This window comes from Temnothorax americanus, unplaced genomic scaffold (genome assembly GCF_048541705.1).
Source record: "Temnothorax americanus isolate GAGA-0224 unplaced genomic scaffold, ASM4854170v1 Scaffold88, whole genome shotgun sequence".
NCBI lineage: Eukaryota > Metazoa > Arthropoda > Insecta > Hymenoptera > Formicidae > Temnothorax > Temnothorax americanus.
The window spans coordinates 139053-361788 of NW_027509811.1; the positions used below are offsets into that span (position 1 = coordinate 139053).

General features: G+C 36.9%; 4 protein-coding genes across 13 annotated transcripts in view; 2 read left to right on the forward strand and 2 right to left on the reverse strand.

Moving 5' to 3' along the window:
• Positions 1–9737, reverse strand: part of Krz (beta-arrestin protein kurtz) — a 25822-nt gene extending 16085 nt beyond the window's left edge. Inside the window, exon 1 of one of the 2 annotated variants that reach the window (XM_077424644.1) lies at positions 9521–9737. The gene's annotated coding sequence lies outside the window, so the exon portion shown is untranslated. The other variant, XM_077424643.1, reaches the window with a different exon arrangement.
• A 1110-nt stretch (positions 9738–10847) lies between these two features.
• Positions 10848–13284, forward strand: LOC143907733 (protein FAM8A1). Of its 4 annotated transcripts, none has more exons than XM_077424650.1 (6): positions 10848–11005; positions 11291–11558; positions 12096–12206; positions 12287–12407; positions 12576–12699; positions 12809–13284. In XM_077424650.1, the coding sequence occupies exons 2-6, from the start codon at positions 11309–11311 to the stop codon at positions 13139–13141; spliced, it is 939 nt and encodes a 312-aa protein (XP_077280776.1). In that variant the 5' UTR covers positions 10848–11005; positions 11291–11308; the 3' UTR covers positions 13142–13284. The 4 variants fall into 4 exon arrangements, with proteins under 4 accessions (XP_077280776.1, XP_077280777.1, XP_077280775.1 ...); XM_077424651.1 differs by having other exon boundaries at positions 10866–11014; XM_077424649.1 differs by having other exon boundaries at positions 10867–11558.
• A 10345-nt stretch (positions 13285–23629) lies between these two features.
• On the forward strand, positions 23630–34101 carry Rab6 (RAS oncogene family member Rab6). Of its 2 annotated transcripts, none has more exons than XM_077424659.1 (6): positions 23630–23969; positions 25128–25186; positions 27281–27440; positions 27842–28047; positions 28143–28209; positions 31903–34101. In XM_077424659.1, exons 1-6 carry the CDS (start codon positions 23900–23902, stop codon positions 31974–31976), a joined length of 636 nt encoding a protein of 211 aa, XP_077280785.1. In that variant the 5' UTR covers positions 23630–23899; the 3' UTR covers positions 31977–34101. The 2 variants fall into 2 exon arrangements, with proteins under 2 accessions (XP_077280785.1, XP_077280786.1); XM_077424660.1 differs by lacking the exon at positions 31903–34101 and adding an exon at positions 28751–31696 and having other exon boundaries at positions 23633–23969.
• Positions 34102–37682: 3581 nt separating this feature from the next.
• On the reverse strand, positions 37683–213440 carry Nlg3 (Neuroligin 3). Of its 5 annotated transcripts, none has more exons than XM_077424656.1 (12): positions 212672–213440; positions 210349–212478; positions 63118–63276; positions 56008–56205; positions 50460–50575; positions 45846–46078; positions 45053–45265; positions 44184–44322; positions 41670–41821; positions 41463–41581; positions 40723–40853; positions 37683–40637 (listed from the first exon to the last, which is right to left on the reverse strand). In XM_077424656.1, the coding sequence occupies exons 2-12, from the start codon at positions 210734–210736 to the stop codon at positions 40038–40040; spliced, it is 2448 nt and encodes an 815-aa protein (XP_077280782.1). In that variant the 5' UTR covers positions 210737–212478; positions 212672–213440; the 3' UTR covers positions 37683–40037. The 5 variants fall into 5 exon arrangements, with proteins under 5 accessions (XP_077280782.1, XP_077280779.1, XP_077280783.1 ...); XM_077424653.1 differs by having other exon boundaries at positions 212555–213440; XM_077424657.1 differs by having other exon boundaries at positions 210349–211041; positions 211708–213440.
• Between the last annotated feature and the right edge of the window lie 9296 nt (positions 213441–222736).

Below are 222736 nucleotides of genomic sequence, written 5' to 3' on the forward strand. Positions count from 1 at the left end.
CCTCAAAATGTTCGGCAGGTCTTGATCCCGCCGGAAATAACTTATTTACGCGAGGCACTAATTGCTCAACAAAAAGTTTATCCTGCATGTTCTGTTTGTCAATAACATGGACCGTGTTCCGTTTATTTTAAATTTTAATTTTGACACAATAACTCATTCTTCGTTTTGCTTTACAATTGTTCCGTTTATCTATTTATAGCGAAAGAAATAATGGAAAAGTTATCATAAAATATCTCTTTTATGATATAGGTACTTTTCCAAAAATTTTATATAAATCAAAAAAGTATTACAATAAAAAAAGAGAAAACCCTAATTCAAGAAGTGGCAAGTTTTTCGAGCCTTTCAAAATATCGTATTAATGCTCTTCAGCTTGAAAAGTAAATCAAAGTGACGTATTATTAGTTAAAAGAAAAGTTTCTGTTACTATACGACATGTCATTTTGAGAAACAACAGTAATTTATTGTAATAAAACGACTGAAATCAAACGCATGTAGGGATGGGGTATGTTGGCTCATATGAAGGCATGCTTATAGCTTGACTTCTTGCCGCGCGCGTGAGACCTGTGTGAGCATGTGATTTGCTACCTACAATGCTGTAGATAGCAGCTAGATTTATATTAATATTTTTACATTGAAGAAAGCTACATCTAAAATAATTTACAATTGTTTTTCTGTAACAGCATTTTGCTATTCGATCATTATAAAATAAAAACAATGGAATAAATTATTGGATCCGCCAGTGCGTAGATAAAAATAATAATCGAGATTAAGCGACCCAACTGGCCAATTTTTATTTATTCGTCTCACAACGTTTCGACCCTGATTGGGTCCTTCTCAAGTGAGATTATACAAAATTACGCAACAATATCATTCGTCGCGAGACGTTGCGCTCAAACCACATCATGCGAACGCCACGCTAGAACGAATAAAATGTCCATATAAGTATGTCAGATATAAATTATGAAAAAGTGGAAAACATATCGCAAGTACATCGTGAGAACTTACGCATATTAAGTGCGTCAAAAGAACAAAATAACAAGTTTCTGAGAGCCGCCAAGCAAATTCCGGAGAGAAAATGACTGTCCATCTTCTCCACTGGCTCGATTCCATGCCATATTCAAAGTCACAATGATAAATGCCAATTACAATAAGACGTGTTCCGAAAGTAAGGAATAACAAACTAGATCATAAACAATACAACAGAAACAGATCCGAACTCTATCACTTATTATACCGCGCCTCAATGACACGATCGTATATCGCGGGCAAATTCTCCGTATTCTTCTGGAGGTTTACAGTGTATTTATTCTTTTTAATGAAAAACATTTCAGAAATCTCACTTTTTCTGAAATGTTTCTCACTATACAGGATTTTCGGATTTTGCCAATCAAAATCGTGGTTTTGAGTGACGCGTTCTCGGGACGCTACATCAATTATTTCTCGAATCACCCGTTTAAATATAAAATTAACATTATAAGGAATTTAGTGGATAGGGCGATTTTACTCTCAGATAATCGGTTTCACTCTAATAACATTTCAACAGTTAAAAAAATACTTTTAAACAACTGTTTTCCGATTGATGTTGTCAATAAATACATTAATGTCCGTCGAGACGAGCTAACAAAAAAATTGAATAATCCGATTAACTGGAGTGCAGACTTGCAAGAAAGGGGAGGTGTAACGATACCGTATGTCGAAGGCCTTAGTGCAAATATTGAGCGTACAATGAGGGAAAGTGCTGTGAAAGGTGTCAAATTTAAAACACTTTTAACGATTCCGAGGAAGCTAAATTGTGTAATTAAGAAAGGAAAGGACAAATTACAACCTTATACAGGCAGACTAATATTGTATATAAGTTAGATTGTGTTAATTGTGACTCTTGTTACGTCGGACAAACAAAGAGACACCTAGAGACTCGCATAAAAAAACATCGGAGCGATGTAAAAAAACACGTAGATAATCATTCGGTTGTAACTAAACACCGTCTCACTCAAAACCACGATTTTGATTGGCAAAATCCGAAAATCCTGTATAGTGAGAGACATTTCAGAAAAAGAGAGATTTTTGAAATGTTTTTCATTAAAAAGAATAAATACACTGTAAACCTCCAGAAGGATACGGAGAATTTGCCCGCGATATACGATCGTGTCATTGAGGCGGTATAATAAGTGATAAAGTTCGGATCTGTTTCTGTTGTATTGTTTATGATCAGGTTTGTTATTCCTTACTTTCGGAACACGTCTTATTGTAATTGGCATTTATCATTGTGACTTTGAATATGGCATGGAATCGAGCCAGTGGAGATAATGGAGATATCATATTAGTACTGTTTAATCGTGAAAATTAGTTGTTTAAAAACTCAAATGCCGAAATTGTGAAAACGGTGCCAACGAGCCCCGGTCTCCCCTATCGTTAACGTGGTGAAAAGATTTTTATGATTTTTATAGAACGATTCCTTACAATATCAGACTAAGTAAACTTTTAATTAATTTCAATATCCGCTACATAGGTTTAAAATTGGTGAAGAAAATGTTTCCTTCTAACTGTATATTAATGCTCGATATTTCTTCTCGGATTTTCCCGGTAGTATAAATGGGAAATTCTGTAGTCGACGGGAAATTCTGCAGGAAATTTTCGCACACGTGAGGGCTGATAAACGAGCCGCTATATTACACAATTTATTAGCTATTATCGGACATATTGCGTGTGCGGGCCATGTTGCAAGCTTCTGCGTCGCGCGAGCTTTTGATGGGATGGTATACAATAAGTGATAAAGCTACGCTGTAGTAGAATATACGCATATCCTATTATTTTGCAATTTGTCACTTCAAAATTACAAAGCAACGAAATATCGGGAAACCTTTCAAAATTTATGAAAAAGTAAAAAGCGACTTAAAGAACCTCGCCCAAAATGAGCCATTGGCGCACAACATTGAATCATATGCCATTTTGTAGGTATTGTTGTATACATTATTAGAAAAATAAGTTTAGATTCTGGGACGGTAGGCGGTTATATAACCGGTTCAATTACCAGTCTTAATACAGTTAATACCTATATTCATTATTATCTTCACCGTTATAATTGTCAGAAAATAATATGAAAATATCTTCAATATGCTCCGATGTAGCTTGATTCTTGCGTTTGAGTGTTTTTTTTTCTTTCAGCCAAAAGTAAACCGGCCGCAGAATTGACTTAGCCAATAAGTTTGTTCGTTACCGCCGTCACCACAGAAAAGTTTCCTGAGAGCAAGGAAGTCTAAACGATAAAAAATATATTATTTTTTATAAAGTTAGTAATATAATATTTGAGTTAAATAGTGTAAAGCTTTTAGTGCCAATTATAGCTAATATTACATATGGTAATGTGCTAAATTCACGCTCCAGAAAATATACTTTCTCATGTTTTTGACCTGTGAGACTATGGTATTATTATTTCTACCAACCTCCTCTACAAATGCATATAGAAGTTAAGTGTTCATAGAGCCCAAAACCCCTTATACAATGGGCGGGGTTTTTTTTTACTTATATATTTTCTCTCAGATTTATTAAATAGTTATAAAATCTTATTCAGTCTATAATTGATAACATTTATTATTATGAATATAATTTGTTTAATTTATTAGACATTGTGTGTATTGGAAAACTGTGTTAATTTAATGATTAAATATTATTATGGAAAGAATTTTATTATAGTAATATTTTATATTATAATACTAGCTGACCCGGCGAACTTCGTACCGCCTAACCTCCCTCCCTCCCTCCCTCCCGCCCTCTTTCTCCTGCTCCCTCTCCTTCTCCCTCTCCCTCTCCCTCTCCCTCTCCCTCCCTCTCTCCCTCGCTGGAAAATTTCGTCTCTTTCTCCCTCTCTCTCTCTCTCTCTCTCCCCCCTCTCCCTCCCTATTTCCTGAAAAATTAAAGAAATTAGAAAAACCGGTTTCCAGAATATCGGTAACAAAAAACTATACAGCCTATAGCACTCCCCGGGAAATTCTACCCCTATTTCATATACAACACTTTCAAAATCTGTCCAGCCGTTCTTGAGTTATAGGGTCCGTTCCGTTTCACGCATGATGCGCGCATTGTCTATAGTAAACGTTACGTATGCTATAGATAAATGCGCGCATATGCGTGAAACGGAACGGACCCATAAATGGTGTAACTAACCCGACTTTGTTTTATATATATAGATATATAATCAAAAATTTGTTTAAATTCTATAATATTTAACTACAATGTAATGTCAATAAACTTAATTCTCTTTTCAGAAAACAATTTTATTAATAAAAATTGACACAGGAAATTGATATATAGAAATACATTTCTACCAATATCAATAAAGATAAATTTATCTACTAATAGATTTTATCAATAGTTATCTTCGATGATTGACTCTCTGGTCGTCGATTCGAAAATGATAACAGTGAATCCCCGTTTGCTGCTTATATCCGAGTGCGTATATAAATATGTAATTGGTAACTATCAAATGTCTCGTCAAGGTTAGCAGGTAAGCACTGTTGTTCCCAATAGTTTTACAACGACTTCCAAGTATCCTCAACAGAAGTTCTGTGCTCGGAGAATCGTATATATAAAATAATAATTGAATTAATACTTCATATACACTCGATTTCCTCGCTCGTGTGTTTGACGTACAATTAAAAATAATTAAATTCAATAATTATCGATTTGCTGTCCATAAACTGTCGAAGTTTCAAAAAAGTTTCCCCGAAAGCCGTTAATACAAAATCAACGTTTTACATGACAATCTAATAATCGAAGAAAATTTCCGATATCGCGTGGCGAATAAACCGACTCGAGTTTCAAGGAGATTTGATCTGTGTTTAATGAGCTAAATTTTTTTAAACGTTGCCTCGAAGAGGCGACCACATCGACAGGGACGAGGGACGCTTAACGAAGTTAGCGTATAATTCTGCGTGATTAAACTATCCCAGATTAAGTTAAGGCTCTCGCGACTTCGCAGAATACAAATATCGATCCGAGAGAGTCGCCGCGTGAACTTCGACCGCTCCCCTTCCCCGTCTGTAGCCTCCAGTTGGAATTTTTAACGGTGGAAAAAAAATGCACGGCAACAGTAAATTGGAAAAACATCTCGTAAAACATAACGCTAATGAATAAATGTAAAGATAAAAGTTTACGAGATTATTCGTTAAAAATATATGGATATATAAATAAATTATCTGATTTTAAGAATATTATACATATAAAAGTACATAGATGGTAATTTTAGAAATCATTACTGTAAATTAAACAAATAATTTATCATAAATTTTACTGTATTGTAATTAATGTTGCTATTAGCTTTTTTATTAGTACAGTAAATATGATACAAATGCTAGCGCGGTATATTTTCCATATTTTTTTTTTTATTTCAAAATGCAGTTACGCAAATAAAACTCGGCAATTAATTACAAGAGCAACTAATTTGCGGCACGACAAACTGTTGCATCTCTCATTCATAGCGTATAATAAACGCATTTATTGAGTAGAATAAAATCGATAAGTAGAGTTGGCTGGGATGCGGCGTCGTGTTTACGTATTGTGGAAATCGCATTAAATGCTTCATTTAATCGCTATATCTTTGGCAATACGACTATTGATCATCGATAGCGTCAAGGACGAACGCGGCGATGCAACTCATGATAATGAGCGGCGAAAAGAAAAGCGCGATTCATATTTATATTTGGCCCTTGCATATACAAGATATACATTCATCACGCTGCAAATATGCCATCCGTGCGTCGCATCCTCTCTTTTAATTAGAGATATAAATAAAGATATAATGACACAGAAGAGAAAGATACGCGATGAATATATTCACAGATGCAGAAATACAGAATTTATAAATTATGTGGAGAAATATAAAATTTATAAATTAAAGAGGAAAAAGTATTATTAAAAGTATATAAAAAGTATAAAGTATTATAATGAAATGTTAAAATGCGCCGTAAAAACGATAAGTTAAAGGAATAAAAAATTAATTGGAAAAATACGAAACAATACTTCATAATTTTATTGCTTCGTTTATAGCGACATAGTAATGATCTAAAGTTTTATGTAATGGCTTATGTAATGATAAAATCACCTCATAATAACGATCCGCGACGTAATCTTCATGTTTCTTTCACAAAAATAATTTTAAAGCTATCTTTACATTTCTTCGATTTAATACAACGTTGCATATCAAATTTAACGACTCATAATGATGTTTTATTTCCATCAATCAATCATGTATATCTGTCATTATTTATTTCTCTTACCGTGTTAAAAGAGAGAAATAAGGCATTTAAGTCGTGGGAGAAAATGAAATGCGGGTTAAAATTCCCAGAAGTGCATCTATCGCTTTCTTTGCGTTTCTCCGAAAAAGAAGAGAGCTTATCACGACGGTATTTGTCAACGTCAGCGCGCGCTCGGGGCCTTTTTTACTCGGGCGTTCACCGGGCGGCGTTTCGTCGACGCCCGACGGTCGACGAGAGTCGCGTGAGTATCGCCGATTCTGGGAGCGAACGCGTCGATGCGCATCTTCCGTCCGTCGTCGGCGCGTGCAATTATAACGTCGCGTGGTGAAAAGCGACGGTGAAAAGCGGAGAATATCGATCGGCGCGATAGACGAGGCGGCCTGTCGAGCTGTATACGTATACGTTCGATTTTCGATACATCGGGTCAGAAACCACACAATTGTGGATGCAACTACATTGATGATGTCTCGCCTGATAACGGGGTAAACGTATATCTCCCCAGTTCCCCATCTCCCCCTACGTTAGCGTGCTCTCTTTCAGAGGAAGAGAAAATCTACTCGATCGTATCGATAACGATAATCGCGGGCCGCATCGCTCGTGTCGACGCGACGGCTTTTATAAATGAGTATTTTCGGGGCGAGTGTGTATATGCCGGCCCCGCATATAAATTCATGCCCGCATAAATAAATGCGTTTGCAAGAATTACGATACTGGCAATGATAATAAAATTCATAATGATAGCGATAGAGTCAAATTACGTGGTCAGCGTTATATCGCTATTTACGACGCTATAATCAAAAGCATCATCGTTCAAAGTACTTTACTAAAGACCGACAAACAAATCGATATTGCTAACGCGCGAATAAATAACAGAACAAAAGTACAGTTAAATAGTAAATACTATAATTGAAATAATAACGAGAGAATCGCGTAACGAAATTCTAGCAATTAACTGTCAATTAGATATGCAATTAATTATTACCTAATGCAGATTGTTATATAAAGAGAACGCAAACTATGGGCATATTAAGAGAATTAATATTACGTAATTAACGCAGAAGTGAAAAAACAAGGGAAACAGGCGAGCTCTTTAAGCGACGGATCGCACAGCAATTAATGATATAAGCAATCTTCGGGACCTGCTGTGATGACAGATAGAATTCCTTCTCGACACACTTCTTAGCACAATCGCGTGTACAGAACGTTTCCAAATCAGCAAACGAATGAAATGCGTCATACTGATATTCTATTATCTATATTTTCTGTATTTATTTACTGATAATAAAATTTTAAAATTCATAAAACTTCTAAATGCATTCGGTAAAGCTCACGGGATTTCTTTTGTTTTTTTTTTATGATGAGTTTGTTCGTATCATTTGGATGTGTGACAAATTATTATTGTTGTAATGTTATAAACAATTGTTACTGGTTTAGACGCTTTTTAAAATACAGCTTTTAGAATAAAGACCCAATCAAACAGGTTGTTTTCACAGACGCTTAAAAAAATATAAATCGATCAATTACACAGAATAGATAGAACGCAATATGGTATTTTTTAGTTTAAACTTGAGTTGCTACAGAGCTCGCTTGCTTTTTTTGCTTTTCACTTTTGAGTTAATTACGTAAGATTAATTATCTTAATATGTCCGCAGTTTACAGTCTCTTTATATATTACTCTGCATTAAGTAATAATTAATTGAATACCTAATTGACATTTAATTGCGAGGATTTCGTTACGCAAATTCTCTCGTTATTATTTAAATTCGTATTTATTATTTGATTCTACTTTTGTTTCATCTTATCTTATTCGCATTAGTGATATTTAATTGATTTCTTTTCACGTTTATTTTATGCAGCTACGCATAAATTCGTCTAAATTCTGTTTCGATTCTAGAACGTTTGACTTTGGAAACGTATATACAGGGTGTTTCCTAAGTAAGTACAAAAAAATTGAAAGGGATATTCCGTGGCTATAGAAAGAAAAGGTCGAATAAACATATGTCCTAAACTGTTTTGTTTTCAAAATATAAACTTATCCATACGTACGCCCTTGGTGGATCCAAAAATGTTTCACCGGTACTGGAAAATGATTCTTAGTACCACAAGTACGCATACCAAATTTGAATGAAATATCTTCAACCGTCTTCCAGATGTTCAAAACTTTCTTTTTTTTTCTTCTTTCTACAACTTTGACACCCTGTATAACGTTTCTACTTATAAAACTTCAGAGATATTTGAAAGAAAGATTTTTCTTATTTTTAACGACAGTCTCGTTTTTCAAAAATCAGATTTTCTCTAAACGTTTCCAAGTTTAAGGTATAAATTTAAATTAAACAGGCTAACCTGACACTTTTTCACTCATCTTTCTCCCCTTTTTTTATAGATACGCATATTAGAGACGTATACGATTGCAAATAATTATGAAAGAAGGAACAGGATTCCAGACTTACGGCAGTCTGTTTACGAGCGAGCACATACTTCGTGTGCAAGATAACTCCGGTTTTTCGGAGTCGCAGGAATTTCCGGAATTCCGGCTGGCTGGCGTTTCGTCGAAATGACTCAAAGGAGGAGGATCGGGGACGATACGGTCCGCTCCTATTTCTTTTCTCGCGCGTGGAATCAAAGTCAGATCCTTTTTTTTCGGTACAACGTGATAAATGTATCCGAATGGGAACAATGATAAAATTTCAGAGCCCGAATCTTCGCGCGAGCGTCACACGCGCATTTCCGCGAGGATGAGATCGCATTGCATGCGATCGTGCGATGCGAGACGACAGACGACGAGTAATAACGGTCGGTTTCGCGGGGGGAAGCAGAGAAGCTGAAAAAGAGAGCAAGAGTCCCGAGGGAATTAATTCCTCGCCAGGATGCCGGGCGAGAACCTCCCCGGCGCGGCGCGGCGCGGCGCGAGCGTGTGTGCCGGATCCGTCCTCTTACGACCTTACCTAAGGTCCCGCTGCGTGATCGTCCGCGTCGCGCGAGGCCCACACCCTCTCTTCAGGTGCTCCACCGGAGCTGTCACTGTCGCCGCGTCGCGACGCGTCGCGACGGCGCGACGCTTGCCCACGCGACCACCCTCCGGCGACCCTCAACCCCGCAGCACTTGTGCGTGCGTGCGTGCAGCACGACGGCGGCCACCACCGTCTCGGTTATAGGGTAATTATCGCGGAGAGAGTCTCGCGCACGAAAGAGAACGACTTGGCTTGGCTGGCCCGCCCGACTGCTCGTCACACTCTCGTCAGTCGGAAACGCGCATCGCGACCTACCGTGATTGCCGTGATTACTGAACCGGAGCTGCGAGCACGTCGCCACGACCAGAAAACCAGTGTCTACGGCGAGCGTGCGAGCTCCGGTTCAGAGGAAAGTCCCTATATTTCCTTTGAACGGCACTTGCCTAGAACGCCAGACAGGGTAACTTGGATTTGTCCCTGGAGTTTCGAATGAAAGAAATTCGAATATGGGAGCGGAGAAAAGGGATTGTGAGAAATCAGAGAAATTAACGAGTCCGGACTCCGAATAGGAACGGTCGTGTTGTCATCCTCGCTCTTGACTGGATTTTTACCTCTAGTTTTATCTTTGCCCTGGAGTCCCTGGACAGATGATTTCAGACGTTCGGAATGCCGGATAAACAGAAAGTCACTAGCAGAACATATGGTTTTTGCTCCATACATTACTATTTGAAAAAACACTTAAGCCATTTGAATTGAAATAAGTGAACACGTTTGGAGCAAAAATTCGAGTGAAAGAATAATTATGAAAAGCAAGTAAAAAGATTATCTTGGATTCTTTCCTGTGTGTGAAATCTAAATTGATAATTTAAAATATATGTTTGCTGTGCCTTTTCATTAAATTATTCTTTACATTTAATTCATTAAATTATCAAAAAAAATAAATTCTTAATTCTGTTTTAATTATAAATAATATATTTTTTTAAATTTACATATTATGTTAAGAATATATATAAAACGTTGTATTTAGCACAATTATTTTAAAAAAATCGGAGCACAACTCATCAGCATTTATATTCTGGCTGCCAAATGTTTAGTGATTCCTTGATGAAACAATAATTGGGATAAAATTTCGAATCACTATTTTGGACAAGTCTCAGTTATCCTTTACTTCTGACCAGTTTTAACTACCAGAAGTCGGTCTTGAATGATTTCGTTTGTCATTTACGTTACAATTATACATTTAAAAATCACTTTCAAGAAGTAGAATAAAAGTAAAAAATACCACACCACATTTTTCTCAAAGAATGCTTTAAGTTTAAACCTTTTTCTTGTAGTACTTTTGTTTATTTTTAGAAACAGGTTCTGATCGACTTATATCGCTATAGTATATTTTTATCAGCAGATGATAATATACGTATAATAATCTAGAATTTTCACGTAACGAGCAGGGAAAAATCACAGATTATTTCAAAATGTTAACAAAAATATTATATATAGCAAAAAACTATTTCTCAAGATTTTATACAAATATATAGAAAATACTCTGAATTTTTTTCAAACTTCTATTGATAATGTTCTCGGATAAGAAATGCGCCTTTAGATGTCAGCCTAGGAGTTTTCCCCACGATTGAAGTCTGGGGGAAACGCTGTCGTGACGGAAATTCACTGGTCTAATCGCAACCATGATCGCAACAGTAAAAAGCTTTACATTGTATCCATTTGATGTCGTACACGTCAGTGATAGACAGCAGTGTTAGCTAGCGCGTTCACGTACGAGCGTAGTGATTGATTGCCACAGAGGTATCGAAAGTAATTTGCAATTATTTACAATTAAATATAACGTTATCAGTGCGTTTGTTTATCTTCTTCCGACGCATCTTGCATTTGTGCCTGTCAATTGCTTCCTAGCATAAAAATTAATCGACGAAGTGACAACTGCTCTACGTACGTGTGTCAATTGTCATTGTTTTGTTATCGTGCCAAACGAAGGGGGAAAATTTTAGAGCGATATAAACGTCATATCGATAGCTTCCACGACTTTATTGAGTGACGAGACTGACGAGCCGATTTATTTTCTTACACAAGCAAAGCGGAGAAGCCAAAATGGCAGACGACAAAAACGACGACACGCCGGGGCGGGAAAGTATTCCGGATTCCGAAATGGAAACCGAACGTATTCCGGATTCCGAAAGTAAAATAGATCCGGCGGAGGAGAGATCGCGGTATTTCAAAAAGTTGGAAGAATGGTACCAGGAGGCATACGCTTGGCAAAGTTTCGCAGCGTGGTTCCCGCATTACGTGATGTCAGGGCAACCCATCATTAATCCAAATCCGACACTTGGTACGATGAAACGCAAGTATTTTGAAATCATCATGCGTGACATTTCGAAGGGCAAGAAACCAAGAAATGACTATCTGTATTTTGAGTTGTTCTATGTTATATTTTTGTTTATACAAAATTATAAATGATATAATGTAATATAGTATAAACATAGAAAAATATTGGGCTCAAAATATTTCAAAGATTGGAATGAGAAATAAATTGTATCGATAAAATTTAAAATATTCAGATATACCTAAGTACTAGAAAAAATTTGAAAAATTCTCTATTTTCTTCCTTTTTCTTACATATGTAATACGTATTTCTAATAAATATTATTAAAATATTGTACTCTTAATTGTTTTTAGATTTTAGTGATTATAGTTGTTACTACATAATAAAGAACAATTTTAGACTAATTTGAGAGACTGTCGAGATATAGCTTCAGCGTTAAAAATGAATTGAAGTTTAAAGAAGACATATGATTTCTTCATACCCTTTAATACCCTTCCAACCAAATCAAGTTTTATCTATTTATAACAAGTAAAAATTGATAAATATTTTTTACAGCATCGTCTAATACACAAGGAGTGATAAATGTAGACAGACAGAATGAGACAGCGAGGCAAAGGAGGCCTCAGGAACAATCCGCGGGACCCTTCCAACCTCCAGGAACTGATGGTTATTAGTCTTAAATAAGTATTAGATTGTTACATATTAAATATCGTTGATTTATGTCTTTCTTAAATTTATCGATTCAGGTTACGAGTATCGAATTCCTCCGATTTGGAAGAGGTTCGCAGCTGAATTTATAGATTCAACAATGCTATTTCTCTTGAAGTTTTCCATCACCTTCATCGCAATCGACGTCTTCGACTTTATGTAGGTAGAAAAACACGGCACTGTGTATATAATAATTAAAAGATATTTATCAAATTTCACTTGTTACGAATAGATATAACTTTGTCAATGCAATTCTCACAGTCATAATTTATTTCTATTCAATTTTTTAAATTTCTAATATTTTCAACGTCTTTTTTAATGCTGCAGAGACATCGAGGATTTAGATTTGTTGCAAACAAATTTACGTATTGATTATAAAATGGCGCTGGAGATGACTTATGGAATTCTGATTCTGGAAGTAATTCATCGCGTGATAGTTTGTATCTTTGAGGTAAGAAAACACAAATCCATTGATATTTCATAAAGAGATTATACAGTCTTTTATAAAAATAAATCCACACAAAAAGACTGAGTTAATTTTTTTCTATAAAACGTTTCAGGCCTTCTGGCTTCAACATGGAGTGTACGGTCTTATTGGCGGTGCTACTCCTGGCAAGTACATGATGGGTTTGCGGGTGGTTCAGTGCCGAAGCATAACTCCCGTTGAACGTCCGAATGAGCCAGATTTGGTCTTGGTGAGCCCCGGAACCGATCTGGGCCTGCCGTTAGCATTGGGCCGGTCACTGGTGAAGAATTTCGTGCTGGCGTTCGTATTCCCGATTTGTTTCTCCCTGTTCTTCTTTCGGTTCAACCGAACCGGCTACGATTTGATCTGTCACTCCATCGTCATAGAGGATCCCTACAGAAATAATAACCGGCCACACCAGGAGTAGTCCGTCTGAGGGACGGTTGCATGGAATTCTCTCTGTGATGTGTACATATGTTGTATGTGCTTCTTGTACCAAATGCATGCGGGTTCATGTGTATGGCGTGTATATACGTGTAAAAAAAATAAAGATTATTATTGTGGCTAGAAGTCGTTTCAGAAATTTTCTTATCCAGAGATTGGATTGTATGTACATGCAAGATTTTAACTTTCTGTAGCAATTCCTTTACGATGAGATACGTGAATCGGTTTAATTCTATTGTGTCACTTTGCTGATTTATAGAGAATTAAGGTTAATCTTAAATTAATCCAATCTTTGCACTAAATTATTTTGCCTAGTTTCCTAATAAAGTTGAAAATACACTTAAACGTAAATCAGTCTTTCTTCTTTATGACTTCAGTGATGTCAATGTTACTGATGAGCAAATTCTCAAGAAGACAGGTTATCTGATGTGTCTACGGTCAACCATTCCGTAGCAGTAGACGGACGTTAGCAGCAGCAGAGAAAAGCCTGAGGGCCTGAGAGAAGCCATTCCGCATCCCCGGTCTTTTTCATGGGACCGTTGAAAGCCTCTGTACACTAGCGCCAGTACATCCATTTTCAAAATTGGTACTACGTAGCCATTTTCATTTTCCGATACTGCCGATAAAACATCATTTTGGTGCGCGTCTGTGCTACATCTGCAAATTGCGTGATTTCATCTGGTAATGCACACAATTTAATTTTATTTAATCTAGTACTCGTATCAAGGAAAAGGTATATGTATATAAGCAATATTTTTAAAGGCCGTCCTGCTTGTACCGAATGTTATTAAGATTAAATGCATTTTGGACTTTGCATTTTCTTAGTTATAAATTAAATATTAGTTTGTATCTTAGATTTTAACTGACATCCGCTATAGAAACAGGTCAACTTATAGCCCTCCACCGCCCCCGCCGATTCTGATCGGCGGTCCTCTTTTATTTACAATATACGTTTTTGTCACATTTCTATCATTTACTTTATTTCTCTTACAATTTACTTTACAATATAATAATACAACATTATAAAAGAGTTATTACAATATACATAATTTAATTACATAATGTACACAATTATTTATACATAATACATTGGTATTATTTAAAATAAAAATTGATATTTGTTTTATTGAATATTAATTTTTAATATAAAAATTAGTATTATTTAATACATATATACATTTGTGTTTTAATATTAAAAATATATAATAATAAATATAATTATATTTATTATTATATTAAGAATATTTTTTACTTTTATTTTGTTTACAATTTTTTCTATCGAATTTAATCCCCTTGTCCCTGCCTACCCAAATACCTACCTACTTGTATTCCGCGATCTATAATACCTACCTATCCATTTTCCTACCTACCCGTGTTATATAATCTATTATAATATACAAATAACAAAACTTTAATGAAGACCGCGACACTATTTATAAGGGGCCTGATTTGTTTGTTGTTCTAGTAGGATACCTGAACGGGAGGAGGAGGGGGGGATATCTCCAAGTAACACGATTGCTTGAGATGTGAGAAAAATGGAATTGGGAGTTCTAACACTCGCGCAATTGGGATTTAATTGCGGTTTTTCCAATCTCGCACTTATGCGAGAAAATATAAAGAAGATAGTCTTTTGGCGCAAATAAATAAATAAATAAATAAATATATATATATATATATATATAATCATTTTATATGTTACCTTATTTCACCATTGCAATGTGGTCAATGTTGACCACTTACGTTTAATGTATCCAATCTTCTTTCTTCGGGCTAGACTGGACTTACCTTTGTCGCTCCTGGCCATATGCAATCTGGTCACATTTCGACCAGATCAAAAAGAAGGAAAAAAATTCCTTGTTTCCTTCCTTGTCGGATTATTATCATCGCCGAAAGATAATATTACGTTCGATTCAAATTACACGCGAGCATCGATTGTATAAAAATAACGAGAAATTAATTAAAAAATATATATATATATATTAATTCATAAAAACTAACTGTACAATTCAATTAAGCATTGAAAAATATTTCTATCACCAATTCTGTTATTTATATATACACTTAAGAATATTAAATAACCGTTTTTTTTTATTTTGAATTGTAATCAAGTACATAAAAAAATTTTACTTCGCGTTATATGAATATCTTAATTATATCTCGCAAAAAATTGAAATTTATAATGCGGACAAAATTAAAAAATTAATAATCGGAAAATTTCTCGATAAAAACCGACCCCGAAAATACAAAGATGCGTGATTGTGCGCATGTTCATGCAACACGCATCTTGAAAATATATCAAGTAAGATATTATACAGAATAAATGACGTGAGATCTGAAAAAAAGTAACTTTCCGCACAATTGATATAATTGGATATTACAATTAATAATATAATACAATTAATACAATACAATAATACAATTAATATTACAATAATTGCGTTCTTAATTGAATAATATATGCAAATCTTTATATAAACTTACATATCGATATAAATATATATCTCATTATATTTTTCATTTTCTATCAAAATTACTTTTTATACATATATTCATATATATTACTGTAAAATTGAATATATAATTGTACTATACAATCAATTCTAAAATAATTTAAAAAGGTTCAGCGTTTCTTGACAGAATAATTGGAATCTCACGTCATATATAAATTACTTGATTGGCACAGAGCCAATTTCTCAATCAAAAATAGATGAATAGGCTACAAAACAATTAGGATAAAATCGATGTTTTGTTAAAATAAATTTTAGTAATTAATAACCATTATTACATTTCCTATAAAATATATTGCATAGTAAGATCAAAATATTTCTTATCTCTCTTATTCATGTTTATATTTATGCTATAACACTTTCTAAATATATATATATATATATATATATATATATATATATATATTGCTTCTTTGCATCGATTTATATAATATTTAATCTTGGATATAAATATGTAGAAGAGGAATAAATGGATATATAAATAACAGACATCTTAACTAATTAATAATTTTTCCCTATCTACAAATATTTCTTTTTTTATAATACCTAACACAATATCTTATTTACTCGTATCACTTGTTCAAGAAAAATAATATAAAAATAATTCTTCAGAAAAAAATATAAATAAAAATTTTATATTTTAAAAATCACTACTAAATTTTAATTGTGATAGTATTGTTTTATTTCTTATTTCTCTGTGTTTCTAAAATATATACATATACATATAAGCAGAATTTATAAACGTAAAAAAATTTCGAAAATTTAATCTAATTCTGTATCTTACACTAATTTAAATTCGCGAAATAAAATTCTGATATATTTCGATAAAATACTTTGTCAGATATTTAAGATTTAACATTTTCTTCAACAATTATTTATGTAGAACGCGGCAGTTCGCCAATATAATTAAATAAACTGTTATGAGCTCTTTGCGAGCTCCGTGCGTGCAAAGAAAAGAGTGTGCGAGTATTTCCTCAAGTCCTCAAGTATAATCGCACATAATACATCGATAAACAAGTGACACCAAGATTAAATGATTGCCCTAATCAGTTTTAACCTTTCCATTTTAAGGCAAAGGATCTACTCGAAATGTAATATTTTTTATACTATAATTTATTGTTATAATTTAACATGTACCGAGATATATTTACTCTATATTTGATTAATCGTAGATTCGTTACCTCTGCAATAAAAAAAATTTTTTGACTCACCGATCCGACGCGCAACGGGCGGAGTTATTCAGGAACGTAGCTACGATGATTCTGTAACGTACAAACGTATAAGAATAAAATTAAAAAAGCGCTCAAAATAATCAACCTTTCAAAAGATAATTCTTATTCACCTCTAATTCGTTTTTCAATGAGATATTTAATAATACAATTATCTATTTTCTCAAAAAAATCTTTACAAAAATAAATTTTTATAAAAATTTGGATAATTTCTCTTGCTCTAATTATATTTTTAACTTATCGAAATAAAACAATTTGAATAAATTGGAAAAGAATTATTATACGGATAAGGGATGATACTCACCCCAAGGTTGCTCCGCCGGAGCCCGATGTCTCTCTCGGACTTCCTCCTCCTCTCAGGGCGTCAGGCTTCCTCCTCTCACCGCACAGAACACTCGCGAGAAACACTCGCGGATAACAAACTAGGGCCCGATTCTCTAACGAGAAACGTATGCGTAAACTCTGCTCTAACAGAAAAACTGCAAGCTTATTAGCTAAAAACTGTGCGATAGCCAATCAATTTGCAGCCTTTCTGTTAGAGCAGAGTTTGCGCATACGTTTCTCGTTAGAGAATCGGGGCCCTACAATCGCGCGTGGACTAATTTCGCGCGTGGAGTAAGTCTTTCTCGCGCGATACTGTACGGCACTCCCGTTTAAAAAAGTCCTTTAGTCCGATTACTTGAACGGCACTCCCGAAATAAACGCGACAAGCCGTCTGCGGTTTGTTTATTAAATTAAATCGGCGGACGAGGGTACGTTAGCTTCCCCGTCTTTAGATTTTTATCCAAGCAGAACAAGAGTTTTGCTTGGGTAAAATCCTCGTACTGGGTACTGGGCCTTCCCACCTCGCCAAGATCGTACCCATGAGAAGGAAGTACTTTACTCTGCGATATATATAAAAGCAGGTAATATAGATTTTTCGCGCAAATTTAAAGGAGTCGCGAAATATACAGTAATATACAATAAGGGACATGTGTACGAAAAATCAAGTGAGGTTACCGACACTTTACAAGAAATAAGTCGTTCTAAATGTGCGTTCGCGGAGCGTGCCATTGTCATTCTATCCTTGTTTACATCTAATGAACGAGAAAGATAGAACGATGCAAATCGCCACGGCCGAGATTTTCAACGAATAATACATGTACTTAGCGATCAGATGAATACATTATTCATGTCTTAAAATATTCCCTGAAGTTTCCGGATTTCGTACATACCTTGAAAATAAGGGCTTGCCGAATGTTTTGCTCTGATATATCTCGTTAATGGCGATGAAATGTTCAAAGATCTTGACGCGAGATACTACACGAATCAAATGGACGGTTAGTATAAAGACACGCAGTAGTTGATTAAACAAAACCACAATTAAGATTAAATATCGTGCGCACATTACACGGTATCGAGCACGTAAATCTCGCGAATATAAGTACTATATATTAATGCATGCTTTGCACAACGAGGAGTCGCGATTACGCGACACGAAATACACGAAAATAAGAAATATTAACGAATATAACGGCCGGGCGTTGTGTCACGGCGCGGGCGTGCGTGCTATTACTCGAATCACTTAATACGATTTCACGTTTTCCACTCGGCCCTCTTTCCGCTCTTCGAAAAGAATCGCGGGGGATAATCGCACGACAATTCTGGCACAGCATGTTAAAAGCATGACACGATTCGAGATATGCCGCGTAAATGAATATGCCATGCATTGCACATTCGATAGTCCAGACATATAGCGGCCCGGGCGGGACGAACGGTTATCGCCCGGGAATATCACGATGAAACTACAAATCACTCTCACAACTCACTAATTGCCGTACCTTCGCCTCGACATATCTCCGCCTCGAGCGAGCTTCTTCTTCTTCTTCTTATATTTGGCTCCTGCCTCTAATACGAGGTCAATATGGCCAGTATTTGCCCCTGTTTGTTTCCAAAGTCTGAATCAGGTTGAGTGGCGAAGTCCAAAAGGCAATTGCAAGCAGACAGTATCAGTCGCAATACTTAAAAAAAATTTTTCGTTCGGGCGGAACACGTCCGAACACGTTAAAACGTGACCTCTATTAAGCTGGACCCCCCACCAGCGCAAATCAAGTTCGCACTAGTTCAAAAATTTAGTGCTATTTAGGTGCTAATTAAGTGCCCTAGTCCGAATTTTGGTGCTCGGACCGTTTAGCAGGAAATCGCGTAAAAAATGGGGGGGTCCAGCTTGCCATAAAGCTGGACCCCCCCATATCAGAAAATGGTCCTACAGAGAAGATAAGTACACTATAATTTAGTGCTAATTAAGTGCTAATTAAGTGCTCTAATAAAACAATAAAATGTTGACAGATTATAACATTTATTTAAATATACCATTATATATATTGAACACAGAACCGTCGCGGTCGACACTAACACTTAAAAAGATTGCTACATGAATATATTCGTTACTAAAATGATCGAAAACATATATTTCCCAAATCTGAGTTCATTGCTAACAGTAAAACAATTACAATAATTAACTTAGACCAGCCGTTGGCGCTGAGCACTAAGTTCCGTCATCTGATCGTCTACGAATTAGTTGCTCGCATGATTATGGTCTTAAAATAAACTTGAGACATTGTACTTTAAAAGAATATCACGATTCGAATTCAGTGTTAGCAGCTTAGTGTTGAAATTAATTAATTAATCAATACAGCGCGCGCTTCGCGAATAAACTAATTAATTTCAACCCTATACAAGTAGCACTAAATTCGAGTCGTGTTACTTTCTTAAAGTACAATGTCTCAGGATTATTTTGGGACCATAATCATGCGAGCACCTAATTCTTTGACGATTCTGTAACGAACTTTAGAGCGCGGCGCGCGTGCTCCATGGATAAATTAATTAACTTCAACGCTATACAGCTAGCACTAAGTTCGAATTGTAATATTTTCTTAAAGTACAATGTCTCAGAATTATTTTGGGACCATAATCACGCGAGCACCTAATTCTTTGACGATGCATAGCGTTGAAATTAATTAGTTTATCCGCGAAGCGTGCACGCCGCGCTCTAAAGTTTGTTACAGAATCGTCAAAGAATTAGGTGCTCGCGTGATTATGATGCCATAATAATCGTAATACATTGTACTTTAAGAAAATATCACGATTCGGATTTAGTGCTAGCTGCAAAGGGTTGAAATAAATTAATTAATCAATACCGCGCCCGCTTCGCGGATAAACTAATTAATTTCAACCCTATACAAGTAGCACTAAATTCGAGTCGTGTTACTTTCTTAAAGTACAATGTTTCAGGATTATTTTGGGACCATAATCATGCGAGCACCTAATTCTTTGACGATTCTGCAACGAATTATAGAGCGCAACGCGCGCGCTCCATGGATAAATTAATTAATTTCAACGCTATGCAGTTAGCACTAAATTCGAATCGTGATATTTTTTTAAAGTACAATGCCTCAGGATTGTTTTGGGACCAAAAACACGCGAGCACCTAATTCTTTGACGATGCGCAGTAACGAATTATAGAGCGCTGCGCGCGCTACATGAGTTAATTAATTAATTTCAACCCTTTGCAGCTTGCACTAAATTCGAATCGTGATATTTTCTTAAAGTACAATGTCTCAGGATTATTTTAAGACCATAATTACGCGAGCACCTAATTCTTTGACGATTCTGTAACAAATTATAGAGCGCGGTGCGCGCGCTCCATGGATAAATTAATTAATTTTAACGCTATACAGCTTAGCACTAAATTCGAATTGTAATATTTTCTTAAAGTACAATGTCTCAGGATTATTTTAAGACCATAATCACGCGAGCACCTAATTCTTTGACGATTCTGCAACGAATTATAGAGCGCAACGCGCGCCCTCCATGGATAAATTAATTAATTTCAACGCTATACAGCTAGCACTAAATTCAAATCGTGATATTTTCTTAAAGTACAATGTATTACGATTATTATGGCATCATAATCACGCGAGCACCTAATTCTTTGACGATTCTGTAACAAACTTTAGAGCGCGGCGTGCACGTTTCGCGGATAAACTAATTAATTTCAACGCTATGCATCGTCAAAGAATTAGGTGCTCGCGTGTTTTTGGTCCCAAAATAATCCTGAGACATTGTACTTTAAAAAATTATTACGATTCGAATTTAGTGCTAGCTGCAAAGGGTTGAAATCAATTAATTAACTCATGGAGCGCGCGCGCCGCGCTCTATAATTCGTTACAGAATCGTCAAAGAATTAGGTGCTCGAGTGATTATGGTCTTAAAATAATCCTGAGACATTGTACTTTAAGAAAATACCACGATTCGAATTTAGTGCTAGCTGTATAGCGTTGAAATTAATTAATTTATCCATGGAGCACGCGCGCCGCGCTCTAAAGTTCGTTACAGAATATTATCGTCAAAGAATTAGGTGCTCGCATGATTATGGTCCCAAAATAATCCTGAGACATTGTACTTTAAGAAAGTAACACGACTCGAATTTAGTGCTACTTGTATAGCGTTGAAATTAATTAGTTTATCCGCGAAGCGCGCGCTGTATTGATTTATTAATTCATTTCAACATTAAGCTGCTAACACTAAATTCGAATCGTGATATTCTTTTAAAGTACACAATGTCTGAGAATTATTTTAATACTATAATCATGCGAGCAACTAATTCGTAGACGATCAGATGACGGAACTTAGTGCTCAGCGCCAACGGCTGGTCTAAGTTAATTATTGTAATTGTTTTACTGTTAGCAATGATCTCAGATTTGGGAAATATATGTTTTCGATCATTTTAGTAACGAATATATTCATGCAGCAATCTTTTTAAGTGTTAGTGTCGACCGCGACGGTTCTGTGTTCAATATATAATGGTATATTTAAATAAATGTTATAATCTGTCAACATTTTATCGTTTTTTAGAGCACTTAATTAGCACTTAATTAGCACTAAATTATAGTGTACTTAACCTATGTGAACCTGGCACCCGACATTCGAAAAATTAATTTTTTTTACGGAAAACGTTAGCATTTCGTTTGTAGTTGTATGTAGTAACAAACATTTTGTTTGCAGTTCAATACATTAAAAATTATAAAAATTTTAAATATAATTCGCACCCCACTTTGAGATATCTCAAATCCGCTTCCGCAGTCTACTTCAGAATCATTTGTAATTGTTTGTAGTGCCTTTCGTTTCGTTCGAAGTCGAACCGTTTAAAAGTTATTACATTTTTGCAATAAACAAAAAGTATAACTTTGCCAATTTTGGAGATATCTCAAATCCGCTTGCGCCATCTTCTTCCGAATCGTTTGTAGTTGTTTGTAGTGCTTTTCTTTTTGTTTGTAGTTGCACCGTTTGAAAGATATGATATTTTTGCAATAAATAAAGAATTTGATTTTGCCAATTTTTTAATTATCTTAAAACTGATTGGAAAAGCACTACAAACAACTACAAACGATTCTGAAGAAGATGGCGCAAGCGGATTTGAGATATCTCCAAAATTGGCAAAGTTACACTTTTTGTTTATTGCAAAAATGTAATAACTTTTAAACGGTTCAACTACAAACAAAAAAAAAGCACTACAAACAATTACAAACGATTCTGAAGAAGATGGCGCAAGCGGATTTGAGATATCACCAAAATTGGCAAAGTTAGGTTTTTTTATTTTTTTAAATTGTTGTAACTTTTATATATATAAACGGTGCAACTACAAACGAAAAGAGAAGCACTACAAACAACTAGAAACGATTCTGAAGATGGCGCAAGCGGATTTGAGATATCTCAAAGTGGGGTGCGAGTCATTTTTTAAATGTTTATAACTTTTAATGTATTGAACTACAAACGAAATTTTTGTTACTACAAACAACTACAAACAAAATGCTAACGTTTTCCGTAAAAAAATTAATTTTTCGAATGTCGGGTGCCAGGTTCACATAGGTGTGTACTTATCTTCTCTGTAGGACCATTTTCTGATATGGGGGGGGTGGTCCAGCTTTATGGCAAGCTGGACCCCCCCATTTTTTACGCGATTTCCTGCTAAACGGTTCGAGCACCAAAATTCGGACTAGGGCACTTAATTAGCACCTAAATAGCACTAAATTTTTGACCTAGTGCGAACTTGATTTGCGCTGGTGGAGGGGTCCAGCTTAATAGAGGTTAAAACGTGTCGTCCGTGTCTACACGCGAAACGCGAAACACGTAACACGTCCGAGCCCCGAGCTATAGTCCGCGTACCGTACGTTGGGCGAATTGCCTCGAGCGAGCGATTCGCGCGACACATTCATTCACGACACTTGATACACTTGATACAAATTCTTAATTCTTGTGCGCGTCGTCGTCGATTATTCCCGCAAAACGAGGAGCAGGAATGCCAATCGCACAAACGAGCGCGCGAATTTCGAATAACAGCATCCACGGCACGGAGCACGGAGCACAAACACTTCACACCTGTCCGAAATTCATCGGGAGAGTGATTGAGTAACATGTCCGCGGGTAACGGTATTCCGAACGTCAACGAAAACAAGTAGCAAGGCCATCTCGCCGATGGAAACAATCGTCCGCGCGCCGACTTTGAACGTACTTTACACGCTGCTCCGAAATCGGCGGACTCATTCAACGGTCGCGGCTCGCGGCATCACGCGCAGTGCCTGAGCGCCCCTGAGCAGCCTCTCTCGACGAGGAATGAGCCCTCTCTTTCTCTCTCTCCTCTCGGAAACCAGTGGCGCCGCCTACGGCGTTCTCCGCGACTCCGTTTTTCAGTCGCACGACGTCACTTCCCAGTTAAACGTGGCCGACTCGCACGGCAAGGAGTGGCATTCAAGCGAGCGTCGCGAGCTGTCAAGCTGTCGCCGCTGTCGGCCCTGAATAGCCCGAGAGCGAGCTAGCGGTGAACCTCTAGTCAGCCGGGTGCAGCTGATCGTTTTAAATGACTCGTCGTGGCGGCCATTGAGCGCGTTATCGAGCATACGTCGGCATCGAGACCGCTGGTTTTAGGCCTGCCGAGAATCCGTTCAGGCGCGTCGAAAGTAAAACATGTCGTCCTCGGGCGATTTCGGTAACCCGTTGCGGAAGTTCAAGCTCGTCTTTCTGGGCGAGCAGAGCGGTGAGTGTTTTTCCCTCTCGACGGTGTGTGTCAACAAGTGCGTCCGGTGTTCTACGAAAAAAAAAAGAAAAAAAGAATGGATCGATTTTTCTCCGGCGGGGGGGCAAACGCTATTCGCGAGCTCCGGTCCTACGGGACTACGGGCCCGATCGGGGTGACGACCTTTCCCGACGTCGCCTGGTACCCTTCTAGGTTATGGATCGATATTCCCCACTACCGCCGCCGCCGCCACCGTCGCCGTCGCCGTCGTCATCGTCGCCGTGTTCACGATGATGACACGGTATCGCCGTGTTAACTGCGCTCGTACGGGCCGCGCGGTTATAGACGCTTAAAACGTGCAACGTGGTGTCTGCGCCCTGCGCTTTTTGCCAAATGGCAGTAATATGGCACTCCGACGGCCGCGTCGGAGTTAAACGCACGACGAAACGGATCTTTACGACATCTCTTCGGAACCTTTTTGCTATAACAATAGCAATAAGGAAATTTGTTATGACGAAGAAATTTAATTTAGATGTAATTACTCAAATTTGACGAAAGAAAAAACGTAATAAGTAGAAAAAGAGGGCATTGACTATGAGCCACAACATAATGTTTTTGTGTCGTATTCTTTAATTAAATTAATATTTGACATATGTATGTACGTTGGTCTGTCTATCTGACCATTTTCAGTGAGATAAATTAATGAAGCTAAAAATCAACGTACAGGCCGGCTTTCAAACGAAACAAAGGATGTTCTTTTTAAACCATAAACGATTTTATTAAAATCACGTAAAAATACTCATTAATGTTTCGATTTACTTAAGTCTTCCTCAGAACGCCAAAGAAAATATTTTGATCAAATTGCGTGTCAAAAAATAAAATTAAAAAACCTCGGAGTAACAATTAAACACATTATGTTAAAACAGCTTGAATAAATTAATAAGATACATAAATGTCGGTCAATCAAAGCAAATGATAAAAAATAAAAGCCGCGATACACGTATTTAGTCGCGTTAGTTTTTGTCGCAATATACATGACATAACTAATGTATCTGGTCTAGAAATATAAATTTTACGGAAGAAATGGTTCCCGGAGTCATCAAAAATTAATTGAAGCTTAGTTGTACCAAAATTTATAAGAATGCAAATTATCTGAGTAAATGTAATTTTGTATTGCAGTCGGGAAGACATCTCTTATTACGCGGTTTATGTATGACAGCTTTGACAACACATACCAGGTATGTAATAATTTATTTATATCTTAATTATTATAATTTTTCTATAATATAAATAAGTGATTTTTGTTGTATGCTTTGAACTTATATCATTTGCACCGTTTTTATTGCATGCACGTTGCACGGGTTGTGGAAAATTGTATTGTTCGTTTGCATTATACTTTAAACGTTTAAATTTATAGATCTATCCATTAATATTTTTAATCTTTGATGTAAATATTTATTAAACATGAATGACTTTTTAACAAAACTCTAATCTAAATTTACAAAATTTGCATTTCAAATCTTTTTTAGAATTTTCTAAAATTCTTGTTTAAAATTTCATTAAGAATACATTTAGATTTGTGGAAAATAAATAAATTTTATGTAAGAGTTAACTCTTTGATAATCAATGAGGTTCTTGTGTTATATATTCGCAGCAGCAAAAAGAGTTGGCTATAAATTCTTATAAAATATAAATTTATATTGAATGATGATTAATGTATTTGGCTATAAACTGTGATGTAATGGTTCCCAGGAATCTTTATCTAATGAGATACAGTTTTCTTAGATAAAAAAGAAACTGATGTCATTTAAATGTCATTTAAAGTATATTATATATTATTAATTAAGTTATTTAAGTCAAATTTTTTAAAATTACAGCTTGAGATTTATTAATATCTCACATTTTCTTTCTTTTTGATTTTTATTTTCTGTTAGTTATCACCGTCATAATAAATATCTTTTATCAAATAAAGTTTTCCATTGCATGAACATAATTTACAACGTGTCAGTGTGTTTTGTGTGCTCTAATCCCACCATTAATTTTTGCACTGTAATAAACTATATGTGTGAAATAAAATGCTTGATTTTTTATTCACTCTGCTATTTCTTACCTTAAGAAATCTATTCAAATAGTTGTAAATATTATCAATACTCCATGCGTTTATTTATTTTTTATTGAAGTGTTTATTAATGGTTATAAAATGGTAATTGTTATACGTTATATACGCGCGCGGTATTCGTTATATGTTTTAGATAGTTTATTTACCATCTGCCTCTCGGTTCGCAAAATTATTCGAATTCCTATATTGTATTTGTATTTTTAATTAAGGAAATTGCATCTATTATTTAAATCATGTCGGTTTGTTATAATTGTTTTTTTTTGCCATTTTATTTGTATTTTTTTTATATTATTTTATATAATTTTGAGCGTATAATTATGTATATTGTAAATGCAGAAAGAGTGCAAGAAAGTGCAGTTGGAACGAAAAGACCTAATGCTAGCAGGAGAGGCAGTAGGGAACCAAGATATTGACTTTTTCTAATCGACAAAGATAAAAAGAGAGACGAAGAAATTGTTAGGACATCGACATCGATAACTCGCTTCTCTTTCTCTCTTTCTATATATTTTATAACATCACATTATCCGTATGGCACTTTGTTAATAAATTATGTTATGTTTAATTACATTATAATAAATTATTAAATAGAGTAAGTATACAATAAAATATACATATAAATAGTTGCTTTCCTTTTACACTCAAGTAATACTGAGTCACTCAGTTTTGTGAGTATTTTATACTCAGATAAGATACGTCATTTTGTACTTACCTGCTTATTTTGGTGACAAAGCTATCATAACAATACAGGTTCATAATCTCATTTTTAACGTGAGTCTATTACACTCATTAAAACACACGGTCTCGATTGAGGGTAAAAACTCAGTTGAATCTCACTCATAAGTGAGAATTATCTGACAATGAGTTTTGATGTAAATTGAAAGCAACTAATATAATAAAATTATTTTTTAATACTACTTTAAGTATATTTCTAATCAGTGTCTGGTATCAGTAAAAATATTTTTATACTAACCCTCCGTCATCCATATATATAGGGCTTTATATAAGCCCATATTATCATACATTTATGAAAATCTCGTTTGAAAAATATTACATATCATTGCACATTATTTAAATTAGTTTTATTTTTTTAACATCAACTTTAATACAATTCTAATTTTTTTGTCAACTTCTAAAAGTGATTTGTTTACCTTTTTTGGCATTATGATAAGAGATTGATTAATGTTTAATATCTTGATGTATCGTTATGTTGCAGGCCACGATAGGAATAGATTTCTTAAGCAAAACTATGTATCTTGAGGACAGAACTGTGAGACTACAACTGTGGGATACAGCGGGGCAAGAACGGTTCCGTTCTCTGATACCTAGTTATATCAGAGATTCTACCGTCGCCGTCGTTGTTTACGATATTACCAGTAAGCAATCGGTATATAAGGAATACGGTGTCCTAGAAAAGCTACATGCCAGTAGTTACATAACTTTATTTATAAATTTCTTAGCTTGATGCTTTAAATCTGTTTGGAGATTTTAGATTCTTTATTTTTAATATTTCTTTAAAGAAAATTTATTTCTGCTTTTTTTTAAATCTATACAAATAACATATGTTTTACATGTTAAATCGATAATTTCATGCCCTTTGTGGGTTTTAATAAATTATATTATTTTATTAACATAATTTGATATTGTAATGAATAATAATGATAATATAATAATAATATAAATTTAATTGCGCTGGCATATGCTCTATTATTGGGATACACCCTGATAAATAAACTATGAAACCAATTGTAAGATTGCTAATTGTAATATTTGTCAGACGCCAACTCGTTTCATCAAACATCCAAGTGGATAGATGATGTACGGACTGAAAGAGGAAGTGATGTGATAATTATGCTAGTGGGCAATAAAACTGATTTGAGTGATAAGAGGCAAGTTTCGACGGAAGAGGGCGAACGGAAAGCGAAAGAACTAAATGTGATGTTTATCGAAACTAGTGCTAAGGCCGGCTATAACGTTAAACAGGTAATCGTATTACCCCTTTTTTTCACGCTCGATGCAAAGAAATTTTTTCGACCTATGAAAGTGAGCAAAATTACCATTTGTGTTAATTATTTTAGCTATTTAGAAGAGTAGCGGCGGCTCTGCCAGGTATGGATTCCACCGAAAATAAGCCTCCCGAAGACAGTATCCTTTTGCGTAAGATACTTACTGCACGCAATTTGCATGGCATATTTGCAGGAACGTTCGCGGCGACTTCTTTTATTTCACGTGCAAATAATTCCCACTTCACCCGTTATTATCTATTCCTTCGATTCTGCACCATCTTTTAATATCGATTTTTTTTTCTTCCGACTATTTTCTCTTCATTGTTTCCTCGAATTGTAACTTTTAAAATTTATTTTTATATGCTATCTTTCACGTTTTTATTTTATAATCAATTAATTATTAGTACTTTATTTCAGGATATCAAACGTGGAACTCTTTCCGCGTTTTATATATTTTGTTTAACATTTAAAAGAAAAATAGATATTAATTTTTATTAATAATTTAAATATTTAAATTTCTTGCCATTTGTTATATTTTTTGAGATTGTTCGATCCAGTCTATCCATTCTAATTTTTCGTTTTTTATTTTGGCACTGGATTTATTTGGCGATCCGTCGGACCTTCCATTTGTTTGCGTTATACTTTTGTGTTTTCCTTAATATGTTCTTTAATCCGTATAGTGCAAGAGGTAGTGCTCAAGGACACGCCAATCGAACTGAAAGCCTCAGAGAGCAGTTGTGCATGCTAAGTCGTCGTCGGCCTATATGGTAGCAGGGTATCGAATCGAATCGAATCGGACGGAGTCTTAAATCTCCGAATAGGGCCCAAACCGCCCCGGATCGTCTCTGGAGCGGTTTGGGAATCTTTTTCGAAAAACATGAACCGATTTTCTAGGTAAATTTCTAAGAGAGCTTCTTATCGATTTTTCAGTAAGCATTATAAACGAATAATACAGTATTAATATTATCGCATATATTATAATTAATAATATTAATATGTTATTATTTAACTGAGGACATTATAACTTTTTCGATAAAATCGAGTAATGTTCTTTCGGAAATTTTCTTAGGAAATATATACACTTATAAGATTATTATACATAATATATTAATACAATTAATTTATTTTAGTTTGTTCTGTTTCAAGACTATTCGAAGAGAATGACTTATGTTTCTGTTCGATGCCCTGACCAGTAGACAAAACACATTGAGCTAAGTTAACTTATAAGTTAATGACATAGGATGTTATTGATTGCATTCGGCCTGTGGTTTTCGTGAAATCGGAAAACTCTTCGAAAGCCGTGCACTCAACAGCAACGATTTTTACTAAGATGAGAAAAAGTACAGTTTCACACAGTAGCTTAAGACTGCTTTTACACAATGACGTGTTTCGGTATATTAGCCGATCGTAGAAAGAGCTATTAACCTTTTCGGCCTTGATACAACAATACGTTCTCGATTAAAATTATGGAGCATTTTAAACAAATTGCAACTTTTTAAATTAGTTAATCTGAATTCTTGTACACTAAAGCAGACTGAAAAATACAATAAAAATAATTATTCGAATTAAAGTAATAATTTCAAAAATAATTATTTGAATTAAAGTAATAATTTCAAAATTTATCTTATTTAAGTTTTTATTAGACGATGATAAATGATTAGGTGAGAAAAGTGTTTTATATATTATATTTTTGAAGAATCCAGTATTTATTATGTATCAGAGCTGAAAGAGTTGGTATAGCCTTTATTACAGTATCAAAGTTTACCTAAGTTTATTTCGCTTGTTAATATCGGTTATTCATCATCGTACATTATGTTTTTTACGCGTACAATTAAACATACAACGACAGTTGCTCAAATTGACATTAAACAGCTGGATAGAAGTGAATCGTATTTTCCGTGTTCTTATTTATTTTGCAGTTTTCAAGAACGAGATTAATTGTCGTACACATTTGCAATAAATAGAGAAAATAAGACAGAGCTGCATTTGCATTTACGATATTTAGCGACGATTACATCGATTTGGAGATTATGATTGAACGCGTTATATAAATGCAGTCCTTGAGATAATTAAATAAAATTTGTCAAATAATCAAGTTCTAATGACTAATGAATATATGTAGATTCTCGCTCTATTCGATGCTATAGAGAAAAAAATAAGTAATTGAAACTCAATATTGAAAGCTTAATCTGATTTGACTCTAAATACATTGACGCTGGACAGTTGATAAAAAACAAGAAAAATAGGAGGGATTGAGGGAAAAGACATTTAAAGGAAAATTTTGTATGAAATAAGTGGATAATTAATTAGCAGCTAACTATATCTCTCTCTCTTTTCTACAAATAATTTAAGAGTAGAATAAATGAACACCTCTGTACAGATTCGGATTTATTTTTTTTATTGAATCAAATATTTTCTTTCTTTAAGCTATTATTTATACATTTTTTCTTTCCGGATTTATAAATTTGTTTATAAAAGAAAGTTTTTATAAAAGAACAAAAACAACTGGTTTGTTTAAATACTGCACATATAATTTGAAATTTGGATAAAAAAGACTTCTGATTTGTAGTAAGATATCTATTTTAATGTCGCATTTGTTGACAATTTGTCTGTTATTATAATATCTTAATTTATGTAAAAAAAAACAAACTATTGATAATATAATGAAATAGTGAAAAAATAATATTTTTTATGTTCTCTCGTCTATGATTTTTTAATTTTTTTTCGTAATTTCTTGTTATTTTGCTATTATTTTTAAAGTATTGAGAACATAATTTATTTTAACTTATTTTTTCTTGCTTGACTTTCTTATTTTTCCTGTAATCGTTTTTTCTTAAATTAGGAATGTCATTAAGAATAATTGGCGAGAAAAGTTACCAAAATTACATATTACAAATTTATAAGAAAAGAACTTTGTATTAATAATTTTAATATTTTTGATAATTACATATGTGTAGAGCTTGTGCTAAATGATCTAAGAAAATATTTATTTTTTATATTGGATTTAATTAATGAACATATAAGCAAATTAATACTAAATTAATTTAAAAATTAATTTTATAATCTGACTTTTTAGATTTAATCGAATTTTTTATTAACTTTATAATACATGTTTGTTATTTTGTTCCGCGTTCTGTAATATTTTTTTTCTGCGAAATTTTGTGTTTTAGAAAACTCATAGCAAGTAATTGTAGAACATATTCTCCGTCCCGTTTTTGAAATTTTATACGTTTTTTCGATTGTCACTTTTCCTGACTTGGATAAGCAGAAATTAAAGCGCGAGATTGTACACAATTAAATCAGAGCAGTATTCTCTTGAAGGATTATTGGTTAAAGCAAAACTAAAGGAAAAAAGTAAGAGATCGATTTGGCAGCGATAACTATCAGTATAATCGATAAATAAATACTTAGAAATTTGTAGATAATACCAGAAAAGTCATAGAAAAAAAGTTTGTTTACTGCAGTATCATTAAGGATTGCATTGTACTTTATCTGGTTTGTAAGCATTCATTGTATTATCGGAAACATCAACACACATTGATTTATTAGTTTAAGACTACCAGTCAAATGTTTATTAAGTGCAATAATGTATTTACTGACCAATAACATTGCCAAATTGCAAAAAGCGCATAAGTCTTTTTGATATTTAATTTTTCGAAAAAGCATTACCTTCTTTTGGTATTGATAAATAGGACTGTGCCGAACAAAAGATATATTGGAACGCGATTTTATTAGTTCTTTTTATTGCATATATCATTCAATTAGTTTCTTGAGAAATACCGAAGAGAGAAAGTGAGATGAAATTGCTACACGCCTTAACACACAAAAGCAGCTGTCGACTTGCAGAATCAATCACCGATGCAGAACGGCTCGGAGTCGGAGGGTGAGAGCGGCTGCATGTGCTAGGGCGATTTGTCGTCTCGAAATCCGAAGAGAGAAAGAGAGCGAAAAGAGAGAGAAGAGAGCGGGAAAATCGCAGTCAATCTCCCAACACGAATCATTATACACCATTGCAAGACGCTGCTGCTGGCTTCTTCTGATGTCGTTATGGGAACAGGGGCCTTCGTCGCCGATCTCGGGCCCTAAGTATCGTTTCAAGTGCTACTAGACGAACTCATGCGATATCTAATACTAGCTAACTTGCGTTGTTTTCGGACCGGCTTTTGTGCGAGAGAGTGGAGGACCGCACCATTCGGGATACTTCCATGTTTAAGCTTGAAACGATGATAGCTACGGAGTCCACGTAAAGTCTTCGACTATCAATTCGTTCGCGTCTAATTATGAATTTTCTAAACAATTTTTGCTGAAGCAAAATTATAAGTGACAAATTTTATATTTGTTAATGTATAAACCAATAATTATACAATTATTGGTCAATATTATTACTATATTTATGATTTTAATTTGATAAATTTAATTAACGATTTTACAAATATATATTATACATTATTTTTATCAATATGAAATTACAATTGCGGGACTTATAGATATTGAATATCTTCATACAAAATATTATAGTAAAACTATAAAAAAGGATATTTTCTTTTCTGAATTAATTGACGTGAAAGGGTTAAAGAGGTAAATCATAGTGACGTTTCGTGACCAGTTTTTAAGCAATAATCTTTTGGGCTTCTGATAAATCCTACATATCACCATTCTTACAAGAGGCGTTCGCTAATCTTTGAGATCAATCCTTTACTTACAGTGATAACCCATAATTTTTTAAAATATATGTCTAATCGAAGTAAATTAATTTTGAGATATAAAAAATATTAAAATATAAAATGTAATGTTTAATGTATTTGTGTTTTTATATTATTATAATTTACAAACAAAAACAAAAGTAATATAAATTAAACTTATATACTAATAGGTTAATAATCTAGAAATTAATTTGATTTATAAGAAAATAGATAATATCACATTACAATATTTAAAATAATCTAGATTTTTTCTAAGTTTTAATTATTTTATTAAACACTGGGCGTATTAATTGATTAATGATCACTGTAAGAAAAGGATTAATTTATCGTCTGGCCTGTGTGTGCGATTAATCGAGTTCACTGCTACATCTTTCCAAGTTTAAGCACATATATTGTCTTTTCGTTCAGAGATCCTGTATGTAATAAAACGCGCACAAGGCACCGAAGCTTGCGGATGGATAGTTTCTTTTGTGTACTTAAAAAAAAGAGAAGAAGAGAAATAAGGAAAAAAAGAACAGAGAAAGCACGACTGAAAGTAATCATCCTCGGTGAAGTTTATTAGGTCGCTACTAAGCTAATTACGATGAGTTCGCGAGTATCTCAATGACGGTACGTTTATCAAGGCAAGGTGTTCGTTCGAGGATATATTTCTAATGTACCACATATTACGTATCTTTATAGACGTTTTTCGATATCTCTTGATAATAAACGACTCTACTTGATAACGAGACTCAAGTCTGTAGATCGACGGTGGATACGCAAGTGTGCACAAACGACCAAACTCACTCATGCACGTGATCCTTTTTTTATTGCAAACCATTGCCTTCTGAATCCTTGTGATACGATGAATATATTCAACTGTAAGTCTCTCCACCACGGAGAAATTATATAAAAGCCAGCTAAATCGTCTAGAAATGATCGAAAAGTTATTGATTCACGTTTTAAATTGCACAAATAATCAACAATTTATATTTAAATCATTAATAATTTAATTTGCAGCCAGATAAATTTATAAATCTGATGTATTATTAATTTGTAAATTCAAATTTAATTAATATGAATTATATAAATATATATAAATACTATGTAAATATACCTAAATTAGTTCTAACAAATTTCACTAATTTGAGAAGTTGAGTTAAAATGAAAATATATATAACGTTTGGCCGTTTGTACAAAAAGAAATGCCTATGCGCTACGCCAAACGCAAACACACGTCGAATGTTTCTCTAGAAGATGATTATCGGAGGATTATCGGAGAAATAAATCAATTATTATTAGCTGTGCTTGACGCGAAACCTCTACAAGTCCTAGCAAACATCGTTATCTCTTTGCACTCAAAAAGCGCGACAGCATTATTCCAAATTTAGAACTTGTTACGTTATTTTTATATTATTCTGTGTAATATATTTATTTTCGTTAATTTATGTTTAATGGCATTCAATAAAATGGGAAAACAATAAAATAATTAGCACTCGATAGAATATAAATTGATTAATATTATGTACCATTTATAATACTTATAACTCTACAAAAATGTACCGTTTTGATCGTTATAAAAAATTGTATTTATTTATCTGAAGATTACAACCATATATGATATTTTTAAAAGCTTCAGTAACGAAGTAAATTTTAAAAAAATCGATGAACGAGTGCAAAGGGGTGGATGTGAAACTGTCTCTCTAGCCAGCTCCTATATAACGTGTCGTGTAGCGTTAATCTGACAGTGTTGCACAGCAATATTGAGTATGTACCGCGAGATGGTTTTTTTGAACACTATATTTCGAGGCAACGCGTTCGAGGGCGGATCTAGCAGATTTCATAATTTAACGAAGTTTGTGAAAACTCGGTTACTTTCACCCGAATTTATCTCGTAATCATCTCATGTAGATGTTAAATTTGTATGTCGCTGTGATTATGATTTATTAGCACAAATATAATATAATGAGCCAATGTTGCCGAATCAATCAATTATATCAATATTATTACTGAAATTAATTATTGGTATTTATTGAAATTAAGCGTTATGTATAACATATCTATTATATGCTGAATTAATTTACTTATTTACATTCAAAGTTTATTGAATTTGTCAAGTGTTATTGAATCTTATTAGGTTTATTGAATTTAAATTACAGAGTTAAATACGTTTGATTTATGAATTGAATTAATTAGTTTATTCAAATATTGTTTGATTTACGAAATATACCCCTAAATTAACTTGCAGCAAAAAAGAATTAGTATCTTGAAATATCAAACTTATTTGGATTGCAAAAAATATTTTTGAATCCCACGAAGTTTAAGGGGTGGAATTCTCTTCTCTCTTCTTTTTATTTTAGATCCGCCCTTAGAAATATACTACTTACTATTTTTTTTATTTTTTTGTGTAGGGAAAGACATTTTGCCCGCGATAATCTAAGACTGCAACAAAGTGAAACAAGTAAAAAAATAGTGCAAATTAGAAATTTGCACTCGGCTTCCTCATAGAGGAAGTGATGTCTTAAGATTACGGTCTTACATACAGGTCTCTCAACTCTAATGTGTGTATGTGCCAAATTTACCAAAATTTTTATAACTCCAGAACTAATTAACCAAATCTTAACGAATTGTATATGAAATAGGGGTAGAATTTTTCGGGGAGTACTATAGAGTGTATAGTTTTTTGTTGCCGATTTTCTGGAAACCGTTTTTTTATTTTTCTAATTTTTTAGTAAAAAAATTAAAAAAATTGGTTTCCAGAAAATAGATAACGAAAAACTATACACTCTATAGTACTCCCCGAAAAATTCTACCCCTATTTCATATACAATTCGTTAAGATTTGGTTGATCAGTTCTGGAGTTATAGAAATTTCGGTAAATTTGGCACATATACACACATACACACATACATACACACATACCGACATTTTTTAAAATAGCGATTTTTCGACGTTTTAGAACATTCTGAACACATTGGCAGAAGCAACTAAAAAAAAAATTTTTTTTTACGAAAACAAAGCTTCCTCTATGAGGAAGCAAAAAAATACAATCGCAAAAATTTATATTATAAATATATCTTCAAATTTATAAATTCATAAATTTATAAATATATAAAGAGTAATATATAAATTTATTACAAATGGGATGCGAATGGTCTCTGCATTAAAGAGGACAGCAATGTATCCTATATCCGCGATTAGTAACTTTAGAATCGATGGATCCAAGATAATTGCGGGCAATGTCTTTCTCTTAATGTAATTGATAAGTAAACCGAAGTATGCCGATCTAGTCGAAATGATCGTCGCGTTAGTCGCGTAGCGAATTTACAATGGCAATCACTTCAAATCCTGATTGATAGATACCTGATTGATAATTGAATGATCTGATTTAGTTATCAGATTTAGTTATCATGATTATCAGATATTACATTATATTATGCCTTTATTATTAAAATTTAACATTTGCCAATAGTATAATTTCCTGAAGTATTAAACTAAGAACTTGTGAAATTAACGAATTTTCATCATCTTATCAATAAGTATTGATATTGTTATTAGTTAACATTTAAAAAATATTGATATTTAATAAATATTTGTATAAATATAATTTAATACTAAATCCGGTGCTGAAAGGGATTTGATATAACAGCAATTAGGTTTAATTAAAGATAATTAAATTGGAATGATAATTGAAAACGAACGTTCCGGCTAGAGCGGAGCCTCAAGTGCATTTACGACTTATTATATATATTATATATATTACAAAGGTATATATAAATATATAAATATGTCGAGACAAACTTCGTTATAGGAGTGATTATGTCAAGCGAGAGGAGGAGCGCTCCTTTCGCTATTGTTTCTTGTTTGCTGTACCGTAAGACAAAGTCGTAGTTGAGTAGCAATGGCGAAATTATCATTTCAGCTTCATGCTACATATAGTGTAACGAATGCATACACAGATTGTACCGTATTGTAAACGATTAGAGGGAACAGGAGCGAGTTTTGCGCGGACAAAGGCGCTTTTGTCCGCATAACGAACCACGATCAGAGAGATGAGAATGTTGACAATTTTATCTTCTTTATATTAGATTGTCTGTAATACTTGTAAAAATAAGCTATGTTATTTTTACTAATTAACCGAAATGCATGAAAACGTGTAACGCTCAATTAGAAATTAATAATAATAATAATAACCGATTCATAATCGTAATTAGAGTCAGAATTCTTGTATTAATATTTATACAAGATCGACGCTATTTTACTTAATTATAATTTTAAACATTAATGTTTTATTTGTGACATTTGGATTTAAATCCAGATCTAATTTTTTTATTTTAGTTTTATATATATATCAAACACACGTTTTTATAATAATTCTAAAAAATAATCTCTGTATCGGAATTCTGGGATTCTGAGGAAAAGCGAGTCTAGGCATTCGCTTTAACTGCCATTGAAAGCGAGCTGAATTAAAGTGTCTCTGATCGTCGGGTTCGTTTGTCGAAGTAACGGAACCAACCCCATCTTTTTGTACCTTGTGTCTTAGATAGAGCCTCGTGTTAGTCCGAGTCGAGGCTCGCGAATGAAATTTTGCAAACTTGTCATAACATGTGTGTCGCGACTACTATATTTAAACCGTAGAGCTTCAACGAACGAGCGAATAAAGTTTTATGTTCACCAGAAAATCCTTGGAATATTTTTAGATTTCTAAATTGTTTTCATTAAAATATCTGTACGACTTTCTGTGCAAAGTTATATAATTTAAGTGCCATTGAAAATTGATATAGATCAATATGTGCAATTTATTTTTGAGTGATCCCTTTTAATTTGCACGATCCACTTTCGATGACAAATGTAATTCGTACTATTTTAATCTTTTTCTGTACACTGATAAAACTGATTTGATTTTTGGGAATAGGTTTGAATTAAACGATTGATAGTTTATTGTATAGTTTATTGTAATGTCAATTATATACAAATTTAAAATTACGTCCAGTGTGCTTCCGACTACGCTCACATACCGTTTTTTTCTCTCGTCGATGTGCGGTATTATTACAATCGGAGCTATTCTCGAGCTCTTCGGTACCCTTCACTCGTTTTAACAGCGCGTCAGCGACAGACTTAAATTTAATTAATCTTTATTTACAGTCGAAATCGCACATTCGAAAGTTCCTCCAACAGTCTGTCGCCGTTCAGATATTCAAAAAATCTTCGTTAATCTTTTAAAAATAGGACAACTCTAAAAATTTAATCTTTCTTTCTTTCTTTTTATTACTTACTAGTCTTAAAGATGATACTAAACTGACGAATGATATGAGATTAGTGAAATTAGCAAAATTAAAACAAAAGAATAGTGTCTAATGAAATCTTTACAAGCAATATTTTTTTGAAATAGTTTCCCACAAAGTAGTTTGCAATTAATACATTTTTATGCGAATGCCTGCCTCGCATATAATTCTTTTGGAAATGCTTATATTTAAAACAACAAGGACTGATTAAATTTGCAGTTGTCTTATTTTTTTGTAAAACATTGATGGATTAAAAACAACGCGTTTTTTTTCTATTGCAACAGCTTTTCGTCTTCGAATTTTTTACTTATCACGATTTTCCATTCAACGATCCACGTAATTTTATTTCTTAATTCACGATCGTTTGGCAGTATGCTATTGAGTGTTATCTGTCAGTCGACTTTTTTTTATTCTTACAGTAAAAAAAAAGAAATTGTTCGATTCTCTTGGTCGCCTACTCAACCCTTTCATTCTCAGAAATTTATCAAGTTTTTATTGTGTAGAAATTTGTCTGAATTTTATTTCACATTTTAATTTGCAAAAAATTACTGGAACATTGCAATAATTTTAGAAAATCATCAAAGTTTTGTTCTGTCAAAATTTTTGTCACGGTAAAATTTAGCTGCTAGAAAAATTTAATTTTTGTAAAAATTTAATTACGTTATTATTGAGAAAGAAAGTGTTAATTAAATATTTAATTGAGCATTCGAACGATCGACGTCATAGAAATAAGTCGTCGTGGCAGCGATTCGAACCATTGTCATAATCATCATCACTCGGAAGAACGAGGACAGTGTCGGCACGATTCAAATTGGCTTGAACCTTCAGTCTATATTACGTGGAAAGGTAATGAAAGAGAGAGAGAGAGAGAGAGAGAGAGAGAGAGAAAGGAAGAAAGGAACAACATCAGATAACATAAAAGCAGATCAAGAAAGCACCATTAATTTTGATCATTAATTTTGTGTGCGTAAGGAAGTTATAAATTAATTATAATTGCTAATTTATTACAATAAATGTTGTACAATAAAAATTGATAAAATTTATGAAAGATAATATTAATCTTTAGTAATAAAATTATAATATTTAAATAAAATACTTGGAATATTTATATAAGATAAATCTAAATAAAGTAAAAAATATGATATAAAATGAGTAAGAGAATACAATAAGATGAAAAATGTGTGTCAGAAAAGAAGTAGAATGAGATCGATTTTTTTTCTTGGGGAGGGGGATGAAGAGTCCTACTTAACGCAGATGTATCTATCCATCAAAGACTATATGATTTTCGGCAGTTGGTCGCAAATTCGAAAGGTAGAAAACGATAACAGTATGGCGTCGCCACTAACACAGGGGCATAGCGAATTATTGGAAGCAACGCTGCTTGGCCCGAAACGACCGGACCCCGACTTTGATTCTGACTTTTGTATAAAGGCCAGCAGTCGGCTTCCATGCATGAAATACCAGTTATGCCCCTGCACTATACTCCTCACGTAACAATGAAAGTCACTTCATTCACCTCTTATCCTTTATCACTTCCTATCTATCGACAATATCACGGTCACTTCGAAAAAAACTTTGAAGAATTGTCCCACTTCCCGTCGAGTATCAATTGGAAAACATTATTTCCTGAAACGATTTTCCGTTTTGATTTCAGACTTCGTCTCTGTTAATCGTCTCGCGGTTTCTTCTACAGAAGGATTCTGCTTGTGGTCAAACCGATGACGAAGAACATTCTGAAGAGCCATCTCGACGCGATTTCTCGACATTCGACGGTTTCAGGATTCTAATCTAAAAGTATTTCGGTATTTGCTAGAGCCTGACTCTCAGTCTCTCTGTAAACTGGCAAAGATTGTGTTTCTTCTTCAGTGTCCTGATTATGTCCATGGTCAGATTAACAATGGAGAGCTCCATTTCGAAATGATTCCCTGACGCTCGGTTGCTTCGGGGATCCTAATATCCTCGCGGCCATGTTAGTTCGGTGACCGCGCGGTCGCCTAGAGTCAGACCCTCAGCTCCTCCATGATTTGAGGGTGATTGTGTCCCTTTTTCAAGGTGCCGGTGCCGGTCATGGCCAGGCTCTCCTGCTGGAGCTGGTTGGGACTGATGATGAGGTTCTGGCCAGGCTTGCCGGGCTTCGTGTTCTTCGGTGGCGGGGGCGGCATAGGCACGTGACAGGTATTATTCTGAAGGTCGGCGAACTCCGGCGGCGGTATGTGCTGGATGTGATGCCGCTCGGCGGTCTTGGTTTCCAGCTCACCGCAAATGTTGTTCGGCATCTGGCCGTTTTCCTGGCGCTTTTTGGAGCAGCTGTGGTGCTGGTGGTTGCTCTTGTCGCGCTGATAATACACCCCGGCAAAAATAAGTACGTTCAGGATCAGCAGGCTGCAGCCGATCGCGATTGTCACGCTCAGGGCGGTGGAATACGCCGCGAAGCCGTCCTCGGGTAACGCCGTGGTGTCCTCGAACGTGATGTCGCTGGGCATAGCCGTTGACACGTTGGACGAGGATTTCTCAATGGACGTTACCTCCAAGGTGGTCGTTCTCGTGGTCGTCGGTACCCTCTGAATGAATCTGGGCGGCACCTGGAGATAAGATTTTTCCTGAATTCAATATGATTGATTCAACTTGTTTTGATTTTGATAATTATACGATTGACCAATGGTTTTTATGATAACATTGTAATACCTGCTCGGCATCGAGGAGATGATGCGATCTAGGAACATCGTCCGAGCCGGGTTTGTGAAGGTCGGGCACCAAGTTCAACCAAAAAGAAAGGCGATGGGCTCTGTAGTGGTTCTTCAGTTTCGATTTGAGCTCTAAAAAGTCAATGTACAAGTATGAGCAATTTAATTTATTTTATATACATATTAATATGTATAAAAGCTAAGTCTGTCTAAGGCATCAGATCTTGCCACGTATCTGCTAAAAGTTTTGTCGGCAGAAAGACTATAGATTTGATGCCTGTTCTGATATATTAACGTGATATTGGCAAAAAACCAATAGAAGTATAATAGTCTACTAACATAATCGAACAACAGATTGGCTGCAGAAATCGAGCAGATCCTGCAGAAACCGCCCAGGTTCTGCGCGGTTTCTGCTGCCAATCTGCTGTCTAATTATGCTAGTAGACTCTGCTGACAGAACATAAGCTGAATGTGGACGCAGTTGATGTCAGTCTACCGACATGTCTGATCAAATCTGTTACCTGCTGACATACTGCTATCATTTTGTTTACTGGGATATTATAATAATCTTTGCGCTATAAAAAGAAGATATAAAAATCAAAATTTTTCAACATTATGTTTGTGTTGTATAAAAAAAGAGTAAATAAATTAAAAAGTAATATAAACTTTTCGAATGTTTCATAAGACGAAAATATTTTATAAAAGAATATTAGACGAAAGAGAAACATTATGAAGACTCACCTATGCTAAGATATTTTTTGTGGACGGCCTCATAAGCGGTCCAGTCGATATTTTTAAATTTGGTCCTTTCCGGTCTGGAACCGAGGGGTCCAGGATCAGGAGTGCCCTCGTTTGGATTCCTGGTTGATAGAGAGGAATTGTTGAACAGAAAATACATATATTATTTCACAAGAGCATCGCAAAAGATACGCTTGCTCGACAACTCACCCCGTGCGTGCAAAGTTTGTCAGATAGAGTATCACGCTCTCGGAGAGCGCTATCTCGGCCCTGGTATAGTTCTTCGGCCAATGGGACAAACCTCCGACCAGGGGCGCTCCGAAAAAATATGGCAGCTCCTCTCCGTGAATGCATCCCGGCCTCTGAAATAATAATTAACATGATATACAATAAAAGTATAAATGTGTAAATTCCAAATAAATAAATATAGAAGCGAGACAGTAAAAATTGAAACAAAAATTAGAATTTATTTTTGTTTTTGCCGTTATTTTTATTTCCATCACTTTTTTGTATGTAATACGATATGATAATTTTTCGTGTTTATCTCTCGTTTTCTTTCTGTTGTTTTCGGCTCGAAATAACAAATAAAAAAATTAGTCGGCTCGATGTAACTCTAATTTTGGTTTTAATAGTTCAATCGCGTGGTCCAATCGGGAGAAGAAAAGCAGGGATGAATGAAAGGATCGACGGACCGTGCTAACCGCGGAATTCAGCAGAATTTTTCAGGGTTCTTTCACGCTCGATCACATGGAAGCATTCGTGGAATCTGCCGGGGACCCAGTAGGGGCACTCACAATTTCTCGTTGAAATTGTAAAAATACCTCGGCCTGTTTCGCGTTTGCCTGCCATTTTAACAAGCCCGAAGCGCGAAGTTTCACGTTCTCGAAAAAATTCGAATTATCCGCAAGAAAGTAGCGGATCATGTTTCTGCCTACAGTCGATTTTCAAAGCGGTTTTTATACTACAATTCCAAAATCCAAGAATGAAATATTATCCGATAATGATTATTGAGTAACTGAATCAATGGTTGATGTTATAACAATTACAGAATAAACTGTCGGAATGCTTAATGAGTAATAGCATGCGGTAATCAAGTCACGATTAAATTTTCATTCATTAAACGGGAACTATAATTACTCTTTTGACTGTTTCAACGAATTAACGTATTAATCTGTTATGACTCGTTTAACGATTGCTGGATTAAACGATCGAGCGAAATACGAAGTTTAGACTTCTTTGAAATATCAAACGCATTAAAAATGTCTCGATGTCTCTCGAGTTATATATTTCACTTCACGGCGCAGGAATATGAAATATTCCAGTTAGCGTTATATTCTTTTGCGAGACGAACGTTTCGCCCCGAATGCAACCGAAACGTTTTTCTGGATGCAATCGTGCAGACGCAATAAGTTCGTTGCAGCGTTTACGCGCGATCCTTATTCTTCGTTGGCTTCGCGGCGCGAGACGGGCGGGGGGACGAGGGGGGCGCGTTGAACGTTTAATGCACTTTCATTTTGCCGGTGACGGCAACGGTGATCGCCCAGGTCGAGGTGCCAGACGATATTCGTATGCAAAGTGCACCGAGTGTAAGGCATAAAGGTGCCGGCAGAAATGACGGCATGGGGTGAGAAGGGAAAAAGTGTGCGCGGAAGCTGCAGGTGCGAGGCGAACGTGGAATTTCAAATCTCTCCTTCTCCTTCCTCGTCGCGTCGTTCGGGGCTCCTTTAAAATTCCACCTCTTCGCCGTTGTTTTTTCGAATTTACGGAAGGATAAATATGGAAGGTGATAATTTATTCAGCGAATTTTTACCTTTTGCGAAAAGTTGAAGGGAATTTTTTTTTTAGAAGATTGTTTTTCTCGAACACTTGACGATTTTTTAATTCTCCCGTACCCCGTGTCGTATACATTACGTATTTATTTTTGGTTTATCTGTGTACTCGAGGGGTGTGGCTAATTGAAACACGGTTCACGAACCAATAACCCTGATGTAGGCGAAGAAGAATATATATATCTTGAAATAATATCGCGAAATTTCACGCAAACGGTAATAACTGCAGATCTCATCGGTGCAATTTTCGGATTTCCTCTTCTACACATCCGTTTCTTGTTAGACATCCGGATGAGAGGAGAGTGGATATTGCTAATATATATGTGGCATTAATAATCGCGCCACTGAAATTTATTCAAAGTTCGAAACTAGGAGTAGCTAAAGGAAAAGGGGATGGGGATGGAAAGGAGCCGTACACTCCATCGTAGGTTTCTGAAATCAGATATGAGCAAGAGTTGCCACCGTGTTGTCGCATTTCCGGTGGAATCCCAACTTATGTTTCGTATACATGTAGGCGTTATAAATGACCTAAATAAATAATTAATATGAAAAACGGATGAGATTACGCATCTAAATAAACTTAACAAAATCTTTACCGCGCTACTTTTTATTAATAGAATTTTTTGATGTGTGTCTAGTTGAGCTTCTTGTATATTTAAAGTCTATACTTATTGCGCAAGAGATTTATTATTAAATTCCATAATGTAGAAGACAAATTAAATAATATCAAAAATATCGTGGATATAATGTAATAATAATTAAAAGTATATTCACCAAATAATCAGATATATTTTCAGATGTCTTTTATTCTCTAGATTTTTTTCTAGTAATCTAGATTCTACCAATTCTTTTTTATTCCAGCTTGTGAGATAAAAAGTATATTCCGATAACAAACCTGAGGATAGTCTCCGAATTTCGTTTGATAGTCGAAGACATATAGATAGGAATTCCTATGGGATTGGCTGTGAAGATCCGCTGTTCTCGTCGCCGGAGCGACTGTATTCGCATCCCCTAGGGCCTCTAGAGTTTCATCTCTGAAAAAATGTATATATGTATATCCTTTTTGTGGTTTTTATATAAATATACTTCGCGCAAACTTCTTCCATAAGCTCTAACTGAAAATAAACTTGAAGACCGATAATAAAATTAAAATAAGTGAAATATAAAATTTTGTAATTTAAAAAAAAAATCTGTAAAATTTAAAATTATTTACGTATTTTATTTTAAAGCAGAAGTAATTGGTACATTAATCAAAAATAAAAAATTTTAAAATACAAAGCAAGATAACTTGGATAAGTAAATATTAGATTTATAATAAATCTAATAAACAATAAATCAAATAATTGTATATAAAAAACTAGTAAGTATATACGATTAAGTATTGCTAATAAATAATAGTTGAAGATTAATTGAAATAGATACTTGATGGTAATTAAAATAAATAATAGATTAGTATCAAGTATAAAGCTCTCAATAACAATAAATAAACGAACAAAGACAAATAAGAGCTAGTTCGCAACGATGGTCCGGCGACAGTAACAAAACAAATATTAAAATTATAAATAAATTAATTTAATATAATAAAGTATGTTATATAATAAAGTTATACTTTATTATATTAATGTATTTATAATTGTAATAAAAGTTTTATTACTGTCGCCCGACCATTGTTGCGAACTAGCTCTTATTTGCCTTTGTTCGTTTATTTAATAGATTATTGTTATAAAATCTCTTTTTAATTAAATTTAGTCTCTCAGAATTTACCTAATATTGACGGGATGTTGCACAGGTCGTTCCCAGTCTGTATACTCATTTATTATGGTTGCCAGGATCTCCGGCTGGTGATACGTGTACGTGTTCCGTACGAATTGACGCAGGATCTTCGTTCTTCTGTCGGCCTCGATCCCATACTGAGCATCGTCGGCGGTTAGCGAAAAATACGCCTCGGAACGAACAACACCCACCATCAGGTCGTACCTTGTGAATAATTTAAAAAATTTTCTTCTTCTATCGTTAAAAGGGATAAAATAAAGTTTCACGAAATGTTAACAAGCTCGCAATTTACAAAACATTTACGGACTTATGAGCTTCGTCTTAAAGTATAAAAAGTTTGTTGAGATACGAGAAATTTCCTTTTTAGTTGTGGATCCTGCAAATCTTGGAAGATTTTTGTTTACGTAGAATTCCGCATTATACAATATTTGTCAAAATAATAGAAAATTCCACAAATCACGGAAAAAATTAACAATATAAGTATAAAAATTTCAACTATTGATATTTGAATTTATAAATAATTCTTAAATAAGATTTTCCATTGACACATTGGATACATTTTTCGATACTTTTATAGTCTTGTTTATGCGAGTTTTCCGTATTTTCCAACGAAGAATAAAAGGAGTTATTTTCGATGTTGCAAGATGCGATTTTATCTCTCTCCGTGATGTTTCTGCAAAACTCGGGTAGTATTGTTTCTCGCGCTATTTATTTTCTCTTGCCTCGATGCTCGATTTTGCTAGTTATAACGGTTGGAGGCAAAAAGAGGAGCTCGAGACGATACCTCGACAGTTTCGCCACGACGTCCTTCCTCAGAAGAATGTTGTTGAGCGTATTGATCGTGTCGACTTGCAGGGTGTAGTCCTGATCCTCGGGATCGCCGGGATCGATTACGACGCCGTCTATACTGGGGCCGAAGGCTGGCGCGAACGCCAGCCCTTTAACGGGCACCGACACCAATTCGCTCAAGGACACGTCTCTCAAGCACTTCAGCAAGGCCTGAGGATCCTCCGCCACCTGCGCGACAGAATAAAATCAACACACTTCAGACGGATAATAACGATCAGAATCCTCCATTACTACATTTTGGTTTTTATACCACTCTACAAGCGCAAGAAAGAGGAGCATTAACGTTTTTCGATATTTGTCAACCTTCTTTTTTAGTGAAAATGAGGTGACAACAGTTTTCGAGTTGAACCAACTAAAGAAGATAGAACTGTGGAAATTGGGTTTCAGGGAAACAAATAAATAACACGAGCATATTTCTTGTTTAATTTCGAGCAAACTTTAACAGGATCGTAATTATATGCTTGATACAATAACAAATTGTAACTACGTAATGTAACTAAGCTTAACTATACAATCATCACTCTCTAAAAGTCGAAGAGAAATATCACTCAAAACGAGTAAATATAAGTTGGAGTGAAATCGCACTGCATTTGAGCGAAAGAGCACTCTTTTCGAGCGCAGTAGATTAGTGCCCAGGAGTGAATTGTGTCACTCACAACTTTGAGTGGAAAATTTCACTCTGTTAGAGTCATTTCAATCGATCTTTAGTGAATCGAGATTCACTATAGTTTTAGAGTGAGATTGTATCACTCCGGTAGAGTATAGCCTCTCTAAAAATGGTAAGTGAAAAATTTATTCCTACCTTATATAAAGTGCCCGCATTTATTCAAATTAGAGTGACAATCGCAATCATTCTGATACGTTATTAGTGGCGTAACTACTCTATGAGATTTATAGCAGCAATGCCACACAAGAATTGGGGAAGATCGCGATTAATAATCTCCCCTCGGCATTTTCGCTCAGAAAACGAAACTCCAGATTGGCCATAGAACCTGTCATTACAATTAGGACCGCGAGCTGCGGGCTGCGGGATACCCCATTAACTCGTAATATTTAACGCGATTGTGCCCGGTAATTTTATCGGGAACGGAGAGGATCGGCACAATCAGAGACACGACTCCCGATTTTGATGTGGGATAACGCGCGGGCAATTTTGCACACACGCAGGACGTTGTATTTAGTCAGCGGGTGATTCGACATTCGATTGCGGTTAACCGCCGCGTCTGCGCTGGCGAGCTGGATTTCCAAAGACGATTACCGACGTTAAAGCAATTCATTTGCGTGCGACCCTCGAAATTAAAGCGAATCGCCCGGTGAGAGAGACCGGAGCGGCGCGGCGGCCGGTCCAAACTCCGGACGCCCCGGCGCGGCGGCGCCGGCTGAATTTCGCTGAGCGACGCACGAAAATCTTGTTTACCTTGCCGGCACGATGTGTGGTGCCGTGGCGCGGGGTGGTGGCCTCGTTAAGGCTCGCCCAGCCCGCTCCTTGTTCCAACGGTATATATCCTTGCCGGGAAATGCCACCGGAAAATGTCGACCCTTTCCCGACACGATCCCGCACGTCCCGCGCGCGAAACGCGTCAACTCATCTGGGAACGCCTTCCGTTATGCTCGGGCGATTTGCCACGTGAGTTATTCCATGCGTTATGCGCGGTTTATCACGCGCGATAAACAGATGAAGGAAAAGAAACGCAGAAGGTTATTTCGTTATTTGTTTGAAGAATGAGGAAACGCTTATTGTATGAACGTAATAAAAACATTTAAAACCGTTTTTCCCTCTGTTGAATAGATTATTAGAAAATAACTGCAGGATTAGAAAGTAACTGCAGGATCACAGATAAATTTCGAGACTTTTTTTCTTCTTGGATTAACTTTCGAAAATTTAATCTCCGTGCACGTCCTATTTATGTATTCTTCTGTGAAAATATTGTAAATAACTTCAAAATGAACATTTTAAATAAATTTTTACCAATAAGAAAGACGAAGGCATAAAATGTTCAAATAAAAGTCACATAGGTAATGTAGTGATTAAATATTTTCTTGTTATTCTTTTGACATATTTACATATTTAATTAATAATATAACAAAATATTTTTATTATTCTTTTCTTTATATGGATAATTAGAGGAGTTCCACTCCTTCTCCATTAGGTACAAGAGCACCGCTGCTCGGAGCTTTACTCTTTCTCGCCCAAACATTACAAAGATCTTTCTTATCGTCCGATTAATAAAAATAACCTAGACAGCACAATGCCCAAAAAATCGAGACATAAGACGTCTTTGAATGTCTTAAAATGTCTTATGTCCCGATTTTGAAAGTTGTGTCGCTTGGGAAACTGTGTGAAAATTAATATGTTAAATTTTTCTTTTTTAATGTTGTTCTAGGTCATAATCCTATAATATGTGTACATTATACATATAAAAATCAAAGCATGTATAAAACATTAATAAATAATCTATTCTATATGTATATGCTAAATATTGTTAATTAGTTTAGAATATTGATATTGTTAATTAGGCTAGAATGTTGAATAAAAGATTTTTCAGATATTACACGGCTTTAAACTTTTGTCGGTAAAAATCCATTTAAAGATATTAATTTTGAAGTTCAAAACATTCAAAACATTTTTACCGAAAAATACGCAAATAGAGCGTAGATGTTTTTCAAATATTTTGTCTATTTTTTTCCGAGTAACATCAGAGCTCGGGAAAAAAGCTCCGAATCGTTAGCTAAAAAATATAGTATATCGGGGCCTAAGCGGCCCCGATTTGCGGTTCACGATTGAAAGTAACGATTAAACGAGAATTGGAACATCGATTGTTTTTCAGTGCGTTTCTAAAAGCGTCCCGCGGAAAAATGGCGGCGCGCGCGAAAATGGAAATTGCGAATAGGGATTATATTATGTCGTTCGGATCGGCGGACTTGTATAGCGGGGAATCAATTTTATTTCCACCTCCGCATTCGTCCACACACGCCCGAAAATGTCCACGGGGGAAAGTTTGAATTGGAAAAACACTGTTGGGGAACCGGGTTATCTTTTTTATTGCGTTATTTTTGATGAATGAGAAAACGCGCGACGGCGGCGGGCTTGTAGATATCGAGGATCTACTCCGACGAGCTGGGGATCGGGAGAATATCGTCGCTGGAATTTACAGCAGTGCATATCAATTTCAATAAGGAATACGTCACGGTGGATCTGCGGTAATAAAGTGAGCCAAGTACGTAATTCACCTTTAATAAAATAACCGTCAACCGAGGACAACATATTTTTCATGGCTCGTAGCGCGCAGGAATATATCTACAGAAGAAAGAAAAGAAATGAGAAAGGAAGAAGAGGAGCGAGATGGGAATAACGAATCTGTGCGGTACGATAGTATACTTTATTGAAATTTGAGATAGCTATATAATTTTATTTAATGTCATTTCTCCGGTGAAACCGATATATAAAATGTTATTCGAGCAATCAAGATATTTCTGAATGATAAAATAATTTTCACGGCTCGTCGCTGTGACTGGTACGCACACGAAATTTGCATCGCCCAGACCTGCAATTTGCGAAATTTAACGTCCCTTCTATTGAAAGTGCGCGCGCATTGCACTCGCTTATCGGGGGGCGGCCGATGTCTCGAGTGTATATTAGCTTAATTGAAACGCGCCGTTAATATAATTGGTATTACGTAATTAATGCTGTAAAAACACCGGGTGCACAAGTGTACTCGCATTTGATATTTTAATTTATGTCCGGCCGCTTCTATACGCGGTCGTTTCGCCACCGACGATCGGAATTATCGCGAATTATTATACGAGCCGCGCGGCGCTCGAAAACGAGTGAATAAGAGTTAACGCCCGCGGGGGAGGAGGGGAAGAGTGTGCCGACACGATGAAATATAACGGATACGCGTCCTGTCGGTCTCACCCTGTAAACTCTGAAATAAACGGATCGAATGTATCCCGAATTTAAAACGTTAGGTTCAGCGCGTTCACTGTCTCGTAAAGTCAAAATCTGCTTTTCGGAACTTTTAAATTTTTGAAAATCTTTCGCTCCCATCTTGTCCTCGTTACAAATTTGATTTTTTACTTTCTAAATCTCATAGAGTGCTTTTGTCACTAATATATTAGAGCGATTGCGATAGTCACTCCGAAACAAAGGGTTGTCACTCAATTTTCACTTTTCATTACACTCGCATTTTATTCGTTTTGAGTGATATTTCACTCTTCGACTTTTAAAGAGTAAGTTTGTTATTTGTAAAATCTGCCTACAAATGTGCTTCCATTTCAATTCCATAAAATCAAATTTCGACAATGCCGCAGTTTTTTTTGGGGGGGGAAGAGAGAGAGAGAGAAAGAGAGAGAAAGAGAGAGAGAGAGAGAGAGAAAGAGAGAGAGAGAGAGAGAGAGAGAGAGAGAGAGAGAGAGAGAGAGAGAGAGAGAGAGAGAGAGAGAGAGAGAGAGAGAGGCTCCAGAGGACGGTGGAAGAATTAATGAAATTATAGGTTGACGCGCGGGATAATTTGGACGCGATCGGGAGGACATGTTTGTACCTACTCACCGACGAACAATTTAGGTGTTTGGCGACCTGCATGGCGTAATTGGCGGCGCCTCTCACCAACGCCCAGGGTGAAAGCGCGCTGCCTGACATCAGAACGCTCCGATGGAACAGCAGACCTGCAATCGAGTCACCGTTGATGTCACGTACAGTGCGTGTTTCACAAAGGTTTGCTACGAAAGCAGCGAATATAATACATTTTTACTTTTTAATCGATGTTAATTAAAGCGTAATTTATCAGTCTCAGAATAATAAATATAATAATAAAGAAATGAGGGTCTTCCTGTTATTAAGACGTTACTAATATATATTTTACAGCGTTTCTCTCGGCAAATAGAGGCATAATTAATTATTAATAACACTTTGTAAGATCTTTAGTGCCTAAGTATTTTTCCTCCCATTATTATTATTATTTTTCCGCGCAGTGCCAGCGATGTCGCGATCTTCGCGTCCTTTGTATGTATAACACCGGGAAATAATCCCGGAAATGTTTTGCATCGTAAAAATTCTATATCTTTTAGAATCGCTGCGATTCAAGATGCGATTCCGGAATCCGCGCGCGACGCGTGGAATTTTTGTGTCGCACTTTTCGAAAGAGAGAGAGAGGGGAGGTGGCCCGCTTTATCTCGGGACTTGCAAATCGTATCTCGTAATCGTAATGCAAGGAGTGTTTGCTCGCGTGTGGGGAAGAGATTATATATCGCGACGCACAGAATTGAATTTCGAGATGATTTCGGGGTCGATTCCCCCTGCTCGCGCCGCGGACGGAACTACGATATTACCTGAGTAAACGAAATACAATCCGAGTTTCAATGCATAGTAACGAATACTCATCTCCGCGACCGCTCGATAGATTTATTTCCAATCAACGACTTCCATTACGACGTTATCAGCGATTTCCGTTCTAAAGATGAGTCGCCGAACGTGCGGCCATGTACAAGATGTCTAAAAAAGGGTGCAAATTACAAACTTGCACATCGCTTCCTCATTATTACAGCTCGCTACCATTGCTCCTATTTTATTTCGCTTATAAAGCTTCTTGAGGAAGCTTTTATTTTATTTAATGTATAATTATTAGTATTTATTTTTTTGGTTTCCTCATAGAGGAAGCTTTGTGAGCAAAGGGTTCTACTTGCACACTTAAAAACTATAAAGAAGCAATGTGCAATTTCTCAATATTTGCGGAAGTTAGAGCAAATTTACCGAAATTTATATAACTCCAGAACTAATCAACCAAATCTTAACAAATTATATATGAAATAGGGGTAGAAAAAACTGAAAATAAAATTAGAAATAGATCGATATCTCCAAATTTGCGGAAATTAAAGCATAAACAAACATTTCTGCAAATTCAAAATTTTATTAAAAAAGAACCCCTTGATTATTAGCAATTTTTATTAATTCTATTATATTCTTCAGTTTTTTCTACCCCTATTTCATATATAATTCGTTAAGAATTGGTTGATTAGTTCTGGAGTTATAGAAATTTCGGTAAATTTGGCACATACATACATACATACACACACACACACACACACACACACACACACACACACACACACACACACACACACACACACACACACACACACACACACACACACACACACACACACACACACACACACACACACACACACACACACACACACACACACACACACACACACACACCACACACACACACACACACACACACACACACACACACACACACACACACACACACACACACACACACACACACACACACACACACACACACACACACACACACACACACACACACACACACACACACACACATACACACACACACACACACACACATACACCCACACATATACACACACCCACACACACAAACACACATATCCACACACACACACACGCACACACACACACACACACACACATACCTACACACACACACACACACACACACACACACACACACACACACACACACACACACACACACACACACACACACACACACACACACACACACACACACACACACACACACACACACAACCACACACACACACACACACACACACACACACACACACACACACACACACACACACACACACACACACACACACACACACACACACAACACACACACACACACACACACACTCACACACACACACACACACACACACACACACACACACACACACACACACACACACACACACACACACACACACACACCCACACACACACACACACACACACACACACACACACACACACACACACACACACACACATACCTACACACACACACACACACACACACACACACACACACACACACACACACACACACACACACACACACACACACACACACACACACACACACACACACACACACACACACACACACACACACACACACACACACACACACACACACACACACACACACACACACACACACATACATACATACATTTTTTAAAACTGCAATTTTTCGACGTTTTAGAACATTCTAAACACATTCAGAAAAACAAAAAAAATTTTTTTTTTACGACAACAAAGTTTTCTCTATAAGGAAGCAAAAAAGAACACGGATAATTGCATCGTGGTATTGAAAAATGCGATGGGAGAACTTTTGCGGGGAAAACTTTATGTCGCGGTCTCATTTCGTGTCAGTATACATTATAAAAATTACTTGATTATTATTATCTACATTTTTACATTGCTTACGTTATTCGCTCTATGTTAATATTACGTAAATGAGAAAATTAATAATTAACTGGACGAGCTCTCATTCATTTTTCGAGGCTGCTGAAACGTCTTTCTATTTAATTAATAATTTTTATTTTCTCCGCCGGAGAAAATGAAGGAAAATAAAATGTTGGAAGTTTTTTTCTCCGGTAATAATAATAAAATGTATATGAAATATCTTAAGGTATTAGAACAAAGAGTCGCGCGGGGGCTTATTAGGTATTAATTTTCTCATCACACGTCGTAAAATTGGACATTACGTAAGGGATGAATAGACAAGAGAGCGCATGGTTTGTAGCGCCCAGAAAATTAAGGCGGCAGGAGCGTATACATGACGTTACACAACTTCGCCGTGTTAGTTCATTTATTATTTAATACAGAAGACCGGGATAAGTCGCTTAATTCCAATTTTGTGAGTCGTTAATCTTGATATCTCGAGGAGACGAGAGATATTCCATGAAAGATACACTATACGTATATATACCAAATCTCGTACACAGTGCTAGTTAAAAACTGTAAAAAACGTTTTTATTGATTATTTGTAATTAATTAATTTGTTGCAGACAGAGATTGGTTTTAATTATTTCTACATTATTATTAATATGTTGTGTTTATAATTCTCAATATTATTATTGCTAAATTTGTTACTTACTTATTGTTAATTATAATACGTTAATAATTATACGTTATTAATTTGCATGCAACACAAGAAAGGTTTTTTGTTTTTATTTAATAAATTTTCTCGCAATATCTGCGTATTCAAGCGAGGTGAAAGCGAAGTAAAAAGCGACAGACGACGTTTTCCCACGTCTAATCGCAGTTTGCTCGGCCAGCTATCTTGATATTCGACGAGATACGTCTTAGAGAATGTCTTGATCTTATCAGCCCGATATACACGTCGACATCTGATTCGGTCTCATTCATTTAGCGAAGGAGATACCAGGGTAAACTCTGAATATCCTGGGCGGCATCCTTGACGTATTTCCGACATTACGGAATCAAGATGGCCCCCGGTTCTTCCGATATCCGTTGCCGTTGAGAGAGGACGACACCGAACGATAAGACGGTGTCGAAGCTCGCGACATTAAAGGACTATTAAAGGATTATCGCCGGCTCAAATTCCGTCGCGTTACTTGGATTTAATGGCAGGTCTCCCATAATACCCGAGGATTAATTAATTCCTTCGAGGGAACAAAATCCCCCCGCAAGAGCCAAGAGTTCGATGAATTAAAGGTGCGAGATCAAAAGAAACGAAGAATTGTGAGAGATCCGAATATTAGAATTTAAAAGATAGAAAAAAATCTCTAATCCGAGAAAATCGAAAAATCAGAAGAGAGCTAAGATGCAGGATTGAATCAATCGAGAAATTGAAAAATCATGAGATGAGTATTTGAGGAAGCCCAAGGTCCAAATATTCCAGCGTATAAATTATTCAAGATGCAGAATCAAAGAAAGATGAGAAACTAACAAGAAAATTCGGGAATTGTTAAAGTCGGGATATAAAAGCAAAAATTATAAAAGAAATGTAAAATTCTTAAAAACATTTAAAAATCCGTAGTTTAACTGAGAATTTAAACTTTATTGTTTTTTATTATTTATCGCCATATCGCGGTCAGTTTTTGCGCGAGAAGTGCATCAGCTCGTAAAGAAGAGATACGATATAATAACTTTTTGGTCCGGGTTTTCCTGTTATTCTTCGTCGTATTCTTCGATCACGTGGTAGTACTGGTTTTATTAACTTGAGGAGACAAAAAAACAGAGTATCACAATCTGTTTCGTAACCGCAGAGCTTATCGCTGGAGGACCTTCTGGATGATAATTCACTACAGCTGCGAGTTGTCAATGGTGGTAGGGGCCAGCTGATTCCTCCATAATTTATAGCGTCTGGTAAACCACCCCATTATTCCTGGCTCCTCCGTATCATTGTCTCGTGCGGCTTCTCGCTCTTCGACCTCTACCCTCTACATCTCTCTCCTCTTACACTCTGCCGTTTCTATCTAACATTATCTGTTTCCATACGGCGCGACAAGAGAAACAGCTTTCTATAGATCAGTCTAAGACACTGTTACATGAACATTTATTCCGTACAAGTTCCTCAGACCAAGAGACTTTTGAAAATATATTTCTGTTTTTTTCAAGAAAACTATATATTTTGTTACATAATATATGTACAAAATGTAACTCATATACATATACAGATTAATTGTATATTTTTCTTTATCTGTAAGTTTATTGGCCATTTTAAAATCAATTTTTTTTACCAAAAATTTTTGTACTTTATCTTTTTAAACTATTTATTTGCACTGTTATGTATAGTTTCGTTAATGTAGATTGTTTTAATAATTATTATTTATGTGTTATAGAAAGAAGCGCCCTTGCGTACAAATTTAACCCGGGAACGGGGTCACTTGGGGTGACTTTTTTTACTCCAGTGTCGAAGAAATGAAGTTTACGTCAGTAATTTTCTTTATCCATCGAGAATAATCCATATTCAAAAGTTCCGAGACTGAATTCACTTAATAGAAAAACGGACATCACAGGTAGCAGAATAACGTCTAAGACGTCATTAAGACGTTATTATGGGATTTACATGGCAATACTGAAACAACATTGAGACAACATTTTTCAGACAACATTGAGTAAATCTATCATATGCACACTCGCCTCAAATACTAACAAGTTATAAAACAATCAAAAATATACAATATGCAATTATAATAACAATAATTTTTAATTAGGATGTAAAAGTCATTCTGGGAATCGTTCCCGGATTAAGAACATTGCAAATGGAAGCATGACTCACCGTCGGGAACCGCGTGGCTGGTCAACAGGAAGTTAACGCAGGCAGCGCCGGTGCCGTGTCCTACCAGCGTGACGTTTTTGGGATCGCCCCCGAAATAAGCGATGTTCTCTTGTACCCAGTGTAGCGCCGCGATCTGGTCCATCAGACCATAATTCGCCGGTGAGCGTAAGTGCGAGTCTGTGTTGGCGTTTAGAAAGCCTGCAATCAAAACAAGCCCCTGCTTATGGTAAATGCGACACCCAGTCCATTATCGACGGTTACGGGTAGTATAACATCACCGTGATCGCACCGGAATTACCGCCGATGGGCTTAACTCCAATCGTCGCATGTCGCGGACCATCGAACGACAGACGAGGTAAATCGTGGGATATATCAATGAAATTGAGATTAGTCATTAATCTAATTGTAAATGGGGAAAATGAGCAAATGAAGGAAATCTAGAGATATAATATTATAGTCATTAATTATTTCTATGCATATAGAGATATAATTATGTTTAATCTTTTAGTGACTCAAGGTACATATAAAGAATTAATTACAGCAATAAATAGTTGATAATTTAACGAACTATTGATTATGTAAAAAAAATCCTTTCGAATCTTGAAGATTTATATTAGTAAATTACTTTTATCCATATTCATTAGTGATTAATCCGTAATTATAATGTTTTTATATTTTTCTTTAAAATAGTTATTTATAGTTATTAAACTCTTCGATGATATTTTGAAGAAACTAACTACAATAGATTGTTTTCCTAATATATGTTTGAAAAAATCCCATTTTTATGTTTGAAATCACAACACGTTTTAAAAAATTCCAATACAATTCGGATTGGTGTGCTAAATTCAATTTACGTACATTCTGCTTGAAGTATTAACTGTTTTTTTGCATTTATATCTGAATTATTTGGTCTGTTAGAGGAACCTCGCGCCGTGCCCGCGCTGGCCCTCCCGCGCAAAAGGGCTAAATGGCTACGGGATGTAGAGATTAGCTCGTCTGGCGAGCAGCCGGGTATGATTTAGTGTTCAGACGGCGTATCACGTCCTACTTTGTGTATCGTTTCGCCGAGCGAGATATCGCTATCAATTGGCGGAGCCGAGGTGATATTTATGACGGCCGGATGGCGCCATTGGCAACAGTCTTACTCCGATTTGTCGGGTTCAGCATTGTCATGATACGCAAAACCGTTCCCGCGACTTTGTCCCCGTCGAAATACATTCGTCAATAGTGCCGACTTAATTTTTTCCCTTCCGTTTCCGCCAAATAAATCTGGATTCGTAAATCTGCCAGCTTGTCCAGATTTGTGCATATTTATATTCTCATATTTGTTCCATTGGGCTCCATAGTTTTATCCCCCACGGCTGAATACTGCATGGAAACCCGCCCCAATCGCGCACATTACGAAGAAATTTCGACACTACGCGGCTGGAATAGTAATAACGAGATGATTCCGAGCTAAGTGCATTTCATTACATTGTACGGTAATTGTGGCTATTTTCTTCCTTCTCCAGATCCAATTATAAGGAATGGAAACAAATTCGCGCACGCAATTCAGAGTTTTTGCTATTATCATAAAACGATATTGCCAATTGGTAAAAAAAAAATAAAAATTTTTTGGTGATATTATTCTTCAATTATTTAATTATCAATTTTATAATTAAACGAAACCGGGAATTAGCAGCACTGTCAGCTATCCCAATGCAGTCAATCTCTTTTAATATAGATGGAGGAAGGAAATTAGATTAGCGCTAATCGAATCAGGCTCGGCCCTTGGAGGATTCTCTCCCGCCTTTTCCTTCCTTTCATTCGGCCCGAATTAAATCGCGAGCAACGATTGTTGTTGCTGGCAAGTTCGGACGTGATATTTCACCTTTGCAATAAAGGCTGCGCGCCTGGCCGGGCATGTTTGCCCCGTCGCGCTCCTCGAAACGCCCGCGCGCCATTAAATTATCCATCATATTTACCCGCCGACATACTGAAGATTGTTCTTCGCGGAAGCTAAGAGAATTATTCCCATTATGAGCCGCCGTGTATATACTTGTCGGTGCGCATTAACTTTAGGGCACTCGGTGCCTTTAACAAGGGAGGCGTTACTGTCGTCAGGATCTAGGTCAACGATGTTGCGCCGACTGTTTCCCGCCGGCCTTGGCAAATCGATAATTTGGGAAGCTTTGCCAGAATGGAAAAACGCCCGATTTTCCCCTTTCTAAGTTTCCACGAGATTACGTAGGGTCCTTGTAAGATATTAGTTAAGATTAGTGTTTCCCCCGCAGATTGTTCAATAATTAGCCGTCTAATCGAATTGGGAATTGGGAATATTCATGTATTTCCCAGACGTATCTTTAACGACGTCTTTAAGACGTCTTATGTCCCTATTTTGAACATTGTGCTGTTTGGGTTCATTTTTTTCTATCTTTCCTCGGACTTCTCGCAGCTTAAAGTTTTATGGAAGACTGGGTTCGCTTGTTGTATCTATCTCTCTTAAGACTTTTATTCAATAGGACGTTAGCGATGCAATCTGATATCGATCGGATTGTTGGAAAGGGTGATTTTCGTACCTTCTTTGTACTTTCTTTCTCTCTCTCTTTGAATTTTTGCGACGTTGAATTCCTAGAGGATTAGAATCTTCCGAGATTTTTGTGTAATGGGATGTGTTTGCATCGCCTCGCACAATCTTTTCCCATCTTACCTACGAGACGGCGTTTCCTCGTCTTCTCGGCTTCTATAAGCCTTCGGGCCATGTCGTCTGATGGTCCGATCCAATAATGATTCTTCGCGCTCTACGTTGTGGGGGGAAAAAAAAGCGCCCAAAGCTTTTTCGCGCGCGCACACGTTCACACGCACCGCGGAGAGAGGTGCGAGAACATGAAAGCGGAATAGAAATAAAGCACCGGTCATGTCCCATTTGATATTCAACCTCCGGCGTATCTGTCGCGCTGCGCTTCCGCGTCTCCCATTCTTCTCGTTACAATAGAACTGCTGAACGCTATTCGTTGATTTAAATTTTCCGGTACACGCTGGTATACACCTTGCGGGTGCGGAAGGGAATAGGGATCGGTGTGTATCTCGCGCGCCGGTCGCCGCTACGCTTCACAAAGCGCCGCATCATTTTTCCGAAACGAAGAAAAATGGAAAAAACGGGGGTTCTTGCACGCGCGCGCGGGCGCGAGGAAAAAACTGCGGTCGTTGCGGAGTGAAATTTCCTGGGCGTCTCGTCGCCATTTTATCCCGCACTATACTTGCTAAGGCTCTTTTTTTTCGCTGCTCTTTCTTTGTTTTTCATTCCGCCATCGACAGAATCGAATTCCAGAATTTGGATTTACTATTTGCTGTCATCGTGTGTCACCTTTCGAATTTACTTAACGAGATATGACCCCCATTTTTGTACTGTAACACTCTTTTCACTAGTTCCTTCCTTACGTATAAATATCTTCTCAGCGCTTAACTCGGAAACGGGGTCACCTCATTTTATTTTGCATAAACTTAGGTACTTAGGGTGATTTTTATATCCCCAATTAAGAGGGGAACCTCAAGTAAAAATTTTTTTTTGCATTTTTTTATGGCTTGAAAAATTCATGTACCATCTGAAGAATATATTTCCAAAGTTTCAAAGCCTAAATCAAATCCTAAAGGTCCCTAAGAAATCATTAAAGTGATGCGTTCTAAATGGTATAAAAAGCAGGTACATGAGCGCACTCGCTCTCGGCGTTTACCTTTCGATTTCTCCGTGCAACAAAAGATGTTTTTCTAGAAGAGGAAGGATTACTTTACGGCCCTGCTGGCATCGCAGATTAAGCTTAGGTAAATATAAATCACTCTGAACCTTTTTGGTAGCGAAAACTTTAAACGCGTTTTTCTCAAAACGCTTTTTTTTCGCGCCGGGAAATATAACTCAAAAAGTTAATGGCCGATCAACTTGAAACTTTGTAAAGATATTTGTATATGTATCGTATACTTCATGAACCTAAAAATATATTAAAATTGTTATAATAAATATAGTTTTTAACGATTTGTTTAAAACAGAAAATTGAATAAATTTTTTTAAATGTCCCCAATTTTTTTTTTTTTTTTTTTTTTTGCTGAATTTAGGTTCATGAAGTACAAAATATCTTAGTTTAATGGAAAAAATTTAATTCGTTGATTTCAGATAATTACAAGGACCTGAGCGTTTCCCGGCGCAAACTCGAGGAGCCAACTTCAAGCATCTGTAGCGTGGCCATTTTGTTTTCTTTTTCCAACAAAAAAATTTTTTCTTGTACATTAAAACTTAAATATTACAATGTATTTTATTTGAATTCAATAATTACTTCCATTTTTTTGTAATAAAATCTTAAAGAAAGTGCTATTTACATGAGGTTCTCCCCTTAAAAGTTATTGTTATTAATTATATGGGGTGTTTCTGCACTCATTGCCAAAACTGACACAGCGGCTTTTAGATTTTAAGTTTTAAAAAGCTTGAAACAATTGATTAATTCATTCTAGAAAGTGTGTTGAAATCGACGGAGGAATTTTTGAACATTCTTTGTAAAGCTTTAAACAGAATAAAGAACTTCAATTTATGTTTTCTTACAAAAGCAACTTCAATACCCTATTATAACTCCGAAACCGTACGAATTCGGGCATATATTTATTAAACATTTTCGACTTATTTTTTTATGTGCTAAATCCGGTATGTCAGTTTCGGAACTGAATGCAGCACCCTGCATATTGCATATTTTTCATTGTTCTATAATTTATTAATATACTTGAGGACAGTGTATGTATATAAATTCACTCAATATTTTCTGAAAAAAAGTAAGGAGAAACCAAATAAATATTTTAAAACAAATAAAAAAATAGTGCAAATTAGAAATTTGCACTTGGCTTCCTCATAGAGGAAGTGATGTCTTAAGATCACGGTCTTACATACAGGTCTCTCAACTCTAATGTGTGTATGTGCCAAATTTACCGAAATTTCTATAACTCCAGAACTAATTAACCAAATCTTAACGAATTGTATATGAAATAGGGGTAGAATTTTCCGGGGAGTACTATAGAGTGTATAGTTTTTTGTTACCGATTTTCTGGAAACCGTTTTTCTTATTTTTCTAATTTTTGAGTAAAAAAATTAAAAAAATTGGTTTCCAGAAAATAGATAACGAAAAACTATACACTCTAAGGTTAAGATTTGGTTAATTAGTTCTGGAGTTATAGAAATTTCGGTAAATTTGGCACATACATACACACATACACACATGCACACATACATACACACATACCGACATTTTTTAAAATAGCGATTTTTCGACGTTTTAGAACATTCTGAACACATTGGCAAAAGCAACTAAAAAAATTTTTTTTTACGAAAACAAAGCTTCTTCTATGAGAAAGCAAAACAGAAGAAGCACTTATACTGTGACGTGAGTTTTATTTATTTGACACTGTGGTGTGAAAATCCAGAGGCGGAATTCTGTAACTCTTTAACGACAGTTTCGGTATCGTTGCGCAGCCTTTTTACTATATATAATACCTGCGCAATGATACCGAAACTATCGTTAAGGAGTTACAGAATCCCGTTACACAGGTGACCGTTCCCGGATTAATCTTAAAGTATTTTACAATAACAGTAGTGAACTAATAATAAAATCTTTATCTAAAATCTAAAAGATAATTTTAATAACAGTTCAAATCTAATCTAAAACGTCGATTCCTGAGATCTTTATTATAGATACTCTACTTAGCTTGAATTCTTAATTCCGTGGTTTTCAACTCTCTTTCTATTCGTTGAAATCGCTTAGGGCGAGAAGGTTTTAAAACACCCTGTATGCACAATGAGGGTGATGGACGAGAACAGCGGGGTTTGCTGTCGCACCGAAGAACAGGATGAGTGAGTGAGAGTGAGAGTAAGTGAGAGAGAGAGAGAGAGGAAAGAAGGGAGGGATCGAGAGAGAAAGAGGAAGGGCGGGAGGGAGGGAGGGTCGAAGTGAAGTCAAGAATTTAGTTTGGTGAAACGGAAGACCTGGCCGTAATGAGTTTCCTATTAGATTTGGTTGCCCGGGTTGCCAGGCAACAACCCGGGTCGTCGGAACTTGCAATCCCCGTGGCCGCGTTCGCCATCGTTTCTTCGTGCTCTTCTACTTTTTCTGCGGTTTCTTACCCTGTCGTCCGGCGAGCGTCGCACGTCAAACGTCACGGAGTAACAAGTTCTATCTAATGGCGTAATGCCGCGCACGGCAGTCTGCACCTCTCGGGCAGACGAGTATACGTGTTTGGAACTAATTGACCGGTTTCAAGGACCGGTTGCACCAACACCGACCTCGGTCGGGTCATGTCTGTCGCGACCGCAGCTTCCAGTACTGTATGTTTGCCTATGGATCGGAGCAGGAAAATTGAGTAAACACACTTAGCGTTAAGTGACGTCGTCGGTGTAACCGGCCCTAAATAGCTAATGAGCTACGGTCGACTAGCCCGTTTCAAACCTTAACTGCTGCGAGGTAGCGTTTCACACCATTAAGCGAGCAACTAACATATGTGATTTATCTGAGTTCTGAACTGTTCGCAAAAGTTATATCTGACTCAGCAATCGAGATTAATTATCGAGGTTTAACGCAGACGAGAGAAAAGGAACGTACATAGAAAGCTAAGAAATAAAAAATATATGTTGAAAATCTCAGAAATTGGCGATCTACCAGAAGTGAAGACATTAAGAATTAAAATCTGTATTTATGTACGGAAATTAAAGTAAACTTTTTTGAAGAATTAAGGAATTGGAAGTTTTATAAGACAAACCGGAAATGTAAAGAAATTGAAGGAAACTAGCGTCTAGACGCGAAGTTTAGCAACTAATAGATCCCGGAAGTTGGAATCAATTACTCAAAAATTCAAAGAACAGAAGAACTGTTTTAAGACTCCAAGGAGATGACGCGTCAACAACTTCGGGGTTGAATCCCCAACTCGAAATGTCTAGTCACATCCAAGGATAGACCAAGATACAGGAATCCTCGAGCACCTATATAGGATTGCCAGGTCCAAAAAACGGGAGATTTGGCTCTCCAAGAAAATCCAGGATTCCAGGGCTGAAGGGATCTAGATGTCACCGAATTGGGACCGATGGCATCTGTCATGACTTACCGAGAATGCCGAGTCTATAGTTGATAGTGACGACGACGACACCTCCGTAACTCGCCAGGACGCTGCCGTCATAAGGATTTCCGCTGCTCCATTCGTAGCTCTCGCCGTGCACGAACACAATCACAGGATACCTTCTGCCGCCGCCGTCCCTCGCGCCGGCTGTAATCAATAAAATTATTCTGGTGATCGATCGACAGTCTCGACACCTGATAGTTCACGTCGCGCGGCCTTAAAAGGTCATTTTTCAGTCTTTTAAGGTTCTACGGAAGTTTTGACAGCCGGGTAAAGAATTACCGTGTCCTGAGGAAATGCAAACTTTACCAAACCAGCAATCGAACGGTCATATCCTTTACAATCGTAAATTATTGCATATTTGCAATTTGCAAAAGATACTATACTGGTACTGGTCGCAAAACCAGAATATATTTAGAAAATTTAAATGCAGGAAAGAATTATGCGATTGCTTCGACGATGAAGAAACATCCTGTTATATGTATATGCGCACAATAAATCAATAAATGATTAATATAAATCGATCGAGCTAACACATAATACAAGTTAAATAATAAAATATACTATTTAATAATAATGAACAAAAATCAGATAGATTTGCAATTTAATCTTTAATGTTATGTAAGTAAAGATATACATATGTAAAATGTGCGTAATACGCGAAAGATTTCGATGCTCATTCGAGTTCTGTGCCCAATGGACAAGGTGTGTGCCTGTTGGGCGACGTGTCGCTTTTGATGTAATTAAAACAAGCGGCGGTGACGATGGCGGTGACTCGTACACATGAAAGGGGTGTGCGTCAATCTGATTTGCCATGGTAATGCCGGAAGGGTGAACACGCGAGGGTGATCGCTGCGCGGCCAGACCGAGCACCGGTCATAATTCAACAAATCACGCGTCATCATCCTCGCGATAGCGCAGACCCGCATCACGATCACTCTGTTGCCTTCTGCATCCTTTGGCCCCTCCTCCCCAACCCTTCGTGAAACGCAACGACCCTATGACAGGTCGCATCGATTAGTTTACAGCTCTCTCTCTCTTCCTCTATATCTCTCTCTGATCTATATATATATATACATATAATTACATTTAATATTTAATATGTTTTTTATAATATTTTTAATAAAATACAATAATTTTTATAATATTTTTAACAAAACGGCAATAATTTCTGTTTCCGGATTTGTTTTAATTATTAAGCAAAAATATATTTCAGATTTCGTCCTCTTTTTACTTTAGTGACAGGAAACCGTAATTAAAATTGTATATGTAATTTTAGAGTTGACCTTATACAGTTTTCTGCTTTGACGTTAAAAGCTGCAGTACAACAAATTATGAAATTAAAGCTCAGTTTAATTTTTTCTCTTTCAAGATTTATTTCCTAGAATTCTTCCAAAGTAAATTTAAGCCGGTAACGTAAACTCTTTCGGATATTGCGTAAGAAAGGAGATTTTGGGTGATATTCATTTCTACTCTTAGTAAGTTAATTTGCTAAAAAAGAGATCTCGTAAGGATAAACGCATCGCGGAAAATGGACAGCCGTCAATGCGATTAGAGGAGTAAACGACCGCTTGATTGCCCGGCCGTGCTAGTTAAGTGAACGTCCAGAACGATGACGATTCGGTGGCCAAATCAATTAATGAGCCGCAACTACGCCGGGCTAATTATTATTTTCATTATCGTCCTTGTAGCTTCCTCACGTGCCCTTCCTAATTGGCGACTCCGCCGATTGCTCGAAATACACGTCCCCAGATACATGTTATCCGCTAAAGCCCATTTTATACGAACTGGGAATTCGCAGGAGAATTCTGTCACTAATTGTCTACATGTAACGCCGGAAGTGCTGAAAGCAGTTACCTTCTTGCAAATTTTTTTTGGAACACCTTAAAACGCTCTACAATATCTTTTCATAAGCGAGAGAGTGGTTTTTCTTATAAAAAAATTAATGCAAAATAAAGGGTAAAGTTCATCTCAATATTCCTAAACGTTATCAACATAACTTTTATCATTAAAACAAAATTTATTGTTTATTTATTTTAATATTATACATATATATATATATATACATATATTAAATTATAAAAAATTGTAATTTATAAATCTTTGAGTGTCTCTATAAAAGTTTAGTAATATTCGAAGCTTCAGGGCTTGGAGAGCAAACACAAGAATAGAAAATTTACAATATTCGAGAATAAAAATTGAAATCCGAGATAAGAAGACTACAATAATATACGAAAGGGAGAACGCGGTTTAGCCTCAAAAGCCAATTTTCGATATCAAATTCCATACATTCAGAATTCGGGGTATTGAAGGATCTCGCGCAATCGCAGTTTTACGTTTTTCTCGTAAACAAAGAATAAGAATCTCATTTCCCCATTACGGGAGGGAAAATCGGGCTTTCAACTTTCAACTTATCCAACCTTGTGGCATGGCGGCGCGGCGTGGCGCGGCGATATATTATTTCGGCCGTGAATAAATTTACAAGCGCCCTGTCAATATTTGATGCGATCCACAAACAATTTGCCGGGGTGCCTCTAACGGACTTTACATATTCATAAATAGCGGTGCTCCGTAGTTTGATATCGTGAATGGTAAACGAGAACTACCTGCGTTCCCCGTGTCCCCGTTAGATCGCTTTATTTTGCAAATTCGATACTGCATCCGCTTTCTTAGCAACGCTTCCTTTAATCCTTTCGGCCTCCGTTGGCGAATGTCGCCAACACGGAGAAAACACTTTGTGCATTTATTACGCAGAAATCGAAACTTTTCTAATCCGGCTCGATTTTACGTCACCCATACGATTTAATTTTAACTCTCGTCGCCACAATGCTCGAAAATGTAAAAGTATTAAAAGAAAATTTATTAAATTATAAAATGTGGTTTCTGCAATTTTTACCCATAAAGCAGAATGAAATAAATATCGATATTTCGTTAAATTTGTATTTTTATTATTGCAATATTTGATATTTTAAATTGAATGGGTTTTAAAAATAATATTTTTATTAAATTTCAATAAATTATTTCTACGCGTCAATATAAATATGCGAATATTAAATGCTCGTTTACCATACAAAAATTCAAAGAGTTTTATCGCAGGAGCTAGAGCTTTCTCTCTTTTGTGTGTGTGTGTGTGTGTGTAGTCATGATATTTATATATTATCTTAAAAAAATCGTCTTTCTTTTAATCTCAATTTCAACTCTCGGACTATACTTTGTTTTCCCAGTTTCGAAACGTTACATATAGAAAGAAGAAACGAATGGACAGGAATGCAATAAACTGAAAGCTGCACAATGATGCGTGGCAAGGTCGGGTGCAACTGCAGTGCAGCGCACTTTATCGCGTCGTCCCGCGAGTAACGCGAGTTACAGTGACACAAGCAGGATTACGGTGTACAGATAAGGACGACGGTGCGGTTATCACGGCTGCATTCATTGCCTGTATTCACAGCGGAATCGCCGCGGTAAAAGCTTCGCATACAGACCACAGAAGCGACGTGCACGCTGGATACGCTCGTCTTATTAAGGTAGGCGTCTCGCTACGTGCTAGTCATGTGACTGTTTGTAGGTTTTCACGTTCAGAAATATATTTCAGGCAATTTTTGCTAAGAGAAAAATAATTTTATGAATTATGGTGTAAAATTTCATACGTGACAAAGTATGTTACTTTTTCCAAATTATGTGACTTTTCTCATTTGACTCTGTTTTGATCAGCTGATCATGCGAGTCGTCGAGAAAGGATACAAGTGAAAAAAATACTTTTCGATTGAATGTTGACAATTACTGAGAAAGGGTTTCAAAACGCATGACAGGGGTGTTAATCACTATCCAATTCGGCTAAGAAAGACGAGCCCCATAACCTGCAACTACAGTGATTAGCCAGGCGGCGTTGCCAAGTCTTCCCAACCTCACTTCGACTAAAAAATGTCTGCTCGATTACCGCATTTTCACTAAAATAAACTAAAAAATTAGCAGCAAAATCTCCGGTAAACTATATATTTTATGGTTGCATCGGATTCTTCGAAATCTATGTACAAAAAGCAATGTTTCTTCTCACTTCATCTAATCGAAAAATGCGAAAATATGTGATTGAAACCGTGATAGAGCCTTTTTTTCCGGCCGTCTGTATAATATGAAGTAATGCAAAAGTTGTGATTTTCGAGATCGATTTTCTAGAGTAAATAGTCGGTAAAGAGCCACAGAAAAAATCGACTGCAAAGCTGATCATATAATTTGATATAAAATCCAAAATCGAAAACTTTATCTAATACATGCCCTGACGAGACGACTACCTTAAGAGATGTCCTTACGACTGTGCTCTTATATGTGGCCACTCACGAAAATGACGTTTATCGTCCTCGTAAATCCCTTCCTTTTTCCCGGATATTCTTTCGCGGGACAATTGTTTGCTTCGAATAAAGAAAATCCGACAATTGCATAAGATAGAAAAGTTAGAAATTCAATAAACAAGATTTTAAGTTTCAATGTAATTTAACACAAAAATTCTGAGGAACGAGAAAACTTTAAAATAAAAATATATAAATAAGGACGAAGAATGTGTGAGCAGAGGAACGGGAATTAAATTGAGAATAAATAGGTCTGAAAATTCGATAATGCGCGATAATAATTGTAAATGTATAAACGTTCGGGTTATTGTAAAAAGTTGAAAAATTTTACAACTCGGAATTCTAAGAGCCAATTATCTCGAGAATCCCGGGCGTTCGATTCGAGGATTCTGAAATTTCGACGATCATAAACGTAGTTCTTGTATCGAACTCGTTCCCGACTGCTACGCCGAGGCCCTTCACCATAAATTCTCCTCAATATATCGGCTTAAACCACCTCCTTGATTCTGTCGATATAGATCCTATCATTTTCCGAATTGACGCGCTTCGGCACGTACGTATGGATTTTAACATCGACGAGAGAGAAAAAAAGTGACATTTTTTTTTCGCGCCGCTTTTGCATCTCATTTTTTGACGCATCTCCGCATTGGGACTACCCTACCAATTTTTTCGGACCGATTGGAATATCGAGAGCGTTACATCATAAAAATGTCGTTAAAAGTTTTTTATTGCGTCATTATTTTCTCTAATCGAAAAATTTGAGGTGGAAAATTTCCCCAAAAACGTGAATCGCCAACGGCGGACGATGACATGAACACGGTCGCAGACGCGGCTTGTCGTTATTTTTATGCTCGACGTTACCGCGTCTCTTGATGTGTTTAAAAAACATGCTCGAAAAGAATTTCTCAAATACAGTTTTTTCAGTCTTTTTTTATTTACTTTCACAAACTTTTGTCGAGTAATTTTAAGTTACACTTTGTGTTCGCATACTTTTACATCCTCTTACGTTATACTCTCTAAATTTCATATTTGACTTTTAGAGAGTAATGTCACCACTCTCTGACATTTCTTTAGCGAAAACATCGCGATATTTGAATAAAAATAATATCGTGAAATTTCGTTTAACGCATTAAATATATGTACGGCTTAAGTACGACACGAGGATCGCGGTTCTTTTATATCCAGCGGACAATCTTAAACTATTTTATATGTATATCCCTTTTAGCCACCTTTTACGCCCGCGAGAAGGTGAGCGAGTCTCCATTTGCGGAATCTGCCTCAAAGATATCCTGACGGAGAGAAACAGCAAACCGGGAGAATGGAAGAACTGGGGGATTCATTTGAGATTTTCGTACTTTTCGGATTTTCAACTTCCATCCTAGCTCTTACCACGCGAGCGCGCCGATAAGGGGCGCATAAACGAGCATAAATGAGTTCCACCATCGATCGAGATTTCCGCGTTGTAAAATTTCGATGCTAGATATGTAAAAAGCACCATCACGCTAAATATGTAAAAAAAAACGCTTTTTTTTGTTCGTTCGTTCGTTCGTTCGGTCCTCACGTAATCGAGCGCATTATGTGCGCCCTCGTCCTGAACACTTGGCGGATAATTTCGGCCTCGAGCAGCCTGAGGGAAGTTTCGCCATTATCTCGGGAACGAGATTTTTCGAGCGCAACTGTCGAGATTTGTGTTTAAATAATTATGGAACATGAATGAAACATACTTTAACGGGAAAACAACGAGAAATCAAAGAAGCCAAATCCCATCCCAGCGTAATTTTTCGCTTATTCTCATGCAAAACGACTTTGTAAACAAATTTTTTGCAAATTTATATTTGAAGATGTCAGACGCTTCAAGAAATTTTAAAATAACTTTCGCCATTACAATTTAATTTAAAAATCTTTTTATTAAGATATTTAATATTGTATAAATTAAAGTAGGTATTATATTTAATATTTCTTGAGAAAATTTTATTGAAAAAATTCTTAGTCCATTTTTCGGGAACCGTTGGAAAGGACTTTGAGTTCTCGAAATGGTTACCAGAAAATATTTTCTAGGGCAGGCGGAATCACCGAGATGCGGCAACCAGTTGCCAGAGAGAACAATCGATAGTCGGAGACAATTGTGATATGACGTGACGAGCTCAGAGCAGTCCGTAAATTTTCCAGGCAAATGGAGTAATATACTAGAACTGTCTCGTTTCCCCCCTTCTCTATCAAATCTAGACATTTTATTATTAAGGAAGAAATTTTTTGACACATTTGGAATAGCAAGGAAGCTTATGGAATCGATTCGATACAGATGCCAATTTAAAAGTGAAGTAAAAATGAAAAATTGCGCTCGATAAGTGACTTGAAGTTATTGTTCCGCGTAACAATCTTCTTTATTCGCGGTCTGCAAAAGCTTTCGTCGTAATGATATTTCGTTAATTAAAATCGGCAATATTAAAATCCCATTTAAACTCTAATTAAGAGTCTTTTTAATGTTCTCGACTAAGAGAGACTTTAGCAGACTGCATCGTTAGACAATAATTGCGTGATTTTTTTTTTAAATCATCATCAGAGTCTTCTAATATTATTTTGCATAACAAGATACGGAAAATGACTGTACAATAAAACAATAAAAAAGTTGTAGAGACCGCATTGCATCCTCTCTCTAAGAAAAAAACAAATAAACAATGCGAAGAGTTTTGTGTTTCTCGTATGGGTGAAAAAAATAGAAAAGAAAAAAACGATAACAAAGTAAATAAAATAACTGTAAATAAATAAATAATATGTATCATATCCCTAACAGCAAATGTATATTCTGAGAATGTTCAGAGAATATCGTAAAGAATAAAATATTATAAGAAACAGTATTGTCAATATTAATTCAATTTTTATAGAGAAATGTTTAAGCGGGTATAATAGCGGGTACAACAGAAAAGATCCCAACGTTCGACGATTCAAGTCCCGCCTTCTCTCCATCGACAATTTTTTACGCAGCGATTTTTTTAGTACCTCGTGTCTCGGGGAGCGTCGGATTCGCGTCGGCGACAAATCTCGACCGTAGAGGGGGAGGAAACACCAACAAAGCGTCACGATTTTGCTGACAGTGTCTGTCCGCGACGATGGCACTTGATAGATGATAACAACCGGGTTCGCCTCTCGCCTACCGGCAGCCATTCCACGGCGGCATGGCACAGCTGGATGCGGGGACGGTAAACAGTCGTGACACACGCGGTTTTGGAACGCAAACACGAAAAAAACGAAGGGGGAGCGAGGAAAAAAAAGGAAAATAATTAATGAGAGCGGAGCTATTGTCGTGTATCGCCCCTGCCTGATGATGGATCGCGGATGGGGTTATCGGCGCGAGCTCTCATCGCCTGTCCGCTCGATGATGACACGTTTATAAAGCGGATTTTTCGCATGCCGACATTGCGTGCTTGACGTTAAAAAGACCATCTACGGTTTATCAAAAATATTATTTATTTGAAAATAAAGTTTATTTTTATAAGTTATTAGTTGGAACATTATTAATAGCGCGCGATATAAATAATATCCAAGAATGATATTATAGTGGCAGAAGATCTGAGTCCAAAATATTATTTATAATATTCGAGATATAATTTTATGTGTATAAAAATATTTCTTATTAAATAATATCTTAAAGTTGAATTTTTAAGAAACTTAGAGAAAAGTTCAAAACGTTAATTATTTATCAAATTCCAAAAAAATATGATCGTTTAATCAGAAAAGTCGTCAATGTCAAATAACAAAAATTTAATTAAAGTTTAAAATTTTGGGATTCTAATTAAATTTAAAATAAAAAGTTAACTTCATTTTTTTACTTTTTACTAAAATTTCTTTTAATTACAATAGCATTCAAGTTTTAATCAAGTCTAATTAAAATTTTCATAATTTCAATAGTTTGACAGAAAAATAACATTTAAAAAAATATCTCTCATAACTCTAACGCTTAACGAGAAAAAATGCAAGAAAGAGTATACTCATCTTTGGTGCAGTTTGCTTAGTATAATTCCGCTTTCCACTTGACGTGTCGTTAATTTTGAACAAGTAGGTGTTCGCACGTGTTCACGGACTAGCTCGCATAACATATTATCCACACACTTAACTTTCTTTCTGCTTGTTCTTAGTGAATTAACCACTTTAAAATTTATGTGTTTAAATGTACTTTAAGTTTTTAAAGCAAAATTAATTATTTTATATGCACATATCTATATGTGTACAGGATCAACTTTTGCATTTGTTTAACTTTTTGATTGATTAAAATTATATTATTTTACTTTTTGTTTCATTATTTAAAACAAGGCGGAAAAGCATGCAAGTTAAACTAAATTTTCAACGTGTTACAGGAAAGAGAAGTTATAGGTATTCGTGAGCATTACGGAGAATCATGACCGATTACGATAACACAATCATCAGGTAAATAGGAAATGTGCCAATATGCAGTCAGGCTGGATTTCTTGTGCCTAATAATATTTTTCGCGTGAATTTATGCACATTTCTTTGTTTAATTTAATTTAGCGTTTTGTTTATTATATCTATCATTGTAGTAGTAATATTATTAGGCTATATTGGTATATCAGTTTTAGTGTTTGCCATTTGACAGAAAACGGTACTTTGTTCAATATGGCCTGAAGAGGGTGCCTAAATATTACTGGCGCCATCGCCCGCCATTTAAAAGAGAAGCATGCCGAAGTAATGAGCGGCGCTCGGCGATCTCATTATAAAATACGTGGCTGAAGCAGATGTTAGATAAATTTCTAATTTACTTATAGTAACTTTGTTGCGTCAAGCGTGACCCGTTTTAATGGATTAATGTAAAGGACTATGGCGCGGTGTTCATCCGGCCATTCCAGCCAGCCATGATAATCTAAGACGCCCATGGCAACTGCCAAATAAGGATAAAATTTCATGCCCGAGTCCATTCTCCAGGACTTAAGTTCGCAAGAGAGACACAGATAATTTTTAAGAAGATTTTTCGGTAATGATTTTGCCTTCGATATTTTTTACTGTTTTTTTTAACAGTTTATTTCTAAATATATCCTCTTGAGCTATTTTGCAAACAAAAAATATGTAAAATGGTTTATTTATATATAAATTTTATATTATACTGTATTGTTTAATATGATTTAAATAATTATTAATTTTAATTGTCTATATTAAAAGCAGAATTGTTTTTTAATAGCAACACATTGTATAAGTTTTAAGAATTAATAGTAAAAAAAAGATAACTTTTATATATGATGCCGGATGTTTCGGTATATAATATCGAATATTTATAACAAAGGAATTAAAGCTGACTTTGATTTTATATTCCCTGCTCTTGTGGACGAAGATCTTGTATTGGTACCTCTCGAATTCTCGCAGGATCCCGCGGAATCCTTTCCTTCTGCTATCGCTTTCCATTGCTCTCTACTGCTCTCGAAATGAGTTCAGCATCCCGGATGGTCCATACGTATAAAATTGATGGAAAAAATTCCATCGGGGGGAAAATATTTTACTGGTATATTGCTTGAATATCCGATCCAGTCTCAGGAAGATATGGTGACCGTAAATTCCACCGTAGATAAAAGACCACCCTCTCTCTCTCTCTCTCTCTCTCTCTCTCTCTCTCTCTCTCTCTCTCTCTCTCTCTCTCTCTCCCTTCCTCCCTCCCTCCCTCCCTCCCTCTCTTCCCCGCTGTCTCATCAATATCGGAAATTACATTTCCATACCCGATGAGTTTTTAGATCCTTAATTACCAATTAACTGTGCGAAATGTTTATTGAAATCCGGCGCACGTTTATATCCCGCGCCGGGCGGTTTTTAATGAAATTATTTTGGCTTACGCGAATAAACATATAGAGAAAATATTTGGGAGAAAATATTAATAATATTAATAAATATGAAAATTGGACTAAGGGAGAAAACATGAAAAAAATATTTTTTTCTGTAGTACCGTCACAAAAGATATATGCATCGAGATCATTATCAAAAAGAGATTTTATAGAAAAAAAATCTCTCATAGATGTATGTATAAATATTTATCTCGAATTATATTTACCTTGAAATAAATTGTAATTAATAAAATATGGAATTAAAATATTGAACCCCATTTTCTTTCCAGTAATTTTTTTCATTTAAAAAAAATATATACAGATTCATTTGAAATCCATAATATAATTGGATTGAGATTATTTATACATTCCTGTCGCAAAATCGCTTATATAATATAGAGCGTAATTAATTTCGCAGATATACGATAAGCATTACGTGCGACGTTAACACGCCGTGCATGCTAGTCGTGTATGATATTTCAGCACAGCAGACGCAATCGCGGCACCACCGCGAAAGCCACCATCGTAGCTTTACGTCGTTTTGGTCTCTTATTCTCATAAGACGCTTGCAAGGTTGATGAGGTTCGTGTCAAAGGGTGGCGGGGTCGAATTTTGGATGAAAGAAACATCAATATTTAATGCTCTCCCTTCGAGGATGCGAAAATCGAGGATTCAACGTGTCAAAAGTGGAAGTAGTCGAGAAACCGAATGGCAAAGGCTCTAAAGCAAAGTACCGGATGTCAGAAGTTGAATACGTGCTAAGATGTAGACGTGAGAATCGAAGAGAACTGAAGTTCGGGAAATAAGAGAATCAAAAAAGTCGCAGATTTCATGCAAAGATCGAAAATTTAAATAAAAATGTTGTAGGTATTTAAGAAGAACAAAAAAATATAAGGTAACTAGAAGGAATATGCCACGCTTAACAAAAATTCGATTTTTCTCTCTTTTTTTTCTCTTTGAAGTACTTTATTGCATACTGGTCTTCTTTTTCCTTCTTTTATCTTCTCGTTATTTGTATATGATTTTACTGTAATATTTGGATTATTTGCTATTAAAAAGAAAGAAATATAAAAGTGTTGCAAAGTGACATATTACTCAACCATGTAGACAATATGCCATGTATAAACATGTATAGTAATTTAACTTCTAAAGTTACTTTATTCATAAAAAAACAGTATAAGTAGTCTTTAAAATAAGTCAATACAAATGGTTTTTAAAATTAAAAATCTTGTGATCTTTGAAATTAAAATGTAATATTAAAATTATTACAATATTGGTTTGCAACATTTAAAATTAAAATAAAAAATAAATTTTAAAAACTTTAAAACCTTACTTTATATGAACTCTTTAAAAGCTTAAAAATCTTAAAATCTTAAAATCTTAAAATTTTAAAACCTTATAAATTTTATAAACTTTATATCAGCTATTTTTTTCTTTTTAGTCTTTTTCGTATACATTTTTGTTCAAAACACGTATAAGAATGTTTTTATTACTTTCTTTGTATTTTAACAGTGTTATGTACAATAAATAATTTTAATTATCCGGAATACAATTTTGCAAAATATTAAAGTACGTAGCTTATTCGTAGCGTAAATAAAATAAATATAATTAATTAAACAAATATTTAGGTTTATTCAATTTTCAACATTTATACGAGAAAATATTTGTTTACACTGTTTAATACGGCTGTCAGTAAAACGAACCAGCGACGTACTGAACACTTTCATCCTAACCAATACTAATAGAACGACAAGCTAATCGAATTAAAAACAGTGTAACGCTTGAAGAATAACTTATTATACACATAAAGCATTAAGAAAGTTCTAAAAAGTACACATATTATCAAATACTGACTTTTATAAAAACTATAATACTGACAGGAAATTAATAAAACTTATGCAAAACGTCAGATATATAAATCTTTAAACAATTTCATGGTGTTACAAAAGCGTTTCTAACCATAACTTTGTTCAACATAATGAGTGGCATATTCCCCACACTGGCATATGATGTCCCCCAGTTACTCTAAAGGCCTCGCGTCGCGTAACTTGAGACGTTTTCCGGCATAAGAATAAGGATTCGTAGATTTAGGCGTCGGGAGAGTTGAAGATTGTAGAAAATAAAGAGAATCTAAGTTTAATTTAATATATTGATTCCAATAAAGCTTTCAAGAGGAGCCAGAACTCTGTTATATTCGCGGGGACGAGCGCGCGCGTCAGGGAAATCCAGTTTAAAAGTGCTAGAATAATGGCGCCGATAGAACGCAAGATGCGAGGGGAATTAGGGATAAAGATCGGGAGACTTTAGGAGTAGGAAGATGGTTTGCGCTCGCGGTGTACAACGATGATGATAGGTACCCGTTTGCGCTTGGCAGGGCTGTAAATCACGGCCGGGGCGCGAAAAATTGCTCTAATTTATGGTCAAGTCAGCGACGGCTTTCCTCCTTTCGTGCATAAGGCCTTTCTTTCGGCCCGGCTAGGTCCGTGCAGTCGGCAGCAGGCGCCCCGATAAATCGATCAACGGCCCCCGATAAAATTCTCAGGGCGTCTCTATAAATCTCCGGCTAGTCGATATTACCGGAACATCGTAGCCACCCAAATGGATCGACTTACGTCGCCTTCGTGCATATACAACGTCTTGGGGGGAATAGCTATATGAAAATCTAAGCCGTTTTCGCAAATCGACCGTAAAAAAAATTAAGTTATGTAAATTTTTCAGAATTCCACCCCCGATAAAGTCTCCCGTTTATATCGTATTGTTCCTTTTGCCTTTATTTCTATACAATTTATTGTCATGCCGTTGATAATTTTATTCCGATAAAATCAAAATAAAAAGGCAGATTTGTGGAGAGATTCCTCTCACAAGGAAAATACATCGAAATTTGATTCTACGCTCAATGGCGGAATAATAATAAGAAAACGAGACGGGAGTTATTCGAGGGGTTTCGAGGGGGGGTTCCGCCTAAAAATTCCGATAAAACCGGATTTGTGTTGAGCGAGAGAATGTCCAAGGTAGGGTAGGAATGTAAATTAACGCTTTAAAAGCGGCTCCTTGGTGCGAAACAATATTCCCGGTACTCGAGGGGGTGGCGTAAGGGGTTATTACGGCTCCGGCTCTTTATCTACTCACCAGAAGATGGATTCTTAACTGCAATGGGATCTCCCTATGTGGATGAAAAAAAAAAAAAAAAAAGCATTATATACGTCCTCATCGCGCTGGATACCGGGACACCTCAGGTATCAACTCTTAATATCTCGCGCGTTCCACTTTAATCTATATCCACGGATTCAGAGTTTCTCCCCCTCGGATTTTTGACGGAATTTATCGAACTTATCAAAGAGGGTTCCGCAGGGGATTAATCGATTGATCAATCATATATAAAGACCGTGGGTATATACAATCGGTTATTCATAACGTTGTTGTATTCGATATAACTTCTCATTGTTATATAAAAGCAATTGATGTACATTGCAGATAGCAATATTGTTTTCTGTAACAACACTGCAATTATTCAAGTGTGTTATTTTAACTGAAGCTCTTCTTACACATTTCTTGCCGTTTTAAATGACGTCATTTAACACGGTTGAACGTATTAATACGATTAAACGTGTTAATTTAACACGCAACAAAACATGTAAAACGAAATTCAGTCAAATGTGTCATTTCTTAAATATAAAAATAACACACTTGGATTTACAGTGAAGTCGAATTTGCAACAATAATTCAAAATTAGGATTGGATTTGCGGCACACCAAAGACGATCAAGACAAACTATTAACTTATTTTCAAGTTCCTTTTCGAAACGATAGTCAAATAACGAAAATGGCAATTTGCATTATCCAGAAAGACGCAAATAAGAGCTCGGCATTCAAAGAGAAGCCGCGGGGACGGTTTTAGGGCAGCGCGCATGCAACCGAAAGCGTTAATTTACTTTATCTACCGCTCTTGACGATGGTCGTGGGCATCCTTTTTCACGGTGGAGCGGGGGAAAACAAGAAGTCTGGCTAGCGCGACTAGGCGGACATTTGGCAAGGAGAAGCGGGCCTTGACGCGCATGCAGTACGTCATGACTCGTTCCGGAGCAGGCGTGGGCGCGGCGCGGCGGCGCGGGCGGGATGATATTTATGTATCGCGGTGGAAGGGCGCCGCAGCCTCGCTCGGCGCGATGGTATAAAATGTATTGTTTTCGGATATTCTCCGCTTCATTCCCTTTTGTTTCGCGTCCCGCGAGCTCGGCTGGCTACCGGCTACTGGAATACGCGGGAACGTGCGCCCGAAGAACCGCTCGGCGAATCTCCGCTCGCTCTTGCAGGAAGAAATACACGCCGAATAATCCCGGAGTTTATACGCGAGATAAATGCATTTTACCTGTAAAGGCGCAGATTATAAACCCCCAAGGACCCCCGAGAAAGTGCTTTAGTGCATGTAAATAAAACTGCGCAAATTCAGGAACGTTGAGGAAGATTGGAAAATCGTGTTTTCGAAGTGGAAATATTTTAAGATAGCAGGAAAATAATTGAGGAAATATTAAAAAGCTAGTGAAGGTAATACAAAGACCTTCCAATATAAAAGAGTTTCTGCATTTCGGCGAATGCATAGTTTAATTCAAAAGTTCAAAAAAAGTAAATTTTTAACAACTCAGACAACACACTCTTCGAGATGTTCCGATTTTCGACATTTGTGTTATCTGGGAAAACAACTAAAAGCGGATTAAAGATATGAAGAGTTTGAGTAGTAAAGTTTTACAACTCGCAAGTTATTTAGGTATTTCAACATTAAAACATTCGGAAAGAATCCTAGAAGGATTCCCAAAGAACGTCTTAGAATTCAGTTAGTCTCGTTTATCAAAATACTTCTTGTCCCTTGAAATTTCTTACCGCAGAGCGGCGCTTATAATAGCCGCGGATGGGATTTCAATTTTTCTGTCGATTGGCGAAATAAAATGGATAAAAAGGGGCTCTCTCTCTCTCTCTCTCGCCGCACTTACGTTCGAAAACGGGTGGATTGGCTGTAAACGCGATAACGACGCGAACGCCGGCGGAATAAGAGGCTGCAGAGTTTCAGTGCGGCGTGAAAAATCGCCCGGGCCGTTCGTTATCGCGGCACGGCACGGTGATCTCGCGACTTTTTGATAAATGAATCGCCGAGGGCCCGGAGCGGATATTAATTGGCCGATATGCGCGCGTGCATTTTCTCCGTTCTCCGTTGCAATCGAGGTGTATCGCTGCTGTTCCTCGCCGCGAATTTATTACCTCAATCAGTTCCGTTTGCATTACGCGATCCGTTTCAATTGATTCGCTGTCCGTGGAGAAAGGTAAAAAAAAAAAAACGAGAGGGATTTATTTATTCCCGGGAAACTTTTCAATAAAAACAATAATTCCGCGATGGCGACTGCCATTTTCCGGGGCGTAACAACAACGGCGGCAATATCGCCCGCGCGCGTCGACCGCCCGCACTGGCGAAAACTTTATTCCATTTATCCAGGTTAATACCAACAGTCACCACAGACAGGTCCATTAATACGCGGCCGCATTATCAAAAGATAAAAACGGCGGTCGCGCGCGCGCGATCGATGCGCAATCAATATTTATGCGGAAGCGATGCGGCGCCTCGATAAAAACGCTGGTTACCATTTACTAAATTGCTCAAATTGCTTTGCCAACTATTTTCAAATAACGTAAAATATTTTATTTGTTTTGGAATGCCCTATTGCATACCGCAATAACGTTCTGAGCGTTCATAAAGCAAAGTTGCGTGCGTAAATCAAATTTGATTTATTTCACGGAAAAAAAGGAATTAGCTGTACTATAGCAAATCTTGTCGTAAAATATGAACGACTAACATTATTTGCAGCGAGAATTATAATTTAGCAATATGATAGCAAAACTTTAACAAAAGGTTTTGTTACTATATTTCTAAATCATAGCTAGTCATCCATATTTTACGACTACATCTGCTATAGTAACTAATCTTTTTTTTGTGTTGGGTTTACAAAATGTAACGATATAAAAATCCATAATTTAAGAGAAATTTTTAATTCTAAAAAGATTCTTTATAATAGATATACAACAAAAATTGAAATATATGTAGTGAACTATTAAACAAAGCTTTAAGGAAATATAAAAAAATACTAAAAGTTTGGAACCCGATAGCAATTTATTGCAGACAATATTTTAGACATACACTCTCTCTCTCTTCTCTCTCTCTCTCTCTCTCTCTCTCTCTCTCTCTCTCTCTCTCTCTGAGAAAAATGTTTCGATTGTATACCAACAAAACGTATATGAATACATTTTGGTGAAACCAAGCAGAATTTTTCTAGTTATCACACGATAGAACTCGATATGATATATATAACTAGAATATTTAATAATTTAACTATAAAGATTTGATTAGTATTTTTCAGTTGAATTTATAAAACTTTTAGTTATATATTCACTAGACATATAAACGACACATAAGAACAAAGGAACGTGCAACTAATTTTATTAACAAGAAATTCTAGTATATTTAATAGGAAAAAATTAATCATTGCTAAAAAATTATGATTCATTCATTTTTCAAATACTGGTTGACTCTACCTGCAGAATTCCAATTAATGCAACGAGATTTTTTTTTCAGTGTAAGGATTTGTACGACTCAAAGTATTTTTAATATAAAATTTTCCCTCAAAAGTATTAAATTTCAATTAAATAATAAAAAAGAATGTAGAGTTTTCATGACGCGGGAGAATATAAGAGGCCAAGTTTTCGCCAACTAAAAAAATACAAAAAATGTAAAGTTTCCACTAATTAAAGTCAATATAGACAAGTCAATTATTATAGTTTCGACAACGCGGCAACCGATTTCTTCTATAATCGAGAAACAGAAGGAAAACGTCAACAGCTGCATTTGTCACTTTACCCGCGGACCGCAAACTGTACATATTGTGTTCTAACGTTTGCAGGACGCGGTAAGTATGTATGTATTTCTGTGTACACGGTATAGAATTCACGCGGCTTTGTGAAATAGTAGCAGATTTTTTTTTCGCCCGTGCGGCGTACAATTGTTGATTGTTGAGCTCTCGGGGTCGACGGACGGTCGGAGCGTCGGCGCTCCACGTATTGCGGTACACCGCCTGCGGTCTTAATTGGGAGCTGTTGTACCCCGGCGCAGGATTAACCTTCCTTCTAGGTCACAATCGATCGATTTCAGATCGCGCCGCCGCGCCGCCGGCGTAATATATCTCTCGCTCACACGATACCTCGACGTGTCACAGTCACGTTCCTTGCATGCCTGCGTACGTGTATTCCTTGTTGTCGTCTAGATAATTAGACAAGCAGTGCTTTGTATTCCAGAATTATCTCCTTCCAAGAGTGTACACAGACTTTAGATGGGATTCTACGTCGGGAGAGAAAGGACAGATCTTGTTGAATAAATTTAATTTAGTTCAAGATTATTCAAGGCAGATGACTTATTAAGATTAAATTTAGTCTAGAATTGTTGTGTTTTTACACTGAGAAGAAAAAGTTGTTAACTTGACTAAATATTTTCAACTGATTATTATTTGTTTAATTGAAATATTTATATGTGTATTTAAATCAAATACGACATATTAAATCTAACACGACGTAATTGACTCAAATACTTAAATATTTTAGTTAAAAAATAATAATCAGTTTATAAATATTTAGTCAAGTTAACAACTTATTTTCTCAGTGTAGACATGTTTATGTATACTCGAGTATATCCAGCGGTTTTAGGGTATTTCATTATGCTAAATTTTGATTCCCACACTAACAATAAGATCTACAACTAAGTTGTCAGTTGGGTAGTTGTATAAATGTAGTAGTTTCTGGCGGTTTATAGTTGCGATGTATAGATGTTGAATCGAATCAAATCGAATTTTATTTTCTCTTTCGAATTCAAAAATTAAACCAAATCGAAAAAATTTCATTGAAATCGAAGCGAATTGAATGATTTCAAATCGTTGAAACATAATTTTTTATTAGCAATATAATAACTATTAGATTAAATTCTAACATGTGGATAATAAGAGATGTATGATATACATTCTTTTTAAAGCAAGATGACACACACACATATTTAAATAATATTTAATATAAAACTTATAAAATATATTTTATTTAATGTCGTATTAATTAAAACAATTAGGCAAAAAATCATAGATAAATTATTCAAATACTCTAATGTAGTATCCAATAACAATATCCAATTACACATACTTAGAAATTAAATTAAATATAGTTTATTTTATTGTCAATACTTACAACGCTTACTATATTTTTTACGCATATTTAAACTTTTATTTTACAATTTGATAGGATCACAGGGCATGTCAAAGATTATAAACTTTTGACTGCTATTTAGCTCAGTGAGCGATTATAATTTAATATTGAATAGGTGCACTCACTGAATGCACCTATTTACATGATCGTATTTTTGCTTATTAACGAGAAATATGATTTTATAAAATTGACAATATACATGTTTATTTTGTATTCAAACCGTCTAAACTCAAAATTTTCTAAATAGTTCAGGTTTGAATTATAGAAATTCAAATTCGAATAGTTCGCACATCTCTATTGTGTAAGTTGAAGACGTGTAAACTAATATTAACTATCTCATAAGTGTCAGGAATTAATTTAGATATTGAAGATAAATAATTTTAATCCTTAAAACTATATATACCAGACGCAACAGTTACGTTATCAACCACGAACGCGAGTAAAGTAAAAAATTTCTGAGAGCTCTGAAAATCCACGAGATCTAAGGGAATACAGGAATATACAGGAATTGCGTAAGTTTCATTTTGCGGACTGGTTCACGTCAGCTGCGGACGAAACAAGACGGCCACTGAAAGAGAGAAAGGGAGAATGCCTTCGTCAGCCGGAAACCAGTCACCGGTCTGTCCGCGGCAGAAGTCGTTTAAAGTACGTTTCCACGTTCGGCAGAGATCGAAAGATGCGAAGTGCAATTACATAGCTCCGTTCCGAAGCGACGGCGACGTCCTGCAACTGCGCACTTTATACCCCTCGTTGAGTCGTTCGGAACCAACGTCTGCGCCTGCAGATGCGGCGGTAGTAAAAGTTTAATGCCTTGTGTATACACCAACACGTATACGGTCATATTAGCCTGACTGGCAAATTTGCCAGTTAACTAAATGTTTCCATTAGGTAGATTAATTCGTATGGACCGGGGGAGATGAGTTCGTTAAAGACATTAATTAGCTACCGAGGCTTAGTTCCATAAGCCTCTTTACAGTGTATACTAGAAAACTGATCCTCTCAGCCCCCGGAATACGAATTATTAGAATTGAAGTTGACTGGTGACACCTCCGCGCGGCCTTTCACGTCTTTTCCTCTTTCGACACGATGAACGGTAAATTGATTATGTTCATAAAGTCAGTATTAGCCGGCGTGTGTGTTCGGAGCTGCATGCGGCACCGGCTAACATAGCAGATCCGCGCAGTATATCGTCCGCAAGTTGACGTCATCCCTCGCGCTACATAATCGTGCATAATAATTATGGCGTCATCAATTAAAGGACCGCTGGTGACGTTAATGCGCGCTCGTACGACCGCGGCAGATCCCTCTTGCACATACCATGTGCCGCGGTGGTGGTGAGAGTGTCCTTCTGGCCGAAATGTCGCAGGTATTCCAATCGCGAAACCGCTTCATTCATTACGGGAGAGGCAAATCGACATTTTGCTCTCTCTGACCATTATACGGCCGGGTCCACGGTGGACCGTGGGACAAAATCGCGCGTTAATTGCGATCCTACAAATTGTCCTTAAATATATTTGTCGTGTTTCTCTCTTGTCGCGTCGGTTCGAGAGCGTGGATAATAAGTGTGCGTTATACGCGCGTTATATATACGTACACAACGATCGTTCGATCTAGATTAACCCGTCGTCATTCATATCCCTCATTTAGCGCTAACCGCGCCCACATAATTCCTCTCTATTTTGTGTATAAACGGCTTCAATCATCGCGAATTAAACGTTAAATCGCTCTGCTGACTGCCTTGATATCAATAGGGAATGACTGGAAAATAACGTTAATGTAATCCATTTGGCAAAGCAGGCAATAGATCGGCGCGGCGTGGGCGTACTAATAAAATCCCGTTGCTGGGAGACAAAATCTCCAGATATTGAGTTGACAACATCGACGAGGCGGACTGGAAGAGGAAGTGTAGGAGGATGCAAATTGACGCTAGGCAGGTTGACATAATGAAGTGAGGAACCTAACGATTACATAAAGGCGATCCGGGAGGACGTGAATGTACGGCCGCGTGAAAGTCGAGCCGGAACTAATGGCGACGGAACTAAGACGACGGGAGAGAGTATTCCTTATGCTCCCCCTCTCTCTATCCTACTTCGGGATCTACCGGCGACAACGGTCTCGGTAACAGCTTTCCTGTACTTGGTCCTTCGCCCGCTCGAAGGAATTATCACTCCCCCATTGCGACGCATACACACCAGACAGACGCGCGCGGCCTGGCTGGCGTACACACTCACGTCGCGGATGCATCCGAGCGACGCGACTGCAACCTGGGCTGGGAGAGGTGTGAGGGTGCGCCCCAGCAGCTCACCCTCGCTGGTATCGACCGTATATTTAGCACGGTGTCGGTACTTTGTCCGACCGAATGAATGGTTGTACCGCCGCGGCGGCGAAGTGCCGGATGGCGTTCGTACCCGCACCCGGTATCAGTAGCAATAAAGGCGATACAGAGGTGTCGACAGCACTGCGGCTGACTAGATACTTTTGTAAGACGTGTGGGAATTGTTATTGCTGACGTGGAAGCCGCCGCTGCGGCAACGACAGCTAACGCTAATTCAATCCTTCTTGTCCCCGTAGGCGTCTCGGTCGCTAAAATCTACAGATTTGATCTGTGTTAATCAAGGATTTTTTTATGTCGAATCGAATCGAATTTCCTCTTTCGAATCGAAGTGAATTGAATGATTTCGAGTCGAATTGTTGAAACATTTTAAATTAACAATATAATAACTATTAGATTGAATTTTAACACGTGGATAAAAGGTTGTCGAAGTATCGCGGATTGAAAAATCTTGATTTGTTGATCACTGAGATTAACGAGGTTCTGTTAATCGGTAAGATGTTTGGAATTCGTGGCCGTTGACGCACAATCACCTGGCGCATACCTAGTTAACGCTAATGAAATTTTTCTTTCTCCATTATGGGAGAGAATCCGAAGAATCTTAAGTCCCTCCCTTCGCTAAACTTTAAGATTAAGGATCTTTCACTTTACGATTTGTATACGTTCTATAACGCGTTTTTCTGGAACATAAAATTGTGCTCGCTTCCGCTGAAAATGTATTCAAAGTTTTGCTCGATGGTGTATACTTCTGGAATTGATTTCGGTCCGAGTTCGCGAAAATAAATTACACCGAAATCGACCGAACTTTCGAAGATCGATCATCGGCTTGTATGAAGTTAATAAATTGAGTTCTCGGAAAAGCCGATCGATCAAAGATTACGCCGACGCGAGGAAAATATACTTATAGATAAAGAAAAAAATGTATTCCGGCGCCGCGCCATGCGGCGTTAGAAAAAGCGTTAGAAACGGCGTTAGAAACGGCGTTAGAAACGGCGTTAGAAACGACGTTGAGCGGTCGAATAGAATAATCCATTAATTTCTCTCTTTCCTTTTTTTATTAAAACTTTCCTTCGTTCATTTCGTTTTACGAAGTTATTACCTCGTATAACACACTTTTTGATGCGTTTAAAAACCGTTTGTGCGATAGTGGTGGCCCGTTTTTATGTGCCATTCTCTATTGGAGAAAGAAATTCGTATTTAATTTAAAAATTAATATAGAGCCTTTTTGGCGACTGCACGCGCCGATAACTTTGACGATGGTCGCTTTAAAAATGATGGTCTGTACGCTCACCGTGATCCAATGTGCTCTGTGTGGCACTCCGGAACTCCGTTTCGCATGAGTGAACCGAAAGTGTTTATTAATGGAAACCGTTGGACCATACAACGTTGTTTTTCCATTAATTAAGGCCGCGTTCTAATATTGACCACAGGTTCTCAATGTGAGTCATGTGGCCTTTAAAAATTGAGTTAGCCCCCCTCCATTAAAAACTATAAACATTGTAAATCTAGTCCATTTAAGTCTGCCTTTCCAACAAGCAGAAAGATAATTTCTCGCGCTATTTTTAAAGATTAACATTTAGAAGAAAATAACGGATTTTTATATAAAGTAAAGTCTCTAACAGTAATAATATCCTGTATATTTATAGAATATACTAAAGATATACTTAATATACTGCGAAAATTCTTATAATATCTTATACTTTACGATATATCCTTTGAACATTCTCAGAATATACATTTGCTGTTAGGGATCTTTATGCATATGTATATCATCCAACGTGGATTATTTTTATATCAGTTTGGATTAAATTTGCCCTAACGAAATATATCACGCGAGTTGGGAAATACTGATCTGCAACGTTTCTATCTGCTTTCAAGCACTTAATCCCGCATCGCATGACTTCTTTACGAGCAATCCGGCCGCCATGAGAATCCTTCGCACCCGCGCGGCGGTCGGTATGCGAGCGTGTGGTGCAACGGACGGACGGCGTGCCCCATCTGATGCATGCAGATCGATATCGGCGAAGTCGTTATTGACGCGGTGCAGTTCTGGAGAAGGTCGATGGGGCCTCGGGACTAGCGGCCGGGTGAGGGGAGGGGTGGAAAAAGAAAATAGTTTCGCGCAGTCGGCTTTTGTAGGTATACAGGACTTAATGGATTAGCTACATCCGCGGATGGCAGCTAGCACGCCGCGCCGTACAAATACCTGCGCAAGCTCACGCGCAAGCACACACGAATATGGCGTATCCCGGGGGCCATGTATATACATGCAGACGGAAGTCGCTATCGTGCCTGAAGATAAATGGAGCGTGCCCGGAGCGACTAGACTCCGAGAATTTCAGCATCTACGCACCGCTTGCCCTGCGCAACCCTATACCAGCTCCAGCTCTTTCCCACTTCGCGCCACCGGAGTTGCCTTTCCGCGCGTTACGCTCCGCGGGTTAAACCGGCGATTTTTCTATTTTACTGGCCCCAACAAAGCACCGGTGTCGACGAGTGATTCAGAATTTAAGGCGCATGTTTCTGTGTCCGGAGAAAAAAAAAAGATCCACTCTTGAAACTACGAAGTGGGCGCTACTGGACCCCGTCCCCCGAATTAAAGATATTTAAAATCTGAGAAATCTATGGGTTTTGACAACCATGAAATTGTCAAATCGTGTTATAGAGATCTTCGTCTGTTTTTCTTTCCGACTTATGAAAGTATAATTTTTAAGCTCGCATTATAAGCGAACGCACGTCATTTTGATGAAAATACATCTTCCGAGAGTATTTGTGACATGCATAATATTAAATCCTCTTCAGCGCTGCAGGATATTACAGAAGCTACTATTGCGTAGGAACATCGAGGTTGTAATATTCTCTTCGTAAACTGTGCTTTTCCTGCAGTTTTCGTCCCGGCGGCCCGGACATATTATTCTTTGCTGATTTAAACGAGATGTCAAACAGGGTGGGATATCTTTCGCCGATGAGCTTCGCGGGGATAACGAAGAAGATGGACGGCGCGAGCTATTTCAGTCTTCTTCCTTCCCCCCTCCTCCCTCCTCTGTTCGTATAAACTTCCGTAATTTAAAATATGGCGACGGCGAAGTCCTTGAGCGATCTCGCTTCTTGTTTATTCAACGGAGAAACGAATCTCGTAGAATAGCGATCGGTTCTCTCGGCGGGATATGGACTTGGCGGGACTTTCACTATTTTAATTAAACTTATTGATGATCCTTTCGCGTGTTTGCAAGACTCTTCACCGGCGCGTTTTCCTCCAAGTTGCAAGGATGTAATTAATCTTCTTGACTTCCCTAAGATCGTCCCTACGTTGATCCGACCGCAAAAGGGATCGATGGGAGAACCACTTTTTGCTGGGTGCGCCTTCGGCAATCGTTTGCACTTCAGTAGCGACCATCATTAAGGACGATTGCTCTAAGGAGGGGTTGAATCAAGCATTTAACGCTTTTTCTCGCCCCCTTAATGCTGTAATCTCATGCCGGCAAAAACGAAATGATACTAAGGAATAAAATCACAGCGGAATTAATCTGACTATAAAACAGCGGCCGTAAAGCATACTTATATTATCGCGAGTTTGATCTATGAAGAATTTAATAGCTAAAAGTTTTGAAAATAAAATTTATGAAGAGGCGGCAAAAGTAAGATTGCAGTTAAACTAGTCACATTTACGAAGTAATTTGTATGTACATGACACTTGGTGGTAAGCCGGCCGAATGTATGAAGGATTAAGAAGCTGAAATCTTGATGCCGCGGGAGCAAAATGGCGAACGGCTCGAGAAGGGCATGGGGCCATGTATACCTAAGTAAGCCGGATAAATGTTGAAAGTACCGGCGGTTCCGCTTTACGTCCGGAATGATTCCATTTGCCGATGGGTTGGTTGCTGCACTCGAGAGCGCGCGGAGCGATCGTAAGGCAGGCGCATCAGACGCTCCGTCGGTCGGTTCGTAAGCAGACGCTCCATCGATTCCGTCGAGTACTGTGACTTTAATTGATATCGGCTCGATCATACAAACGGAATCCTTTTCCAATATTGAATTTGCGACGTTCACCGCGCGCGCGCAAACGTCAATAATACGTGTGCAATTTAACTTTACAAATAGGCCGAAGTTGAGGAATACTGTTCCAATGGGAATATGTTCCTAGCGTTCGCCCCATGTGACATCTCCGAAAGAACTCTGAGATGTGTTTTAAAATTATTGGATGGAATAAAATTATCTAAGCAAGATAAGAATTGCACTTCGTGCGCTATTAAATTGGTCGGAAAAAAGTAACATGAGGGGATTTCTGATGCTATCCCAATGGGAAATATTCCTAACAGCATTCACATGATACATATGTAGATTGGTTATAAAATGATGAAGGCATTTTAAGGTTTTAGAATTTTTTATGATTATTATATTTAGACTAACAATTTTTCGAAATTGTAAATAATTGCAAAAGTAATTTATAATAAGTAATAATTAATAAGTGAAACAAGATCGTTATAATATGCAATCAATTAGAGAGAAAAATGCCATTTATGACCCAGGGTTGGAGCTTATAGTAGCCTAATATAATAATAATAATAATAATAATAATAATAATATTGTGTAAATATTGTATACTTTTTTTCCGAACTTAGTGAACTGTGCGTCGATTTTTTGTCGGTCTTTAAAACACAGCTTTTAGTTGGAACAGTAAATCGATAATTGATTTAAATCTTGATGCTAATAAGCATCTTTATTAAATCAGCGTAAAAAATTTATTCCGAAAAGTATCATTCTCCCTCGTTCTGTGACGGGCGTCTTATTAATTTACATTAATAATTTACGGGAATTGCATATTATTAAATTTTTAACAGAGAAAGTTATTATACTATTAAAATATGCTATTAGCCTTTTTTAAAAGACACCCTGTAGATCGTACTCTCATCTGAGAAAAAGGGAGAGAGGGAAGGAGGGAGAAAGAAAGAGAGAGAGAGAGAGAGAGAGAGAGAGAGAGAGAGAGAGAGAGAGAGAGAGAGAGAGAGAGATGGCGGCTAATAAATTATTTAATTTAGGCGATTCGAGGGCAAGCGCCATTCGAGAGAGAGGGGCTAATCAGGGTCGGACGTATGGCACCTCCCTTGGCATGTACGCATGAAATTTATGCCACTCGTATAGCAAGCAAAAGGGTGCGGACGTGCGAGAAGACAGAAAGGACGAGGAACGAGAGGGGGGTGAGAGAGTCCCTTGAGCCTCTTAATTCCTTCAATTTTGTAGCTTCTGCAAGAGTAATTGCGTTAGATTGCTCGGAATTAGCGGGTCATAAAAGTTTCAGGACGCTATAATTATGATGATAAAAAAGTGGGACACTTTGTTCCTGGGACGTTTGGACAAGAATGCGACTAGTTGAGTTATACTGCTTCGATTTTCAGCGAAGACAAATGGAACGGCAGCGAGAGGATGAGGAATTAGGGACGTTCAAATACGGGATGTCCTGATGAAGAGTGATAGAAAGGATCGATATGGAAGGATATAACACACACAGTTGGATGTCTCACGACCTGGAAGATTTATGTGCAGCTTAATTTGCGATTCGAGATTAGTAAAAGAAATGATGACTGAAAATTGTGATTTATATATAATTCCACGCGATAAGAAATATAAAATGTACAGCATTGTTTTAAAGCGTTTGAAAATTATTCTAGAAATATTTTACATTAACGCTGTTTTCAAAAATTTTGTTTTAAAAATGTTTTGCGCGTATAACGGAAGAGAATTTCGTAAAAATATGGGATGACGTATCATTTTCAGGAGGTAACATTTTTTTTTGCGGGACGGTGAAATTAGTAGTACATCTTTTTGCCGTCACGCGAGCTGGGAATAGCATCGCCATTGCTTGATAAATAACAGCAGGATGACGATGACGATTACAAAAGAGGGCATCGTGTTCGCAGCCGGCGCGGATCAGTTTTTGTCCGAAGTTTACCCCATAAAATTAGATCGGAACAAACGATTAATTATATACGAGCGGAGCGCAAGATAACGGCGATCTATTAAAGATCCGAATCTTTGACTTGTCATTTATATGTATATCTTATCTCAGGAATTTGCTTACTAACAATAAAAAGGATTTGATAAATTGGCCGACGCGCGTGGTGAATTATTCGCGCCACCGCCGCGCTGACTTTTGCAAAGGGAAACATTTGCCCAAGGACGCGCCGCGCCGCTTCAAGGCTGAAGGTCGTAAAGCACCTCGTCGTCCACGTCAAGTTTTGAAAGTCGCGGCTGATAACGGATAATAGATAGCGGCATTGTGGCCGCAGGAAAATCGATTCCGTGCGCGATGGCCTCCTCAGGCGAAAGGGGAAACCGATGGAGATCCTTTCTGCAGTTTCCGAATGGACCGCTTCCGGCGAAATTTTTCAGAGAAGCTTCTCTCTCTCGTCGGAGAAATCTCTCTCGTCCGCCATTTCGCTCATTTTTCCTTCCCCGGATTCAACTTTATCACGCGCTGTATTACTTTTCCCTTCCAACAGGAAATTAAATGAGCAATTATGTATCTGTTATATGTACTTATTACAGAAATTAAATGAACAATTGCATTTCTACTAAGATAATAATTATTTTAGTATAATAATTGTAATAAATATCATATAATTATTGTAATCATTATTATATATAATTATTACAATTATTATACAATCCGATAAAAATAAAATGAGATTTAGCATGTAATGTTAAGAACAGAAGCGCGTAATGTATAATTTGATAATTAAATTAATTAAAATTAATTCGAAATAGTTTAATAACATATTAAATTACAGTGCAAACCGAGTTTCATGTTATAACAAAATTTCACTTACTTAAATATACTTACAACTTTGTTGAAAAAAATTATGTAATTACGCCAGTTGTTAGACTGTGTTTCACCGCAATTTTCGCAACACCGTTCACGAAATAAATTTGGATCATTTTTCTTTTTCCTCTTTGTTCTGGATTTTTTGTTTGTTTTTTTCTAACGAGTAGATTGTTCCGCGTGTTCCTGCATTATGGCGGTTTTCGCCGTTTTATATTTCCGTTTTAATTAGCGCATGAAAACTGCGTTGCAATATTTTTAATTGGAAGTGTCAATAGCGAATGCGTGTATATACAATGTGTGTGGATGCGCGCGCATGCGTATACATATTGAAAAAATAAACTTTAATTGTAAATAAGGAACTTTCCGTATCGGCCGATAAAATTCCAGGCGAATTTTAACGCCCTGTTTCGAGCTTCCGCCGGGCGTTACGGCTTACAGCTGTATAAACTGTATAAATTCATTGTCTGGGCTTGATTGTTTCTTGCCAGATAATATTATCACAAGCTGTGGTTTATATTGATCAAAAGTACTTTTTTAATTTTTTAACCATGCCAATTGAAGAAATATCGCCTATAAATTGAAAAATTTATTAATAAAAACAGGATACATTATTGTGTTGCACGTGTTGTGGTATAAAAGAATGAAAAGATGTATATCATGTGAGTGAAAATTGACTTTCAATTGCAGCCAGCAGTAAAATAAATACAATCATGCACAATATATACTTTATCGTCCGATTTCAAAGAATTTTAAATTTAATTTTTGTGTTACAGTTGGGATTAATTAAATTCATACTAAATGCATATTACTATGGTATATCGGGGCATTGCTCAGTTAAGCCCACATTGAAATTGGCGTATAATTAATGTATAATAATGATTATTATTCGTCCTCTGACAATATGCGTGCGCGCGCTTAACGTGGCGCTGCTCCATTTATTCAAGAGTTTTAATTAATTCCCTCGACTTTAAATGAGCTCTCAGATCGACGGAAATACGTGTCCTCGAGTTTGAGTGCTGTCAAAGCCAAGTTTCACGAGTGACGCACACGAGGTGCATCGCGCGCGCGAACGCGGCGGGCGTCGTTATAACGGGCCACGAAGCGCGTCTCGCGCTGTATGCGACGATTGATGTAAAATTTCGGATTTCTGCCGGGGGATTAACAGAAGAGCGGAGAGAGGAGCAACGCGCGGCGAGAGTTACCCGGCGGAGTAAAATTTTGAGCGAAGATCAATTTCCCCCCGTAATTTCAAAGTGGAGCCTATTAAATCTCAGAGATGCGTCTCCGGAGAGAGACGCTCAAAGGCCTGTGCCAACTATAAACACGAGATTGCCGCAACAAATTTGTAATCGGATAACACTTTGACATAATTGGCCCTGCCTTGCAGGAAGCAATCTCACTCCTGGCCCCCGGGAATCAATATCAACAACAGAAGAACGACAGCATAAGTTCAAAATCTCCTGATTTTTGTTTTTATTGAGTCCATGATATCCTATATGTAACAATTAATGATACATAATTTAATATATGACAGAATATTAACTATTAAAAATGATTGGAATAAGTATATTACATACACTAAGAGAAAAGTGTTTGGTATATATTTGCGTATAAAACCATGTATATATGGTTGAATGAATGATGTTAAAGCTATGACAACAATAATATAGTATAGAGTCAACTATAATTCGCATTGTTAAAATAACAAAAAAATGCAGTTAGCACCAAAAATAACTAAAAATTATATCTAGTAAAATTGTGGTAACTGCAACTATTTTTTCTCTCAGTGTGGCATATGTAGAAACATATGATCAATATATATGATTGCGTATTTTATACGAACATTACATCTTTTATTTTAAAATTTCTTCAAAAGTTAGAAAATTTATACATGAGCATTTTCTCCAAGATACTGAGTTATAGAGATACTACGAGGATCCTGAGTTTTTCCATTTCTTCCATATTTTGTATGTCTATAGAGAATCGATGGTTGCGCATTTACAGAATATGACACGATGTGGCAAAAGGATCTATCTAGTAGTTTCATGGAAAGAAAAGAATAAGGAACACAGACGACAACAGGAATAACGGGGAAAGAAATATCGGTGGAAAGTGGAAATTCAGAGCCAAGGAGGCGGAAAAATGCAGCGGTACTGGTCGATCGACACGCTCTTAAGAAGATTACGGTGTCTTCTGGAATCCTCAAGGAGAAAGAACACACCGGAGAGGACAGATCAGAAAAGATTATACTTCTGCATGGGAGTCAAAGAAACTCTGCGAGGAAGTCTATATAGAATCTATAGATTCTTGGACACCACAATCACTTGGCTTCTTGAATCCCATGATCTTTGTTAAATAGTTTAATTTTGGAAAAATAACGTAAATTTGGTCGAGTCGCATCTTGAAACTGGAAAAAAATCTTTGTCTTGAAGATTGAAAGCTAATTTGACGTTTCCCAGTCCTTTTTCTAATATTTTTGCGAGTTTGAGAATATTATTCTTTAATAGGGATTATATCTTCATAGTTTAATGAAGTAAAATACAATTTGTAAATTGTATTTTATAGTCTGTTTTTAATTTTTTTATTATTTAAATACGCTATGCTTTTTTATTGATGTTTTTTTCGATCGTATGTTAAAATATTTATCCTGATGGAAACAAAAGAGCTAAGATGCCCCGTGTGAGAGTGGTCAGGCTCTAATCTAAAAATCCATTTCTGCGGGAATCGAAGAAATACTCGTCCGGAAGATTAAAGGGCCAAGACGCAAGATTGACATTTAGGAGATGCGGTGGATTCCTGAGGGGCGTTATCGACGTGATGAACGAGTATCGTGAAGAATTCAGTGTGAAAGAGAGAGAGGGAGGGAGAGAGGTGGTATACATGTGCGCCATGGAACATGGAACCAACAATTCACGGGGCAGCGAGCGCGGCCCGACGTCTTTCCAGAAATACGTGTGGGAGTCCTGCATAGCGGTTCTCCGCAGTGAAATACGGTAGGCGAAAACCGCCATGTTGTTCTACGTGCTATCCTATTCTATTTATGTCTGAATATTCTAAAACATTGCGCTGCCCCGCACACATCCTGTCACTCTGTCGAGCTGCTTTCTGCCTGTCCCCTGACCGTCTCTCCAAACATTCGCCTGTCATTCCGGACATTTCGGAAAACACGGGGCTGTCAGTGAGCCTTATGCATTTATTGGCTCGTCTCAAGGATGACGATCGAACAACGACAGAACGACGCAATCATTTTGAAAAAAGACATTTTCTAAGAAATATATTGAAGAACTATTGAAGAATTAAATAAACCGATTGGAACTATTAGTGACTATATAACCATTAGTGACTATAAAATTATTATTTATATTTATTAGTGACTGTATAACCATTAGTGACTATATAACTATTATATTTAGTAGTGACTATATAACCATTAGTGACTAAATAACTATTATAACTATTATATTAATTATATTAATAGTTTTACAATTATGCAGTTATAAAATGATAGAAAGGCCACTTATTATTTCGAGCAACGGAAGTAAAATTACAAAAAAAAACACGTATTATACTCTTTTCAGTAATATTTCTTCTAATCGCGAAAAGAGATAAAATCAAACGTTTGAAGACCTCCTCGGTTTTTCCGGTAAAACTGATTACGCAGGACAGAGACGTACTAAACAGTATGGCTTCTGACCAAGCAATCAAGATGATTTTCTCGGACCTTCGATATCTACTCTCTTGCCCGGAATCAACGGAAGCATTGTTCGTTTCCACCCTTTACCCCTTCCCATCCCTCGGAAGCGTAATGTCGTCAATGTCGTCATAAAGGCGAGACGGAGATGATTGACCTGGAGTCACTCATCTTGTTCGCTCTCGTTCGACTTAAGTCCAAAAATCGTTCTTCTCCGCAAAGAGACCCACATTTCTCCCTCCCTATCCCTGTTTCCGTTTCCTCATCCCATCGGGATTATGTAATACTCGAAAAATTCCCGGGGAAATTGAGGGACGGGAAAATCATAAGATTGCAATGAGATTGCACAGCCATTATCGGGGCGATCGGCCAAAACGTCGTGGAATCTAATCGATAAAATAAAAAAAATTGAAATTTTAAAAAGTGATCTCTTTCCCGAAAATGTAAGAAGTATTTTTTTCATTAAAACTCTTAAAAACGGAAGTCGGGCTCTTCTTGACGTAACTCAAGGATTTTTTAAATATTTTTTACAGATCTTTAAATATATTCTTTTGTGAACTTCCGTCCTATTTGTTTGAAAAGTTTTATCTGTAAAAAGAAAAGTTTTCAAAGATCCTAAATTTCAACATTTAACTTCTTCATCATTACCGTCTAATAATTTTCTGAAGATCTTCCTTCAAATGAAGAGAACATAATCTTCCGTTGATGCAGTCACAAGGACTAGGTTGGTGTCTTCGTTGAAGGAGCAGAAGCCCGGAGATAATGTACGAGCTAATATAATATTCTTAGACGGGATGCGGTCGGTTGGATTCTATACCTCGTGGATTTAATGGCGGGAAACGTTTGCAGTCGCGACGGATGAATAATAATCGCGGCGCCATTGCGGATTCTGTTCTCAATTTGGAGCGCGGGCCGATAGGGCCGTGATAAAGCCTCTCGAAAAAGCCGGCCGAACTCCGAGTTTCCATCGAACGAGTGCGCACCGGCCGGCGCGGCGGGCGCGGTGCCGAGATTTCATAGAGCTCTCATTCCGCAGCCTTCTCGCGTAACTGGGTAAAAAAATTCGCGAGCGCGGCGTTTTGATTTACGGAACTTTTTCCCCGGCAACGAACGGTGACGTACATATTTTACAGGCATGCTTTGCGGCAAACGCTGTTACGAATGCGTGAAACCTGATAACGGTGATGCATGAGACTTGTAATTTCTTTAAAAAAGTTGCCGAGTCTTTGAACCGGAGTGACCTTTCCCGTTCTTATGCAAAATTGACCTGGCGTCGAGCTTTAGAGTATATACCCTTTGTAAGTATTCGGCGCGCGCAACAACGATTCAATCCACACACCCTGTGCAAACTTGACAAAAAAAATTCAATTTCAATTTTCCCAATTTTATTTACCCGATCGTTTCAGTTCGTCAATTTTAGTTATCAAATAATATACGTGAGGAATTTTAGTAAAAAAATGTTCTCCTTCTTCTTCCAGCGCGGTGACCGTTTAACGATCGTTGGCGATCATATTGGCTATCATGCATGTCAGCCATTATCATGATTTTCCCGCGGAAGAATAATGAGACGGTTTCTCGTTGCCTTCTTCTAAAAAATTATTCCTCATAAATTATAAAAAAATGCACATTAGTGAGCAAAGTATCAATTTCTTCGTGCCTTAAAGAAATTTGTTATCTCGCACACCACCGTTGAATATTATCTTCTTCCACATATTTTAAGAGAAAATTGCAAATTTCCGCCTGTTACACTCGTTGCTCATCAATCGGAATTTATTATTACACACCTTGTTAGATTCTGTTTTCTTTACTACTCTCTCTCTTTCTTTCTCTCTCCTTGTTTTAAATTATAATCTCGAAACTTAAATTAAGCTTTTTAACTCAATCTCTCTCTTTCCCGGTGCGAAAGCAATTGCCTTGCTCATCAAACTTTCAGAGAACTGAACTAAACTATAAAAATGCAAACAAAATCACCGCGTCCAGGGGCAGGAATATATAGCCAAAGGAAGAGGACATCGAGAGAATAATTCTTCAAGTGTCCTGGAACATCCCGCCGCGCCGGTACTGCGAGGTTCAGTCGATGAGGGAACATCGCGATTTTATCCACTTCACGTTCGTGCGGTGCGGTACGTCGAACGCTCGAGAACAAAACAGGCCGAAGTTAACGGCGAGTTAGTCGACGGTTGAGCTGTTTCGGGACTCCGATTTGATATGGCTGGCTTCTCGTTCTGCCGGAGCTACTAACTAATATGTCAAGCCGTTTATCCTCCCTGCTTGTAACTCGGGACACGTATGTTCGGATCTTTCTCCTCCTCCGACTCCGCCGCCGCGCCTCCTCCTCTTCCTCCTCCTTCTCCCCTCGCCCCCTTTTACTTCTCCGATATCCTACAGCATCCAACCGCACCGTCACCTATCTCGCAGGCAGGAATTTTAGGGTATACCCGGTTTGCGGCAGCAGCGCGTTTGCACACTGCCGCCGTTCCGCCAACATGGCGTCGCGGTTTGATCGAATTAATTAGTTTCAATGGCTGATTGTTAGTTTTGAGTTTGAGCGAAAGTTCCGCGGAACAAATTGAAAAGCCGAAAGGGGCCAGTTAAGAAAGCAGCGAATTGAAAATTCCGCTAAATCCGCTAAGTATTGAAAATATATAATAATATTTAAGTTGGCTTGAATTTCAAATCAACTTTACCGGTACTTTTCCAAGTATCCGAAAGAAAGACGTTTACTCGATTCCGGGACTTCGATAGAAATTCGATGAGAAACTTATTTAGCAAAATTTGTGTGCGGAAAGCTAGACGGACTTAGACGCCGTTGAAGAAGAAAAGTGCGGTTGAAAGATGGCCGAGACGCTCTCTGTATTTCATCATTTGGTCCCGATACCGCGCATCTCCGGCGATTCACTCGATAAAATAGCTTTCTCCCGGCGCGGCGTTATTTACGCCTGATTTGCCGCGGCAATCTTCTCTCGCAGCGGGGAAAAGACGTCGCGGCGAATTGCGGCCGACGGTTCGCGCGCGGAATTGCTCATTCGCGATTTGCATATAAAGCTAACTGATTTATCGCGTCGAAACCTATAATCTCCCCGCCGATGAGTCATCCGGCCGTATTCTCCGGCCACATTTAGCGCCAAATGCGCGACCGTCTGATTCTCGCCTCATGTTCGCATTCGACGTAATCTTTCAGTTCGATTAACAAAGCGATGAGATGATCGGATTTAATAGTTAGCGTGTGCATGTAGCTGTTACTGATCGATGAGCCAACCAGCGTATTGAAGTTGAGTCGCTTTATAGACACGGGGAATCAATATATCTATTCGAGGTTGGCTATTTTTTCAAAAGCACAACTGTTTTTTATAGACCATTGCTGCGGTTAGATTAGATCGAGAAAATAGATAGAGAAAATATATCGCCGGGTAAAGTGGTAACGCTTTATGAAATCGCTGTTTTTTTTTCTCAATTTAATTGACATTAAAATAAAGATAAGCAAGTCTTTTGGGGTTTTTCCGCCCTCAGTTCTCGGACTAATGACGTTGAGTATATTTAAGGGTGTGTTTCGTAATCGACTTGGCTATGCGCATAATGCGGCAAACGAAAATGCATGTTAGCGCTTCAGTGATGAACGTATCGGCGATGCCTACCGCAGCGTTGCCGGGATATATTTCACTTACATGGCCGCATCTCCTGTTTACCCCGCGTAAATCCCGCGTAACTGTCTGACGCAGCGATAACATCGTTATATGTTGACGATGTGTTCGAACCGCGCGCCGCCATCCACATTGTTTCCCGCCGAACACGTCATCTTCGTGTATCAGGGCTCTCGCCGTCCCTTGGATACCGTCCAAGGTGTCGTTCGATTGATAATAATGACCGTATGAAAATAGCCATATTTTTCCGGGGAAAAAGTATGGCAGTAGTGGAGAAGCTTCCAGGATTTTTGGAGCCCTTCGCTCGTTGGAAATTTTGACTACCCAGACTATACCCTGAACTAGGTCAAAATAGGAATTTCTTTCCTCTCCTCTGTTTTTATTAGACGTCTACATCATCTATGATATTCAAATTATTATACTCCAATGTTGAAATTATAACATTTTTCAACGAAGAAGTTCTGAGATAATTAGAACAAAATCTGAAAAATGTTTCCCTAACAGCAAATGATATCATAAAGTATAAGATGTTATAAGTTCTCAGTATATTAAGTACATCTTTAGTATATTCTATATAGATATACAGGATTATTGTTGTTTAGGACCGTTGATTATTCGCTTTATTACAGTTTCTTTGATTATTTTATTGTTATCAAAACACTTTTTTGTTTAGTTCTGACGCAGAACTCATATTTAATTAAGTTCATATTTAATTAAGTTCTCACAATCGAGTGCAATGAAATTAATTCTTTGATCCCTTCCTCGACTCCGTAACACGAAGCAGTCGCATGACGTAATCTCGACTTGCACCGAGGGATTTAAGCGAAATCCGACGCTTTTCGCATTGAGGTGGACTTGCTTTATATCGCGGAGACTCAAATTTCGGTGCAGCCGATGTCCTACGTGCCCGATTTCAAAGGGTCCAATCTCCATCCGCGCGCGCCCGGCAAGGCCGCCGCCGCACCGCGAAGAAAAGCAACGCGCGTTCTCGATCGAGCGCTATCGAACGTGGGGACAGCCTGGGGCTTTGCGCGGAATCTCTTTGTGCACGATACATTTTATCAGATGAAAACGTAACTCGCTATGCATTCGCGATGCACGCGCGGATTTTTCAAAAATCCGCTCAGGTTTTTCGATTAAATGTTGCGATGCCGAGAAAAGATTGTACATCAAAGTCCATAAACGAATCTGAGGAACAAACCGACAAGAAATAGAGAATTGAGATTCTGACTTGAAAATCTTATAAACCTAAATATTGTATAAACTAGTGATCACATAATGTTAATAAAATTTGCATATAGTATCGTTATTTTCCTGTATAGTAGATGTATATACTTCACGTGTTTTGAAGCTAGCTCGTACCTCATCGATCCGTTACCGTCTTAGGCGACGTTTACATGGCAAGTCACAAACATCCTGCGGAGCCCCCGATGCATATTCATTTTTGCCGTGGGTAGTATCGCCTTGGGTAATTTTAAGGGGGAAAATTTTGCTGACTCCCGCTTCGATGGGAAACAGGGGCGTTGTCGCCGCCAAGATAAACAAGATAATTAAAAGATAATTAACAGATAGAAGAGCGTCGTACGTGACCACGCCGTGCCAGTTCCAGATAATCTCAATCCTCTTTCGCTGGAAGTGGCATGGGACGATAAAACCCAGTTGGGGGCGAGGGCAGAGGGGAAATAAAGAGGGTTGGCAACGAGGCAGCGAAATGGGACGAGGAAGGGAAGGGGGAAAGACGCAGGAAGAAAGGGCTTGCCAAGCCCCCACGGCGATTTGTGCCTGCTTCCCGCAATAAAACCACCGAGCTACAATCACGAGTACAACTACCGCGTAGTATCGGCCACCGAGATCGAAATAATCCGTCGGGTTACTCCCGGCGAGTCCCGTCGGTCGACTCGTGGATCCCACGATCCCGAGATACTCGCTCAAAATGTTTTAGAACGTAGGAAGCGACAAATGCACAAGTAAATTAGTAAAATAAAAAGATTTGGAGGAATCCCCTATACATATATATATGTATATATATATATATATATATATATATATATATATATATAGAACAACTCTGAAGATCAGCTGAAACTATAGGAATTAATTAATTGCGGGGGATTCCCGAGGATAATGAGGCAATCCAGAAAGGATTGAGATGATTTCTCGAGCGCGGAAGGAGCGCCGAAATTAATTATAAATTCCAAATTAGAAAATCTCTCCCCTATGAAACTGGAAACTCGTTGTAGGGACAACGCATGCAAGGACTCAAAGATTTATGGGGAACTAGGGAAACAAATAAATTCCACGTTTCCACGACTACAGTTTATCTTTCGAAAGAGACGCTATTTATTCCTGTCATCGTTTACCATCTTTATCTACCGCGGCGCGGTTACGACGTATTGATTCGCCGAGACCCGGGCAGTTATTCCTTCATAAAAGCGCGCGCGCTGGATACGGTATGCAGACATCTCCGTGGGTTACGATTTTATGCCGAATCGTAAACTTAAGAAACTTCAAAGCGATAACTGCCGAAGAATCGCGATTTGTAGCTTTGAATGAACAGTTAAACCTCGAGGAACATCTAAACTTTCGCGTGTTCGTTTACGCGTTAATTTTCCAGAAGTTATGCACTCCTGATTGCTTATTGGAAAGTATAAGTATTCGGAGAAGTATTCCAACCTTCAAGGATCAGAGAGCGAAACCAAAGAGATTTAACGGGATACAAATTATTTTCGAATCGCAAACTAGGAACCGGAAATTTATAGCCAAATCACAGAAAGCAAGGAATTCCAATTTCCGAAAGCGATGAAACGAAATCCTTTAGTCGAGCGCTAATTTGCCTACTGAAAAATGTATAATTCCTCGCAAGGTCTCCACCGATATGAAAAACAATTCCGGATCGGCGGCGCTCGAAACATATTCGACATCAGCTTCGTTCGGGATGGAGAGGGATTAAATTTTGCGTGAAATCCGCATTAAGCCGAATCGGCGGTGGGGGTCGCGGCGCGAGAGAGGGATGGGCGCAAAAGCAAAGAGGGGGATGAGATGAGAGGGGACGCGGAGCGCGACAACACGAGCACGTACCAACATAATTTGTCTAACTGCGCTCGCTCGCACGGTCTGATGGTCAACGGGATTGCCGTTGGTGTAATTCGGCAACAGCTTGTAGTGGTTCCGAGTCCCATTGCACGGTAACGTGTACTAATGTTCGTGGCCCCGTGCTATCTGCTCGTATTACACCGCCCTGTATAGCTAATCATCGTTAGTGACAGAGACATCGACCATGGCCAATTAATGGTGTTGCTCGTTGACGGGTTTCGGCAAAAACCTCTATACCCGGGCACGAGTACATGATTCCTTGTTGTTCAAATTGTAATCTATATGTGACATCTAGCGGGGAGAAAATCTCTGGAAATGGACTTTTCTGTTGCTACATGAAATCGCAGCACTCCGCAAGTAGAATATAACGGTGTCATTCGTTGACGTTCAATAAAAGCTCGCTAGGACTCGCTAGTGTAGAACGCACCGTTGCCCAAATTGACATCTAATAGCAGAAACATTGTTTTGGAGAAATAAAACCTGTAAATGGATTTTTCAGTTGCAACTTGAAATATATATATATATATATATATATATATAAATGAAATCAAGAGACAAAAATCAGTACGTAGCATTCAACAGTAGAACGATAATAAGGTAGAAATAAGGCAGCGTGTGTAAAATTAGGCAATAGGAGGTACGCTGGCGCGTGTTATAACACGGAGGTTACTTTGAAGAGAGATGGAGATGACGGAGAGAGAAAGCTTTAATTGGGTCATAAGTCCATCGCACGATTCAACCAACTCTCAACCTACTCTATGGTTCCTACCTGAGTCCAAAACACTTTCACTCGCTTTCATAAAGCCCTTACCCGACTCCAAATCACTTTCGCCCTTTCCTACAAATCCTACCGTGCTGCAAACTTCTTTCGTGTTAACTTTACGAGCTGGGTGCATAAGTATGTATTCGTTATACACGCGCGGAAAAAGGAAAAAATAGTATATTATATAAATATTAGTAGTGTGGATATAAATATTAGTAGTTTAAAGTTTTAAATAGAGAAATGGTGTAGCTTTATAATAAATATGAAAATAATTAAAAGATGCATATAAGGTTATTTTTACTAATATTATAGCAATATATAATTATAACAATAATTTATAATTACTAATAATTATAAAAATAAGAATTTGAACTATAATTGTTTTACTATGCAATTATAGTTTTGCAATTATAATTAATTTGACTTTTCTCTTACAATTAGTGTGGATATACGATTCTTTACTTCTATAAGGTATATACAGATATACATATATATTTATATAGAATAACAAGTTACCAATTAATTATTTCGTGATATAAATATTCCAGTAACGTAATCATACTTGAGATATTACTGAGTTACAGCAAAGTTGCCGCAATAAAATTTGCGGACAATGATAACCAGGTACGGGGAGCGAGTGTACTGTACAAAATGCAATTTGCAATGTCTTGCGCTATACGGCGTTCGTCGCCGACTTAGCGATAAATTCTGGACGTTGGTGCGCGGCAGTATATACAATGCATATTTCATTCTGCATAATGAATCGCCGCGCCATCGGGCCTTTAATTAAAATTCAGGCTCGGCCCGTAATCAGGAAATAATAATTTTTACGCGAGCTCACCCGACATCCCACATTATCGTCTGCCGCCAGGCCGGATGTCGCGCTATTTGCATATCGCAATAACTTTAAGGCGAGAGTTCATGTTTTATATTGAGCAGCCGTAACAAATTTGTTTATTTATCATGAAAGTTTTAAAAATTTGCAAAAGCGGCTCTACACGAAGAATTCACTTTGACGCAATCGAAATGCGATGAATTTGCAAATGCGAAATTTAATAAAATAATAACACACAGAAAGGGAGAATATATAATATATATATAAATATACATATATATATATATATAAAAGCGACGTTTTTGAAATCGTGAAATAATTGTTATGTAATTGCAATTATGCAAACATTTTGGCAACAAAGCTAATTGTTTATTAACGAATGCTGCTTTAAAACTTTCATTCGCATCAAGGTTTTAACCATCGCATTGACAAATAATTCATTTATCTTGCATTGTATAATAATGGAATGTATAATGTATGAATGTGTATAGCCATTCCTGAGAACAACTTTTTCACAGAGAGCATTTCAAACATTTCAATATTTTGAATGAATGAGAAATCGAAATGCCATAATACTTGGATTCTTGAAATGAAAAGTATGAAAGGCAAAATTGTATCATAGAATGTGTCGCGAGGTTTATTTTTGTACCGCCGTTGCTGTGCCAACGCATTATCGAACGTCGAATGGACGACGATAAAGCTCGTGGTCCATTTTACTGATAAAAAAACATACACAAAAAAGGGGGAAATGCATGAGCAAGCTGGCGCATATATATGTCGAGTCGATTCGCACTTGTTATGAGAGCCGCTGTATCGTAAATATTTATTCGAGGAAATATTTTTCCCCGAGTTCCGCGAAAAATTTTTTCCGAAATTTTTTTTCCTTGATCGTAATCGTCGATCAGCAGCGACTTGCTGCTCTCTTAGCTGTTTCGAGGTTTCATGAAAATTCAAACAGTCGCTGACAAGCGCAACACAAGGGACGCGGACAATTATAGATTTCAGCAAATAAATTATTTAAAAACATTTTTCGAGTTGAGATATGAGACGACGAGTACAACGATTATAACATGTTTTTCTAATTGTTTATAATAATTTTTAAATAAACAATTTGTTAATAAATAAGTAAACATGAGAAAATGTGTTGAAAACGGCTTTGCAATATGGTTCAATAATAATGCGAAAAATTACGTAAATTTTAATAAAAAATAATTATTTTAGTGTAAAACAAGCGTTATCCGATCTATGAGCAATATTAGATAACTTTGCGCGTCAATAAAAAAATCAGCGTTCGTCGTACGAAAAAAATACAAGGGTCCTTTTTTGTTGCAAATTTCGTCCACAACAAGATGCATACAATAAAATTCGTCTCAAATAAATTCTAAGGTCTGAAAACAGCGAAAAACTAAGAGTAGTCCAAAAAATCAAAATTTTTTGCTTACATAGCTACAAACTAAAGAAAAAGGGTCTAAAAAATCGGTTACACCCTGAAAAATATTCTTTGTAGTTCTCAGATGATGTGTGATTTTTTGGGAATTTTTAATTCCATATTAAATGACTGAAAAAAATCACCGACGCAACATCAAAAAACGATGAAATTGAGGGTTTTCGAGATCCGAGTCTTGGACTTTGACGGCGTGTGCAAGCTAAACGACTGACTTGACGATAAATGTTGTTCAGATCATTATTGTAGATAATTTTACGCTCTACAAAAAAGGTACGTATAGTTAATTACCCTATCTTGCTTAGTTTTTGAGATATTTGAGAAAAAATAAAAAAAACGCGTTTTTTGTTGATAATATTGTTAATAACTTTTTAATGCGCATTAATTATGCAAAGCAAAATTAATCCCACTTACAGTACCTTAAATCAAAGCGATTCATGGTGGTTGCAACCTGAAAAGAGTGATTGGAAAGTTACCCCCCTAAATTAGTCTAATATGACTGGCCTACAAAAAATATTGTGACATTTTCTTTTTATCAAAAAGAGATTTTATAATAATAATGAGTGATAAGAAATATAAACTATAACCTGTTATGTAAAATAAATTATTTATGCGTATCTATGTTTTACCTAACTGTTAATTTTTTTTAAATTAAAATTTTGATTTTGATTTATATATTTATATATTTATCTTTATCTTTATGGCACTCCCCGGGAAATTCTACCCCTATTTCATGTACCCTTGATAAAAATTCGGTCCACTACTAACGAATGAGTATAGTTCGCGGTCAGACAGACAGACAGACAGACAGACGTCTGGTACTTATATAATAGTATGATTTATATTTTTATATTTGTATTTTTGTTTATATTTATATATTTTATTTATATTTTTTATGCGATATATATATATATTTTTTTTTAAATTTTTCTTTTTTAAAACATAATAAATAGTTGATAATAAACCGTACGTGATGAACTGAAGTGTAACATGAACGCACAGCTTGCAGCGTTGCCAAATAATTCCTTGAAAGTCGCCATTAAAAATATTCATCTATAAATCACATTTCAAGTCAATTTTTAACATAAATATTTTGTTTAAATATTCGGTGACTCTGTATTTTTATCGACACTATCGAAAGTATAGAGTTTAGCGAATAAGAGTAGCGCAGTTAATATTTAATATCTTGACATATTTGATAAACAAATTATTACATTAAAACGTGGAAAATAGACTTCTTCGATAACGTCACATATAAAATATCGAATTTTCAAAGTCACAATTCTTCTTTATATGTTCGGTAATGTGGTTTAATTTTTTTCTGTCGTAAAGATATGCATTTTAACTATCTCGTACCAAAAAATCAGTTAATTCTTAAGACTTTGGTGTCATGAAAGGAATACCTTAAATAGAATTTTAAATAGAAAAATAATTCTGAATTAATTTTATCAATAATTTTACGGATGCAAATAATTGCACTCAACTTTTCTTTCATTATTAATTTCAACCAACAGCGTTTTCAAAACTCACTCGTTATTCCATCTCGCTTATTATTGAAAATAATCGTTTCAGCTATTTTAATTATTTTGCGTTAAATTTGATATTGCAGATTAATTACACAATTTCGCTACTGCTTTCAAATTTCGCGACATCGTAACATACCTCATAAAGCATAAAGCAATTCTATTATACTATATCTATACATACATGCTATATAACATCGATATTTCGTAAGGTCAGTATCCACATCCTATTACTAATGCAAATGCGCCTCTATTACTAATGCAAATGCGCCTCTATTATTATTGCAAATAAGCTGCCCTATTATTATTACAAATAAGCTACGGGCGATGGTAATTATTATCGATTTGTAATTGTTTCCACGTGACGCGAGTTTATCAATCTTCGCCCATTCAAACGTGAAAATACATTATAGACTGCAAGCCAATGACATGAAGTTTTCGATAATAATTCCTTTCATTAATATTTATAGTCTGTTTATAATCGATTGTTTATTTATTCGAGAAGCGACGGCGTTGTTTCTCCTCTTGAACTTTTGAGAGAAAAAAGAATTTTCTGAATTATTGTATATTTTATTTCAATACTTAATTAAAAATAACTAGATTTAATAATTTCAAAGTTCTCTAATTAAAAACTCTCCCCCAACGTTGGAAACTTGAAAGTACTTTCAGTACTTGCGTTTATTTTCATCCTGTTACCGCATCCTCCGGGAAAATTGCATCAAGGTACTTCTTAATCATACGTTTGCGGAACATATAGTTTGACACGCTGGCAATAAACCTCTTGTTGCGCGAACTTCCAAGCTCAATCTCCCCCCCCGCCCCTCCTGCAATTTATTTTATAATTCTACGCGGAACATGATAGTAAGGAAAAAAAGGTGAAAGCAGTGGACCGAGAGGGGATTCTGTTTATTTTACTGCTCCAGCGGCTTTCGCAGTTGACAGATTGGAAAGGTGGCGGACCTCCCGGCTTCGTAATTCCCATGAAGAGGAGATGGGGGAGGGGGCTGCAAAAAGAGGAGGGAACGCGTGGGTGTTGCGGTGTTGGGGAAAGATTGCGGGATTACTGGACGCCGGTGTATTTCGTAGATATCGCCGCGCGGTACCTTTTTTTTTATTGTGTCGTAGCTCTCTCTTTCTCACCCCGGACTCACCCCCCCTCGTCACCCCCGCTGTCCCCCCTTGAAGCTATAAAAGCACTCTCCGCCGTTACGGTTTAAAGCCGCGGTCGCTACGTCGGTCGATTTGTTAATTTGCGAGCCGACCACTACTTACCCTTGGCCGGAGAGGGTGCATTTAGAGGGCGCGTCCAGAGAATGCCCGATAAAAAAAAAAAGGATTAGCTTGACAAGTTTATGGTTTTCAAATAATGCGGGATAAGCACTTTACCCCTTTCTCGTTCTGTTTTTTTTTTAATTATCCGATTCGCCGTTTTTTCATCTGGTGCTTCTTGATTACTGTGCGCTCGCAAATAACCTATTGCATTATGTCTAGCGATCATATCTCATTAATTTTGTCAATTATTCCATACTTCGTCGTTTACGAAGCGCTTAGAATAATCAAGATTCGCAAAGATGCGTAAATGATTAATTTACGCAAAAATTAGCGGAAATAATCCGGATCTCCCGCGAGAGATGAAACGCGCGCGCATGAAACCGAAACGTTTATCTGCGGCCAAGTGCCAAAACAAGTCCCATTCCGTTGCAATGGGAGCACCAGGATCGTTTCGGGGGCAGGAAAAAGCGCGGTAGACACTAATGCGTCTCTTCCTAGAAGGATATAGCGGGTGGTCGATTTCTTGCGGCCTTAAATGTCGTTGGAAAGTAGCGTACTTGCGGTACGCGGCAACCGCTGTCGTTATTCCGCAAAACAGAAATTCCCGCGAAGGAAAAAGTTCTCGGCTAGAGAACGAGAAATCTATTTGTTATTCCGCGGCCGAGCGCCGAATAAATTTCCAGGTACACGTGGCCAAACGGCCGGATAACAATCGCGATTTAGTGGCGCTGACCGACCGAATCGAATGACGAATATCGAATCGCCGGTATAAATAAGTTTATTGTGTATACCTATTAACAATATAATGGAAAATAACAATATGTGCCAGAACAATAGCGTGGCGATAAAACATTAATTAAAAACTTTTAAATGTCTTATATAACATTTTTCTAACAGCCCCAGTTACGTTTCCTACGCTCGTAGGAATACAATTATCTTTCGGTACAATTTTCACACTTAAAAGCATAAGTATGTAATATCCTGCAAAGAGAGTCAAGAGAGAAGGAGAGAAGGAGAGAATTAAATGAGAAAGGACGACGCACGTTGCTGTGTTTGGTTGTCTGTAGTGTCGGTGGCAAGAAACAAAAGCCGTTCTAGCAGGTGCAGGCAGCTTCAGGGTCGAGATAAAATGGAAATGCACTGCGCTCCGGTGCGCGTATATACATATATGGCGAGCGCCCCGTGTATGAGGGCATGGCATGTGTGTGCTTCATACGTGCATATGCGGGGCGCGAGTGATAACATTTCGCTGAGGCCGCCTCTATCTCCTATTGGCGCTCGAATTGTTACGACCTCGGGATATCCTGCAACACCGGGGTAACTCCTTTTAGGATTCCAGACGAAGGGATCTCAGGATCTCAGCTGAACCGTCGGCGATAGAGGATAAGGAAAATATCAAATATCACAATATACAAGAAAATGAAAAAACAAAGAGTGTGGAGAGAGAGAGGGAGAAAGAGACAACCAAAAGATATTCTGACATGATATAGTTCCTATTCGATCTGCAAGATGATTTACAGAATGGAGGATCAAAAATTAAATTGTCAATGATAAAAGTGATTGAAATATTTTAAAATACTAAGAAGAGAGAATATAGAAAGAGGCAGACAAATGTACAAGTTGAAAGATTTGCATCTAAAGAACTCTGCATGAGTAAAGGATGTGTTGAAGTGAATAAGTGAAATGGATATTCTTGATATAATTACAAGAACTATATAAGATTTTAAATCAGGAAACGAGAAAAGTGTAGGTTCCTTTTATTTTAAAAAAATATTACATTATTAAATTTTATTTATTTAAAATATTTTAAAATAAATGTTCTAACAATAGATGTTTAAATATAAAGGTAAGGATTTTTTTCTAAATGATAAACGCAACGCAAGTGGAACAGAATAACAGGACAAATAAATCTTCATAAATCCACAAATCCCTACAAAGGTGATATGCCCTTTAAACTATATTTTACTAAAACATTTTTCTAAATTAAAAAAGGGATTTCTGTATTCGTTTGTATCTTTTAATCCTTCGCTCTCGAGATATGACAAGTTAAAACCAGTTTTTTGCCTCAATGGAAGTTTACAATTCCATTGAAAAATTCTATAATCCATTGTATATTTACACTGTATTTTAGCAAAATTTGTATTTATAAGGAATATTTTTTTCAATTCAAAAATGTAAAAACTATTATTATATATCATTAAATTATAAAAAACATGTAATGTATACATATATTATTATTCATTATAAAACAGAAACCATTATTACATTACAATATATATATTTATAAAACATACACACATACACCCTATTATATTAAATTAAAAATAAAATGTAATTGAAGGTTTATCGTATTTTTTTTTTACATTTTCAGTTTCTACAAATTGAAAAAGAAAGAAAAATTTAAAATGTGTTAATGGATAAAAAAATAGTATATATTTTTATTATTAAAAAACGATAAAAATTATTTGTGCGTGATAGGTTAACTCGTACAATTAGTTTAAAAAATTATTGATTTATATCCGCAGACGCTCTTCAAAAATCCATTTTTTAAAGTTTTTTTAAAGCAATTAAACAACCTGTATAAATTTATGTCGCCCGACTGTCGCTATGGATTTGAAATCTCTCAAGGTAAAATTGAAGGCCATAAATAGTCGGCATGGCCAATATGTCAAACATCTTCAAGCGCGACATGAGTATAAATGTATCGGTCCAATATCCTCGTTCGAGAACGGACGCCACGCGTGCAGTTGCGGAGTGTAATAACGTTATATGCACGTCGGCAGTCAAGTGAACGATGAACTCGGACAGGTACGGCCTATTCCCCCTCGGGATAGTCGTCGCGTGATAACTGAATAATTAATTATACGGTGAGATTAATTTACGCGGGGAAGCAAGCTTCGTTTGGAATACGAAACCTGGCGGCTTGTCCGAGGGGAGAGAGCATCTATATATATATACATATATATATATCCGGCAAGATTTATCGTTTACTTGATGACTCTACTTCGAGCGATTTACGGATCTTAACTGCCATTACGACGGACGCAATTGGCTCTGCTAATTTTACGCGGCCGTCGATCCACCGTTGCCATTTAATCACCGCTAACTCCGCGAACTGACAGCCTGAAGGCAAAATCGTTTCAAAGCCCGATAATTTCATTCCCCACTTTCCGACTTCATCCGCCCTCATGTCTCGAGAGATGCTTAATTATTAAGATGACGAAGTCTAAAGATATCACGTTCGAAAAATTGAAGAAGAGATTAAACGAAGAACTGCTTGAGAAAATAGTAAAAAGAAATACAAATACAAATAATTAAAGAAATTTTTAGATTTTGTTCATTATATGAATTAATCAAACTTAAAGTATTGATAATTCTAAAATATTTCAATTTATTATCTAACGGTTTTAACCTCGAGAACAAATTTCCGCAAATAACCAGGAAACAAAAATTACGTGAAGACCGGTCTGCATAAATCAATTAAGCCGCGAATTACATACAAAACAAGTTAGTGCGCGATCGTTCGACACACACAGGGTGTTAAAGGCTTAAGATCCAGCCCCGGCCGCAGATCCTACTGCAAAGTCGCCATTGACATGCAAATGAAATCATAAAGCTGCAGCGAAGCGGCGGCGTATCGTCTGTAAGGTATAATTACTGCGGGCGCATCGATCCCCGGTCCGCGCCGCCATGACGGCCTATATCTCCCGCAATTATCTCCCGCATTTAATCAGACTAAATTCACCTATTGTTGGCGCAATACGTGCGTCGTTTCGCTATATGATTTCGATTAGCGCTCTCGGCTTCTCCCTATACGGCACCCGAATGTTCAAAGCAGCGATTGTTACGCGCGCGAAGCTTCAAACGTCATTACTTCGCGCGCACATTTGCTGCATGCGCTAATAAACTCGCTGTCATCATATTTCGCGTTACGTAAAACAGTATGTTTGAGAGGTTTCAATGTATTTCACTGTTTATTTCCTCGATTTTTCTCTTTCTATAATAATAGCAAATTATCCATTAGTAGTAAAAACCATTAAAATTATTAATAAAATTTAGACTTATTATCAATTAATAACTAAATTAATAGTATAAAAATGATTGATAACACAAAAAGAACACAAAATAATTTAAAAAATGATTATTAATAGATATCCTTTCAAGAATTTTTTTAATTACTTTACACAATTAATAAAACAAAATTAATATATTATATTATATTATTTTCTAATAAAAAAATATTATTGCAATAAATTTAATAAATAACATAATATTTTTCAAAAGCAGAATTAATAGCTATTATAAAATAATTATAGAATAATGAATGGGGGAGAAAATTACTTTACAATGATCGTTAATTCCGTTATTGGAGGAAATGTTATATTATTTCGTACACATAGAATGTGACATATTGCATCAATGTTGCAATAACGCACATTATTATGCATTATTACGCATATAATACTTCCATATAATATTTCATTGTTGTAATAATTGATAATTATGAACCTGATTAACTCTTTATACCTTTCAATGTCATAAAAGATAAATGTAATCAATTGTGGCATATCAATCGAAATGCGATGAAGAGACGCGCGAGGACTTTGCATATACAATTGTGACAATCAGGGGAAATGCCGGGAATGCATTTGTAGCCCTCGCGGTTTGTAACCCTTCCCCAGCCGATACACGCGTTCTCTTGACGGCGCCCGACTGCACACGACGGCCATCGCTCACTTGGCCCAGGCCGGACCGGCCACTTGTCTTTGTTTTATCGAAATGCGATACGGTCAGCACCGTGTAACGTTGGCTGCACCGCTAACCGATAATGCATGACCCCGACGTATCCACGAAATTGCGCGGTCTCGGCGCATCTCCGTTGCAACTGCACCGCTGCAGTTGTCGGTCGGCTTGGCCCCTCTCTCTCTCTCTCTCTCTCTCTCTCTCTCTCTCTCTCTCTCTCTCTCTCTCTCTCTCTCTCTCTCTCTCTCTCTCTCTGGTTAAGGCTCGGCACGTTTGTTGCTTTGCTCGGACCTTTGACGGCTTTGACCCGGATCATCATTCCGCTCGATAAAAGAAGATCGATAAAATATTAATTTTTATTCTAAAAGTTACGTGCTAGAATTCCTGATGTCATTCAATAAACTTGGCAATCGGACTAAAAAAAGTCAAGTGTTCTAGCATCACATTTGCCATTTTTTTTATAAATAGTGAAATAAAATAAGTGTGTAATTTTTCAAATATTATACTAGATATTATACATACTCTATAGTGGTATACTATGTAGTACTTAGTACTTACTGTATAATATATTACTATACAAATAGTATATACTATATATATTAAAATTATACAAAATATTATATAAACACTATATTTCCTTTATGTAAAAAAAAAACTATTGTATCGTTAAAAGTGATTGAAATTTGGACAATTAGTGTGTTACAAATAGAGATGAAAAGCGTTTCCTTTTTCACTAACTTTCCCTAGGGTAACTTTGTCCCGAATTCCTACGAGAGAATATATTCTTTGCGCCATGATGTACAAGTTCCCGGGGACGTCGTACATCATGTCGCGAAACATCGCGTCAAAGAAAGGACGGAAATAGCGGACGGGCGGCCTCTCATGTCGTTTATCGATATGTTGCTCTTGACGAAATATCGGCGTGCGATGTAGCGGAGAGAAGTTTCTGAAAAGCACTTCGGCCCCAGCGGGGAAAGTTTCGACCAACTATCTACGAGTGTTCCTTCCGCCGAGAACGACAACGGCCAAAGTTTGCTTATGAATAAATTTCGTCGCATCATCGCGTTTACTCGCCGTTTATTATTACTTTCCCGCCGTCGCCGTCGTTCGCGTTGCGGGCCTAGCAGCCGGCCGCGAAAACGCGCCTCTCACGAGGATTTTATATAAAAAAGAGACACCTCTTTTCCTCGTGACACACTTTAACCTCCAATTAAATTCCAATTTAATTAGAAAAAAATGTGAAATTCTCGAATTATGCCCTTTTACTTCTCACATTCTTTCCTAACTTTTTTTGCTTCCTCATAAAAGCTTTGTTTTCGTAAAAAAAATTTTTTTAAGTTGCTTTTGCCAATGTGTTCAGAATGTTCTAAAACGTCGAAAAGTCGCTATTTTAAAAAATGTCGGTATGTGTGTATGTATGTGTGTATGCTGTGCCAAATTTACCAAAATTTCTATAACTCCAGAACTAATTAACTAAATCTTAACGAATTATATATGAAATAAGGGTAGAATTTTTCGGGGAGTACTATAGAGTGTATAGTTTTTCGTTATCTATTTTCTGGAAACCAATTTTTTTAATTTTTTTACTTAAGAATTAGAAAAATAAAAAAAACGGTTTCCAGAAAATCGGTAACAAAAAACTATATACTCCATAGTACTCCCCGAAAAATTCTACCCCTATTTTATATACAATTTGTTAAGATTTGGTTGATTAGTTCTAGAGTTATAGAAATTTCGGTAAATTTGGCACATTACACACATTAGAGTTGAGAGACCTGTATGTAAGACCGTGATCTTAAGACATCACTTCTTCTATGAGGAAGCCAAGTGCAAATTTCTAATTTGCACTATTTTTTTACTTGTTTTATATTATTATTATATAATATATTTCTTCTCCAGTGTTATATATATATATATATATATATATATATATATATATACTAGACCAGTATTAAATTACTACTGGTTACTAATTTAATTATCATAACTTCTTGAAATTAATTACAGCAATTCTAGTCATTATTCATGATATTCGCGTACACGTACGCGTATATTAGTTCTTGAAATTCCATTAACTTGATTATTAACTAACTTTTAACTAAAAATTCTAAAAATTTGGCGTATTGAGCGTTATGTTTTTTGTCAATTAATTATTATTGTCTTTATAAATTATATTTATAATTAATTTTACTGTTAATTATTGTAATTCTGTGATAATTAATTGCGAGTATTAATTTTCATAGTTTTCGAGAGATTCTGTTTGCATTTGTATCTCGACTAATTGACGCCGGGAAAAACGAACCCGGTGCAACATCCGTTGCACAAACGCCACGTGTAATTCCCGTAAAAGTACAAGCGCTGGTGTACGTGTAAAATCCACGAGCGTGTAAAGCCCCTAACTGTCCTAACTACGTGAAGTTAATTCGAACGCGCGAGTTTCAAAGCGGCTAATTTGTCACATCGGCTATTCCTCTTGACAAGCAAGCGCTTTTAAAGCCGAAAGCCAAAAAGAAAACTTTTGTAACACCTTCCATTCATGTCGGGGAGGAGGGGGGCATTAATGCGGCCTACTTGAAAAGGACGCGCGACGCAAGCATCGCGACATCCAAGAAGCGCCCCGTGATATGATGCATCGTGAATTAGATGTTTCTATTCAGTCACGAAAATTTTGTATAAAATAATAACTCTTTGAGTTTGTTAATTCACACGATAGATAAGCAAAATTCTGCCTAAAGTATAATTACAACATAAATATGCAGAGAAGAAGCGTTTTGAACGTGATAGCGGCAACAAGATTTGTAAATGATTTTTTTAAGTATACAAATTGCGAGGAACAAAATTGAGCGTTAATTCTTACAGTTCAATAATGCAAAAATTTGTAAACGTTAAAAATTGCAGCTTCTCAGGGCAATCACGCTCCTGCGGTCTGGCTAAAAAATTGAGAAAGGGTGAGAAAAGAAAACGATTACTTATACTCTGCAGAAATTTCTCATTACACCATCTCGCCAGACGGCTTGACGGCGAAGAGAAACGAATTCTAGATTTCCCCTGTGTCATTGGATTAAACGTCACGGTCGCCGGAAATGGATAGCGTCATTTCTTATTCGACCATGAATTATACCCCGCGCAAATACATTTCCGTCATTTGCTGCAACTGCACTTGTATGAACGCGTAGATGAACAAAGACAGCTGCGAAAACCGTAAAGCGATACCTACTCACACACTCCGCGAGCGATAATACTTTATAGCGTATTTCAACGAATTGGAGGTTTGTACATTTCACACGATATGTCTCTGCAAAATTCTTGTTAATGGATTTTTCCTTAGTTGCAGTTTGTAGAAAACACTGCCTTTAAAAATAAGATGATTTGGATTTTTATAGAGCACTTTCTATTATATTGTTTTGTGATAACTAGAGAAAAATTGTAGAGATTTCCAAAATATCTGTATTTCCAGAAAAGTATTTATATATTTGAAATAATAACATAAATTAGCTATAAAATAAAAATGGCGTACGCGTATGTATACTTGGATTTATTATCAATCGGTAAAACAATAATGTCGGGTATCGAAGAGAATTTTAGCGTCGGTATGCCGTACTTAATCGTCAATTAACGCTAATTAATACCCCCATCAGTATATCGGTTTACAGCAATTTAGCGGCGTCACGCTAATGGATCTGACCCCATGAAGCGTTTATCGAATCTGAAGCCTCAATCTCATGTTACTCAAATGTTTGCCTTCTTATACTCACGTTGCACTGATCAAAAGACTCTCTCATAAAGCCCAAAATCTCGTCCACTGACGCACTCATTTCGCCACAAGGCACCGCATGAAACTTACCTGAAACAATAATTGATTATTACTCGTAAATATTTGGTGGCAATTGAATCGAGATAACTAAAATGGCCCAAAAAAGGCTAAATAATTTCAAACAATTAAGAAATCCATTCGTAATTTTGTGTTTCAGACAATCCGAATTCTTTTGATCCGAGAAAGTTCGTTTTACCTTCTTTTATATTTTTTACAGCTTAAAAGACTGGATTTTTAGAGATCTCAACTTGCTCACACATTTCATGTGTCATCTATCAAATCCTGTAATAAATTATTTGCATTTTTGCCCGAATTTTGCATATACATCTCCTCTCCCTGCATCCCGAAAATTTATCTTCGATTTTCCAAATGGATCGGGAATTTAAAGACGGATTTCAACGTCTCTGTAGCTCCTCGGTTACTTACAAGATCTTTAGATCCTTAAATCCTGCGTGTTTCACGGGGGTCGGGTCACATGCTGTGACTCGTCCTCGTAACGGAGAACTTTAAATGACGTTTCAAACGGAGCTCACTCGTGAAAGTCTCGTCGTGAGATAAGAGAACCCAAGAGCTTGAGTTGTGTAATTTGGTAATTCGAGGATCAGAGAGAAATGTATTTTTCTTCTCCTTCCTTCTTTTCCCCTGATGCATTTCCACTTTTTCGTATTTTATCCAGTAAAAGATATTTGACAATTTGTCATATCCGTAATTTGGCCAAGTTGTATTTGTCAGGAAGGACATAAACTCGAGCAGTCTAGTATCTTTTTTCGAGACAAAAGATACTCAAATAAATTTTCCATCCTTGTTAACCATACTTACAACGGTTTAAATACACATTTATATTTCTTTTTATATCATTTATGTATAAAATTTTGTACGTGAAATATTGTGAAATATTATGAATGTATGCTTTCCATGAAAAATTAAAGTCCAAAGCAGATGCTCAAAATAAAACTTTCGTAATTAGCTGTAAACATGGTATTTATACATTTTACGCAGACTAAAAGTTGGATTGGTTTCCAACTTTTGAATTATTATTTTTGCAAGTTAAAATAGAAACATGGATATATGAGACGCTTTTTGCGATCACTGTATGATCGCTATGATACCCGATACAGCGAACAATTTGGAGTCGACGATGCCGCATTAATGTTGCTAATTAACTCATTTTCGTTATTGTTGCAGGTATAATTGCGCTGTATCGCTTTGTTTACGCTAAATTGGTGTACTATTGTACATACAAGCAACAGCGTTCATAGTAATCGACTCTGCGCACTTTTCTGCTCTCTGACAAATTGTCATGCAATAAAGTACTGCAGGTTATATTAAATTTAGAAATTATACGTTACCATTTCTAGATTACAAAAAATAAGCTTAACTAATTTTTTTAAGTTAATATAAAGACGGGAAAAATGTCTTGAATTAATTTATTGCGTCAAATAAAGTAGGGCTGGTAATTTGCTTCGAAGGATTTTGATATTCGAAGCTTTGAAGTTCGAAGTTTCGAACAATATATTTGTGCGAATGTCGAATTCATTTAAAAAGAACGCTAAAAATATTGTAAAAAGGAAAAGAATTAGTCAATATATATATATATATATATATATATATATATATACTAAAAAAATGTGTAATTGTTCCTAAATTACAATCTTGAAATATCATAACATGAATTATTATCTACATGTTTAAAATAGAAAAGTTTTAAATAAAAAATTAAACCGTTCTTATTGAAACATGGAAAGAGTTTTCGGAAATATTTCTCGTTCTGAAATTATCAAATAACGCATACTGCGATATTTGTCTTTAATATGCTATAGTTGTTTGAAGTATATCTATCACTTAAAAGATTAATATTGCACACAATTGGCAATTATATATCTTATTTAAAAAAATGTATATTTATCAAAAATAGTTGTTGAGTTATTTATATTTGTTTATCGCAAAATTCGTATGTGTACATATATATAGCGAGAATAGCGCGCGTTGGCTAATGTATAGCTTTTAAGAGTGGAGATCACTTTTAACTTTTAAACTTTCAAAAAATCAATTTTTTTAAAGGTTGAACATTTTATAATATTTTTAAAATAAAACGCTTGTTACACAATTTGAAACATTTACCAAGTTAGTCAAGTTACAATATTTTATTGCGTCAGAGATTTAAATTGTGTTATACTTATGTACTGTCACTGAAACTTTAATCGCGTTTTTCGAAATATTTTCGAAAATTCATCAATTAGATGTCCAACACATTTTGCTTTTAATCTATATAAAAATTGTTAAGACAATTAACAATTCGTTAACAAAATTATTTTTAAACTAAATATAAAATTAAAAAAGAACTAAAATAAAAACTAAATAAAAGTAAATAAAACTAAATATTTTTTGTCAAAAAAAAATAAAAGTACATGGCTTTATTGTTCTAATAAAAATTTGTTTTAAAAAATAAAAACATTTGTCGAAACATTCTCAGAGGTCATGCAGCTCCGTTGCGGCGAAACGATATTGCCCGCAGTTGAAAAAATTCGCTCTGACGCAACGGATGTCGCGGGAATACATAAATATTTCTTCGCCAACAAAGCCAACTGTGGAAATTTCTTTTCATGTGATTTCCACCATTGAAGAGGATTCATATTAATGTCAATTTGTGGCTCACAAAGATACAGTTGGATCTGCTGAGCTGCCGAAGTTAAATGCGTGTTTTCGGGCTTTTTAAAAAGATAGTCTAGTACGCTTTTTGACAAGGTTTGTGACGATTCGGACCCTGTTGGAATAAGAGATGTTGCTTCTAATTCAATCAGTTCTCTGCTAACGTTTTTGATACGCCTTCAGTTCCACAAGAAAGATGATTAGCGATCACAGTTTGAATTACTGGACGTATCATTGATGCTGGTGCTCCGGATAGTACCGCAGTTGCAATTTCAAGTGGTTTGAGAACTGGTATTAAATTTTCAAACATACTCCATTCATCTTCATTTATTTCTAAATTTTTAGCATGCAAAGGAGTTGTCACGGTTCGATCTCCAAGAACAGCTGTGATAGCGCTACGATTCTCTACAAGTCTTTCAGCCATAAGTAAATCTGTATTCCATCGAGTACGAACACTTTGGATTAATTTCCGTTGAGGTAAGCCTAATTGTTCTTGTTTTTTTTGCAAGAGCTTGTGAAGCAATGACGGAATTATGAAAATGGGAAACAATTTTACTTCCTTTAGCAAGCACGATGGAAATATTTTCTTCCTTCAACGCATCTTTCACGGCTAAGTTTATCGTGTGTGCTGCACAACTAGAGTTGGATCCGACGTTCATCATGCTATTCACTACGAGAACAATGTTGCTTGCATTATCATGAACAATGGATACAATTTTGGTGTCAATTTGCCATTCAGCAGCAACATTTTGTAAGCTGTCCGCTAAATTTTCCGCCGTATGCCTTTCGTTAAGTTCTTGCATACTTAACATGAATATTTGTGGCTCCCATACGTTATTTACGATGTGAGCATTCACATTCATATAACCTTCTTGAGATCGAGAAGTCCAACAATCCGTGTCCAGAGCAATAAATCTGCACAAATCTAATGTGCATTGGATCTTTGTTTTTACTTCATCTTCAAGAGCGCACGTAAACGGCGTAGTACTGTCTGACTGCATAGGCACTTGTATCCAGGCTCGATTTCTTTCATAAATGTTTCGAAAGCAGGACTAGAAGAAAAACTAAAAGGCAGTCGGTTAAATGCGATTAATTTAACTAGTGCCCGTGTAATCTTCTCGCTGCGTTCCTTGCTAACAGATGTAATCCCACGTGCACGTTTTCGTGGTATAGTGTCCGAATCAGTGGCAGAAGATCCTTCGATTGGGTCATATTCTTTCGAAGCTTCAAAGCTTCGAAGTTGTCAAAAGTAACAGCCCTAAAATAAAATGGCACGAATAAAAAAATTAAAATTTTAATTTAATCAAATCTAATGCTTGTTAAAAGAGAATTGAATTAAATTTACGCGCGCTTCCTTTGGGAATTTGTATTTAATTCAGCTCTCTCTTAACAAAAGTTGGATTTAATTTAATTAAAATTTGTATTATTCAACTCATGCCACTTTTGATCAATTTCACTCGATAAATAAACTTAAAGTATAAAAGAGATTACACGTGGGAATGAAGTTTCGGCCCCCCCCCGTAAATTCTCAGCGTCGCTGAGGTCGGTCGTTGCTGCTTAGGCTTAGAAGAGATTTCGGTTAACCGAGGCAAGGATTATCAGGATGCCGTGTTACGGGGTCCAGGCTGACTAGCGCGGGGATAACGAGGGCCGATCAAATTCCAGGTGACGTGTTAAGCCCGGCTTAAGGCTCTGCAGCCTTAAGAAGCGCGGATCGAAGCGCTACACTGCATATATCCACTACATGACCCGAAGATACGTATAAACCGCTCGGACGCGCGTTAATTTGCAGAGATTAGGATAATCAAGGTGAAAAATGTCGTATCGTGCGAGCTCGTTGTCAATTTAACGTCCTAATATATCGGGCGTACACATATATCTTAACTAAATTCGACCGAGGTTGATTCGACATTCTCGAGTCGAGCGGATAAAAATGGAGAGTTGCCCCGGGGGGGCGGACAGATATAAGGACCCCGGCGTTCCTACAGGTTTCGAGGGCAACAAAGTCTCTCTCCATTCTCGTCGCAGCCCCATCGTTAGAGGACTTGTTCTACAAGAGTGGGCACAATCTAGCAGCGGAAGGGTGGAGAAGGTGAGGATCGGGTCGGGAATCAGGGTTCGGTACCGGGCGTGGACGGTGCTGGGGGGGAGGGGGCGGAGAGGGAATAACGGGACGCATTTCTTGGAAGTAAACTTAATTACTGGGTGGTACTCGCTGCTCTGACATTTGGCAACGAGCCTCTAAATCTCGAAGAGGAACGACGACGCCGTTCCAAATTGCACTCTCGCGGAGGCAATCGCGCGGCGTCCTTCGCCAAGCACGACTTCCTTCCGCGCGCGAGGACGCTTTTACTCTATATCGAGATTTCAGCGTAAATCCCGTAATCCATAGATCCCCAGAATCGAGAATTTGTCGGCCGCTGCCGACACTGCAGGTAGGAGATCCGAAGAAGCTAGAATTTCATTAAACAAAAACTCGCGCGAGGACGTGCGACCGCCGCGCGCTTTCGTTGACAGAAATATCGAACGCTCGCGATTCGGTAAAATAGAGGGCGTTATGGGAGTTATCAATCTAAAGGGAAATAAAACAACGCACGGTTATTTCGCCCCTTTGATTACTCGAGTTCTCGAGCAGTTGCGAACTTTCTCCCATAAATTTCTCTTACGATTAAGTGGCGAGCGAGCCGAGGCGCGATAGCGAGGTGGCGAAGCGACAAGGAAGTTTTGACGCTATCTTTCGGCAGGATCATTCGAAATGGAGCAATGAGCAATGTATATATATATACGGGGACAAAAAACCACTCGGGGAGAAACGGTATTTCTTCCATAAGGGGATCATTAATACCCCATAAAAAGCGCACTCCGTTATTACGGTAATGACAAACATTAATAGCCCGCGGAGAGTGGAGTTTTAATGACGTCACGCGCCGCAGACAATTGTTGTAAAACGTCGAGGGGTGCGGGGGGTGTCGTTAACGTCGCCTTAAAACATAAAATATCGACTTTCTCACCCGCACCGCCATTTGCATTGACGCCTTTATTCTTTCGTTAACGATTTATTCCGCCGCGACGCGAAAATTTTCCTGTCATTACCAATCCTCAAGGGGGTAATCGTCTCTTCTCGCGAGCACTTCTTCGCACGAGTGATTAAGAGAATGTAAAATCCCGGCGAATAATATAAAATTATTTAGATTGAATCCGAAATTATTATTTTACACAATTATATATACCGGCCTTTACTTGAAATATATTTGAAACGTTGGGAACAGCCTTACTCTCGTCAATCCTCAACAATACTATTTGTTCCTTTAGTATTTTAATCAAATTACGTTGTTTACATGTTTAATCATTAAACACACACGCGAGCGGAAACAAGGAGACAAATTTAAAAATCTACGTGCGCACCATAAATTTGTACCGTGGCGTGTTTTTGTAACATTGAACGATACGCACCGGCGGAGCCGGTTGCATTAATTATGCTTTATTCTCATTAATCCCGCAAAGGTAGTATCTCATTGCGTATGTACGCTCGACGTTATAATTAATGAGCACTCGCTTTAGTTGCATCGGGATCATCGGCAGGAGATTACTCTTCTACATGTAGCGCCTCAATACGTCTAATAAGGCTCTCACTTTCAAAGATTTAATATACCAACAGGATGGGGATCATAGTAATCAACTGCATGAAGCTATAATGCTTTAATTTTAAGTATCTTTTCATCGCGCGCGCCACGCTTATTTCCCTCTCGGGGCCAATGCAATATTACACGATTTTTATGATTACGGGGCGCGAGTAAAGTTTCAAACTAACAAAGATTAAGCTCTTCAGAATTATAATAAAGCTTAATAAAATTATATAAGAATTATATAATATAAATAAAAATAAATTAATTACTACTGAAAAATAAAAAGTTACTCAAATAAATAAATAAATTAGTGATAAACGTACACATACTTTTTTTTAGAAAAGACTATCTTTTATCAAATCTGTATTCAGGTCTTCGAGACTTTGCGCTATATTTCAGAGAAATACTAGAATAACAAATGCGATATATTTGGCATGGTTACCATAAGGAAGGAGGAATGGGACTTGTTAAGAATAGGCCAAAATATATTGCCTCGTCAGCCTAAATAAAATGGATAGCATCTAATCTTGTGAAACAGAAGCCCAAGACAGCAGTAAGAAATAATAGCGTCGTAACAAAGCAAAAGGAATACAGAAGGGAAAAGGGAATAATCGTTTGCTAGATTAATCGAGGTTCGCTTTGCGCCCTTGAAATTTCTCTGTTCCTCCGAATCCCTGAATTTTTCATTCATTAAGTTCCCCGAAATCCTTTGTCTGCTAATCCTTAAAACGCTTAAGCTCCTTTAACCTTTCCAATATTTTGCTCTCAATTTTTTTCCGTTATAAATTTCTTTACTTCCTAAAATTAAAAGCTCTTCTGTTTTGCGAGGAACGCGCGTTTGGAACGACAAATGTTTTGGATCCGCGCAATTCTTGCGGGCAACATTTCATATTTTAAGTAAAAATAACAATAATAGCTGGCGAACAGGGCAGAAAGTTTGGCGACTGGAGTTTAGAGGATCATTCGAGAATTCTCGTGTTGTCACTTCCAGAAGTTTTAGTTTCTCTCAGCATCCTTAGGGGACGCTGTCGAATCCTTGGACCTGGGTTGGCGAGGCGAGCCAGTGACGGACTCTGACTTTTGTCCTTGTTACCGTCAATATTGCACCGCGAGAGACGGACGCTCGATAATTATGTCTTAATTAAGCTGTTTGACCTCATTTCCGCGGGGAATGCTTTCGCTTCTGGTCGACGACCATTTTCCGCCCCGTTGCGCACCTAGAAACGTTATACCTCGTTTGCCTACGGTAAATACCTTCGGCAATGATGAGCTTTACGAAATGATACTGCATGCAAAAAACGGCTTCATTGTCGGAGTCGACTACCGAGCTTAGTATCTAGTTATTTTATCTCCGGGTCCACTTCTGATTATCTCTGGTGCCAAGTTGTATTCTTAATGGAATTTGATTTTATTAAGACGCCGGAAATTACCAATTTGAATCGCCTTAATTAAAATAATGAAAAGTAAAGAATAAAGTTACATCAATTTTTGTAATTGTATAAGATTTAAAATTTTTGAAATTTGAAAAAAAATTTTAAATTTTGTGTTTTAAGAAAAGAAATATATGATATCTTTATACAATTTATTTTATTTGTACTATTTAGTGTTTAGCAAGTGATGTAAAAATAGAATTGATCAATATAGCTCGATTCTTACTAAAATTCCACAGGTTTAGTTTCTAAAAGACGGGGGGGAGGGAGGAGTACCTGGACAGAATCACCCTGTATGCGATGGAGGACCATCCGGTGGTTGGCAAACGCGGATTCTGTTTGAAGTGCGGTCGACGGGTACGAGAGAGGTTGACTTTTCAACTTAAATGAAGTTCGCCTGCAATTGCAAAGAGGAAGAGAAAGGGAAAGGGGAGTGGGTGAAAAGGTGACGAGAAGAGAAGCAAATTTTATACAAATTAGACGGCCGCGCAACCTCCGTCACCTCCACCGCCCTCATTTGGCTTTCAGTCGAGGCCGCCGTCTGATGGCTAAGATTTCGCCAGGATACTTTGCAAATTAAGTCCTTACTGAAGTGAGCATCAGCCACGCTTGACTACGCTCGGAGGAAACCTCCTCTCTTCCAGCTCTTCGCGCGTAATCAACTATTGCCGCGTTTAATGAGAACAAGCGGAACAACCGCGGGTTTTTCCAGAATTTTCATATTATCCTTTCATATTTCCGAACCATTGTATTTTGAATGAAAATCTCTTAGAAATATAATTCTTTTATATTATTACTAGATTTTTTTTTTGTATTACATTAGATTATTATTTTACATTGTTGTAATATAATAGAATTGTATTTATATTATTATTTAAACATTGTAGTATAATAGTACAGCAGCATGGTAGCATGGCAGCATGGTAGTATAGTAGTATAGTAGTATAGTAATATACAAGTATAGCAGTATATAATATAGCAGTATACTAGGTGTCTGAGACCACCCGCCCACCTCTTTTCTTTCAAAAACTAAGCATTTTGGAGAAAAACGTTCCAGACAAAAATTGTGTGGTTTTGAGGGGAACATAAGATGGTGTCATTGATTTGACCTTGGGTGGCATTATTAAGGACAAGTCAAGGACACCTTCAGTTTCTTAAATGAAACCCCCTATTTTTTATTGCATATTCTTATAGCTTATGTCGAGAGCTTTCCAAAACGCTATAATTAAGTATTTTTTTATTAAGTACTTTTCGAGTTATAAAGCTTGAAAGTTATAGTATTGTGACATAATATTTTGTTAAGTAGTATTTATAATTCAAATTCCTTACTTTTTATATTTTTGCAAACAATATGAATCAATTAATGTAAAAAAACAAAATTTTCTTAAGGGCGGCGGTGTGGTCTAGTGGTAGAGCGCCAGACTCGTAATCTGAGGAACCAGATTCGAGTCCACTAGAGTCATGTAACATGGAAAAGTTTTTTTCCGAAAAACCGCGCCCCTCCGTGTAAGATGCGGAAAAAACTGGGCTCTGTCTTTCGGAAGAGACGTTAAACCGTTGTCCAAATCGATTTTAGCCGGCCAAAAATCTGAACTTCCTAGAATATTTATATTTTATAGTAAAATTTATGATAAGATATCTTACATATATTTGCGGAAGTGTTCAGTCACATTTCACTTTGTATTATTTAATATTTTTATGATAAAATATGTAAAATATACAATATGAATGAGAATGAAGTATGACGTTATTGACAATAATTTTTCTTTCCTTTAGCATTACCCAGGACTAACGACAAGGACGTAGAAAGAAATGCAGCCCCATTTTTCGTTTTTTTGTTGATTTTATTTTTTATATTTTTTGTTGGTTTTATATTTTTTTATTTTTTTGTTGGTTTTATTTTTTATTTTGCTATTTGTTTTCTAATATCTTGTTTAATTATTATATTTTGTTGATTTCTCTTTTTATTATAAATATTTTTACAGTTTTGTCCCATTCATTATAACTTAGTTTTCATCATTATTATCGTTATCATCATTATCAGACTCATTTTCCTTAATGACATCAGGTTGTTTCAGTAGGTTTAAAACGTCTGCAGAAATAGCGCCACTTTTTTTGGGACGAATTCGTTTAAGAGATGTAATGTAAGGATCAGACAAAACAAGCAATTTTTTAAATAAATCCTCATTTGTTGCTACACGCGAACATTTTCTCGTGTGGTGCTCTCTGAAGTATCGACAATCCTTATTTCTTGCTTCTTGAGCTTCTTCAGATAAGAGTCCAAGTGGAAGAATGGCTGTCGATACAATCATCTCGCCATGATCTAATAATTTATGTACAGTTGGGGGCATTGGGTACCAATCATAAACCTTCCTGTACAGGTCTGCAGTTTCCTTACAATATTCGCCGAATTTAATGGAATCGATCTCAAAACCGCAAGAAATGGCTTTCAATAAAATAGAAAACCGAATGATAAGGCCATTATCAATTCCGGTAATTTCACTGGACATTGTTGGATTTTCAAAGAATCTACGGGCAGTATTGCCGTCATTTGTGTTTCCACTACCTTGGGGTAGACTTCCGAAAACGGCCCCCTTCCGATTTCGATGAAACTTTGTGAAAAGCTTCGTTTTGGGTTAAAATGAAAGCCCTTAAAAGGAATTTTGGCGACTCCCATGATAAAGCCATTTTTTTAGATAAAATGATAAAAAATATAGGAAAATCGTCGTAATTCTACAGGATGTTATAAATTGAATATATACTGTTTGTATTTAATGATTTAATGTTTTTATTATATATACTTACAGCAGAATACATAAATAATATGCTTTGTAATATATTACACTTTCCACGCGAACCGAGGTTCACGCACACCCCCCCGTGCTTTCGGGTGAGGTGCGGTAGTCCCGAAATAGTTCACGCATACACTTTCCACGCGAACCGAGATTCACGCACACCCTCCCCGCGCTTTCGGGGGAGGTGCGGTAGTACCGAAATAGTTCACGCATACACTTTCCACGCGAACCGAGGTTCACGCACACCCCCCCGTGCTTTCGGGGGAGGTGCGGTAGTACCGAAATAGTTCACGCATGTACTTTGTAAAGCACACTATGTGTCTAGTTTAAAAGATGTGGAGCTCCCCGCAGGGGGGCGGAACCTACTGCCCCCACGCATACACTTTTCACGCGAAACGAGATGTCACATAAGTTCGTGGCGCGTTTTACAAGCTTGTTTATATATATACATACTAGCTTCTGACCTTGATTATTTAAATACAAACAGTATATATTCAATTTATAACATCCTGTAGAATTAGGAAGATTTTCCTATATTTTTTATCATTTTATCTAAAAAAAATGGTTTTATCATAGGAGTCGCCAAAATTCCTTTTAAGGGCTTTCATTTTGACCCAAAACAAAGCTTTTCACAAAGTTTCATCGAAATCGGAGGGGGGCCGTTTTCGGAAGTTTATCCCTACCTTGTTTTGGAAAATCTACGATTAATCCCAATTGCTGTCGGAGCTGATGCTGAATGAATTTTTTTTGTTTCTCAAATTCCAATTTATCGGTACCTGTAATTTGCCATTTTTTCAATGTGAGTCTGTATGTGAGTCTGTATGCTTTGGCTTCTGGAAGTATGCTTTACTTCAAAAAAATATTTCAAATAAATGTGTGTGTGCGTGTGTGTGTATATATCTATTTTAATCAGCCTGTTTTCGGCTTTATTTTATCTTTTTTCCTTTTAATCTCTCCTACAATATTATAATTTAAATTGTTTAATATATTTTAAAGACTATATGCAGTAGTATATGCAATAGATTTTCTGTTACTATGCGTGGCGTCTTATGGACAGATACCAAGCAGCCGCAAACGTCTGGCATTTGCGCCACGCGTAGCAATACAGAATTTGTTGTATCTTGAGAATCGCTGGGAATCGCGTGTTCTCGTATTGTATATCAGTTCTTAAGAGTATACACCTTATGTAGGAGAAGCCCCATCGTGGAAGTCGATGGAAGTTTTTTTCTACAACATGATATGTGGTCTATTTTGAATTATATAAAGTGGTTGTAGAAATTTAAAAACTAAATTAATCTGAATTAATTTAAGAATGATATCAGTGGTTTTTTAGAGGCTCACATGTTGATAAATTATAAGAAAAAATGTTTTATTAGTCACTTCAACAATAACTTTAAATAATCGCTATATATTTGGATTACTTATTTGAATTGCTTAAGTGAGCTATGCAATACACTTAGTTCGGTCATGAATTTTCTTCTCAAACAATGGCATATTTTATTAAAACTTTTATTTTTGCGTGCATTTGTTTATTAAGAAACAAGAAAAATACATATTTTCTTACAATTTTATATTTTATTTTTTTCATTTTTGGCCGGCTAAAATCAATTTGGACCCACTGTTGGTCCAAAGGAGGAAACAGTAAGGTAGTGGATGAATTGGAGGTTATATAGGGTTGAGTACGTCCCTTCAAAAACGCCCTTTAAAGCCCCTTGGGGTATATAAAGTAAAATTCTTTATCTTTTTATCTTTTTTAACAAAATTTTCTTAAAGAAAAACTTGTTGTGTAAGAGCGTAATGTGACACAGTAGATAGCGCACTAATCTACAAAGCTGAAGAACAATTTTAATGCCATTTATAATGAGTGTAATTCTTGTACCGTTGTTAAGAACAATGTCTAAAACGCAAATCAAGCACCCCAAATCGTGAGAGTCAAGTATAATACAACAGTACATAATACACAGCAGTATATTATATAGCAGTATATAATACAGCAATATCTATACTATTATTATAAAGCAACAGGGTTTGCATTTTTTTTGTTCGCTATGATCTCGGAAACTAATGGACCGAAAATTATTACCAAACGTATATGAAATAGGGGTAGAATTTCCCGGGGAGTGGTGTATAGGGATGTAGGGTGTATAGTTTTTTGTTACCGATTTTCTGGAAACCGGTTTTTCTAATTTCTTCAATTTTTTGGTAAATAATTGACGGAATTTCAAAGAATTGTATATAAAACAGGGGTTGAATTTTCTGGGGAGTGCCATAAAGTGTATAATTTTTTGTTACCGATCTCTTTGGAAGCCGGTACTGAAATTTTTGAAATCAAAAACCATTTGACCGAATTTTTATTAAATTTCATATACTTTTAATATTGATTTTTTTGAAAACTGGTATTAGAAGTTTTTCGAATTAAAAACCATTTGACCGAATTTTTATTAAAAGTATATGAAATAAGGGTAGAATTTCCCGGGGAGTGTAGAGGTAGAGTGTATAGTTTTTTGTTACCGATTTTCTGGAAACCAGTTTTTTTTTATTTTTTTTATTTTTCGAGAAATAATTGACCGAATTTTTACTAAAAGTATATGAAATAGGGGTAGAATTTCCCAGGGAGAACTATAAAGTGTATAATTTTTTGTTACCAAAATCATAGAAAATAAAAAAAGGCTACAAACTGTTTTTTTTATTATAATAGTAAAGAATTTTACATAAAACAAGGGTAGAATTTTTGAGACTAAATAAGTTGTTAAATTCACATGTTAAATATTAATCAATATCGAAAGTCGCTTTCGGAAAATAATTGATCGAATCTTCTTGTGGTGTTATTTTTTGACCCGGTATTTATTCCTTATACACACACACACATACAAACACTAACACAAACACACATACACAACAGGTGTAAATCCGACCAGGCAACCTCCACGTGGTACATCTTGGGTAATGCTAATGCCGGCGGTATTGACACAAAATTGAGGTATGGCATATTATATGCACAAATGCTTTATTTCCGAAATATAAGTTTGTTATATTGAAAATTAAAAAATGGCAAAAGCTACGCGTATGAGAGCAATGCATATGGAGAGAGGGAGAGAAAAAAAGAGAAAGAGAGAGAGAGAGAGAGAGAGAAACTATTTGGGTGTCTTAATACACATGTTCTCCGGGGCGAAGCCCGGCGGGGCATGCTAGTATAATATAAATATATAGCTATATATAATATAGCAGTATACAATATAGCAGTATATAATACAGCAGTATATTATAATATATAATAGTATTTTATTAATAGTAATAATTATAGTATATAATATGTATAAAAGTATATAATATACGTAGATAGAATGACACTCAATTTTTTTGCTAATTCGGAATATCGTGAATATTCTCGATACACAGTAGTGGCTGTATTTTCAAAAAAATTGTGTCATGCGCGATACACGAATTGCTTAAAAATGTCTTTAACATAAAAAATAACTAGATTAATTATTCTAAGAGATCGCGGGTTTTCCAACTTATATATTTCTTATATATTGCTAATTTTTTAATTTTTATTGACCGTTTGATTTCTTGGATTCGACAATTAATCTCTTTCGCGTCCGAGTCATAAAAATAATAAATTTCGAACCTTTGGCACGGAAAGGTACGTTTTGACGTTTTCACCCTTAGGCTTTCCTAACTCGCCAGCGACGATCGGATTAACTCGAGATTTTCTACCTCCACTTCCGTAATGCGGCGTTTTCTCGCGAGATATGAAATTATCGAAGTTGGAAAGTAAAGCCGGAAGAGATACGCTCCCCCATCGTGGAAACTTCAGCTGCTCGAAACGTCGTTTAAACTTTCCAATTGCCGTTTACAGGCAGTCAGGCAGTCCCTTTCCGTTCTTTGTGGATGGCCGCGTGCCTTAGCAATTTTTTTGTTCGCCATTAATTAATAGAAGCCAGAGGCGCACGATTGTTAGTAAAAGAGTCGAGTGTGTCTAAATAATATGCTCTTAGTCTATCATTCTATGAATAAAATGTCTTGCTGCAGGTAATAAAATTTCGAAGTAAAGTGTAGTTATTCAAATATTTGAGCTCGAATTTAAATATCCTGGAATTTAATGATTCAAGTATACTCGGCGACAAGATTTCGCCATCATTTCCAGCGCTCTTTCCGCAGCATTATGCAATCATTGGCTATACGCAATGCACATAGATGCAGCATGCAAGCGCTCGAAAGCGCGAGCGTCCTTGGAGAACATGAAAGGATTTGAAAGCCATTCGCGCAGCACCGGGGCGTCGCGCCTTTCTTTATTCAAAAGGATTAAGTTCCCTCGAAAGAATCGTAGTGCTTTCTGCAAGAGCGCAACAGTACATTATTTTGCCTTTTTTCTTCTTTTTCTTATATATATTTCTTGCCTCGCTATTTTCTGCGCTGATGGTTGCTTCCGAATGTAATAGATTCAAGGATGCGAAAATTCCAGATCCAAGGGTTCAACGATCTGTAAATTTCAAACGCGGAAAGTTCAAAGATTTTCGAGAGGTAAGAATCAGTTCTGAGGATTGAAGAAATCAGCGGCCGTAGATAATAAAGGGATCCATACGGATTTGTGACTGATAATATTGACTATTGACGTGGCAAGCATGTGAAGCAAAGGATTAGAGGATCTGCAAATGAAAGAATTGAAAAATCGTGGAATCACTTCCTCTCACAGAAGTAATTCTAAGATTTTCCACGATTCGTAAAGCAGAGAAGTATAAAATTACAGAAATCTCAGGAAATATTAAATTCACATGAATAACATAATTAGAACGAAATGATAAGATAGATATAATACATAAAAGTTAAATTATATGAAAATAAATATGAGTTTGAAAGTAAAAATTGAATTATATGGAAATTTATAGAAAAAAAACTGTGTTAAAATAAAGCGTAATATCGACGCTTACGTCGAATATCTCTTTTGTTTTCGCTCGTGAGATTTCACTTCGATTTTACTGTCGCTATCATATCACGGAGTGCATTTCGCGTATCATGCGAATGGGACAACTACACGGGCTCAAAATTCCTCTCTGTAAAGATTTGCCGAAACGGCTAATTCCTCTAAATCGGCTTATAGATTCTTCACGCTGTAAATCGGCCTCTTCGAAATGACATCGATATTAACCCCCGTTATAAATATCGAACCCCGACCGATATCTACATTCAGGTCGGCCGTGTCTCGATATGCGACATTCCGCAGCTGTCGCGCTATAATCGTTCGAAGCGTGAAATTATCGCAGAATCGATATCGGAGCCGGGTATACGTTTTTGCTCGAGTACGGAGAGATATTTAGAGAGCAAGAAAATATCGCGAGTGCTCGATCCCCCGATTTGCGATCGGCAGATATTATTCGGCAATCCCGTAGTAATCCATCAATTTTACATAATTATTATTGCAATTACAAGATTTAAATTTGTTATTACGTACAATTACAGTTTCACTTTTCTGTGTAATTTAATTACGGTTAATTGTACACTTATAACTTAAATTAATTTTGATAAATACATTTTAACCTTATTAGTATTAAATTAAATTAAAATTTATTAAATTTTGAATTAAAAGTTTTGATTCCGGTATTATTTACATTCATTTTGATCATGGTTTTAATGTCGCCCAAATTGATTTTGATTAAAATTCGAATTTAATAAAATTTTTATTAGTGCAAATAATAGACGATAAAAATTATTCGCATTTTGCGGGGTCGTTGATTACGTCATGGTAGGATCAATATAAAATTTCCGGCCTTTCCTACGCGTATCTGAAATTGAGACTGCGTTAATGAAGAAAGGATGGGTACTCTCTGTAGTGCATAATTGAGAAAAATCGGCACTCGTTAACGGGGGCGAGACGGAACCTCGTTCCGTGAACTGAAAAGCGTAATGGAGCTCGGTAAGGGTTGGAGAAGCACGAATGGACTCGAAATCACGTCAATTCCTGATCTCTGAGTAACGAATACAGAGGGGGTGAAAAAAGTATCTGAAAAGTTCTTGAAGCAACAAAGAGAGGAATATAATGAGAAGGACATATAACTTCCGTTCCAATCATTTCAATAATTAGATAAAAGTATGTACGTCTAATTATGTTTTTTCTTAGTAAATTTCAAAATTTAATTTAGTAGTTAATTTAGTAAGTTAAATTGGCGCCAACTTAAAAAATTGAAAGGGATTTTTAAAAGTATTATTCATTTTGCACTAATTTCAAAAAAATGAAAGGGACTCTTAAAAGTATTATTTTATACTTTTTAAAGCTTTTTTTAATTTTTTTTATTTTTTAAATACTTTTTAGAGCTTTTTTTTTGTGTGAGGTCGGTTCTATTTTTCAATATTGTTTTTTGTAACTATTACAAAATCTTGTTTTAATAATTTATTATTAAATTTTCTCTGGTTTATTAGAGATTTAAACGTTTGATCGTAACGTTCTTATAAATATTAACTCAAATATTGATAATTTTTTAAAATATTTTTGTAATCCGAGAGATGTATGCTTTTATATAGACTTTTCATTAAATTTAATTTTGCTAATAGATCCGTGTTAAATTGTTTTCGGCGACGTAAAAATTTATTCTGCTTCAGGAAAGAGATAAATACTGTACATAAATTTGCCTTCTCAAAGCAATCGATTACTCCTCTCCTCGGGAAAACACCTCCAGTCTCACACCGGCGAGTCGAGTCGCGAAAACTTGGGCGAAGCTCTCGCTCGTCGGAAATTCGGTTTCATCCGGGCAATTACCATTCACGGAGGTATTGTTCTACCATGCCCCGGGATGGAGGCGGACAATACGACGGATTAGCCGAAAACAGACTTTGGCGAAATTAGAACGGAGCTTACAACGCGTTTATTACAATACAATTTTCATTCTTACAATCGGCCGGCATCCGTTTTCCCTCTCTCCCATTGTAATCTATAGCTAGCGTGTTCGATATCAATTTATTAGAGTGCGCGTTCATGTACGGATTTGTTTGGTATTATAATAATAATTCGCGGACGTTACAATGTCGCACGTCCCCCGACGAGTGCGGAATAAGTGACATTCAATAGGGGTTGAAGAGCAAAAGAGAGATACAAATCTGAAATATAAATTTCAAATAACATGTTATAATTAATAACATAATTTAATTACGGACTTTGCGATCGAATAATGTTAGACTTCAGCATTGATAATTAATTAAAACGATGTAATTTGAAATAATATAAAATATGAATAGTGAAATATGAATAGTAGCAAAATCTCTTGATCGAGTTGATCAATGTCAGATGGATTATTTGATTATGGAAAAGGGATTCCAAAATTTAAGTAAAATACTAATAATAGTTTAGTTGAGAAGAAGGGAAATAAAAATGTCAAAATAGACCCTGAAAACGAAAATCTAGTCGCGAAATGCAAACGCTTTTGTCGCCGACGGCGACCGTATACACGGTATTTAAAGGAGAACTTATCAAAAGCAGCGTAAGGTAATCCTATTTGTGATTATAAAAGTTTACCGAAGAGAGCTCGGCAATACAATGCCACCGTTACTTTAAAAGTTTCGATGAAAAATCCTTTTCCCATTTAGGGATTAAAGTATCGGAACGCTGCCGAAGGATCGGTTTAACCTTCGGAATAAAGAACTGCAACTACCCGCGCGCGCGCGCGCGCGCGTAATGTTATTCCTAGACAAGATACTTTAACAACTAAGTGCGGCACTTTGAAAACGCTGCAATAATTAAAATATATATGTAAATTTAAAATTTTTTAACTTTAATTAATTAATTACAAATATTAAATAAAAATGTTAACATTATTATACCGCGAAGGTATAACGTTTTTATAAATAGATTTTATAACAAAAATTATATATTGGAATGACATTAAAAAATATAATAATAAAATCAGGATAATTTTAATTAATTAAATTAATTGCGAGGATAATATATTCAAAGTATAATTATATATACAATTTCAAATTTGTAGGTACTTATTATATTATTGCAAATTTGATACTGATATGATTAATTTTTTAAAATATTTTGCTTCCTCATAGAGGAAGCTTTGTTTTCGTGAATTCCGTATATGAACCTTCAATTGCGTATAAAGTTGGGTCTAGTCAACTAAATTTAAATTAATTATATATGAAATAGGGGTAGAAAAAACCAACAAAGAGATTGGTTTTTGAGTTTCTTCTGCCAATATGTTCAGATTGTTGTAAAATGTCGAAATATCGTCTAAAAAACCCGTCCGTATGTATGTATGTGCACATTTGATGTTGTAGTTGCTCTAACTTCCGCAAATATTGAGATATCGAGCTGTTTTTTTTTTAATCGATAGAGTATCATTCAAGAAAGGTTGGTATTGAATTTGGAAATGATCGGTAAAGGGGTTCTTTTTTAAAAAAATTTTGAATTTTTTTAGAAATGTCTGTGGTTGCTCTAACTTCCGCAAATATTGAGATATTGGGCTGTTTTTTTTTTTTTTTTAATCGATAAAGTATCATTCAAGGAAGGTTATTGGTATTAAATTAGGCGATGATCGGCAAATTAGAAATGTCCGTGGTTGCAAATAGAAAACTTCGCTCACAAAGTTTATTTTTATAATAATAACAGATATTAGTATAACAGATATTAGTTGCAATAAAGTTTATCACAATAAAAACAAGTGTGCAAGTAGAAACTTGCACATTGCTTCCTCATAGTTTTGAAGTGTGTAAGTAGAAATTTGCACATTGTTTTCTCATTGTTTTTAGGTGTGCAAGTAGAAACCTGCACATTGCTTCCTTATAGTTTTTAAGTGTCCAAGTAGAAACCTCCATATTGCTTCCTTATAGTTTTTAAGTGTGCAAGTAGAAGCCTTCGCTCACAAAGCTTTCTCTATGAGGAAGCCAAAACAATAAAATACTAATAATTATACATCGAATAAAATACAGGCTTCGTTATAGAGGAGCTTAGTGAGCGAAGGCTTCTACTTGCACACTTAAAAACTATAAGAAAGCAATATGGAGGTTTCTACTTGGACACTTAAAAACTATAAGGAAGCAATGTGCAGGTTTCTACTTGCACACCTAAAAACTATGAGAAAACAATGTGCAAATTTTTACTTACACACTTCAAAATTATGAGGAAGCAATGTGCAAGTTTCTACTTGCACATTTTTTTTTAATTTTAATGAATTTGTAATAATAATTCAAGGGCGAGTTTACAATTTAATTTTTAATAAAAAAGTAAAACGTAATATAAATGTAAATTTGATAAATGGTGGGTTAATTTAATCTTAATTTTTAATAGTTATGTTCTAACCTAATTTAAACGACAGTTTAAAATGTAGATTTGCCAGGAGTCAACTTGTAATTCTGGCAATGAATATTTAATTTTGTTTACTTAAGAAATGCATTTCGGAGATGTTTAATTTATAATTATAGTTTCTACATACGTTTAATACTTAACGCATACAAAGATTTGGGAAGCACAGCGCAACGTATTAAATTATCTAATTAGAAATTCCATTAGCGCGGCGCGGATTTTCAACGTAATTCTCAACCTAACCGTTGCTCTACCATTTACTATTTAACAATTAAAATCAGCGCGAGCCTCAATCATTAATATGACGTTTAAAGCGCAAAATTAATACGGCGCGGCGGTGCGAGCTCGAAGAAAATTGCTTTTTCTTCAAACTGAGATATTTTTAAAGATATTTAGGACAGAAATCAACTTCAATTTCTCATCAGAGAACAAATATTTACTGATTCTCATCGCCTATACGGTATATACCCCATATATCAGGCGTCACGGTGGCGTTTGGAGAAATAATTGCTCGTCAAGCTTGGCAAGTATTTAATTGCTAAGGTAATTAATTGTCTATGCTTCTCTCGGAGTTTCGTAAACAGAGGCAGCACCTGAAGCTCGTCTGTCGTCACCGTCGTCATCCTTTGCCTGGCCCTTATTATTGTCCGTCATTAAGTTAAAAGGTATGGCAACGGGGCTTCGCTAGCGTTCATATACATGTACGACTGCAGCTGTAACAACAGCGCAAAACAACCTCCTTCGTAAGCGTACCTCATCCATGCGTTTTGTAAACATACTCGTCATGTCTCCGCGCGCGGGAGTCTCGCATTAGCATGTAAGAGTCGCAGATAAAAATTGTCTTATCTCTGTGTCACAAAGCTGTCCACATTGAATAAAACTGGATAACATGCACGCAGTAATTAACGTTAATTAAATAAGGCAGTGATTAAATTGTAGAAAACAATTAAAACGTTAAAAATAAATGCATATTTGTATCCAAGTAATTTTGTTGTTTATAAGATTAAAAAAGCGCCATAAAAATTAATATAGAAAAATAAAGATAATAATATTTTTATAACATTTTCCGAATAAAAACAAGATGTGAACTAAAAATAAATAATGTTGCCTTGATATTTTATTCTTAGATATTTCTTAGATATTATAGAGCAAAAATGGCTTGTTAGGGGAGGGAGACTCTCTAAGATTATAACGATTCGCTTTCATAAAGTTTTCAGAATAAGCATTCAAAAGTGTTTTGTGCTTTTATTCCCAACTTGGTAATTGGATCCCAACATCAAAAACAAGTACGAACTTAATTAATTTAAAAAAAGCATTATTTGGAAATTAATTTTCTGAGAGAATGCTTCAATTTTTAATATCTCGTGCGTCAAAATAAAGTCGCATTAAAGAATGCTTTGTGTTAAATAAAATTTTAAGTAAATTTATCTCATTTTACGCATATATATAAAATATATGAAAAGATATTTCTAAAAACTAGTGTTAGGACTAAATAAAATATTTATTATGGCACGAGAATATGCTGATATTTGGTTTAGATGATAAAAGATAAGAAATATATCGCATCACGATACATTGCCGCAGAAAGAAGAGGCTATAGGGGGTTATGACACGAGAGCTCGAGGATTGATCAGGGGGCGCTGGCAGAACATTTATCTAAGGGGCTCTATCGTCCCTTGACATTATCATATTTTTGCATAATGGAATCAAGCGAGAAGCGCCGCTTGTCGTGTGTAAAGATATATCGTATACATACGTATGCGCGCGTAGTTGTGTACCTTGATACATCTAGAGTGGCCGAAAATAACGCGACCTGCCGTAAAACAAGGTTACGGTCGCGATGAGATTTTATCCATAAAATTATACGACGTACGAATTTTCCACGGCGGCTTCGGAAGTAGTAAAATGATGACAACTATGCGTCATAAAAAAGCGTTTATCCTTTTTTATATTTGTATAGGGAGTTACAGACATCAAAATTCGCACGATTAAAGATACAAATTACAATCTAAAATGATAGATATTAACAATATTATATATAAATATAGTAAAAAAAGTGGGGATAAATACAGAATGAGATAGATACAGAAATAAGGCAACATTCTTTCAATTGTGCTAAACAAAATAAAGCTTTTTCTGATCTTTAACTTTTTAATTTTCACAATTTTGTTGCAGTTTTTAAATTTACTGTGGCTGACTAATTTGACTTAGCGCACTGCGCTGAACGTGATAAATATAGCTTTTTGCAAGGTATATATGTTTCTTTTCATCTTGACGGAGAGCTGAAAAAAAGTTTCTCTGTTTTCCCGGCATAATGTATGAAGTAAGTAAGAGAAAGACGTGATCTGGCGAAGTGCGCGGATGTAAACGGATCCGATCTCGACTTGCATTTGTTTGTACGCGTTGCAATCTGGGAACGTTATCGAACCACGCTCGAACGCAAACAGCGGTACCCACGGGAACATAATAGAATTATTTATTACGGGCAAACAAGCCGTATACGGACAACTTTCGCCACACGTTCCGTCGAGGCTAAACCACCACCCTCTCCGACCCCCATTGCACCCACAGCCGGTTGAATAAACAGAGCGGATCGCGAAGAAACGTTCCTTCGAGAATTCGATTCCTACGAATTTTTGTCATCAAGAAACTAGAGGATTTCGATATGTTTGCAGACAGAAAAAGTTGGGCGTCTATGACTTTCAGAATCCATGGGAGATGCGAGGAAGAAACTCAAAAGTAAAGACTCTCTCTCTTCCTCTCTTTTTCTCTGTTAAAATACCAGTCAATAAGCCCAAATATTTAATTTTATATAAATGTATTTTATTTTTTGATAATAAATACGCAATCTTTATTAATAAAAAGTATCTTACTCATTATTAAAACGTTTGTGTTTATTTTTACCGCTGTTATCAAACCAATAATTTTATTTATCACTCTCAAAAAAAGAACGGTAACGCGCGGGGAAAAAACTGCTCTTTAGAAATTGCTTTGTGATTTACATCTTCCCCCCCCCCGTAAAAGTGCCGTGTATTTCCTAAAAATATTAACGACGCTTTATTGTGTATCCGAGTGTGTAGCAAATATTGTTCACATATTTTTGTTATATTATTTCATCGCGTATCGCTGGTAATTCAATACAAAAGCGTTGACGTTGATATTCAAATTGTTTATTTATTCGCAATCATTTTCATTGAAAATCACTTCAAATGCAAATCAGATCAAATACGTACATGTTTTTTGAATGTAAAAAATGCAGTTTAAATATTCTCTAATAACTCTCGCGTTGCGATTAATGCCAATTACGGGGGGGGAGGATAAAGTAATGAAAAATCGTGCATCGAATCGTGATGCCAAATTGGCGGCGATGCGTATCCACGCGTGCAAACTGACGTGCACAACGTGAATACACTATATCGATACATTATGCACTCGTACGAAATATTCATGATTGTCCGATTTCCGTCATTCGCCGAATGAAAAATTAATACATATACGTCGATACTCACTCGAATCACATATCCGTGAGATAAATCGAAGACATTTTTTTAAACTGTCCGCCTGTCCGATAATACAAATTTTCAGAAATACATTCCGGCGAGCGAGGTGACATTCCTGACAAAATTCAGTGTCGCAAAATTTACAAATACGAATTCTTATTGTAGTGAGATCATATAGAGTTAAAAAAAAAAAATAATAAAATTGCATAAAATTAGTTTATAAAAGTAAACTCAGTAACTTATGTTGGTAAATTTATAAAATTAAGACAGTGCCAGAGTAAACAAATTAAAGTTAGGTATACAACCGTAAGGTATAAATTCGTGAAAGATAGTTTTATATAAGAAACCGGAATGTGTTATATTATACTATTTAGACAGAGTCTGTCTCGGCGCGGATGGGAATTGTTAAGGAACATTTAGCATGTCGCATATCAGCGCGTTTGAAACGAGGGAAAAGCCTGTTCCTTGAATTCTCCCGCGTTGTATTCTCGGGGAAATACACTGCGAATTTCGTCGCGCGACGCGACGTATATGAGAATTATTTGTCAGCTCGGCTTTTCCGCGCTTCGCGGAAAGTAGGAAGGTGACGCCCGGCGTATTTATATTCTCGGCGGCAGCGGCGGCGCGGCGGCGGCGTTGCAAATACACACGGCGCTTATTATCAGAATTTATTATAAAACGCACGCGACACCGTGTTAACCACGGTATCTCTGTATTAAAGCGAGTCCGTTAAAGCGTACATCGCCGACGAGGAGACTCCGCGTATACGTATGATAATTATTCATTTAGCTTAGATTAAACTTTGTTGAAGATTTGAAGAATTGGAGTTAGAAAGTCGAGGTAAAAAGTTTTTGGAAATATGAAAGTCAAAGAAAGATAAACGAATTTTATGAGTCAAAATCAAAAATTTTAAAAATCTGAAAATCAGAGAATTTCGAGAATTTAAATATTTGAGGACTTTAGAATTTTTAAAATTTATATCTAAAAAAAGTATTTAGTAGAAACAAATTAAGAAAGTTGCTTGTATATTTTTAAATACATTGTCGTGGTGTAACTTTTAATCCATTATTGTATAATTTAAATGGTCCATTACATTTTTAACACCTCTTCGTAGGATTTATTTGCTCTTAAAATAAAATCTTTATGTAAATTCTTAAATACCTTAACGTACCGTCGGTATAACGGCCAGACAATTACATTAGTATTAATTAACGCAGTCTTTACATTGTATGTACCATTTTTACCCAAATCTCCTCTTCCCTTTACCTGCCACATTCACATGGTGGTCGCGGGAAACGTGGTGCCCTTAAATTCTCATGCTCGGAGAGACGTTTTTCTCGAGCGGTGATCCGGGGAACGGACGCCGAGGGAGAGGGGAGGAGGAGTGGAAAAGAATCGTGTGGGGGCGCGATGCCGCGGGCAAACAAAACGGGGAAACTGCATGAAAAACAGGCTGTCACTTCTCGCTGTACGTGGTCGTGGTTTCCGGCGATCCCTGCAGCCGTTGCTGCTTTCCCAGCAAAGAATGCGAAAATGGCAGACGCGAAGAGGGGGTACAAAAAAGGGGGATGGAAGGTGCCGCAACAAATGCACCGAGTCCGACGTGAAAGAAGCCCGCTTTCATCCTTTCTCTAGCTCTTCATCTTCTTCTGTCATCCCATTATTTTCATTGATTCTATTATATATGTATATATAAAAACTATAGAAGTAAATTTAATATATATATATGCACAATAACTATTTTACTAAACAATAAAGTATAATCAAATAACAATAATGTCAATAATAGCAATAATTAATAATAAAAGTATGTAAATGATATTAATAATGTACAAATTGTAATGTAAGTACTTTTTTAGCACGATGAATTAATCCTGAAAATTTGAAAACTTCTAATTGTATGTACATACATGTGCTCTCTTATTAATTACTTATTCACAAATTTATACTTCTTTTCTTAGCGACACTGATATAATTAATTTGTTTTCCGTATTTAGTGCCCGTCTTGCATTTTTTATTCCATCACTTCCATTCTTTCTCTCTGTCTACCCTTTCGGTTTTTTCTTTTCTCGGTGTCAATGAGAAATGTTTCAAGGTGCGAGATAGATATACCGGGTGGCGCAAATATATGAGGGGAATTATATGTTGTGCATGAGGGTGGCAACGTACGTCTCTTCCGGTATAGCCGGCGGTGCGAAATATTAATGAGAACGTTTTCTGTCGAGACACACTTACACATCTCGCAGCTGCGAAGTATCCCAGATGCTCGCTTTGATGCACTTTGTGTGTTTCGTCACACCACTTTTTTATTTGCGTCGGATTTATGGATCGCGTTTTTTAGAAGAGAATTGAATATACGTATTCTTTTTTAAATGGACAAGGTGTCAGGGACTAGAAAGCTAGAGTTCTTTTTTCATTTATAGCTGCCGAAGTATGACAAAAAAATTGAGTAAAGTAATTTGGGAATAATACGAAAATAATAAAAATATGTAAATTGAGATTTAATGTAAAATTATTATATCAAAATTGAAATTAAATACATATTTTGCAAAATTAAGAATATACTAAATAAAGATTAAAATGCTATAAATATAAAGAATTAAATATTCAAAAATTCTATACTTTAAGTAACGAACAATTCGAGGTTTTTTTAAATCTTTATTTTCTAAGTTTAAATATTTAAAATTTTAAGGATTAAAAAAGACTTACAAGAATTTTAATAAATTAAGAAACTATAAAAATTTAGCTACAAATAACAATTATTAAAAAAACTCTGCGTGTAAACTTTAATATTAAGGATTTTGTAAATATTTATTAGGAAATCGTATTGTTGAAATCATTTAATTTGTTCAAGTTAGATTTCACGCGACTTATATTAGCCGTACTTGCATTTTTTGCGTTGCTTTTATAATCTTAATAAAGATATTTCTTTAATTCGTGTATCCAGCGCGCATTTATTCTCCCCCGTTAGGACGCCAGCGAGTTTTCCATTCTTCGTACTGTTCCTTCCGGCCAGTCGCAATCTCCCTCGACCGGCGTATGAAATATTTTTGCAATTTTTTCACGACCCGGAGACGTTTTCTCACTTCCTATCTCTCCGTGCGCGGTGTCCGAGCAAGAAGAAAGAATTCGTCCGGATCCCTAAACGATTTTACGACGCGCTATACGGAGGCACCGAGTTTACAAAGCGCATACATATGGATGCGTATATGTCACAAGGAGGATCCTTCGAACCAAAACAGGGTTTGAGGGATCAAAGGCCACGAGGATTGGCGGCTACAAAGGTGAAATGTACTTGGTTTCTACGCGAAATCTGGTATTCAAAGACCGGATCGTGTAAAGCCACTCGGTCCAATTGTAACGGAATTATCGGTATCCTATAGGACCTCAGATTTTCACAAGAAATTAATAACGTTATAAGCTTTAAAAACTTGTAAAAATCCAGAAGTTCTTATATTTGTTAAAATGAAAAACTGTACTCTGTAAATCCAAGTGTGTTATTTCTAGTATTTCTACGCGCATAAACGTTAAAAAATGACACATTTGGCTAAATTTTGTTTTACATGTTTTGTTGCGTGTTAAATTAACACGTTTAATCGTATTAATACGTTCAACCGTGTTAAATAACGTCATTTAAAACGCGCGGCAAAAAATGTGTAAGAAAAGCTTCAGTTAAAATGACACACTTGGATTTGCTGTGATAATAGGCAAAACCTCAAAAGTTTTTCTCTCGTGATTTAAAAGATCAACATTTTAAAATTCAAAGGATTAAAATTGACTGATTGCCGCTGCGTGATTCTTATGGGACACGGTATATTGGAATATTATGGGGTTTTTTCCTTGTCTCTCCGCTTTCTACAAAAGTAGCAGAGCCGGCGAAGTAGCCGACATTGTGCTGCACAAATTTTTATATTAAATTTTTATCTACGGAGCATGCGACGGACAGATGAAACTTTCTGAATTGGACGAGATGTATACCTTTTATTGCGTTAGGCGGGCAAAATACTTGTATGGGGTATGACGTGCTTATTCGCGTTCACATGCGATCCGAATATATATATTTCATATAGAATGAGGAACTAAAGATAATTACACAATTTAATTACATATTCAAGCGATGTTAATAACGACAATTGAAATAAGGCTCTCGGCCTTTATTTAAAATAACTATACCTCGCAATCTTGCGGAGGAAATCAATAATGCACAATAATTAAAACAGTAATAACAAATATTTAATAAGAAATGTTAAAATAAAAACATTCACACGCAAAATTGAAAATAATATAGAAATTGCAATAAATGAAGATAGCAAATAAAATGATGGTAATAAAATTGCAGCTATAATAATGATGAGTAATGATAATATTGGCATTTTTAACAATTAAAGTAATTTAAATCGACCGTAACTGGCAATATATATATCGTCTTTACCGATATGAACATTGAAAAACCGTGAGCCAACTTGGTTTGTCGGATTCACACAGCACATTTTCAGAACATCATCGAGACATTATTAACTTCGACCATAGGTTTTGGTCAGTTGATGTAATTTCTAAATTCAATAGTTTAAATTTTTATTGCGAAAAAATATTACCCCAGCCAGGGCTTGAACCTGGAACCTCCCGTATACCGTGCGGGTGTCGTGCCAATTCGACCACTGGGGCTGTGGTAATATTTATCGCAATAACAACTATAAGATGGAGAACCGATGCTTCCGTCGACGGTGTATAATAAACAGAATAATACATTTATTTTGCCAGTGAACAGAATAACAATTAAAGTAATTTAAATCGACCGTAACTGGCAATATATAACGTCTTTACCGATATGAACATTGAAAATGCTGTGTGAATCCGACAAACCAAGTTGGCTCACGGTTTTTCAATGTTCATATCGGTAAAGACGTTATATATTGCCAGTTACGGTCGATTTAAATTACTTTAATTGTTATTCTGTTCACTGGCAAAATAAATTTATTATTCTGTTTAATAGCATTTTTATTATATAAAAAATTATATAAATTTTATTATATAAAATATTAATTATTATGCTAATTAAAAATTCCTAAAGCAAAGTTTACATGAATAATATTTCCAAGAAACTTCATCCCATTGTGCGCGGCTCTTGCCCTTTGCTTATCGCGCACCCAGTGTACTTTATCGACCACTCGTTATATACTTGCACGCAAACACGCGACATTTATTCCCTCGCTGCGTTAATCCCTTCAGTTCTCTATTTATTCGAAGAAAAATCTGAATTTTCCGCGAATGAAGAAGTTATTTTTACCATTAAAACATTTTCAGGAATCTTCAGAACTATTAAGAAGGATTATCCAAGACTTACTCATTTAATATTAGATTCTTGGGAAAATTTCATTTGCTCCTTTTATTCTTTTACACGCTCGTTTTGAACGGACTATAGTATGAATTTATATATGGAAGAAAAGCTTCTTGCGAAGTTTTATAGTTTGATCAATTTCCAAGATTATTATTGAAAAAATTGGCATGCAATATAAAATACACGTACGTAGCAAAGAGATGACAAGGGTTTTAGTTGTCAGAATGACGGGGGTTTGGGATTTCAAGTAGTAAAGAGTTATATAATAAAGGCGCAATAGACTATCGTCGACAGAATGGAATCTATCACGCAATTCGGGCTCGTGTTACAGAGAAGCTCCGCAAGTACGTGTAACTGAATGTAACTCTGGCTATTCGTCCACGTCAGCCGCCAAAACCAATCTTGTTAAGCTCGTATTGTGTCGGACGGAACACGGGGGATTCTTTGAAACTCTTTTGCCGGAAAATATTTTTATAAATGAAGATACGGCTGGCTGCGTATGTGTATGTGTGTGCGTTGGGGGGCAGACAATTTTCTAATGATATAAGATTCGTTCGTGTAATGCTCAAGTTTTGAAACAAATTAACGTAGCTTCGTAAAGTATCAACAATATGATGATTTAAAGACGCAAGAATCCAAAGATTTAGAATTTTAAGGATTTATGTTTATTTCTACTAATTAATGCAGATTAACTTTAATCTCGGTTTAACTCTTTTTATTTTTTTCTAGTTCTAGGAATTAGGAAAAGATAAAAAGTATAAGTTAAACTGGGATTAAAATTAATCTGCACTATGGTAGAAATTATAGGAATTTAAAAAATATATAACTTGATAATTTAAAAATTGACAACTTCAAGAATAATTTGTATATGTTTGTAGATCAATTTATTTATTAAAATATATGGCAAGAACACAAAGTTATATATAATGTATATATGCTCGGTTTATAGCATCTGCTCTCTCTGTCGATGCTTTCCGAACTTTAACTTCTTGAGCCACTCTGCTCTACCGTCGTATGTGTATACCTCCTCTACCAACAGATTTCTTTCCATTATGAAATCTCTTCACTCTAGAACTTTCTCGATCTTCCGCGCTTTTTTCTTTCTATCAGTTGCTAAAGCAATGCTAGTTTTAGTATATAGTCTCCGAATCTGGCATTCCGTTCACATGACTATCCCAAAGCAGTTGTCTTCGATCTATATCTTCTATTATGGTTTCTTCTACATTCATAATTGTTCTTATTCTTTCATTGGTGATATTTTCTGTTTTTCTGATGGAAACTCTACATGATCTTCTCAAAGCATCCATTTTGAGCGTCAGGAAAGAGAGTTTCCTAATGTTATAATAAATATAACAAAATATTCTGGATATCTTTCAGTTCATTTGTTTAAATTCCTAAAATTCTACATCCCTGGATCTTCTTTAGATTCTTGCGGCACGAATCTTTGGTATTCCAAAACCCTAGAGACTCTCCCATCGGCATTCGATGCTCGATGGAGCCTCGCTATTGTTATCCTTGAGCGTATGCAGGCGCGTTCTTCGTCCTGCCGTAGCTCGACCTCCGCATTATCGTTCTTAAGAACGAAAGCGCCTTTTCTTATTCGCCATCTTGGGCCTACATTTACCTCAAACTTCTTTCGTGCACTCCATGTGCACGTACACACGTACGCATCTCCCGCGGGAATACCGCGGAGAGAAGAATATTAGAATACGTGAGGACGGTGGGATATATATATAGAAGGGATAAGGGTGAGGTTTCAATATCGTGCGAACTTTTCAGTCTGTCTACGATTGCATCGATTCCACGATTCCGGCTTGCCGCCATCTTACCGAAGTCAGCAATCACCGTATCTACCCTGGTTCATCGAATGTATGCGTATATTCTTCTTTGCTGCGATATATCTTGCACCGAGATTTAACTAAATATTACGCGGTACTAAATAATGGAAATTATTGCAAATCGTTGATATTAAAATTCGACGAAACAGCTTGCGAGTTTCGAAAACGTTTCTTCACGAGATCGATCAATGTAGTGTGACGTCGCGGGGAAAAGGATCAAAGACATCTCTCGAAGACACTCGAGCTTCGTCGGTCGAAATTCCGAAATTCCTCGGGCGGAGGAAGCGAGAGAAGGAAGCAATTAAAGTAGATAGAAGTGAAGTCCTGGAGGACGATGCATCCTGAAGTTGGTCTCTCGGTCGCGCCGCTTGTTGGACCCTTCCCACCGGCGCGCAAAGTTGCAAACTGACCTCAAAATAGGGTTGTGCCACCGTGGAACTTGCGCGCCCGGCCCGATCCCTCTCCCCGCCCCCTACCAGTTTCGCAATGATATCAACACCCGTCGAGTTCGACGCGCCAAGTTTCGAGATAAATCGTATGTTCGGACGTAGCCGCGTTTCCGTAGCCGGCGGCGTTATATTACTTGCTGAACTTTCCTTCCCGGTTCTTACCTCACGCTGGCCGCCGCGCCGCGCCGGGAAAAAGCCGACCGGCCAGACAGCTCCCGCAAGATGAACGCCAACTGCCGCGCTTAACGACGTTCCGATACAACCAGCCAGCCCTCTGTCATTCCCGATCTCGCCTGGGAAACGGGGAAAACACTTCCAGCCTTCCCTTTCGGCCGCTTGAAATTCCAAGGATCAATGGGGCGACAACGTTATATCGAGAGGGTACTTTTCTTATATCGTCGAGTTTTTAGATCGAGGACAAGTATAATCGTTTCGCAAGATATTGTCGGCAAAACGTTCATGATTATATATAAAAATTATGTTAGTCAACCGCCGCTGATGAATGTCGCCATAAATATCTGCGGCTGCTACCTGCAAAACATGTTAATAAGCGTTTCCGAGATAGCAGTGCCCATAAATGACTCTCTTCGACCAGAATGATTAACTAATAAAAATACATGTCAGACCGTTTTCTCAGCTTCCTGTCTTGACCGTATAATCTCTCTCTCTCTCTACACTGTTAAATATTAAAGAATTAAATTTAAACCAATACTTTGAGTTAAATAACATTTTATTTGTAAATTGTTTTAGTTAAATTAACGACAAAAACTGTAAAAGCTCTCAGCGCGAACGAGGGCAAATTTGATCTTCGTATCCACCTTTTGGCTGCTATATGACGTTGGCACCGCATTATTGCCGAAAATGCGCGAAAGGGAGTCTCGAGAGCTGAGTCGCGCTGAAATTTCGTGCATGCGGCGTAACGAAAACCATTCCAAGAGGAATCTGATGCTTGCGTAGCACAATGTGAAATTTACTTAATGTAAAGAGTTAATTTATGATATTCTTCTTTGTTGTATACGACTACTTTACATTTTCTTTTGTCTTAAAGTATTTAGTTTAAATATTCATGTCTGGGATAAAATTATGCACACTTGGAGTTGTGCACATCTATTGTACGCATCTACTGTATCCATAAAAATATATTTATGTACAACATAGCAGTTAGGCGTTTACGCGTAAAATACAATAAATCTATATCGACGTGTATACAATGTAAACTATGCTTAAAGTGTCATCTGTGTGAATAATGAGTAATCTATATGGAAAGGATAATCGGAGATTTATATTTCGTCAGAAATATCGGAACTTATATAATGCGTTTTCTATTTTGTTTGCAATTTTATTTTCAACGCTATTATTTAGCTGGGGTATAATTAAAAAAAAAATTAAACAATGGGAGGTTTGAAAGATTTTGATTTTGTGCCTGTAAAAAAAAATAAACGTCATGCATATTGTGTGTGTTGCAACGGTGAACTAAACAATGTACTGTTTTTTAACGTTTAACCCGAGAATGGGCGCATCTCTTTTTTTTTTGTAAAAACGGTTACCTTTGGGGCTATTTTTACACCTCAATTACAAGTCATTGTTATTAGTTACATATTGCATCTTGGATTGTTCTGTAATTTATCAATATTTGAGGACAATATGTATACAGATTTACGCAACATTTTCTGAAAAAAGTAAGAAGAAACCAAAAACATATTTAAGAAACAAAAGAAGCACACTTATTAAGCGGCTTATTATGACAGTCCTTTCTAAAAAAAGGTATTTCTAAAAAATGAAGATGTCAATTAATAAAACGCTTTTTGTTGGATTGCGATGGGATTGCATATATTTAAAGATTTGTAAAAAGAATTATTTGGGAAAAAATAAATATTAATAAATATCCATTTTATAGTAATCTGAAATAAGACTATTCGTTGTTATATAAAATTATTTATATTGTGTTTGCTCGTCCAAAATTATAAAAAATGATTTATTTTCATGATATTTGTTTATTACGGACACCTAGGGCTATTATTGTACATAAATATAAGCTAAAACGTTTCTTAATAAAAATAAACATTTATGTTAAAACTTTATTCCTTCTAAAATATTTTATGTAAATCGGATTAAAATATTAAAAATATAAATATCATAAACAAAATAGTAGCTTAGTTCGCCCTAGTGATTATAAACCAAAAATACTTTATTTAATTTGACTAACTGATGGCAATATAAAACAGAATAAAAATTCATGACGCGACGTTTTGATCCTTGGGTGCAGATTGAAGACATAGAATATAGAAATAAAAAATAAGAAAAATATAAAAATATAAAAGGAGAACAATACTTATATGTAAATTGTCAAATAGAGTCGTCAGAAATAGTTACAAGACATCTTTAAGATCATGAAGATATTCCAATAAGATCATAAACTGAATTTAAGCGGTTAAGTGAGTTAAAATACTTAAAATTGTAAATTAAAGAATAACAGCAATTGTGTAACGTAATAAATAGAGCCTTACATGTCTTGTGTGTCCAAAAAATTAAAAATTTTTTCGTAGCAGAGCGTGATTTTTATTAAAATGCTCATAGTTAAGAATACAGAAGTCACTCTTATTGCAAGGTATCGAGCACCAAATTGACACGTTAACTGTATGAAGATGGTTGTAAGACTGACAATGAGAGACACGATAGAAACAAAGAAAAGTAAGACTGCAGAAGGTTGCAAGAAGAAAATATTTATTTTATAAGGATGTAGGTAAGTTAGATGGAATAACTCTGTCACATACTGATTGTAAGTTGAGATTCTCAGTGTTTTTTTTTAAATTGATGATATTATTTTGTCTTTTGATAAAGAACATCTCCGCAATTTCTCTCTTTTTTTGTATTTTTTTTTGGGGGGGGGGGTAAAATTTCAGTTGCTGTCAAATTGAAGTTGTGCATGATATTGTTGGATATTTGCACCACCAAATGGTTTTATGTTTTTTTACTGTGTTTTTTTATGTCATTTTGATACTCTTTTGCCACGGGTCTCTGGGTGTCGTTTTGTTTGCCCTGTATATGAAACGTAACAGTCGTTACAATTGATTTTGTAGATAAGATTTTTTTATTATTTGTTAACTTATCTTTACCCTTCTTAATAACCGTTATTTAGGATAATTCTATATAGCCCATCCAATGCCCTAGGTGTCCATTCTTGCGTTAAAAGAATTATATCAACGTATAATAATAATAATATTTCTATTACAGTTAATAAATAAATTAAAATTGAAATTCATATCTAATCTAATTTAGTTTAAAACTATACTTATTATTTTTGTGGGACTGTGACAAAAATAGTTTAGTTTAAAGAAATCAATCAATTATTTAATTTATAATAATTTACATGGTTACATGATCTACATGAAAGAGGCCGTGTAAACATAACGTAAACAATACGTAAACCATCCATAGATGCAATCTTGAAATTTACGGCACAACCCTGCAATTAATATAGTGTTGTGCCCGCGCCAATCACCCCGTAGATTCGAGCTGCTGAATCTATAGCTGCCTTCGAGTGGAAGTCGCGAGGCGTTCTCCATATTTATAAACAGACGTCGTGGTGATTTGGTACCGTCGATTCGTATACGGACGTGCTTGCTGCGTTATGAGAGATTTGTAAATGCGTTCCAAATACACGCATGTTTGTTCCTAGAAGCTGCGAGTTTTTATTTCTCCGCACGAACGGGAGCGGTCGCGAGTGCGAGAAGTGTGTCGGCTGGAATCTACGGGACGACTCAGCGTGGGCATAACAATATGTAAGGGAGACTGGGGCTATGGGGTAGGCCAGTTTTTCAGTTTTTGATTTTTAATAACATACATATGCATAAAAGAAATAGCATTGTCGCATTTACAGGCTACGGTGAAACATATATATATTTGGCTATTAAATTAAATTTTTAAAGTTAACTTATAATTTGATGGTAATTAATGTAATTGAATATTTTCCTTATATACACTTTCCACGCTGGTCAACCACCTCCATGGTCGGAGTTGGTTGACTAACAGCTAAAATAGTGCTATGACATTTATTCTTTTGCAGCTGCATAAAGCGTGAAAACAAAAAATCTCAGAGAAAAGAAATTTATTTTTGTAGTCAATTTTTCAACAAACACTTGTTATTCTTTAACAACATGTGACGTGACGTCGGATCTAGCGCAATTGAAAGGGGAGTAATAATGCTTGTTTCTACAATAAATTTTGACGCGATCGGGCACACATTCGTGTAAAGTTATTAACGATTAATTCAACTACCCCTATGGTCAGTCTCCCCTAAGATATCCCAATTAGATATTTTCTCTTTTAAACAAATTTCGGAAATTTGCGATCGACTATCAGTTTTGTTTCGCACCTCGAGATATTTACATCATATGCCACAGGGGAATGTAGGGACGTCGTGATAATGATGAATGAATCGTCAGGACTCGCAAGACTTCTGATGCTCGACGGAGAAAGAAAAGTAGTCAGGTTGTCGCGAAGAATGGTCCGACGAAGACTGATGAGGATGAAGCCACGAGAAGGGTGGAGCCAAGTAAGGGATGAGGGCGACGGTAAAAGAGATGAGACGGGAATTAAGTAGGCGGCGAGAAGTAAGGGGATGCGAGAGTCTCGGCTTTCCCCTCTTTAATATTTCCCCGGGCATCTTGCATAGAATATCGCTTAGTTGCAATCTGCCTTATTTTTTTTCCTTCAGTCCCAACCCTTCGACCTTTTCTCAGCTATTGGATCGTGGTCACCCTCGTCACCCTCAACATCCGCAATATGTTGTTTAATACTTTCATCAATTTTATACTTTTTTAAGGAGATATTAAAATATTTTTATTAAACTAAAGTATAAAAATTCGAAAGATTTTACAAGATTTTTAAAATTATACAGGATTAACAAATTTCTATTTTGTTCTATCAGATTCGATCGAGAATTATAAAGTTTGTAGAATTTGACAAATAGAAATTTAATTTATCACTAAAAATTAAATTTAGTACCAAAAATTTTTGAAAACTTTTAAAAATGTAATGAAGTTGATAACTTTTATTTAACTAAATTTCGTGCTTGAAGTTAAACAAAACTTTTCAAATATGTCAGAATCAAAGGCAATGAATTTTGCAGTATAAAAAAAATGGAATTTTGAGATACATGAATTTAGTTAATACTAATGTCTTTTAAATTTGAATAATATGCCAAAATTTAATATGTTACAATATTAGAATATAAATATAAAAATTTTTACGAATTCAGAAATATAAGGTCTTTTTATTGGATTAACATAGAGGTATATTGGGCATTTTAAGCCGGGTTCAACTTTCCCTTTTGTTTGCCATTGAACAATGTGGAATGGTATTCTCGTGAGATTCTGGGAAAGCTTAATTTGTTACGCAACGTTATTTATGCCCGAGTCACGGGTGAGAGCGCCATGTCGAGCGGCAATATTTAATTTTCCTATTTTGCCGCGTAATTACGCCCCACGTTTTCCTTCGAATACTTATACTCATTGTGAAGTAGGTCGTTCATTAAATTACATCGACAATACCTAACGGATGTTAAATAATTATAGGCCACTGTCGCAAATGTATTCTTTAAAAACGTTATTCTTCCCAAGTTTTTTTGCAACCTTAGAAATCGTTATTTCAAAAATTTACGTAATTTGATAGAGAACATTGTTCTAACGTTTTTATATTCTGAGTCAAATGCTGTTGCTTCTTTTCCGTATAGTATATTTTATAATGTAATATATATATTATAACCGAGAAATAAATAAATATGAAAGAAATGTAAATAGAAAAAATAATATAATAAAATTACATGAATTTCATTCTCATTCTCATGCAACACGAGGTTTGATGGACGAGCGAAGGCATTGGCGTTGTTTGTTATCACTCGATCGATCATTCTTTAATCAATTTAAAAAGCAATTACACGCTCGTTAAGACCGGAGAAAAATGAATTGGCCAACGTTTTGGCGAAATAGCCGTCGAAGTATTACCACCCATACCGGGCTAAAAAAAATTAGAAAATATAGAAAACTAAAAGCGCGTGCACTTTTTGTCCGCGTCTCTTTCCTTTTTACTTTTTTTTTGACGGTTCGTTCGTTGACCCACTTTCGAGATTGTCAAAGAAAATTTATGCGCCACGAAAAACAAGCGAAGACGTGCATAACACGATCAACGTTCGCTTATGAATATGTAGGCAAAATATACGAAGAAAAATATAAATTACTCTTGCAATGCTTTTATATCGGCATTTGCTTAATCTGAATAAAATAATAAAGGTTTGCTGTGTTACACATCCACATTTGAATATTCAGCTGTTGAAAGAACGTGTAATGTAAAACTGATAAAAAATAAAATATTGAAAATAGCCGCGCGCAATATATGATTCACAATTCGTGCGAGTTAGATAGAGAAGGTAACACAAGAAACTGGATAGTAGGAGTAATAGGACATAGAACACAAGAAACGAGTGCAGCAATCCTCTCATAATTCCGTAATGGCGGGTGCGCGCGACGTTAATGAAGAACAGTATTTCCTTTTGCTGGACGAACTGTTGCCGCTGGTTTCCGAAGCGATCGAACTCGAACCCGCAGCAGCAGCCGAAAACGACCAACGCGAGCGTCGGCAGCTTAACGAGGGGCTCGTCCTCGAGATTTTAATTTCCGACCGACATCCGCTTCCATTTGTCTTGGCCTTAATCGAGGGACGACGAACAGATATACATATATTCTCGGAACGCGTATTTGTCGAGAGCCCAGGACGAGCGGAATTGCGAATAGCGCCGGCTTCTGGAACTTAAGGATCGGTACGAGTCGTGGGTATCAATGGGGAAACGTGTTTGAAAATTTAAGCGTTCATAATCGCTCTCGGCTTCAAAGCTTCCGGAGCTTCATAAGTCTGCGGCTGATCAGATATGTGGCCGTAAAAAGATCTCTCTCTCTCTCTCTCTCTCTCTCTCTCTCTCTCTCTCTCTCTCTCTCTCTCTCTCTCTCTCTCTCTCGCTGCAGATTAAGTAGCCAACTTTATGCGAAAGTTCCTAATTTTCTGACAATATCAGCATGTTAATCGAGAATTTCTAATTAAAGATACAAGATCAGCTAAGTATATTTATTGTAGAAATTTTACCTGGTTTATTGCTTAAGAATTAAGGAATCCTGAAATACACGTTAGAATCTAAACTTGGTAAAAAAATTTTGTGTTAAATTTAACACATAGGTATGTCCCAATTTCTCCACTCTAATTTTTATGGTAATTTAACAGAAGACAAATATATTAATAAATAATATTAACTTAATGCAGAAAAGTCAAAATATATTACAGTAACATCAGTATATGTTAAAAATTTAGCACAAAAATTTCTACACTCATTGAAACCCACTTAAATATGTTTAAAAATTTTTTTTACCGTAAAGTTTTAAATGAAGAATCTCAATGTTCGTAAATAAATAAATACTGTAATCTAAATTCTGTGACTATTACAATAGAAAATAAAAATTGTAACAATATTGAAATAAAAATCTTAATGAAATCATAGAACATATTGATATTGAAGAGATTATATAATGAAAAGATGATACGACAATTCCCATATATTTTGGCACAAATGGTACGTTTCAAATAAACATTCTTTTGTCTCGATAGACTCGACTTCTACATCCTGATTACTTATTCATCCATCCTCCGCGATATATCTCCTCGCAATAGCGATGTTGACAGTGACGAGTCGGTGGCATTGGTGGTAATGGAGTAGGCGGGCGCAAAAAGTATGAAGAAAAGGGGGAAAAAGGAGGAGAGGAGCGCCGAAGGCGGGGGGGGGAGAAGAGGGGGGAGGGAGATGGAACAGGAAAGAGAGCAAGAGAAAGCTCTCAAAGTGAAGGAGAGCTCGGCCGGCGGCGTCATGCTTCCGTAATTGAACTACTTCCGGCCAATTATAAAAACCGCTGACTGGCGCGCACTTGTTAGTTGTTGGACGAAGATGGAAACACTCTCGGGGCATTGGTATCCGTTGACCCCTCCCACACCCCTTTCTGTTCGGCTCGACCCTTCGTTTCCTCGCGGACCGGTCCTCCTGCCACCCTTTTCTGCCCGTGTTCGATCACCCTTTCTGCTTTTCTTCCGCAAATTTCCGGTAATCGTGGAACGAAGAAGCCATTTGCCGAGTTATTATCATCGACGTGAACGGCTAATCTTCGACTCACAGATTAAGACCGGAGATAATAAAAAAGAATGTATCACAATTATTACATTTTTGATTGCACCTTCATCGTGGAATTACCTTTTTTCATAACTTTGCGCTTGTTGTAAAATTAATGGGCGTATTTAAGATAAAAATATTTTAGATATTTTACATATATTTTTATGTTTTTATAATTTATAATTATCTGAAACAATTTAATTATATTTTAATTTACAAATGTAAAAAAATGTAAATTATTTTATTTTTTAATATACAATAATATATGCATGTTAATAATAATTCAAGTTTATATTACTTTATTTGAAAATACATTTTTATACAAGAAAAGAACGGAAGAGATTAATTTTCCTATATTGAATTATTGTTCCTATTTTTCTTCGGTGTATCAATATGGTCTCGCGCACGTTTGCCGCACGTTATTTGCGCGCGTGCTAAATTAACCTAAGAAGGTAATATTTCCCGAAGTCACGGAACGTCTGGCTAGAAAGGGATTTATATCTCTTGCGAAAAGACGACGAAGGCTGGACGAAGTAAAGGGAAGAAAAGAAACAGTGGCATATTGTGGGAGCGGGAATTTAGGCCGGGACATGAGAAAAGAGAGGGCACGGTTGAAGAACACGCAGTATCCCTTTGGTCCTTTCGCGGCCCTTTGCAGAATTCAGCTTGCATATGCATGGCGGGGGGTTGAGTAATGCGCAGCGTGCATACCATAAATTTAATATGCCGAGCGGAGAGGCTATCTGAATCGAACTACTACGACGTGATGCAACAGAAGGATGAAGAGTATAGGCGGACGAGAGGCGGGGGAGGGAGGGGGGCTGGAACGGAGAGGATAAATTCTATTCGTTGCCGGCATACTATGCCTTATGTACGTACACATAATACACAGGATGCGGTGCCACGTTCCTCTGTGGTTTTCCCCCCGCATATATGGTGTGTCGCGCGCGACGCCCTTTTACTAATATACCAGTCAGGGTATACGAACTGCAGCCTCGACCACCCTAATAGCCACGCAAACCTGGGAATGCGTGTTGGGTTTCCGGGCTGTGCATGTACGTAGAAATGAATACACTGTGTCCCTCGGTGCGTCCCTAACAGAATCTAGTTTGTCCGCGTGACGTGGAGACAGGCATTTTGTCAATTTTTAAAGCTGTTTACGTGAATTTGAGTGTATTTGCATGGCGGTATTTAAGCACGGGTCGCAATTATTTAGATTCTCATGTGCTCTTTTAAAAAATAATGTACAATGTATCAAAATATGGAAAGCAAGAGAAGAGAAAAAGATACTTCTATAACAAATAAGTATTGAAGAATCAGAACTATAGTAATATAAAATTTAATATATAACTAACATATAGAATAATAAAATATTATTTTACATTTATATAATAATTTATTGTATTGTAGAATAATGTTATTTATATAATTATTTATTATCATTAGATATTGAATTGTACTCTCTCTAAATTTCTCTCTAAATCTTATGGTTTCGCCACTAAATAGATTAGAATGATTGCGATAGTTACTCCGAAAGAGAGGGTTGTCACTCTAATTTGAGTAAATGTGGGCACACATAAGGTAGGATTTTTAAAAAGCAGGATAATATTACTGATATAATTTTTTATCATTATCGCATTCAACATTTTAACCGCATATTGCTATATTTATCCGAAAGGTCCAAAGACACAAAACAGGTGGTCCATAACGTGTAGATATCTAGTTTAGCAGGCACAATGCTTAACACAATTTAGGATAGGAGCAATTTACACAGCATTATGCCTGTAGAAGGAACGTATATTCAGCCGATAACCCGCGTTCTCCACGGGTTTATCGCGCGGTAAAGGTTCATAATCAACGAGCGATCGCATCATAGCGCCCTAATCGGCTCCTGCATAGGCTGCACAGGTTGTTTGACGATTAATACCTTAAGGTCGCCACACAGCGCCATATTTATCCAGCCGGGCACGGCCAAGGTTTGCCCAAGCATCGAGGCGCCCTGTTCCATGTTTGCTTCGAATTCAATTAAACCCAGATTAATCCCAAACGGATCGAGAGCGTAGAGGGAGATATATCTTGAATCCTTCTCCCCTCCGCCACCCGCCTCTTCGGCTGCTCAACGGCTTGCCGCCTGTTCCCTATAGTCCAGTCACTATGTACATTTAAAAAAGACATAATTCTGACCCAGGATTTTTCTTTTGGGGGGTGTTGGGGGGATCAAAAAAAGCTTAATCTCAAGTTTTCGACCTTTGTTTCCCGCTTGCTTTTTTTACGGGAGTAAAAAATGTGAAAAATGGTTTTTCCGCGATAATTCGGTTTCTAATAAAGTTACAAGGTCGAATCGGAGCTCATTTTAAAGTTTTTTTTACGCTCTACAAATTATGTCGTATGACATTTTTACGTATAATCGATTGTTTTCGAGACATGGAACGAGAAAGGGAAATAAAAAAGTATGAGAGATATTTAGTTTTTTCTCTTTACTCATTATTGTCGTCCGAAATTGCAAAAATGCTTCAAATGAAACTTGTAGAGCGTAAAAAAACCTACAATTTTTATTTGTTATTCATTTCATTTCGTTGAAAATTACGCCTTGTAGAGCACCTCAAAGTGGAGAGTCGTCGCCATCGCGTCAGCGATAAAGTATTTCTTTCTTATAAACTTACTTCACAAATATTGTCACTTAGATATAAAACTGCACGCTTTCATGTATTCTTCAATGAAACGGTAAGTGTAATTAAGAAAACTTGACGGTTTCAAAATCGCTACAATAATTTCAGGCTTTGCAAGATTTATTTGCAACTTTGAGGCGTAGTGCGATATGGAATTTTCAACGAAATTAAAGTAATAAATAAAAACATTTTACGAATTTTATTGCTGTGCAAGTTTTATTTGAAGCGTTTATACAGATTCGTGTGCGAAAAACGATAAAATAGAAAAAAACGAACAAAAATGCTCAATTTTTCCTTTTCTTTTTTGATATCTCGAAAACTATCGATCGTACGCCAAAATATCACTGAACGTAACTTGTAGAGCGGGAAAAATCCTATAAAAAACACCTATTATGTTACTTATTTGCGTCAATGAAGTCGGAAATCTTAGCGAAAGCGTTCGGTGCCGCGTATCGACGTAACCAACGCGCCGCTAACGCGATGACGACGACTCTCCACTTTGAGGCGTTCTACAAGGCGTAATTTTCAACGAAATAAAATAAATAACAAATAAAAATTGTAGGTTTTTTTACGCTCTACAAGTTTTATTTGAAGCATTTTTGCAAGTTCGGACGACAATAATGAGTAAAAAGAAAAAACTAAATATATCTCTCTCATACTTTTTTATTTCCCTTTCTCGTTCGATGTCTCGAAAACAATCGATCATACGTAAAAATGTCATACGACATAATTTGTAGAGCGTAAAAAAAGCTTTAAAATGAGCTCCGATTCGACCTTGTAACTTTATTAGAAACCGAGTTATCGCGGAAAAACCATTTTTTCACATTTTTTACTCCCGTAAAAAAAGCAAGCGGGAAACAGAGGTCGAAAACTTGAGATTAAGCTTTTCTTGAGCCCCCCAACACCCCCCAAAAGAAAAATCCTGGGTCAGAATTATGTCTTTTATAATCCGTTTTTTTGTACATAGTGACTGGACTACTATAATACTGGGGATTCAGCCTAAACACTGATCAGGCTTAGTTGCGTCTTTTCTCAACATTTTACATTTTAATTAGAGAGCGCAGCTGGAAAGGAAATTCACGTTTCAGATAAATGTAGCGAATTACATTATTAAGTATTGTACACATACACGCATAATGGAATTAAATATTTAAATAACGACAATATGACTTTGTAGTTTGTACTAGTAAATGCGGGGATCTTCTCTAAAAATCCTCTTTAAATTATTTTTTAAAATTGCAAGTTGCGGACGCGACGTCGGCGCGTGGAAAATCAGATTTGAAACCCAGCATTTAAAAAATCGGAACGGCGACGTCCGGCGGCGTTTTTTTCACGGCAGAGAAAGCGTCAAAATAAATTCACAAAGGAGGCCGCGTCGGAAGTTTCCGTTGCCTCCATAATAAAACACGGCCTACCACTCGCACAGGAAATATTCACGACTGCGTTTTCAGAGTGTTGTATCCACGCGCGGGAGAAATAAAGCGCGGGAGAAGTCGAAAATTTCCGCTAGCATTTAAATTATGTCGGTAACCGGTCGTTTTGTCATTTATACCGCTTCCGCCTTTTTTTTGTTTCGCGCTACGACAGCAATAAAAAAAATTCACGGTAGGCCAGCGGCGCTTGTTTTTTTCCCAATTTTTTTGCGCTATGATTAATAGCGCGCTATATCGGAGTCCTTTCTCGGCTCGTTTCCTCGCGTAATCTAGCTGCGTAATTTCCGGAATGGACGCAACATCCGGTTTACGTTTCCAGCGAGATATTTGTTGAAGTGCCGCGTTGCCGATATATTTTTTTTATGATGGCCATTATTGATTTACCTCGATGTCCGATGCACTATCACGAGGGGGGGGGGGGAGAACTCAAATCAAATTCTTCTCACGAAATAACATTCGATAGTGTCGATAAATGTGAACAATAAAATGTGCCAGTCTTTCAATTCAGAGCAACAAAGAGTGGTAATGATGATTATGGATACAGCTTGCATTCCCGAATAAAATGAAATAATTGCCCTGACTTCTCATCATTAAAATGAAATAAATAAATAATTGTAGTTCGATCATCGCATTGAAATAAAAATAGTAGATACTATCTTTATCAATAGATATCAGTAGATAATAGTAGTAGATATTATTACAGTAGATAATAGTAAATAATAGTAGATATTATCTTCATCAGTAGATATCAGTAGATAATAGTAGATATTATTTTCATCAGTAGATGTTATCATTGAAATAAAAATAGTAGATATTATTTAATCGAATCTTTTGCAAAATTATTTTTGTCTATTCTTAAGAACATTCTTAAGATTCTTTTGTCTATTTTTTAGACAAAAATAATTTTGTAAAAGATTTAATTAAACAATTTTTCAGAAAACTAAATTAATTATTATCTATACAGAAATTAGATAAAATAGAACAAACGAAGACGAATGTATTGCAAGCGCGATATATTTAGTAATATAGCACAGCAGTAACAAATGTGTAATATATATGTATAATAAAATATATGATATATAATATGTTTCTCTCCCATATAGTTTTTAGATAGTGACACTCGGTACGAGCGGACCGGGTCGTAAATTTCGATTTAAGTTGGGAATCCGCGAGGCGTTAATCGCTGACGTTGTCGCCGCGAGGAATAAATGCGCGAATATACCTAGAGGACGAACGAACGAACGGACGACCACCCCCCCCCCCCCCCGCGCGACCGCAGGGGCAATTTGTCAGTTGACTTCGCGGCATATCCGTTGCGATTTAGCGCGGCCGCGCGTAAACATCGCGCGCAGAAATTTGCGCCTGCAATGTCCGTCGTCGCGTCGAAGTTTCGCAATTACAACACTGTCCCACCGGCGCGGCGCTCGATATCGCGCCCGTCTTACGGACAGGCTTTAAGACTCTTTATCAGTCAGTCCGGAAAGCCATGTAACGAGAAGAGAATTAAATCGCGCGATGAACAACAAAATTAATCAGTTGCCTCGTGTTTACGGAAATATTGATAGTTAATTTATGGGAACATTAATATAAATGAGCGTGATTATTGATTCGTCGCGACGGTACATTACGTACAAATAATTGTTATTCCATGCAGTTTTCAATATAATATTTTATTATGCATATATGTCTGAGGAATTAACAATTTCACGAAGCCGGGGAAAATGCAAAATATTCATGAAGGCTTGGATGGCCATCGATTGACTCTGACAAACCCGGTTACCTTTTTCCAAAATACAGAATCGTACTCACGAAATGTGATTCGGTGCGCATTGATGGGCTAGAGCCCATCGAAACGACCTAGTTGTGAGTTATCGGGTTCCGAAGTGCAAGAGTAATCAACCAACCGACTGGAGATTCGTTCGCTATATCGAGTTTGCTATCCGCCACTTCAGAATATGGCGCCCCCCGATAATCGCAATAGCTGGCTTCGAGAGTTACCATGCATTCTTATCGCAAGGGGAATCCCAATGAAATTGATCCGACGATCAATGCAGAGAAGTTGCGAGCGAATCGTTTTAGGGATGCGCGATAAACAAATAAATAGGCAGATAAAAAATTATTGTTTTTTATAAAATATTGTAAAATATAAAACATATATTACTACAATATCTGTGTAATAACAATAAAAATAAATAAGTTATAAGCATGATTGACAGAGTCTTTCGGTTATCTCACCCGTCATTTCACGCCAAGAATTTCGGACTGGTCATTGATATTTTACTCAGCAACGGTTACCCACTTGATTTTGTTTTTAAAGTTTTCCATGAGCGGCTTAAATTCCTTTTAAACTTTAAGAAAGACGGAGATGGAGACGAATGACTTCAAATGAGACAACGTGCAAATTCTAGATAGTGAACAATACTATCACAATAACGCCTAATATCTGAGATGTAACAAATAAAGAAGCAAAAGACGGCTTAAATTTGCAGACGGACACGGAACGTCTTCCGGACATTTGCTTGAATGTTATTGGCAAGCTTCGCAAAATTTAACATCTTCACGGATAAATAAACATACAGCACCGTTATTGTTTATAATCAACGTACAGCGACGAAGTTTACCATTGTCTCGGGTCTCTTAGTAACCTTCCGAAACATCTCCGAGATAAGTGGAACAGCTGCGGTGCGTAATGCAATTTGCGGAATATTTGCAGCCTCGAGATAGAATGCATTCGAATTTCCGTGAGTTCGACTTATTTCTTTTCACTCTGTTGTTCCTTATCCTGTGCATTGACGTCGGGTGGTTGACTCCAAACTTGTAGATATTAAGAAATGTTCGTGCACATGAAATCTCTGTCGCTTCTTGGCCATCCAACCGAGGAGTCGAACTGTGAGATGCTGTGTACGGTCGGAGCTCGAACATACCGGGGATCATGCATCTGGGGGGGGACTGCATCTGCGTACTACACTTCTGGAGTTCTGTGACTGCGCTAATTAATGATTGACACGTTATACTGCATGCGCTAAAAAAGTGACCGATGTCGACTATCTTGATTGCGTTTAAATGGTGTTGACCGTCTTAACTGCGTTTTAAATTTTAATTGAGGTAGGATTTACGAAATGTTTTGCGCCGAATTTGTTGTTATTGTCTTACGCTGAAGATGACCAAAAAAAGGGTCGAAACGTCCGATTCATCGTTTCATATGTATTTAACGACTTAATATACTTTTCGTTTCACATGTATTCTTCTACTTGTTAAATTTATTGCGCATTGAGTACCGCGCTTGGCTCCCATTGCCTCTCTCGCACATTGTTGATAAAAATAAATATTTAAATTGTGCAATATTTATTTGCACAATTTAATTGCTCTGGAGAAACATTTAATTTTCGTGGAAAACAAGAGTTCTGAAAAAAATTCATTAATTCTTTTAATGTCACGACATATACACTTTGTATTTTATACTCATTAAAAGTTTGTCTTTACTTTCGGGTTCTACGACGAATTCGTTGTGGTTTGGAATTTCGGGACGTAAAACTTATTATACATCCGCGAATTCCAGGTTGAGGCGCGAATAGATCTTTGAATTGTAGAACGTAAAAATCCACAACGCGCGAGAAAAGTTGAATTTTGATGCGCGAACTCTTGACTTTTTGCATTCCACGTGAGTGCGGGGACTTGAATTTCGATGAAGCGACGCAGTAGGTAACCACGGTTACTGAATATTGCATGAAATTAAAATCGATAAGAATATACCACGGTTGCCGTTGTGAAATCACGCTCTTCTCCATCGCTAACTTTCTCGCGAACGATGATATATCGCGCTCGCAATTTCACCGTCTCGCGGTCATTTATTTACCGTACAAAATTACCTTTTTAAAAAAAAGGTAAAATGAGCGCCAAGTACACGCATAATAGTGTATATGTATTATGTTGTTACCCTGTTATGTTGTTACCTCGAAAAAAACAAAGTGGTAGTATTATACCTCCAAATAGCTTTATCCTGTACATACTGTTTATACAATGCGTAATATACTACAAAAAGGCGTGATATCCGCACAAAATTACCTTTTTTAAAAAAAGGTAAAAAAAGGCGCCAAGTACACGTATAGTAGTGTATATGTTGTTACCTAAAAAAAAAAGAAAGTGGTAGTATTATACCTCAAAAAAACCTAAGTAACAAGTGGTAGATCTTTATATCTCGAAAAATCTCGAAAAAATCTAAGCAGTAGTATCTTTATTTCCGAAAAATTATAACCCAAGTGATACACGTCACAAAATTATGTTACCTTATCAAAAAGAAGAGTCGCGTTTCAAGTGATCTATTACAATTACAAAAAAGGAATGATATCTCTTTAAGTTAGAGCGCCAATTACAGAGAGAACATGTATATTGCCTCAAAAAATAATTGTTGCACTACATTGAAAAATCTTTACATTGTGTCAATTAGAAAAGAATGTATAATAACAATTTTATAAGATTAAAAAATTTTATTTAAATTTAACAAGGGAATACAAGATATTTAAATACAAAGTTATTTACATGTGTATTTTTTAATGGCCACAAAGAATTACAGAAGTAACAGTACAAAATAAAAATATTTTATTAAAATACATAAATTTTTCTTGTAAAAAAACTTGGCGCTGCTAGACCTCGAAATTTTAAATAAATAAAAACAACAATAAATAAAAATAATTCAGAGAAGAATACAATGGGAGTAATATTAAATGATTATCAGCGTGGATGTGGGAGTGAGTGATATGGATGTGCGTGACTACGCGGACGGCGGATAATGCGGCTTATAATTAAGTATAGAATAAGTTTATTTATTTATTTAAAATTTCGAGGTCTAGCAGCGCCAAGTTTTTTTACAAGAAAAATTTATGTATTTTAATAAAATATTTTTATTTTGTACTGTTACTTCTGTAATTCTTTGTGGCCATTAAAAAATACACATGTAAATAACTTTGTATTTAAATATCTTGTATTCCCTTGTTAAATTTAAATAAAATTTTTTAATCTTATAAAATTGTTATTATACATTCTTTTCTAATTGACACAATGTAAAGATTTTTCAATGTAGTGCAACAATTATTTTTTGAGGCAATATACATGTTCTCTCTGTAATTGGCGCTCTAACTTAAAGAGATATCATTTCTTTTTTGTAATTGTAATAGATCACTTGAAACGCGACTCTTCTTTTTGATAAGGTAACATAATTTTGTGACGTGTATCACTTGGGTTATAATTTTTCGGAAATAAAGATACTACTGCTTAGATTTTTTCGAGATTTTTCGAGATATAAAGATCTACCACTTGTTACTTAGGTTTTTTTGAGGTATAATACTACCACTTTCTTTTTTTTTTTAGGTAACAACATATACACTACTATACGTGTACTTGGCGCCTTTTTTTACCTTTTTTTAAAAAAGGTAATTTTGTGCGGATATCACGCCTTTTTGTAGTATATTACGCATTGTATAAACAGTATGTACAGGATAAAGCTATTTGGAGGTATAATACTACCACTTTGTTTTTTTCGAGGTAACAACATAACAGGGTAACAACATAATACATATACACTATTATGCGTGTACTTGGCGCTCATTTTACCTTTTTTTTAAAAAGGTAATTTTGTACGGATATCACGCCTTTTTGTAGTGTTACGCAACTTAATCTTATAAACAATATATCTTATAATTTCATAAACCGTATATAATACAAGGTATGAAGCTAAAAGTGTTACGGACTATTATTTCTAAAGAAAACAACAATTTAATATTTTGCTCAGTTTTTTTAAAATAATAATCTGTAACCCTTTTAGTTGTACACCTTGTATATATTTTTCAATTTCAACATAAAACATAATCGCAATAAAGCATGATTAATGTTAATAAGTCGTTAACTGTAAAATTCTTTATTTATTTTTATTTGCGTGTCTTACTGAATGTTGTTCGCAACTGTATATGTACCGATATCTTCAGGTATCGATATTTTTGATAATTATTTTTACGTCAGACATAATTTTAATTCATCCAATTTTTATTATGTCTAAACATAATTTTTGTCCAATTTTTATTATGTCTAGACATAATTTTAATTCAGCGATTTTTATTATGTCATGACATAATTTTAATTCTGCCGCTAAAGAAATTTTAAGTCGATTTTTATGAATCAAGCTTGAATTCAATGTTTAGGTGTCCCAGGTTGCCGATGACGAGGTCCACATAGCGCGCTCTATAGTTTTTGGTGTCCAGGTGTATTAATACCTTGAATTTGATGGCCACGTGTTCCAAGTTGCCGATGACGAGGTCCACATAGTGCGCTTCGTAGTTTTCGGTGTCTACATGTATTAATACCTCGAATTCGATATCTACGTGTCCTACATTGGGTGCGTTCAGCCGATACTTTGCTAGCCTAGCAATCGTGAGCAGTCGCTCGTTTTCGCTCGTTTCCTCTTTTTTGACTTACTGGATTAAAAAAAGAAGAAACGAGCAAAAACGAGCAACTGCTCACGATTGCTAGGCTAGCGGAGTATCGGCTGAACGCACCCATTCAGATTTAAAGTTATTAATACACCTAGACACCAAAAACTATGAAGCGCATTATGTGGACCTCGTCATCAGCAACCTGGGACACCTAGACATCAATTTCAAGGTATTAATACACGTAGACACCGAAAACTACGGAGCGCAATATGTGGACCTTGTCATCGGCAACCTGGGACACCTAAACATTGAATTCAACATATTATTACACCTGGACACCGAAAACTACGAAGCGCACTATGTGGACCTCGTCATCGGCAACCTGGGACACGTAGACATCAAATTCAACGTACGATTACACCTGGACACCGGAAACTATGAAGCGCACTATCTGGATCCCGTCATCGGCAACCTGGGATACGTGGACATCGAATTCAAAATATTAATACACGTAGACACCGAAAACTACGGAGCGCATTATCTGGATCCCGTCATCGGCAACCTGGGACTCGTGGACATCAAATTCAAGATATTAATACACGTAGACACCAAAAACTACGGAGCGCACTATGTAGACCTCGTCATCGGCAACCTGGGACACGTAGACATCGAATTCAACGTACAATTACACCTGGACACCGAAATCTATGAAGCGCATTATCTGGATCCCGTCATCGGCAACCTGAGACACGTGGACATCGAATTCAAGATATTAATACACGTAGACACCAAAAACTACGGAGCGCACTGTGTGGACCTCGTCATCGGCAACCTGGGACACGTAGACATCGCATTCAACGTATTATTACACCTGGACACCGAAAACTACGAAGCGCACTGTGTGGACCTCGTCATCGGCAACCTGGGACACGTGGACATCGAATTCAAGGTATTAATACACGTAGACACCGAAAACTACGGAGCGCACTATGTGGACCTCGTCATCGGCAACCTGGGACACCTAGACATCGAATTCAACGTACGATTACACCTGGACACCGAAAACTATGAAGCGCACTATCTGGATCTTGTCATCGGCAACCTGGGACACGTGAACATTGAATTCAAGGTATTAATACACGTAGACACCAAAAACTACGGAGCGCACTATGTGGACCTTGTCATCGGCAACCTGGGACACCTAGACATCGCATTCAACGTACGATTACACCTGGACACCAAAAACTATGAAGCGCATTATCTGGATCCCGTCATCGGCAACCTGGGACACGTGGACATCGAATTCAAGATATTAATACACGTAGACACCAAAAACTACGGAGCGCACTATGTGGACCTCGTCATCGGCAACCTGGGACACGTAGACATCGCATTCAACATATTATTACACCTGGACACCGAAAACTACGAAGCGCACTGTGTGGACCTCGTCATCGGCAACCTGGGACACCTAGACATCGAATTCAACGTACGATTACACCTGGACACCGAAAACTATGAAGCGCATTATCTGGATCCCGTTATCGGCAACCTGGGACACGTGGACATCGAATTCAAGATATTAATACACGTAGACACCAAAAACTACGGAGCGCACTATGTGGACCTCGTCATCGGCAACCTGGGACACGTAGACATCGAATTCAACGTATTATTACACCTGGACACCGAAAACTATAAAGCGCACTATCTGGACCTTGTCATCGGCAACCTGGGATACATAGACATCAAATTCAAGCTTGATTCATAAGAATCGACTTAAAAATTCCCTAGCGGCACTTTCTGCCAAGCATAGAGAACCTACTTTTCCGTTGACTCAATATTTATTATATATATACCTAATTTTTACTTAAATAGAAATCTTCCTCCTGACCGATAAGTTTATCGACCTAATTTTGAAATACGCGCGCGATATCGAAACTGGCGATACCTGCGCCGCCAGCGTCGAAAAAGTGAAAGTGACGTTTCTCTGATAGATCGCGGCGTTAGGAGGAGGAGGAGGAGGAGGAGGAGGAGGAGGAGTATCTTAAAAATAAATTTTCACATTTGGACTTTGCGTCGCAATATCTCCGCTCGTAAGGCACGTAGCGGAATATTATGAGAGAAACCCCCCCCTAATTGGACCCCAAGCTATCGATCAAGCCTACTTAGAACTTGATCCGTTCACTCGTTATCGAGATCTCAACATCTCGGGTACTCGCAACCCGTCGCGTCGCGTAAAAGAGTCACGGTCGGTCTCGCTCCGCGTGTACTTGGCGCGAGACACTACCGTGTCTCTTGATCTGTGTGAAATATCGTACATTTAAATCAGATATAAGTAAACCGCGGCGGGAGAATCAGAGCTAGGTACTGAATTTGCAACGTATAATTACCTATGCTGCATTACTAATTTTGCGTTTCTTTAAAGTACAGATATATTAACAAAAGAACTGATAATTTACATAAGCATAAACTGTACGTTACACAGAAAGATAATTTCATATCTATTTCAAACAGGTTATATTTATTCTATTTTGTGCGAGCAGTTTGGACGGATCTGGGGCCAGTTAGTCTTCCTGGATGTGATCAAGAGATGTGCATCAGGTGCATTTTTATGGGAGATAAAGTGTCTCGCATCCCTCGGGATCATCCATGCGCGGAGGGATCCTGAAAACGAGAGACGGACACATCATAGGAATGGCCGATCATGATCGAACGAGCTAAGAGGCGACGGCAGGTGGTGCAGGCAGGCACGATTTCAGTCACCTTTTATATTGGAATTCCTTGAATTTTTGTCACCGAGATTCCGAAGTCAGTGCGTTACTGCACTACCGGATCTTCTTTCTTTCTTTATAAGAGTTCACGCCAAATTACAACGATGACTGCGTATTCTCTGTTATTCGTGATACGATACATCTGCCGATCTGACTGATGATGGTATTACATAAAAGCCTCAACATCAAAATTTTTTTGAGAGCTTGAAAAACATGCATTTTAAGAAAACTCATTGTACTTGGCATCAAACGTGGATGAAATAAGTACCCGAGTTTCGAATGTTTACATGAGAAAGGTAAAAGCTCTCGACATTTCGAATCTACAAACATGAAACGGGCACGATTGACTAAACGAGGAATAGACACTTTTTGCTTATATATCGAAGAACTTCTTCGGGATATTTTCGGGACAGAGTGACGAGAGATAAGAAATGCAAGTGGAAGCATAGCGGAGATCCATCTTGGAAGATTCTTCCGAGTATTTTTATCTTTTAGCAATATTTCGAAAAGTCCTCTCTTCGCCGATGAGTTTCTTTCTTGCCGATATGATCAGCGGCGCGGAAGACACAAGCCCGAACTCTGGTTCTTTACTCTTTCGACGGAGTCGAGGATAAAACAAACATGGCTCTCGTAAAAAACCGCCACGCGCAAGAATTCCTGTTTATTCGCCGCCTCGCCGACTAAAGTGTCTCGATCGAAGAGCAGGTTCCGCCTGGGACTCTCTTTTATTTTCCTTTTTTTTTAGCTTCGTCGAAAGCGAATGAAAACGGTTTAGACGATATAAGGACGAAGAAATATTGGCTTAACCCTTCAATCGGTAAATTAAATCGCAACTCCCGCTCTCTCCGGTATATGTATACAAATATGATATTTAAGTTGTAGATTTTATTGTTAGATCAGAAATCCAAAATAACAAAATAATTATAATTCATTAAATGAAATTCACACACATGTGAAATTACGTATTAGGTATAGTAGATAAATAGTAGATACAATTATAGTAGATTATAGTAATCTAATAGTGTGTGTGTGTGTGTGTATCTAGATATTATATTAAATATATTAGTAGATATGTGTGTAATTTTTTGATAATTATTTACGTAAAATTCTGTTTTTATATGTATTATCTGTTTTTAACTCTCATTGTTTAATAGTTATAGATACGTTTCACATTAAATAAACGTGTAATAGCACCGACTTAACAAACTATCAAAATAATTAAATAAGATTTTCGCTTGTTGTACGAAAAATAAGCTTAATCATTGTTAACATGTGTAACACGCGTACGTGAACGGGGAAAAAAAAGAGTCGTGCATGTGCAACAAAATAAAGCGCTATTATTCGGTTACTATCCGTTACGCGTATATAGTTGCGGTTTGTGTTCAGCGGCCTCGACATGGCCGGTGGCCAAAAGATTTTTGATATTTTTTTGGCCACGCTCCAAACTGCATAACCGAGCAAAATGTTTCGTTACCTTCTCGACCCCTCCCTGCTCTGCTTTCTTCCTTCCGCGACGCCGACCTTATCAAGCTGCAATAATCCACTTCTGTAATTTAATGAGTCGCTTTTCGCTCTAGTGCACTTGCGTGCTGTCTTGTTTTAACTAGGTTTTGCACTGTAATCGAAACAATAACTTATGGAATATTGTGACCATCCATAATTGCAGTTTGAAAGATATTCTCAATGGCTGCGTTTTGATATTCACTGCCAGTACTAAAAATCTATAGTTTATGTCACATATATTACAGATTTTCAGTACTGGCAATAAATATCAAAACGCAGCCAATGTAAAAAATATTATACTGTTTAATACAAAATAATTATAAAAAATGTCATTTTAATTTCACATATTATTGTTTAATATTCTATATTGTACACAGTACACGTTTTAATATCATATGCATAATAATCTTACACTTATAATTATTATCTTTAATATTAACAATTTTAAACGTATTATCATACGTAGAATATTTATTAGTGTAATAAAAATTTTATAAAGATTACATTTAAAGAAGTTTTGAAGGGGCGCTTTTTGTTCATCACGCTTATTCGTCACGTTAATCATTTCTGTTTTCTCTTTTTTAGCATCTCTATCATTTGTTTCCGTTAATCTATACCAAGTACACGTATAGTAGTGTATATGTTGTTACCAAAAAAAAAAGTGGTAGTATTATACCTCGAAAAAACCTAAGTAACAAGTGGTAGATCTTTATATCTCGAAAAATCTCGAAAAAATCTAAGCAGTAGTATCTTTATTTCCGAAAAATTATAACCCAAGTGATACACGTCACAAAATTATGTTACCTTATCAAAAAGAAGAGTCGCGCTTCAAGTGATCTATTACAATTACAAAAAAGAAATGATATCTCTTTAAGTTAGAGCGCCAATTACAGAGAGAACATGCCTCAAAAAATAATTGTTGCACTACATTGAAAAATCTTTACATTGTGTCAATTAGAAAAGAATGTATAATAACAATTGTATAAGATTAAAAAATTTTATTTAAATTTAACAAGAGAATACAAGATATTTAAATACAAAGCTATTTACATGTGTATTTTTTAATGGCCACAAAGAATTACAGAAGTAACAGTACAAAATGAAAATATTTTATTAAAATACATAAATTTTTCTTGTAAAAAAACTTGGCGCTGCTAGACCTTTTAAATAAATAAGGACAACAATAAATAAAAATAATTCAGAGAAGAATACAATGGGAGTAATATTAAATGATTATCAGCGTGGATGTGGGAGTGAATGATATGGGTGTGCGTGACTACGCGGACGGCGGATAATGCGGCTTATAATTAAGTATAGAATAAGTTTATTTATTTATTTAAAATTTTGAGGTCTAGCAGCGCCAAGTTTTTTTACAAGAAAAATTTATGTATTTTAATAAAATATTTTCATTTTGTACTGTTACTTCTGTAATTCTTTGTGGCCATTAAAAAATACACATGTAAATAGCTTTGTATTTAAATATCTTGTATTCTCTTGTTAAATTTAAATAAAATTTTTTAATCTTATACAATTGTTATTATACATTCTTTTCTAATTGACACAATGTAAAGATTTTCAATGTAGTGCAACAATTATTTTTTGAGGCATGTTCTCTCTGTAATTGGCGCTCTAACTTAAAGAGATATCATTTCTTTTTTGTAATTGTAATAGATCACTTGAAGCGCGACTCTTCTTTTTGATAAGGTAACATAATTTTGTGACGTGTATCACTTGGGTTATAATTTTTCGGAAATAAAGATACTACTGCTTAGATTTTTTCGAGATTTTTCGAGATATAAAGATCTACCACTTGTTACTTAGGTTTTTTCGAGGTATAATACTACCACTTTTTTTTTTGGTAACAACATATACACTACTATACGTGTACTTGGCGCCCTTTTTTACCTTTTTTTAAAAAAGGTAATTTTGTGCGGATATCACGCCTTTTTGTAGTATATTACGCATTTTATAAACAGTATGTACAGAATAAAGCTATTTGGAGGTATAATACTACCACTTTGTTTTTTTCGAGGTAACAACATAACAGGGTAACAACATAATACATATACACTATTATGCGTGTACTTGGCGCTCATTTTACTTTTTTTTAAAAAAGGTAATTTTGTACGGATATCACGCCTTTTTGTAGTGTTACGCATCTTAATCTTATAAACAATATATCTTATAATCTCATAAACCGTATATAATACAAGGTATGAAGCTAAAAGTGTTACGGACTATTATTTCTAAAGAAAACAACAATTTAATATTTTGCTCAGTTTTTTAAAAATAATAATCTGTAACCCTTTTAGTTGTACACCTTGTATATATTTTTCAATTTCAACATAAAACATAATCGCAATAAAGCATGATTAATGTTAATAAGTCGTTAACTGTAAAATTCTTTATTTATTTTTATTTGCGTGTCTTACTGAATGTTGTTCGCAACTGTATATGTACCGATATCTTCAGGTATCGATATTTTTGATAATTATTTTTACGTCAGACATAATTTTAATTCATCCAATTTTTATTATGCCTAGACATAATTTTTGTCCAATTTTTATTATGTCTAGACATAATTTTAATTTAGCGATTTTTATTATGTCATGACATAATTCTAATTCTGCCGCTAGGGAAATTTTAAGTCGATTCTTATGAATCAAGCTTGAATTCAATGTCTAGGTGTCCCAGGATGCCGATGACAAGGTCCACATAGTGCGCTCTATAGTTTTTGGTGTCCAGGTGTATTAATACCTTGAATTTGATGGCCACGTGTTCCAAGTTGCCGATGACGAGGTCCACATAGTGCGCTTCGTAGTTTTCGGTGTCTACATGTATTAATACCTCAAATTCGATATCTACGTGTCCTACATAGGGTGCGTTCAGCCGATACTTTGCTAGCCTAGCAATCGTGAGCAGTCGCTCGTTTTCGCTCGTTTCCTCTTTTTTGACTTACTGGATTAAAGAGAGAAGAAACGAGCAAAAACGAGCAACTGCTCACGATTGCTAAGCTAGCGGAGTATCGGCTGAATGCACCCATTCAGATTTAAAGTTATTAATACACCTAGACACCAAAAACTATGAAGCGCACTATGTGGACCTCGTCATCAGCAACCTGGGACACCTAAACATCAATTTCAAAGTATTAATACACGTAGACACCGAAAACTACGGAGCGCACTATGTGGACCTTGTCATCGGCAACCTGGGACACCTAGACATCAAATTCAACGTACAATTACACCTGGACACCAAAAACTATGAAGCCCACTATTTGGATCTCGTCATCGGCAACCCTGGGACACGTGAACATCAAATTCGAGGTATTATTACACCTAGACACCGAAAACTACGGAGCGCGGTATCTGGACCTCGTCATCGGCAACCTGGGATACGTGAACACCGAAAACTACGAAGCGCACTATGTGGACCTTGTCATCGGCAACCTGGGACACCTAGACATCGAATTCAACGTACGATTACACCTGGACACTGAAAACTATGAAGCGCATTATCTGGATCTTGTCATCGGCAACCTGGGATACGTGAACATCGAATTCAAGGTATTAATACACGTAGACACCGAAAACTACGGAGCGCACTATGTGGACCTCGTCATCGGCAACCTGGGACACGTAGACATCGAATTCATCGTATTATTACACCTGGACACCGAAAACTACGAAGCGCACTATGTGGACCTCGTCATCGGCAACCTGGGACACCTAGACATCGAATTCAACGTACGTTTACACCTGGACACCGAAAACTATGAAGCGCACTATCTGGATCCCGTCATCGGCAACCTGGGACACGTGAACATCGAATTCAAGGTATTAATACACGTAGACACCGAAAACTACGGAGCGCACTATTTGGACCTCGTCATCGGCAACCTGGGACACGTAGACATCGCATTCAACGTATTATTACACCTGGACACCGAAAACTATGAAGCGCACTATCTGGATCCCGTCATCGGCAACCTGGGACACGTGAACATCGAATTCAAGGTATTAATACACGTAGACACCGAAAACTACGGAGCGCACTATGTGGACCTTGTCATCTGCAACCTGGGACACCTAGACATCGCATTCAACGTACGATTATACCTGGACACCGAAAACTATGAAGCGCATTATCTGGATCCCGTCATCGGCAACCTGGGACACGTGGACATCGAATTCAAGATATTAATACACGTAGACACCAAAAACTACGGAGCGCACTATGTGGACCTCGTCATCGGCAACCTGGGACACGTAGACATCGAATTCAACGTATTATTACACCTGGACACCGAAATCTATGAAGCGCATTATCTGGATCCCGTCATCGGCAACCTGGGACACGTGGACATCGAATTTAAGATATTAATACACGTAGACACCAAAAACTACGGAGCGCACTATGTGGACCTCGTCATCGGCAACCTGGGACACGTGGACATCGAATTCAAGGTATTAATACACGTAGACACCGAAAACTACGGAGCGCACTATGTGGACCTCGTCATCGGCAACCTGGGACACGTAGACATCGAATTCATCGTATTATTACACCTGGACACCGAAAACTATAAAGCGCACTATCTGGACCTCGTCATCGGCAACCTGGGATACATAGACATCAAATTCAAGCTTGATTCATAAGAATCGACTTAAAAATTCCCTAGCGGCATTTTCTGCCAAGCATAGAGAACCTTCTTTTCCGTTGACTCAATATTTATTATATATATACCTAATTTACCTAAATATAGAAATCTTCCTCCTGACCGATAAGTCTATCGACCTAATTTCGAAATACGCGCGCGATATCGAAGCTGGCGATACCTGCGCCGCCAGCGTCGAAAAAGTGAAAGTGACGTTTCTCTGATAGATCGCGGCGTTAGGAGGAGGAGGAGGAGGAGGAGGAGGAGGAGGAGTATCTTAAAAATAAATTTTCACATTTGGACTTTGCGTCGCAATATCTCCGCTCGTAAGGCACGTAGCGGAATATTATGAGAGAAACCCCCCCCTAATTGGACCCCAAGCTATCGATCAAGCCTACTTAGAACTTGATCCGTTCACTCGTTATCGAGATCTCAACATCTCGGGTACTCGCAACCCGTCGCGTCGCGTAAAAGAGTCACGGTCGGTCTCGCTCCGCGTGTACTTGGCGCGAGACACTACCGTGTCTCTTGATCCAAGATCTCAATTCTTCGTGTGGAAAACTACCCTGTTCGTTGTTATGACAATTCTCGCGCTGGAACAGCCAAAATCATATAATCTTTTTTTCATGAACGAATCTTACGCTCGATTAACAATCAATCCCGGTTTCAGACGAATCGGCCTGGTAAGGAGTCGGCTCGAACTCTAGAAGGAGTTGAAATGAGATAGAGGCAAATCGATCACGAAAGGTCGAGACGTATCGTGCGCTAAACTGCTTAGCAATTTCGTTTAATAAATTTTCTAGCGCAAATCCTCCGCGCGAACGATATTTCCGAGGAAACTTTGCCTTTTTCCGAAGAAATCACTTAACGTTAGTATCGACGATACCGGAGTACCGGAATCGAGAAACTGCGAGAAAGGGGGAGGGGGACGACAAGAGGTGGACGAGAGAGAGAGAGAGAGAGAGAGAGAGAGAGAGAGAGAGAGAGAGAGAGAGTGTCGAAGGAAGGGTGACACGGCGCGCCGCCGGCGGAAGTCTCACAGGATCACGGATAGAACTAGTGGTCTCCTAAAGCCTCTGAAAAATTTCTCTAAAGCGGGAAGTAGAGTACATTGCGATAAATAAATATACGGTGACTTTAGGAAAATTTCAAAAAAACAAATAAATAAGAACTCTTCCTTAACAAAAACTAGCGTACACATATATATCATATATAAAATCTCCACAATTTCATAAAGTAATTTGAAAAATAAATCTTTCCGCATTGTCGAAGGATATTTTGTGCAAAATTTTCAGTAAACAATGAAAGAAACTTGCGGAATAATAGCTTGCGGAATGAAGTAATGCAATAACAATGAATCCGGCGGTCCGCAGCAAACCAATAAACTTTAATGAAAGCGGGACAAACAACGCCAAAGCTGCTTATTGCAGCGTCAATAAATGTCAGAAGCAGAAAAAAGGTTTTTACACAGTTATAATTTGACAAATACGCGGATTATGATTTCCTCCTTCCGCTTTCATTATCCAGAATCATTATAATTTGTTAATGGATAGGCAAATGTGTTTGATCAACACGACGCGACGGTGGAAAATAATTCGACATCCGTGAAGGGTCACAGATGCATAACTCATACGAGAATAGATTTAATATTTTAATACCTAATGGAGCCCCGTTATACGAGTATTATATTTTCATTTCATTTCATTTTTGAGCCTTTGGAATCGTATCGACATTTCTCAATTTCCTAAAAAATATTTGCTGATATAAATATAAAAAGAAATTTTAAATTAGTTCGAATATAAAGAGAAAGAAATAATATAACAGAGAAATCTATATGTAAAATATATAAAAGAAAATAGATAAAATATATTTATTTAGGAAATTTATATCCGTTAAAAACATTTTACAACGATATATAAATTTTTAAATTTTCGCAACAATATCTATTTTTTCGCATTACAAAAGAAAGCAATATTACAAAATTGAAACTTTTCTCTCAAATCTTTTAAATGTCTTTTTAATATTCCATCTCCAAATATCTTATATTCTATACGTATCTACAATGCGTATCTAGTACATTGTTACAGAATGGATTCATCTTATACGTTTGCATCATTCCTTTAATTAATCATCTCGAAACTTAAGAGTTTGTTCTAGCGCAAGAGTTAAATTCACAATATTCTTGAAAGGACAATGAGGCAGAAATCATTTAAACAAGTGTCGGTTATTATCGGCGAAAATTCCGCCTTCCTTCCTTCCTCAACGGCGTTTCTGTCTTCCAGTCTTCGCCACGGGCGACGACGACTGCTCCTCGACCGAACTTCACCAACTTTCCGAACATTGCGCAGCCCTCCCGACTGGAGGCGGGGAAGGTGAGGCAGCCGCCACCGTTGCCGACGCCGTCGCTTTAACCGCAACTTCGTTCGCCTTCGTGTATCCGCGACGCGAAATCCATTATAATGCGCGGTAACTTCGTAGTGCGAACGAGTTCGGGAACGTCGTAGCTCCATTTTGCCTGTTTCCGTTTGCCGCGACTCCAGTTCTTCCGAACGGCGGGACAAGAATTGCGCGGAGGAGTTGCCCCAGGGTTGCAAAAGAGTTGTTCTAGAGTTGCGGAGAATTTGCTTCAGGATTTCGGAAGGAGTTGGTCTAGGTTTGCCAAAGAGTTACTCTAAGGTTTTATAGAAATTACGCGTGAAGGGAACCGCCGAGAAGATTGCGGAAAAGATGTACCAAGATTTCTACAGAATTGCGAAAGCAGTAATTATAACTAAGGCAGTTAGATTTTTTTAGTAGATCTTTCAACAAATATTTTTAATAATACTTATTTGTGGTTAGATATTGGATACCTGTAATGAAAATTTTTAGAGTTGACAGTTATATAGTTATATATAGTCATATATAGTTAATATAGTTGATATCAGTAATTGAAATTTTTATTTCAAATATTAAGAGTTGAAATTAGATTGCGAGTTTCTGGAATTCTTATAGATTTGTTTTCTAAGAAAACTTAAAATTTGCTGAAACTGTTATTGCAAGATACGAGAGTTCGAGCATTTAAAAGTATCTTCCACGCATCTTAATAAACATTGCTGATAAGCAAGAATTTAACGAGAAAAGAAGCCGCAACTCACTTCCGTAAACAGTTCCGATCATCCTCTCGTCGGGGATTTCAGGCGAGGACCATTCCGGGTCTCGTGGCCATAAATCCGATATCCTCCTTTTAGTGCATTCCAATACAAGCGCGTCACATGAGATAGCCGTGGGATCATCGTGGTGATGGCCGGGTTGCCCTTATATCGGGGTCATCGAATTTTTGTACCCTATCATTTCGTATATAAACGCAAGAGAAACGGGATTATATTTCGGAAGGCATCTGCGATGTAACCTGAATACGCGCCTCGCGAATGTAAGATGGTTGGTCAATCCGGCGATTTATCGGTGTAGCCTGGGCGCGAGTATACGGACATAAAATTCCGTATGATTCATCCTCGTAAACGTGAGTCTCTCTCGTCCAGTCGGAAACGACAATTCTTGGTTAAACGTTGATCCGCTCTATTCCACTACGGTAAATATTATTGCCATGCACCGCAATAATATCTGATCCTGTTCTTAAGTCCCAACTCGATTATACTGCTCTAGCCTTAAGAAAGTCTTTTTATGTACATTGGATATTCTAGGTCGCTCTTTTTTTGAATTTATTTGTATAATTGTAATTACGCATTTTTTAATAATTTTTACAAAGTTATTTAATTTTTATAATTTGATGATTTTATTCAAGTAAGAGACCTTTTTGTGATTCTCAAAGAGTTTAAGTTTGAAGGAATCCCGGATAATCCAGGATTTTGGATTCTCGAATCCTCGACCGACAACGCGGAACCTCAGAAGTCCTTAATTAAAGAACTAAACGTAATTTGCACGTTCCAACCTGGAAGCGTCTAATTGTTTAATACTCAGTCGGGCCATTAAACTTTTTCCTCGACCGAATGGCGAAACGTGATATCGGAGATTCGAAAGACGGATCGACTACGAGACGGTGCGTTGTAAGTGGAAAGCCCCGGGAATTAGTGGGGCAATTAGTCGCTAGCTTGGTAATTAAAACGACCGCTGTTGCCAATTAACACTTACGTCCGCTTTCTAATATAACCCCGTTAAGTTGTGCTCCTCGCGATCGCCGTTCTCCGCATTGTTACCGCCATTCGTTGCTATATCTGTCACTTCACAATAGCAGAATATAGCAGCTAAAGTTTGGTTAGGTAGCGCACGTATGATTGACATGTATGATAAAGTAAAGATCAAAAGCCCTAAAAGGGCTTCGCTAGAGCAATTACATTTTTGCGGCTTCTCAATTTCATTCTCGCAGCGGCTTTATCATCCCCCTTCTGTGAGATTAATTAATGTTAATAGTACTTTTATATCTTATTAATATTATCTTTGATGAAAGTTAAAAAATTGGATCTATTTTAGAAACTCAAAATTAATTTTATAGTGTGTAGGTATTTGGTAAAAAATTTTAAATAAAAATTATTGAGTACTTTTTTATTATAATAATTTCAAAATTTTATTTGCTGATTTTTTGAGCCTACAAGAGCCTACAAAAAAATAGTTTCAATAAAGCATATTATAAGTTTAAAGGATCTAACAGTTTCTAAATCCTAAAGAGGCATTAGCTCAAATCATCAATTCAGTAGTAGCTGCGAAGGGATCTTCGTGGTTTTAAATAAAATGGCGGCTCTCGCAATGGTGTGTCTCGTCATATCCTTTTTCCGTGGCAAAAATGGCGACTAGTACCTTCGCGTCTTTCTTCAAACGTAAAATCACAGTCACATAACGTCATGGGTCGGTGCTCGGGTTTTACGAGGTAAGGTAAACGACGTGGATTCCTCGGCGAGAAACGTAGAAGTCTTGCCCTTGGAAGCTGCTGCTGCGCGCTTCGGCTTTTCGGTCGCCAGCGAAATCGTAAAGCCTCGGCTGCCGACTGCCTGCCACCTTCGAAGAAGATGTCCTTGTCTTCGCGTCCTCGTCTTGTGGAGTTCATCTTTTCAAGGTGGCCGGCGAAGCGACCGTAATTCGAGTTAATGGCCGTCGAATAAGAAAAGGGTCGGCGCGGCGGCGGTCTGATCTCCGCTTGAAATATTGCTTTTAACCTCCCCCGCCCTTCCCTCAACGACTTTCGTCTCTTCACTCTATCCTCCCCCCTCCTGTTCCTATCCGTGCGCCTTTCGTCTCTTCTTCGTCCTTTCTTCTCATCCAGTCTCGCGACAGCAGAAACGAGCTCGAGCGCCTGATTAATAGTCCTTTCTACCAAACTTGGGAGGAATCAATGGCCGACGATGACAAGGCCGTTTACTACCTTACACTGCGGCGTTGAGGAATCAACTGAGAAGAGGTTAGATTGAAGGAGACAGAAAAGACAGGCCAAGGACAATTGGACCGCCAGAAAAGACTTAATTTAGACCTAATTTAACTAATATCAGCTTATAAGAATCTGTTTTATCATGTTTAATACGTCATAGATATATTTGTGAAGCAGATCTACTTTAGCAGATCTCTAACATATATGTCTCTTGCAATTTTAATAAAATTTTACAGAAAATATTATTAATTAAACGAGAACCAAACTTTATTACTGCTTTGTATAAGACAATTCTATCGTAATTATTTATTTGTTAATATAGTTTGCCAAACAAGAACTTCATCATGTCTACGTCAAATATTTGGAACGCCAATATTTGAAAGATGTCGTCTCTTTGCGTCGAGTGTAATAAGTCGTTAGTTCCAGATCGATTGTGACTGAGGAAAAAAAACGCGAGATCTCGAAAGGGAATAGACTTTGCGTTAATTGTCACTTTATTGTCATCCCAGGACGATTCTTTCCGTTAACTCCATTATCGACGCCTCTCTAATCACATTGTGCTACCAATAAAAGAGCCACGAGGGTTGAAAAGTGCGCCGTGATGGAAACGTTCCGCAGTTTTTAATCCTCTCCTACCTTTTCCACCCTCGATATAACGAAAATTACTCCGGTGCTAATGCGTGGGGGGATAATTTCAGCTCATCAGATTTTGATCGGTCAGAAACAGATTTATAACATAGAAAATTCATGACCCAAATGAAAGAATGATTGACTACTGTAAGTCTGAAACTCGCTTCTCGATGTGGCAAATTTAAATACAGAGTTAAAAGGTTCAATAATTTAGCGCATTTTTTTAAAGAATTAACACAGTAATTAAAAATTTTATTTTCTTACTTTTGAGATTAATTCTGTCAACGTAAATTAAGTTAATTAATAAATTGGAGAAAAATAATATATTCACACATATTAGTCTGTCACCGCAAATAAGAAGTAGAATTTATTCCGAAAAAAATATCCAATTTACATAACAAAAATGTAAGTACGTGCAGGTGCATAATAGATAAAAAATTAAAATAATAATTTATTTCACCCAAATGCAAATAAAGGATTGCAAATGAATTTCCGCGAAATTAGAATGGGCAAAACTGAATTTTTTTTTGCAATATTAAGGCGGAAATTTTCCGCAGAGAGCCAATAAGCTCAAAGTAGGCGGGAATAAATTCAGTGGCGCAGACAGGAAGCGGAGGAACATACACGGCCGCAGCAGCCATAAACTGTTAACAAGCGTTCTACCAGTAGCGCTGAAAATTTCACGTAACAGGCGCGACTGTCGTCCTTATTTCCCCCGCGTCCTGCTGCCGGAGACCGGAATGTTTCATTTATAAAATCTACATTCTTTTATGCCCGCCATAAATGCGTAAAGCGCCATTCGACTCTCTCTCTCTCTCTCTCTCTCTCTCTCTCTCTTTCTCTCTCTCTCTCTTTCTCCGTGCTCATCGCGAAATTTATGCGGCCGTGCGCGCCGGACTCTATATTCCTACTTAACAGTCGCCCGTTATATTTTCACGAGGCAACGCGACTGTCTCGTATTTCACGTCCTGGATTATGCCGAACCCTTCAGCGCGTGGCGAGAATCACCCCCGGGGCTTTCCCGAGAAAAATTTTTATTCCCCGCGAAAAATAATTACTGTACAACGCTTCATGTCGCGAAGATTAGAATTCGAGGGAAATTTAATGATGATATAATGTAATAGAAACGTGTTTTTTGCGTAGATGTGCGAAACATAATTAAATTATACTGACTTCTTTAGAATTTAAATATTTCGGAGGCAATGTCTCAAGAAAAATTATTATTAAATATATTTATTTAATATATATAAATGATAAAAAAAAAATTATATTAAAAATTATTTAATTAATAAATAAAATAATATAATGAAATTAATATAATTTAATAATTATTAAAATATATTTATATATTTTATACGTCACATACAACAACTTTTTGTTACATTATTTAACAATGTTTAACTGATAAATAATAAGCTAGAAAGAGACATCCTGAAATACTTGAACTTACAAAATTCTTAAAAGCAATACTTACAATTAATCCAACGACATACTTGGTGTTTCTTATCACGGATCTAAATTGGGTCGTCGAAAGTATGAAATACGTTTCCCGGGAAATGTGCGAGATGATAAGAGGAACGGGATTATGGCCGAAAGTGGGTCGTCGAGGAAGAAAGATATACAGACATCGAGGAAACTGATGGGTTATGGCGCGATTAGGTATACAATTAGCTGTGTAATCGTAGTTGCGACTGGAAACTCTCCTTCGTTTGCGCTCATACCGTAGTCATCGTGTTTTATCTCGCCCAGGCTAACGAGATAAGAAAGTTTTTCAAAGATTGCTAAACTTATTCCTGCCATTAAATTGCATGCACGGAGTTGGACCGAATCACGGTAAATTCTCCTACCTCCTCTCCTCCTCCTCCTCAAAACGCAATCTAATTTATACGTTAGAATTTTTTCATTTCTGTTAAACAGACTGATATAAACTGATTTTGTCGCAAACGACTTCCTAAAAAAACATTGAAGAGTGCAAGAACATATTAGAAGAAATAAAACTTTTTCCTTAAGTAAATAAAAAATTTGTATCAAAATTCGTATCGCGGGAATTTATTCTGTATATCTTCTCGTGGCATATTTGATACCTCCTAAAACCGTGAAGAGAAATCATTTTTCGTAGAACAGTATGCCCTATTTCCAAATCGAAAATTTAACCAGTAGTCGCTTTCAGATGATATATTCGGGGATTACTCGAGGGCTGAAGGAGATGCCCTGGTTTGCGGCAGAAAGGTATACAGAAATAGCATATCCACGAGAGATTTTAATATTTTCTGTTACCATTTGCAAAATGGTCGCCTATCTGAAAACTAAAAATAGGTCCATTATTTTTATGATCTTAATTCTCTTATTTCTTTTTCAATATCAATAATCCTTATAGCATTCCTTGCGTTTATTCATGGTAAATAATAATAATAATAAAAATATTTGTTGTTCCGAGTAAACAATCTCTTACATCCTTCTGCTTGCTCTTAAGATGATAGTAATTGGGTATTATACATATCGTAGAATTATATCGTTTAACATATTGTAATATGGTTATGTTTTTTAATAAAAATATCTCTTATAAAAGAACTAAATTAACATCGAGATTTTATTAAAAACATGTACAGTTGTCTGAATTAAATTAAAAGGCAAATAATAGCCAATGTCGATGGTAAAGCGAGAATTATAATCTACAATAGAGTTAATTAAATACAATAACAAATACAATTACATATGTTTTGGTCCAAATACGTTTAGATCTTTTTCAGTGTATACAAAAAATTAAATAAAGTGCAGTAATATAACATTAAAAATAAATGGTGCAGTTTCATTTAAGACAATTACCGCCGATGCCAAATCGCAAGATTAACTTCTTTGCAAATAAAAGAAAAACTAAAAGAATTAATCAATAGAATTTGAGGCTAACGAATATTGAAAGAAACAGTGAAATTAAGGAGGTTGAAGCAGTTTGGTCAACTCTAGATTTTAGTTTAATTGTAAAAAATATATATGATAGTATATAGGATCTACCGCATGTGTGAGAATTATTTCAGATTTATTGACCATCCAGAAGCTGAGATATTAATTTCCAAAAATGCGTCGTTTTACATGGGGTTATATGGAGAAAGCGTTGACGGCGATGATTGATCCCAATTTTCTTTAATATCTAGTCTATATAAACGCTCAAAAAACGTGCCTTATACGCGTACAGTAAATTAATGCGAACATTTAGAACGCAAGAAAACACGTATTCACCATCTAATAACAAATATATTACAAGTTAAAGCGATCGAAATTAGACTGAAATAGCAGTTGATAGTTCGCGAGTAGGTAGATGTGGCAACGCAGCGTCGCCCGCGTTTTGGCTGTACCCGAATCCTATCGGTATGTGCACATTTTTGTGGTTCTCTTCCGTGCTATGTCCACGATTTTTTGATTCTCTTTGGAAATAAAACCAAAAAATCATGAATCTAACGGAAGAAAACCAAAAAATTGTGAACATAACATAAAAGAGAACCCAAAAATTGTTGACATTACCGCAAAATAGTAGACACAGCACGGAAGAGAACCAAAAACGTGCACATACCGACAGGATTTGGGTATAGCCAAATCGCGGGCACCTAAACCTTATCCAGAATAACATAAAATTCACCGGCATGTTTACGTTTAGCAACTGCCGTTACGTGGCTCAACACGGAGGCGAGTACTGCTACCAACCCCATAAAAGTGAAACGTTGCCAATTAAAAAATCGATAGCTTATATAATTGTCAAGAGAGCTACCCAGTAAGAATCATTATTTCATTCTATCAATGGCAAAACATATATTCATGCCATTTTTATATTGAAATAATTAGCAATACCACAAGTTTTCAAGTTGGCATTGGCAAAAAAGTGTTTCGTTTTTAGCTATTAATTAAAATATAAAGATGCATAATATGATACTTTTACTATACGTTTTATGCAATAGCAGCGTATGGAGAATAAAATGATACCTAATACAGATTTTTTAATGACCTAATAAAAATTTTTTTTCTAAACCGTCAATTGACTCAACTGGATCGCTTCAACCTCCTTAATTCACTACAGACAGCAGATATCCTATGGTTATCCATATAACGTCCGTGGACATTCCGGATATAAAATGGACATAAATGAATATCTGTGGGATATCGTGTGTTGTCTGGAACCTGTAACAGTCAAACTTGCAACAGCCACCAGTGTGTGTAATTGATACAAAACAATACTTCGGGTCAAAAACAGCGTACCGACTAAAGGTTTAAGACTTACAAGCGAAATAAATACAAATCAATGAAGCATCCTATACACACACATCACAAAAAACTGGTCAATAAATAAAAACAAACAGAGGAATTCCAATTATGTGAGAATCTCTCGATAATAGGCAAATAATATTTGCTAAGATCAACAAATAAAAACAAGCAAAACAGGAAAATTCAATTATGTGAGAATCTCTCGATAATCAGTAAATAATCCAAAATCCTTTTGTAGGTTGTACCATTATTTTGACGTAAAAATAACGGTATCGTCAAAATAAAGGTTAAAGGTTATGTCAAAATAATGGTATCAACAAGATACATTGGATTATCGAGAGGTTCTCGCATAATTAAATTTTCCTGTTTGCTTGTTTTTATTTTTATTGACTAGTTTTTTTTACATATGGGATACTTCATGATATTGATTTGTATTTATTTTGTTCGTAACCAAGTCTTATCGATGGCCTTTAAGGAGGCTTTTACCTGCTCGATCATAAAACGATAGATCTTTATGAAATTAAATTATGTTGTAAAGTGAACCACAACGAACCGATGCCCAAAACTTTAGCATAGGTTAACGATAAAAATTTTAAAAATATCAGTATTGAAATTCGCATTTTTAACACTACAGGGCATATATGGTAAACACTAAAATTTTTACCAGAAGTGACGTATTTTCTTGGAAAGTTTGCGAGCCAGGTAAACAAAAAACTAAGGAATTGTAGTTAAAATAATAATCTTTCTAATGATAAGAAGAAAACTTGGTGTTGACGATGAGTTATAAAAGATATTGTAGCTTTAATATGACGTACGACGTACGACAGGTTATAGGCGAATGATCTTCCGAGTGTCAAAATCGCGCAAAGTTTCTAACCTCACTTGCACATGTCTTTTCTCTGCGCTGTATGGTAGCGGCATAATTATTCTCTCGCGCATTGACAACCATTATTTTCGAGAATTTTCCTTTCATTTTCCCTCTCAGCATTCTCACGTTATATCTTTCTTTTAGCTCCATCTCTTCATCGCATCAATCGCTACAACGCTACACAGCTACACCTCACTTAGCTGCAGACTGCTGCAGACGACGTTGTAACACGCGCATGTTATTATATGGAGGATTCACATTGCGTCCGATCACGTCCGATGTTCGACGTCTGACATCCAATAACAGAATTTATTATTAGAGACAAAAATTTCCTATTGGATGTCGGATCGTTGTACGTCGAACATCGGACGCAGTGTGAATCCTCCATGACTTATTGTATAAATTTTAATATTTACACTAATAGAACATATTACTTACTCTTACACTATGTAAAAATCATTATTTATTTTTTTATTTAATTTTCCGATAATTTTATAACCAATAATTAATGATAATTTTTCGGTTGCTACATTGATTAGAGCAGCCGGGTAAGAGCCTCCTTAATCGGTGCGCTGTTCTTGGCCCGAAATATTGCTTTGTATCGAATACAGACTTAGTGGCTGTTGCAAGTTTGACTGCTAGTCGATTTTACTGTTTTCTTCAGTATCTGTTACAAATTCTATTGGCTAATTTTTCTTAGATTTTTTTTTATTACAAGGCAGCAGTCAATCTTGCGACTTAGCATCGATGATTGTCACGACTACGCAACTAACCATTTATTTTTAATGTTATTACAGCATTTCACTTAATTTTTTGTATACACTAAAGGGTCTAAACGTTAAGATCGAAACGTATGTAATTGTATTTATTTTAGTTTTATTACCATCAGCGTTGGCTCTAATTTGCCTTTTAATTAAATTTAGTTGATTATGTATCTAGAGAAATTTATTTTTGTCTAGTTATGTACAGTTATCAGTGTATCCATTTATCTCGATTGAAACCAACTAGCCATCAACTTTGGACTTCAAGTTAGTAATATTATTAGCATAACACTAGTAAAAATATATTTAATATATGTGTCGTTATAAAATAGTGATATTAGAATTTTTTAAATTGGAAATAAGTATATCTTGCTGTCTTTCGTGATTCATAAAACCACAAATTATTAATGCATCTATGTTTTCTGAATATTATTATTTTTCAAGTTCCTTTTTCCTAGTCCAACTTCTTTATTATTTACAAGTTGTTTTATCGAATCTAGAAAAGAAAAACACAATTCTCAAGCTGACTCCGGAATAAACTTCTCGGAGAAACTTATCTCAGTATCGTAAGTTTATGTCCGTCCCCCCGGAAAAAGCGAGACGACGTACAAAGCGGTTTACGGCTCAGCGAGGGTGTCGAAGTGTTTCCACCCCATTTTCAACTTCATTCGAGACTGGATTATCGTTCCGGGCAACGACATTACGCTGCGGAGCAGTATTTTTGCGGGCGTGTAACCTACGGGCCCCCTAAAATCCCAGGCTCGTTGTCGGGGTAATTCTATTATTATAGTCGGCTGGAGGATGTTAATCCTTCTATTTTGTGTTTCCTGAAAAGGAATGGCGGCTGCCGCCCCGTAATTTCGTCGACGTCCCGCCGAGTGCTATGGCTGTGACATTATCTAGGTCATTCTAATAGTACTGCATGCAGTGCCCGGAGTGTTGCAAAACTATCGTATTACTCCGGTAACGCTGCAATAATAAATCAAGTATTTTGCACACTCGGGATAAAGATGAAATTGGAAGGCGGTAATGGAAGAAATAAATATCAATTTGATGTAACAACGAACGTATAATATTATACATTCTTTTTTTTCTAATTATATAAAATGTGTGAATAAATTAAAAATCAGTATTGTAATACGTAACCGATATTGCGTAATCAAATTATTATTGAAATATTCGAAGAATTATGTAAACGCTGACTAGTTTCACTTAAGGAGGTTGTAAGGCTAAAGTGCGCAGTAAAAATATTGTTTTAAAATAATATTTTATTTAAAATATTATTTAAAACAATATATGAATTTAAAATTTTAAAAATATATGAGATGTAATGCAAATAAAATGCAAAGAATATAAATGTTTAATTTATGTAAAAGTCTTACATATGAATTTATATTGTTTAAGACAAACTTTATTATTACCACAAGTAATGGTTTGGCAACGGTGTAGAAATGAAAAATTGAAGTTGGTAAAGAACTACCATCTCGATTGACAGAATAGACTCTCAATTCGGATACCAAGTTCAAGAAAAAATCTAAAAAAATTCACGTGCAACCATGCATTACTTGTTAAAGAAAATTATATTAATATAAATTTTGTATCAATTCTTAACATTTTTCATTCTCGTTACACCTGCACCCTCCTTAAAAGTGCATTATGGACACCAAAGAGATTGACGTCATAATACTTAATTTAAATTTTCGACATTCACACTTTATCTGCGGATTATTCGGATTATATATAAAAATGACGAGTGAGCAGAGATCGACAAACTCAGCGGCAAATGTAATTCATCGTGGAGCTCATGGGGCAAAAAGTTAGAACAGCCGGATCGCTTCTCTGAACGTTATTTGCGCGCCATAGCGAGGAAGCGATTACGCGGGGGCGGAAATGGCGGGTGCCACGTGACTCTCGGCGTGCCGCATTGAAACAGGCGTCGGACAATAAAGTCGGAAGCCCAGTTTGCTTGAAACCAATCGCGTGTAGCGGACGTCGTAACGACACGACGTGCCCTCGCGCTCAAATAACAACAATGCAACAAAACCAGCATGATCTATCGTGCTGTAATTCGAAATTCACGCCGGATGCTTATACGAGTACGCGAAAGAGTGAGAGCAGAGAGAGAGAGAGAGAGAGAGAGAGAGAGAGAGAGCGGCGGCCGTTTCGTTACCGGCCATCGTTAAAAACCGCAATGGCCGCCGGTGCGTGCACCCGCATCTGCATGAACGGACGTATCGTACATCGTACGCGCGAATTCTACCGTGCTAATCAGAATAACGATCGATAGGCGCTTGCCCGCAGCTCCGCTGGGCAGGTCGATATCTACCTTGCAATATGCTGCGGCGAATCAAGCATGACGCGATTCGATTTTTATTGAATACTATAGCGAGAAAGCTCGTCGAGAGCAAGATTGGGAAGGATCCGAACAAATTGGATTCGCGAATACAAAACTTATACTGTCTGTTATTGATGAATCGCGATATTAAACAGCGCGATTTTTTTGTCGGAAAGTTGCCAAGGTGATAAATGTTAAAATTGCACCGGATTGTTCGCTCGAGTTGGAAAAAATTGAACATCCAATTAACATTATAAAAGATGACTTTGCTTTGTTCTCCGGGTGAAGATTTATAGCTGCAGTGCGGTTGCTTTCTCTCTCTCCGTTATAACAATTAAATCTTTAATCCATTTATGCTAATTTATGTGAGCATAAATTAGCAAGATTGCATAACGCGTTAAAGCTGCTTACCGCTTTCGATACTTTTCTAATCTTTCGGCTTAATTACGTTCGATTTTAAAAGCGAGCATTTATATTCTGATAACTTCGAGTAATTCAATCGCTTTGCTGCTTTGTCCCGCTCGCGGTATTCGTTCATTTGTTAATAATCTAAGATAATATTGGTGAAGGACGTAACTGGTAAGATAGTAAGCCCTACGTAAGCTCAGCGTGAAAGACGCTATATTGTGCGCCCGTGTACACCGTCTATTAGCAATGTGGAAACAGGTATCTTACGAATGTCCCAGTGATTCTCAAAGTCCAATATATCCAGGGCCGGGGTACCGCTAAGCAACTCCATAAATTCGAGACTTAAACTCGCCCATTGATCGCAACGCGTCGTGCCCCACCCTGCATCCTCCTCAGCATCGTGTTTAAACTATTACGTAGTTATCTTGAGAACTACGTTCATATCCGGTGTTTGCTACTGAGGTTACGTTCGATTACTCCGAGGCGCTATAGACCCGCGGATTTATCTATACATATACGTTCTGGAAACTAGCAAAGATAAATTTCAGACCGCACGAAGTCCCAAAGATCAGCTTAAAGTTGAAGCGCTCATCCCCCGGACTTCTCGCGCTTTAAGGAAGAAATCCGAAGAATCTATCAATCGTGTGGGATACAAAGTTTCGACCATTTCCGAAGCCGAGGGACTTAAGGGACATTCGAATGTGTGACGGTTCTGAAAACTTATAGCTGTTAAAGTCGAAAATCTCGATAACCGAGTGGTATTCCTAAATGTCCGGAATTCAATATTGAAAATTGAATCAGTGATTGGAAACGGTCTGAAAGAGTATGGAGACTGACCTTAGCGCTCGTTTTGTCCCTTTTGGGAACAAATGGCTGCAGGTGCGGTTGTCGAGGGCAACAGCGAAACTGCACCGGACCCGACATTTGAAGTTGGGTCTCGGTGATTTCTGTTATTTCGCTGACGCGGCCCATCCTATTCGTTTCGGCCGGACGCGAACAATGAATTATCAATTTTCTGTCAGCGTCATCAATTATCGTAGGACGCGACGGCCGAGCGAGCGCGGTTTTTCTGCCGAAATGATCGCATCCCGCGCTCATCGTATCGCGATCGTTCATTAATTAAACCGCCCGGCCAATCAATCGGATACCGGACACGTCGACGGAAGCCTGACACATGAAACGTAAAACGTGCACGCAATAATTTTGCTACGAATTTCATGCATATATTTCATTGCAAATTCGCCGCCAGAAATTTCTTTCGCTCCCCGTCGGTGAATATCCTCAAAATTTGTATTATGTAATTATAATCGATTCTAGTCGATGTGCGATTAATGAACAACTTCATTGAGATCCTTTCCCATAATCATTCAATTATCGCTCTTCATTAAACTCTTTTTCACGTCTCGCGAACTTTAATCCTGACTGAGAGAGAGAGAGAGAGAGAGAGAGAGAGAGAGAGAGAGAGAGAGAGAGAGAGAGAGAGAGAGAGAGAGAGAGAGAGAGAGAGCAGCTTGATTAGCTGCTGTAAGCCACCCAAAAATCCTGCCATAAATTCTACGAAAATCGACGATCGATCTTCGTGCTCGGTAATCAATGGCGAATTGTTTATAACGTTGTTTATTGGTGGAGTCTGTCGAGCGTGATCCAGCTTTATTCCCCTCATAAATCGCTTCCTGCACCTATAGTCTGCGTCCGTGCCACCTGACAAGCAACTAATGTAAACGCGATTCGTGACTGCTAGCGACATTCTCTCGTCGTCGTTAACGAGCGCGCATTTGTTTAAATAATCCACCCTCCCAACGGCCATCTGTGCGTATATCTTCTAAAGGTAGATATATACCGAGCGTGGTACGACCGGCGAATGCGAATTTTAGCTGTTAAAATGCAGAAGACGCGCGTCCCTCATCGCTTTTTAGATTTTAACTAATATATACTTTAACTTCTTCTTCTCGCGGCTTTCACGAATGTTTAACTTTTTAAATTTTTTACCCTCCCTCTCGATCGCCTTTAGATTTAAAGATTTGTTTAAAATTTTCAAACGTTTCCGTGCCACGTAATTTTTCAGCACCTCGAGCTTTTAATTCCATTAAGTTTTGGGGCGTTGCAATTTTATTTCCCGGTCCCGGCTTTTTGGCCTTTTTCCGTGTCCATGCATCAGCGGTTCTTATCGATTTTTCCTCCAAAACTCAATGTACACAACGCTGTCCTCTTTTAATGTATATCCGTTTTTTCTGCGAACGATTCGATGTACGCGCGCAAAATGTAGACGTGAACGAGGGAATCTTGCGCGCGAATGGATTCGTTTGATGTCGAGTACGCCTCGCTCTCTCATTGGGCAATAGTCAATATTGAATCGCCCTCGAAATCCTCTTCTTTCTCTCCCTCTTCGTGTCCATCTCGTCGTGTACCTATAGACGTGATATCGACTGATACCGCATTTACTCACGAGCGGGTACTCTACAAAAAAATAGATGCAATAAATTGATGTGCGAACTTGTTCTTCATTGTGAAACCAGTTCAACACGGCTAAGATCAATGTCTATCATTGAGTACCAATTGAGAATTTCTTTGTAAAAAAAAACTTACTACATTTATTTAATTTATTAACCTTTTTAAAACTAAATGGTTATAATTTGTAATTATAACATTTAAACAGCAGTTTAAAAGCAGTACGAGTTGAGAACGTATGACCCTGAACCACTTATATAAAACGTGTAGCCGCTCGGGCGACAGAATCCGCTCTCGTTCAGGGGACGTACGCCCCCGAAGAAATCGTCCAAGTGCCATAATCCGCGACGGCATTGTGCAGCGGGACGAAGTAATCGATACGTCGCGTCCGATCTGTGGACGGACGCGACGACGACGGCCTCGATAGAGCCCGTATAGGTTGAACGAGAGAAGCCGTTTATATAGATGATCGATTCGGTGCGCCGACAAAAGCCGGACAAAAGCCACTTCGCCTATACGAGCGTGGGAGCTGAACTTGAGTCGTTAGATCGCTCAACGGAGATTGTGACTCACAACGATGCAGTCCTCATAATTCGCGGAGGGGGTGATTGGTGAAACTGGACCACGCGAAGACGTTTACCTCGGTCGATAAATCGGACAGTAAAATCCTTTTTAGAAGCGTGGACGCGTCCGTGTGAACGACCGCTTAACAACTCGCGGCTATTGTTCAAAGCATTCACAGCTATTGAACAATTTGCCGACGCTTTGGTGGGATTGAAATTTTTCTTTGTTCTATCTATCACCAAAATAGATACTAGTGGAAATGATTGGCCTCTCCAGAGAAATTTAAAATAAAATATTAATGATTTAACAATATAAAAAATTAAAACATATTTATATTTAGTATAATCCGTGAAACACACACATATTAAAAGTTTAAAAAAAGAAGAAGAGCCTTTTGTTCTTCTTTTTTTTAACCTTTAATATACAATGTGTATAATCTACGTGCGCAACATATGTATATGAAGAGGAGTCACCACGCTCGGACACGAGTAATAGGACTAAAGATGTTTCCTGTGATTATACAGATTTGTCGTATATCAACTTGTCGCTAGCATATTATTAACTTGTCGTTTTCCGCACAATATTTGTCGAACCATTTAGTGCTACGGCCATGCATACTTTAACTTAATCCGTATGTAACTCAACCATAACTAAATCTATTTATAACTAAATCAATATATATTAATCTTTTTATAATATCAATCTTATTCGTTTTTTTTTTTTCGTATTGCTCGTTTATAAGCATCGTCACATTTATTGCATATATTAAGATCACACGTATGGAACCTATTCAATAAAAACTGGATCCTTTTGGAGAGCCATCACGCCTACCGCTTTAAATGGTCCATTACACCGCCGACGGAAGAAGAAGAAACAGAAACAGAGATAAAGTATTAAGAGCCTGAAGTATTGGGCGATGCGAAGGATAAGGATACTCCAATAGACGTATGGTCTCTCCTTTTTACTGACAAAAATCAGAAAGTTATTTAAGATATATTCATCCTCAGTCCTGTTACTCGTGTGGTCGAGCGTGGTGACTTCTCTTCATATACATGTGTTGTGCACGTAGATTATACACATCGTATATGGGACCTACAGTTTAACGCCGATTCCGAACGACTATATATATATTTTTAAGAAGTGTTTATGTAAGAATACTCTCGGTGGGTTGCCACTTCCTTCCGAAAGGTGGCGATCGAATAAAAACCGATTTTGGTCGGATTTAAACTCGGATCTTCCGGCTCGCTTGGGCTCACTAGAGCAGCGCACAACTCTCTGCGCCACGATCGCCACAATGTATAACAATTGGCCCAACAGTTTAAAAATTTAAAAGCGACAAGCTAATGATTCGGAGACGTAAGAAGTTTTTTTAATTCGGGAACGAGCCTAACTTTTTTTTGTTTTATATAAACGGTTATCTCAGATGATTTTTACACCCCAATTAAAAGTTATTGTTATTAATTACATATTGCATATTTTTTATTGTTCTATAGCTAATTCATTAGTATTTAAGGACATATGTTTACTGATACTACTGATTTACTTAATATTTTCTGAAGAAAGAGTAAGAAAAGGATCCAAAAAATATTTAAAAAACAAAAGAAGCACACATTTTAAACGGCTTATTATAACAGTAGTTCTAAAAAAATAAAGATTTTAATTAATCAAATGCTTTTGTATTGCAAATTTTGGATAAAAATTGCATATTTAAAGACTCGTAAAAAAAAGTTATCAGAAAGAAAGAAAATTACTACAATAATGTCCATTTTATAGCAATTTAAAATCAAGCTAATCGCTACTATACAAAGTCATTTATATTGTGTTTACTTGTCCAGAATCATTAAAAGTAATTAATTTATTTTTATGATATATGTTTATTATATTACATACATATAAATAGAAGTTGCGAATAAAGTATTTTTAAATAAAAATAAATATTTATATTAGAAAGCATTTACACCTATGTTTATGGTAAAATGTTATATTTCCTATTTTAAATTAACTGTTATTATACATTATTATTTATTTATTATAAACATATATTATAGATATTTATAATTTTATTCAAATTTATATTATTATTTTGAATTTATGTGATATACTCTTACCATACTTTATTAATGTTTGTAACGATCACTTAGGATTACTTACATCCCAGCAAGTTTAATACATTTGTACTATAAAAGTACAGGTCCTAAATTTTTTCTATTATGCGGATTAGGTCTCGGAATCTTCGAAAGATAGATATGGATTTTCGATCGATAAAAAAGTTACTGTGGTACATGAGCTTCTGCACTTTTTCGACTGGGATGTTTAAATCATCAGAGCTTTATGTTTCACAAATGTAAAAAATGAAGATGTTAAAAAATTTGAGTAATAAAAGTTTAATATATTGAAACTCTAAGACTGTACAAAAATTTAACAAAAAGTCAATAGCAATTTCAAAAGTTAAGAATCTGTTGAATTGGAGGGACAAAAGAACAAAATCGCAAATCTGACTTTTCAAACATGAGAAAAACATGAAAGGAGCTTTTTTGAAAAGGCGAGTTCCCCGTAATGTTGAATAGAATAGCTTCAAGAATTACTATTATAAAAAAGCACGTTTTGTAGCTTCCATTCGATCGTCATTTTCATCTATCAACATTCAATTTCTCTTCCCCGATAGTCGTCTGCGCGCTCTACAGCGAGATCCTTTTGGTAGTCTGACAAATGGAAGCTCGGCCGCAGCGCACGGGCGAGAGGACCCAGGAACGTGGAAGAAAGTCGCCGAGTGGGGCGAACATTTCTCTCGCGATGAAGAATGTCCGGAATAATTTCCCTGGGTTCTCTGAAATAATTTTACCCGGTCCACTTTGTGTCGTTGGTTGCGGTCGCGGCGATTCTGCCGTTGTCGTCGCTGTTTTACACGCTCGCTGAGAACGTTTTAAATCCTGCCTCTGGATTTACCTTCCTTTTCCTTCCCGGCGTTCTTCCCGCCGCGGGAAGAAGGATGGCCCGAGAGCCGCCGGCAAAAAGTTCCGACGCTAAGTGTGTCTGACGTTACCCTCTTGTTTCTCCATCATTGTGCATAAAATGCGCTACTTCCCTTCCCTCTGCAAAGTCTTCCTCGCAAGGTCGCATAGGTCCTTGGATATGTCCAAGGAGAGATTGCTTGCGTGAACGAGGATCTCCAAGAAGGAGATTAATCCTTTAAGTAAATATTTTATTCTTGCGGGATATATGCAAGAGTTTACATAAAGTAAAAGCAAACTAACTGAAACAATTTCCGGTCAGAGACATTTTGAAAATATTCGTATCGTGTAAACGAAGAAATCAAATAAAAACATGAAAAAGAAACTAAGAAAACATTTCCAAGTATATTGAGTATTTTGAATTTAATTTTATCATTAAGTTCATTTTATTTTTAAAAACAATTACAAGTATTTTTCTGATAAATAGATAAATACATCAGATCGATATAAATAATTCAATTTTGATCCAAAGAAAGCAAATTCAGTGGCAATTCAAAGAAATTCAATGACGAAAATCCTATCTTTTTGTCTCAGATAAAACGAAAAGATTTGTCCGGGGAAGCGGGTTCGTTAGCGTGATGCAATAAAAGGATTTACGTGAGCGCGATCCGCGATTTGTTTCCCAGAAAAGTTGTGGGAGATTTTGATGCACTCTGTCAAGATCCGGCGGAACGAGAAGTGATCCCTGGTGAAAAATTAATTTAATTTTACGCCACGGGGCGTACCGAATACTCGCGCCGGTTAATCTTGCATAAGGTGCGAGAAAACAAGGAGAGAGATCCTGGCAGAACTCGGTCACGGCCGCACTCGACTTCGGCTTAACCCCGGCCCTCCAGGGGCATGCTTCCCCAGCAACTGCATCTCCGTAACCCGGTTTGTCCTTTGTCCTACGAGACCCGGCCACGGGAAACGCCGCTGCCGCGCGAATGCGAAATTCCTGACCCAGTTGTGTTTTTCAGGTATTCTCAAATAATGGTTTGGTCAAAATGTAAATCGAGTAGCTAGTCCACGATTAACCGTACTTGAAATGAGCTTATTCCAACTGTTCGTATCATTCGTCAAAAAATGCTGTAATTTTAGAATTTTTTATTTTAAGGCTTCCGTTTCTGTATATAGATTGTGCGTGAAGTCTATACGAGTCTCGGTCTTCGATGTCTTTAGGAAGCGCGAATTTGCATATTGGAAGGTATTGTCGAGGGCCCGCGTATTGTTTCCCCGGTAACTTGAAGAAACGGCTATTTTGCGCGCGCAGCATAATGGAAATCCTGGAATATAGTTCCTCCCTTAAGTACCTGTAGAAGCTTTCGCAGAGGTGCAACAACCTTCCGTTACGTCAACTAATTTAAACCCCCCTCTCTCATCTTTCTCACGCTTCACATTACTCTTCGTTTCTCTCTATTCTATCGAGATCTCGCTACGAAAGCTAAATAGGTACGTATCTATTATTCATTGTCGTCTCGGAAACACGTTATCTCAGATCACGAAGTTCTCGAATTCGTGTATCCCTGATTCCTCAAAATTCTTGCAATTTAAATTTACAGACCGCTGAAATCTTTCAGTTCTCGCATTTAAATATTTACGTAAAAATTTTGACATTCTATTCCTGTTAAGGTTTTATTAAAAAACATAAGATTTTCAAGAAAATTTTAGTTCATGGAAGAAATAACTTTTTTTAATGTCATATCAAAAATTATTTTCTTATTGTAAACATTATTATACACAATTTTTAATTTTCCGAACTTCGAGGGGATATCAAAGGTATTTGTAAATATATTTATATATATAAGTCGCGTGTCGTCTGTCTGTCTGTATGTACGCGAACTACTTCCACATTTATGGACCGATTCTCACGAAATTGGTCTCAAAATCTCGCAAATTTTTCGGTGATGAAAATGTCGCGGCTTTTTTTTCGCTACCGATTTTTTGGAAACCGATTTTTTTAATTTTTCTAATTTTCGGGTAATAATCGACCGAATCTCATTTGTTGGTGGGCCGAATTTTTACCAAAGGTACATGAAATAGGGATAGAATTTTCCGGGAAGTGCCATAAAGTGTATAGTTTTTCGCTACCGATTTTCTGGCAACCGATTTTTTTAAATTTTCTAATTTTCGGGAAATAATTGACCGAATCTCATTCGTTGTTGAAAGTAGAAAAAACTAAAGAATGTAATAGAATTAGAAAAATTGCTAATTTTTATTATTATTTTTACTTTTTTGTTACCGAAGAGAGAGAGAGAGAGAGAGAGAGAGAGAGAGAGAGAGAGAGAGAGAGTTGAAGTGATTAATTTGAGATCGAATAAGATGAATAAAATTTATTTAACACAAAATATTACGAACTTACATATAAACATTTATAACATTAATAATAAATAAATATATATATATCTCTACTATTATATATAAAAGGGAAAAGTTTATACTGTTGTTCGGAGTAATCGTAGAAACTATTGGACCGATTTTGAAAGTATTGTATATGAAGTAGGGGTAGAATTTCCCGGGGAGTGCTATAGGGTGTACAGTTTTTCGTTACCGATCTTCGGGAAACCGGTTTTTCTAATTTCTTCAATTTTTTAAGGAATAATTGACTGAATTTTAAAGAATTGTATATAAAACAGGGGTAGAATTTTATAATAAAGGGGTTATCGATTTCGGTCTAAAAAAATCTACGTAATTGGTCTGATTTCTGCAAATTTTGATAAGCTAATTTTTTTATAGATAGAATATTATTATATTGAATTTGGCGAAAATCGGTGATTATTGATTTTATTCCTTGGTTTTTTAATTGAAAAATCGAGGTTCTTTATACATCGCGAGCGAGCAATCTCAAAATTCCCGAAAAAACGTCTGGGTAAACCAAGTGATGATGTCGCTGATCGGTAAGTGAAATATCGGAAAAGCGGAAATGACTCAATAGAATGTGAAACTCAGTAGAAAAAGACCGGTTACGACATGTTTAATCCAAGGAAACATTTATGCGGTCTAATTTGAAATTATACAGGCATTTAGTTATTATTCAAATTATGAATATCAATTTCATCCGAGTGTAATAATTGGGAAAATGGATGCAATATATATGATCATTGTCAAGTAAAAAAGTTTAAAACTTAAATACCTAGAATGTGTTATTCATGCAGAAAAGTTAAACTACCGCCTTTAAATCAACCACCCGACACACTCTTTATGTTTGTCCACAATAAGGATATTGAAACACTGCACAAATGAAGTCGTTTCAAGAAAAACGACTCCCGGGCGAAGCCCGGGTGTAACCAGCTAGTATATAAATAAATTCAAATTTCTAAACTTATTTTTTTCTTTCGCTCTTTTACTTTTCAACCGTCACGTCATGAGAGCCAACATATATAAAACAAATGAACGACATGGGTCGCTGTCTAATATTCATCGGTATTTTGCGCCTCGACATCTTTCCCAATGGGCGATTTCGCATTGTACACGTCGTCGGCACCTAAGCGCGGTGACCCCGGCGAGCCCGCGTGCTCGTATCCGGCGACGACTGTTTCACGCGAAATAGGAAAATCCGAGAATAAAGCAATCTCTGCCCCGTCAGCGCTCCGTGACTGCGTCCATGATTGCCGTTTTCAGGAGGACCTAGTAACTTGCTGGGATCTGGGATATTGTTCTCCGACTTCCTCCCTCCCTCTCCCCGCTTTACCGCCACCGTACGGGTTACGCCAACGGTTTTCTCCACACCTAACATTCCTTTCTTTCTCCTCGTCTCTGGCCCCGGGCGCCAGATCCTCTCTTAATCCGCGCGGCCCGGCACTTTATTCTCTCGGAACTTCCAAAGACGATTAGAGAACATGTCGATCGCGCTCCGCACTTCATTGGCGGAAATAATCTCGACCTGGCCGCTATTGTTGCGGCTCTTTAACCTAAAAGTCAATCCACTCGCATTGTCCTTCAATAAAACCCGCCAAACGTACCAAAATATACGGAGTCTACGATGTTTTCTAATTCTTTAATTCTTTTCTTTCTTTTTCTCGATTGTACCGATTTTTTTTCTTTCAATTCAATGTTTAAATTAGCGATGTGTTTCGTTAGAAATAATAAAGTCGTCGTTGTTATCTCATTAAGGTGAGATAATAAGGACAAAAAATTGTTAGTACCTTTTTAAGCAAGGGACGTCTTTCTCTCTCTTGCGAGATTAATAAGAAAAGCCTTCGGAGTAACAGAGACATTGCTGAACTGACATAACATATTTTCTCGAGAATATATAATACACATTGTATCCTGCCGCGTGCCAGCAATTATTGCGTTGTTGAGTCCTTTGCACATCCTTTTCCCGTATAACAGAAATCGCGAAAGAGCCATTTTCTTTGATGTTATGTCGCCATATAAACGTAACGACTCCATAAAAGCATTTTAGAGGATGAATGTCTATTTACTAATCCGGCGAAGTTGCAAATTAACACCTTTTCACTTCAGGTCGTTATTAATATTTCGCAAGTTTGTTATCGTCTAGTTTAATTTTAATAAAATCAAATTTCGCGAGTTTGTCAGTTTTTACGGCGCATGAGATATATTTTTAAAACGATAAAAGAGAATTCGAAAGGAGTGGTTTTTGGCAACTGAATATCACAATACATCGCGCAATGATGTATGAAGACAGAAATCGCCAAGCCGTGACGGTCCGGCGGACATTTTTAATCCGACAAAAGTTTGTGAATTACGCTTAGCTGGCGCGCGGCGCGGGGTGTCTAGAGATAGAAAGAGAAAGGAGAAGCAAAAAGGATTATGTTCCCTCTAATGGCTCCTATTCCCTTAGTCTTCCCGCTTCACTCATCTGTTTCTTTTCCCTTTTTTCGTCCTCTTCTCCTTTAAAGCCGCGAACATTCATTAAAAAAGTCTCCTCCCAAGAACTCCGGGGGTGAAGACCGAATACAGGAATGAAAATGGGACAAGAGGTTCGAGGGAGAAGGGGTAGGGAGGGGGGGCGCAAGGCGGACAAGGGAATTGAAGAAAGAATTTTTTACTGCCTGCGGCACGAGACCTCCTTCGAAGACCTCTGTCGTTCTTATCCCGCACCCCCTCCTGGCTTTCCACCAGTTCTCACCCTCTCGCGTCCTCCTCATCCCCACCCATTCGCGGTACAAAGCTGCGAGACCCCTTCGCGCATGCTGAGACTGACGTTTTATATGACTGCGGGGGTGGTTGCACTGGAAATAATTATGCCGGCGTTATAAGCGCGACGCCACCCCCCACCTCAGAGGGTGAGATCCTTATAACGGAGCAGATAAAGTCACCGCGAATATTTCTGCGCTTTATAATTTAGTGCGACTTTTGTGCATTTTTCACGTCACGGATATTCGGAAATTTTCGAGTGAAGAAGAAACATGTGGCTACCTGTTTGAAAATGGAACTTTATCGATGTAACATTTAACCTGTTGTTAATATTTGTTAGCGTTATTAGTGAATTAGTTAACATTAATACATTTGTTTATAATTATATAATGTTTCAGTTACAATATTATGTATTAGGTATAAACGCAATATTACAGTTATTATATTTTTAATAATATATAGTATTTTATAATAATATTTTTTATAGTATTTTTTATAGTATTTTGTAATAGTATTTTTTAAATCAATATTCAAGTTGTGATATTATTTCAATATTATTTATCGAAACGTCGTGACAATTATAATTAAAGATAGCCAGTTAGGTCAAATAAAAAATTGTTAATATTATTTTTATACATATTTTAAAAACGCAAGATAGAGGATACGTTCGAAAATAATTTCGTCCAGTTCGACATGATCGTTTTGCGTCGCCAAGTGTCGTTGCGATCGATAGAGACGACCCGCCATCTTCTTCGCGATCGTCCCCGCAAAAATTGGTAACTCATTTTCCGCACGCTAGGCGGTTAGAGCCGCGGAATGTTGCCGCGTATTAGCATAACAAGATTCTCTCGTGCACGTAATGCGTGGGCGGTTGGGGGAGGGAGGGAGGGGCGCAGGGACGTAGGGCGCACCCGATCTATTCCCTTTCCCCGCCCCTCTTAGATTTGCATGGTCCATTTAAATGCAATTTCTTTTCCCTCAATCGAGGAATTACGTGAATACGCAATCCGTTCAGCCGCAAAGTTCGCGTGTACTTCCCGCCGTAGGATTAAAGGGACTCGTGCTCGAAGAGCCCCGAAGTCCGAGAGAGGAAAAGCGATTTTATAACCTTTTGGTGGAGACCCGGGTTACTTCTTCTATCGGTATATTGACCGCATCCGTTCTCATTCTTTTAGCTAAAGATCAAAAGATGCGAACAACTTGAACTGCAATTACTCTTCTCTCTCTCTCTCTCTCTCTCTCTCTCTCTCTCTCTCTCTCTCTCTTTCTTTAATTCTCTTTCTATCCTGTAAACAGTTCTTCCGTAAATAAATCCTTATCTTTGCTCTAAAAATAAATTTTTCTGGTTGGGTAAAGAAGCTTATAACAATAGTCATTTATTTCATACTCTTTCAGAAGTATCAGATAGATTTTTAACAACACTTTGAAAAGTTTAACACACTGCGGCGGTTAAGATAAATAAATAAATCTTACACAATATCTTAAGGCTTAAGGAAGAATTTGCTGTTCCTAAGTTTGTGACACGACAAATTATATCCCTACGATAACATGATACATGCGATATCTTAGCTCGGTAGTAGAACACAATATTTGCAATTAATTAACACAGCAGCAAGTCCTCACGGTTCCTACATAGAGCTAGAATGTAATCAGCAAACAGCCCTCCTTTATTAGGTTTCATACGAGTCAATCTACCACGCTGCTTAGTCGTTTCATTAAAGTAACGATAAATTGGTCAACCGCCACGGTGGATTATCCAGAGTTCAGGGCCAGGGACCGTTGAGATTAGTCCCGCCGGCGTGCGTCCGATATATATATCGCAGGGAACCGGAACGTCGCGGGACACCATATGCAGGAACGTATACGCGCGGTACGAGGAAAGTTACGGAAGTTGTTATTACTTTTACCATCCGACCGGCGCTCACCAGCTGTATAATGCAGCCACTACTGTCGCGTACGCACGCTTATACACGTAATAAGCAGTCTACCATGCGCCCCCAACTTTCTACTGGCAGTTGAGATTTTTTACGAAAGCGTTTCTCCGAATCTCCTAGACCTCGTTTCTTGTTAGGGGTCTTTACGGTAAATCGGCCTCGCCCGTCGCCTCAAATCTCTGTGTCTTTGCGCCGTAACGGCGCGGCGAAAGTTCCGCAGCTTCGTTCACGAAACATCACCTCGACCCTAATACAGAGTGTCGCTTCGATAAAAATTTCACCGAGCGCTCCTTTCCAGAATTTCAATAAATTATAATACGATTTTATTTTTAACCTTTTCTTGAAAATATTTAATCCCGCGCTTTAAAATATTAAAAACCCTTTTTCGGCAAATACGTCTTTCATTACTCAGAGACTTTACTGTATTATAAATATTTCATTTTTTACGCCCCGTTTTTTCCCTCAAGACTCTCAGAAGAGAGTTGCGCTATCGTTTCACGGTTATTAAGTTTTGAGCAATAAGAATTAAATTTAAAGGAGAAATATGTGGAAAATGAAAATAGGCAATTTCCCACGATATCATTAAAAAGTTGTAACAAAAAGTTTATTACGTTAAAATTTAAATTAATATTTTATAAATTATGTAATTGTTTGTAAATCTAAAAATAAATACCATAAAATACGAAATAAACATATAAAAAATTTAATATTTATTAAATATTTATTTTAAAAAAATCTAATGCACAAAGTAAATTGTGAAGAAAAGTGTGAGAGCCTTCTATATTTGAAATTCCGTAAGAATGCAAGTATTATAGTATTCAAGTTCCTTGCAGAAGTTATGGTGTTGGCCTGTCAAGTATAAAACTACATTATCGAGGCAAATGCCGTGCAGCGGACACATTCACCATGAAGGTCGGAGAGTCAGTCCGATTGACGGTCCACGGGAGACAAACAAGGTAAATGAGACACGTAATTGATTTCGCCGGCCATTCACGGCTTAATTAAAAAGCTTCCGATAACAAGGACCGCGGCCATTGTTACGCAATGAAGCGTGACTCACGCTCGTCAAGTATCGAAGTTATGCAGCGTTACAGTTCGCAACGATATTACGCCCGCTAAACGTCATAAGTTGCGAAATTTGCATTTAGCTGCCCGGCCTCTCGAGCTGCAAACTGCGCCGCCACGCCGCCGCGGATAATCGAATCGCGAATTGCCTTTTCATCCCTCGCTAAACTGATGTCATGGCTTATTCGCGCGAGCCCATCTAAATTATTTTGCTCAGGTGTTTAACACCCTTACGTAGTTAAATGGTATATTTATGAGTCATCGATCTTTCGTAAAGCAAAGATGAAAATATTATATTCAAGATCGTTTGCCAAGTGTGTGTATATTAATTAAAAATAGGAATTAATTGTTTTCCTTTTTCATACTTTCTCGCGCGACTACGGATCACAAGCAAATAATCGATCTCCCGATTACACGGAGTCGGACTGCGCGTGGCAGTAACCTGATAGACAGGACCGATCGGAAAGAAAGGGAGCTTTAAGGTAAGATTGAAAGCCGTAAAGAATAGTTCGCTAGTCGCACTCAGTGACCAGGCTTCTCTCTCTCTCTCTCTCTCTCTCTCTCTCTCTCGCGCGCGCGCGCGCTGTCGGGGAAGATTCTCCACGGTCCAATCATCCAACGCGGCCTCCTGATGGAGCTGTCAATTGCAGAATTGTAGGCGAATGGCCCGTAATGGCTTTCCCGTAAATGCGAGCTCGGAGAGTCGAAAAGCTTACAAGCTGTATCGAGAGAATAAATATTCAAATCGACGTAGAATGCAGGTTTTCAGTTTTTCTGACTGGAAAGAAAGCGTATTACCTTTTATGATTGTTTCAATTAGAACTCTTATGCACAATACTAGCAATTCGGACTAACAAATAAATGACCCTAGATAGAAATATATAGCTGCATGCTGTTATTACGGTGAAATTGTTAAGGTTGACGGATGGAAAACTGACAAATAGCGATCGCAATTTTCTGGATTGCACATGCAAATTGAAATTTCTTGACGGCAGAATTTGGATTATACTTCATTGGAATTAAGCACCTTGTAGAGATAAGAAAGAGAAGACCCTCGCGTACAATTGCATTTAATCGCTCACGGAGGATGAGAAGCTGTAGACTTGCGAAGGCCGAGTTAAATGGAGTCGCGAGATTCGAGGCTGAAGTCGCCTCCCAAAGCACTTTGAGTGATGGAGTCTGGGGAATAACAATGCGAGACGATACCTTAATCTCTCGATAATTCCTCGTTGACGTTCTTCCTTCAAGTTTGCCGTACGCGCGAGAATTCCTTGATATTGTAGAACTGCATCGGCAACGCGAACTTGCGTCACGTTAAAGAGTATTTTAGTGTGAAGAAGCAGTATATCCTTCATATCCTGAAAATGGCTGTGTGTTTTCCTCCACGAATAAAAGAGCATTAATAAAAATTAAAAATTAAAATATAATCCGAGAGAAAATTTGGCTGTAAAGCAAAACGTGATTAAAAAGATTAAAAAATCAACAGTTTAAATAAACAAAAAAATTATAAATTAATTCTCTCTCTTTTTCCCCGTTTCTCTCTCGCTGTTATCCAAAGCACAATCGCAAAGTTAGCGGGAAGAGATAGTGCATGTATTATACGCACTTTGCGGGGATGAAAAGGTTAATGACACATATACTGAGGAACGGAATGCGGACGCTCGGCCTTCACAAACAACTATACTTACATTTTTTTCCCGGGAATTTTCGCGGCTGAATTTTTGCTAACGCGTGTGCAAACATGCGGAATCGTTCGCCGTGCGCGGAAAGAGCTGTTTCGTGGTTGCGCGAAATTCCGCCCGCGTCGTCGTCTTCCTCTCTCATCGCCGTTCGTTTTCGTTCCTCACCAGTCACGCCCGCTGCAAATTCGATTTACACGCTTCTCTCCCCCTCAACGTGGATCCCTTTGAAATTTCATTTCCCGTGTACTTATCCCGTGACTTTTTATCAGATTCAATTTTTCTCTTGATTCCGACGAGAGAAGAATTTAATAATATCGCAAAATTTGTAATTAAAAGTAATAAGATATACGACTTTTGATGGTTATTGGTAAAAAACTTAACTCCTTTTTTTTATTGCTTTCAAATTTTTACGTTGCAAAATTATTCGCCGTCGTGACGTTAAGTGGCTCCACCAGAATCTCTTTTGTTGGAAAATACAAGGCTCGCAAGAACGCGGGGCTGTAATACTACGGAGGCTTAATGTCTTAAATTCTGAGAATCTTTCTCGAAGGCGCGGCAATATGTAGGGGGACGATTTATAACCATGTGATATATATGTATATGCCAAGGAAACTGTGTACTTCGTTTCGCGAAGTTCGCGCAGAAGAAGCACACCGGAATTAGTTTCGAGGTACCACCTCGATTTCCATTACTAATCCCCGTTAATTTCCATTACTAACCCGGCATAATTAAGCAGTCTACGAGACTTTCTCTTTCCACCGCGCGCCGCTTCCGCCGGATGGTCACGTCGCTTTATATAACAACTTTTTAACTCCGAAACGAAAACATCTCGCTGATTAATGTATTTTCCGGCAGTAGCTTTCCAGGTTCTTGAATCCTCCGTATCTTGAGAAATAGAATTTTTTCAACATACCAGGTTTTTTTCTCGAGTTCTTTTATTTTATCGATTATTAAGATCTCTTAGTTTCTGGATACGTTTAATTATAACGTATTCGTGCAAAGTGGAAACAACAATGGAAATTAATTAAATGCATTGAACAACTTGAAATCGATAAAAAAAAGATTCAATCTAGCTTAAAATTCAATTTTGCAATACTGCAATATCGGAGATTAATTCTTAAGCATGTTCCTTATAATATTCAGAAACGGCATTCTGATAGCATAATCGTCGGTCTATAAAGGAATTCTTGAATGGGATGTAATTAAAGTTAATTGCGGTGCCGAAAGTTCGTGCTCGCTCACCGGGAAACCTTTCGAAGCCGGAAATTGTGATTTCAATGGAACTCTCTGCAGCGGCATTTAGGAGTAGACTCTCGGCGATTTGTAATAATTGTTAAATAATAACCCGCGCGTATTTCGATATATAAAGTTGCGCGACGGGGAAATTCGCGCGTTTGACGGATCAAGTTTTTGGCCATATTAGTCGCACGCATTGTGCGGAATTACACATGGGAATTGATTCGTTAAATCTATACTCCGTGTAATGATCAGCGCGGCGTGAAATTAGCGCGGGATCGTAATTAAATTAATAACTGGATTACGCCGCGTTGATCCTATAATTATCGTTTACACGCGATAAGGTTTAAAAGCCCGGCTCCAGGAAATCGATGTAATGTGTTGCGATCCCGTTGGGGAGGCGATCTGTAATTAATATTCAATTACCTTTAACATATTGCAAGATTAGACGGCCCTTTCTATCCCTTAATTCTGCCACATTCTTCCCTTCCGATAAACACATAAATAAGAGTATCCAATCATGAATAATGCGAAAATAATGCACCTTTGAAATTACGACTAAATATTTTTTACTCTATATTACTATAATTTTAAATATATATAATACATTAACTGTTACATTATTAATTTTAACAAATTAATTAAAAGACGGCGATACGAGTCAAACGCGGTACGTGGTGCGCAACTAGAGAATTAATAGTTACAGAAGTAACGAATTACAATGTATATACGTATATACATATATTCCAACTTAATAAACTGCGCGCCGATTGTTTGTCGGACTTGAAACACAGTTATCGTTGAAACATTAATACCCATTTAATATCCACACGTGTTATATTAAATTTCGTTTAAAAAATTAATTTGCAAATTGGTACAGCAAAACCTATAGGGAAATTATACAAAGACTACAAGAAGGTGTTGAAATCAAAGTATAAAAAAAATTCACTTGCATTTTACATACAAAAATATTAAAAGCCGCGCGAATATGCGCATAACGTTCCACGTGAATTTGTGTGTCACTGGAACTGCAAGCTACTATACTGCTAGAAATGCCAGTAAACTATTTTTTCCCACTTTTTTTTTTTAACCTGTCTCGAAAATTTACTGTCGCTGAGTCGTGGAAGTGCGACAACGATAACGTCGCGCGCAATGCAAAGATCACTTGGATTGGAAAACATACGCGGGTGTAGGCTTTTGCCATTCAATATCGAAATAGAATTTAATGTGTAACGGAGAAGGACGGGAGAAAGAGGGATGGAAGAAGGCGATAACACGCGGGAATCGCTCTTCAACCCCCGATAAATCATCTCCCGCCATGTTTAATGCAGCTTTTTCAATTGTCCTCGCGCGGGATCACGTATTCACGCCGTAATTCCTTCAGCTATACCGATTTACAGTCTGAGGATACAACCAATATCCATTTCAATGCAACACATGGAACTTCTTGTATCATAATTTTACACTCGTAATTAAAATGGAAAAGAAAAATAATTAATGTAACAGCTGTAAATTAATTATATTACATATTAAATGGAAGTAAAATTGACACACCGCGTAATTATAATTAATATTAAAGGCTTTTAAATCATCACAAAAATCATATTTCGAAATTCCGAAATCTAACTGAATCAACCCCTTTCCGGCGTGAATCGGGTAACTGGGATCACAACAAAATCTTTCGCGGGATCCACAGTGTGTAGAAAATAATGTTGAGAGAGGGCAATGGCAGGACCAACGAGTGGGATGGAGAGGCGGATTGCGCGAATTCCGCGGCCTGCAAAGCGATTTATGGGAAACGAACGCGGGCTATAAAAAAAATAACACTTCCCATTCAGATCGGCAAATTAATGGTCGTTTTCGTGGATTCTTTGTTTGGGCGGCGCGCGCGCGACAATGGCGGGTAGCTTGCTGAGTTATTATCCTGAAATAGTACAAAATTTTAGGAACGCCGATCTTCGTGAATTCTCGTCCATTTTCGGCGGATAATTTTCCTAACCAATAGGACATGTTCCGGTATCCCGGAACGACAGATTACACGCCGCCGCCCACGTCCAAAATTGAATTGATGTTATACTTTTGGAGTATATCCGGTCCCTCGGAGTAGAGCAAAGATTGATCGGCTTGCCTAGGCTTCGAAACTATTATCTAGTTTAGATACTTAAGTCCGCGCGGAAAGTTACTCCCCGCGAGCCGCGAGCTTTAATCTCTCTAAGCACGAGGTGATTATAAAGTTTCTTATTAAGTTCCCGTGTAGCACACCACCACACGCGTACACTCGAGCCGCCATTGCGATACACGGGTGAAAAACTTTGCCCGGGTACTCCGGCTATATGTAACTCTCAACAAGGAGAAGAAAATGCGAAAGTGCCCCGCCGTAGTATTAGAACATGTTTCCTACTCTACGTGAAACGTTATATAGGAAAGAAAAGGGGAGCGCATTTACATTTAAACGCTGAAACAGACTTGGACAGTTTAAATATCGTTTCTTACAGTAGTAAAGTTCATCCCTTTATTACATATTCTGCATTGTACTTCATTTTAATATATTTTGTAATTATTTTCATTTTTCATCGTATTTTGTTTAAATTTTTACTTAATTTTATTTAACCTTTAAGTACGCGGTTTTGCATATATGCAAAGCGACTTTTCGAGAGCTTCGTGCATTTTTGCTTATATGAAGTTCGAACTGAAACGGGTGGCTTTGCACGTCTATATAAAGGCCTTTTGGATGGAAAAGTCTAGAAGATCATTTAAAGGTTAAGAGTCATCATATTTTAAGTTTACTTTAAGATCTCACAAACTGCATATAGGTTTATATTAAATTTTCACATTGCGATTAAATCTGTTTTTATATCGGTTTTTATATATTTTCTATAATCTCTATTCTATTTTTTTTAACGAGAATAACATAATCCAAATCCCATCTTTTATTAAAAAAACCTATAACATGTAACGCATGCATTATATGTTGACATCAACATGTCCCGCTTCATATTTGTCCGATTAAAAGGACTCGTGTAAACTTAATATCCCATACCGGGATTAATGTACTCGCGGAAAATACGGCGAGAGAGAGCAAACTCTCGTCGTCGAGCAATGTCGATAAAAGGTAGACGAAGAATTGACGCGGATTTCTTCGGCTATGTCCGTTATGCAGAAGAAACGAGAAAAAAACTGTGCACAAAGAAGCTCGCCATCTTTGAGCCCCTCTTGCCGAGGGATCGCAAGATAATTGGCTGATTTAACGAGATCACATTCACAACTTAGGGATTCGTGCCGTGATAAAGAAAAGCGCGTATTTTTTTTTATGGTGACTTTCGTCAGGAAACGCACGCGGTTATCTCGAAATATATCATCAACCGTTGAATGTCGCAGTTTAACTGCAAAATAGAAGGTAAATCTGATATAAATTCCCGAAAATATTGAAGTTTAATTTAATAAAAAATCTGCAAATCTCTCAGTTTTCATTTTACGTTAATCCGCGGCGGGGAAGGAAAATTGTGGATTCCCCATTATAATATCTTTCCTCCCATATGCACACGAGCTGCAAATACGACGCTTATTGGATACGGTATACTTTATGCAAAGCGAGTGTATTCATCGCGCGTTTAAAAACGCAATTAACATCTTAAACTCGCGAATTACGTTGATTCGTGGGAAAGGAAGGATTGTTAGCTTTCGCGCCCGGAAGCGGTGATATCAACCGCTTTCACCGTCACAAAGCGCGAACGTGGAAGCGCTTGGACGCGACACTTTGCCGCGCGAAATGGGATGTCCATCGCGTTGTTGTAATTGGACGGAAGTAGTATTTTACCGATGCGTTTGCTGAAGACGATGCAAAACGCTGGCGGGTCGGCGCGCTCTCACAACTTGACTCAATAACAAACGCCCCTCCCCCCTCCGCGTAACTATTGTGTTGATTACGAGTTTACAGGGCAAAATAAATAAAAAAAAGAGAACCGTTATATCGCGCGCGTTACGATTTACACAGGTAAATTGGATATCTGGAAAATAAACTGCGTCCAGTGCGGGGAATTATCTGTCCACGGATGGACGCGTTTATCGGAATCCCTTTCTGCGGAAAATTGTATGTATACTGATAATAGAACCTTTATCCTTCAAATCTTTTTTGCGTTTGATTTCCGTCCGAGCTGAAATGTAATCTACAGCTTGATTACTGTAGTTAGAATGCGCGTGTCAAAGGCCGCAGCTTCAAAGCAAATGATTCTAGTGTAGTCTATGTGTCTGTTTAATTTCTCATAATAAATACGCTGTTGACGATTGAGAAAACGTTTTTATCAAAAACGTCACAGGGAATAGAGTAAATTTGCATTTCAAATTTTAAGTGCGCTATGTGCTGCGCTGCTGCACTATTTGCAGCGCAAATACTCTAAATTGGTAAAGTTAGTGTTCCCAAATAACTACCTAATTATCTCATTACCTATATGCAGTTAAGTATTTTTATTTTCTATTTTAAATTGTTCCAACTATCGATTCTCTCTAAATTATTCGCACGGACTTCTTCGGTGATTCTTTCGCTTCAATGTGAAAAAGAAAAAATTAGAAGTTACCTTGGACCGGCGCGTAAATGTTGAGGTACAGGCAATCCTCGCTTTGGTTCTTAAGGTAGGGCAGCAGCCGCTTGAGATACTCTGCCCTGCCCTTGGGCATCTTATCGCTGATCTCGGGCAGCTTCTGAGGGCAGACGGGCCCGAACTTGTCGGCAACCTTAACGCCTTGCCAAAGGGCACCGGTGACGGGCGGCATGAAGCGTAATGAGCCGGTCGGCGGCGAGGCGTAGGGCACACCGCGGAACACCTCGACGCCCTCGAGGTATCGATCGAGGGTAACGATCACGCCCGACAGCTCGCCGTACTTAGTCCTGACGATCCTCGAGGTCAGCTCGGCACCGACGGTCGCCAGGAACAAGCCGAGCAGCGCCAGGATCGACGACGTCATCTTGACGCGATCACCGACGTCTTCGGCGTCACCTCCCTTCTGCTTCGGCGTCCTCCGCACCTCCGCCGATCACTTTTTTGCCGCGCCGACGTCTCTCATACTCTTCCGTCTCCCTCGTCACGCACCGCGACTACTATTTCCGCCTTAACCGCCGCCAGAGGTGCGGATGCACGTCAACCGATCCATCTCGCGGCTCTCAGAGGCTCGTCCGCCTCCTGGATGCATCAATCTCCTTCAAAGTGAAGGACAGTTCGATGACTGTTAGGCTTTACTTCGCTCGATCGAGGTACTTAAGATGATCTCGACTGGAAGTGTACAAGTTGGTGAAGTTTCTTACAATAGCTTCTTTGGTAGCTCAAGATCATGGACTTGATTCTATTTGGTAATTATACAACAAAACTATTGTCTTTAATTAGATATTCTTGAGCTCAAACGATGCAAGAAATTAATGAAAACGAAATAGATTTAGTTAGAATTTTTCCAATATGTTGATCTGGTGAGATTACTATAGTCTCGAACTACATTCTTTTATCTGAATAATTCGAGAAAAGAAATAATTGCGAATCGTCCTTAATTATTTTTGATGCAATTGACCTAAGGAAAACTGCAGCTTAATAGATTGGGAAATATCCTGAGTTAGATCTTTCTAGGAGAGTCACAGAGATTGTATATGTCGTGTATTAGATTTCTTCAGTCGTATATTTTAGATATTTAGAAATGTTGAAGAAGTTTAGACAATCCGTCGACGCGGTGACAGAGACCAAAAGATTCTCCTTTTAAACGTCATCGTTATCCTCTAGACTTAATTATTATCAGCTTCACGCTATAAAGTTGCAAGTTTTAACAATCTCCGGATTCACTCTCTCTCTCTCTCTCTCTCTCTCTCTCTCTCTCTCTCTCTCTCTCTCTTGTTTTTATTTCACTGAACAATAGAGATTTTCTACACATAGAAAAGATCGTCGTAAATTTACCATTGAACGTCTAGCGAGAACAAAGAGTGAATTATTTATTTATACACTGTCGGAAACTTCTGTAGGTATAACTTCACACTTTTCCGCGATAGACTGCAGCATCTAGATCGGAACTTCCGGTTTAAAACAGGATCTCTTCACATCCACGTAATGTAACCTTGTCCTTTAACGATTCTCCGCTCCTCACTCACGTCTGTTGATATAAAAGTGGTTCACACGCGTCTTATCGTTCACACAAAGACGATCTCGTTTCTGACGGCGTGCTTAATGTATCGCAAGAGATAGAATACACCGGCTCTAATCACGTTCGGGAGCGGGCCGCTCTTGGTATATTTACCCAATCGTTTCATCTCGGCGGGAAAAAAGAAAAAGAATACAAAAAAATGATATCCCAATCTCTCATTCAAGATTTCTTTGGACGGATCGAAGATAACGAGACTCGCCGCACCTGGCTCTCATCTCGTGTGATTCATCGAACTAATCTCCGCGATCGAGTCAAATCGAACATTCACTGATTTTTCAGCAGCACGATCTTTTCTTCAAAGCCAATTCGCTCGAAAAAAAAACATACGGGCGAGGGAATTGACGTTGTTCCGATTTTCAATTCTTGGAAAAAAGCAAAATGTACCTACGCGCGGAACTTTTTTGCATTGAAGAATTTTAGATTTCAATCCTTTGCAATCAATAAACGTGGAATTGAAAATCCGTTAGCTGCCTCGGCTTTGTTTGACGGCTTAAAGAGATACGTGCGAAGATACGCGCGCACCGTGGCTGTGAAATAAAAAAAGCATTCAGGAAGAGCTTAGCTTGTTGCGTTCAAGAAGAACGTCACTCTTTATATTTAAACCTTTTCAGTATCTTTTCTAGGCATAAAACGCAACTCTTCCCAGGCAATAATGTGACGCTATTCTCGTTGAGTCGACAGTTTCAAATTTCAATTAACCTAGTTAGATTAAAATCGCACCACTAAGCAGCTAATTTCCCTGCGAATTTCTAGGTAATAGACACTCGTAGACTGCAGAAACCAAAATTTAAGATTATATTTGATTACTCCATTGTAGTCGCACTTTCCTGACCGATCACTGAGTAATGATCTCTGCGATCATCGGCACAACACTACGACCAGGATAGAGTCACGCACGCGATCATCGTTCCTTCATCGCAACGGGTCAAGCACTATCGTACGGGATTCCGTTCTGCACGTAGCTTCGCGACGGGCACCCACCCCCTCACCCTCCTCCCCCTTCCCAGCGTCCCGCGCCGGCACCCCGTATCCGGAGTATTTCTTCAAACTTTGCCGAGTTGGGAAAATCGTTTTCCCGATTGGACCCGATTTATCGGATGCGTCAAAGTAATTTCAAGTTTCGTCGAACTGACCGTCGCAAGCTGGAAGCGGCAACCCCCTCACGGCACAACTACTACCCCCGCGAAGCTAACGAGAAAGAGACGCACCGAAAAATCCGTGAGGAAGGTGGATAGTGGGACCGTGAACGACCACCCCCGAGTTTCTTCTCTTCGTCAAGCCACCCCGGTTGCAGCGAACTACCACCCACCCTCTAGCACACTGCACCGTCGACGTCGATGCACCCTGGTCGATGCACCGGGACGAATCTCGCGTGACGTGAGATTGAGGGGTGGGCACACGGTGTTACCCGTGAGAAAGGGTGAGAGCGCCGCTGGGACGCCGTGGTATGCGACGAAAACCAACCGAACCGATGTAGCCGACACTTCGACCCCCGACAGACTGGCGTCAGGCGACGACGCTCGCCATCGGCTGCGCATGCCCTCCGCGCAAACGCTCGGGGACTCCGGTACAGGACATGGGCGCGGAAGTGCACCCCCGCGACGCGTTGGTCGATACGGCAGGAGGGATCGATCCTCGAAACCGACCGGCGAGAGTTGTTGGTTCGAGTCCGGGATTGCGAAAACGCTTATTACAGTCGTACTTTTGGCTTCGTCCGAGACCGTTTCCTCTCGTTGGACCTTTCTCGTCCTTTTCGAGTTATCCATCGCTATATTGGCTTCTCTCGCAGTCGTACCGTCTTTAAAGGATATTGTACGTTTAAACAATTAAACCAATAATCGCTGCATTATAGTATATCGATTTTTTCCAACGGTTTCTTCACGACTCGTAATTACTTCTCTTGTCATATTATTGAGTAAAATATGAAATTTTATTGTATTAGTCGCACTAACTTGATTTAAAATTACTTCTTTTGTCTGGATGTTTTATCTTTCCATTTTGTTCCTCACTATTGATCAAATCCCGTTATATTCAAAAGAATATTTTATTTATAACTGAACCTGCATATATTGAAGATACTACACTTTTTCTATTGGAATTCATGTTTTTGTTTTCTTTACATTTAATTGATTATCAATTTTTTCATCGTTGTTGACAGTAAGGCATGCAAATTACTCAATTTTAATAATTTATATATCTACTTACTTACCATATTAACAGTTTTAATCGTTATATTTTAAATATAATGCAGCGTGTAATACATATTTTAAGTAAATGTCAATAATTATGTTTTACAACCATCTTTTAATTTCATTCACATGTAACATTTTTAATGAGTAAAACGCTCTCATCAGTCCATCGCTATTATTTTGACCAAATTATATAGCGAAGCTTATTTATTATATTAATTGATCATTTCTATTACTTTATTAATTACACAACAGATATTATCACATTAAATTGATTACCGCAAAATATTTCATTCTATGATTACCTAAAGCAATTTTTATAATAATTTAAAAACACTCCCCGTGCATATAAATTACTTTATTATTTTTAAAACAAACTCTCTTTCGGCCTGAGAAATTAATTAACTGCAAAAAAATACACGGGCGAGTGAGTCTGTTAGTTCTGTAAATCTCAACAAATTAGTGATTACTAAATCAATGCAGAATGTAAATGTCAGTCGATAAATAACGACATATACTACGTTTACGCGAGCGTTACTTCTGTATAGTAACTTACGATAATTCCTTCGCGTAAACGGGATTTTATAGTAACTTACGATAATTTACTCCGCGTAAACGAGTGATATATCGTAAGTTACTACAGAAGTAATGCTCGCGTAAACGTAGTAATAATTAATTAGCGGGATTTATTTGACAAGTTCGCTTGCGCGCATAAATCGTGCAATTTTGTAGTAGCTCGCAGCAAGGAATTTGCGATGGACATCGGGAAATCCCCGGAAAACGGGTGAAATAAAGGAAGTTTTTAACGAGAATTTCCGGAAATCTGGGCGCAGCTGCGCAAAGAGTTTCTCCTCGCGAAAATTCTACTTCGCTCCCACATTCAACATCGCCTTCGCATTTTACCGCGCAGTTATGCTCGTTAACAAACTCTTTTCTAACGCGGAAGCTATAGGAATTATCTCGCTGAATTATTTATTTCTCGCTTCGCGGAAAATCGCGCGCAATTGAACGAATCTTTTATAGAACGTTAGTCTATGAAGCGTAGCGTTATATTTCTCGGTTCTCATCGGGTTGTCCTGTAGTGTCTTATTTAACTTTACACACCATTTTACTTATTAGTTTTCTACGGCATTATTACAATTTATATTAAGAATTGTAATTTTTTTATTTTCCTCGACTGAGAAACGTCTAATTTCCTGAGAACCTTCCCCGTGGTAAAAAATCAGAAACAACTTTCTCACTAAGGCAGATACGAAGAATAATTGGACGGAGAAGTGGCTAAGGATAAGCTTGGGGAGTGGGAGTGGTTAAATATTTGCAAAGTCAACGTGAGGGGCGCTGTGCCGCCTCTCGAAGAGGTGGAAATTGGCCGCCTCCGGCCACAAAGACGCCCGAGCGGAAATCCGCGCCGAGAACGTCTTCTCGTTTGCGACACAAAGATGCAGCGTCTTTCCAGAATTCTCCGTCCATACAAGAGTTCAAGGATGCCGTTAAAATTACAAACACGCACTAATCTAAAATCTCAACGATGCAACGAGTCTGAGAACTAACCTAACGATATATATAAAATTATTTGTTAGCGAAGGAGCGAAGAGACTTAGAAATTAAGATTCTTCTATCTGCAGCGTATAAAATTCAAGAATTTTAATATATTCAAAAAAGATAAAAAAAAAAAATATATATATATATATAAATAATGGAATATATTACATAAAAATATAAAGTTTTATTGAAGTATCTAAAAATTTAGCTCGAAAAGAGAAATAGACTACTTCTAAAAATAATTATATCAGATATTCAAGCTGCTAAAATATCAAAACTTCTTGCAACATTATCATCACGCTTGAGTATCCTACGTAATTATTTTCAGATATGTATCTGGCTTAATTTTTATGTACTTCAACAAAACCATTATTTTTGCACAAAAAATCAATTACCACACATCCTAAAATCTATAAACATAAATAGTTACCCTAAAAAATGAATAAGAAGATAAAGTTTTTAAAATCTAAATAGTGTATTCATTAAATTGACTTAGGCATGTAGTAAGATTTATAGCAATAACACATATTAAGATGACTAAACAATAATAAAATCGCATTTAAATAATATAAGATAGAAACACCGATTGGGAGACACCAGTCGAAGAATAATTCAATCGGTGTTTCTCCATCTTATTATTTAAAAGCAATCTTATTATTGTTTAGTGTTATTGCTATAAATATTACCACATGCGTCAGTAATCGAATTGGTACAACACCCTTCGCGGAATAAGAAAGGTTCTAGGTTCGAACCCTGGGCTGATGAAGCAATAAAAAATTAATTTATTTAATACAATATATAAATACAATATACAATATAAACTTCAAAATTACATCAATTTTAGAAGGACCAAAACCCACTGTCAAAATGTCTTGACAATTATCTGACTAAAACCAATGGTGAAATTGTGAGGACGATGATTTATATATTCGTCGCCAGTTAAGTTGATTTAATGAATCTGTTAGTTAATTCATCACTAGCAATATACAATCTATCTTTGTTATCTAAATAGTGTGTTTAATCAGTCAAGATAAGAGGTTGATATTGTTCTTTGTATTTGTTAAGGTGTAGAATTCCTCTGAAGTGTTACACCTGTAAATTCTTCTAAGAACTTTTGAAACTTGACAGTTACAACTTCCAACATTCAATTTCTTTAGTATATATAAAAATCTTAAAAATAAAGTGTCTTTGTCACAGAAACGTTATTTTTTAAAATCAGAATTGAGAGACATATTAATCACAAAATACTGATATCCCGACATTGGAATCGTTTGATCAATGGTCAATATGGCCAAAATTTGTTCGCTGTAAAATAAAAAGGAAGATTTGCGAAAGGAAAATGACGTTTCTTTGGATGGCGCGGCATAAGAGGTCTTTAGAAAAGGACTCGAGACAAGGGTGTGACGCGAGAAATTCGTGCCCGCCGGACTGCCGAGCATTCAAATCCAAGAAATCGATGCCGCTTTTCGTGCGACAAAAACGGCGAATCCTGGGATTCGTCAGTGACTATGAAAGTCGGAACTTGCAAAGGACGAGTGTTCCGACCATGCAATTCCGTTTCCCGGGACGTTATACATAAATTTGAAGGGATCGGTAAAAGCGAAAGTTTGGAGGCGCAACTAAACTAGAGTAACCAACGAGGGCGAAATACAAGACGTATTGTGGATTATAGTAACTTTTCGTGATAACTTTTAGTTATTAAATTGGGTAAATTGACAGTCAGGAAGGCAGTAGTGTTTGTTCTTTTTTTAAATTAAAAAAAAATTGAATTTTTTTTATTTAGCGCATCCTCCGTGTTTGGCATTTGGAAATCAATAAGAATCGTTGACGTTCGCCCGCAGAATGAGAAATTTCATTTTGTCGTAGAACGTAATCCGAGGTTAGAGGAATTCGAGAACAGAATATACGGTACCACCGGATGCAATTTCAATCCTATAGGTCGTCGGTTCAAAATTTCAGGACAAAGAGCACTTAGGTATGCGACCGTTGGAACAAAGTGTCGCTACTTTCGCGGAATTTTATTTGTTCGTCGCAATTTTTAAATAAAAAACAAAGAAGCGTAAATAAATAAAAAGAGCGCGCGTCGCGTATTATTATTCGTAAAAATTGCTATAACACCTATTACAAACGTAAACCAAAGCGCGGTATTATAATGCATTGCGGCTGCATTGCGCCGCATGGGTTATGAAATCCGGGGGAAATCTCGCGTTTTATTATTTCGGGTTTTTTTTTACTTCCACCGCGCGCGAAATTCTTTCGGTAAATTGAACAAATTGCACTTTTATGAAATTCTTCCTTCGAAACTTTGGTATAGATTCTAGAAAATTGCATTCGCCGGGTCTCCACGCTTCGAAAGCACAGCCGGAAATCTATTTTATTTTACATATAACTTTTAATTTCTCCAGATCATTAAATCAATTTTCTACATCTGTCTGTTTAATTTTTAGTAAAAATGCTTCAGGAGAAATGTTTTTACGAGATTTCGCTTGAGAAAAAAATTTTAATACCTACTCTATCCTTGTATATACAGAGCGAGGTTATATAATAACTATACGCTTAATTATCACTTCTAACAGGCGCGTTTAATGTTTTCTGCGCGAAAAATCGTTAATTTTGCAGCTACAACTACTGCGGAACATTTAATTACTCCGCCCGCACGCGTCCCACATAAGTTCAACGCTGAAGCGAGGTTGATGACATTAAATTCTATTAAGAGGGCTCCCCATTCGTATTTTCCGTGAGCTTAATGCGCATATTCATGACGGTTCATCGCATCGGCGAGTATTAAAAGCGTTAAAACCGTGCACACACAAACGGAGAAGGATTCTCCGGATTTTTTAACTATTCGACAATTGCATTTTTCTTCCAAGATTTTTTACAATTATACTTTCTGATTTGATCATTAGATTGACGTTTACGTAAACCTGTGCAAATTTTATATGCAATTTAAAAAAATTTCGATTTATATATATAAATATATTATAGCAAATTATACTGTATTATAGTAGAATTTAACATTAGAAATGATACTTTATTACCTCAAGGGGTCTGAAAGAGCGTTTTGTAGGGACGTACCCAACCCTGTACATTCATATACATATAATAATATTATTTCCCGGCCTGGCCATTGAGCGACTTTACAACTTATTTTCCTTCCCTCCCTCCTCCGTTCTGCATCTCTCTGGCCATCTTCTTCTGCTTTCCCTGATCAGTACTCCTCCGACTTCCTCCACCCTGACACGCGTCCATTATATAGATTCTCTTCCCCCTTTTTGCTGTCTGGTCCTTCTTGACTTCCTGCTTTCCTCTCCTCTCCTCTCTTTCGCCTTTCTTTCTCCTCTCTTTCTCTTATTCTCGTTTCTCCAATTTTCGTCTATTACTTACCTGCTCTCTCGTTCTCTCGTTCGCTCGCTTATTCATTAATGTATTATAATAAACTAACCTATATGTATATACTATATATATTATCTATTATACTATTATATAAAACCCGACTGTTTGTTTGTCCGTCCGTCTGTGCGCGAACTACTCATTCGTTAGTGGACCAAATTTTTACCAAAAGTATATGAAACAGGGGTAGAATTTTCTGGGGAGTGCCACGATGTGTATAGTCTTTTGTTACCAATTTTCTGGAAACCAATTTTTCTAATTTTTTCAAAGAAACTCGCACAAAACTACATGACAAAGTTGTTCTGTCAAATTGGCTAAAACTTTGGGAATCGATAGTTTATGTGATGCTGATCAAAAGTTTCAATAAGCGCAAAGTCCGAAAATGGCCAGTTTTCAAGATACGAAAGGTCAAAAGTTGGGAATATGGCTAACAAATCTAGTTTACACGGGTTATCTACGCACGCATCGAGGGCACTCATTGAGACGGAACTTCTTAAGCATGTGTCGCCAAAAATTGGAGGTACATGTTGAAATTTTGTCCCTACGTAATTACGAGGGACATAAGTCACTCTTAAGCATGTGTCGCCAAAAATTGGAGGTACATGGTACTTCGAAGTTAGGAAGTACGTTATGGGCAACGAATATTCACCCAACAAAAAAAATTATTTATTTTAAAATTTTATTATTATTTTTTAACTAAATTTGTTTCTTAAGATGCAGTCTATGATTATAAATATTTTTTTGTATTTGAAAAATTACTTACTATGGTGAGATTCGAACTCGGGACCTCTGGATCGTGAGCTAACTGCTTTACGTGGTAGACTACTTCTTAATTTAATGTAATTAAGTGTTATATATAGTCTACAGTCTACACATATGTCATAACCAGCGCAAATATATAGTTTTTCAAAAATTATCTTAAGAAACAAATTTAGTTTAAAAAGAGTAATAAAATTTCAAATTGGATATATGATATAATATTGCCCGCTGCTATTCGCGAATGTCTTTCGTTCAACAAATGTCGCGATCATGCCATGGTTGGCTACGTAAACGAGGTACGTATGTAGGAGGTATATACGGAAAGCCCCCTAAAAAACTGTACCTTCTAAAACTGTATTTCCTAAAAAATTGTACCGTGAATTTATAAGTGCGGTACCTCCAATCGGTACCTCCTCCTTTATCAGTACCTCGTGTATTCCGTACCTCGTGCTACTGTACCGGGAAAAGTATCTCCTAGCAGCATGTAACTCGAAATGTCATTTCTATTTAGAAATTAGTACCTCAAATTTGGAGATACTACGCGGTACATGCTTAAGAGTGAATTGTTTCGCATTGAGGCGAGACTTGTTCAGAGGATGTGTGAAGACTGTCAGGCTAAGCAATAGCTACGCAACATTCGTGCAGCTAATATGGCCAAGTTACTGATACGGCCAGATCGAGTATATGGCTTTTGGCTTGCGCTACCCGTTCTTAGCGCTATCCAGGATCAACGGCGTGGACGTGACGGGTGTTTGATCCCTTGTGTGTGTGTGTGTGTGTGTGTGTGTGTGTGTGTGTGTGTGTGTGTGTGTGTGTGTGTGTGTGTGTGTGTGTGTGTGTGTGTGTGTGTGTGTGTGTGTGTGTGTGTGTGTGTCAAGAGAGATTAAGACTCCACGGTTCGTCACTCCCGCAGTATTTAATGACTCTAAACCCTTTCTGCTGTGCGTACGTGCGTGCGCGCGCACACACACAAGGGACCAAACACCCGTCACGTCTTCACACACCTTTGAACAAATCCCGTCTTAATGCGGAACAAGTTCCGTCTCAATGAGTGCCGTCGATGCGTGCGTAAATAACCCATGTATAAGCTAGATCTGTTGGCCATATTCCCAATTTTTGACCTCTCGTATCTTGAAAACCGGCCATTTTCGGACTTCGCGCCCATTGAAACTTTTGATCAGCATCACATAAACTACTGATTCTCAAAGTTTTAGCCAATTCAACAGAACGGCTTTTTTCTGTAGTTTTGTGTGGGGTCCTTATCGGGAAATAATTGACCGAATTTCAAAGAATTGTATATGAAACAGGGGTAGAATTTTCCGGGGAGTGCTATAAAATGTATAATTTTTTGTTACCGATCTTTTTGGAAACCGGTATCAGAAATTTGTCCAATTTTTCGGGAATTAATTGACCAAATCGTAAAGAATTGTATATGAAGTAAGGGTACATTTTTCGTTACCAATCTTTTACCGATCGTTACTAATCTATGTAGCATTTTCTAGAGCAACAAAAAAAGGAAGTGTAAAAATAAAAATAGAAGAAACCAACAAACAAGGACATTTAATTGAGAGAAAAAATACATCTTTGACTAAAAATGTGGTATATCGAGAAATTTTGTAAATTATGGAGAAAAAATGAATGAGAGCCAATAATGGTGGGTAACTATACACATCATACCGAGGGTAAGGACTGGGGGAGATTTTTAGCCGGTGCAAGTCCGGCATAACCTTAGGGACCGCCCAATATCTTAAAATTGGCGCGGAAATTAGAAAACACACAACATTGGAAACCGGCTTAAAAATTTTTTAATTTTTTGAGAAATAATAAGTATTAATGAACAACATTTCTTTAATAATAATACTCATCTTTTAATAATTTTCTGAATAAATGAAGTAGTTTGAAGAAAAACGACGCCCGGGCGAAGCCCGGGGTAACCAGCTAGTAATGTAATATTTTACTTTATAGTTTAGTATAGTATAGCAAACAATACTATACTATACTAATGTAAAATATTACATTATACATTATATATGTATACAAGTAGAAATTTTTTAAGTAGGTCAGAAAAATATGGGTAATTAAAAAGCTTTGCGAAAATTTACAAATTTACAATTAACGCTGGCAACAGTAAAAACTTACGTCATAATGCAAACTTTTAAAACACTGTATAAAAAGACTTAAAATACTCGTGTAGAAAGAATATTAAATTAAAAAATAATTACAGGAAGTATTTTAAAAATTAATAACTAGCGCCGTTTTTTTCTCTCGTCTTATTTTCTTTTGATTTTTTTTATTCATCAAGCTTATTAATATTTTATGCAATTTTACTGAGCGAACCACAAAACTATAATTATAAATTATAAATTATAAATTCCTGTGCGTTTGTATAATATTTTTCAGTGATTCTGTTATATACCATTATATACTATTATATACTATCTGTGTTATTATACTATTTCAACCAATATTCATTGTAAACTCGAAACAGATTTTACACCTTTTGTCCTCGTTTTAGAATGCTTTTAAATTACATTAGCACAGACTGTTAATGGCGTTTATACAATTTTACTTCATTTATATAATTAAACGTATAATTTTATCCTTGCGTCCTGCAAATGATTTTTCCCAGTCGGCCATCCGTGAGAAAATAACTGTAAATGCAAATGCATGTCCGGCGCATCTGGGGCGATTAAATTCGCAGTGTTAATATTTGCAGTTACTTTTTCATACGAAAGCAACACCAGACTTTTCGATATTGAATCACGATTGATACGCGTCGATTGGCAGCAAACCGAGCGAGCGGGCCAATCGATGGCCAAATGGTCGAATTTTAAGCTGCCAGATTCGATCGATCGACTCATCGTCCGCGCCGCACTTCGAAGAAGATGCGTGCGTGCATTTTACA

What these genes read in the sequence shown, in the direction of transcription:
- LOC143907733 (XM_077424650.1), top strand. Translation starts at nt 11,309, where the DNA reads ATGGCAGACGACAAAAACGACGACACGCCGGGGCGGGAAAGTATTCCG. An exon ending in GACACTTGGTACGATGAAAC is followed by an intron (nt 11,559 to 12,095) that starts GCAAGTATTTTG and finishes TATTTTTTACAG; the next exon opens with CATCGTCTAATACACAAGGA. An exon ending in CCAACCTCCAGGAACTGATG is followed by an intron (nt 12,207 to 12,286) that starts GTTATTAGTCTT and finishes TTATCGATTCAG; the next exon opens with GTTACGAGTATCGAATTCCT.
- Rab6 (XM_077424659.1), top strand. Translation starts at nt 23,900, where the DNA reads ATGTCGTCCTCGGGCGATTTCGGTAACCCGTTGCGGAAGTTCAAGCTC. An exon ending in CCGGCTATAACGTTAAACAG is followed by an intron (nt 28,048 to 28,142) that starts GTAATCGTATTA and finishes TAATTATTTTAG; the next exon opens with CTATTTAGAAGAGTAGCGGC. An exon ending in AAATAAGCCTCCCGAAGACA is followed by an intron (nt 28,210 to 31,902) that starts GTATCCTTTTGC and finishes ACACAAAAGCAG; the next exon opens with CTGTCGACTTGCAGAATCAA.
- Nlg3 (XM_077424656.1), bottom strand. Translation starts at nt 210,736, where the DNA reads ATGACGTCGTCGATCCTGGCGCTGCTCGGCTTGTTCCTGGCGACCGTC. An exon ending in ACAAACTTTGCACGCACGGG is followed by an intron (nt 41,582 to 41,669) that starts GTGAGTTGTCGA and finishes TCTATCAACCAG; the next exon opens with GAATCCAAACGAGGGCACTC. An exon ending in ATCTCCTCGATGCCGAGCAG is followed by an intron (nt 40,638 to 40,722) that starts GTATTACAATGT and finishes TATTGAATTCAG; the next exon opens with GAAAAATCTTATCTCCAGGT.